At 39.6% G+C, this 288,358-nt stretch overlaps 2 protein-coding genes and 1 long non-coding RNA gene across 4 annotated transcripts; 2 read left to right on the forward strand and 1 right to left on the reverse strand.

The window, feature by feature from the left end:
• Positions 1 to 32,269: 32,269 nt before the first annotated feature.
• Positions 32,270 to 32,893, forward strand: LOC308661787 (GTP-binding protein Rhes-like; the record flags this gene model as incomplete). The annotated part of the gene is made up of 1 exon (XM_081316972.1): positions 32,270 to 32,893. One exon carries the CDS (start codon positions 32,270 to 32,272, stop codon positions 32,891 to 32,893), a length of 624 nt encoding a protein of 207 aa, XP_081173098.1.
• Positions 32,894 to 43,193: 10,300 nt separating this feature from the next.
• Positions 43,194 to 179,725, reverse strand: TNRC6C (trinucleotide repeat containing adaptor 6C). 2 transcript variants are annotated; one of them, XM_081319515.1, is made up of 25 exons: positions 151,024 to 151,280; positions 147,245 to 147,311; positions 146,515 to 146,611; positions 140,985 to 141,006; positions 117,041 to 117,373; positions 104,645 to 104,782; positions 99,900 to 102,482; positions 95,676 to 95,885; positions 95,230 to 95,399; positions 93,192 to 93,272; positions 85,666 to 85,723; positions 85,242 to 85,387; positions 78,362 to 78,511; positions 74,034 to 74,180; positions 72,687 to 72,806; positions 69,510 to 69,593; positions 67,835 to 68,066; positions 66,193 to 66,360; positions 64,921 to 65,112; positions 64,256 to 64,399; positions 54,626 to 54,724; positions 50,941 to 51,135; positions 48,975 to 49,045; positions 46,795 to 46,934; positions 43,194 to 46,359 (listed from the first exon to the last, which is right to left on the reverse strand). In XM_081319515.1, the coding sequence occupies exons 2-25, from the start codon at positions 147,253 to 147,255 to the stop codon at positions 45,999 to 46,001; spliced, it is 5,952 nt and encodes a 1,983-aa protein (XP_081175641.1). In that variant the 5' UTR covers positions 147,256 to 147,311; positions 151,024 to 151,280; the 3' UTR covers positions 43,194 to 45,998. The 2 variants fall into 2 exon arrangements, with proteins under 2 accessions (XP_081175641.1, XP_081175640.1); XM_081319514.1 differs by lacking the exons at positions 104,645 to 104,782; positions 147,245 to 147,311; positions 151,024 to 151,280 and adding an exon at positions 178,044 to 179,725.
• LOC308663245 lies at positions 111,161 to 117,725 on the forward strand. Its single transcript, XR_014025333.1, has 4 exons — positions 111,161 to 111,617; positions 112,864 to 113,160; positions 116,592 to 116,686; positions 117,703 to 117,725. It is a non-coding gene; the product is annotated as an uncharacterized lncRNA (long non-coding RNA).
• Positions 179,726 to 288,358: the final 108,633 nt, after the last annotated feature.

Here is a 288,358-nt window from a genome sequence, read left to right on the forward strand (position 1 = left end):
AAAGCAAGAGAAAGGCAATATTTAAACAAGATAAATTACAAAAGGAAAGGAGTACAAAAACAAGGCTTTCCCCTAATTTCCTCTTCTATCTAGTAGGCCATGAGATAAAGGCTACTAAAATATTTGACCTGCTACGCCATGTGTAAATTGAACGTCAATTATTAGCTCTTCGAGTAGCCTCATGCTTTTATTATGTCCCCCAACTCTGTCTTTCCCGTTGTTTCACGAATTCAGATTTTTAATAACACCTTTTTATAACAAGCATTATCGAATTCCCTGTTCTGTGAAAGATCAAACAGATGCTAGCAATCCCCTAGAAAGTATAGCTTTAAAGGAGCCCGTTTAAACTTAAAATATTAAGATGATTGCTTTTGAAGAGAAACCTGTAGGATTCAGAGTGTGTAACTCAGTTCAGTTCTCCGATTTAATATTTTGATTTAATTATTTTAGAAGATCCATCTGGGGAGAGCAGAACGACAGAGAAGCAACATGATCAAAGGAGGAGCGCAGTGATCAATGAACAAACAAAACCCCACCTCTTCCCACTCCTTCTAATGGTCCTGGAATAAATATTATCCAATGAAATGATCGGCCAGACAGAATAGATCAGGGAGAAAATAGGGGAAAGATTTTTCAACTCTTCTCTGAAGTTGAAACATATGTGATATTGTATCTAATGGTACAATGCATTTTAACCACATCTGAAAACTTAAGAAATTAATATCAGTGCTTATATGTACTCAGAAATTATTTAAGAAAGTTTAGCACTATCCTACAAAAGATTTTCTGCTATCTTCACATTCTTTTGCCACCTCCATTAGGGCCAATGAAAATCAGAAAGAGACCATGTTTGGTACAGGGAGTTGCAGTTATCTACCCTTTCCATACGGCCTAAACCAGGGGTAGGCAACCTCGGCTCTTTTATGACTCATGGACTTCAACTCCCAGAATTCCTGAGTCAGCTAACTCAGGAATTCTGGGAGTTGAAGTCCATGAGTCATAAAAGAGCCGAGGTTGCCTACCCCTGGCCTAAAACAGAAACATATGGCTCCATCATTTATAATTCTACTTTGGGATATTTGGTATAGAAGAATATTCAACCTTGAAAATAGCCCAAACAGAGATGAAACCCCTCTTTTACTGCTTATGATGTATGGAACTTTACAAAATTATGAAATGACTTAGCAGCAGTTAAATATATGTTTATTATGCTAGCATAAGAAGGGAAAAGAAAATCCTACAGGTGGCTGTCCTCTTTATTTGTTCAGGATATCATCTCCAAAGTACAGCCTGTTCCCTGTTTCATGTCCCTAAAGAGAAGGGGCCATTCCTTTCATGAAGAGTGTCCAGGTTTGTGAGTTGTGCAGCTCTTATTCCAGTAGTTCAGTGGGGAGAAGGAGGGGGATAACAAGCAAAAACCTACATAATCATATGGGGAAGTTCTGCAGAAAGGCTGAAAAGAAGAATGAGCTAAGAACTAATTCTCATATTCTGCTGTTCACACAGTTGTGGGTGGTTTATTCCTGCACTTTCACAAAGTAGCCACTCATTCGTGCTTCTGTATTTGCTTAGGTGTCATCGAGTCAGTGTCACTCTTAGCAACCAGACAGACAGATTTTCTCCATGACAGACTATCCCTGAACTGCTTCTCTTTACTTTCACTTTTCCCAGCATTAGAGCATTCTCCCGAGAGCTAGGTTTGCACATAATGTTTCTCAGCTGTCCATGGTATTCCCAGGAGTCTTCTCCAGCACCAAAGTTCAAAAAAGTCCAGCTTTTTCAAAGTCCAGCTTCCACAGGGTATCCCAAGAAAAATCACTGCTTGCAAGATTCCAGTCTTTGTGGCTTTAGACATATTATGACATCTGAATATATTTTCCAAGATCTTTATTGCCACCAGTCTGTGGCACATTTCTTAATGTGTAGTTCTATATTTATTAGGAGGAAGAACGTTGTGACATGGCCACTTAATGATTGAGAGTGGCGCATATTGGTGGGGTTTGGGTTTTTTTGAAAGCGTTAATGGAGCCTAAAAAAAAATAAACGGGGAATTTATCCAATAACAATAATATTGGGCATTTTGTGATTGCTTTGTAAATGTTTCTGTAGAGATTTTGAACTGAGTGAGTTTTTCATCAATCTGCCTCAGAAAAAGCCCTCAGCAGACTATAATTGCCCAGACGTTTTCCCATGGAAAGCCATCTATCTCTGAAATATGTTCTTTTCATACTGTGTTTATAGCATTTAAATATGAAGCCATTTTAAGTGCTTTAAAAAATGAGCTTGCCTGCAGGCTTCTCTGTAAAGCATTTTAATGGCTCAGTGAACATACCCTCCTTTCTCTATCCAGAGGGGGAGAAATGAAATTGTACGTTGAGGCAATTAAGACATTTAGGTTAAGATTCTAAATTAGCCCTTTGACACTAATGGAAAAGGGTCCAAACAAAAATGGGTGGGGGAAAATATTTAAGCAGCCTCACAACAAGAAGGGGCACCTGGTCAATCTTGTTTGGGGTCAATAAGGGAGAATATTTGTAGCTCAGGGTTGAAATGAGAACTACTACTCCCTGATGATGTTTCCTAGTTTGAGTGATGAAATGTCTGCAAGAAAACAACCAAAGTCAGCATGCGCCAAGAACCCCCTTTTTGGGCTCCAGAACTAAATAGGTTTTAGCCTGGTTAGGATTTGAATGGGAAACGGCTACATAATTCTAGAGCTATATGCTACTGAGAAATTTGAAAAAAAATATTGGGGTGAAAGCAGTGCCAGACCACTTCCATATTGTTGTCAAAATAGTCTTGTGTATTTGTCTTTCAAATCCCAGGACAGGGTAACTTGTAAAAAGGTCCTTTTTTGTTATTGTTAGGGTAATGTGACAGCTGCAGCCTCAGATCTCCTCTTTGTAACTGCTATCCCCAAGCTGGATCCCTTCTGGATCTCTTAAAGCTACCACTCCTTCTGAATCTGGAAAATACTACATTGGTGAAGGGCAGCTAGCATTAGGGAAATAGCTATGTTTGATAAATGCAGATGGACTAGCTGCTGCTCTTATTGACAAGAGGACAGGATGATCTTAAAGCCACCAGAAATGGTCACCTCAGGAAACAGAACACCCATCGTATCTATTGCCATTGAAATGCTGAGCACAGTTTTCTGGTTGCTATAGTGACACATTAAAAGCCTGTATTTAGCCAATAACTTTAATATCCGAGATGAAGGCTCTTGGTGGAGAGCTGTCATTACTACCCTGGATGCAGGAAGCCAGCATTTGTATCATCTGATAATAAGCTATAAAAACTTGAATTAGGGAATGGCAACCCTGGATGTTAATTGCTTCATGTTAGCAACACAACTATTTATCAATAACCACTTAAGAGCACAGCTTTCAGTTTAACTCAGACTATAGCTAATTGCCCCCTGTCTAAATGAGACTGCAAAACAAGAACAGCTTGGTATGGAGGGCTGAGCAGAAACCAGCATGAGAGTTTGCATCTGTAATAAGGAAGGGAGAAAAGCTTTCCCCAGTTTCAGATATTTTAGTTATAAAGGTCTAAAGAGAGAGGCAGAAATCAAATCCTAGGTCAGCAATCAAAATGTCAGCAAGCACAGATTCCTGAGATACAATTAAAAAAAAGGAAGCTGCACTTTCCCCATAATCCTTCTCTGTATAATATTGAGTTTACACAAGATCCTGAACCATAAAGGGGGTTGGTTTGGCTTTACTTTAATGTGTTGCATGAACCCAACCATTGCAGCTTTATTATTAAATTGTGGTTACATATACAATGCCATGTGTGTGTTTCCTATCAAGATATAGAGCCCTTTCCACAATGATCCCTTACTTTTCCTTGTCTATCAAGAATAAAGGTAGTCCTGAACTTACAACCGCAATTACAATTACAGTTGACATCAGAATTTGTTGCTGAGACAATTAAGTAAATTTTGCTCCACTTTGCAACCTTATTGCCACAGTTGTTAAGTGAATCACTGCATCTATTAAATTAGTAACATGGCTGCTTAAGTGACTCTGCCTTCCCCATTGACATTGCTTGTCAGGAAGTTGCAAAACAGATAGCACAACTGTCATAAATATGAGTCAGTTGCCAAGCATCTGAATTTTGATCATGTGACACTGGGGATGCTGCAACGGTTGTAAGAATGAGAAATAGTCATAAGTCACATTTTTTTCAGTGCCATTATAACTTTGAACAGTAGCTAAATGAATTGTTCTAAGTCTGGGACTACTTTTATGTGGTCCAACATCTGAATAACCTGGGGGAGGGGGGAGGAGAGCAGAACATATTTTTACTGCTTGGGATTGACTGTGGACCATCATGGGTGTCATGATGTAGTCAAAGGGAAGGCAGTCAAAGGATGGGGCTTTCGGTTTCATTAAAGCCCCTCCCAATTCTGCTGTTGCCCATAAATTGAGTCCTGGTTTGGATGAAGAGAAACTACAATTGTGGAACAGTTTAGTAGGCCAGAAGGAAAATATGTATCTGAAGGAAATGCTCAGTCTTATGGTCTTATGAAAAGTTTTATTTTATGATTACAAAGAAGGGCCATTCTGTAGAAGCAACAGTGTATTTCCCAAATTCCCTCCAATTAGCTTCCTGGTGTAGAAGATAGCCCCTTTTCTCTGTCCTAGTCTCCCACTACACACACACACACACACACACACAAACACACATATATCAAAATAACCTACAAAACTGTATCTTTTAATCTTCATCAATCATCCTAAACCACTTTCCTTGAAAAGGGTATTGTTTCCCTTCGCAAAAGCCTTATGGAATAGCTAGCTTTTCCCTGCCTGCCAGCAGACAAACCAGACTGTGAAATCAACTCCACAAGAAGGCTAAAACTAAGTTTATTGAGATTGGCTATAATAACAGAATCTTGCAAATCTGATTGTCCTGCACCCCCACCTCCTTCTTACAGTTCAGTGAATCAGGAAGGAGTCTGAGCCTCTTCTGAACATTATCTGAATGTTCTGACTTAAAAAAATGCTATAGTCCCTTTTGCCTAGGCAACTGAGCCTGCATATTTTCAAGGTCGTCTTCCTTACTTCAAAACACCAGTCTCTAAAACACTAGGTAAAGGTAAAGGTAAAGGTTCCCCCGCACATGCGTGCTAGTCGTTTCCGACTCTAGGGGCCGGTGCTCATCTCCGTTTCAAAGCCGAAGAGCCAGCGCTTGTCCGAGGACGTCTCCGTGGTCATGTGGCCGGCATGACTGGATGCCAAAGGCGCACGGAACGCTGTTACCTTCCCACTGGAGTGGTCCCTATTTTTCTACTTGCATTTTTACGTGCTTTCGAACTGCTAGGTTGGCAGAAGCTGGGACGAGTAACAGGCGCTCACTCTGTTACGCGGCACTCGAAAACACTAGTAAGGATAAATAAGCTTTATCCCTGGAGGAAGGTAATTACTACTACCAAGAGGATTTATCCTTCAGTCCCTCATATCAACAGAGGTGGTTCCCATAATGTACCTTGTCTCCTGGATCACACTGAACAGACACTCGCAGATAAACGTGAAGTATCCAGCCCTCTGCCATAAATGCCTTAAACATTCCTATCACCACTTCAAAGCTTACCAGTAAGGTTGGAATACCGTTTGTGTCTGCAGAATTATTATGTGAACAATTGATGTATTTTGGCCTTTGTTCTAACCATCAAAAGAACACATGAAAGTGAAAATCAAAGAATTCCCTCCACCTGCAAACCTGTTCTTTTTTTTTTTAATGAACCAATGCCAGACTGGAGTGGAAAATTGCCCATGGTATTGTTCTACTTTTAAAACTATAAAAATCTTGATAATAGCACTGGAGAAGTACTGATTACCGTATCAATAGGTCTAAAACTTTCCACCTTAGGAACTTCCCTTCCATCCTTCCAAGGTAGGTAAAATGAGGACCCAGATTGTTGGGGGCAATAAGCTGACTTTGTAATAATGCCGCTTGGGGTGTGTGTGAAAGCCCTAATAAGCAGGCATATATATAGAATGAAGGCTACTGCTAAGTTTGTAAAGCCGCCCTGAGTCTTCGGAGAAGGGCGGGATATAAATGGAATTAAAATAAATAAATAAATAAAATAATAAATAAATAAATAAATAAATAAATAAATAAATAAATAAATAAATAAATAAATAAATAAAATTGAAGCTGAGGAGTATCTGAAATGTTCTTCATTGTCTCTCTGTCTGATTCTCTCCCAGGTTCTCAAACCATTTTACATTTTAGAATTAGGGGAAAAGAAAATTCAGCTATGAAGTAGTTCAAGGCCCTCTAGCAAAAAGGCCATATCTAGAGATAGCGAGAGACAAAAAAAAAGATTCAAGGAGAAAACAAGATTGGTAGAAGGAATCTCACCATTTTAAACATCTACCTGTCTGTTCACACCAATATGTTTGTGTCCTTGCCAGAGAATGAAAGCAAAGCAACATCCCTTGCTTGCCTGTGGTGTTTCTTCAGTTCAGTTTTGAAACCATTGGGGGTGTCTTCAATTTTGTTTCTGTCATGCAAGGTTGATCTCTGTGTCTTAACAAAACGCTTCCCCGCAGAATCCCAAGTTCAGTAAATCACTACATGGATCAACTTCGAAGCTTGGGGGGGGGCAGAGTTTTTCACAATTCCCCAATCCCTCCCGATTGGCGAAAGTATAGCAACAAGCCTGTCATCATTTGCAACCATAGCAGCTTTTGCTCTATCCATCCCAGTGTCCAAACATGATTCAGGTTGTTTTCTGAGAAACTGGAGCAGGGGAGGTAAAAATGGCAAGGGGAGGGACATTTGCAGTGAGGCCTAGTTTCTAAATGTGTCAAAAGCAGAACCAAGGGTACGAGATTTCTACAACACCAGCAAGATGAAATGGCTAGGAAATGGCTACATGTGATTTTAAACACATCTCCACATCTTTTCAAATATGCCTACCATATTTTCAGTAGTTTCTGTTCACCCAGCGGCTTATGCTGACTCACTACCAGGACAACTGGCTGATATTTCATTTTGCAAATTTTGATCCAAAGAAGGTCAGGCTTATAACAGCATACTGTATGGAGGTGGGGTTGGGGAGAAAGAGACATGGTACCCTTGTTGGTTGCCAAGGAAACTGTAGACTTGAAGTAACAGCTAAACTAAAATAGATGAGGGAGTGTCTCCAAATATAAGATCCATTGGCTCACAGAGGTTTGCTAAGTTGCCTGCTATCTTATATTGCAGAATTTAAAGAATTATATTAACAAAAGAAATCTTGAGTGGTTCTAATCAGTATGTTGAAATGCTTAAGGTGAGGCTTTGGACCAGGAAGATCCAGGTTGAAGTACCCACTGAGCAATTAGCTTGAACCCCCAGTGAAAAGGCAGGATATTAATTAATTCAGGAAAGTAATAATAAACAACTTTGCCTTAGATTTGCATTATTAGAATTCTAACTAACAAACTGCTGTCTTAGCATCTAAGTTCATGAATCTGAAACATAAGATTTGTATGTGGGAATTTCTTTTCTGTTTTAATCCTTTTCAATAGAGCTACTAAATGCTTTTGAACTATTTTTCCCTTTTCTATTTCAGCTTTATTTTTCATTTCTGTATCCATTACATACTGATAGAAAAAGGGTCGATTCCAATCAATACTAGAGTTATATAGCTTAGACTTAAGATGCTCAATTGGCTAGCAGTGAAAAAGGAAAAGAACCACATATTTTGCAGCCAGTAGCCCATTCCTGTCATCTTCCCACTGTTATTGAATTCTCCTTCTGGGATCTACAGTTCAGCAACATCTGGACTTCACATAGTCCCTACCTTGGCCTGCACTGATTCCTGGGTTGAAGGGATGGAGATAAAACTTTTATGAGTGGCTTTTATGAATGTCACTGAAAGAAATCCCTATCATTTCAGTGTGGTATTAAAAACATTGCACATATATAGACACATATATCCCTGTGATATCGACTTGCACCCTCAAATGCCCTACACAGCAAGATCTGACTGCTGGCCTAGTGATGGATTCTATTGCAAATCAGGGCTGTTTCCAAAGGAGGCAGAGGAGGAGAGGTCCCGGGGCTTATGGAGCGAAGGAACTGGATGAGGCTGTCGGCAGGCCCAGAGGAAGAGAGAGAGAGGCTTTTGGATGAGTTGGTGGTAGCAGCAGCGTGCTCCAGGGGCGAAAAGAAGCAAGGCCTCTTTAAGGAAAAGGTGGAAGAGTCAGGATCAGAAATAGGAAAGGAGGCCAGGTTGTCATGCAGGAATACAAGCTAATTTGAGGGCTAATACACATGGAGCTCTGTTTCCATCTGTCCTGTTTGCCATTGTTTGTTCCTTAGAGACTAAAATGGACCATCTGAAACTTGAGCTGGCCATGAACAAGTAGTGTGTATCGGAGGTGGTGACCCTTTAAGAGCTGTATGCAATGAAATTTCATTTTGATGTATGCTGATTGGTGTACATTCAAAGTGACAAAGTTATTATTATTATTATTGTTATTGTTATTGTTGATCATCGCACAGTCAGCCAGATGTTCAGACTGGATCTAGCATTTTTGTCTACCTATCGAGTCCTTACCAAGGACCTGGGATAGGCAGATGTGGATGTTTGATGGTATTACAGATATCGTCGCAGGATGGAAGCAGTTCCTAGTAAGGCCGCCTTATGCAATTGACTAATGGCAAATTTGTCAATGCCAGTGGTATTCAGGTGGTGCTCCAGTTGTTTTGGGATTGCACCCAAGGCGCCTATTACTATTGGTACTACCCTTGCTTGCTTTTGCCACATTCTTTCTATTTCTATTTGTAGGTCTTTGTATTTTGTTATCTTCTCCAGTGCTTTCTCGTCTATTCTGCTGTCTCCAGGCACTGCCACGTCCACTATCCAGACTTTTTTTGTCTTTCTTATCGACAATTGTTAAGTCCAGGGTGTTATGTTGCAGGTGCTTGTCTGTTTGAATTCTGAAGTCCCAGAGCAGTTTAACTTTATCATTTTCTATGACTTTCTCTATTTTATGATCCCACCAGTTCTTGCTTAGAGGCAAATGATATTTCTTGCAGATCTTCCAATGCACCGTTGTTGCTACTTTGTCATGCCGCTGCTTGTAGTCAGTCTGTGAGATCTTCTTGCAGCAGCTTACCAGGTGGTCCACTGTTTCTGCAGCTTCTTTGCATAGGCGGCACTTACTGTCTGTTGCTGTCTTCTACTAGAGGAGTCCATTTCTACTTGCCACACTGGGCTGGGAAGGAAGAAGGAATTGGCTAAGGCAATCCATCAGAGGTTTACATGCTAATCCATTTCAGGTGCTGCCTCTGGTATCTCATTTGGAAAATCAAGTAGGACATGTGACATGACTCTGTAGTTGCCTCATGCTTGCTTCAGGCAGGCATTCATAGAATCATACAGTTATAGGAGGAAAGCTGCAATACATCTTTTTGTCCTTTAAGAAAAAGGAGGGAGGGAAAACCTTCCCATGTAGTGTCTGTAGAGCAGGACTTTTCAACCTTTTCACAGATTGGACCACTTTTAGGACATGACAATATTCAAGTACCACCAGCGCTTAGCAAGGTGACAAAATTTGATGACTAAAAAAAAGGGGGGGGAATTTTGGGTTTTACTGATTAGATTGATTTATTGTTACAGAAATGGCTAGTTTATACTACTGTGGAAAAGTAAAAAGTTGAGGTTCAGTGTTAATGCTTCGTTCTACTGCAACAGAGAAAGTCAGAAGTCAATGCCTTTTCTTTTCTTTTTCCCTTCTCCCCCTCCCTCACTTTTTCCTCCCCACTGTGTCCTACTATTTGCTTTTGTATTTTTATATTTTATTCTATAATCTAATAAAATGTTATAAACCGTAAAAAAAAGAAAAGGAAAAAAGTACCAGTTTTACTCCTCCTTTTATATCCTGTCCTCTCTCCCCCTCTCCTCCTTTTATATCTTCTGCGATTGATTTGATTGGAATTACCCTACAAGCGATGTTTGCAGTGGGAGGAAAACTCCCACTGGTGTCAGAGTTAACAGTGGATGTAAAGCACTAAACTTTTTTCCCTTTGGTAATGGAAAAGATTGATGTCTCCTCTATGCTGGGGTTTTTACTCGACTTGACCACATGAATAGTGTCAACAGACAAAAGTAACCCTTTTCACACAAGACTCTAACAGGGGATTAGACAAATTCATGGAGGGTAAGGCAATAAAATGGCTAATTGTTCTGATTAATGTGTCTTCTTGCCAGAATCAGAAGCAGTAAGTCTTTGGATGTTAATTGCTGAGGAACGGCAGAGGAAGAGACAATGTAAGACTCAAAAGACAACGTTTTGTCAGAAAGACCACAGTGGAAAAATTCCAGTCATGGGACACTTGTCCAAAGCCCAAACTAGCAACTATGCAGAATTCCAGAGTTCCCCCAGGCACAGAAAGACATTGCAAATAACAGTGTACAGTACTTCAGTTTATGCAGTAAATCTGATCTACTGTGATTAGCATTCCATTTGTTTGTTTGTTTATGGACTGACACCAATTTTTAGAGACATAACAACAGTGTATATCCAGTACAAAATCAACTTGTGCAGAAAGCCTGAAATGATTAAGAGTGACTTCTACAAGCCAGAGATACTGCATTGTTCTGTTATTGTTATGATTAGAAATTTGGTAACCTTGTTGGGAATGGCTGACATTTGGTGTCCATAGGAGGAACACAGTGTTGCTTCCTCAGAAGAGCAATTAATATTTCTAACCATTGGTGGTATACTTCTGTCCTCCACATTGTATATAATGAGTATTCTAATGGTATATGAGATAGAGACTCAATTACTGAATCAGAACATATATAGGGATGGTTTTCATAGGGATGCTGATGTATTTGGCTAATTCGGGCCAATAAATAAATAAATATATCTATCTGAAATGTGTAAAACTTTTTTAAAAGTATCTGGGAATGTTTAAGGTGAAGAAAGGGTAATTATTGAGCTAGAGTGCAAATGCAAAACTCTTGTTCTGTTTGAAAATCTAGGTCCCAAATCCTCCGCTTGAGATCAACTATGATTTTGTCAGAGTTGAGGGCAGCCAGTTATGGGAAAGAAAAACCACAATAAGCCAAACAAAGACTTATTTGTCTTAAAGAAGGTTCAGATATATTAAATAAGGTAAGATGAGGCAAGGATACTCCCACACAATTTATTTTAGTCAGTATCTGAAAGTGCCATAGTCTTAGACAGGCCTTGCAAGAGGTGCAGCCTAATTGTGATGGAATAAGAGAGTTAAATGAAGCATAAGGAATTCAGATAATAGCCTTTAAGAATTTAGATTGGATAACTTCTAAAATGGAACTGTCCCTATGGATACAGTCTATATCTGCATTCTATATAACACTGAACCCAAAATTTCAGCCTCAAATATTTTTAATAGCTGCTGGTCCATAATTTTTTCTGTGTTGATGTTATTTAATAATTGCAAATGATTCTAATAAGGAGCTCCCTTGCTTGACTGATCAGTACCTAGAGGACTGAAAATAAATTCTTAAATGGTTAAAAATCATAATCTGCCAATAGATCATTCATCTTCCATTGATAACAGAACAGAATAACAGAGTTGGAAGGGACATAGGGGGTCTTCTAGTGCAACCCCCTGCTCAGGCAGGAAACCCTATACCATTTCAGACAAATGACTGTCCAGTCTCTTCTTTAAAACTTCCAGTGCTGGAGCATTTACAACTTCTGAAGGCAAGTCGTCCACTGATTAATTGTTCTAACTGCCAGGAAATTTCTCCTTAGTTCTAGGTTGCTTCTCTCCTTGACTAGTTTCCATCCATTGCTTCTTGTCCTGCCTTCAGGTGCTATGGAGAATAGCTTGACTCCCTTGTTTTACATTATGGCGTCCAAACTGGATGCAATATTCCAAGAGTGGTCTTATTCCAAGTGCGATCTTCCAGCTAACTGGGACATGAAGCATTTTTTTCTGGAATATTAGAACATTTGCTTTAGACTAATTAATCTTCAGATGTTCCTTACGACAATAAGAAATTCTTGGCGGAAGCTTTGCTAACCTCATCCTTGTGTATAGTACCTACTAATTTTCAAGAGCTATTTCACATGATTTTTAATTTGTTTTTCTGGGCTAAATGCAACAAGAATATATTTGAAACAATAGACTTTACTGACCTATTTAAAATACATGATGACTCAACTGTTTCACATTTAATGCCCTGCAGCTCAAAAAACCATGCAAAATGATCTTGCAACTAATCTCCTCAGTACTAATCAGAACAGACTAAGAAAGAAAATTTTCATCTGGGAAGTAGATCCAATAAGGAATTATGATCAGATCAAACTGTGGCTGGTGGTTTGCAAAATAATTATTCCCTATCCTTCCCTACACTTTCCATTAATTTGAGAAAAGGCATGCAGTGCAATGAATATCATTGTCGAAGTGTTAGAATTTCACTTTAATATATTAATATAAGCATTCTCTACTGATGTCCGGGTGGAAAACACATGACTGATAGGCATTTGGATTGTCAAGATCAGGAGCAATTACAGAAAATAAATCTGAAAGTGTTGTTCTCATTCTATTGAAGTGAAATTTATAACCTATGCTTGCTAACCTGACTGCAGGCTTTGATATAAAAAATATCTCTCCCAAATTTCCCATTTTTAACACTGCAGACCATCACATGATTTCACTGAAGCACAGATTGTTTATTTTGGTATCAAAGGCAGCACGGCTGACTTAAAAAGAGGCAGCAATACAACCCCCTGTATAGAAAGAGAACTTACATGTGATTAAATACACCGGCAGAATATTTGATTGGATATAGCAGCACACAAGGAATTTAGTGAGATACTGTAGTGGTGGAACTATGAGAGAAAGAGGGCAGTTGGTTTTGAAAGAAGAGCATTTTGTGAATATACTTCCCTTCAAGTGAGTAGCTATTAAACTGTCTTTGGTTTTCCAGAACTAATTAATGTTCACCTTCTAGTATCTTCTTCTCAATATACAGTACCTTAGCCCTCTAAGCATTTTATGGCTGAGCTAACATGTTTTTACCATTGTTTCTCAAATTCCTTGGAAGGTAAATATCAAGCGGGGTGGGGGGTGGGGAGAGGCATTTTCCCTTTATTTTAATCTTTTTTAAATCTTTAAAATTTAAAATTTTAACTAGTTTTACTTGTTTTATAACCTGTAAGCCACCCAGAGTCACCTTGTAGGGCAGATAGGCGGCATAAAAGTTTAAACAAACAAACAAATAAATAAATCATTTCATTTATCCTGACCAGCGTCATATTTTCTTCTACAAGATCAAATCTTAAGCAATGTTAGATGGCTCAATCTGATAGAGTTTTGGGGAAAGTACATTAGTTGACTATTGACAGATTCCTGGAGTATAGCCTCCAATATTTCTGCTTAAATTACCAACTAATTGGTAATTTTTTTAAAAAAAGCTGAAACAAAAACATTGTTGTTTACTCCCTAAGCTAAACTGTATATGCTTTAATAATTATTCTAAAACAATCATCATTTGAGGCAAGGGCCAGCTGCACATGGCATGAGCAGCAATCAAAGTCCTAATCCTTTATATGCATATGCAATGTATGTGTTCTATCTTAAAAAGGGGTGGGGCTTCAATGACCTGGTCAAGCCTGCAATTTTGATGTTGACAATCCACCCACCACCCAAAAAGTCCTGCTTACAAGCATAAGTCCAGAGAGGTGAAGCATATTAGTTCTAATGCAGCTGTTCTCTTTCTCCTTCTTTAGCGAATTGCCTGTAGGAAGAAGGAGATGATGAATCCCAGTGGAAATTTCACTTAGTTTGAAACAAAACATTCTTTTTTTCTTGGAAATTCTCTTTTCCAAGTCTTAAATGCACTTGAAACTGGAGAACAAACCTAGTTTCCCAGCTCAACATTCATGTTGCCTAGTAACTAAGGGGCACCCAAGAAGCCTGCTTATTGACTTGATCTTTTCTGCAGTGTCAAGTGAACCAGACAGAATGTATTGTGCAGAGCATGCCGCCTATCTTTACCAACTCTAAGACTTCATTTTATTTATTATTTCCTTACTGTGAAACTGGTGTCATGGCTGAACAAACAAAAATAGCCAAGTTCTTAACTGATTGAAATTAATCTGCTCATTAAGTTGATTCTTCTTTTCACATTTTAGTCCGCTTTTGTGAACTACAGCTTTCTTCATCACATGCGTGGGGTCCTTGTTAATAAAATATGTTCATCTGAAAAAGTTCAACCAGTCTTTTCTGTTTTTTGGTGTCATAGACTAACAAGGCTTTCCCCCTACAGCAGGGGTCTTCAAACTTGGCCCTTTTATGACTTGTGGACTTCAATTCCCAGAATTCCTCAGCCAGGCACGTTGGCTGAGGAATTCTGGGAGTTAAAGTCCACAACTCATAAAAGGGCTAGGTTTGAAGACCCCTGCCCTACAGTGTCTTCTAACAGGGAAACCCAAAAATTGCAAATGGAAGACAATGACAAGAGCCCATGAAAATCCATGAATGGTTCAGGGAGAATCCCTAGTGAAAACTTTATCTGGAAACATCTCAAGCCTCTTTATATTAAAGTCCACTCTGCAAGGAAATTTGAACAAATCCTCTAGGTAGCTATGTTGGAATTAGATATGAGTATGGGGATATATAAGTATGTGCAAACCAGGAGTAGCATGAAATGTCTTTGTTGTCCTTAGACATTTCTTTGTAATATGCTCAGACGATGTATCAACAAAGATCTTGACACCTGGCTTTTTTCTAGAAGCTTCACTTTATTCTTTGACACCCTAACTGAGTGGATCCATTTCTTTCCTTGTAATTTATTTATTTATTTATTTTATTGGATTTATATACCGCCCCTCTCCCGAAGGACTCGGGGCGGTGTACAGGGCAGTTAAAACACAATATACAAAGTTAAAAATAAATTAAATTAAATTAGCCCCAACAAATAAATCACATTCTAAAAATTTAAAATTCCAATCCCTCAGTCCAGGCCGGCAAGCTCAAATAACCAAGTTTTCAGGTCGCCATGAAAGGAGCGAAGGTCGGGAGCCGTCCGGAGCTCAACAGAGAGCTGGTTCCAGAGGGCAGGCGCGCCCACAGAGAGTGCTCTCGCCCTGGGGGCCGCCAGTCGGCATTCCCTGGCCAATGGCACCCTGAGGAGGCCCTCTCTGTGGGAGCGCACAGGACGATGGGAAGTTAATGCCGGCAGAAGGTGCTCCCATAAATAATCCGGACCCATGCCATTTAGGGCTTTATAGGTCATCACCAGCACCTTGAATCTCACCCGGGGGGCAACTGGAAGCCAATGCAGCTCGCGGAGCAGAGGTGTTATATGGGAGTATTGGGAGACCCCCATCACCACTTGCGCGGCCGCATTCTGTACCAGTTGGAACCTCCGAGTGGTCCTCAAGGGCAGCCCCATGTAGAGCATTGCAGTAGTCAATCTGAGAGGTCACGAGTGCATGAGTGACTGTACGTAGGGCATCTCGGTCCAAATAGGGCCGCAACTGGCACACCAGGTGAACCTGGGCAAAAGCCCCCCTGGTCACAGCTCCTATATGATCTTCTAAACTGAGCTGTGAATCAAGGAGGACACCCAAGTTGCGAGCCCTATCTATGGGGGGTAACACCTCACCCCCCATAGTTAAAGATGGAGTAGACTGGGTAACCCGAGATGCCGGTATATACAGCCACTCGGTCTTGTCAGGATTAAGACGAAGCCTGTTCCTCCCCATCCAGACCCAAACCGCCTCCAGGCACCGGGACATCACGGCGAGGGCATCACTGGGTTGATTTGGGGTGGAAATAAAAAGTTGGGTATCATAAGCATACTGATGATGCCCCACCCCAAAACCACGAATGATCTCACCCAGCGGCTTCATATAGATGTTGAACAGGAGGGGCGAGAGGACTGACCCCTGAGGGACTCCACAAACAAGAGGCCTTGAGGCCGACCTATGCCCCCCTGCCAACACCAACTGCGAACGACCCAGGAGGTAGGAGGAGAACCACTGTAAAACAGTGCCACCCACTCCCAACCCCCTGCGGCACCGCAGTAAGATACCATGGTCGATGGTATCAAAAGCCACTGAGAGGTCTAATAGGACTAGGACAGAGGAACAACCCCTGTCCTGAGCCCGCCAGAGATCATTCACCAGCACGACCAATGCCGTCTCTGTGCTGTACCCGGGCCTAAAACCTGATTGGTAGGGGTCCAGATAATCCGCTTCCTCCAGGAACAGAGGGAGCTGATGTGCCACCACACTCTCAACAACCTTCGCTAGAAAGCAAAGGTTGGAGACCGGACAATAGTTGTTCAAAATAGCAGGGTCCAGGGCAGGCTTCTTGAGGAGGGGCCTCACCACCGCCTCCTTCAAGGCAGCAGGGAAGCTACCCTCCCTCAAAGAAGCAGTTATTACTGCCTGGAGCCAGCCTCGTGTCCCCTCCTGAGCTGCATATACCAGCCAGGAGGGGCACGGGTCCAATAAACACGTGGTGGAACTCAGCCTCCCCATGATCCTGTCCACCTCTTCCAGAGTCACAGGGTCGAATTCTTCCCAGATAACGTTCCCAAGACTGCTCGTCTCCCCCCCCCATCAGACTCTGCCCAGTCGGAGTCCAGACCGGCCCGAATCTGAGTGATTTTGTCCATCAGATATTGACTAAACTCCTCCGCACAACCCTGCAAGGGCTCCTCCCCCACCTCCTGATTAAGGATGGAGCGAGTCACCCTAAACAGGGCGGCTGGGCGATTATCTGCAGATGCGATGAGGGCAGCGAAGTAGTTGGACTTCGCTGCCTCCATCGCTGCGAGATAAGACCTCGTAAAGGTTCTTAACCGCAATCGGTCAGATTCAGACCGGCTAGATCTCCAACAGCTCTCTAGGCTCCGTCTCCGACGCTTCATCTCCCGGAGCTCCACGGAAAACCAAGGAGCCAGCCAGGATCTGCGCCGGGACAGGGGCCGCATGGGTACAACGTGGCCAAGTGCCTCTGTGGCTGCCTTTTCCCAGGCTTCCACTAAGGCATCGACTGGGCTGTGAGTGAAGATGGCAGGCACAGGTCCAAGTGCCACCTGGAACCGTTCAGGATCTATTAGGTGCCTGGGGCGGAACCACCTGGTCGGTTCCGCAACCCAGTGATGGGGGGGTGGCAAAACGGAAGGCCAGCTGCAGGAGGTGTCCATGACAGGGGTGTAATAACTGGAGATCCCCCTCTCAGATCATCAAGCCACCGTCCAGATAAAAATATAAGATCGAGTTTGTGACCCCCCTCATGAGTCAGGCCCTGAATTACTTGGGTGAGGTCCATGGCCGTCATGGAGGCCATGAACTCCCGAGCCAACCCTATTTAATTAAAGCATTAGACAAATTTAACAATTGTCTGTTGCATACTATGCATACTATACAATGTATACATACTATACATTGAGGGAGATCATGAGAAGAGGCTGAGTGTCAAAGACACCATTTAAGATCCAAAGCCATAGCTGTCTGACCTCCAAATTCAGGGCAAATATTATGGTAATAGTTGCCCCTATCTGGACAGCATTGATTGACTGCAGCCTTGTTTGGTTTTCAGGCTAAATTCTCCTGTCTTCCTTAGGCATGCCAGCTGCCAGAAGGTGTCATTCACAGAGATGGCTGATACAACCAGGAACACATTTTTGCTGAAATACCAATAACACTAACAACCTACAAAACAGTTGCTTAAAAAAGAATAGATTATGTGCTGAAATCTCATGGAAATCTAACTGGGTGACTTAGGGGAAATAACATACAGAGGGAAATGGCCTTTTGATATGGCAGAATTTGGTTACAATTCTTTAATCATGTTTGCTGTGTTTCTTCACCAGTTAAAAAATGCCAAGCATTTTATAGACTGTAAATTCTTTCCACAACCAGCAGTTGGGTTTTGCTGCTTTTGTCAGCCCCTTTTGAACTTGTGTTGTGGTGGCACACAACACCAAAAAAACCAAGTGCTTGTAGCATCACAGTGCAAACCTGCTTTCTTCATTTCAGTGAAAGTCATAAGATTTGTGAACACTTGAGTGTCAGTACTTAAGAGAAGAAAAACTAACATATCTCCCATCATTTTCAATGGTAAATTAATGGAATAAAACATCCCTTTTAAAGGGATATGAATTGCCAATGATCAAGACCAGCCCGATCCTAACATTTGCTTACCTGTTGCTATTCAGTGCCTTGACCTATCAGTATAACAGTGCCTTGACCTATCAGTATAACACATAAGATTTCATTTGCTTTTTTTGCCCTTATTGAAAAAAAGAAGATGTTATGATTTCCTCAAGATTAAACAGTGAGTTCTTTACCTAAGCTTTCTGTCTAACACATCCAGCAGGTCATGTTGAGTCTGCCCTATTCAAGGAGTATTTTAAAAAGAAAATGGCTAATTCATTTTCAGCTGTCTTGGAAGTGTAGTTCTCAGAATTCTGCAACTGGAGAAAAGTTCGTGCAAAAGTTTGGGTTAAGACATTAAAGGGAACAAGCAAAACAACCTTGTGGGATGAAAAAGAAGGAGATTTAATGGTAGAAGGAATAAGATTTAATGGTAGAAGGAATATCATTTTCTAAAAGGAAGAGTTATTTTCTTGTTATAATAGTGTTGACTATTGTGGCCAGCACCAATTAAATGGTGATGAGTTTTCAGGCCAAATGGGCACTGTCTGACTTTTTGATAACTTGACATTTCACTGGCAGCTGTAGCCGGCATTTTCAGAGGCTAAGTGAACTGCTCAGTAGCATAATTCTCAGCTGTTCTGACTGATGTTTGATCATTCATTCAAACTGTTTTCTAGATTATTTTATGGTAATCAGAGAAAGATGATTCCTGATTAGTTTTTCATCAATTTTTAAATGATATACAATGGATCAAACCCTTTCTCTAGGTGAACTTTTGATGTATTCCCGGAACAATGTCTCTTCAATCTTATCCCAACCTCTTTGCTGTCAGGGACATTTTAAGAAAAATGTCAGAAGACAGAACTCTCATTCTGCTCAGCAAGGAATCCTGCAGTCTCCTAAGATCCCTTCGGAAGGTCTACTGAAATTACCCTCTCCGTTGCTAGTGCTAACTCTAATAAAAGTGGCCCCTTAGACCAGGGGTCAGCCACCTGAAACAGTGAAAGAGCCACTCGGAACCGGTTCCCTCACAAAAGGAAAAACTGGGAGCCGCAAAAAAATGTGTGCACATGCGTGTACATGCACACATGCGCAGAACAGGGTTTGAAGAGTGGAGCCAAGGCGAGATATGCACCTACCCTGCATATTTGAATTGATTGGTTGAACTTTTTTAGTCCCACTTTTTTTTTTACTACACGTAGCAGAAGACTGGGAGCCGCAGGAGACGGCTGAAAGAGCCGCATGCGGCTCCAGAGCCACGGGTTGCAGACCTGTGCCTTAGAAGAAGAAATATTTTTCCCCAAGCATGATGTTTTGTACCCTTGAATAATTTCGTATCACGGTTACCCAACATATCCTTTAAGTGTTTGTTTTTTTTCTAATGGAGGGAGAAGTGCCATTAGGCACTTTCAGGTTTCTTTCAGTGGCTCAACTATTCTGTTTAAAAGAACTTTAAAGCTTCTGTCAAGGAACTTCATTAAGTTTCCCCTTCTTAGGGGAATTGTTTTAGCAATAAGGAATTACATATACACACACATACACACACACACATGCACACACAAATACATGCATACATATATATGCTGCTCAAGTTGATTTGGATGATGGTCAGCATATAAATTTAATAAAATATTTAAGTATACTGTAGTTATCTAGTGCAATTATTCAAGTTTACATGTGTTTCCAATACATTTATAAAACTATCATGTTTTTACCTACTGTTTATGATGATTCCCATATTTCATTATCTTTGTCCATACAAAGAATACATCTATAGATGGCCCACTTTTTAATAGTTCTTTTAATAGTTTTTTTGTTCTTATGCATTTTACCTTTTTAAAATGTTTTTTTTTAAATTTTGTGCATTTTATATTTTTTTAGCTTTTACAATTATTGCTTGCATTTCAGCTTTCTTATGCTGGTCTATGATCACAATAACTAACTGATAGGTAACAAATTATTATCAGCTTTGCTTCTGTTTAATCTCTTGTGGCAAAAGTCAGTTCCATTTTTCATCTTTATCTCATTCTTTTTGGTTACTGTACTATAACTTTCTGGAAAGCCACCATTAGAACATCTTCCAGAACCAAACAAACAATTCAGGTGTACTCTGGTCTCAAAAAATATTTATTATGTAGGCAGCCCACATATAGAAAGTGCTTTCGAAAACAAATCATTGGTATTGAAGTGTCAGAAGCAAGCATCTAAGCCCTATTTTCTCTACATAAGAATGCGGCCCCCCCAATCGCGACCCCTCGAGCAGCTGAGGCGGGTTTCGAGGAGGCGCCGCCGCCCGACGGCCCTCGCTCACAGAGACGTCGCTTCGGAGCGCGCGCTAGGCCGGGCCGCGGGCCCCGAGCCCGATGCCGCGCTTCTCCCCCGTCGGGAGAAGGCCCAGCCCGGAGAAGCGGTATTGAGACATTGAAATAACTACATAAGAATGCAGAAAGGAACTTGGAAGTTTAACTCACAAAGTTCTTGATTGTTGCTTTTAAGGGAACATTTCAGAGTTCGTGAAGTTTTCCATGGTAGTTTAGTAATTATTTTCACATAGAATATAAAACGCTACACTTTCCTGTCTTGTCATCAGAGAACCATTTTATGGGCTCCAGTGCTTAAAATGTCGATTTAGATGTAGACCTGGCATGTTTATGGAGATTCTCAGTCATCCAGGTCATGGTTGTCCCAAAGGTGCTTTTTTCCAAAAAGCAACTGGAGTACAGAACCAAAGGAGCTTCTTGGATGAGAAGCAAAATGTCCTCAACGAAAAACAAAGGCAATCCAGTTGCCTTTTGGAAAAAAATCACCTTTGGGATAGATTTACTATGCTCAATTTTAGCCAGAAGAAAGAGAAGCACTTTTAAAAATAATCCCATAGTTCATAAGGTACATTTATTTATTTTATTTTATTTTAATTCCATTTATACCCCGCCCTTCTCCAAAGACTCAGGGCGGCTTACAAGCTTAGCAGTAGCCTTCATTCTATGTATATGCCTGCTTATTAGGGCTTTCACACACACCCCCAAGCGGCATTATTACAAAGTCAGCTTAATTGCCCCCAACAATCTGGGTCCTCATTTTACCTACCTCGGAAGGATGGAAGGCTGAGTCAACCTTGAGCCTGGTGGGATGCGAACCTGCACTAATTGCAGGCAGCTGGTGTTACTTAAGGAGGCATTAGCCCACTGCTCCACCAAGGCTCATATTGCTTCATTTATATGCATCCAATTTCTCCAGAAGTTATACAAGGTTTTGCCTGTATGTCAATTAAAGGGGACTATTGGGATTTGAAAGGACCAGTTTAGTATGGTGGTTAAGGCATCAGGCTAGAAAATGGGAGAGTGTGAGTTCTAGTCCTATTGAGGTAGAAACCCAGCTGAGGGATATTGGGCCAGTCACTCTCTCTCAGCCCCAGGAAAAAGGCAATGGCTATGTTAAAAAATATTAAAACTGCCCTGCACAACAAATATTGAAACCCTTAGTCCTTAGTGCATTAGTTAGGTTTTCATTGATTTCTGAAACACTAAAAGATTGAGGTCAACTGGATCTTGGGAGTAGCATGTTCAGTTGAGATGGGTTGTGACAAAGAATGCCTCTCCTGGGCTCTCATCCCTTTCAACCACTTGAGGAGAGGATAGCTGAAGCATCCCTACTCATGGTGCTCAAGCATGGTGGATAGTCTTTATCTGAAGAAGATGATCCTCTTAGTAGCCTTTGTAGTTCTGAACAAGCAGTTTAAATTTTACTTAGAAACTCTTGGTAGCTAATGTCACACCAGCAATATGAATGTAACACTATTCAAGCATTCTCCTCCACCAGCATGTGGGTTGTTGTTGCATTCTGTACTAAGAGAAGCTTCTGGGTAATCTTTAATAGCTAAGGTGGCCCTATTTTACCTATCAAGATTGGTTTTTGTCTGATTATCTAAACAGAAATAAGCTCAACATTAATATTTGAACTGGATTCCTAGAAACCCTTTTGCCAAATAAAGGAGTAAAACCATAATCTAAACTTACTATTTTCATACAAATCATTACTTTGATTGGATGCTAAGGCATTCAATTTAATTTATAGAGTAAGCAGACTGGATCCCAATCTCAGGTATTAATGAAGTAAAATTAGAAACATAGGTTCCAATTCTATTTATGAATCATAAAATATCACCAAACATTATCCTTTGGCCCTCTATCAAAATTCCATTGATATTTCAAAAAATTCTTATTAGAGATTCTAAAGCCATATTTTAAAGGAAAGGAGGAATAGGGCATCTTTGACATGTACCTCAACATAAATTTAGCCAAGAAGGCATACCATTAATAATCAGCATCTGATTTAGGAGCAGAATAAGTTATTATGCTCAGAGTTGCAATATTTTCCTCAACAGTAGTTCAAGCCATGGCACGCTTGATACGCAGCCATTAAAAATGAACGTTAAAGACATTTGAGAGTAGCAGATACCTGCCTTTTCTTTTCTTTTCTGCTCTCTGTTTAATAAACAAAAGCTGAAAAAGAAGAATAGAAAATGATGTTGGAAGGAACCTGTCAGGCACAAGCAACCAGAATCACTCATGAATAGACCCAAGCAGATATTTTATTATTGATCACCTATATTACAAGAATCTCACCAGACTGTCTGCCTTTCCTTGGGAAATGGTAGATATAGACCTAAGGGTTTGACCTCAGACTTTTCCTTCCCCAGACAGACAATGTTGGAGTCTCTCCTTATGTCCCCGGGCAGGAGCCTCTCTCCTTCAACCAGTGGTTCCGCCACGGAATCACAATATTGTGTGAATTGCTCGCCCTCTTTGTACTGTTTCAATATACTTCTTGGCAGGGAATTGCTGAGCTGGTGACCAAATGAAGTCACAGTTGCTGACACGTACATGTAGTTTTATATAAATAAATATATTTTAAGTCAATATATACCACAAACTAGATAGTCAGGCAAACAGGAGCATCATGAGGTAAATCACAGAGCACACAGGGCACACAGAAGAAAAAGGAGGGGGGGGAAGGGAAACTCCCCCTCCACACCCACAGCAACCAATCACAGCACAAATTACCTCACGCAAGAGCAGGCAGTGTCCAACCAATCAGCACAACCCTCTTGCTCCAACTACTAAATTTAAATAACACTTCTCTTGGCTCCCTATTAAGGATGGAAAAGTATGGTTAGATAGCTCCATGGGCTGGGTGATCTGGGATAACCAAATAATAACCTATGATGCTTAATAACAAAGCATGGAATTGTCAGTATTTCTTTCTAAAACTGGCATTCTGTGTCTTTCATGGAGAAAATAAAGATGCTAGATAGGGGCTGCATGGGGTCCCAGTTTCCTTCAGGTTCATGGGCTCAAGAGTTGGATGGAAGTGTGCCCCAAAGAGCAAAGTGAGAAACAGGAATTATATGCTCAAACCTCTGTTGATACAGCTGTCCAGACATAAACCCTGTAGGCTGATAAAGAACACTGCTGATTACTGAGGCATGATTGTGTCCTAGAAATAAAGTGTCTTGACAGCTCTGCAATCCCCTCCTCCCCCAGTTGCTCAGCATCCTGGTGGCCAAGCCAGCAGAGCAATTGTGACAGCATGTCAATTACACTTAGCACCATGGCAGATCTCGCTGTGGCTGTTCTTAACTGGGAAAATTAGCTCCCAGTTTAACTGCATTAAATAAGCAATGAAAGATAAGGAAGGAGAGAGGAGAAAGAGGAGACTGCAGCTGCAGTCCTTTGTGCTTGCTGTCTAGGACCAGGGCAATCATAGCAATGAATAAGTAGAAACAATCACGGGAGGTGTACAGATAAGGGAAGCCAGATCTCTTTCAGGTGAATGATGTTTTCCTTTATTAAATTAGAGGATAGACTTAGGGGATAAAGGACATCCCTTTCTTCAGAGGCCTGCCAGCTGCACAGGCTTTTATAGACCAGGAGAGCTTGTAATTTATGGTTTGGCTCTGTTATCAGCTTTGTTGCAGTCTGTAGCTTGGTACTGAGCAACGCCTCTTGTAGGTTATTGTTTACGTGCCCAGTCAACAGAAAATAGAAGAACATGATGAGTTCTCACACATAACTGCTAAGCAGAGAGCTCCAAGAGCTGCATTGTCTCCAAGGGGACAGTGGTTAGACCCTTGAATTGCTAAACTCCTTCAGTTGGGCTTTAATTAGGCTTACAGCAGAGTGACTGGTTTTGATCACATCGGTGGGTGAGGAAAAACTTCCTCTTATTCAGTCCCCTGAACATCTCAGTGCTTTCCATTGACATCAGGCCTCTGGGTAGTAATAATAATAATAATAATAATAATAATAATAATAATAATAATAATAATAATAATAATAATAATAATAAGAAGAAGAAGAAGAAGAAGAAGAAGAAGAAGAAGAAGAAGAAGAAGAAGAAGAAGAAGAAGAAGAAGAAGAAGAAGAAGAAGAAGAAGAAGAAGAAGAAGAAGAAGAAGAAGAAGAAGAAGTTGGAAGGGACCTTGGAGGTCATCTAGTCCAACCCCCTGCTCAGGCAGGAAAACCTATACCATTACAGGCAAATGGCTGGCCAGTCTCTTCTTAAAAACTTCCAGTGTTGGAGCATTCACCACTTCTGGAGGCAGGTTGTTCCACTGGTTAGTTGTTCTAACTGTTAGGAAGTTTCTCCTTAGTTCTAGGTTGCTTCTCTCCTTGACTAGTTTCCATCCATTGCTTCTTGTCCTGCTTTCAGGTGCTTTGGAGAATAGCTTGGCTCCCTGAGATATTGGATCACTGCTATCATGTCACCCCTCACCCTTCTCTTCATTAAACTACACATACCCAATTCCAGCAACCGTTCCCTATATGTTTTAGCCTCCAGCCCCCTAATCATCTTGGTTGCTCTTCTCTGTACTCCTTCTAGAGTCTCAACATCTTTTTTACATTGTGGTGACCAAAACTGGATGCAGTATTCCAGGTGTGGCCTTACCAAGGCATTGTAAAGTGGTATTAGTACTTCACTGTCAAGTACTTCACAGCCTGACAGTGCTGATCCTTGGGCCATTATAGTCAGAGTTTGTACAAGTAGTCCTCAACGTATGACCACAGTTGAGCCCAAAATTTATGTCGCTCAATGAGATTGTTATTAAGTGAGGTTTTTGCCCCATTTTACTACCTTTCTGGGCACAGTTGTTAAATGAATCACCGCAGTTGTTAAGTTAGTAACACTGTCGTTAAGGGAATCTGGCTTCCCCATTGACTTTGCTTGTCAGAAGGGGGCAAAACATGATCCCAGGACACTGCAACCGTCATACGTATGAACCAGTTGCCAAGTGTTTTGAATTTTGATCATGTGACCATGGAGATGCTGCAACAGTTGTAAGTGTGAAAAATGGTCATAAGTCACTTTTTTTCAATGCCATTGTAACTTTGAATGGTCACTAAATGAACTGTTGTATGTTGAGGACTACCTGCAATTCTTTCTGTTACATCCAGATATTGTTGATGTAAGAATACCATTTCTAACAATATACAGTATGATGTCCTATAAGGAACCCTATAGTGTTCCATGTTGTCCTCAATGCTGTTTAATTTTTGACCTAACTATTCAGAGCATTAGAATGAGGTAGCACTGATGACATCTTATCCTATTGCTAGTACTTAAGAAGCAATTGATTGTCAGAGTTGAGCTTTACTGGCCAATAAAAACTGTACAAGTACTCCCCCCTTACTTTATCAGCAACTACATTGTTGGTGAAGGTGCTAGATTATATCCACACCAATAATTTAATGCTATGCTATAATAGGCACTGTTGAGGAAAAGCACTGTCAGTGTTCTTCTGTCAGTGCTCTTCTGATTTTTAGCTGATACATAAGTTATTATTGGACAGGGATTTAATACTATTCCAAAAGATTTAATTTAATTTAATTTAATAATTTGATTTCTATACCGCCCTTCTCCCGAAGGACTCAGGGCGGTGAACAGGGCAATACACAATAAAAATCAGATACAAAAATTAAAAAACCATTAAAAACCAATTAAACATCATGCCCATAAAATCAATACATATTAAGTTAAAAACTAATTTTAAAAAACCCAACCCCATCCCGTCAGACCAGGCCAGCTTGTTCGAAAAAGAATGTTTTAAGATCGCGCCGGAAGGAGCGAAAGTCGGGGGCCGTCCGGAGCTCAACCGGTAAGCTGTTCCAAAGGTCTGGCGCGCCCACAGAGAACGCTCTCCCCCTGGGGGTCACCAATCGGCATTCTTTGATCGGCGGCACCCTGAGGAGGCCCTCTCTGTGGGAGCGCACTGGACGGAGGGACGTTGACGCCGGTCGCAGGTGTTGCCGTAGGTAATCCGGACCCATGCCATGAAGGGCTTTGTACGTCATAACTAACACCTTGAACCTCACCCGGAGAGCAACCGGTAGCCAATGCAGCTCGCGGAGCAGAGGTGTAACATGGGAGTATCGGGAAACTCCCAAGACGACTCGCGCGGCTGCATTCTGCACCAGCTGGAGTCTCCGGGTGGACCTCAAGGGCAGCCCCATGTAGAGAGCATTACAGTAGTCTAGACGAGAGGTCACGAGCGCATGAGTGACTGTGCGCAAGGCATCCCGGTCTAGATAGGGCCGCAACTGGCGCACCAGGCGAACCTGGGCAAAGGCCCCCCTAGTCACAGCTCCAATATGCTCTTCCAAAGAGAGCTGTGAATCTAGAAGGACCCCCCAAGTTGCGGGCCCTATCTACGGGGGGTAATAGCTCACCCCCCATGGCCAATGATGGGATAATCAGAATTTCCCGGGATGCCGGCACGAACAGCCACTCAGTCTTGTCAGGGTTGAGTCGAAGCCTGTTCCTCCCCATCCAGACCCGGACCGCCTCCAGGCAACGGGACATCACGTCGAGGGCATCGCTGGGGTGGTTTGGGGTAGAAATAAAAAGTTGGGTATCATCAGCATATTGGTGATACCCAACTCCAAAACCACGAATGATCTCACCCAGCGGCTTCATATAGATGTTGAACAGGAGAGGCGAGAGAACCGATCCCTGATGATGATTAAACCCATGTTTAAAAATATTCAGATAGTAGTTGACATGCACAAGAAGGGTTTTTCTCTCTCTCTCTTCTTTTTCTGCTCCCATGCTTCACGTAGCCCATCTCCATGGCCATCACTGGTTCATTGCTGTTCAGCTTGATCTGTTTTCCAAGCCAAGGCATCAGATAGAGATTTGGACAATACAGGAGAGAACCTGATTTGAGAGAAGTAGACTCTCCAGGTGCTCAAAGCAGAATGTCCCTGGAAGAAAAATGGCAGAGGGATTGAAGGGGAAGGACTAGGATAGCAGTCTTCCAATATCTCAGGGGTTGCCACAAAGAAGAGGGGTAGTGGTGGTCAAGCTATTCTACAAAGCTCCTGAAGGCAGGACAAGAAGCAATGGATAGAAACTAATCAAGGAGAGAAGCAACCTAGAACTAAGGAGAAATTTCCTGACAGTTAAAACAATTAACCAGTGGAACAACCTGCCTCCAGAAGTGGTGAATGCTTTGACACTGGAAGTTTTTAAGAAGAAATTGGACAACCATTTGTCTGAAATGGTATAGGTTTTCCTGCCTGAGCAGGGGAGTTGGACTAGTCACTAGAAGACCTCCAAGGTCACTTCCAACTCTGTTATTCTGTTAATGTGCTTGCTGAGACTCTTCCTGAGCTGGTTGGATAACTCACCCATTATTCACACCTGAATTACATTTACTTTGGCTCTTCAATGTGGTCTTGTGGAACCATCCTTGAAAAATATACAGAAGCTGCAGTTGGTGGCTAAACTGCTAAGGTACATGGCACCATACTGAAATATCTGCCCTTTTTATTCTTTCTTTCTACCTGTTTGCTTTTCTTCTTCTCCTTTGTTCTTTACTGCTTCTGCTCTTTATTACATTGTGATAGTTTTTATGTGTTTTGCAAAACTTTACTAAAAATATTATCTGTAAAAAAAAGAAAGATTAAAGACCTAAACTTGGTGTGCACAGGTGCAATAACAAGTTTGCAGACTTCTCTCCATGCAATGTCCCTTTATTTTATTTATTTTTAATTACATTTTTATGCTCTTTTATTGTCCCCATTTGCCATTTCCCCTCCCTTAGGCATGGAACAGTCTTGACCTTAAAATATAGAGAGAGATGTATGGAAAAGGATACTTTTCCCGCTTCTTTCAATGCATTTTTTATGCATGTATGCGCATCTAATGTACATCCCAACAGTAATTGCAATAAAGCAATGGAAAGTGTCTTCTACAAATTGTTTATATTTAAAAAAGGATACCATGAGGAAATTTATGGGCTAAATTTATATAAATGTTTGTATTTAAATAAATAAACAAACAAACAAGTAAATAAATAGAATCTGCCCCCCCCTCTACCCCACCCGTTGGCATTTCTTTCCTTTAACCTGGATTAGCTTCCTCTATTAGATATACACACTAGTTTCTGACTATCTTGGTTGTCTATTCTTGGAGGATTGTCCATTCTCCTCTGGTATGGCAGCAGTGTAATGGCACTTTACCACTCTACATTGACTGTTTTAAAGATTTCATTTGAGGTATAACCCAACTTTCCTCCAGTTCCTCAAGGAAGCCTCGTAGTGTTCCCACCTTCAAGTTTTTCCAGAGGAGGTTGGGTTGAGGGAGAGTGACTAACTTACAGCCACCAGGATTTGGTGACTATGGATTTCAGCCTTGGTTTCCCTGATTCTCAGTCCTGCAGAAAATACATAAAAGCAGCCTGAAGCCCATGCAGCTCCTTTCACTCAAACCAAATTATGATCTTCCAGGTCTCATTGGCATTTCCTTTGCAACAAATGTGTGAAATGTTTATTTTAAAAAGTCTTCTGATTGGCAGGGTTGACTTTTGGGGCATGTTTCCCACAAAGATGCTCACATAATAATATAATAAAAGACCATTTAAAATCAAAGCATTGTCTAAAAACAGGTCGTGGTGTAGAAAGAGAAGCTGTTGGGAAGAATAATCATAGCTCTTGTGGCGTGGTTTCTATTAAGTCGTGGGCTCTGATGAGCAGGAATGAAGACACACAGTTGAGTGCAGAGAAACTCATTCTTTTATTAAGCTGGAACTGTACTGAGGACTTGGGTGCACCTTGCCACAATATATAGCCAGACCCTGTGGTAGCAACCAATCAGATTGAACCCATGCTTGCCGCCCAAAACTGACCAATTGCAGGACCGTTAGTTCTCCAGCAACACATGTGGTGAGGTACCAAAAGCCCAGTACATAACAGTTTCAACAGCAGGATTTCCAAGAATGAGAGCACAGAAATGCCACATATGACCTTTCCTTTCAGCTTACTTAGAAACTACACGAGTGATTCGTGGAGACATTTCATTGCTGGGTGATGTATAATGTAGCCTGTCTGCAAGAAAGGCACTGTGATGTTGGTGCTGGAAGTTATAAATGCCTAGTGTGGATAACCTTTAAGTCTTTTCTGCAGTGTAAAGTGAACCAGACAGAATGTATTGTGCAGAGCATGCCGCCTATCTTTACCAACTCTAAGACTTCATTTTATTTATTATTTCCTTACTGTGAAACTGGTGTCATGGCTGAACAAACAAAAATAGCCAAGTTCTTAACTGATTGAAATTAATCTGCTCATTAAGTTGATTCTTCTTTTCACATTTTAGTCAGCTTTTGTGAACTACAGCTTTCTTCATCACATGTATGGAGTCCTTGTTGATAAAATATGTTCATTTGAAAAAGTGCAACCAGACTTTTCTGTTTTTTGGTGTCATAGACTAACAAGGCTTCCCCCCTACAGCAGGGGTCTTCAAACTTGGCCCTTTTATGACTTGTGGACTTCAACTCCCAGAATTCCTCAGCCAGAGTGCTCGGCTGAGGAATTCTGGGAGTTGAAATTCACAAGTCATAAAAGAGCCAACTTTGAAGAACCCTGCTCTAAGTGTTGATTCACACATTGCATAGCCTATAAAAAGAGGAGGCTTTGGTGTGGGTGAAGGAAGAAAGCAGGTTGATGGAGTGGTTCAGGTCCTGGACCAGACAGAGGGAAAAGGTAAGTTCTAGTCTTCCCTTAAGCATAGAAGCCAGCTGGGTCCAATCTCTCTCTCTCTCTCAGCCCAGCCTACTTCGCAGAATTTTTGTTGTGCAGGAAATAGAAGTCAGGAGCATTGTCTGTGGCCCATGGAGAAAGGTCAAACAGGCATCCCAGAAAGACCCTGGAACTGAGAAACAGGAGGTCTATCTGAAATGTTTAGGAGACCAAGCAAGATGCTCACTGATTCCCTTCTCCTTACGCCTTATCAGCCCTTCCTCAAGCACAGAGGAACAATCTGAGCCTTGAAATAACCCCAGGCAAATTTGGCAAGCATAACTCCTTCCCAATTTGTTCAGTGCAATGTCTTTTTCTTGGCTTGAAATGGGCATCTTAAGAGAAGAATCACTACCTTGAAATCCTCTTCACTGAGGACCCACACACAAAGTTAAATATATAGGTGATGTTAAGAATTTGTGATGAAAGTGAACCAATATCCACTACTCTTTGGAATATCAGGTAAAATATAAATGCATTATTAGGTTTAACATGTTGCTTGTCTTTCCCTCCCCTGTTCAACTGACAGGAATCTATTATTTTATTTATGTATTATTTGTTTTGTTTTATTGTACAACATTTTGATGGCTGCCCATATTAAAAACAGCTCTGGGTGGCACACAACAATGAAACCCCATAATCATAAAATCATAAACCATAATTTTTTTAAAAAAACCAACCACTGGTGCCTCAGTCACTTCCATGGGATGCCCGACAACAAACTCAAGATTTGGATATCCCCATAGCAAATCAAAGAAACAAGTGGGTTGTGCTTCTTCACATTGGTTGATTGAAGTTAGGAAATTCATTCAACTCATGTCTTTCTTTTCCCTGGCTATTAGTCTCTCTTGCTTCAGGTCACCTGACATGGCGTTGAAAACCTGGCAGTGCTTAATGAGGGTCAGCTGGGAAGACGTCTGTGTGTATCTGTGTGTGTATATGTGAAGCTTTTCCTCCCTTCATTGTGGAGGTGGGACAGGTGGCCCTGAGATTCCTTCCCACCAAACAGTTTTATTACTCAATGCAAATTAAGCAACCAGAACAGAAAGAGTCTACTAGAACATTTGAGGCTTTTCTAAGTACCCAGCCTGAATTTTACAAGGCTGTCCATATTAGCCAAGCAACTAAAACATTCTGATATTATTCTTCCTTTAATTCCACCCCTCTCCCCATTCACTTATAGGTTTTACTGGAACCAAAGTCCTCCTGTCTGAAGGACCAATAAAAAATGTTCTTTTGACCTAGGCTCTTTGATATGTTACCCCTAAGTGGATTTGCCCCCTAAAGGGCTTTTCCCATGTATTTTACTAGGAAAGACAAATAAGGCAGGCTTGAAAAGTAAGCACCCTCCTAAGCATACCCATGTGCTCCGAATCCGTTGGTGAGGTCCATTTTGCTCTCCGAAATGATACAGTACAAATTTCCAACTCAAAGAGAACAGATATTGACTATGCTAGGCAGTGCAGAGGGCACCCTAGTTGGGCTAGCTATAGTGGCTAATCTCAGAAGGAAGAAAAATGTAAGTCTTTCATATCCATGGCAGCTGAGAGTCAGACAAGCCTTTGCAATAATATCCAGCCTTTTCTACTCTCTCTCTCTCTCTCTCTCTCTCTCTCTCTCTCTCTCTCTCTCTCTCTCTCTCTCTCTCTCTCTCTCTCTCTCTCTCTCTCTCTCCCACCCCCACCCCCCACCCCCCACCCCCCACCCCAGGCTGAGATTTGATTTCAGAGACAGCATTCAGCGGATTGGTCCAGACTTCTCTCTCCTACATTGTGCCCGTCCCTTAACATTCTCTCCAGCACAGATTGGGGGAGCTTTGAGACTCTCTGTGTGTGTCTGTGACAGGAAGGAGTGTAAATAAAGGGGAAACAAACAGGGAGACTGTGGACACAATTGCAGTTCTCCCAGTAACTAGACAAAGTTGGTGACAAGAGTGGAAGTGACTTGCCAGGCAACAGTGGAAAACAAGGCTGTTCCCTGAAGCCAGATTGCCTAAAAACCGGCAAGCTTTCTTTGGTTGGCATTTGGGACTTGAGAGTTTTGCCCCCATCCATCTGAAAGATCCAGGGAAGCATGTCTCTGGCCGGGAAGAAGAGCCAAGTACGCCTGGTGTTTCTGGGGGCAGCAGGGGTTGGCAAGACATCCCTCATCCGGCGATTCCTGCAGAACACATTTGAGCCAAAGCATCGTCGGACAGTAGAGGAGCTGCACAGCAAGGAGTATGAGGTTAGTGGAATTACCATCAAGGTGGAGATCCTGGACACTAGTGGTAGTTATTCATTCCCAGCGATGCGCAAGCTCTCCATTCAGAACAGTGATGCTTTTGCTTTGGTCTACGCTGTGGATGATGCGGAGTCCTTTGAGTGTGTGAAGACATTACACGGGGAGATCCTTGAGCTGAAAGAAGATAAGTTCCCTCCGATTGTAGTGGTGGGCAATAAAGCTGAAGCTGGTGGGGTTAGGCAAGTGTTGCCTGAAGATGTTCTCTCCTTGGTGGAGCTTGATTGGAACAACCGTTTCCTGGAGGCATCTGCTAAGGAGAATGAGAATGTGATGGAAGTTTTCAGGGAGCTGCTTCAGCAAGTCAACCTGCCCAGCCTGCTGAGTCCTGTTGTGCGAAGAAGACGCGAGACTTTCTCCAGTGAAGCCCCTTTGAGGCCCCCCATGAACAAAGCAAATAGTTGCACGATCTGTTGAACTCTGTGAGAATGTCAGCATCGAGATGATGTTTTGTTTTGTTTTGTTTTGCAAAACCTAGTCACTGTCGGTATGGGATGTTGTCTGTAAACAATGTCATATCTCTAAATCCAATGTGATCTCCTCACCAAATTAAGGCTGTAATTTGTAAAGTGGAAGAGACACCTCCTGTATGACACAGAGCTCTAGCTTGGCTAAGCTAAAGGAGGGAATATGGGTCAGTTGGCTAATGTCTGAAACAATAATGGAGGGTCAGCAAGGTATGGAGCATGAACTGCAAAGGCAAGCATTTGTGGAATCTCTTAAGGAACATTTCATTCTGGGGAAATTTGTTTGTATTTTCAGATGGCTGAGTAGATTTTGCTTCAAGAGGGGGAAGGTAGACAATTTTATGTATATTGAACAGGAAATGTATGTGTGTTGCTTCCTAGACTAGAGTGTTGTTGTTTTTTATTTCTAATTGCATATGTCCTTGCATTGATTATGTTTACACTGAGCTAAACCATTTTGGTGACATCTCTGCATCTATACTGTGGAAAGAGATGCATCTCCCAGTGGGTCTGAACGTGATTTTGATTTTTTTTCTAAGTAACTTTTCAAAGCTTGTATCCAATAAAAGAAAAGTCAAACCCTGCTAGTAACTCTGCCAGAAGCACCTTGTATTTGCATTCTTGCTGTAAGAGGTGTAACTAGAAGAGGAACACGCCACCAGTTTCTGTTGCACTGATTTCTACTTTCTGATTTTGTTCTCATGCATTTGTAGGTCACGCACCAGCTGAGCTTATATAGGTTGCTATGCTCTTAGGATTTCTGGGACAGATGCAAGATTGAGAGGATGCCTCTTAAGAGACCTCAGTTTCAGTTCCTTCTTAGTTATACCCTTGTGGGCATGAACTCTGGGAATATCTTGTTCTCTCAGCTGGATTTCTGCAGAATGAAAGTGATAATAATCCCTATTATTGATTAGGAAGCTATGAAAGAAATGTTGTTTGTTATCGCAATACATTACATTTATTTGCTAGGATAAAAGTTCCAGTGGCATCAGGAAGGCACCACTGTGACTGATGTGCTTAGGATTTCAATTCAGTTAAGCTATATAGATTAATAGGAAGTAATTTGTCTTCTGAGTTCTATCAAAAGAGGAACTACCAGGAGGTACATTTGTTCTGTGTTTTGTCACAGCAGAAAAGAAACAGTATGTATTTTATGAAGAAATGATTTTTCATACTGCAAAACAAAGCCATAAATACAGTAAACTGATAGTAAACAAAATTACAATCTGAAGGAAAGAGTGGAATGTAGATGGTGAACATAAGATGTTTTAGTAATCTTCATAAATTAAACCAGAGTAGTGGATTACCCATTGAACTATCTCTTTATTTAAGCATTTATGAGTCAAAACAATGTTCCTACTTCTGGCTGCTGCTCCCTCTGGTATTTCAATTCCCAATTCTTTTTACTAGCTGTCATTCTCTCATATAGCCAGTCCAAAACATAAGCACAATTTCTCTCTTCTGGGCTCTTTGGTCAATACCCAATATAGTAGGAAGGTAGTTGGGTGCCTCACCGGTCCTCCTGTTCAGTGTTCCTGTGCATTTTTGGCCTTGAGGAATGAAACAAGGTAAGATACTTCCTTCAGGGCTGGCTGCTAGTGAAGCAATAATTGCATTAAAATGACAATGGGTGGCTGAAGATTTCCGCCATGTATGCTCATTTCACAGATTAATACCTGTATCCTGATTGGTTGTGGGGAACTGTTGAAGATCATATATGGGAATCAAGAAGTACATTCCTCAGGACAGTCTTGCTACTGGCATGGTTGCAGGGAGAATGTCATGCAGAAGTGACACAAGGTCCTCCCAGAAGAGGGAGATCTAGAGAAGTGGTGTGAAGGGCAAGAGCATGCATGAGACATCCTTCTGCTAGAATGAACTCTGGAGACATTCTTTCCTTTAGAATGTCTGAGGTTGGCCATGCCTTAGGAATGGTTGTTCAGATGTGTACAGAAGAACTATGACTGGTCAAAGAGAAGGTTCACCCCAGCAAAAGTAGTGCACATTTAATTTACACCAATTTCTCTCATGTCAAAACGAGTGGGAACTAAGCTTCCTCCCTTCCTCCCTATCTTAAAGGAGAAAAATAAAAAGATTCCAATTAAAACCATTATCATTAGCAAAGAATTAATTTTATGTACAATATTTGGATGGCACCGAAGAGGTCCTTCTATTCTTTTTTCGCCCTTACATAGCATAGTTTATTCTGAAAGGAAAAGGCCTACATTATGAATAATAATATTCATTAACAGGATTATTTTCTCTGCCCTTTTAACAGTTATAGGGTCTTATTTTTTTCCCATCTTAGTCCACCAGTCTGGAACTGAATCCATCTCTTTTTTTTGTCAGAATACTCAGCATTTTGAAGATACTATGTAATGCTACCTTTATCATTCCATATTTTAAAATATAGTCCATGAGGGGTTTTTGTGGCCCCTAGATGCTCAACATCACAATTACCAACTATCTGAACATAACCAATGATGAGAGATGCTTGCATCTATAGTTCAGCATCTTTGGAATCATGGATTATTTGTCCCCAATATAAATGAACAGCATTAGCCCTGAAGACAGCTTCTTAATAGTTTTGATATCTACTCAGATGCCATTCTAAAAGAGCTGCTTTATTTTGCTTCACCTACAAAATTGATCTGCAATATATAATCCACCATAACATAAACATGACTTGGATGTTGCAACTGAGAGGTGTACTTCTTCTCTTGTGATTTTGAAAGAGGTACTGTTCATTTTCCTACATTATTGGAACTTACAGCCTCCCCGTAATGTGCAAAAAAGCATATTTACCTATGGACACCAACACCTAGCACATGGAACTAGTAGCAAGGAACACATTCATAGAGTCTGCTCTCATCCCTTTAAACTCTTAGAACCATTTTACCCCACTCTGTCACTCTCCATGCTGATTCCACTCTTGTAACCATCAGTGTGCCCAACAAGCCAATCAGGGTTCTATCTACCTGACCAATGGGGGAATGATCTCCCATCCTTTGGTTGCCTTCCTCAACAAAGGTTAACTCAAAAGTTTAATTTAATTTTAAAAGCATAAGGAAATGGTGCTTTGGAACTGCGGGGCCAGGTTCTTACCACGATCAGATATACTAAGAGTTTGCACACTGTTTCAAGGTTTACAATGAAGCTTCTCAGGTTCTTGTTCAGAAAGCAGGAGAATCTATAAGGAAATCAACATACAGTCAGTGTTTCCAATATGAGTTCAGGGAATTGAAATCTACATACCCCCCCTTCGCCAAAAAATTAAAAGGTGAATATGGATTTTGAATTTGTATGGACCTTTTGTGCAGCCTCATGTAACAGGACAAGAAGCTGTATATGAGGGTGGCCATGAGGAGGCCATGCTGTGATTCAACTTTCATTCTCCAAAGCTGTTTTGAGGCATGTAGCAGCAGAATAATTTTTTAACATAGTCATGGTTTTTCCCCTGTGTTGAGCCTAAAGATGCAGCTACTTTAAGGAACTTAATTCCAAAGCACCTTTTTTAGAATCAAACAGAGTGCTAGATGCATGTGCATATTTAAGGTACTCATATTTTTCTTGTCATATGGTGGAAATCTTTGCAAATATATATATCTGGCTCCTTCCCCCTCGGCTTCACAGATTAGTGGGCCTCTATGGCTTAGTGGGTTAGGACGCTGAGCTTGTCGATCAGAAGATCGGCAGTTTGGCGGGTCGAATCCCAAGTGCCGCGTAGCAGAGTGAGCGCCTGTTACTCGTCCCAGCTTCTGCCAACCTAGCAGTTCGAAAGCACGTAAAAATGCAAGTAGAAAAATAGGGACCACTACGGTGGGAAGGTAACAGCGTTCCGTGCGCCTTTGGCGTCTAGTCATGCCGGCCACATGACCACGGAGACGTCCTCGGACAGGCGCTGGCTCTTCGGCTTTAAAACGGAGATGAGCACCGGCTCCTAGAGTTGGAAACGACTAGCACGCATGTGCGGGGGAACCTTTACCTTTACCTTTATAACAATATGATTACAATTTCTAGTTTCAATCTCAGGTATCACAGCAACCTAGTGGATACATCATCCATTTTGCTTCTGGCTCAACGATGGGGAAACAGGAAAGTGCAGCAGAAAATGCATCAGCCTATCTTAGCTACTAGAAATCATGAGCACACAATAGATTTTTCCCCTGGCAGTGTAGCTTTATATAGGGACGCACAGGGAATCTGGGGCAACTAGAAATGTTATCTATTAGCCAAATAATCTTAGTTTTGTTTGCATCTAATTCCTCAAGTGTTCCAACTGCAGTTAGTACATTAATGATTACAATGATTTTCAGTAGGGCTGTAAGCAGTGGTGGGATTCAGCTGGTTCGCACCACTTCTGCCTAACAGGTAGCTAATTTTTTGTTGCCCAGGCCCAGAATGGACTTCCGGAAGCACCATTCACACAGAGAACCGGTTGTTCACATATTTGAATCCCACCACTGGCTGTAAGTAATCTCTATTGTTTCTCCCTGGTAAATTACTACAGGAAAAGCAAATGATTGTGGAAACAGAGGCTTAAGTAGGTCAGAAAATGATAACTACATGCAAAATTGTTGTCTGCTCAATTTTGCATTCAAATCAACTGCTCCCTCTAGTGGCTTTCTCTGGAAGTATTAGTTAACAATACAACCAATAATGCAAATGTTCGTAAAATAGTCTTGCATGCATATCGTACCTCCAACTAGCGCAGCTCTGTGGAAAGTGTCAAAGTAATATACATCTCTCCAAATCAATACTCAGACATTTAAAAATATGTCTTTGCTAGTCTGCATTGGATAATTTAAATTTTAGATTTAGGCATGGACATTCTAGACTTGAGCATAAATATATATACATTGTTTGCAAATCTTGACTTTTGGTGATATTTAAAATTTAGGATTTGTCTCTTTAAAAGCACCAACTGTGGAAGGCTAAGAAGTCTGCTTGCAGCTAAGAGTGTTTTATTTCCAGCTGCAAGCTATTTCTCCACTAAGGGCTTATGGCATCTTTTAGGTAAAACATGCTGGCTGGGGAATTATAGGAGTTGAAGTCCACACATTTTAAAGTTGCCAAGGTTGAAACAGGATTACCCGGTCAACGCTACAATTAAATAGGGAGAATGTCAGTAGAAAAGGAGCGGGGCTTTGACACCATCACAATTTTTTGGTAATCATTCCATCACATATTTTTTTTATTCTCTGTGGATACTTTTGTCTCCTCCACATCTCTGATACAAATGTTAAAGAGTAGAGGACCATGGATGAGTTTTGAGGCACCACACTTGACATTTTCCTTAATGAATATTTTGCAACTACATCTTAAATAAACACATTACAGTATTTAAATAAACTTATTTAATATGCTGGGACTGAACTATGTCAGATTCATAAGTCAGGCGCTATATAACTGGATATTTTATTTTTTTCAAAATAATTTGCAACAACAGGTGATATGCAATGAATTCCTCTGACTGCAAAAGTCTTATTTTCATAGTCACATTGTTTTTAAATGAATATTGAAGAGAATTAGCGATATACCTCTGACATTTTGATTTTCACCCAAAGTATCATAATTACATGGAGGTAACATCTTAGTCATCCAATCACAATCTTCACATTTTTGTAAAAGGTATATTGCCTTTGACGAAATATTTACCAAATTGGAGCTTCTATATCACTGTATTATAGATATTTCAACAATCCTATTGAAGTCAGAGATTCAAACCTTCTTCAAATTCATGGAGAATTTTGAAAAATGACCTGGAAAGTTTTAGTCAGTACAATTGAGTACTGACTAAGTTATAATCAGCCGAGAGAGACTACAACCATATATTTACTTTGTATGAAGAAGTAATTCAGATGAAACTACTAAAGGACTTTCAAAAAATGTACAATAGGTTTGGGTGTGATAGAGGAAGCTAGATTTACAGAGATATTTTCTTGATTATAATAGGCCATGATTGGTTTAATAGTGTTGAATCCATATTTAATGAATAGGTCCATTAAAACAGAGTTTAATTTTCCTAATATGTCTGGGAACTGCAAGTTAAAGGCAATGAACTATTAAGATTAACATTTTTTCCCAGCAACATTTTTGTACAGCAGCCACATCCAATCTCTTTCATGTCATCTAGTAGTCATCCAGATTTTTGAAGCTCAGTTCTAGAATCCTGAAGTTTATTCAGTTATATGTTCCGATACTGCATTTTCCTCCTTGTAATTTTTACTTGACACTTGCTGAACCTCTAGGTCAGGGATGTCAAACTCGCAACGTCCTGTGATGTGTCGCAACCTATCGCTACTTTGTTCCCTATTGCCAGCAATGGGGTGGGCACAGTTTTGGCATGACGCATCCAGCCTGCAGGCTGGCGGTTTGACACCCCTGCTCTAGGCCCTGTCCTCAACCTTGCTGAAAGAGAAACAGGTGTGGGTTGCTCCCATAATAGCAGTTCCTGTTCTCCTCTTGCTGACTGATAACTTCTTCCAGATCAGTACTGGGAAAAAGAGAAGTAACAGAGCTAAAAGAGAATTAGACCCAGCAGTGAACCTCCACTGATCTGAGATTTCCAGAAGGAAAATATTGACCCTGCTGCTACTTCTACCTGGCATTAAAAAAGTGCAATTCATACGGTTTAGCTATATATGTCTTTTGCTCCCTAAAGCCACAGGCTGGCCCCATTTTGTAAACTAAGTCTTAGCTAAACACGTGCTTAGATTCCTAGTTATGATACATACCTTGGTGGTGATGAGTATGCAGCTTGTTTGACAAGAACAGCTGATCTGCCTGAGTCACTTGCTGACAGTTCCTTTCTCACAGAAATAAAGACCAGAGCATGATCAAGACTTGGCTTTTCCCACCTCTCAAGAGCAAACAGCAATATATTGGAGCATATTGGAGCAATCGAAGTAGAAGGCAGAGCTGTGGGGCCTACTTGGCTTCTGCTTTTGTATCCTCCTCCCTCCAACAACAACAACAAAACAGTGGTTTTGAGATTGATAAAGGATGCTCCTGAATCATCGGAATAAAGCCTGCTGATGCTTTTGTATGTGAGAAACATAAGCAGTGAGCGATTTCATTGCCTATGTACTTAGAATGAAACAAAGCAGTTCTGCATTTAAAAGATGATAACTTGTGCCTTATCTTACAAATTCCTGCAGCCTGTTCCCTGTGCACCTGCCCTTACAGACCCCAAGGATCCAAGGGGCATAGAACATAACAACTTAGCTACAGACTGATATGAACTGGTCCACAGAATAATGCCTATTGTGTGGGACTGATATTCCAGGAACAATTTAAGAATGCTGGTAATCACCTAAGCTGTTACCTTCAGGACTGTCTTGTTTTGGTTAGAATCTGCCTGTCTAGGTAAAATGAGATGATATTGATACCCACTCCCAAGAGATCCAAGGAGGCAGGGAGCCACAAAAACACCTTCTCAGCAGTAGCAGCCTCTGTGGAATTCTCTGCCCCCCTGCCTCCCGAGGTCAGGATAACTCCTCTATTTTATCATTGAGGAAGAGGAAAATAATCCTGGTATAGATCACCAGAGCAAATCTAGAACGTATAAAGGCACTTCAGATTTATGACTGAAATATGAACAAGGATATTTTAGAATGTTTGGCGGAGGAGTAAAAAAGCCAGAAAGTTCTGGGTTCAAACACATACGTTGATTTAGGGGATTTTAAAGATTGAGACCAGAGGTTTCCTTTTGGGATTCATGGACAGTCAGAAAAAAGTCCATGTAACTTTGTTTTTGTGCGTGATAACCGCAGCCAAATTGTTGTATGCACCATGTTGGAAAAACCCAACACCATTCACAATGAAGGAATGGCCGAATATGATGGAAGTTGCCGAGATGGCTAAATGGGCTTTTTATCAGAGAAAAGACTACATTTCTACATTTACTGCTGACCGAAAACCCCTTAAGGACTTCTTGTGTAGAACAGAAAAAATGAACTTACGATTTATGGTATAGATCAGGGGTCCTCAACCCCTGGGCCACGGGCTGGTACCAGTCCATGGCCTGTTAGGAACTGGGCCGCACAGCTAGAGGTGAGCAGTGGGGAAGCAAAACTGCGCACGCCCGGGATTTAGGTTGTGCGCTCCTCCTGCTGGTCCGTGGAAAAATGGTCTTCCACAAAACCGGTCCCTGGTGCCAAAAAGGTTGGAGACTGCTGGTTTATTAGACAGGATAGATCAGGTGTAGGCAACCTTAGCTCTTTTATGACTCATGGATGCTGGGAGTTGAAGTCCACGAGTCATAAAAGAGCCAAGGTTGCCTACCCCTTGGATAGATTATAGTAAGAGAGTTAAAATTGTAACCACAGAGTTAACAGGTAATTTTATAATTGTACTTAAAACTGTACTTACCAATTGTACTTTACAAAAATTCAAAGCTACTTTTTTCTCCTTCTTGCACTTTTAGCTTTCTCAATTTATTTTCTTCTTTTATATTAATCTGTGCATTAGATTTTAATCTTTTCAAAAATTCTTTAATAAAACGATGGAGAGTCCTTAGTAATTGACATCACTGGAAGATAATTTCTTTTAATATTGTAAGCTGTCTAGATTCTAGGGAGCTGGTATACAAACTGATGTAATGCATATACATTCTAATAGGAAAAGTGCAACTTCTTTCCAATATTAACAGAAAGGAATCAGTGTTGAAAATACATAACATTACATCATAACAGTAAGGAATATAACCTTGACTGGTTAATTATGTAATATTTAGAACATATTATTATTTGGTGAGTTTAAACATGAAAATATCGGCCAGCTTTCCTGTGCTCTAGGAAAGTACAATATCTGGCAGTGTTCCCTAAAAGGCCTTTTGACACTGGTTGCCCTAGTAGGTGTTATCAATTAAAAGAAACAAACACCCATTTCTTAAGTCAAAGTAATGAGGATATTCCATAGTCCTGCAGGACACAGATGACCTTTGCCTTTTTCTCAGGGCTTCTGTACATATTTTCAAACAAAGCAGGATTTTGAAGCTACCTCTCTTTTTATTTTTTTAAACGGCCAATGGAATTCATCGTGAAGCCCAAAGGCAATCTTGTAAATAAGAAGCTGGTGTTTTGGTTTATGATCTAAAATAATATTAAAGAAACTGAGCCAGGTTGGAATTCTGATGTGTCAAGGTAGGTGACCATAAGCTCATTTAAAATGACAACAGTTGTGAAAATCAAAACTCTAGCATCCTATATTAGCAAGTTTTTTCTAAAAAAAAAATATGTACGGGCCTCTCTCAAAAGTCCAGATTGTTATGATTACTACAGGGAAATCCTAAAAATGAGATTTTACATGGTATACTGTTGACCCATCTGAGATCCCTCCTGGTCACTTTGTTGAATAAAACAAAACTATTTACAGATTTCTTTAAAAAAATGTATTCTAACATTTATACTAATCCTCCTCTTGTGGAATAGAGTACTGTACACATAACAATTTTTAAAAAATGGGTATTTCATTATTTAAGCTAGATCAAGACAACACATTTAAGTAGTCTGAATTAGCTTAAAAAGTAAACATGGCTTTGGAGTGCATCCACTCAGCAAACCTGACTTTCATGTTGAATTTCTTACTGTGGCCAAGAAAAAAAGCTTAGTGTTTTACAAAGCCTTTTCTTTCTGGAAGCTGTATAAAAGACATAGAAGTTTATGTTGATGAAATAGTCTATCACAGGAAAAAAAGCAAGCTCCTATGCAAACAAATATAAAAAAGAAAAGAAGTCTCGGCAGCATTGGTATACCTAAACCATGAATAATATTTTGTTTGGAAACTTCACAGTTCTAGATATAGAAACATAAAATTTGCTGTCAAAGAAGTCTAAAGCAAAAGGAATACTAGCCAGAAATAGGACAATATGTTTGTAAAGAATATACTTTGAATTATGAGCAGTGATTTTTTCCAATATGTCAGAGACAAAAAAAAGGAAAAAAGGGGGAGAGAAACAGCATTTAACAAAAATAGTTACAACTTTTTCATATATAAATCCAATCCTATCTTATATTGTGAAATTGAAAAGGCAACTAACAAACATAAATAACAACACTAAGCAATCACAAGCAGTGAGTCATCAATCTGTAAATTATAGCATACACACATTGAAGGTGACATTTTAATCACTTCGGATATTTGCTGGCTGAACAATTAACAGGTAATGAATGGGGCAAGCCTTAGAAATGCTAGGAGATTATCTGTTAACAGTCATCTCTGTACACAAGAAAAATACACATGCCTTCTTAACAGCCAAGAAAAATTGCGATTTATTAAGTTTCAAAGAATCTTCGTACTCTTGAAAGCAACTTCTGGTGCATGTTTTAACAATCACATTCTATGAGGAGAAATAACATTAAAAGCCACAAACTTTTAAAAACTTTTCATCTCAGAGTTACAGACATCTTGAATTCAAAATTAAAGGCAAAACATTAAAATAAAATAAAAAATAAAAATTCAACAGGAATTATTTTAAAAATGTCCATCTCCAATTTCAAATGATTGTGAGTTCTTTTTCTACAATTCATTATTAAACTTTAGCATGGAAAATTGTATTGACGTATTTCAATCCGCACATAGGCACATATGTATTTTATATATAAATATGTGTGTGTGTGTGTATCTGTATGTGTGTTAAAAGAGAGATATATACACAATACATATGTAGAGTGCGTGTAATGAGAATGAGATGCAATCGCTCTGAGAAAAGGGTATTCAGCTAAATACACTACGAAAACTTGAGAAAACACAAGTCTGGAACCTAATCTGTGCATAGTTCATGATCCTCTTTAAAAAAACCAGCTTTTGTTGATTTGCAATTTTGCAGGACCCTTTTTAATTCGACAAAACCATTAAAAAGCTAACCTTTAACAAAACAAAACAAAACGTAATGCACAAGTTTCCTGATCCAAGCAGTCAGGGAGCACAATGTTCATATAATTTTTAAAAACATACTCAAAGGGCATGTTATTCCATTGTCTTTCTTCCTTTCAAAACAATCAAAAACATTGATCATTTTTAAACATAAAGCAATTTTTAATATATAAAGCACTCTTCAAACATCTATTTCTTTTGAGTCCATTATTTGGTAAATATGTAACTGCTACACATTAGATTAGGTATTTTTCTTCTTCTCTTACTGTCTTTTTTATTTTGTTTTTTTAATTTTGTTTTTTTTTTAATAATATCTTCAGTGCTAGGAGTTGGGTTTAAAAAATACATGAAATGGTGTGGAGTTGCTCCTCGGGAAACCCGGCTTTCCTGAGACATCTTCCACCATGTGCAAGATAGTGATCACAATATTTTTCGCCACTCTGACGAAGATGAGGAGAAAAAAAAAAAGAGTACACAGCAATGGCCAAAGAAAAGGATCAACAACAACAGTAACAACAACAGTAACAACAACAAACACTGTTCAATCCCAGAGCTCTGAAGTAGCATATCTTCATTCTGAAAATAGGTTTCTTTATGATGGAAGTCTTTTTTTTTTCTTTTTTTTAATTCCTTTTTTTATTTTAAAGTTTGAAGGAGAAAAAAAAAAGGTTTGTAAACAGGCAGGAGCTGAAATCGTAGGCTCCTCCAAAAGCAGTCAAAACCTATGTCCAAGTGCTTGTTTCTGTTCCAGCTTGCAGGGAACCATCCACTCTTTACAAGTATTTATGGCCACAGTTCAAAGAGAGTTTTTTTTTCCGTTTTTTTTTTAAACTTTATATTCCGAATGGGGAAAAAAATGGTGCAATACTCCGGTAATTATTTTCTTGCATTAGTCCACAATAAAAAGCTGCTAAAGGTAGATATACATATTATTCTCCAGAGATACACACTGTAAGTTTTTAAAATGCAGTAAGAGTCCTTGAGTAAACATTTACACATGAATTGTCGCCAGCCCCTCCTATCAGTTTTTTTTTTAAATTTTTATTTTTAAAAAAAACAAGTAGGATTAGCTACAAGGAGGGCTGTGGACACTCAGTGCAAAGTTAGAAGCTAATAACAATTAAACATTTGACCGATAAGCAAATCAAAAGCATATACTGAAAAAGAAGGGGAAAAAAAGGTCACACAATTTGTTAAGTTGTACACCTGGCACACGCACACATCCATACATTCATACATCAGTTCAACTTGTCCCCAATGCATACATGTAAGAAAGAACCAAAAAAAACCTAAAAAAATAATCCGAGAGCCTGTTCTTCTGTTTTCTGATACCAACCTGGAAGTGTAATAATAGAAAGTGTTCACATTTTGTTATTGGCCTGCTGGATTCAAGTATAATTGCATGTTTGATATGTTAATTTTTCTTTCTTTCTTTCATTTCTTTTTCTTTTTCTAAAAAAAAAGACCTTTGAACTATTTGGGGGGAGAATTAAAAAAAAATGACACAAAAAGTAATGAAACAAGTGTAATGTGCATAGGCAAGACCCACGGGAGTAGTGGACCTGGATATTCCACTCCACCTCTCAATCCAAGTCATCCAGCCAAGGGGGGTTTAAGATTTGTTCCCCAATAGCTGCTGACGAGCTGGTCAGATGCCACCCCCACCCCACCTCCACTGATTAACTGGATCTGCCTCTGGTAATGTGCATAATTATCACAGGCTCATTTTAAATAGGCTTTCTCACCTCCCCTTCATCCCAACCCCAACTTCCCCAAGTTGATAAAATAACCCTTTCCAGCCCAAATTCTGAAAAGTGCCCTTCATGATAGAACTAGTCTAAGCAGCTTGTATACGTCTTTAAAAACACCATACAAACATAAAAATAAAATTAAAAAGCCGTTGGAAAAAAAAAAACCCCACACAAAAATCTATCATTAGCACATGACACTGACCAAAGGGAGCCCATACTGTTAACGCAAACAGTTCACAAGGGACTCCAGCAGAGTTTCATAGTCAAGATTAGACAGAGGTACTAAAAAAAGGGCTGCCAGTCTGATCTATTAAAGCTGGATCCTTCGTGCTGCCCTGGACTGGAAAGGGTTACTGGTTTTTGTTTTGTTTGTTTTTCCTTTAGTGCTGATGATTGTTACTTCCATTTTGTTTTTCTGGCATCCTAGATGGATTCTCCGCTGAGAAGATCCCCTGGGAGCAGAGTATTCAAAGGCGTTGGGCTTCCGATAACCCTGCCATCATCGGCGCTGGGAGGACCCCAAAGGCTGCTTGAATACTGAGGGACCCCACCCCAGAGCAGATCACTGCTCCCTTTCCCACCAAGGCAGGGGGTATTCCAGTGGCCTGCATCATTGCGCACCATTCCATGAGAACTGCTTGTGGAGCCCAAACGTGTCTGAGTGGTTCCAGTGTTGGGCTGCCAACTGGAAGTGGGGGGCAGTGGCTGGCCTTGTGCTAAAAAACGGTTCACTTCCTCCTCTCCAGCAAACTCAGCCAAGATGGTAGTGTTCCCCAAAACGCACCTGAAAACACAAAGGAAAACGGCTGAGGCATACTTCCCAGGACCTATGCATTTATTCTGACTGCAGAATATACATTCCCTTAGATATTACTCAAGAGGTAGAACATTTGATTGTGAAATAACCAAATGCTACAGTGGCAAACCTAACCAGGAAGTTTTGAATGTGCGATGTAACATTGTGGACATTCAGACAGATACCTGAGGATGACAGAGGGAAGTCTTAAGCAGAAACAATCTTGGTTTAGTTTTTTTAAAAAATAGGATTGTAAAATAAGATTGATTAGTCACATAATGCCCTACCCTTTTATACGCCATCTTTCTTTGTTCAGTATTCATGCTTCCTTTTTACTGTCTAAGGCAATCATTAAATATATCACAAGCCCCAAGTGAGCATGCCATTCTTGAAAAACAGTAAATACTGAATAAAATAACATACATGTGCAGAGACTTCTGAGCCTTGGCTGCTTCCTCCTTGGAACTGTATCGGACCACAGCATTCCCTTGAGTCAGGTTCAGATGGAATGTAATAAGAGGACCATGTTGCAAGCATAGAGTACGCAGTGTCGAGCCATCAATCTAATTGGGGAAAGTGGGGGGAAAAAAGTGTGAGCGATTTCTCTCCTCCCCCAGTGGCATTACTATTTTGACAAAGGAAGAGTATCTCATTAGTAAAAAGTCAAAAACATATCTTAAAAAAGTATCAATAAAACAAAGTAGATTTCTCCCAGATATTTAGTGTATTGATGAAACAACTATTCCATCCTCCACTCGCTCTACCTGAACAGGCACACCTATCACTGAGATATTTCTGGAGCTTACCTTCAGGCACATGTTACTTTTCTTCAAACTCTGCTTCCTACAGATTAGAATGTTACCATGCCTAGTTGCCTAGTGACCTGATGAATATACTTTTGAGTGGTACCACCAGCCTTGAAATAGACAGAGGTGCTTCCTGTTCAAGAAGCCACCATTAGTCTCAGACAGTTTGTAATCCTATCAACTATTTCAAACTTCCTTTTGTTGTGAAGGATGCTGAGAAGGTGGTGGAATTCCAGTTGCAGAGGGCCCTGGAAGAAATGGATTATCTGGGCTTTTTCAGCTGGGTGTCAGGCTAGAGTACTATATTGAGAACAAATTGTTTGCTTTTGTCAATGATCTGTGGACAACCAAGATGGTGTGACCTTCCTGATCCTCCTTGATCTCTCAATTGTGTTCAGAACCACTGATCAGGGAATTGTTCTGGAGTTGAGAGTGGGAAGCAAGTGTTACGGTAGTTGTCCTTTCCCTAGAGCCAGCTCTGGTTGTTGATGATGGGAGGGAAGAATTGAAGCCAGAAGGTGCTGGGACCTGCAGGCCTCAACTCTCTTTCCTCTACTCCTTTACAGATGCATGAAGCCACGGTGAGAGATTATTTACTGACATGGGGTCAGGTAGCATCAGTTCACTGATGATACTTATTTGTCTATTGAGGAACTGGACTGAGTAGTAGGTGTGATCAAAGTGATGAACCATTTCCTTGATGCTGTTACAATTTACATGGGGAAGAACATACTCAGTCTCCATCTCCACAAGGCAGAGTGACTGTGAGTTCAGAGACCTGGTGAGTCAGAATATTTTTGGTTCTAGACAGAATTGAGCTCCTATTTTTAATTGGTTCATCATTCGAGGATCTTCCTAAATTCATCATTCTTGCTCAATGAGCAAATGGCAGCAGTGGCCAACAGGGCCTTTGCACAACTCCATCTTCTTCATCAATTTCTACTGGAAAGTATCCTGCATGAGGCTGCCCTTGAATACCACTCAAAAGCTACAACTTAAGAATGCAGCTACTTAAGTACATGTTGGTGTTCTTCCTGTTGCCTGTGTAGCACTTTGAGAACTGCGGTGACTAGTGGTGGTCTGGATTTGATTCAAGGTGCTGGTTGTCATCTTTTAGTCTCTGGTCGTCATCTTTAAAGGCCTACAAATGACTTAGGATCTGGTTATCTTTAACCGATCTAAGATGATCTGCTAATCCAGTAAGGTCAGGGACAGAGGGCTGTCTCAGATATTCTACTCTTCAGAGAATGTAATCATTAGAGAGCATGAACCTGGGTCCTCACTATTGCAGCCTCTCTCCTTTAGAGTAGCCTCCTCCCTGTTATTGCAATAATCCCAGCCCTCCATAAAACCTTCAATGAGAGTGAGGTGCAGGTGGCCCCGATGCAGCCAGTGCTTATGCCATTCTAGCACTTAATGAATACAAATGTCAAGTAGGTCAATCCTACAATTTGTTGCTTTAAAAATAAAATGCTTAAAATAGAAAGCTCCAAGAGTTAAGCTATCAAAATTTCATAAGACACTTTCATAAGAGCAGAAGGGTCTAAGAATTTACATGTACAATGCTGAGTATTTTTTATTTATTTTTATTTTATTTATTTTAATTCCATTTATATCCCGCCCTTCTCCGAAGACTCAGGGCGGCTTACAAGCTTAGCAGTAGCCTTCATTCTATGTATATGCCTGCTTATTAGGGCTTTCACACACCCACCCCCCCAAGCGGCATTATTACAAAGTCAGCTTAATTGCCCCCAACAATTATGGCTCTTCCTCTAATTTACTGTAAAATTCATTTACCTGGGGAGTGAGGTTACGGAGAACTAGCCAGCTACTTGTTCTTCCTGAGCTGTCAGTGCTCCAGGCTGAGCCTAGAAACCCAACGAAGAAAACATTAGGGAAAGCCCAACCTAACAATTGAAGAAGAAGAAGAAGAAGAGCAGAAGATACAGGACACAAACCTGATGAATACATTTTTCAAGAAGGACTTCTAACAGGAAATGTATTTTGATCAGAAGATTTAGCAAATGTCTGCCAGCCCTCCTTTCTGACAGATGCAAAAGGCTAAAATGCCTCTGCACCACTGAAAGGTGCAGAACAGATGCATGAGTACAGCTTTCTTGAATTCCTCTCCTTCCCTCCCTCCATGTCTAGTTCCTCATTGAGGAATTTTGCTTGTCATAAACAGAAACAATGCATAATTTAGGTTTCCCCAATATGATAGTTTACAAATATGTTGGATCAAACTCACAGACTTTCCAACCAGAAATTCTGGGGATTGTGAACCAGTATGCCTGGAGGATAGCCATGAATAAAATATACATAAGTTTTACTTCCCTATAGACAGGAGGGAGAGAGAGCTTAATGGAAAGCTAGTATTTGGCTACAACAATTAACCTTTTGATTGACTCACAGGCAGTTGACAAATATCTATTAGCATGCTTGGTATTTATTTATTTATTTTATTGGATTTATATACCGCCCTTTCCCGAAGGACTCAGGGCGGTTTACAGGGTAATTAAAACATTGACACAAAAATTAAAAACAATTAAAAAGAATTAAATTTAATCCCTGAAAAAAATATAAAACCCCAATTAAAAACTCTTTTTGCTTGCGTACATTGATGGTAAACTTTATCTTATGAGCACTAAGGTTTGAACAAAAAAAAAACCTGAACTCTCTACACTAATATCCCGTGCTTGGAAACCTCTGAGATTTGCAGAAATACAACTGAGGATGGGGGAAACATCCATTCCACCAGTCCTTTGACAGTGATATAGACTGACTGATTGACATGAGAATAACCAGGAACTGAGTAAAAGCAGAACAGAAAGTGGAAGAGGGAATGAAAGCAAGTCTTACCAGATGAAACCCACAATAAAATTACTGCATTTCAGTATAGACGTAGCTCACTGACATTTCTATAGTGTATTCTAAGCCATGCATTATATATCTCTTATTTATATCATCGATATCTACCTATAAAAGGTAGTCTGAGTGTAATACAATATATTCATAGGTATGTCAGTACAGGATTGTAAAACACATTAAATAATTCAGACTCTAAACAGAAGGCAGATGTATCTGAACTCAGTGACTGACACTGACAATATTGCACTGTCAGACTTTAGAGCAGGGGTCTCCAACCTTGGCAACTTTTAAGACTTGTGAACTTGAATTCCCAGAATTCCTCAGCCAGGAATTCCTTAGAGGCAAACCAGCCTTGGGAATCAAAGTAAAGAATGCTAAACTTACTTTTGTTATAGGGTTACCGTAAAAAAAAAAAGATCTTGCATGACTGAAAGCATCTTCCCCCTCCCTGCTTTATCTATACAAGAATGAGGGAGGATCAAGACTGATATGCTTTCTCAAACTACACTTTTGCTTTGAATTTAAATTTATCCGATTCTTGTCTTCGTTGTGGCCCTTCCTCCTGTTCCTCAAGGTTATTTTCACAGCCTGTTACATACACTAATTTTTAGGTCCACATTTTCCACCTAGAAAGTCTAAACACAAAGTAAATATATATTGTATGTATTTAGCTAAGAAAGTGTTGGGCCGATACACATTCTAATCCACCCTTAGCCAGGAGGTTTGTTGACTGTCTTTAGATTAGTTGCCCCTTTTGGTCCTAACATGGTTGATTTTGTGGAGAAAAACTGAATGAGAAAGCCTTATGGATGCTGCCTTAAACTCTTAAAGGAAAGGAAGATATAATCTATGCAGTTAAGTCAAAAGAAAAAAGGAAGGAAGAACTCAGGAATACCAGAGGAGTAAGAGCTGGTCCAACCCAATGGGCTGGCACCCCAGGTAGACGATGGCTTGGTGTTCGTTAAGCCTGGAGGTGGCCTTGTAGGAGCTGTAGTGTTCCTGGGAACCTTCCAGAGTTCATGTGACAAAGAGGGTTGTGTGTGAGAAATTGGACCAGAAGACCAGGTTGATTTGATGTCTGACAATTTACCTGTAACAGAGAAATACAATTCATTTATTTGACAGAATGTGGAGTTTTTGGACAATCTGGGATCCCCAGGTTTCTGCTGTCTATATATAAACACAGTGAATTTCAAGCAAACAGTGGATCATACATTGCTCATCTTTGTTCATTTTGTTGTTCTTAATGCTTTTTTCAGTTTTCTGCTATGTAAGTCTCATTAATCCATTAAAGATTCTCAAAATGGTCTCCATAAGGCTCTAAAATATGAAATTCATCTGGCATCAAAACTTCAGAATAAATCCAATTATTTACCAGTCTCAGGCATATAATATCATTTTACTCTCCCAGCCCCCAACAGAAAAGGAAAGAAACTGCTCATTTTCGCGAAGTATATAGAAGCTACTTTGTGATCCACAAAGATCTTTGGGAAAGGGTCTGTAACTTTCAGTTAACAGTGTATACTTCACAGACACAATTGGGTTGATTCCTTTGGCTACTGAAGTGTACACTGTAGCAGCTCAGCAAAAACAAAGTAGGTTCTACAAACCTAATTCCTCAATTACAGGAATAAAACTGAAAGAGCGTTCCTCTCCCTATTAAAAGAGAACAGGAAAGTGAGGATGAAGGGTAGCATGCACAACAAGAAGAAGGCAGATGAGGAAGGTTTTTCAACTTGCTTCTTTTACTATTTTCATTTATCCACTTAGATATCACAGGCAATGAAGAAGAAAGAGGGATGTCTCTCAAAACTCTCACTGGGAAGTCCTTACGACAGTGACTTATTCTGTAATCATATATTCCTGAGTAGTTTTTATCATCACTATCTCAAGTGTGCGAACTTTAATTTTTATACCAAATATAGTGAAACATCGGAAAGATGATTAAGGCAACCAAGAAATGTATTAAAACAGCAATCATATGAATAAACCGTACTTAGATGTCACTTAATAGAAATACAGAGTAACAGATTATCACTGAAATATTTCCCAAAGTCTATAAAGCAGACGTGTCAAACTCGCGACGTCACGTGACGTCGTGCAACGTATCAGAGCTTTTTCTCCATTGCCGGCAGTGGGGTGGGCGCGGCTTCCACGTGACGCATCCGGCCCGCGGGCCGGCAGTTTGACACCCCTGCTATAAAGGAAGGTGGTTGATACACCGCTTAAAACTGCAATCCTAAATACACATTCTAATAGATTATATCTACTGAATTGTGCTACAAGTATTGAGTTTCAATAAAAGGAACCCTTCCATTCTATGCCCACCATCTAACCATGGCTTCTCCTATTATTTTTCTCAGTTCTTAGCCTTTTATAAAGTACAAAGCTGTAGCTTGTATGAACTATGTTGCTGCCAAGTTGTTTATTTCTCCATTTCCAGAAAGAGCAATTATTTGTACAAAACCAGTAAATTCTGAAAAATAAACTTTAGGATCTGAACCAAGTTTCACCCCAAAGAGAAAAACAGCCACACCAAAGGAAAGTGCATCCTAGTTAAAATAAATGGCAACTATTTCTTTATTTTAAAACCTTAAATTGATGAGTCAACAGAACTTTAAAATGTTTACTGCTTAACTGCCAATTTTAATTAAATCTTAATTTCTTAAAATTTACATTTTAACTGGAATTAAGGGTTACGATGAGTCTATAGAGATTCTCAATCATCCAGGCCACCCAAAGGTGCTTTTTTCAAAAGGCAATTGGTCTTTTTTGGCTTTGAAAAAAAAACCTTTTGGAAAAAGCACCTTTGGGAAAGTCTGTGGAAGGGGTTACAGATAGCTTGAATCAGTGAAGACAACAATTATAAAGACTCATGTGGTGGAGACAAAGAAATAGATTTATATGTTGCTGGCAATGGAGGTTTCCACATTTTTTCCAGGTTACGATGAAATATAAACCTTTGAGGTAGTTCAGTCTACAAACTAAAATAAAACAATGTAATGACAACAGATTGCAATTTTGAAGGATTGATGAGATGTTAATTACCTTGTTTTTAGTGAATTAATTAAAAAGGCAAACAGATAGGCCTTGACTTTCAACCACAATAGGGACCGGAAAATTCACTGTTGTAGTGTGGCTGTTGTGACCACATTTTATAGCCTTTTTCTGCAAAGGTCATTAAGCAAATAACCGCAGTTGTTAAATGAGATATCACATGGCTGTGACTTGCAACTTTCCCTGACAGCTTCTCCATTAACTCTGCTTGTTGGAAGCCAGCTGGAAAGGTGATTGTGTGACATAGGACAATGCAACCATCGTAAATGTGTGACAATTGCCAAGCACCCAGATCACGATTACATGATCGTGGGAACACTAAAAGAGTTGTAAGTCATTTTTATCAGCACTGTTGTTAAGTTTAGGACTATCTGTAGTACAGAATTATACTACTGGTAGTATTTTGGATGGCTTCCAGAAATTTTAATTCTAGTTCTAAGTCTTTAATTATTCCTATTTAATTCTGGGTCCCATCCTGGAAATTGGACAAATTAGCTATGACTAGCAAAAGTCCCACTGCAAGATGACAAATACACAAGTGCACAAATACAACAAAATTCTTATGATGAACAAGATTATTGTCTGTTATTCTTGTTTTACACAAAATATACATTATTGATCCCACATCATATGTGTTGCTTTATATTGTTGTTTCCACAATGTAGGCGAGTCATATTTTTCTTACTGTTAGATACATGATGCCTCTTTTAAAGATATTTTTAATTTTTATATGCTACCTAGAGTTTCTTGGTGGCTGAGGCAGCTAAAAATAAGTAAACAAAGAAAATGTGATAAAAAGCACAAACAAGAGCACTATGTCAGAGTTTAGTGCACATAATAAAGTGTGCAGCTACTTTCAAGTATCCTTCTCCCATGTTCTCCTTATAAGTCTCTGAATTCCTACTTGCACTAATGGCCTAAGAATAAAATAGCTGCCAGCACCTTGAAAGCAGCCAGGTGAGCACAGAAGCTGCAGACATTCAGCCTTTCAGAAATTGATCATGACTCTCTTCAAGACATAGTTGAGAAAGGAAGGGAGAGAGCGCACAGAAGAGCAATAGGCATTGTCTCTTTGGATCAAGTCATTCTCCCAAAATAAAATGCTCATTGTCAGATAGATGGTGTTCTTTGTTGCATGACTTCTGCTGGCAATTGTGTGTATGCTAGATATATGAAGAAAGGCTTTATTTCCCGAAATTTTAACAGACATTAGCACTATACTGAATGTTTCTCATATCGAAGCAATGCATAGCCTGGTATTGCTAGCCATATATATATATAATTGCCAGCCATATGTGTGTGTGTGTGTTTGTGTGTGTGGTGTGTGTGTGTGTGTGTGTGTGTGTGTGTATCCCCATTACACATTCACTACTGCTAATTTTTTAGGACAATTATTTGAACAAAGGAGCCCAGTATGCAAAAGAAGCACACGTGTTGTACCGTTATCATTGCTGCAAAGAGCAGAGGCCTTGTGAAAATCTCCTATCCCAGGGCCCTCTTAGGAGAAAGGCCATTGGTCATACCTGCAATGCTGCTGAAATTGCTACTGTAGCCGGAGGCACTAAGTGGCCAGGCACTCGATGAAGGCAGCGTGGCATTCTGAGATGATGTTGGGGATGACCCTGCAGAACCAGCAAAGAAGCAACTAAGAAAGATGGGCAGAATGGCGTCTACGATAGCATATGCAATTCTCACACCATCACATGCAAACCAAAACCATGCAAGGGAAGATGCTAGCCCAGCCCTGCCTTTGACGTCTAACCGTGAAAAGTTATAGAGAGCATGATCTGATGTACAGTAGGGAGCTCACTATCAAAGGACAACACAGTGAGAAAGATGACGGTGTTTGTGCAGAAATATATGTCCCTTAACTGTTCTTAATGGTGTGTCATATTCAAGATAATGATATTCACTGCCACTGTATCCACAGTGTATGAATTGCATATGAAAAAATATGAAAATGCAGCTGTGTTAATTATGATGAGCCTGCCTTGTATTCTATGCTAGGTATTTTCAGAAGAAAATGCACCACTCTGCCCCATTTGCCTTGAAGAATCCCTGCAATGACCACCATTGACCAATCTTGTCCCTCGACATTCCTGCTGAAATGTGTGTTCTAGTAAGCCTTGCTATACAATAATGGTGACACTCAATATTATACCACAACACAGGGTAAATTTATGATTGCTGCATTATGCAAGGAGACACTGAAAACCAAATGTCAGATTCTATGCAACAGATTTGTTATAAACCGTCCACCTTTAATATGATCACACTACTATGAACTATCTGGAATTCTAGATCTGTTGTCATGCTTGTTTCTGAAAGTGACACAAATTATTTCCCAATGCATATATGTTCCTTGACAGAAAATGCAAACATGATTCTTATACCCATGTCTTATGCCTTTTGCCTGGGCACTTCAAGAAATAAACTTTAGTATAAAGTCTTTCCAAACAGTCCAAACTAATAATGCACAATTTATGATTGTTACTTTACCAATAAAAACATCTATTCTAATAAGACAAGAATGAAAGAAATATCACTTCCACATTTTTATTTTTTTTATTGAAAAGTTTTAAAATACAGTTTTCCATTAGAAAAAAAAAAAAAAAAAAAAAAAAAAAACCCTTCCCCCTCCCTCTACCCCCCCTACCTCCCCCCAACGTCCCTCCCTCCCCTCCTCCCTCCACCCCCCCTCCCCCCCCGACTTCCCAGAGCTAAATACAAGGTATATGTATGTAAAAAAGCAATCATAAACTACCATATACTAAAGACTATAGATTCTAAAATCCATCACTCTCTAGCTTATATAGGATAAAACACACCTTAACCATAATAAATGTATATAAAAAAAAAACTAGCATAAAAGAAAGAAAAAGAAACGAAAGAAGACTCATTCGAATGCTACATAAAACTTCTTAACCCTATACTTGTTCTGGATAAACTCAATCCATTTTCTCCATTCCATAATATAACGTTCTTGCGAATTGAATTTTTCCCCATAATTTTTCATAGTTATTTTTATATAGCTTTGTATTAGAGGGCGACAAAATCACCCCCAGATATTTAACCCTTTTAACAATCTCAAATCCAGTTAATCCTTCTAAGAGAGCCTTCTGTGAAACTGTCATATTTCTAGCCAAAATTTTAGTTTTCTGTATATTTACTTTAAATCCAGAAACTTTGCCATATTGTGTTATTATCTCCATCAGGTCCACAACAGAGTTCTCTGGCTGGGTCACTGTAACAACCAGATCATCGGCAAATGCTCTCAATCTATAGTCCTGATCTCCAACTTGAATTCCCTTAATTTTTTCTGAATTCCGAATCTTGGTCAATAGTATCTCCAATGTTAACACAAATAACAAGGGCGATAACGGACACCCTTGCCTTGTGCCCTTCTCAATATTACATACTGCTGTCAAGCTATTATTAACTATGATTCGGGCAGTTTGTTTTTGATATAATGCCCTAATCGGCTGCAAAAAATTTTCGCCAAAATCCATTTTATCTAAGACTTTCAACAAAAATTGCCAATTCAATTGATCAAAAGCCTTTTCAGCATCTAAAAAGATTAGCGCTGCAGAGATCTGGTTGTGCCTTTCCAAAAACTCTAACACATCAACTATATGTCTCACATTATTTTTCATTTGCCTACCACTAATAAACCCCGTTTGGTCCCCGTGAATCACCTGTTGCAGGACCCTCATCAGTCTATTAGCCAAGACCTTAGCAAATATCTTATAGTCTGTATTTAAAAGCGATATCGGTCTATAATTTTTAACTTGAGTAGCATCCTGGTCTTCCTTCGGAATCAAAGAAATAAAAGCTGTTCTCCAAGACGGGGGCACCTCTCCCCCCCTCTGGATTGTCTGGAACAGTTCCTTTAACGGTTTTATCATCTCTAATTGCAAGTTTTTATAATAGGCCGCAGTCAAGCCATCAGTGCCTGGTGCTTTATCCACCTTCAGTTCCTTAATAGCTGTAAAAATTTCCTCTTCTGTAATCAGTTGATTAATCCCCTCTTTTTGTACTTGCGTAAGAACCGGGATGCTAGCATTCTCCAAATATATATCAATATCTTTTATATTAATTTCCTCCTTAGTATATAATTTCGAATAAAAATCCAGAAAAGCATCCTTAATAAGATTCTGTTGAAACACAACCCTTCCTTTATATTCAATCTTATCTATATTAGAGGCCCTTTGCTTTTTTCTCAGTCTATAAGCTAACCATCTGCCTGGTTTATTAGCGTTGCAAAAAGTATTATGCCTAGCAAACCGCAGATTAGTTGCCACTTGATCTGCCATTAATTTATCAAATTGTCCTCTTAGCAATCTAATAGCCTCCTTAATCTTCACATCCTCTGGATTCAAAATCAAAGCCTTTTCTTTTTCCTTTATTTCATTCTCCAGTTGTTTCCTTCTAATTTCCACTGCACATCTATGTCTATTGTTCATATATATCAACACCCCTCTCATATAGGCCTTGCTAGCATCCCAAACCATGTCCATAGAAGTACCCTTATTCATATTAATCTCAAAAAAATCCTTCATCCGCTGTTTACATTCTTCCACATTTTTCTGATTTCTAAACAAATTCTCATTTACACGCCACGAGCGTCTGTCTCTTTTCTCCTCATCAATCTCCAACCAAACTGGGCTGTGGTCAGAGATAATTCTCGCACAAATCTTCACCTTTTTAGATCTCAGAAAAAGGTCATTAGTCAACAAAATAAAATCAATCCTTGAAAAAGATTGGTGTCTGTCAGAATAAAAGGTATAATCCTTCTCTTGGAAGTGTCTCTCACGCCAAATATCTCGTAATTCCAAGTCATCCTTCATTTCAAAAAAGGATTTAGGCAGTCTTGCATGACTTGGAATGCGCTTAAAAACTCCAGCCTTATCCAGCTGTACATCCAAAACACCATTCCAATCTCCCATAAAAATAAAAGATTTATAATCCAACTGGGTAATCTTTGTGTGAAGTAAGCTAAAAAAATCAGCTTGTTGTTGGTTAGGTGCATATAATCCAACTAAAAGCGTCTTTTTACCTTCTAACAACAGCTCAATCATAACATATCGTCCATGCTTATCTGCTTCAATTAAGTCTGCTGTTAAGGCACTTTTAACATAAACAACCACTCCATTTTTCTTATTCTCTGCAGAGGCAACAAATTGCGTACCCAGTCTCGAGTTCAATAAATACTTTTGATCCAAAACTCTAATATGCGTTTCTTGCAAACATATAACATCTATCTTAAATTGTTTTAAGTATTGAAAAACTTTCTTCCTCTTCTGCGGTGAATTTAATCCATTAACATTCCAGGTTAGAAATTTAGTTGCCATGCATATCCTCCAAAAGCTCTTGGACCACAGCTTTGATAGGACTAATTTCTTTAGGCCGTGCTCCTCCCACAGCTTGACTATATGTACGTTGTGAAGAATCTGAAGACTTTTGCTGATCTTGTTCTTTTATTTTCTTTGCTCGTTTTAAAGCAGCACGCGTTACTCTTTGCTCTCTAGGATCATCCAAAGAAGTTGTAGCTTGATCTCCTCCAACACCACTTTCCTCTGTTCCATCCTCTTGATGTTTTCCTTCTCCAGATCCCTTTCCAGCTTCCAGAAGTGTTAATGGGGCTGCTTTTAAGACATTGTTATAGAAATCACGCGCTTGCTTCACAGTAATCAGCCGGTACCTTTTACCTTCATGCATCACCATCAGCCCCTCAGGGATCTCCCATCTGAACCTTATATCTCTTTGCTTAAGCTCCTGCACAAGAAATGCATAGTCCTTCCTTCCCTTTAAGATCCTTGGAGGAATTTCTTTTAAAACCAGAACTTCTTGTCCAGCAATCACCACTTTAACATCATAGGCAGCTTGTATAACTTGGTCTCTAATTTCTCTTTTTGCAAAATAAACCACCACATCTCTAGGCAACTTTCTCTGCCTAGCAATCCATGAATTCACCCTGAACACTTTATCCATAGCTGCTCTTATTTCAGATGCTGGCTGGTTTAATACCCCTTCAAGAGCCTCAGAGATCAGTTGCTTTAAATCTTCTTTAATATCCTCTTTTAAACCTCTAATTCTGATAGCAAACTGCATCTGGTAATATTGGGCCAAGCTTAACTCCTTTTCCACTTTGTCTCTTATATTTTCATTCTCTCGAGCCTTTACTTCTAATATAGCATTTCTTTGAGCCAAATCATCCATTTTTTCATCTAATTCTTCCACACATTCCGCCACTTTATGCACTGAGGACAAAATGTCTACCTTCATCACGCTGAGCTTCTGTTCCATCCTCTCTTCCATTCTCTCCTCCAGTTTCTCCAGTTTCTCCTCCATCTGCGCAAATTTATCTGCCATTGATTGATTGATTGATTCCAAAAGTTTATCCAAAGCATCTCGTAAATCCTTCGGTGTCAGCGCTTCAGGAGGGTGCAATGCCTGTAGTGATGATTGTTGCACTGGCGAGGATCCACCACTCCGAAGAGTTTTAGGGGGAGGTTTCGCCGCCATCTTTTAGTCCTCAATTATGACGCACTTTCAAAAGTTTACAAAGTCCAACAAGCTAGAGAGTATATTAAAATAAATCTCTTCACCTTTGTCTCTTGTACCGCTCTGCCTGCTCCTTTAAATCATAGTCCTTTCTGCAGGCAGGGATGGTTCGCAGACGCCTGGCTCCGCTCCAAGAAGTTCGGAGCAGAGACGCCGGCCAGCTGGGAGCAACCCAGGCTTCGGGGGAGTTCAATCCTTCAGCCGCCCAAGCTCCAAGCTCAGGCGGCCCTGGAGAACTCTACCCCTACCTGGGGCCTCACCCCCTCCTCTTCTCCCGAGGAGGGGGCTTCAATTTCGCCCGAACAGCTGATCGGCGCTGTTTCGGGCGAAAAAACAAACAGCTGAGCCGCGGGCAGCCCGGGAAGGCTGTCTACGGCGCCGCGCCGCCACCGGAAGTCCCACTTCCACATTTTAAGTAGTTTGCAAATCACAAACTACGGTCAAAGATCAGTGCTGAAATGACTGTGCCTGATTTAGGGGATATGAAGAAATCCTTTGTTTGAGATTCATGGTCTGCTAATGAAATACTACTATAAAATCTGTGATTGTTGCATATTAGCTGCAAGTAGATTCCGTTTTGAATTCCTCAAACTTTGAACATGTATGAAGTGTTTGTTATATGTATTCTAATTAATTTTAAAGGCTTTTAACTTTAACATTTGATGTCTTGAATATTCTGTTGAATGGAAAGTTAAGAGTGTAAATTAATAAATACATTTTCCACAGAAAACAGAAGGCATCATATTCTGCGGAAGCAGCATCTATAAGCACAGGATGCTATTAGGATTCAGTAGAAAGTTGTTTTATTCCCACTTCTCACTGCACAGACCATGATGGAACATATTTCTGCATTTTCCCAATATTCCCATCCATGCCACCTTGTCTATACTATACTTGATTCTAAGCATAAGTAACTTGTACTAAATTGTAGAGAGAAAGTGAACTACAGATAGATTTAAAGATGCTCCACTCTCCCTCATTTATCATGCTGCCAGGGAGAAAGTTGTCTTTTGCATACCAATGCCGTAAATGGGTAATATTCAAACTACATAACAATCAGAAAATAAAAAGTGAAAATTTAAGATTTCATTCCAATTATAATATAATTAAATTAATACAATTACATCCAGACTTCAGGTATATAATGATGTGCTTACCGCTGGAATTTAAAAAAACAACAACAACACATAAATGTATATTTTTAGTCTTTATAAATAATTAAAACCTGCTTGGAAATCTTGTCCAGATTATCCCTGTCACTCCACTGTGCAAATGTCCTGGATCAGGAAGTAATGGCCAAAGAGAGCTTTTACTCCGTTTCATTGGGAGTAAAATAATTGTGCAGCTGAATGATGAATATCCTCTTTAGATCTCTTCGGTATCAACAAAGGAAGGCAAAAAATGAATACCCTCCCCCCCAACTGTACTCTAAAAACCTTGAGCATAGGTCCTTTAATGGGTCACATGCTTTTAGGAATCTATAAGGAAAGTTATCAACCTGCTAAAAGGATCTCTGTGGTAGTGAATCTAGGTTTCCCTATTTTTGCTTTGAGAAAATTTGGATCTATAAAAAAACTTAACAGAAATAGTAAGAGAACTAGCTGTTTTCCTTTGCTAAAAGTATTGGAAATAGGATGCTTTTAAACACTATGCATGTGTACGACATATTGTACATATTTTTGCGTATCAGAAAAGGACCACTGAAGAGGAAGCTACAGTACTTCAGCTTCCCTCAGTTTGCAACTAGTCCCATTATTAAGAAACCCTTCTCTTGAATGTTACAACAAAATATGTTTTAAGAGATGGTAGGACAGAAAGGCTTTTTTAAGTGTCTAGGCAAGCTCGCAAGCAGGCTTTTATATTGCCTGGTGTCAAATTATATGAGCTTTCTAAATAACAGAACCTAAATTAATGTCCCCCAATATTAATGGTCTATCTGGCATAATTTTGTTGATACTGGTTGGCAATGGATTTTCATGACTTAATCTGGTCTTCTGAATCCAAATGTGAGAAAAAACTAGGGGTTGGCAAAGTTTCTGTAAAGTGTCGGTCAAATATTCCCTCTATGAGTCTCTGGTTTTGCTTCAAATTAAAAAAAAACACGTCTTTTTTCTTGCAAAATTAATAAGAACACTATGGTCAAATATTAAAGGATTTTAACAGTCAAGGAAGATGTTCTTGATTCCTTTTTTTAAAAAAAATAAAGTAATAAAGTAAAAAATAAAATCAAATAAATAAAACAATGAGTTTCATGAAAGCCTAGGATGAAATAGAAGGCAAAATACAAATCCAAAATAGGAATGAGAAAGTTTAATAGATATTTCCCATATCTTCTTCCTGATAAAAATATTTTCCTAGCTATTATAAGCTTTGTTTGTTTGTTTGTTTGTTTGTTTTGCTCCATGAGAAAAATACATAAGAGCTACTCTTCACAGTACAAGTAGCAGTGGCAAGAGGAGGCAAAAGTGAAAATGGTGAAAAGAAAAAAAAGTGAGAAAAGATTAAAATAGAGATAATCCAAAGCCCTACAGTTAACATTCTATCATTCCATTCAGCAAACCATTACACAATTTAAAAGGCAGAAGAAACTCTGACTGTGGATGTCTTTCTAATCTATTTGCAAATATGGACCCCGGTAACTATAATTCAACAGACCTGAAACAGCCCAATGCAACTCCATCATAGTTCTCTGAATTCAGGGATAGAATGAACAAAACTAATGTGTAGATATGCTTTTATGCTCACTTTCGCAGAGGGCAGATGGATCAATTGTATAATTTTTCTCAGATCAAAGGGCAACCTGACCTTTGAAGATATGCAAAGGTCCTCTTGCAAAAAGTGACTGGGGCTAAGGACAAATTGATTGAGAATAACATTTAATACTTTTTCCTGGGAAAATATTTATTTCCCTTTTTTAACGCATTAAAAATTAGGCTTTGGGGCATTTCTGAAAGGCTTGGGAACCGTTTAAAAGGTTTGTGAAAATGTACCTACTGTTTTTACTCTACTTCTGAAATGTTGGGAAAGTGCTAAAAAAACAACAACCACCAACCATGCATTTTTCAAATTCCCTCAATCAGCCAAAAGGTAGGCAGAAAAACACAATTAGACACTGTGCAGGAAGTGTCAGAAGCAAGGAAAAGTATCACAGGACATAAAGAAAGGAAAAACACCAGGTTTTTACAAATACATGCACATTAATTATTCATCAAGGATTTCAAATCTATGTCCCTTGTATCATGCCCACAAAATTCACATGTACTTCATAAAACAAGCTTATCTTCCTTCCTTCCTTGAGCAGACCAAAGACTTACAAATTTAATTTGAACAAAAAATTCTTTCTGGCACGTTCTATCTCACAAATACAATGTGATTTTGAACTATAAAATAAGGCTAGAGCTTCTATTCTCTTTCTGGTGCCTGCAAGCCACCAGTGCATATAGATTTTAAGAGTAATCCCCGCTCCTCAGTCACTCTGAAATATAGCAACGTATTTTAGACCAAGAAGGGAGAATGAATAATTCATGTCACAACACAATAGCACTCTTAGAAGTATTACAAATTTAAAATAGGCAGAAAGTTCTCTGCAAAATAAAGCAGCTAGCCTTAGTTTTGGTTTCTCCTTGATTACTTCCATTTTCTGAACAAAAAAAGAAATGTGTTCTCTTTTCAGGTCAGCACACGCTGCAGATATCTAACATTGTTCTACAGGATTTGGACATATAGTATGACCTAATACCAACATATTTGAGAGAGATCAAATAAGAAAGTAAAAATCTCATTAGAAAAGAACCGTAACATTTTATATTGCCTTTATAGTTCTGGGATCAGAATTATATTTTCTCTCAATAAGAATTATTAGTTTGATTACTGAAGTAACAGAATGTTAGCTTAGATCTGAAAATATGATTCTATGTTATACCATACAGGAACCGTAGTGAGAGATAAATCTTCACTAAATCCCAAGGAAAACAGAGCAACTTCTAGAGAAAAGAAGTTTAAATGAGTTCTATTAATTTTCTTACAGGCTGAAAGCTCTAGAGAGGAATAAAAAAAAAACTTTCCATTGAACCCCTTATAATTAAAAGAGACAAGGCATCAGATATTTCAAGTCCTAGAAAGTACAAAAATATTGTATTTCAACTTTTAGTTGTACAAGATAGAATATCAAACTAGACATGGCAAGAAGCAACAGCATTTTCCCCCAATTTCTTCTTTTCAAATAAAAATTAAAAAGCAATTTAGCTTTATGTGCTGTGAAGTTAAGCAGACAATATGGGGCTTAAAACCTATAAATGAGTATACCTTTTCTTAAGAAAAGAGGTAGCCAAGGAAACCTACCCCTGCCAAAAAACAAAACAAAACAAAATAAAACACCCCAAAACCAGTTACAGAAGAAGGGCCTCTAATCACACTATTTCACTGACTTAGTCATCAAAGCTGTTTCGAGGTTTAACCAACTGAAGATGCACACTTGCTTGTACAACTTGGTAATTCTGAGCCTGAACATAGTTTGGCATGTACTCTAAAAACACGTGTGTTAGAAGGGACGCAATAAATGCAATAAGGACAAGTGACTCCGACAATACCTCCGCTCTTGAGTAAGTAGCGATTGACATCCTGTATAGTGGTGTTAATTGTAGGACCTGTAGGAACACTTCCAGGGGTAACATCAGGATCATTTTCAGGGTCAATATTTTGTAATCCTTTCCATGGTACTCCAGGATGAAATTCTGCTTGGCAGAAAAAAAAAAAGATGAAATCAACATTTTATTTCTCAAGAGCCACAGAAAATAGAAATTTATGGAGAGCCTCATCTATAGAAGTTTTGGTGAGTGGATTTTGCTATAAATTTCGGAACTACTGCACTGCTGTTTGTTGTGACGCCAGCGGGATTCCTGACATTCTATATGCTTTGTCCAACAACAGCAGTGTTTAGATAACACTTCAAAAGAATATTTATTCATTTCATTCAGTGGATCCTGACAGAAAAAATAATGAGGAAGTGGAAGGTAAAAAGTAAGCCATTGTACTTTGAATGCTAGGTGAAGAAATGCATATCTTTTGTCTGAAAAAACAGTAAAAAGTAAGCCATTGTACTTTGAATGCTAGGTGAGGAAATGCATATCTTTTGTCTGAAAAAACAAAATACATACTACATTGGGTTCTCAACAACGGTGCATTTCAGGAGACAAAGGACAACTTTGTTAAGTTACTTCCAGACAACATTTCTACAATGCTTATTGGAGATTACCTGGTGGCCAATTGATGCTGGAGCCATTGGAGATTTTATCACTATCAGATTTGGCACGTGACCAGCTATGAGGAACAGCTACAGGAGGACTGGCTGGTGATTCACTATTTTGAATAAGATCATACCGGCCATAAGAATCATCAATGGAGGACTTTCCTGGAGGGCCAATACTCAGACCTCCAGGGATAGCACCTGGAAATGGAAGAAGTGCAGGCGATAGATCATAAGCTTATTAACAAAATTAAATGTTGGCTGGGTTTCCTATTGCATCTCAGTATCAAAAACAAAGGAAGCTACATTTGAGTCACAAAAGGCAGCATGATTCTGTGCATTTAATGGAAAGATAGAAGATTAAATTAGGAAGGGTCAGAATATTACTACAAAAGAGTCACCCAGTTAAAACCAGAAACCTTGCTATACTTCTGTAGGACACAAAAAGGACAATGGGACTTTGCTAACGACTCAATCTGTAAATAACACTGGTATTTCTTCTAAATAATACAGTAATAACTGAGTTTCAGAAATGTGATTTTGTAACAAAACAAGCAAGCAAATAGACATTTCAGTGCTTAGGTTGAAATATAATGATTCTGAATATTATACATTATTTTAAGTGTAGTTATACTGTAGATGCAGCTGTGGTAAGCTGCATACAATTTACATTAATAATGGAAGCACGGTTGATGGTAATCGTCTGTTCTCTAGGATGCATTTTGGAGTTGTTCATTTAAGCGAAAAAAAATAAACCTTCTGTGAATATTTCAAAATATTCCTCCAGATTTCTGAGGAAATTAAATTAAATTTTCTAGCTTAGGCACGCCTGCAAACTCCTACTGAGTTCAATAGGCTTATTCTCAGGAAAAAAAATATATCCTAAAGTTCCTATCTATCTAAAATTTTAATTTTCTGGTTTACTCCATTCTATTTTTTTATTATGTCAAATATTGTGCCAAAGAATATTTATAAAAAGAGATCTGTGACAAATGAGTTCTATATAAACCTTCTGTGAATATTTCAAAATATTCCTCCAGATTTCTGAGGAAATTAAATTAAATTTTCTAGCTTAGGCACGCCTGCAAACTCCTACTGAGTTCAATAGGCTTATTCTCAGGAAAAAAAATATATCCTAAAGTTCCTATCTATCTAAAATTTTAATTTTCTGGTTTACTCCATTCTATTTTTTTTATTATGTCAAATATTGTGCCAAAGAATATTTATAAAAAGAGATCTGTGACAAATGAGTTCTATATATTTATAAAGCATATGCATTACCATGCTTGCTAGGGTTCTGGTCAAGTGGAGAAGCAGCACTGGAAAGATTATCCATTGAATTGGGGTGTGTCCACTGAGGAAGGCGAGACTGGGACTGAGAAGTATCCTTCACTGACAAACCACCAGGAATGTCCATACTGTTTACATTCATGTTTGGGTTCAATCCAGCTAAAAGGAAGTGGGTAAACTGTCAAAGCTTCCTTAATTCTTGGTATTTAACGGCAATTTATATTTCTGATCATAAGCTAACATTGTATGTTTACTGATAAGGAGGAGAGGAGAGGAGAGGAGAAGAGAGGGGGAAAAAGCACTAGGAATAAGAAAGAAAATCAAATAACATCTTAGCTCCCTTCATTACTTCTAATAACTCAACATACGGATGTAAAAGGATTCTTTTTTTTTATATTGCTGTTATGGAGTTTATTTTCTATCATTCTGAAATCCTAAATTCTAATATTACAGGATAAATCTTCCTGGTGTTATAAGGAACAAGAGAGTAATCTTTCCTAAGAGACAGGCCTGTAAGAGGTAGAGGATATATGGGCTTTGCGCATCTTTTCCTTAATCAATTTTGTAGATATTGAAAAGTATATGACAAAATGAAGAACACCAAGGTTAACGGCCAAGATAATTGCCACTTTTTAGAATTATTCCAATGTGTAGGATCAAATCACTTGCACAGTAGAATTAACAAATTCAGTATCAGCTAGGCACTCCAGAGAAATATTAAGTATAGTATCAGAATATTTCAAATGCCACTAAGACGTCCACTATATTCACCTCTTCCAAGCTACTTTAATTCTATAAACAAGTCTAAAGCTAGAAAAAAAGTGTTCAAATACAGGACAGCTAGCTGAAGTCATTCAGAAATGGATATGTATACGTACTGAAAAATTCATGGTGATTTTTTATCTGTAAATATCATCATATTTTCTTTCTTCTCTATCTAAAAATTGTTCTTTTTTATATAAGAAATACTTGGATTGGAAACCAGTAGAGAATTCATAGTTCTATATTTGCTAGATTGAGAAGTTGGAAAAAAAAATTCACCCATGACACTTCTATAATGCTGGCAAGAAAATGGCATGGATCCAATCCCCAGGAGTTGAGCTCAACTATAGTACATCTTTATTTTTTTAAGACATGATCTAGAAGGATCATGGGAGATCCAGCATCCTTAGTTGCTGCACTGCTATGCCCTGGATTAAGTAACTACATCACCATAAAAATGCAACAGGAACCTGGAGAAGAGACTAAAGGAAGACAGAATGAAAGAATTAGGAATTTTAGTTATCCATGAGCAGGCAACTGGACAACTTTTTGATATTATAGACTGTAATTCTCATAATCTATATGATCAAGGACTGGTCGGGGTCAAAATCCAGAAAACAATTAAGAGGACACCAGGTTATCCATTCAGATTTTCCAAACCGAAAGTTTTGTACTTGCTGACACCTAGTGCTGTGAATAGAAATTGTCTACATTTTACTCTTCTACTGACAGAGAATAGAAGTTGCATCTGATAGTGAGGAATGAGGCAAAAAGGCTTGGGGAATAATGAGAGGGGAGAGGGGGAGGGAGGGAGGGAGAGAAATATTAGTAAATTATGAGTAGTAAAATCCTTTACAAAAACCGCACTTACCAAGGGGGTAAGGAGCAAAGGTGTTCGGTGAAGACTGTTGCTCTTTGGTCTGCAGGTCAGATAGGCCAGGAGCTTGGGGATGGGGTGAAAAGTTATCCATGGCTGATTTGCCTGCAGAGGGGTGCAAAGATAGGTGTGGAGGGGGTGGCTGCTGCTTCATAAGCAGGGCCTGGGCCAGCTGGCGCTGGTGCTGCTGAATTTGCTGCTGCATGTTATTGATTGTACGTGCAACCTGCAAAATAATAATAATAACGATTTTAAAAACAGCAAACAGCACAAAAGATTATGATTTTGTGCTATGAGCCAAAGAGCTACACTAGCAATAAACTCATTGATGAAACTTCAGATGTATCAGGCATAGATTACAGAAACTGAAATCTGCTATTACAGGTAGTCTTCAACTTACGACCCTTTGTTCAGCAACCATTCAGTTACAATGGTGCTGAATGGACTTACGATTGGTCCCCAAAGTTATGGCCTTTGCAGTTTCCCCCCCCCAGTCACCTGAACAAAATTCACGTGCTTGGTACCTCACACACAGGGGTGCTTCGACTCTCCCCATCTGTCTATCACCCCGCCATCTATGCCCTTTTGACCACCTGCATTCCATGGCCCCTGACACCCTAGCTGACCTTCACTGTCTCCCACTGCTGACTAAGCATGCCTGGTGTGGCCCTTCAGTTTCTTCCCCAGGTCATGCATGGCTGTTTTCTCACAACATATGGAGCAGATAGCCTCATGTGGCCAGCAGTTTCATACAAAGGGCCAGGCCAGGCATTCCTCATCACTAGTGGGAGGAAGAAGATGGTGAAGATCATTTGAGATGGCAAAGTGCAAGGTGGCAGGAGCCTTGGAGTTCAAGGGAGGGAGGCTGAGTGTTGCTAGGCAAGAAGCCCCCTTGTGCCACCCTGCCGGGCTGGGGCTGGGTTAGGCTATGTACTGCAAAGGGCTTCAAGATGTAGTTTAGGGATTCTTGTAGAAGAAATCCCTTCATTGCCATGCTGTTGGGCTGGGGCTAGGCTGCATGCCGTGAAGGGATTCAAAATGTGCTGTGCCTTATGGGTTCTTGCAGGCTCACAGCCATAGCATGCCAAGAAGCCCCTATGTGCTGCATTACTGGGCCAGGGTTGGGCTTGGCTTCATGCTGCATTGAGGCTCGGAGGCTTTTTGCAGTCCCAGAGCCTCAGTGTACCAAGAAGCCATAAGCCACAATATATTCTTTCTCTGTTCTCCTTGGACTCATACACATGGATGCACACACCTTCTACCTCTTTTTCCCAGGCTCACTGCATTCCTGCCGCAGTGCAGCAACCCCTAATTTGTGCATACCCTGTGTCCCCCCCAACCCCCCCCCCAACTCCTATGCACCTTAAACGGATTCTTTCTGCTTCCCACTTAATGACCTGGACATCTAGAGTTATGATGTCAGTGAAGACTGCCAGGATTGTCACAGTTATGTAATATGGTCATGTGACTAGCGCTTCACAACTGCATCACTTAGCAATGGAAATTTCCGTTCCAACTGTGATCATAATTTGAGGACTACCTATACAATTATTGATTTATTCTTGGATAAAAGTATGCAGCGCAGAATATTTGTTTTATAAATATTCCTTGTTATAATACCATACAAAATTCTTTAGTGATGGTACATCTGGAATTGAGTGAAACTTACTTGCTGCTCCTGTTGTCTGATGGGTCCGGAAACATTACGCTGAGCCTGTAACATCTGCTGCTGGATTTGTAAACGTTGGTATGCCTGAAAGATAGAAAGAAAGGAATCATATGGTCACAGAACAAGGAGACCCAAATTACAGTGTGTTAATCAACGTGGCTCAGTGGGTTAGGACGCTGAGCTTGTCGATCAGAAGGTCGGCAGTTTGGCGGGTTGAATCCCGAGTGCTGCGTAGCAGAGTGAGAGCCTGTTACTCGTCCCAGCTTCTGCCAACCTAGCAGTTCGAAAGCACGTAAAAATGCAAGTAGAAAAATAGGGACCACTCCGGTGGGAAGGTAACAGCGTTCCGTGCGCCTTTGGCGTGTAGTCATGCTGGTCACATGACCACGGAGACATCCTCGGACAAGCGCTGGCTCTTCGGCTTTGAAACGGAGATGAGCACCGGCCCCTAGAGTTGGAAACGACCAGCACGCATGTGCGGGGGAACCTTTACCTTTACCTTTAATCAACATTTGAATAAGTTTACTACTTTTGCATCTGCTGCCATTCTACTGAATGGTGCTCCAAAAATCTGGAAATATCCATTGCACGTATAATAGCCATACCAAAGTGATTGCAAGTCTTTAATCTATCTATAACTCTATAAACCAAATGAATGCATGAACCATTTAAATGATAGTTCTGATGGGAAAAATATGCCCGTCTTAAGGCATTTATTTTTAAAAAATTGCTCAAAAAGATCAGAGTAGCAGTGGGATTTAATGGGTATGGTGATCCCCTTTTGTCTATAGTGGCCTAATTTTGCTTAAACAGACTTAAAAATGATCATATTATTTTAAAACATTTGTTAATCATATTTAGATTTAAGGATAAAGCTTGCCATTGCCTTTGATCTGACATATACTGAATATAAATTTCTAATTCATCGTCCTTTGATAAATACTCTTGATTCTAGGCAGCATTTACCTTTTTCTTTGCCTTTTTGTGTACCTCCTGCTTTATTTGGAATTTAGAATACAGATGGACTGACTTGGAATTTGCATGGTTCCTAGGATCATTCTTCATGTTTTTTTGCCTAATGCAACTTTTATTCTAGTGATTCATCTCATTTCAGGAGAATCTTTCCTTGATCCTCTTTCACGATTTATTCATAGAACTCTTTTTGCCTTAAGAAAGTTTTATTATTTAAGAAGCCACCAAAGCCTGTTTCTATAAGTGACCGTGTTTAGGGTAACAACCTCCCTTAGGACAATTTCTGATGATTTGTGGGAATTCTATCCTCTATATGACTGTAATGGGGAAGTAGATTACAGAGGATAAAAGAAACTGTTAGTTAAGATCTCAAGACAATTATAGGTAAAGAACCATTTTAAATTCTACTTTTAAACCAGATGTTTGTGGCACAAGCTTATTCTCTGCCCAGTTTCCATTATTGCCAAAGCCACTATCCCTCCCTCTCCATCGGTGCTTTTTCAAAAGGCAATTGGACTTCCTTTGTTTTTTCTTGAAGATGTTTGGCTTCTCACTCAAAAAGCTTCTTCAGTTCTGACTGAATGGGTGCAGAATGGAAAGATTTATATTCCTTGCAGTCATCTGATTGTTAGCACTCTTTCCGAGAGTCGTTGAGGCCACTTGGAGGTCTGGAATATAAATCCTTCCATTCTTCACCATTCAGTCAGAACTTTAAAGACTTCTTGGATGAGAAGTGAAACATCTTCAAGGAAAAACAAAGGAAGTCCAGTTGCCTTTTGAAAAGCCACCTTTGGGACAAGCATGACCTGGATGACTGAGAATCTCCATAGACACTTCTCTCTACATCTTTTAGATCAGGATTATTAGAATTTCAACACCAGTCTATAATCAGGCAACAGGAATTCTTTATTTTTATTTGATTTATATTCCAGCTTTGAGGTTTAGAAAGTATGAGCTTATCTGAGAACCGAGTTCTGTGAAACGATGAAAAAAGTGTACTAATCTGCATTGTGTATACCACACCAAGCAATGTGTGTTTGAATCTGAATGATGGATGCCTGGCAGAATACATGGCAATTAACAACAAATATATTTAGTTTTGAATCTGTTTCTTTCTTGCTGTAATTTTGGTTAGGATCTGAAACTAACAAAGAAAATGCAGTTACTTTCCGAACTAAATCCATCCTCTGAGTTGGTCATGTAAGATGCTGGGAAGTTTTACTGGTTTGCTGCCTTAGTTATATTTGCTAATTAACTTTAAAACATAAGAGTCACAGTCTGAATTTATAACCATGTTTTAAACATTTAGATGACACAGTCCTAAGAGCTTGCAGAAATGATGAACACAGTTTGTTTTGTATACAGAATTGCATTTTCCCCTAAATTAATTCAGTGGCATGGCTTAGACTCAGCTCTTGCAAAAGAGGACATTAAATTCCATACTAATACCTCAACATTTGGAGCAATGTGACTTAATATAATGTAGTTTCTGTGCTCTGAATCATATTGGAAAAAACCCTCAAAAGACAAGTTGATCTAGTGCAGGGGTGTCAAACTGGTGGCCCAAGGGCCAGATGCGTCACGCATAGGCCACACCCACCCAGGCTCCACAAAGGCAAAAAACGTTGTGATACATCATGTGACGCGATCGAGTTTGACACCTGTGATCTAGTGGTTCAGGTACCAGACTAAAAACCTGGAGATTGTGAATTCTAGTCTTGCCTTAAGCATGAAACCTGGCTAGGTTAACTTTCGGCCACCTTTTCACTCTCTCTCTCAGTCCATTTCACCTTATAGGGTTGTTGTTGTGGGGAAAATAAGAGGAGAGGGATATTAAGTATGTTAGCCACTTAAGAGTTATTTATAAAAATAATAAATACAGGCTAAAACATCTAAGCAAAATAAATGCACAATTATAATTACTTTGAGAAGTCATGCATAACTCATAGTAAAGATTAACATGCAGTAGATAAATTTATAGGGATCAAGTTTTGGTAAAGAGAAAGACAATAAAAATATGGTTAACATTCTGAGAAACATTAGTAGTACTAGAGGATGGTTTTGGTGATGCTTCTGCTTATATGACTCAGAAGTTAAAGTGCAGAAAAATGTGAAAATAATCAACAAACTAAAAGTGTTCAAAACAAGACAGGAAGTTAGTACCTTTATTAATTGTATATGATTTTGGGTTTTTTTTTAACTTACCAGCTGCAGCTGATAGAGCTGGTTCAACATCGTCATATGCTGAGGATTAATTGGCGAGGTTAATAGTGCAGGATTGAGACCAATGTTTTTTGCTGCAAATTGCAAAAGCTGTGCTTGAACCTGAGATAGAACAAAACAGTTTATTACTATAATTTACACAATTTCTACACTCACTCACCAGAATGTAAGCAAAATACGTTAATGGCATGTGATCTGACTTGCTTTTCTGTTTATTTTTGATAAATATATAAAAAAATCAAGAAATTGATAGTAGCTGCTTTTATCAGACAAAACGAAATATCATTCATGAAAAGCGAACTGTTAGCTACTCAGAATCACTCAGCTGAGTGATCATATACATGTGTAAATAAATAAATGGTCATATTATGTAAAATGGGTACACACAATACAAACATTCAAGTTACAATTATGTTTTACATATCGTGCTGGGACAAAAAAAAATTCTATTTTTCAGTCCATAATGCCTTTTACAGAAATATGTGGCTGTTGCATAACAATAAATAAATAATAGTATATTGTACTTGTTGCATATCATAATTAGTTTCCTTACTTAAGATTTCTACTTAATATGCATTGAACATGGTACAAAAATAGTCACTGCTAGAAATATAACAAATCTTTGCAAAACTGAAGAACTGAAGAAAACAGCAACCTGACTGCTTCAGGAGTAAACAGTTGATTTAAGTGTTAGTGGTTAATGCCACCTGGATTTCTATACTCCTGGCTATCACTAAAGAAATTCTCCCAGTTCTCATTTAATTTAAAAAAGTTTTCAAATTTTGATGTGATGTTTCTTTCTATTTAGTTTCAAGGTAGCCAAGAGATGTGCATGTCTGTCGTATCTTCAACTGTACTATCTATTGGGGGGGGGGAGGGGGAGGTGTCCTTGCTGCTATCTGAGCTTGCTTGTTTTCTTGCAGACTAGATAACGTCATCACTGCTAGTGATGTTAGCACTGATGATGTTATCTAATTTGGGTAATGAAATGTCTGTAAGAAAACAAGCAAGCTCAGACAGCACCAAGGACCCCTCATGTCAACCCAGAGCTACAAATAATCTTCTTTATTTGTACCATCCTTTCTCCACTGCAGCTCCCATTAAATCCCAAGAGAAAGCATCCTGAAAGATATCGTCTCCTGAGGCCCTTTTGATAAGGGTACTACTGTCACTGCTAACAGGGGGGTTCTGCCCATTAGAAATAACTGGAGATCTCTCTTTCCCCTAGAAATAATCCACCCAATTTCTTCTCCACAAATTAGCAGTGACTTTTGATCAGCCATTTGTGTCCAGCTCTGCTGCCTTATAATGCTGTCGATCTCCACCAACCTGAGGGGAGAGAAACTGAGGCACTTGAGCACGAAGACTAGGCTGGGATGAGTTAAGAGGTTGCACTGGCGGTTGCTGCGGCTGTTGCATGGTCCTGGCTTGTGCTGCTCCGCTATTGCCAAACATACCTAGATTGCCACTCGGTATCTGCAGAACAACAAAATTCACATCTTTCAGAAGTGCATTTTATTTGGTGGCAATTATATGAACTGTTCTACATGTTACTGAACAGGAGCCCTCCTGTACATTTGTTTTATTTTAATCTTACTTGATATGCAAGTTATCCTATTCATTTAGTGTCAACAATATTAAAAAGATATGCATTCTGTAACTGCACAGATGCTTTTTCTTTTTCCCTAGCTGGCAATCTATGTGATGTTTAGAACAGTTATTATTCCTGGTTTGAAGCAGTAATGTGCTGCATTACAATTTCAGATTTCTCCCAAACTAAATGGTAATCTCTGTATCTTTTGATTGCTTTACTGCAGTAAATTAGTACAAACAAAGTTTTCCTGTCTAATTTACTGGTCAATGGTGTCTTCCACTTGATCTATTGTGGGTCCAAAATTGAGAAAACAAGTCTTCTGCCTCATTTGAGAGAACAGGAAAACAACTTGCTGAGCTGCTTCAAATGGCAACGTCAGACAGATATGTATGTATGTATGTAAGTATGTATGTATGTATGTATGTATGTAAATGGATCAGCTTGTTACCAATCAAGTTTTTAAGCCGTTTGGGATATTGCGAGAGGAATCTGGATTACCTAAAACTGTGAATTGATGTAACAGTTATATATGATCATTTTCAATTACACATTTCTTCCTTTTACAATTTGGTTTGGGTATATTGGTAGTGTTTAGAATTATTGAATTACTGTCAGTAGTAATAATTTTGAATTATTCTAAATCTATAATACTTATATAATAATTACTGGAATAGGTATGAGATATGTGGAAAAGTCTGGTATATAAATTTGGAATATATTAATATATTAGAAGGTAAAGAGTTAAAAGAATATTGTTGTTTTTTATGATTTTAACCACAAAACAAAGATTCTGTCATATTTATTGTACTCTGAAGAGGATGTTTTTAAATGACATGTTTTCTAAAAATAAATTTTTCTTTTCAATGAAGACATTGCCCATCCCGTGTTTACAATCTTGGATCACTAATACATGTGTGTTTTAAATAATCTCTTGATCAACATAATGGAAAGACCAATCAAAATTACTGTCTGCTCAAGGTTTAATTATGTGTTTAAAAATTGGGACTAACTGCTTTTTATATATAAAATAACATGGCCTTGTTGTTTCTTTTTTTGCATTTGTGTTGATAATTGTGGGTTTTGTTCTTTTTTATTTTGCTTTTGTTCCTCTCTTTTGTAAAATGAAGCAATACAAGTAAAATAAGTAGAGAAGTCAATGTTTCCCACATTCTAGTCCTTATAGATTTAGACAGATAGACAACAGAGTGATTTCCTTCTAAGTACTTTTGTTTGTTTTTAGTTTTAGTACAACAATTTTGATGAAAGTGTGGAAATGGTACTAAGGCACCAAATTTCTTTGATTACCTCCCAAAGTAGCAAAGGTTTCAAAATCATTTCTTACTATGATGACAATGATTTTATGAGTCTATTGTGAAAATGTTTCAGAATGATCCTTCTTATGATTCTTCTTATCCAAAGATTACTACCTTGCTCTTCTTTCAGAATACAGAATGTCTAACAAAGTTAAAAGGTAAATCTACAAAATACAATACAGACAAATCAAATGGAATGAGAAGTCAGTGCTACATTGCACATTGTAACACACCAGTATAAAATTGAGCCTTGGTGGAGCAGTGGGCTAATGCCTCCTTAAGTAACACCAGCTGCCTGCAATTAGTGCAGGTTCGCATCCCACCAGGCTCAAGGTTGACTCAGCCTTCCATCCTTCCGAGGTAGGTAAAATGAGGAACCAGATTGTTGGGGGCAATTAAGCTGACTTTGTAATAATGCCGCTTGGGGTGTGTGTGAAAACCCTAATAAGCAGGCATATACATAGAATGAAGGCTACTGCTAAGCTTGTAAGCCGCCCTGAGTCTTCGGAGAAGGGCGGGATATAAATGGAATTTAAAAAAAAGGACTCTTAAAAAGAAAGGCAGTCTTTATAGCCTCCGTATAAGCTACTGTGGACAGAATCAACTAAGTGTTCTTTAGAAGACTATTCCAAAAACCTGGTACTACAATAGAGAAGACTCTATTTGCCACACTGGCAAAGATGATTGAGATTTTCAGGTTCTTTCTTTCTTTTCAAGGTATTTTAAAGTGGATGGCTAATTCCTTCCTTGCTAACCCTACGTCTGTGCAAAAGAGTTATTTACTTGGCCCACATAGAAAGTTAAGCGGAATATGCTCTGAGGTATCTTCCTTGCACATATTTTTTCTTAACTGTCTCATATTTAAAATTAGCAAGAGATACCTCAGTTAGAAGGAAAGAAACATGTAATATTAATGGAAATTGTGTGATTAAGTGATCTGCTGCTTTCAGATCTGTTGCTTATTTTTTAAAGTGTTGGTTTTGCTTGTTTTCTTTCTATGTTACATTTCAGTCTTAGCTTGTACTATTTCAATGTTGTGTAAATTACCTTTACTTGTATACTTGTGGGCACTTGCCCATAACATCTTGGGTAGGAAGTCAGTAAACAACAATAAAAACACAAGTCCTTAACATACTTCCTTTTCTTAGGAAGCCTTTCTGACACTTTTAGGGTTTTTAAATGAGCAGAACTGCTACTATTAATTGGGCCTGGAAATAATTCAGCCCAAGGACAGTGTATATGAAAATAAAAAACTTATAACTTTATCACTACAATCATCTTCGAGCACTAAGGCAACTTGATGCCTTACATGATAGTTTACTGAGTTGCAACAAAACTACATGGAAGGTTCAAAGACTGTCTAACCCTGCTCTAGATATCAGCTCACTATGTAGTTTTTGGCTGACTCAATTTAACACATTAGCAAGTATTAAATGGACAAGAATCAGTATGCAAACTGGCATTATGGAGTAAGCAAGGGGATCCCAATGTGGTGCCTACAGGCATCAGAGTACCTGCAGAACCTTACTGAGCATAATGCTAGGGAGATTCCTCCCCCCCCCCCTGCAAATAGTCTTAAAATATTTATCAAACTGAACAAAAAGCAAGTAAGTAAATAAGAAAGAGGCATGCTGCAGAGCAAAACATCAGCTACTGGGACATTCTTAAAAAAATAAAAAATAATAATTGGTAGATATGCAGGAAAAAAGTAGGCAGTAGAAGGACATGGACTTCACAGACATCATCCTGTAGGTGCAGAAGTGGTGCAATGAAAAATGAAAGGGGGAAGACTGAGAATGTGTGTGTTCACATGTGCTCATGTATGTGCGACTCTTTAAAGTCAACAGTTTGCATTCTGAGAAAGTGGTATTTGTTTTGCAAAGAAGTATATGTAATTGACAAAATATATGTTTCCCAAGAACTGAAAATATATTTAAGGCTTCTGAAAGGACTTATAATACATTCTCAAAATTCTAAATGTGCTCACTTGCCTAACGAAGCTGAAGACCCCACAAACAATAATGTGAATGGAAATATTCAACTTCACTGGGGCTGAGAACTGATTTCTGACTCAGGATTGGGCAGCACCGCCCACTCTCCTGACTGGATGAACTAAAAATAGAAACTGATTTAATCCCAACTAGTAACCAAATACTACTGTAGTCAAGAAAGCTGGCTTGGGGACAGAATAACCTTAACCCAGTAAACGACAATTGTCTGAGGAGGAGGAAAGAAGTAAAGAAGGATTGCAAATTGGGAGAAGTGTGATTTCTGTTGTCATGCAAGACAACCAAAAAGAATAGCACTTATCCAGATATGCGGTGGGAAAAGAAATAGAAAAGAAAAGAAATAGAAGCAGTGCTTGAGGAGTTGTGGAGAGAAGCAGCAGCAGCAGAAAGGCAAAGGCATAACATTCAGCTAAAAGACCTTTGTTTATCTCCTACAGTAGTAACTTCATAGGTCTAGATCATGGGTCTTCAAACTCGGCCCTTTTATGACTCATGGACTTCAACTCCCAGAATTCCTCAGTCAGGCACACTGGCTGAGGAATTCTGGGAGTTGAAGTCCATGAGTCATAAAAAGACCGAGTTTGAAGACCCCTGGTAGATGCCCAATTACGTTTTGACTTAGACTAAATTTACTACTTACATTTTGAAAAAAAGGATATTGAAATAGGAAAAAAACACCATATTCCTTCTACTAAGACACCAACCGACTTTCACACAGTTGTCACTGAAAAGGTACCTTACCTGTCTAGAAGAATTCAAGTTTTGCATGCCCAGCCCTGAGGCAATCCCACCCAGGGTCTGATTAGGGAGTGCACTGTTTGAAAGGGGGAGCTTCAGGCTTGGTGAAGGCAAAAATGGTGAAGTAGTGGGCTCTTCCACTAGGCCGCCATCCTGATTGAAAAAAGAAAGGGTGAGCTGTGTGCAGTGTCCAGGTACAGACAGCGCACAAAACAGTTTCCCATGGAAATATAAGTGGAGCATGGATGAATAAAAAGATCAAAATATTGTTTAAAAAAAGGCATGAGGAATACATAATGAAAAGTATGGAGTGGAAGAAAGAAGAAAAAGAGAAACAGAATTAAGATACTGTTTGTCTTTACTTTGTGCTCTGAAATTTTTAAATACATAATTGTAAATATATAATCATTCTCAAATATGAAAAGCAACAAACTCTTGCTAAAGCACTTTTAAGACAGGAATTACATTGCAAACATTACGTGCCTCATTTGCAACAACTGCATACACCCACCCACACACACACAAAATACTATTTCTATTTTTGATTTTTACTTTCATATCAAGTTACTTTCTTTTCTATTAATTTTGTTTAAAGCTATCCCAAAGACATACAGTACTTCTGAAGAAAACTAACACTGCATTTTTGCAGCATTACTATTTTGGAATATTGTGACATTAAGGAAAACTTCAGACTACCAAAATTTCAGTGATCTCTTATTTAGCCTCTGGCAATATGCATAATCATATGTAGTTTAGGTAAATTCTAACCTGCAAAGAAGCTGTTAGGAAAATACATTCTATTAGCATTCTATACAATCTCCTGTTCATTGTGTGAATGAGTAAGACTTTAAAATGAACATATAAGCACAGTACTGAAAGCATTGTAAAACAGTAAAGTTCTTTTTAAAAAAAATAAATCAGTAGTTTAAGAAATGGGAAAGAAGACAAGGAGATTGCTATGACAATTCATCTCAAAGTAGGATGCCTTAAACTAAATACTATATTGGATTTCCTGGATAAATTGTCAATTGAAGTCTAGAGCATAAACACAATTATATAGATCTCACTGTTCAGGTAAAAGGACTGAACATAAATATTTAGGCTTAATAATGGTGCATAATTCTCTAGGTAACTATCTACACAGCAGGCTTGTCTCAACAAAAACCAGGATATAATTATGTTTCTAACAATGACAGCTTTCTTAAGAAGCTGAAGCAAAAGATACTTTTATTTCAGTTTCAGGGATACACATAATAATTCTGATCCTTCGAGGAACAACCAATAAAATCTCATCAACTGCCTACTTACTTTGGAGGTTTCTTTGTCCTCCAGACAGGGTGGAGGGGAGAAAAAGTAAAAATCAGAAGTCATCTCCAACAATACAGTATAAAGACTATAACAACCATTATGTAGGACAAACAGGCAGAAGACTAGTAGGGCGTGTCCATAAAACCAATTAGCAGTCAGAAGACACTATGAAAATTCCTTACTTAATCTCACAACCCATAGACAGACTTCACCATAGTTTCAATAGGGAAACTGTAAGCATCCCAGACCAAGCTAAATTCCAGGGAATTCCTGGAAGCTTGACATTCAAACAAATCAGCCATCAATAGACAGACAGTGATAAACTACACTTACACATCATTCAAAAAAGAAAATAAAAAGCTAAGAGGGAAACAAAAAGACGAAAAAACATTTTCTTCAGCAACCAATATCCAGATAAGCAGGGATCAATACCGGATAACAATCAAGCAGAAAACAGTGCCCTAATCAAGGGACTAGTGAAGAGAAAGCCACACCCACATCAACAACAACAGGACAAGCTACCATATATAAACAGGTAACAAACCCCACAACGACTAGCACTGATGATGATGATCATTGTGCTCACAGTAAAAAATGACAATAAAGGTTATCTTATGTTACCTAATCAGGCAATAAGCAAACAACCAAGCTCAGAGAACACCAAGCACTCCACAGTTCAACACGGAGCTATAAATGGTCTCTTTTATAGGAACTACTTGTACGGTTTAAAGCTCAAACCAGCAAATGGTTTCCACTTTGGTTTGTAGGGATAGTACATATCATAGTTTACTGGTTTGGTTTAAGTGTAAAGCTATGATCTGCCTGAAAATTAGAGGAACCATATACAAGAAGAACGATAGAAAGGACTTTGAAATATCTGCCTCTATTCCAAAAGGAAGTATTCAGCAATAATAAACAATAGGTGAATAAGAGCAAACGTTCAATACGAGTGCTCTCTCCTTCCTCTCCTTTCCTTCTGACATGTACAGGTAGTCCTTGACTATGACCATTTGTTCAATAACTGCTTAAAGATTATGGAGGGGCTCAATAAAGGGCCGAGCCCCCAAAATTCAGGTTTATTTTATTTATTAATGGGACTTATATCCCGCCCTATCTCCCGAAGGACTCAGGGCGGCTAACAACAATAATATACAATAAATACAGAAATTAAGATAAAATTAAAATTAAAGGCCTCTGTGCAATAAATTAAAATTAAAAATTAAAAATAAATTAAAAATTGTAAACATAATTAAAATCCCTGTCAGTCCAGGTCAGCCAGGTGAAAAAAGGAGTGTTTTGAGGCCGCGGCGAAAGGACTGGAGATCTTGGGCCATCCGAAGCTCAGGGGGGAGCTTCGGATGGCGCTCCCACAGAGAAGGCCCTTCCCCTGGGGGTCGCCAGCTGACATTGTCTAGCCGACGGTACCTTGAGGAGGCCTTCTCTGTGTGAGCGTACTGGGCGATGGGAATTCGTTCCTGGTAGCAGGTGGTCCTGCAAGTATCCCGGGCCTAAGCCATGTAGGGCTTTAAAGGTAAGTACCAGCACCTTAAATCTTGGTGCTTGGCAGCCTTCCCACACTAACGACCACAAGGGTGCTTTAACTCCCACCGCCCACCTATCACCACACCATCTATGTTCCTTTGGGTCCCAGCACTTTGCAGCCCCTGCTATGCTAGCTGACTTCCATTGTTTTCCTGTTCCCGCATCTGATAAGCATGTCCAGCCTGGCCCTTCCCAAGGCAGCTACTGGCCACACAAATCTTTTCTTCAGGTTATGCTCAGAGGTTTCCTCCCAAGACCTGGGGAAGATGGCCTCGTGTGGTTAGCAGCTGCTTCTTGAAGGGCCAGGCCATGCATACCTTGTCAGCAAGTGGGAGCAGGAAGATAGCGAAGGTCAGCTGGGGCAACAGAAGGCAGGCTGGCAAGGGCGGCTGAGGCTAGGACTGGGCTGGGAAGCTGGGGCTTCTTGGTGTGATACAGCTCTGGGTTTGTAAGAGCCCCTGAACTTCAATACAGCATGCAGCCTAGCCCCAGCTCCAGTCCAGCTCCAGCCTAGCAGTGTGGCGCAAAGGGCTTAGCATGCCACATAGCAGGCTCTGCACCATTATAGAGCTCTGGGAGCTGGGGCAACTCATTATGCCTAAGCCATAATTCAATGCCTTCAAACGGACATTGGATTTGCATACTTTCTTCCCTAAACCACCTTAGGAAATTGCTTGTTAATGGCTTTTGGGTGGTAAGATCCTTAGAAGGCCAACTTTCATTACTCTGGGTGAGTTTCCTTCTATCCTTGAGGAAAGAAATTCCATGCAAATTTAAGGACTTTTTAAAAAAATCTTTTTTTTTAAATGAACAGCAAAAGGGTGACTAGAATGTTGGATTTTGGAAAGTTATAAATGGATGAAGGGGCCAAATGGACTTGAAATGCAAGAATATTTCCTCGATTGTTTAAAATTTTACAAAAAATATTTAGGAGGATTTTTGAAACTAACTATAAGAAATCTTCCCATGGGAAAGTGTTTATTAGTGGGGGGAAAAGGTAATAAAACAAGAATTTTACTGCCATTAAACATAAATGAATGCTAAATACTATCTACAATCCACCAAGCTATTGAGCTGAGTAACAGCCTATGTTTGAGTCTGGCTGGTATCACGCTTGCACAGACAGAGCTGGCCTCCAGCTCAGGGTCTTCTCCTGGATTCTGTTTGAATCCCAGGTGTAGGGTATGACCACAAGGACCTATGCATATATGCATCTTCATGTGGCCATTCATGCCATCACTTCACGGTGAATTATTATAACAAACTCTACCATGCATTCTACACGTTCTAATTTTTTGTTGCCTGAATATCCTATTAAGCAGGGGAATACCACCCAACTTAAAACCTGAAGCCTGATAGAAAAAGAAGTATTAAACTCGCTCTGTACTTTGCAAACAAAGGAGTTTCAAGAATACGGGCGCTTCATTGACTTCCTAAAAATAATTATTTTACAGTTAACCTGGATTGTCTTCTCACTATTCACTCAGTTTATCAGGGATTGCTCTATGTTCCTGAAGCAGGGAAAACAATGTTCAATTGTTTTATTAAATATAAAAGATCTCTGACATTCTAAATAAATCCCGATAGATTCTCCCCTCCACTCTGCTCCCCATAAGCCTCAGTGTTTTTTTTATTATCAACCAAATTGATGTTTATTTAATGCTGGAAAGCCCTAAGGGAGGACCCTGACATTTTCTAGTCATATCTTCAAGGTCTTTCAGCTCAACATGCTTAACATTCTGCAAGGATATCCATCATGCTCCACAAATTGCAGCTTGCATGACAGTAACAGGTTCAAAGATTTCTTCCCTTTCTTGAGTCTCAAATAAGAACAGTATTCAGTATCCTATATTTCTGCTAATCACGGGTCTTCTACTTTGTAAAACTAATGCTTACATCCAACATATCATGAAACGTTGTTAAGAAGTTAACATATGGCATTAAACGTAATCTCATTCATAAGTGCCAATGTAAAATAAGGGCAGCAAAATTGATAAAAGCTAATTTGAAAGGTACCCAAAGCTCCGAAAGAATTAGAATTTAGCACATCTGATCTCTTTTACTTTGTTTTATACCAACTTTTGATAAGAACAATGTGAAATTCCGATTTGGTCACATACTGGAGAAATTTAATTCAATAATATGATTATGAACCTTTCTATTCATATACCTGTTGACTACTTGCCTATTAAAAATCTATACTATTAAAAGGACTCAAATTTGATACTCAGGTATCAAAATAATTTGTATAAAGCAAGCTAGGGAACACACACACATACGACCCTGAATGGAAAAAAAGGCAAAAGTTCCCTTAACTTAGTAGTCAGAAAATATGACTATATGCATAATTTATAGTAAAAAGATTGTTAACATTTTTATATGGGAATTCCATGGAAAAAAGAATGTCTCTTGCAACCACAACAGTTAAATCCTATTTTAAATTCAGAAAGATTTTATGATTTTTTAATATTATTTTTAGGTCTTAATTATAGCTTCCTAAGATTAAAACATTTTCTTCCTGTTTTTAAGGAATAGTTTGCTCCTAGATTTTGGTCCTTCTGAAACAATTAAAATTACTATGATCAGAGATAGATTTTTGATGTGCCTCCTTCCCTCAGGGTTGACTCCGGTTGGTGATAATTGGGGAAGAAAAGGTCTCGCCTCAGGCTCTATGTGGAGTGCCATAGCATTCAGTGCCTTCTCCTCTCCTCTTGAACATCTACATGAAGCTGCTGGGTGAGTTTATCCTTTGCCCTGGGGTAAGATATCCTCAGTTTGCTGTTGATACCCAATTACAGATCTCTATCCCGGCCAAAATTAAGCAATGCTATGAACATATTACCCTGGTGTTTGGAGGCTGTGAGGATCTGGATGAGGCACAAACTTCAGCTGAACTCTTCAGTTGCTTTGGATTTTGGGGCCCACTGATTCCAGGACTATACTATCTTTGAAGCTGTAGTGCCTCAGATAGACTATATTTGCAATCTGGGGGTCTTCCTAGACTTGTGACGTCTGCTAGATGAGCAGGTGGCAGCGATGGCTACAAAGACATGCCTTTGCACAGCTTTGACTTATGTTTCAGTAGTGCTTGTTCCCAGATTGGCAGGCCCTGCTCATGATCATTCATGCCCTTATCATTTCCAGATTGAACTACTGCATGCACTCTACCCTTGAAGAGTATCTGGAAGCTTCAGCTATACAGAATGCAGTGGTGTGAGTAGTTATCTACATCTTTAACAGCACATGTCATAGTTCTGTGCCACGTGCACTGGTTGCCGGTTTGCTTCTGGGTCCAATTCAAAGTGCTGGTTTTGACCTTTAAAATCTTTCATGGCATAGGAATGGGATATTTGAGGAATCATCTCTTCCCAATAACATCAGCCTACCGATTAGATCTGGAAAAGGGGGCGTACTCTGGATACCATCAGCTAGCAACCTACATAATGGTGGGTCCCAGGTGATATGCCATCTCTATCATGGTGCCCTCTTTACGGAGCATACTTCCCCTTGAAGTTAGGTTAACTCCATCTCTTTTGACATCCTGGAAATGTCCCAAGACCTGGTTATATAATCAGGTCTGGGGTTCCCAGGGAACTGTAGCTATGCTACAGCTAAGCTATGCTTAGATAGGCTAGGTGATTATTCTTCCTTTGCTGAGGATTTGTATATTTTTTATAATTTTCATTTTTAATCTGGATTTTATATTTTTTTATATTTCTTGTTTTCATATTTCTTGTAGTTCAAGTATTGTACACATTTTGTGAGATAAGTGGCTACACAAATTTGACAAATAAATAAATGAAAGATAAATCCAAGACTATTTCCCTACTCTAAAAAAGATTAGGTTTTAAATTATAGACAGAAAAGAAAAAGTCATTTGATTGTTTTAACTTGCTGAATCATGCAAGCCCTTCTTGATTAAGGCATTCTGTTGATTCCTGTATTCTTACTACAGCAAGTTAAAAGGTTTAGAGAGTGAGATTAATCAAACTCATCTTCCATTTTTTTTTAAACTCCTGAATGCTGCCCCTACCTTGTCAAGGAAGGTGGGGCGGTCCATGGAAGACTCTTTGGAGATCGGTGGTGGGCGGCAGCCAAGGGGTTTGGTGACCATTCCATTGTAGTCAGCTACTCCCATTCCACGCTTGTCCATTTCCACCTTCTTTTCCAGCAGAGCACCTATAAATGGTAAAGCGAATATGAAAATGTCACAAGAAAATTAGGAATCTTTATCCAAGCCAAGATGAAATTACATTTATACTGCTTTCACTACACTTTTCTTAGTATTATTTTAAAACTTGAAATTCAAAATAAACATGCTCTTTTAAGAGCACTTAATTAGTATAGATTTATAGCCTACCCAATTCTTACAGAAAATGGTTTTAAAATAATGCAGCTTATTTCACTGAAACAAACTAATCCTCACTCATATCTAGATCATTTACAAAAATACTTACTCATGGCCTGATCTAGATTCATACTGTTACTCTTTAAGGCCTCTTCTGCTGGCTCTCTCTGCAAAAATAAGAAAATGTGTTTGTTGATAACTACACAAAACAGAGTTTATAACTGCATATAAGAACATTTTACAAGCACCTCAAGTATACTCTCCTTCTTATGTTAATAGGTCATAATAATTGATATTTCAACAGTTAATATTCAGAAGTTTGCAACTAAAGTGGGGGAGGGAGTGTGCCTTGTGGTCAGGCAGCAAGTTAATGTGTTGAAACAGCAAACAAAGCTTTTCATAGCAAAGAGATACATACAACTGATCACCTGCCAAGATTTGCAGATCAAGAAATGATTAGGTAGAAATGAGTAAAAAAAACTGGCACACTTAAAATATCAATTTTAGGTTCAACCACCATTTGGAATAGGAAATAACCATGATGCCGGCTTTCAAATTTACTATGGAAAATACCGTATATACTTGAGTATAAGCCGAATTTTTCAGCCCACTTTTTGGGCTGAAAAATTCCACTTCGGCTTATACTCCAGTCAACAAAAAAAACTTACCGAGGACTTGTGCGCGGCCGAGGCTTTGGTGCTTCCGGGATCGCCCGCACCTCTCCCAAGCCACCGCCGTCCGAGACCTGCCGAAGTTTGGGGAGGTTTGGGGAGGTGCGCGCGCACCTCCCCAAACTCCGCGCCTTGCCTGCCTGCTTCTTTCCGCAGCGGAAAGAAGCAGGCAGGCAGGGCGCGGAGGAACGGAGACTTGCCGACGTTTGGGGAGGTTTGGGCGCCTCCCCAAACCTCGGCAGGTCTCCGTTCCTCCGCGCAGACCTGCCGACGTTTGGGGAGGTTTGGGCGCCTCCCCAAACCTCCCCAAACGTCGGCAGGTCTCCGTTCCTCCTGCCGACCTTTGGGGAGGTTTGGGCGCCTCCCCAAACCTCCCCAAACCTCGGCAGGTCTCCGTTCCTCCTGCCGACCTTTGGGGAGGTTTGGGCGCCTCCCCAAACCTCGGCAGGTCTCCGTTCCTCCTGCCGACCTTTGGGGAGGTTTGGGCGCCTCCCCAAACCTCGGCAGGTCTCCGTTCCTCCTGCCGACCTTTGGGGAGGTTTGGGCGCCTCCCCAAACCTCGGCAGGTCTCCGTTCCTCCTGCCGACCTTTGGGGAGGTTTGGGCGCCTCCCCAAACCTCCCCAGGTCTCCGTTCCTCCTGCCGACCTTTGGGGAGGTTTGGGCGCCTCCCCAAACCTCGGCAGGTCTCCGTTCCTCCTGCCGACCTTTGGGGAGGTTTGGGCGCCTCCCCAAACCTCGGCAGGTCTCCGTTCCTGTTTGGGGAGGTTTGGGCGCCTCCCCAAACCTCCCCAAACCTCGGCAGGTCTCCGTTCCTCCGCGCAGACCTGCCGACCTTTGGGGAGGTTTGGGCGCCTCCCCAAACGTCCCCAAACCTCGGCAGGTCTCCGTTCCTGTTTGGGGAGGTTTGGGCGCCTCCCCAAACCTCCCCAAACCTCGGCAGGTCTCCGTTCCTCCGCGCAGACCTGCCGACCTTTGGGGAGGTTTGGGCGCCTCCCCAAACGTCCCCAAACCTCGGCAGGTCTCCGTTCCTGTTTGGGGAGGTTTGGGCGCCTCCCCAAACGTCCCCAAACCTCGGCAGGTCTCCGTTCCTCCGCGCAGACCTGCCGACCTTTGGGGAGGTTTGGGCGCCTCCCCAAACCTCCCCAAACCTCGGCAGGTCTCCGTTCTTCCTGCCGACCTTTGGGGAGGTTTGGGCGCCTCCCCAAACCTCCCCAAACGTCGGCAGGTCTGCGCGGAGGAACGGAGACCTGCCGAGGTTTGGGGAGGTTTGGGGAGGCGCCCAAACCTCCCCAAACAGGAACGGAGACCTGCCGAGGTTTGGGGAGGTTTGGGGAGGCGCCCAAACCTCCCCAAAGGTCGGCAGGTCTGCGCGGAGGAACGGAGACCTGCCGAGGTTTGGGGAGGTTTGGGGAGGCGCCCAAACCTCCCCAAACAGGAACGGAGACCTGCCGAGGTTTGGGGACGTTTGGGGAGGCGCCCAAACCTCCCCAAAGGTCGGCAGGTCTGCGCGGAGGAACGGAGACCTGCCGAGGTTTGGGGAGGTTTGGGGAGGCGCCCAAACCTCCCCAAACAGGAACGGAGACCTGCCGAGGTTTGGGGACGTTTGGGGAGGCGCCCAAACCTCCCCAAAGGTCGGCAGGTCTGCGCGGAGGAACGGAGACCTGCCGAGGTTTGGGGAGGTTTGGGGAGGCGCCCAAACCTCCCCAAACAGGAACGGAGACCTGCCGAGGTTTGGGGACGTTTGGGGAGGCGCCCAAACCTCCCCAAAGGTCGGCAGGTCTGCGCGGAGGAACGGAGACCTGCCGAGGTTTGGGGAGGTTTGGGGAGGCGCCCAAACCTCCCCAAACAGGAACGGAGACCTGCCGAGGTTTGGGGACGTTTGGGGAGGCGCCCAAACCTCCCCAAAGGTCGGCAGGTCTGCGCGGAGGAACGGAGACCTGCCGAGGTTTGGGGAGGTTTGGGGAGGCGCCCAAACCTCCCCAAACAGGAACGGAGACCTGCCGAGGTTTGGGGAGGTTTGGGGAGGCGCCCAAACCTCCCCAAACGTCGGCAGGTCTGCGCGGAGGAACGGAGACCTGCCGAGGTTTGGGGAGGTTTGGGGAGGCGCCCAAACCTCCCCAAACAGGAACGGAGACCTGCCGAGGTTTGGGGACGTTTGGGGAGGCGCCCAAACCTCCCCAAAGGTCGGCAGGTCTGCGCGGAGGAACGGAGACCTGCCGAGGTTTGGGGAGGCGCCCAAACCTCCCCAAAGGTCGGCAGGAGGAACGGAGACTTGCCGAGGTTTGGGGAGGTTTGGGGAGGCGCCCAAACCTCCCCAAAGGTCGGCAGGAGGAACGGAGACCTGCCGAGGTTTGGGGAGGTTTGGGGAGGCGCCCAAACCTCCCCAAAGGTCGGCAGGAGGAACGGAGACCTGCCGACGTTTGGGGAGGTTTGGGGAGGCGCCCAAACCTCCCCAAAGGTCGGCAGGAGGAACGGAGACCTGCCGACGAGCCGCGGCCACACAGGGTATTCCTGTGTATTCAGGCTTGCAGAACGGCGGATCGGCTTATACTCGAGTCAATAACTTTTTCCAGTTTTGGGGGGTGAAATTGGGGGTCTCGGCTTATACTCGAGTCGGCTTATACTCAAGTATATACGGTATAAGTCCCCCAGTCCTCTTACAGTTTCAGAGCCTGCCTACAAATAGGAAATAATTGCCTATAAACTGGAAATAAGCAGTATGATTGCCAATTGTTTCTTTGGCAATCATATCTCATAACTTCTGTCATGGATTTCATGTACCTCTGAAATAGCCAGCGCATCTGGCCCATTCTGAACCATCAAAAATGGTTACATTGAAATAAGCAGTATGATTGCCAATTGTTTCTTTGGCAATCATATCTCATAACTTCTGTCATGGATTTCATGTACCTCTGAAATAGCCAGCGCATCTGGCCCATTCTGAACCATCAAAAATGGTTACATTGAAAACTGTTGTGAACTAGAAAAATTCAACTTGGAATTGGGAAAAGTCCTTAATATGATAATTACACAATTACTGATTTAAAGTCATTATCTTGGATTTTACCCATACTTTCCAATAACGTTTTACCATCCATTTTTAAAATAGAATTTTTCCAAAGAGTTAAATATTCATAAGTGTATTATCAAAAAGTAATCTATGTCCCAAAATTTCTCGTAGTCTGGGAACAACTGTACATTTTCATACATGTTGTTTTAAGAACATGTCATAACTGCAAGGGGAATAAATAATAAAATTCCAACATAACCCATAGAGGATGATATTTCACTAAATTTTAATTTGCAATGCTAATAAAAATATAATTTCAATGATAGTTTTCAAATCAGATAAATTAAAGCCACCATCCTCAAATGGTAATTTCAATTTAGCTAATGGAAACCTTGGTGGACTACTATTGCAAATAAATTAAGTAGCCTGTCAATCTGAAGAAAATGTTTATTTGGTATTCATATTACGATACCCCTAAGGACATAAAGTGAAGAATATTAATTTTAATAACATTAATTTTACCCTACAAACATAAGGGGATTTTAGCTTCTCTATTTATATCCCATTCATTTTTAAAACAAAAATTTTCAAATATTTATTCCCCTATCATATATTTAGAAATATTTTGAGAAATGTAAAATCCAAGATCTTTAATATACAGAAATCACAAAACCAACCCTTTATGTAACTGTGAGGTTGGCACCTAAGGGAAGTAAGCTAGATTTATCTTAGGTAATCTTATAGCCAGAGTACTTTCTGAAATACTGTACTCTCTTTATAAAATTTGGCAAAAACATGGAATATACTTCCGAATTTGCAAAATAACATCAGCATATAAATTACTTGTGCACACCCTGCAAACATAGTACCTTTAATGTCCAAAGACTGCCTTACAATATTAGCTAAAGGTTCAACAATCAAATTAAATAGCAAGGGCAAAAGAGGGTAGTCAGAACTCAAAGGAGGCTGATATCATTTGGTTTATTATTACTTTAGTGCAGCGTTTCAAATAATGAACTTCAATCCAATAAACAAAATTCCTTGGAAAATCGTATCTAATCATTGTTTATTTAAAAATGTAATTATACAAAATCAAAAGCTTTTTTTGACCCTAAAGATACCAGTACAACACAGTCCATTCTATAGAGGAGAGTATTTGTAATTCAGGGTTGAAATGAATGGTTTTTGATACTCTCTGAGCTTGGTTCTTTTCCTGCAGTCTTAGGTACATCCAATAAATCAATAAATATAATTTTTACTAAACAATTACATTTTTAATAAACTGTGATTGTACATGGCCATAAAATTTGCAAATACATTGTACCATTCCACTGAAAAAACCACCTGGGCCAGGACTTTTACTGTTTTGCAACAATTGTATAGAAATATGTAATAGAGACAGAGGCACTTTCAGAAGTTAAATCTATAACGTATCCTTATCAAAATCAAGAATATTTTTAAAGCAGACACTACTGGGATATTTCAAAAATGGACCAAAGAACTAGAAAGAGCCAAAATGCCCTTTCAATGGCTTAGTATTCTTATAAATATTAAAATGGTATCAACAGATTTGAAATTAAAGCTAATTCATAAAAAAGCATATTTACAATAAATGAGAACATCCCAAAGAATATACTCAAAAACATCAGATTTTCTTCTTGAAGATGTAAAAAAAAATTAAGGGTTCATTGAACATATGATACTTTCTTGAAATAGTATTTTAATGCACATAAGTAGATTTATGGGGAAACCTTTAAATGTTAAAGAAGTTAATGTGATGTTGAATTATTCATCAAAGCTTTGAAATTATACTATCTATAAGAAATTATGACTGTACAGTGCATGTGGGACGTCTAAGAATAATAATGAGAAAGTGAGATTATTCCAGATGTTAGATTAGCTTTTAGAAATGTGCAACTTATCTGTTCTAGAAAAGGTAATTTTTTCCACCAAAGGATGAGGCAGTATGTTCTTCTTTGGCACAGATTTTATATTTTAAATAATATTTTCCATCTGATTGTACTATAGCTTTACATAATATTTTATAATATTTTCAGTAAATTGGTGACTGTAAGTTTAATATATAGACCTTTTTCATTCGTTTACTTTTTAACTTTAAGGATTGCTTGGTTTAAGTTTGCTGTTGTGGTGTTTCTTGGTATTCTATCTGCATCTTGCACGCTTTAAAAAAATAATACTAATAATAAAAAGACAAAAAGATCATATGCAATAAAAATAGCAAAATCTTGCAACTATAAATACTAGACTACCAATAAAAAATCCAAGCTGCGTACCACGCCCTACCTAGCATAATTTACTTCAAATAATCTGCAGAACAATGGGTTTAACCAGATTTCTCCATACATCCATTTTACTCCATACATCCAAGTGCTTTGACTTTTTTTCTATTTATCTCTCCTTCACTTCTTTTTTCATTCAAGCTTTTGGCAAAGGAGAGTGAAACTGCTCACTTTATCATTCTTGCCAACTTTGATCTTTTATTGATTTTACTGTAATTTCTTTGATTGTTGTGGCAGCATACAAGTTTAATAGACCAGAGTAGGCATTTTTATCCATCTATAGAGTCTTTCCCAAGCACCTGGGATAGGGAAATGTTTGATAGTATGAAAGGTCCTGTCACAGGATGTAAGCCGTTCCAAGCAAAGCTATCCTTTGCAACTGATTGCTGGTGATTTTGTCAATGCTGATGGTATTGAAGTGGTGCATCTGATGTTTTAGGAATGCATCCAATCCCTTCTTCCTCTTTCACAAATTTGGGATAGAATACCTTGGTACTCTGGGCAAGATTTTTAAACTTAATTTCAATTTACTCAATTTGCTAATACAGGCAGCCCCCAAGTTAAGAATGAGTTTGATTCCTAAGTCTCTCATTCACTTGTATTTGTATCTAAGTCGAAACTCGTACTTACAATGGGCTGCCCATTATTACAAATGGTGGATGGCATTCACCTTCCTCAAGCCAATGAATGGCTGAAGCTGCGCAATGTTTTAAAGAACTGTTGAAAGCAGGCTGTATATTAAAAATGCACATCTTCAGTAGTTTATAAAAATATTGTGAAGATTCAGCGGTTCGTTGGCTTGAGAAAGGACAGTGCGGCTCCAGTTTTAGTAATAGGCAGCTAATATATATTAGCATTGGACATCCTGAAGGATATTTTTGAACAATGGAACCAGAAGCTAATTTTATCTGTGTCTAAGAGGACAAGGATTATCTGACTTGATTGTGACTATTTTGAAAGTGGATTTAAAAATGACAGACTGGAAGAATGACATGGGAAAAAATGTTACACTGGACATACAAAAGAAGTTGCAAAACTAATAAATCTTTTGTTTCGTAACAAGTTACTAATTTACATTAAGACCTCCTCAGGCATTCTACAACTGATAACAAAAAATATCCTCAGGGGTCTTTACTCTGATTTTTAAATACCGGTATCTTTTGAAAGTAAAATACAATTCTCGGAGATTGATAGGGTTTACTTTTGTAAAAGGAAACTGATTCTTAACAAGCCACTATCTTCTACGTGTTAAACAATTTTACCTTTAACCAGCTTTCTGCCAATTTTCCCAGAATGAAAATTAAGAGCCTCTAATCCCAGACATCTACAAGATTTATTGCTTTCATAAAAATGACAAAAGCAGCACTGTGACCCAATCTCAGTGTCCTTCAATATGTACAACAGGGCTTCATTTGGACAAAAGGGACAGAGCTTGTTTCACACTGGTTTCAACTTTTGAAGTTATCCCCTTTCTGTCCCCCACTCCATGCTATTGCCTCTAATCTCCTAGATCTGCTCTGTATCTTTCTCAAAACTTATCAGCTACATTTCTGTCGTCTCACCTAGAGTCTGATCTTGATGACATGTTATGTATTGCTTAGAAGAGAATCAATTTCATGTTTAAGAGTATGTTGCAATTTGAATACAACTTACTGGGAAGCCCATGTCTGTAAGCTGTTTTATCAGACGATTCATGATCCAGGCCTCATCTTGCTTACTAGATGTCTTCATGCCCTAGGAAAATGAAAAGAAGTAAGAAAACCAAATTCTAAAAATATGTACTTAGAAAAAGCCTATTGCATTTAATGAACTTTACTCTAGCACTGTTCTTATGCAGCTTGCAAATCTGGACAACTAATAGATGGCAGCAAAGAAAATGGTGAGCTTTTTGTAACCCTAACAGTAGCCCTGCCTCATTTCCTCCTAAGTAGATACAGGATTGCAACCTAAATATTTATATTTCCCTTAAATTTTCACTAGGGCCAAGTTTGAATATAGTTTCTATAGTATAATATTTTGAATATGAAATAGTTTCGACCTGGCAGTAAATAGAAACGGCAGTGATTTTTGCGTCTACCACCAGGTTCCTCTCTTCTGCTGTTACGGATCAGGAAAAAAAAAGATTAAAGTATATGCTTTTTTATTAATCTGAGCAACCTATCACATGAGGTTAACAATTTTTGGAGACTTATAGGTATTAATATAAACTTTAAGGTCTTAGTAAACTGTAATTAATGAACAAATGCAGTAAATTACAGTTTGATCCCAATTTCAAATTAACCAGCATTGGAAATTCCTCAGTTAGACATATGGGGGAAATGTTTCTTTAAAGATGAAGGCAGATACTTCTTATTGGTGTTAAATGGAAAAGTGGAAAACTGAATTTGCATTAAGCAAGGCATGCTGCATTTTGTGCATCTGACAATATGTTTTGAGCTTTGTATTTTAGTGCTTTAAATTCATTTTATTCATTTAATGTATTTAGTTATTCTGAAGCAATATACAAAACTACAGAATAAAAATTAAAGTATAACAACATTACAAAATTAATACAAAAACAATAGAAATTGGAGGAAATGGAAAAGGAAAATAATGTTGCATGGATATTTCTTTGTGGGGGGGGATTGTAGTATTCTATGCTTAGATTGTTATTTTGCTTTATTCACTGTAAGCCACTAAGAGTTGATTGATTAAGGTGGGGCATAAACCTTATCGTAAATGCAAATACATACATAATCTATGAACTAAATAAATTACAGCCTCCCGCCCCCCAAATCATCTTAGTAAGTCTATCAGTGTCCTATATTGCTTCACAAGATCAAGATTTCAGTGAACACCTAAAATGTGTTTGTATATATGTTAATTCAAGAATCAGAATACTGAAATTAGTAATATTTCTGGAATAATCTTCCCATAGGTTTAACTGATTCGTATTTTGTTAGGTTTATGAGCCACGCCAATCACAAACAATTCTCCTCCATATATCAAGATGTGATATAACAGTGAGGCTTCCTTGAGAGGTAAATGATAATTTCAATATTTATATTCATCCAAATGGGCAAACTAAACCCACAACAGATACGGCCTGCAGTAATGGCAAATGTTCCTATTAAAGATATAAAGCAGAATGTATCCAGCAAGATTCCGGCTATTATCTATAAAGCCCCTAATAGCCTGGGTCCTTGCTAGCGTTGGGGTCTTCTGCTCCAGGTAGAATCTGCCCATCAAGAAGGCAGGAGTCAAAAGAGCATGCTGTAGAGCCTTCTCTCTTGAAGTGTAAGTGAGGTATGGGACTTTGACCTTTTCAGCTGTACCACCCTCACTCTGGAACTCTTGTCTGCTGAGATGTGGCGATAGGCAACTGTTCAGTAGTCTAATTCTTTTGTATTGATGTGATTGTTGTAATGTGATTTTAATAAAAGCTTATGGTTCTACAGAATATATGCTGCTTAGAATTAGTTTTGTTAAGTATATCTGCTTTGGAATACCAGGCCCATACAACAACAGTAACAACAACAACAACAAAAACAACAACCCTGGAAACAATGGCTATTGCTCTTCTATAGAATAATAAAATATGGTGGTCCATAACAATAATCATTGAGTTATTCAATAAAGAAAGCAGTATCATTGCTTGAATCATTTGACTATTAAGTTGTTGACACTTGTAACCCAGCTGTTTCAGTCCTACCTTCTGAAGTCCTTTCTTAGGGGCATTCCCCCAGGAGCTACAAGAGGAATTGCTCTCTTGTGAAGCAGTATTATTCCACATATCTCCTTCTTCATCTTCCCACTGACTTGTACTGAGATTTACTTCATCTCCACCACTGCCCCAGCCTTCTTGCATAGAAGATTTAGAAGCTATGGGGGGGAAAAAAGGAAGATTTAAGTAAGCTTTCCTAGTCTCTTTAAATCTTGCCTTCTCTAATCATAGCAACACCATATTTTACTTTACTGGTATAAAATTGGAGAGCCTGCAGATGAATCAACAAAAACAACAGCAACTCTAAATGCCGACACATCTTTCATCTTCCACAGCATAAAGGAATACCTATTTAAACTGAAAAAGAATGTAAAAGCAGGAGTATTTTTTTTCTTCCACCTTAGCCAAGCCAATCAATAAGCAACAGACTTTACCTGGTTTGCACAGTGCTGGGGCAGCAGCTGGTGCGCTCACTCTTCCATATGGCCCTGCTGACTCAGCAGAGTTATCTCCCCACCCTGTACCACTGCTAGGGGGCTTCCCCCAGGCAGAAGTGCCATTATCAACTGCAGCAGAAGGGGAGGAAGGTTCTCCCCATGAAGCTTCAGGCTTTGCATGGACAGCAGGCATCTCTCCCCAACCTGCTGAAATCAGAAATTTAAAAAAAAATGTGGTAAGCAAAACAGAGAATCAAGTGTGAATATGACTTGTTTAATCATTTTATTTAAAAATTATGGACAACATGAAACAAGCTCAGACAAAGTTTAGTCACCTAAGATTTGCTTTTCTTAAAGGAAGATTCAAGAATCACTGCATTACAATAAGAACCCTTTGCTAAATCTTTTCCCATTCAAATATGCTCACAATTTACTAAGTTATAAAAATTATAACTTTTATAACTTATAACTTATAAAAAAATATTAAGCTTCCATAATAAACAAAAGCATCTGTTCATTCATTTGGATGACTGAAATCACAAACATTTTCCAATCCACTCAAAGTAAAACTCTAAAATTCCACCCCGAGAAAAACAGTGCTGGCTTCATCCATAACTTTTAAAAGGGCTTTTAAAATACACTTTTTCTCTCTGATTTTTAATAAAAATGGTTTTTCTATGCTATGTGCTACTCTTAGACATTTGATGTAAATTTTAAAACTATTAAGTTTAACACACATTTCTATATATTATTTATTTGTATAATAACTTTATTATTTTTTATAAATAACTACATATCTAACGCTCTTCTCCTCCTATTTTCCCCACAGCAACAACCCATGTTTCATATATCATGAAACAATAATTTTTAACCCATAAACTGTCTATTTTGAATAAGCCAGTCTGATAAGTTTTTTTTAAGGAAGCATGTTTAATTTTATTACTATTTTGGTAGAGAATTCAAACATCTTGTAGTCAAATATATAAGAAGGCAAGTTATTTCTACAGAATGAAATCTTTTCAGTAGTGTACATCCCAAAATTAGGGTAGTGGAAGGAGTTATGCCCAAATCTCTGTTTATCCATCAGTTAGAAACATTTGGACAAGTCCTCATCCAAGAATAAAGGAATGAGTTTAGAAGCTTATCACAAGGATAATAGGGTCTGTCTAGCACTTTGTACATTAAAACTGGTGTGGAATGCTAAAACAATCACAAGAAACCCCAGAAACAAACAATTTTGTGTGTGTGTGTGTGTGTGTGTGTGTGTGTGTGTGTATACACACACACATACATATACATACACACACACACACATACAGTATATATATATATGGATTTGAGGTTGCTCCTTACAAGACTTGATTTATTATTTAATCATATCCTGCCATAATTACATTACCATTCAGGAAATTAAGTACAATTAAATATTATGAAGGAAGCCACTAGAGAGATAGTGAATACTAGGTAAATAGACAAACTTCAAGGAAATAAAATAGTACAAGTCTGATAAAATAAATTATAACTCACAGGTTACTTTGCCAAATAAGGAGCTATAATGTGGAACTTTCACTTTACAGAAGGAAAAAATATGAAATGTATTAAGCTACAGATTGATGGCTCAGGAATTCTGGGAGTTGAAGTCCACGAGTCATAAAAGAGCCAAGGTTGCCTACCCCTGAACTAGACAGTGGATTAGGGAAAGTGACAGAGTACTGCTCCTGCTCGTCAAAATTGCTTTTGTTGTGGTGGCAAGTAGTGCCCTCATAGGGTACTTTAATCGCTTTAGGTGTCTTTCCTTAGACCAAGACAGGGTAAATATAGTGCCCATTTTGACATAATGGCGGCACATATTACTCTAGGATTGCTGAACAATGAAGGGCTGCTGAGGCTACATCAAAGGCTGTCTGATTTTACAAATCTTTGGAGGAATAAGAGATTATCTGCATGAAGCACCGAAGAGTCTTCAGCTTCAGATGTAGCTATAAAAAGAAGCCTACAGAAATGAGTGGGGATAGCTATAATGAAATTTTGGGGAGGGGGTTGCCCATGAGGAAAAGGGTTGTCCTGCAGCACCCAGTGATTTTCATAACAGGAGATAATCTAAGAATGTTTATCACTTTGACTTCTACATCTTCTGTATTTTATATACTAGCTCGATTAATATTTTATTTCTCTGTATGTTTATCAGAAACACATTTTTGCTTTTTTTTTTTACTACACACTGGTGTTGTACATATGTTATTTGCCTCTGAGCTACCCAATAAATGTGAATCTTGATCAATTCATGGAGATTGCAATAAGCAAAATACATATTATTAAAAAAAAACCTTTGTAATCCATCAGCCAAAGCGATTGGCAGAAAAGGTTCCTTCTGCTGCCCTTACAGGCCTGGAAGTATTGTTTGTGGTGAGGGAATATTTGGATAAATGTATGCAGTTGTCCTAATCTGCTCTCAACTACTTAAACCACAGGTCTGCAACCCGCGGCTCCGGAGCCGCATGCGGCTCTTTCAGCCGTCTCCTGTGGCTCCCAGTCCTTTGCCATGTGCAGTCCAAAAAAAAAAGGTGGGACTAAAAAAGTTCAACCAATCAATTCAAATATGCAGGGTAGGTGCATATCTCGCCTTGGCTCCACTCTTCAGTCAAACCCTGTTCTGCGCATGAGTGCATGTACGCACATGCGCACACATTTTTTGCGGCTCCCAGTTTTTCCTTTTATGAGGGAACCGTTTCCGAGTGGCTCTTTCACTGTTTCAGGTTGCTGGCCCCTTACTTAAACATATATGCAGCTTATTGGCTTGATCCTTATTCCTTTGATTAAACTATTTATTTGCTTACTTAATATGATTTATATTCACTTTTCTGCAGATATTCCACAGACACATTTCTATTTTATTCCAAACTATTAGGTATTTCATACAATTACAAAAATAAAAACTGAAAATTCTCCTCCTCAAGCTTGAGCCGTTTATTCCAAGCAGAGTACAATACTGCAGCTGCCTATACTCCAGTTCCACTTGAGTAAGTTAACAGATATTTAAAACTGAAAAGCAATTGGAAGAAGCAGTGGCTATCATATCTAATCAAAACATATTTAATCATTCCTAGAGATATGGCGCCTGATATGTATGAGAAATGGGTAATTCCTATTTAAAATGGACGAAATGGAAAACTGTTTTCTTTAAATATTTGTGCTAATCTCCTCTGCTTCAAACGAAACACAGAAAATGGCACAAATACATTTCAGCTAAAACTAAATAACAAAGAGTTTTAAGTATGAGCTGAATTCTTCCTGTAGGGGGCTAAAAAGCTAAAACCTGGAGAGAAGAAGGATTTGGAAGTTTTCAGACATTTCATTATGATGTTATCAATGGTGGTTTTTTTTGCTGCTATTGTTTATTTAATATAAGTGCTTTCCAATATTACCATGTAAAAATGTCCTTATAAAAGCTAATGAGTTTAAAAAGTTGACTCCAATAATTAAGCAGATTTTAGGCTAACAATAACTGAAGAAATATTTCCTTGGGGGGGAAAAAACCCACACAGATGTAGTACCTGATTGCACTACCAGATGCAGACTAAACAAGAAACAAGTCATGCGAGAAAACAGAATAACACAAGTTATGAAGAGCAGTTTAGGATCAGTTATGTGAAGTGCTGATGGACTATTATGGTCATATGAAGTGCTAACCAGTTACACTGAACTGTCAATCTATGGCCCTAAACACATTTATTTGGTTATATGCATTCTGAAGACAGGACGTTACTAGTGTCTCTACCCAATATGATTTCTTTGTACTTTTCTACTTTTTCTTAGAACAAGGAATTTGTGATGCTTTTTTTTTTAATGACAGTGTTCCACAGATTCATTTTGTTGGACATTATTTCATTTTCTTTACAATCCTGCTGATCGTTTAAATCTATGTAACATTGCTTTCCTAATTCCGGCGACAATCCAAAACACACTTACCTGAAATTAAGCTTTACTCAATTTATTATTTTATTTCAAGCAGCTATGGGTAGAAGTATATTGTCAGCCTTTCATACCTGCTCAATTTTTGCACTTTGGATGAAAGATAAATCAGTTTCATGCAAGCAACATATTGGCAATCACATTTATATCTTGTATTTTCATCTTAAATATTAACATATATTTAAGGCTGAGTACATAAGTTAACAAATATTACTACTTCATGCTAAAAAATCAAAATATGTATCCTACCTGGGCCAAGCAGAGGGGACCGGTTTGACTGGGCACTTGACTGGTGCGGTGGCTGAGGTTCAGCCATGTTTGCGTTGATAGTGGTGGTAGTGGTGGTAGCTGTGGTACTGCTCTGGATTACAGGATTGTTTCTGTCCCACATATTTACAGTCTTGTTGTTATTGTAATTTGGATCACCCCAAGCTGAGGTACCATCATCTATCTCCATCTTGCGCCGAATGGAGGGTGGAGAAGGCTCTTCCCACCCAGTTGCTTCACTGTTATCTTTCTGTTTGGCTGGGAGTGGTCCACCCACCCATCCTGATCCAGTCTGTTTAACAGAAGCAGCTCCTCCCCAATTACTCACATTGTTGTCCTGGGATTTAGAAGCCCAATTTTGTTGCGGACCAGATTTTAAAGATTCCCCCCAGCTTGTACCTGTATTAACTTTGCTATTTGTGCCATTTCCCCATCCACTGGTCCCAGAACGTGTAGTGTCATTCCAACCAGACCCTGATCTGTTGTCAGCATCCCATCCAGAACCATTCTTTTTCCCATCTCCCAAGTGTCCAGGGATAGATGAGGAATCAACCCAATCTCCACCACTTGAAGTCCAGCCTGGATTTGATTTCTGTCCCTCTCCCCAGTTTTGAGATTTGGGTTTCTGAGGTTCCCCCCAGGTAGGCGACTTGTCCTCCTGATTTGTGGTCCCACTCCAAGTGTGGCCACTTTTGGCAGCAGCAGCATTATTGACAGCAGTTGAATTTGTTAGCTCTCCCCATCCCCCAGGGCCGTTTGGCGCTTTGTTATTGTTATCACCCCAACCTGTATTAGTTGGAACAGATGCAGGTGGAGAGCTTACCCACCCAGATACTGAAGAGGTATTTGTACTGTTCATGATGGACCCATCATTCTTGCCCCCTGCATTTGAAGGCTGAGTAGCTGCACAACCCCAGGCCTCAGTTCCATTGTCGTTCTTTCGTTCAGACCTTGGAGACTCTTCAAATTCCCAGGCAGTGTTTTGTTTTACAGGTGTCTGTCCCCATCCAGTGTTGGAAAGAACCCTTGGGTCAAGGTCATTCCTTGGCAGTTGGACTTGTCCTTGGTCTATTATTCCCTTGTCTCTTCTTCGACACTCTCCAGGACCTTCTCTTCCAGTACTGCCTTCATTTTGACTTCCATTGCTATCATTACTTCCTTCACAACCTGTGTTGCCAGTTGCTGCAGCTTTGGCCCAAGAGTTTATTTGATCATTGCCCTGCTGCATGGCAGGATTCTGGTTGGTAACACTAGAGCTATCCCACCCTGTTGATCCTTTTCCACTGATGTCATTACTGGAATGCTGGTTTGGGGGTTTGCTCCATTCACCATTAATACCATTGCTAGCGCTGCGGTTTGAATGTCCCCAAGCACCAGAATGCATACTACCAACGCTATTGTTGCCATTGCCCCTGCCCCATGCTAAGACTCCAGGACTGGCAGGATCCCACGCACTTGTTCCATTCCCTTCCTTTTGCACAGCATTGCTGGATCCATTTTGCTTAGCACTTAATGCTGAGTTCACAGTGTCTCCATTCCCCTGACTGAACCCAGAATTGCTGTTTCCTGTGGCAGGATTATTTGGGGATATCCCCCACACTGAATTACCCATTCCTTCACCACCACCCCCACTGACTTGAGAAACTGATGTCCCATTAGCACCAGGAAGGCTTTGCAAATGGGGTGGGATGATGGCCCCCATGCCAACAGCCATGCCCCAGTTTGGCAGTCCATTTGTCTGCATTGCATTGATAGGGTTTGGTGAAGAGTTCATGGGGTTAGTGTTATTTGGTCCATCAGTGTTAAGGTTCTGAGGTTGTACGCTGAAAGACACATTCTGAGAAGTGGACGTTTGTGGTTCTGTGCTCTCTTGTGGCAACAGGTTTCCCCAAGCACCTAAGGTGCCTGCTGGGTTCCCATTCTGGTTGCCCATGTTCTGACCTATGGCACTGACTGGACTGCAAATACTGGAAGGGTTGCCTGCTCCCACAGTTCCCTCATGTCCAAGTACAGGCCAGGCAGCTGGATTGGCATTGGGGTTAAGGTTAAGATTAATGCCAGCATTTGAGTTGGAAGCACCCCAGCAATTCTGACTTCTACCATCTCCAATCATGTTGTCCATCTTTCCATCCCCACCACTGGCAGAGCAGTGAGCTAAGCCAGAGTTAGAATTGGTGGCAACACCCCACACTCTGGTGGAGTTTCCATTACCATTTGCTCCCCCAGCTCCAAGGGCACTCTGGTTAGAAGTGCTTTGGATGAGTGCTCCATTGGTGCCATTATTGCCATTGGGTTTCTTTGTATGTCCAGTGAAGTTGCCTTGAGCACTCCCTGTAGCCATGCTACTATTCTCAGAGCCACAGTTGGAGGCAGAGTCAGTGTCTGTAGTACATTCTGAGGCAGACTCAGTCTCAGTCTCAGTTCCTGTAATGGAAGGCCACGCTTCCTTGTCAGTCCTGTCTATTATCACTTTATCCCAGCCGCAACTGGGTTCACTTCGGAAAGTGGGCTGCTGTCCCCAGTGAGTATTCTCATAGTTGTCTCCCAATCCACTGTGGCCAAGGTCTGTAAAATCAAATATTATGCAAATTAATCTGCTGACAATGACCAAATATACAAGTATGGCTTATAACAATATTTCCACACACATTTCCAATCCCAAAGCCTGTTTTCATATCTGAAAAACAAAACAAAAACAAAGCCTACATGATGGCATAAAAGATATGTTTTAGAAAGGTGAAGTATAGATTTTTCTATATATTAAAATATAGTCTTCCATGGTACAATAATATACTAAAAATTCCAAGCTATGATAAAGTAACTTCTCTATACTAATACATCCAGGTTTTAGATACATTCAATACTTAAGATACCTCTTATAAGACTCAACTAGTAAAACCAACTTTCTTAACCTATACTGTGGGGCACTCAAGCTCATATAATTTTCTATAATTCACAAAAGTTAAAAGTAAATTATATTAGTTTTTTATCAAATGATTTTAATATTTCAACAGATTTACAAAGACAATCAATTCTTATAAGACTGTATAATATGCCTTAAATCTTAGAAAACCTATTGTTGTATCAAAGATATTTAGGATTTGAACTTAGAAGCAATAGGCCTAATAGATCCAAACATTACAATGATATTACTTTCAAGATCTTTTAAACACTAAAATTAAAAAGATAGAAGAATTAGTTGTTTAACTGAAAATTAAGACTTGGATGTAATGCTTAGTATTTCATGCCTTTAAATGACACTGCAATGTGGGCAGAAAGGTCAATATAATCTTGACCCATGAAGAAAAAAAAGGGCAAGCGGTCCTCTTACTTATGTCTTAATCTAGCAAAGCATAATGCTAGCTTTTGAGACTAGGAAAAGCAAAGAAACTAGAGTAGCAGTTTGAACTACTTGCAAAGAGGTTCAGGGGAGGCTGTTCTTGTACATATAGAAGACATTTTAAATATTAATAAATTAGCTACTTCTAATAACATTTTTTTCTGCAATGTAAATTACTATTAAGTGTAAATTACATTTTCTGTAGTTGTCAGAGATTAGTTGGGATTTTGAGGAAAAATCTCAAACCAAGAGGAAAAAAACTGATATTTAAGCTTCAATGAACAACTGGTAATTTTTAATTTTTTTAAAAAATAACTTGAATCTTCTGCGGATGAAGTGATAAAAACTATATCTACATTATGATTCATTAAAATAAAAACTTAGCAATACAATATTCTTTATACTGAACAATTAAGAATGTTTTTAACAGTTAAACTCAACATTTTGTTTCTTATTTATTTAAAAGACCAGTTAAGGCATTTTACAAGGCAATATTCTAAGTATATAAATTAGATAAATAAATTAAGTTTCTACAGCAGAATAAAAACAAAACTTAGGTATCATAATATGGATATACAGGATGAAGACAAAAAAGGTTTTTTAAAATACACAAAGGGTCTCTTTTAGTCTGTAAAAGTTTGTTTATTATTAAGAGGCTCCCCCTGATTTCTATAGCACGTATAACCTGAGAGTCAAATACTTTTTTGAAAGTGTTAGAAATCTATAAGAATCTGGGTTGGTTTTTTAAATAATAATAGATGAAGTATTTATCTCTGTGTTCTGAATTTTGCAACTATAAACATTTAGGTGGAAATTGCATGTTCATCCAACAAGAAGTACTGTATGAAAGCTTATATTCCAAGACTGTGCCAGAAATACTAATGCAGATAGGAAAGAGTTAAGGGATAGCCCAAAATAAAACAGCTTCATTTACAGACAGAATCCAATACTAAGCCACACAAGTGGAAAAACCTAATTTTCTTTTCTTTTCTTTTTTTCCTTTTGCTACGGTATGAAACGAAGTATGCTCCCTCTGAACCTTTAATGCATTCAGGAAAAGAGCTGAGCAGCATAAAAGAGAACATTCTTCATTATTAGATAATGAGTATTCTGTGAAATACTAACACTCCAAAACCAAACAGCAGTAGATAACAACAAATAATAACTTCATTTTTCTGCCCAGCGCAGCATATCTATAGCAAGCAGCTCTTTCTCTGAGGACGCCATTTTATCAAACCTGAAAAGCAGCCAAAAGCTTAGGACGCTGTGCTGCTGCTGCCTCTAAAACATTATGTAATAAATTGATTTAACAGAAGCAGATGCTATTTGCCCCCCTCCCTTTTTTTCCCTCTTGTTGATCTAAAGGGGCCAATGAGTAATAAAATACCTGACGAAAGGTGACGCCCAACCATCCTAGAAGACGCTACATTGTGTACAGAGCTGCCTCTCCTTCTGCATCTAGGTTCGCCTGGACTCTCAGCTTCAATATGTCTGCTGTGTTGAGAGTGAGCCTCATCCTGTAGAGCTGCCAAGAAAACCGCTCACTGCAAGTGTGCACCCAGACAACCTGCAGGCTTGCTCAGGCCTTAGCTCTGCTAGCCTTGGAAATGCTCTTTCTATACAGGCAAACTCTTCTACTTCCTCCCCCCTCCCTCCAGCATATAGCCCCCTTAACTCTGGGTAAGACATCAACAGATGAGGATTTAAAAGCTTGATTATCTAATTGCAGCTGACATTAAACCAGTCTTGCTTCCTCCTTAAATTCTTTCAACTGTCACAGAACATTTTCAGTTCGAAACCTAGCCACAATTAGCACGGTGGCTGCTTTTCTTCTGGTTTTGAAAGTCAGCCAAAAGAACAGCCGCATATTGCTGATTGGCTACATGCAAACACATTCCTGCCTCCTTCGTATTTCCACCCTCCTCTTCCCATCCTTAAAAAGAAGAAGACGGGGCCGTACACTTGGCAAACAAGCACTAGTAATGACATTGGAGGGGAAACCTGACAGAAAACCAGGTAATCCCCCAGAGCCTTTAATTGTTTCTCTGCTTTTATCAAGAATGTAGAAAGTGTGCAAGTGCATCAAAACCCACAGCTTTAGTCTGTGAGCATGTGGAATTGTAACTACATGCCTCGGAATGACAAGACAAACGGCAGCGCTTTTTCCCTTCAATATTTCCATCTGTTCTACCACGGAGGCGGAAAGATCTGTTTTCTAGTTAAGGCTTTTTAATTTTGTTTCTCATCTTTTTACTAAACACCGGGTAATTTTTATGTGAACGATGATGCCAACATCTGATCCAAAACATAACATTTTCAGACTAATAAGATGCAGAAAAATAATCACTGTTACCTTATTGACTTGGAAGGAAGCAGCCCCCTCCGCTTAAGATCAGAAAAAAGAAAAAAAACCCTTTTTATGTCATTCGTATCTCACTAAGCGCATGTAGGTAGCTGCATGTTTAACTTTCTGCAAACCTAGCTATATTTTTTCCCCTTGTTTATGGATCAAATTATCATTACTATTACAAGTTAGCAGAATAGTTAGAGATACTTTTAAAACTATGCAAAACATTTTTGTTAAAAGACAGAAGTGCAACTGAACAAGATTTCAATAGTTAAAATTGCAAACATTAACAGTAATAATTATTCTGCATAATGTAACAAAACTAAAAATATTCCAAAATTTGCAAGCTATATACATTTGAGCAACCTTTGTACATAGGATGGATAATCATCTAATAAGAGATATTATGTATCATATCTCTGGCTATATAGATAGTCTTAATTGAACAAGCACCTGTTCGGTAAATATTCAAACTTAAGGGTTCACTGAATGATTGGTAATGATGGCTCCTTGCAGTTATGGTCTTCGCAGTGTCCATAAAGCCACATAATTGCAATCCAGACACTTGTCAATTACTTTGCAGCATCTCACTGCCATGCAAGCACCATTTACGACCTTTGTTGCCTTGCTCCAACAATGGGGAAGCCAGCAGGATATTGCAAATGGCAGCCATGTGACATCACACTTATTGGTGGTGAAGGATTCACTTATCAACAGCAACTGGAAAAGCCAGAATTGCTGTTGCTAAGCAGCGAAATCACGTGACATTCCTTTTTATGATTATGTTGCTTAGCGATGCAAAGTCTGATCGCAATTACCATCATTAAGCAAGTACTACAAGTATAGCTCAATCATGAATTTTGTCAGTAGTTACACAGCTTTTTCTTGGTACCAAAGATTCATGGATATGGTTTTCGTATTTCATTCAGACCTTTTTATTACTTCATTTTTTAAAATTTCTGCATTCTACATTTCATGCATTTGAACCCAGAGAGTATATATAATTCAGTATGTTTCCTTCAGTGGGGTAAAATAAGTACATTAGGGAAATCCATGTAGAAACCACAGAAAAATTCCAATAAAAAGATAAACAAATATTAAATAGTATTAAAGTATTTATGCTGTCAATTCCAATAAATAAATAAATAAATAAATAAATAAATAAATAAATAAATAAATAAATAAATTCCAGTAAGCTGACTTTGTAATAATGCCGCTGGGGTGGTGGTGAAAGCCCTAATAAGCAGGCATATACATAGAATGAAGGCTATTGCTAAGCTTGTAAGCCGCCCTGAGTCTTCGGAGAAGGGCGGGATATAAATGGAATTAAAAAAAAAATAAAAAAAAAATAAAGCAAAGGATGACAAGGCAAATATCTTATTGTCAAGTCAATTTAATTCTGTGTATTAAACAAACATTTGACTTCCCTTCCATTTACAAAAGTTTCCCATGTTAAGTTTTTGTTGGCAGCAATGCTTAGGAGGATGTAAGAATATCTTTCACACCATATTTATTCCTGGATTCTTATTTCTAGAGTGAATTGTACAGTACAATTGTTGTTGGTTGGGTATTTTTGAAAATGAAGCTAAAAATATATTTTAAATACTAACCATGTTATTTCAATTATTTAAACCATTGGGGAGAGGAGAGATGAGCTATGATCTATATCTAGCCACTGCTGGAAGAATCCCAAGCACCTGTATACAATTTTCTGAAAATTTCTTTTGGATTATCTAAATGCTTGCATTACATTGCCCCAGAGTATCAGATCTTTATATGGGCCTTGCTTTAACATAAAGGCATTTTGAAAGAATGTTGGCAATTATTTTACTTATTTCATAAAGACATGAAATGCACTATTTATATGTTTATTTGTAAGATCAATTAACTGTCCCAAAGTATTTTATATAGCTGTCTGTCTCAGTGTGACTATGGGCAGTTTAAAGAGTTCAAAACACATGTGCAAAATACAACAATAACAACCTCCAAAAAAACTGCCCCATACTGAAGCACATTTAAAATAATCAAAAACTATTCAAACCTTTAAAAAACCCATAACCAGTGAGTGATAAAGTCATGTGATAAAGAGATCTATGGTGGAATGTGAAAGGTACCAACTCTTCAGACCAACAAATTTCATGAAAAGGCATAAATTTCTGTGAGCTATAACTCACATCATCAGATGCTGTATAGTGGTGGAAGGCTAATCAAAACAGTATTTTTCATAAAATTTGTTGGTTGGAAAAATGTCACTAGAATTCAGTTTTATCACATGAGGTACTTAATAATATCACATAATGATAACAATCATATCATAAAAATCAAATATTCTGAAACCAATGATTGTATACAATTAACCTTCAAAGATCCTCCGAAAGAAATTATTCTTCAGAGCATCATAAAAACAGTGGCCATCTTTTCCACAGGAGGGAACTCCTCTCAGAGAAGAATACAGACAAACAAACAAACAAACAACCTGGAGCAGAGATATATAGCTAGGCCTCATTAATGTATCTGGGTGAAAAAGGACTCATGCCCTTAATTTCTGTAACAGATTGTATCCAGTGGCGTAGCGTGGGGGGTGCAGGGGGGGGCGGCCGCACCGGGCGCAACATCTGGGGGGGCGCCCATTAAGCTCGCCGGAGGGGGACGATTCTGCTTCACCGAGGGTCGGAGGAGCGAGCGAGTGGGCGGAGCATAGAAAGCAACCGCATTCGCTGCGCCCAGCTAGAGCGGGATCCCGTCCTCTCGCGGCTGCGGATCGCCTCCTTTCTCGGGTGGGGGTGGGGAGGCTTGGCGGCGTCTCACCTCCCTCTCTTTCTCCCTCTCTCCTCCGCTTGGCTCTCAACCTGCAAGCCCGCCCCCCCCCGACCCAGCTCCCGTCCCCGTCTCCTCCTTTCCCGGAGGTAAAGGTAACAACTGCAGCCGCCGCACCTGCGGCTGCTTGCTGCTCCTCCTCCTCCTCCTTCTCCTCCTCCTCCTGCCGTATTGACTCTCTGTGGCCACTCGGTTCCCCCTGCAGGAGGCGATCAGGACGCCCCCCCGACACACGTCGCCAGCAGCGAGAGTTTCCAGCCAGTCCGGTGAATCTTTGGGGCGAGGTGCCAAAGAGAAGGAGGCGGCTTGGCTTGGATAAGCAGCGTCTGGGCAGAAAATAGGTCAGGCGCCACAGCAAGTATGAACTCCTGGGGTTCAGCCTAAGCAGGCAAAGCTGCAGGGTGGGTTGGTTGGCTTTTCCGGCTTGGAATAACCTTGGGAAGCTGAGGCATTGTAAATTGGAAGTCATTGTTTGTTGCCTAACATGTTGGGTCACCCCACACCACATACTAAGCCATAAACCGTGGTTGGTATCCAGGGTTTAGGACAAGATGGAGAAAACTAGCCAATTGTGGGATCATAAATCTTGATGAAGCCCATCATCGCTCCATGTGATGTATGCACTCAATCTACAAACGTAGTCCAAGCCTATTCACATCTGTTGTAAGGTCATTCTCTCGTGGGGTTTATCTTGACATCCACTAAGAGTGGAACAAACATGCCCCATTAACCATTTTCAACGCCATGTCCTCTCTTTGTCTCATCCTAAATCACAGCTGAGGCACCTTAAAGTTGCCTTGTTTCAGTTTTAAACTAGCATTTTCCCTCTTCTCCAGAGACCCTTTTTTGCCTTGAACCTAACTCAAGGGTAGGCAACCTTGGCTCTTTTATGACTCATGGACTTCAACTCCCAGAATTCCTGAGCTAGTGGAAGAGACTCGAGTGCTAAAATCCACGGGTTAGGGGGCGCAAATTACTTGCCTTGCCTCGGGTGCTGACAACCCACGCTACGCCACTGATTGTATCACCTTTAAATGTAATAACTGCAACCAAACACTTCCTGTACTTGGTTATCAATCTTTCACACTCCTCTATAGTAACTACTTCCTATAACTTTGACAATTTTCTAGCATGACAAACTCCTCATTTTAAGCCAGCCAAAATATTTCTTTAGAATTTAGATCTGAACATTGACTTGGCCATTCCAATTATTATTCTTTTTCATCCATTTTCTTGTCAACTTAATATATTTGAGAACTTTCTCTTGCTCGTGTACTTCAATAGATGGCTTAAGGGAAGAACAGATTCTTTTTTGTAACCTTATGTGGAGAAAAAATATTACGTTTGTTTGTACTTGTGATGAAAATTGGAAGCCACTTAATTATTATTAAATATATTATTTACATTTAATAGTAGTAACTGTGAGAGGGATCTCAGAGTCCTAGTAGACAATCACTTAAATATGAGCCAGCAGTGTGCTGCAGCTGCCAAAAAAGCCAACAGGGTGCTAGGCTGCATTAACAGAGGGATAGAATCAAGATCAAGTGAAGGACTAATACCACTTTACAATGCCTTGGTAAGGCCACACTTGGAATACTGCATCCAGTTTTGGTCACCACGATGTAAAAAAGATGTCGAGACTCTAGAAAGAGTACAGAGAAGAGCAACAAAGATGATCGGGGGACTGGAAGCTAAAACATATAAGGAACGGCTGCTGGAATTGGGTATGTCTAGTTTAATGAAGAGAAGGGTGAGGGGTGACATGATAGCAGTGTTCCAATATCTCAGGGGCTGCCACAAAGAAGAGGGAGTCAAGCTATTCTCCAAAGCACCTGAAAGCAGGACAAGAAGCAACGGATGGAAACTAGTCAAGGAGAGAAGCAACCTAGAACTAAGGAGAAATTTCCTGACAGTTAGAACAATTAACTAGTGGAACAACCTGCCTCCAGAAGTGGTGAATGCTCCAACACTGTAAGTTTTTAAAAAGAGACTGGACAGCCATTTGTCTGAAATGGTATAGGGTTTCCTGCCTGAGCAGGGGGTTGGGCTAGATGACCTTCAAGGTCCCTTCCAACCACCACCTCCTCCTCCTCCTCCTCCTCCTCCTCCTCCTCCTCCTCCTCCTCCTCCTCCTCCTCCTTCTTCTCCTATTCGTTCCTCTTTGTTCTTTTCTTTCTTTTTTCTTAATTTTGCACTTTCTGTTCTTCCTTTATTTTTCTTTTTGAGTTTAGTTTCCAATGTTTTTTACTGCTATTAAAATTTTCAATAAAATTATATTTTAAGGAAGATATTTATATTCAGTAGACTAGGACCCATGTAGTAATGGCAGGAACCAAAATTGTGACATTTTGGTAGGATAGGCTAGCACAAATCAGCCCTGCTTATTTAATTAAATAGTTGTACATATGGTCCCAGTTATTTTCTTAATTGAATTTATTGAACTGCTGGAGAGGAGGTGGAAATCAATGTTTCCCATTAGTATATCACATTTTATGAAATAAAAGAAACAAGCATCTAATGACTGGTGGTATTTGTTCAACCAAATACTGCATCATTAAGACAAGCTTTGATAACATTCAGCATTAGACATATCGAAAAATGCAGAAAATCCTAACTGGAAAAATATATATGCCTCCTACTTTTCCAAGTCTGTATATATATATATATCTTAAAATCTAAAATATATTTTTATTTTATCATATTTAGAGACCTCTCATAGAGTGACTCTGGGTGGTGATACATAGACATAAAATATAAAAACTACATATAAATATTTATCATATTTTTTTAAAAAAAATCCAAATAAATAAATATTTAAAACAAAAATTAAAAAAGGCAGGGAAGGGACATCAGGGCACTAGCCAGCCTCCTGGTCTCTAAATATGATAGATAAAATAAAATGTGACTGAAATTAGAAAAAAAGTATAAATAAACATGGGCCCACTAAGTTCTTCAGATGCAGTAAACCAATAACCTTGTAAATAAGACTTGTACTATTACACCCTATTGCTCAAGTTTTGGAGTATTTTTAAATCATACCTCTGCTCAAAGAGTAATTTATTTCTCTAGAAAAGTCATTTATAACACTAAACTTGATTTGCTTTACAATCATTCCTAACAGAAGACAGCTGTTATATCATACACTTCTTGAAAGAAGATTAAGACTTCAAGTGGACATAAGGAGCAGAAAGAGCAGGTCAGCTTCCAACCCCCGTTAAAACCGATTAGCTGAGCTAAAAATATATCATTCCTTTGTGAGATAAAAAGGTTGCCAATTAGCTATCATAGTTTTCATAATCTAAGTTCAAAAATGCAAAATTTAGTCAATTATCAAAAGTGAATTTTTCCTTTTATCAATAGAATACAATTGTAATATAATGCATTTATTACATATTAAGGCTACATTTTCATTTCATTTTTTTCATATTTTAACATTAATCAGTTGAATTTCTGAAGCTGGTTTAATTCACTTTTTGTTTCATAGTTTTGCATTCTGAGAGTATAGTAACAACTGCATTTTTATTTCACAGAGATTACAACACTTCAAGAACAAAATCATTTAAGAGAACTGATAGTATTTTTCATTTGTAATGCAATTGGTGTGTTAGGCATTAGCACAGCATACTTTGAACAATCTAATATATGTACTTATATAAGATTTATTTTGTAATGAAAATGAACTTACATTGAAATTTAGACTCCTAACTATACCAGCTTATAAATGGTATACATGTGACAAGATTAAGAGATGCTAATGCATTTATCATAATCAACAGACTATGGTGAATCAGATTCCTGTGACATAGCATGCCGTAGAATAGATGAACTATAAGTTTCAGAATTCCTAGCTAAGCATCACTAGCCATAACAACCAGGAATTCTGGAAATTAAAATACAGCATCAATAGAGGCAACTGGGATAACGATCCCTGTTATAATGATACTTTTTGCCTTCTCAGTTTAAATAGGTCTGAGACAAAAATACCACTGCAGTTAGACATTGTCATTCTGAAGAAGTTGAACTCAGCTGAACTTTATAGTCTGAGTTAATTTTCAGACTAGCCTTCCTAAGCTAATGACTTCCAGATATCATGGGGCCCCAGAATTCCTTGCAATTCCATCACATCTGGAGAGCTCCAGTTTGGTGATATCTAAATATAGTCATGATGTAATCTGAATATCTGCCTTTATTGTATTTTCATATCTATAATACATTGGCATAATATTCAAGGTAATATTCACAATAGCTTGAATGAAGCACAGCTAAGTTGCCTTGAAAGTTGACCGCACGCAATCTATATTTAAACTATTCTAGATACTTTACTTAAAGAATGGGTACATATGGTATAATGTTATGATTATTAGTCATAAATAATGCACACACAAATGCATATATTTCACATATTAAAAATAAATATACATATCTGTTTTATGTATTAACAGGTTTGGGGGGGGATCCTCCTGGACTTGTGGTTCCTGCTTAAAGAGCATGTGGCAGCTGTGGCCAGAAGGACCTTTGCACAGCTTCATGATGTATCATTTGTGTCCATTTCTAGACCAGAGAGCCCTACTCACAGTCACTCCTAATTCAAGTACTACTCTATATGGGGCTGTCCTTGAAGAGTATCTGGAAGCTTCAGCTGATATAAAATGTGATGGCATGGGCAGTTATGTGCTGGTCATTCACCCCCTGTGATATCTCTGCTTTGTGAGCTGTACCAGCTACCAATATGATTCCAGGTACAATTCAGTGTGCTGGTGATCACCTTAAAGCCTTTCATAGCTTGGAGCCAGATTAAAGACAGGACAACTCCCCAGTAGTGTACACTTTAAAAGAAAATTTGTAGTGGCTAGGCTACCCATCCTGTTACCTTCTAAAGAATAGGCAGGTTCTGGGTCCCATATGCAAGAGAATGCCATCTAGTGGGATCCAGGAAAAAAACATTAAATATCACTCCTCTCAAGGTCAGATTTGCCACAACCCTATTGGCCATTTGCAAGGCATTAAAATTCTGATTCTGCTGTAATGCCTGGGACCCTCATACTGTGGGTGAGCCCATTTCTTGGTTATGCTGATTGTGCTGTTTTTGCATTATTTATAATATATTGGTTATGTTTTATTCTTTTTTAAAATCCTGTTTTAATTGTTAGCCATCCACAATCATACATAAGATGGGGGGGGCATATAAATCAAATAAATAAACACAAGCACGACATTTTATGTTCTACCTAAATTATTTTATTATTCATGTAGTTTAATTACTTACTGGAAAAATAAAAGATCACTGTCACTGCCTCTTTGCTCTGTCCTCTTTTTATTTAAGCGTACGTCCCGTTCTAGCTTTCTCTTTCCTTCTCCACTTACATATTTAAATTTCAGAAGCGTCAGCACTTACAAATCTATGGGAGGCTCTTCGCCAAAAACTGATTTCATTATAAAGACATGTAACTCTTTAATGCACAACCAAGGTATTAAGATCATTTGGTTTTAAAATTAAGTCTTATCTGGTTTAGAATCCAATTCAGAACCCAGATGACAGATTTATATTTGCATCTAATAAAGTTTTATTTTACTGACAATAAAGTGGCCTATTCTGAATTGTTAAAGAGTTAAAAAACTAAATAAAAATATACAATATACTATGATAATTAAACTACTATTCTAAAACTACTCATCAACAAAGATGAACCTTATTACATGCATACATGTAGTCCTTGACTTACAACCATTCGCTTAGTGACTGTGAAGTCACAATGTGACTGTGAAGTCACAATCACAACCACTGCAGCATCCCCATGTTCATGTGATGAAAATTCAGGCGTTTGACAACTGGCATGTTATTTATGACAGCTGCACTGTCCGAGGTTCATTTAATCACCATTTGTATCCTTCCCAGCTTGCTCTTGACATAAGTCAATGGGGGAAGCTGGATTCACTTAACAATGTGATTCGCTTAAAAACTGCAGTGATTCATTTAACAACTGTGCCAAAAAGGCTGCTTTATTGGACACAACTCACTTAACAACTCTCTTGCTTAGCGACAGCAATTTTGGGTTCCATGGCAATGGTAACTTTTATGAGGAAACTGGTCAAAATAAAGCATATGATATAGGGCTGCAACAGCAACAGTTAAAAGCAGCTGTTTAACCTTGCTGTTGTAAATAATATATTTGCGAAATACTGTATTCTGTTCACAGTAAAACCACAATGTAGCAGTTATCAAGTTCAAAGGGGAAAAAAATAAAATTAATGTTAAGAATATAATAAAAGTTTGATATTCAACATAGTCAGCTTAGCCTAGCCAGGAAACAAATGAACAATAGCAGGAAAATAAGGAAGTACAGATATAAAGTCAAAGAACTTGAAAAATGGTTTAAATGTAAATTATAATAAAGACTGGAATATTGTGTATAATCTTTTTCTCCCTCTGGGAGAGATGAAAAAAAGGAGGAAGACTTTTCCCCTGCTCTTGGAAATACTTATTAGCACTTAAGAATTCATCTAAGTTCCTATGGCAAACTAGCAAGGATGTGCAGTCAGAAAGGGAATCAGTTTACACATAAACTCATTTTTAGATATTTCTTAGCTTAGAATGTTTAATAGCATGCTTAGTTGAATAAATCACAGTAGCCGTATTTGTACATAATGGAAAACCATAAAGAGCAGCTACACATTCTTAGTCACATATTATATTAAGCCCCAAACAAACAAGCTCCAAACAAATCAAGCTACAATATGGCTTGGTGAACCAGGACAACATATTGTGTAAGTGCGAAGATTCAGTCCCATATAAATGATGCCAGAGGACAAAACTGTAAGCACCACTTCCAAATCCCGTTAACCTTTTGCTGTTAGCTGTCTTGAGTGCTTTTTTGGCAGAACAACCAACTTCTTAGGCCAAGATATTATAACTCATGAATGTAAGAACAGCTCTTTAAATCACACGCATGACTATTGAATCTCTTATAATTTCACACAAAGTCCAACCTAATGCCAATTGAAAGTCCTCAAGCAAACATGAAGGAATTAACTTTTCCTTAATATTGTCTGCTAGTAACCAGTACTGAAAGATACAATATTATGAACAGAACATTTCTATTAGGAATCAAGATTATTAACCAATATCTTATAATTGTCCTACATTCTTAGGACCTTGCCTAAATCCTTATTAGTCTTCCAAAGTCAACAGCTTCAACACATTCTGCAGTTGCAAACTCCATAATTTAAGTTTGCAATGCACAGTAATCTCCTTCTCTACAGCAAACTCTTAAAGGGGAACTTTAAGACAATATATTGTTAACGTACAGCCTAAAAACTAAATTTAAAAGCATGGCAATACTACTGGTCTCCCTCTATTTGCTGAACCAAGTGGCTGATAATTCTTGATCATTCTGGGTGCTGTTTCATATGATAGAAGATGCTTTCTCCTTTCACTTACTTGCTCCAAATAAGTCTTGCATGTAACATTGCTTGATCAATTTCAGTAGACTTTTCAGCTCTCATTTTCTCAGGCTATTCTTAGGAACAAATATACTTTGAGATCCACAAGTAATTCCACTCATCTATGATACAAACTGGACTAAAGCCCATTAACTCTCACAGAAGCTGTTCATCCTGCTACAATATCTTATAATACATTTAGAGTATGCATGATTGCCAACTCATGGTCTGACATTTCTTAAAGCAACAACTGCTAAAATCATGGCTTACTTTAAATAACTAATAACTTTACACTGTTTTTGAGAAGCCAGTTTGAAAACATTAGCAATAATCTCTGTAAGTTAACTTTTCAAACATAAGGATGTAAAATCATTCAGTTTTTTTAAAAAATATTAAGACAACACTATACAAATTATTCAGCATTAAGTCTATATTCCTAGCATTCCTGCTTTTGTATGTATCCATACAGATCGATTGATAATTCATGAAGTCTACATGAGCTACAATAGCATTTGTCAAACCATAAGTCATGGATATAACTATATATATTTTACACACAATTTGTATGAAGCATGTTGCATTGTGAACAGTCATATTTTGATTTCAAGCACAAAATGAATCTCTATGAACATGGGAGCTATGCTCTGCATTCAAAACACTCAAAACAATGCTTTTATAGTCTACTCTGATAACGCTTTCAACTTTGATTTTGTTTCTGCCTCTTCTACAGAGTCTATCTCAAAGAAGTACACATAAAATTCCTCTAGTAGATTATGGCAACAAGAGGCCCATATCAACAAAGGATTCCAATGAATCTCCTGTTTAGTAAGCTACCAATATTTCTTCATTCAAGTCTTGTCTCTATATTGTTCACCTATACTAGGGGTCTTCAAACGTGGCCCTTTTATGACTTGTGGACTTCAACTCCCAGAATTCCTCAGCTGAGGAATTCTGGGAGTTGAAGTCCACAAGTCATAAAAGGGCCACGTTTGAAGACCCTTGACCTATACTTTCCAGGTGAAACTGTTTCTGTAACAGAGAACAATGTGTCTTCCTTTCTATATGACTACAGTGTTTTAAATCAAAAAACAACAACTCTGAGGTAAATATTAACTATTTAGCTGGGCACCTGAACAACTGTCCTGCCTAAAACACATTTCTTTCAACCTTATCACTCACCTGTTGGGATCTGAGTCTTACTGGGGTGGTGATGTCCACCTACTCCTGGCTGTGGAGGAGGACTTGTTCCTACTTGTCCGGTACCTTGCGCTGGGCTTGTGCTGATCAGAGTTCCAGCAGGCAGAGGCTGGCCTCTTTTTAAGAGCTGCTTCTGTTCTTGTTGGCGGAAGCGTGGAGGCACCTCACGAGGCAGGTATCGGGATGCAGCTGGCTGCTGCCCATTGGCAGATGCACGCTTGCCATTATTATTGTTGGTAATAGTGCTGGTGGAAGTACTGGTACTGGTACCGGCAGGTTGGGGCTGGCTTAAACTGGTCTTAATAGGTTCTGGCACTAAAAAAGTAAAAAGTTAAGAAAATATTATGAGGGAGAATTAAATATAACTCTTCTTAAATGCACCTGAAATTAAAATTCAACAACATGCTCTGTGGTTGAATAAACAAGTGAAGTAATCAAGCATATAACACTTAGGAAGCAGGGTTTGATGTACATAAATGTTACATGCTTTAGGTCTGCTCATGTGACATCTGACTGAAAATTTCAAAACAACATTTCTGGACATCTCAGTGATTTCTAAAACCTTATACTATATATTGAAATTGTTTTTCTTCATGCCGCCAAGTGTATGCTATAATGATCTTTTTTTGTCTTCTGATATCAAGAGCAGATCAACCTTGGGAAAAACATACAATAAGAAAACACTTCAACAATATCCCAGTGCCACCATAACCTCAAATGGTTGTTAAATGAACAGTCATAAGTTGAGAACTACCTATATGGAATTACAACTGCTGAAGTTAAGGAACAGAAAAGAGTGTCAATTTTTCTAGTCTTAATTTCTTTTTGCTCTGTTTTTAAGAAGCAATTTTCCATAATAGTAATATACTGAATAATTTTTGGTGTAGCAATTAAGGTGCTGGCCTAGAAACCAGGAGACTGTGAGTTCTAGTCCCACCTTAGGCATGGTAGTTGGATTGGGTGCCCAACCCACTTCACAGGATTGCTGTTGTGGAGAAAATAGGAGGAATGAGCAGTATATATGTTTGTCACATTGATTTTATACATATCTACACATACACAAACACATACATAGATTCTACATTCTACTATGATATAATTAAATAATAAATTTATTTACAAAACATTTTAATATCCTCTGTACAGTCCAGCAATTTGTAACAGAATTTTAAAGCAATATAAATTGGTTATTAAAATGTACTAAGAGAAGCATGAAAAGTAAATTACTTCAAAAGAAAAACTCCACTAAATACCTAATATTTACTTGCCCCATGTTTTCTCTGTGCATTATTAAGGCAAGCAACAACTGAACCGCTTTCCATAGTCAGGACAACGAATCAACGAGTAATATTTTATATATCCAACAATCACACTTCTGTAGCTAAAGAACAGCAGAAGAGGCCTTTAAAAGGAGGTGTCCCCCTTCTTTGCCATCTGGTGTTAATGATTTTAGTTGCTAATGATTTTATTGGCTGTATTTCTATTATTGATACTTTTAATATTTTCAATGTTATAAAGTTCGTAATCTGCCCAAAGTCATTGGATACGAGATAGGTGGCAAATAAATTTCATAAATGAATAAATAAATGCTGGCCAGAGGGCAAGGCCACACACGTGTGAAAGCAGACAGTCCTTAAGATACCCCAGTCTTGCATTGTTTAGAGTTTTTAAAGGTCCAACTACTACTCTGACTTAGAACTGGAAAGAAATCAGTAATTAACATAAATTGCATACTGCCAGGGTTATATGCTCCATGTACTGAGATCTACTTACAAGTCTTGCTTTCAGCAGAACTGGTAACTAATTTTTTGTTGCCCAGGCGCAGAATGGACTTCCGGAAGCGGCATCCACACAGAGAACCAGTTGTTCCCATATTTGAATCCCACCACTTACTGTGAGCCAACTGATGTTATTTTGAATGTTACCAGGCATAATGAACTATAATGCAGTGTATATATATAAGTTAGTATCTTCAAAATGAGCAAATCATGGCCCTGGTACACACAAAACTAAGTCAAAACTATAACCAAGACTACAGGCAAATGCATGCGATCCTACTATTTTCTTAACAAATTACAATGAAGCTTTAATTTTGCCTTTCACAAATGCCTCAATTAATTTCTAATTGTAGAAATCAGTCACTTATACTTAGGTGGAAGCAGAGATGCCAATCTTCTTTTCCTTGCTACTCAGAACTACCACAGAATAAAAAATAGCTTAAATTTCCTACAAAATTCACATCAACTTTTGTGTTTTACATTCTTTTCAACTTCATTTGTAAAACTCAAAGTGACTGTGGTGAATTACATTTGCAGTACATTTAATACAGACCAGGAAGGTATACACTGGGAATATAGATGAAACACTGACTTTATTTAAATCTCTGCAGCTGCTCAAAACTAGAAACATTTCCTGAATTTTTAACTGGAATAAAACCAGACCCTGATCCCCACCAAGGTAACATTATCCAAGAACAATGAACTATCAAATAGAACAAAGATTCTATTAATACATTTGGTTTCTTTTATCATAACCTGCTAAGTCAAAATATATAAAAATAGATGAAATCACACAGAACTTAATGGGGCAATACAATATCATTCACTATATCCACAACTGTGAAATTGAACAACTGATGCAGAACATTTTGCAGCTAGAATTAAACTTCTGATTTTTTAAAAAAAAAATTCTTATCTTATTAAAGCTATAAAAACATAGGCATACAGGTAAGGCAGTGCCTTAGAGATCATCTTATCAAATCCCATGTTCAGTGAGGGCATCCACTACAACCGCATGCTACATAGTGGGCTATCTATCTAAACATTTTAAGCAAAATCTATATACTACCACAATTCTCGTCGTGAATCATGACCTTTAACTGGACAAAGTGGTATTATCACAGGACAACACTTTTTGAATCAAAGTGCCACAAATGGGCTAACTTATAGAAATCTGTCCAAAGTTTGGGACCCATAACTCCCGAGGGAATGAAAATTGGGTTGGTTGTGGCTCCCTCAGTGCTACTGGCTGCTGTGGTGGTCACATGATCTTCATTTTCAATGTTCTGTGACAGTTTCCCAGCCATGCTCACAATTCCTCTCTCTGTCCCCCACCCAGCAGCAGCCACTTACCTGCTTGCTGGAGACAGGAAGGGAGGGGAAGGAAGGGAAGGACTTCCATTGCTCCCTGCCAGATTACCCCAAGGAAACTCAATGGGAAAGCCAGCAGTTGTTCTTACTCCCACTGCTTCTTTGTCCACCCTTGGTCATTCTGTTTCTCAGTTTAGATAAGGCGATATTTCTGAAATAATGTCATAATGGGGCATGGGTTGTCTAGTAGATTCTATCACCTTCTATGGTGATAGAAAATACAAGCAGAATATAGGTATTTTCTAAAAATAATTGGAAATGAGGAAGGTGTACATGGAGATTATTTACTTATTACACTTCCAAACAAAATGGTTTTGTCTCATTTAAATAGAAAGGTTTAGGATATACTCATATGACTGTTATTTGATTAATACTTATTTTTATCTGAGTTGAAGTGTCTTTATGAATTGATCAGTTAGGACACAAAGGAACTGCCCTTCCATCTGCATTTACTTGCAAACCAAGACATTTTTAAAGCAATACTGTTTGCTCAACACATCTATAGTTTTGTTAGAATTTAAATTTTTACATAGAAAAAGTTTTGGGTGTTTCAGCTATCTTCACATGATGAATCCATCCAAGTATTATATAGCAATTATGCATTACATTACATTATTACCATTGCAAGCTTCTGAGGCCTTTATTTCAAACAAAATAAACGATTACCTGATACAATTGTCAGATTACAATCTTCTCTTCTTGTGAAAAGTATTTGTTAAAGACAGCACTGCTTCAAATGTAAGGTACTGCAGGTGCTCATTAGCTAAAGCAAAATATTACAGAGCTATCTAAATGGTGTTTGGGGACACACACAGGGAGACACATGCCTTTAAATACTAACAAATAAATCACAATACTAATCTTGCCAGAAATAATAGGACAAAACACACTGGGGTTTACACCAGTTTCTACCCCTGATCAACCAAAGGTATAGACAAGAAAAGGTGATATGTATGCAATACCAATTGCTTCTGCCAGTTATCAGAATGGCTTAAATGGGAGAAATTTTTCCTCAAAGAAAAAACATGAGTATTCTTGCTACAAAATTCCAAATACTACCTAAAGATAGACATTGTAGTTGTTGGCACTTGAGAGTCTTAAAAAAAAGGTATGGAAATATTTTTATTTATTTATTTTAATCCCATTTATATCCCGCCCTTCTCCGAAGACTCAGGGCGGCTTACAATTTAAGCACAAACCAATGTGCTTAGCAATAGCCTTCATTCTATGTATATGCCTGCTACTCTAACAATTAAATAAAAAAGCATACCAATAACTGGAAAACAAAAACCTCACGGCTGGCTTGAGAAATAACTTAGATATGGCAACAGGCCATCTGCAATTATTTTAACAAAATGTTTTGCCTATGGGCAATCTGGAAAAACTAAATATCAGATGCACAACAGGACTGAAGATTAGATGGCAAAAAATGTAGGGCCAATATCAAAAGCAGAAAAATTCCTTCAGTAGGTAAACAGAAATTTTGCCAAAATCAACTCTTGTCATCTTTTTAGAAATAATTGCCATCTGTTTTTATGATATAAGAAATATCAACAGCATCGTGCAGGTTATTTAACTTTTTTTCTTACAGTTTTAAAACCATTGCTCCTCTTCTTCCAATCCCAGCTTCCCTTAATATACTTTCAGCACATACATTGATAAAATGAAATGCTCATCCATAAAAAAATTACATAAATTAAGGAACCTGTTAATAGAACAGCAGTCCCCAATCTTTGTGGCTTAGTGGCCTGGCCGGGGGGGGGAGGGAGAGGGGAACTTGCCAGCCACATGCGCTAGTTGAGCAGCGCGCACGAACAATACGGCCAGCCACTCACACAGCCCAATTCCGAATAGGCCACGGCCCGGCCCAATAGTGAGCCATGGCCTGGGGGTTGAGAACCCCATAATAGAAGATAGAGTAGAATCACTATTAATGTCTTGGACAACATTTGGAGGCTATGGTTATCAATGACTGTTATTTAGAATGGATATATCCAGCAATTTGTTTCTGACTGACAGAAACAGAAACAGAAATAGTTGCTAAACTACAAAAGGGTGGGTGCCATTGCTCTCATGTCTGTTTGTCTGTTCCCCAAAAGAATTTATGAACCATGCAGGAACAGAAGGGAAACTTTTGGCCTGATCAAATATGGTTGATAGCAATTAAGCTAAAGTATGATTCTCTTTTAAACAATAGGAAGCAGAAGCTGACATTCAGCCGAAGTAGGTAATAACATACATACATATATCTATGTATAAAACAAATGAACTTCTCCACCATTGTATTATTTTTGTCTCCTCTATACTATTATACCAATCTGTGTCTGAAAAAGAAAATATTCTACACCCTTATTGTTACTGATATAGCACAAATTAAACTTATATTTCTATCTCAAGAGAAAAAGAGTCTATTTTGTTATCAACCTTATAATGGCACAATGATTAGTATATTAAAATATGTAAATTTATTTAAATGTAATCAATCAGTTAAGAGCTGTAAAATAATTAAAAAACTAATCAGTTGACAGCAATGGTTAAGAATAAAGAGGTAATCAGTTACCAACTTAAAATTAATGACCTTAAAAATTGTTTTGTAGGACTAATATTTTTCAACCATCTATAAAGGAGCTTTTAATGTATTCTGATAGTATAAAAACACAGGCTTCTTTCATACTCATTAAGAGATTGGGAACTACTACATAATACAAAGAAGTGTGCCTATCAAAAATAAAGTTCACCTGATTATAGAATTTGGAATAGGGACATTCAACTGTATTACTAAGATAAATAAAATCTTACAGATCACAAATGAATTGGATCCATGACTCCTTGTGCTGTAGATATCAAGAAATGTACTATAATTATTTGAAAAAGGTATTTTAAAGTAATAAAGCATTAAGTTGTAACATATACTAAGATAAAATCATTTGCATGAAATTTCAAAATACCCACCCTTAGCTAAACAACAGTGGAAATTTCCTACAGCATTGTGGGAAATTGCCAGCAGATTTGAACGAATGTATTAACTTTGCAAATATTTTCATGATACTAAATATTTCATTTTTATTAAAAAGATCATTCCAAAACTATATACTGCTTGGTGTTTTTTTTAAATAAATAGGTCAGGAATCAATTGTGACACAAAACCAGAGTAACATGGAAACCACATTGCTTTGGATTTTTCTAATAAATATCTCCCACATTCCCAACAAAGCTAATTGCTTGGTACTAATAATCCCATATTTAAATTTAAATTTCATAATCCAATGTGGAAGAATTTTTATTTATTTCAGAGACATCTCAATCAACTCTGTGCAAAGCATTAAGGACTTCCATATAATGTTATTAATTTAATGAATGGGATCAATCACTCCAATCTTATTTATTCAGCTTTTAAATACATTTCTACAAAGATTAACATGGAAATAATAAAATAAAAAGCCTCACATCGATTTCTTGGTCTTTTGGATCCCCAATTTCTTCACATCTAAGACTGTGCAATGCATAATTGTATGTATGCTGCACAATGTACACCCTTTTTGCTCTCAAGTTGTCCCCATATCGCCCACCTTGCCCCACTCTCCAAAAATATTGATGGTTCACTAAGAAGGGAAAGAACGGGAGCGCTACAAGAAGCATTCTGGAGATGGAACAGTTAAACTCAGCAATGCATTCTTAGCCACTGCAGTGACAGGATTTATTTACAGCTTCCATTAAATACAGCAAGCTCCATTACAAAGTGCTGTATGTGAGAAGAATTTTTGATTATACAATGCAAGTGCTTCACTGCATTAAACATAGCATGCCAGTGTATTCCCCCCACCCACCCTCTGTAATTGGTTTGGGTCATTGTTTGATGGGTTTATGAATTCATTACAGGAAACAGATGGATCACATAAATCAGAGCTATTCATCCAGCCAATCAAATGGCCAATTTTTCTCTTCTGTTCTCCTTCCCCCTTCTCTTCCACCTTAAAGAAGCCGTGCACAAAATGGTGTATAGAGTATATAGAGAAATAAGTTGTTAAAACAACCTTGAAACAGGAAATGGAAGCAGGAAACACCTTTTAAATGGAACTAAGCTTACTACAATCACTATCACCTATCCAAAGCCTGATACAAAGAAAACTTACCTACCGGTAAGTTCTCCTGAAACACTAGAACTCAAGCATAAAAAGCAAGATACTTAAGAATGCACCAAGTTTTGTTTTTAATGGCAATGAAAGTGTTTCATATTGGACAGGCTTATTTTAACCCCTCAATTCCCATTTTCAAGTGGAGAGTTTTTATTCAGAAAATTACTTCCTTTGTCTATTACTCTCTTAGGTTTGACAACAGTGACATCTGCTGGTAAAAGTGAAAGTATCACAAAGGTTACATAAGCATTAAAATTTTTAACATAAGCAAACCTTTTGTCATCCAGTATATGGGAAAAAAATCTAAATATCCTATTTTTATATTAGATAATGAAATAATTTCACTTGTGTGAAATTTCATTATCTGAGTTGTCTTACGTGGGGGGGGGAAGGAACACGCTTTGTAAAAATAATATTTCAATGGCTACTTTCAGATTTCTGCTGCATTTTTCAAGTTCCTTTTTTTTCTTTTACAAATAGGACTATTAAAGTCCAGGAAACTCTTCATAATAAAATGTAACCACACTGACCTAATTCTCAAGGGGGGGGGGTCTAGTTATATATGAGTGCTTGGGAAATTAGAGAACATGATCATCAGTACATGGTCTTTGTAGATATTATTATTAAATCACAGGGCTAGAAGAGAGACCTTGGTGGTCTTTTAGTCCAACTCCCCTGCCCAAGGCACAGGATTCCTTATACAATCCTGGGCAAATGGCTGTCCAGTATTTTCTTGAAAACCTCCAGTGATGGAGCACCTTCAACTCTGGAAGGCAACCTGTTCTACTGTTTAATCATTCTCACTGTCAGAAAATTCCTCCTTATTTCCAGGTTGGATCTCCCTCTGATGAGCTTCCTCCCCTTGCTTCTTGTCCTGTCCTCAGGTGCTATGGAGAATAAATCAACACCCTCTTCTCTGTGACAGCCCTGCATGTTCCGGGAGGCTCCCCTAACCATTTTCCTTGTTGGGCCAAACATAACTAATTCCCTTAGCTGTATTTAATCTCCAGATCTCTTATCACCTTTGCTGTACTTCTCTGCACTCTTTATCGGACCTCAGCACCTTTTTTGTACTGTGGTGACCAGAACTGAACGCAGTATTCCAAATGTGGCCTCGCTATACAGTATAGAGCGATACTATCACTGCTCAAGATCTTGATATTATCCCTCTGGTGATGCAGCCTAGGACTGCGTTGGCATTTTTGGCCAATTTGGGAACAGCTATGTACTAAATTTTCTTGAGGATTTGAGTAGAATTTTGAGGTTTATAAAGTAGACGGGGGAGGGGGCAGGAGTCTACCTACTAGACAATTCCTACTTTCTTTCTCAGGCTTATCCTGCCCAAGCTGCCTGAAAACAGCAATTTCAAGAATTGGGGATGGGGGTAGGGCTTGAGCATGGGAATAAGAATATGAAACGTCTGAGGGGAAAATTGCTTTAATTCTCACCCTTAAACAGCAACATGTGAGGGTGCAAATGAGGTGTCAGTGTGGGAGCGTACAGAAGGGGGGGGGAAACTATTCTAATTAGACTTTAGTTTTTAAATTCATGTACTTTTAAGTTTTAAATATTCCAAACAAGGTTTACTAACTTGATATTAGCAAAGTGTTTTGTAAGGGCAATGTGATTATATATATATATATATATATATATATATATATATATATATATATATATATATATATATATATATATATATATATATATATATATAAAGTATTTGTCAAGGCTTTGTGAAAGCACCTTGCTAATTAACTCTTTCATTCCTGCTTTGGCCTGTCTCAAGGCTTATCCACAGGATATAGTCAACTATGACAGCTCATTATTTGTGCAAATTATTCAAATTGCTAATAAAGAATTTTGGGAGGCTGAGATGGCCATTTCGAACTCTTTATGTTCTCATCAGTCAGTCATACCCTTTATCTGAGATTCGAACCTGGGCTGATTGTATATTAGGCAGTTGTTTTAACTTGCTGAGCCACAGGTTCTTTCTCTCTTTTTATTAGCTAGAAGGCAAGGCTAAATATATGTTAAGTATTTGTCAAGGCTTTGTGAAAGCACCTTGCTAATTAACTCTTTCATTCCTGCTTTGGCCTGTCTCAAGGCTTATCCACAGGATATAGTCAACTATGACAGCTCATTATTTGTGCAAATTATTCAAATTGCTAATAAAGAATTTTGGGAGGCTGAGATGGCCATTTCGAACTCTTTATGTTCTCATCAGTCATCATATATATATATATATATGTTGAAAATTTTGAATATATTTAGATATCATGCTAAACTGGGGCATGTATAGCAAAACACTTTCAGTGGATTAATTAAATTATTCAATATAACATTCACATATTCATCTCAAGAAGAACCATTGTTGACATGAACCCCAAAAGATCCAAATAAACTGACCAAGCAAAATAAAATAAAGAAGACCAATATGCTATAAACATAAAATTTTAAAATTTTTAGAAAATATTATTGAAAAATTGTCCAGAACTGTACATTCTATACATATTTTTCAAAAAGCATTTCCTATCACTTGTACAAATTATATAAATCACTTGGATTTCTCTTATTGTCCCTTAAATGTAGACCTACACTAAGAACAGCATTTCTTTCATCTTCATTTTGAGAGCTTTAAACTTTTGCTTTTACATATACTTTTCTATGCTAACTATGCAAAGTTGTGCTTTTAAAAATCAATTATTTTTACATCTCTTCAGAATCCCTGGAGATCTACTGTCTTACTATCTATATTGAATCTTAGTAGAAAATATGGAACAAGAGTTGCCATCTTGGTTTAAAATATACTGACTCCTTTCTTTGTTAGCTATTTAGCTTTCTTGATAGCACATTTCTATTGCCTCATCAATAACTGTCCTCATCGAAAAATGATGCCTGTATTTGACCCAATCCTGAAAATGCTGATATGCAAGGAAAGATCCTGTATCATACAAAATGCTAAGATATACAGTTCTTATACAAATGTTTGTACAGTAAAAGTATTTCTACATGTACTTACATAACAATTGCATTACCAGAATACATCTAATAAGGTAGCTCTTGATTTACAATCATTCATTTAGTGGCTATTCGAAGTTATAACGGCACTGAAAAATGACTGTTTTTCACACTTATTACCATTGCAGTATCCCCTTGGTAACATGATCAGAATTCTGACACCTGGCAAGTTGCATATATTTATGACAGTTGCAGTGTCCCAGGGTCATGTGATCATCTTTTGCAACCTTCTGACAAGCTAAGTCAATGAGGAAGCAATTCATTTAACAACCATGTTACTAACTTAACAACTGCAGTGATTCACTTAACAACCATGGCCAGAAAGGTTGTAAAATGGGGAAAACTCACTTAACAACTGTCTTGCTTAGCAACAGAAATTTTGGGATCAATTGTGGTGGTAAGTTGAGGACTACAGGGGATGTAAAGGGGATTATAGAAAATACCTGTGAATGGAAGAAAGAAGTATTTCTTTTTCAGTATGAAAGAACATACTAACAATTATGAAGTTATCTGAGGATTCCTTTCACTGCCTCTATTCCTTCTGTAAACTTTAAAACTGGCTCCAATATGTCACAGTGTGATTATATAGGGTCATTTCCATGAATACTATATGAAGAAAAAGACTGCCCCCACCAAATTTCATTCCATTTTCTCTCATTCTGCCTATAATCCAATTTTTATCTGGAACTCTATAGCTACCCATAAACAATTCTGAGGACTTTATGGTGGCTACCTTCATCCTATCTGAAAATATATAACATCAAAATGCATTATAATGCTATACTTCTAAGAGGGAAGAAAAAGGCATATTTACAACCGAGTTGCTGAAATATTTCTGAAAATTGCTCTAATGCAACAATTTTGGAATAAGCAAATGCCTAACAGCAACAAAGAACAATAAATTTATGTTATCTGGCTATATATTTCACACTCTTTAGAACTATTGTCCAGAAATTTAATTTTATCATTTTGAATTGAACAATATTAATCATCCTGATTAGCTAATGTCTATATTAAGTTGATTTTCATTCCTCTCACTGCAGTGAGTTTAGTAAAGGAATCCTAGTGGCAGTCATTTCCTTCCATTTCTATAGGTCTTGAAATATACAGTACATATAATATTCACTGGTTAGGCCCTAGGGAGCCAAAGAGAAGCTATCTTGGAGAATCTTTGTTTCCAACATCATGAAGAAAGTAAAAAATCTATTTAGCTGACTCTCAAAGTAAAAGGACAATGTGAAACCTCCAGAAAAGTTTCTGAGAGTTATTTATGAACCTTCAACTGTATCTTAATGAAATCTGGACCTTTGGAATTAACAACTCTGCTGAGGACTAAGCTGGCTGGCAGTCAATCTGCAGATTAGCAAGAATTACTGTTCTACAATATATGAAATCAAGTAGTTCTTCAGCTTATATGAGAATTGAAGTTTATTTTTGTACCTTTGTGGAATCACAGATGTATAGGGATGTGGGATACTATTTTGGCTTGCATACAAAATAGGTATCAATTGTAAGGCTTTTTGAAAGGCCTTAAAGATATGGTTTTGTCCTGGGACTCTGGGATGCATATCTGTGAAAGAACTGGTTACATTAATTTGTTATTGGTGCTCTTATTGAACTTGGCTAGTGATTATATTTGTGCAGGGTGTTTTACATTATGTTTTTGTACATTATTGTTAGCTGTCCAGAGTCATTAATTTGAGAAAAATGGAATGGAATGGAATGGAATGGAATGGAATACCCTGATCATATCTCTTAGCCTTAGACAGAAGAGAGTATGCACTGTTAATCACCCAGCTTTAAGAATGAGGATTGAACCTGCCTCTCTCAGAATTTTTTTTAAACTGCTGAGTCAGAGATATCTTTTCTGTTAGTAAAGAAAATGAATGTTTCCTCTTAATTATTTTAAGATTAACTACAACATTTGGCTGACTTCTTTTTAAAGAATGCCACTCTGGATAATATATTGCTATAACATAGTTACATTTAATTATGATTACATTTTTGTTTACTGTATACCACATTGGATGCAGTATTCACTTAACACTCATGCAGATATATGATATGACTGATAGAATGATCTGCCAAATGACTTTAAAGACTCATTATATGTTCTGGAGTCTCCCTGTTGTGTGACACATTTCATGACAGACAGTTTCACTATATTTAGGTCAAATTGTAAAAGAAAGGGAAAAAAACTGTCCTCTGAATTTGATGACTGTATATTTACAGTATATGGCATTCAGACTAGGAACATGAGAACTGATGGCTTCAACTTAGAAGATTAGAATTCATTTCAGGGACTTTACCTTTTAACTAACCCCAATACGATACCAAATGAAGTTACAGTTTACAAAGCAAGCAGAAATAATTATTCCCCCCCCCATTACATTCTTAACAGCAATTCTCATTATTTGTTTCATTTTTTGCTTTCTTTCTTTTTGCAGACCATTTTAGTATACATTCAACATATCAAAGGCCGCTTAGATTACTGAATTAAAGCAGTTATCTCCATTCATACCCATTCCTACATTTTGTACTCAAAACAAACATGCAGAGAAAAATGAAAAAGTCATGAACAATATTTTTATCTGAACATATTGATATTTCAACATGTTATTGTGTACATAAACTCTATAATAATTCCCACTTTCCCCTCATTCCACCTGCACAGCAAAATGTGGAAGGAATTTTGTTTTGATTAAAAATTCATTTGTCTCTAATCTTTCAAAGGCTTAACTTTCCTGTTTTTGTAAGAGAATATCTTTGCTCTAAAATAGTCTGGAATCTGCTCCAGCTGATCATCTATATTTAGTTATTTGTTGCAGTCAGATTATATAAGAATAAAGACTACATTGCCCATGAAAATCTGATGATGAAAAATAGTGTTAGACTTCTCTTAGACTGAAATCAAATTCAACTATTGATCCCTATTTACACTTGTCAATTTTTACAATCGGTCTGTCAGATCTTGAGACCTATTTTGGGGGCCATTTTAAGATCTAGTAGAATGAGTAAGGCCTAAAATCTTCCGGTAATTCTCAAAAAAAAAAAATCAATGGGACCCTAAGTGTTGTTTTCAGATCTGAAACAAAGAAACTAGAGGAGAATGGAGTTCTCCAAATCATCATGAGCTTGAAATTTAAAAAGTACTTCATTTTTTTGTCCCATTATGTAGCAGTAGAATTAATGTCTTTAAACAAAGGCTGGAGAACTGCTTTTCCAAGGCCAGGTGGAAGACGATCTTCCTAATAGGAGATGCTACTATTCTACAGGCAATCAAGATCCTAGTTTCATAAGTGTGGCCCAGTACTGTCTATTTCACACAACTGACTGTAACCCATAAATTCTGTCATTACAAGATTGAGTTACAAGTGACCATTATCCAATTTAAGCCCACTCTAATACACTACATTCCATGCTAAGAAAAGCTACTCAGTAGCCAAATCTTCCATTCTTTAACCTGAGCTGTATTATGTATACTAGTAGATTCAGTGCTATTACAACAATTCAAAGGATTCTTAAGTGCAGCAGTGTTCCAGCGGAGGTCAGTAATCTACTTATTTGAAAGTTCAGCAATATGATCAATACAACAGCTATATATACCCACGTTAAGCCAGGGATCTCAGCCTTCAAAGGGTAATGTCACTATCATTAACAATTTCAGCATGAACAGCACCTATAACCACTTAGACAGAATTGAAACTTGATACAGCAGTAGTCAAATCACAAGCTTCAGATACATTCTGAAATTATGTATATAATTTTAATTTAATTTTTAATTTAAATTTAATATAATATAAGAAGTCTTGGCACATTCAATACTACCTCATAATCAACTCAGCCAGATTAGAGGAGGCATCTGGTTTCTTTGGATGTATAATGGTGCTTGGAGTATATTTCAACATTGAAGATAAATAAGGACAGATATAACTGAGTTTGGAGATTTGAATGAATGAAAACATGTTAGAAGAAAATAGTTTTGAAGCATTGGAAGTTTTGAAGACAACATTACTTATGTTTAACTAAATGGCTGGGGATCTATGTATGTACTTATACATACATATATACACACATACAAATTATTTATCTGACTGCCCAACTTGTAAACTGAGATTCTGATTAGCTAAAATGGAATTTAAAAACAAACAAACCAAAAACAAACAAATAATAACTCACAATAGCGTAATATAAAACAGCACAATTTGAAGTCCAAAATACAACACGTGGAAAATCTATTTTCCGAATGGGCTCACCTGACTTTCCAATCCAGTGCTGCTCAAAAGAGCTGGTGTCACAACAGAAAAGGCACACTTAGGTCCCACTAGATGGTATTGTTTCATGGAGGGGACCAATCAGAAGTCTACCTATGCAAAAAAATAATCAGCAGCCTGCTTCCAAAACCAGCCAATCAAGAAGTGACTCTCTAGGAATTTCTTCAAAACAGACCAATCAGAAGTCTACCTAGATTAGGAACAAATCTGGAACCAGTTTTCTTGGACTCCTGTGACATCAGCCAATCAGATACCAGCTTGCTGCATTCAAATACATAGCCCATTCAGCCTGTATTCAGTTGCCTATGAGCTGCCAAGAAGTACACTACAAAGCAGCTCATTCTGGCTTTGAAGATGCCAATCACAGGTGTTGACACAACACCAGGGCATCAAAAACTAAAGTATGGCCATAGAGCCTGAAAGCAACTCACTACTTCATACCTAGTCTATTGGATCCCACAGATAACATGACACCATTCCATGAAGAGCTTCAAAGGTAATAATAATCACCTGCATCATCCAATGCAATTCATTAAGTAGCGGTAACATAGACATACTATGGCAGGGATCCCCAACCCCCAAGCTGCAGCTCTCTACCGGGTGGTGGCCTATTCAGAAATAGGCTGCAGGAGCAGCTGGTTGGTGCATGCAACCACAGCTCGACTCCAGCCTGTCACTTGCATGGGCCAGTTCCCTTCTCCCTCCCCACCAGGTCACTAAACCGTAAAGGTTGGGGACTCTAGTACCATGGTACACTCATCACTAACATGCTATTGCATCCTGTACTGCAGCTTTGGTAGATTTTGTTGAAATAGTCCATTTGGGAAGTGACTATAAGTAAAATTTCCTGATGCAGGAATGGGAGCAACTGGCACAAAATATGGTGTTGTGTAAAGTCCCTCTTGGCCACAACTGTCACCTACTCTTCAATCGGGAGCTGGATACCAATTCTTTCTGGGGGAGTGATTAAGAGACAGTAAGTCTCTAAATCCACAGGGCTTTAAAACTCACAATTACTAAGCATTGCTGGGGTTTAGTCAAATCCTATTCCTCATCCCAGCCCTCCACAGCCTCTAGGTATTGCGAAAGTACTTTGATGGCAATACTTGCTCAATCCTTTTTAGACATATAAAGCTGTGCATCATCAACATAGTAATAACAAACCAATGCCTATGGGTAATTTCACCTCGTGGTTTCTTGTAGATGTTAACAGGAACTGTAGTTAACACCCTGAGAAAGTCTACAAAGCAATGAACTAAGGCTAGATGTCTCCCGTCCTACCTACATCAACTGGAACTCACCTGACAGGGAAGAGAAGAACCACTGCAATAGATCATGCCTCATTTCCAATGCCAAAATTAATCCAGATGAATACCATGATCAATGTTATCAAAGGCCACAGAGAAACTGAGGACCATCCTATCTTGGTTCTCCCATAGGTGTGAACTGTGTCACCTCTGTGCTGTATCCCAATCTGAGCTGAACTTCAGATTATTGGTTTCTTCCAGAGACCTTTTAAACAATCTTCCCTAAAAAAGAGAAACTTGGGATGCAAAAAAAAACATTGTCTAGAAGTATTGAATTCAGAGGCAGTTTCTTTAAGAGCAGGTGGAATCTCATTAGGAAGGGAACTGTTACCTGGATTTAGCCATATGCTGTCTCCAACAACAGCATGGCTACAGACATGTACAGAAGCCCTGACCAGCTACCTTTACATAGCTTCACATGTTTAACATGAAAAGATTAAAAACGGTTTATATGCATTTTACTAAACAAGCTTCCTAAGATTAAAACCCATTCCCGAATGTTAAGAAACTTGGAAACATGTTTCGTTTGAATAAACTTGTCCAATTCTACATCTTTGCTGTTTATTCTAAATATGCTTGCACCCAGTGAGATATTATATATGTGACTTTCTTTACATGCATACCCATGCTTAATGTTTCACATATTGCAGCAAATAAGTACCGGTATGTTTGCATTCTATATGTTAAAATTGCTATTCAATTCTGATCACTTCAACCTAGTACTGCTGCAGGAAAATCTTTTGGAGTTCTCTATTTTTAGCCTTTCTACCTTTAAATAACAGAAACTTTCAAAATATATTCTAAGCAGGGGCACTATTCCACTGATATAAATCTTTCTGACAGTGATGACAATCAACCAGTGGAACAACTTACCCCCAGAAATCATGGGCGCTCCATCACTGGAGATTTTTAAGAAGAGACTAGACATTCACCTGTCTGAGACGGTATAGGTTCTCCTGCTTGAGCAAGGGGCTAGACTAGAAGACCTCCAAGGTCCCTTCCAGCTCTATTCTATTCTATTCTATTCTATTCTGTTCTGTTCTGTTCTGTTCTGTTCTGTTCTGTTCTATTCTTATTCTACTTCTACTTCTAATTCTACTATTTAAAAGACGGGCTAAGATGACAAAATAATTTCCTTCTTCAGATGGCTAATAGATTTTTAAAGCAAACACATTCCAGTGTCTAATAGTGAAAATCTGGAATGATACAGTAGCGGGAAGAGTCTTCATTAATTCATCTAAACCTTAACAGAATGTTATGTCTGTAGGGCTATCATATATTAATGACATATATGGGAAGCAGCATTTAAATTATTCAGGAACACTGGGAATGCAGATCCAGCAGTTTTTGTAATTCTCACTGCTGTACAAAAGAAACGAAGGAAGATAGCATCCTCTCTCTTTCATCTTCACTCTTTTTCTCCCATATATACAAGCATATATACACTCGCACAAAGCTGGGCAAAATCAGCTCTACAATCACCGAGCTGATAAAAACTAGCAAGACTCCTTTCAGTTGTTACACACATAACAACGAACCCTTCTGTGCACATATATCCACACTCTTTTACATAATCAGACACGCCTTCAAAGATATGTATGCTAAATTGTCCAGGGCAATTTTATCAATTATAAATGCATAAACAATGGCTACCTCAAAAAACACTAAAGAGACCAAAATCAAGCATGGAGCAAACAGAATCCATACCTCGGTGTTTACAGACTAACAACGGTGCCAATGTGCAAAGCTGGCTTATTCTATTTATTGTTTTAGTTGACAGCTCTTGCTTGAGCACCCATCACCATGGCAACAGTGGGCACAACTCACAAAGCACCCAAACGAACTCAGAGCTAAATTAACTTATTGCATGTCACCAATGAGAAATGACTGTTCAGAGGTAATTTTCTGTACTAATATGTAATAGAGTTAACTCTCTAAATTGAATTAAATTAATTAAATGCCACTCCCAGTAAATCAGTTTCTATTACATCAATGTTACAATGAATTAAATGTTTTATTAAAACCACTAATAATATTATGCTATTACATCATTCATTCAAAATTCTTTGCAGTTTAGTTCAAGAGACATGCTTCGTATTAAGCAGCAATGTAACTAACAAGTCAACAGCATTTGTTACAGCTTTGCTTATATCAATTTACGATAGGAAGTGAAAAACTTGATTTCAGAGAAGTAATTCATTCTACACTATTACTGACCTAAATGTAAACAGTAAGAACAATTTCTAGAAGTATTACTTGTTGTAATTGGACCAAGCAGAATAAAACTCCTAATTTATAAAGCAGAACCCAAAATAAGGATACAAATAAAGTAGGTATTGATGGTCCCATTTCTGGATAAAGTATAGATATAAGCAAAAAAAAAAGTATTAGCCGCTAAAATGTTTCATTTCAAGTTACATAGAAGCATTCTAAACCACCACAGACCGAACTTAAGAATCACTAGTATTTGGTTCAAAGCACAGTCATCCAAAAAAACAAAACAAAACAAAAACGTTCTGGATATAAAGAAGTATTCAGAAGCAACTGAAGGATCATTTACAATTGAGACTTTCCCAGAATCACAGAAAGAAGCAAGATGTGGAAAATATATGGAGGAAAAGCAACAATGCCCTAATGTAGCTTTATCATCCTGTCAATGGAAAAAAAAAGAGCTGCATCTTGAAGCCTTCTTTATGAGTAATCAAAAAGAGGAACACTTTACAAACAGCAGAGGGAGCACTCCATATTCTTAGTCTGATCACTGTTTCTATGGAGTTTGGTATTGCTTAAAGCAGACATGTCAAACACAAGGCCCGGGGGCCAGATCCGGCCCGCGAAGTGGTTTCATGTGGCCCGCGAAGCCATCCTGGAAACAGTGAGGGAACGGCCCCCTCTGCCTTGGCCCTGCCCCAGAGACCCTCCTCCTGCCAGAGACCCTCAGATCTGTCCCACTCCTGCCCAGGCCCCCATAGGCACCCTTGATGCCAACGATGTAGAGCTGGCCACGCCCACTCAGTAGGCCATACACACTCTAGCCACGTCCACCCAGTAGGCCATGCCCACCCTGGCCACACCCACCCGGCCCCCTGAGGGCAACCACAATGCTGATACGGCCCTCAATGAAATTGAGTTTGACACCCCTGGCTTAAAGGGACGCGGTGGCTCAGTGGGTTAGGACGCTGAGCTTGTCGATCAGAAGGTCGGCAGTTTGGCGGGTCGAATCCCGAGTGCCGCGTAACAGAGTGAGCGCCTGTTACTCGTCCCAGCTCTGCCAAGCTAGCAGTTTGAAAGCACGTAAAAAAATGCAAGTAGAAAAATAGGGACCACTACGGTGGGAAGGAAACAGCGTTCCGTGCGCCTTTGGCGTCTAGTCATGCCGGCCACATGACCACGGAGACGTCCTCGGACAAGCGCTGGCTCTTTGGCTTTGAAACGGAGATGAGCACCGGCCCCTAGAGTTGGAAACGACTAGCACGCATGTGCAAGGGAGGGAACCTTTACCTTTTATCTTTAAAGGGAAAATGCAGCGATCCTTTTATTAAAGGCACAGAATAGTAGATTCTGATCCTCTAGGTTTTTCTCTAAAAATTCCAATTTTTCCAAGGATGTTTTGAGGTCGTTTAATCCTTTAATTTTTCCTACCTACCTGAACAGCTCTGTAAACCTGAAATTTCCCCCAAAGCATATGAGTGTCTTCCCTTTATTTTTCACTATTTTTATTTTGGCTATAATACTGCTGATAACACTGAGCAGGAATATTAGCAGGAATGGTGAGAGGAAAGTTCAATTACAATATTTTTAATGCCTGAATTTCAACAGAACAAAACTTTTCCAAAACAAAAGTATTGAAACAGCTGAAGAAAATGTGGCAGCAGATTCAGGAAAAACAATTTTGTGATAATCATCATCTTATCATCATTATTATCTATTAAATTTACAGTAAATGCTGCCCAACTTTTTATGCTGCGGCACATTGACAGAGCCTTGGTGGAGCAGTGGGCTAATGCCTCCTTAAGTAACACCAGCTGCCTGCAATTAGTGGAGGTTCGCATCCCACCAGGCTCAAGGTTGACTCAGCCTTCCATCCTTCTGAGGTAGGTAAAATGAGGACCCAGATTGTTGGGGGCAATTAAGCTGACTTTGTAATAATGCCGCTTGGGGTGTGTGTGAAAGCCCCAATAAGCAGGCATATACATAGAATGAAGGCTACTGCTAAGCTTGTAAGCCGCCCTGAGTCTTCGGAGAAGGGCGGGATATAAATGGAATTAAAATAAAAAATAAATAAAAAAATTTAACTAATTTGGCTTTGCCATCTTGTGGAATGTTTTTTCAATTTCCCAGTCTGTACCCCTGTATTCTCTGGAGAACTCTTTTTTCCCCCTCTTCCATTTAATCATGTTCGATTTTCCAAGACTGCTTGGAGAACTCACTGCAGTTTTCTTGGCAAGGCTTTTCAGAAGGGGGAACAAAGTGAAGAGTTATCCTATTCAGGTGCTAAATTGGATCAGTTTTCAAGCTTAGACAAGGCCAGCCAGGTGCTGCCACCTGCTGAAATTATGATGCTGGTAAAAAGCAAATAAATATAAGTCTGTATAAGTGTAACAAACAAAACATCATGTCTAGGGACTGAAATTGATAACATAAAAAATGCAGTCACTGGTATTAAGATTGTCCTACAAAATCATGAAGAAAATGAATACTTATTAAAGGATAGAGCCATCTGATCATTCCTGATGAAGATCATATTGCATAAAATGTGCAATGGAAGTATATAATCTATCCAGAAATAGTTCTGATATTATGACAATCAGCTGAGACTGCTGTTAAGAACAGCTTGAGAACATTAGTGGCCAAAGAGTTGATAGCCATACTTCAAATAAGATTTATCTATTTAATTTCTATGGTTGCCCATCACAACTGCGTCATTCTGTGAGGTGTATATTTCTTAAAACAATAAAACATTTAAAAGTAATACAAACAATGCAAAAATAGGTAGATACAGCAGTCAAGGCAATTATCCAATTTAGCAGCAAAGCCAAGAAATGGGGCCCTGAACACATTCTGAATCCCAACAATAAGTTCTTATAAAACAATAGGTTCTAAACATTTAGAAGTTAAAATGTAACAAAAATGAAAAACAGGATAGAGATGGAGAGGAAGGAAGGAAGGAAGGAAGGAAGGAAGGAAGGAAGGAAGGAAGGAAGGAAGGAAGGAAGGACGGACGGACCTGGAGCTTTTGATGGAAAAACAAAGTAGGAAGGAGGCAATGGCAAACCACTTTCAAAAACCTTACAAAGAAAACTTCAGGGATTAGTCTAGGCCAGGGGTAGGCAACCTCGGCTCTTTTATGACTCATGGACTTCAACTCCCAGAATTCCTTAGCTGACTCAGGAATTCTGGGAGTTGAAGTCCATGAGTCATAAAAGAGCGAGGCTGTCTACCCCTGGTCTAGGCCAGGGGTGTCAAACTCGCAATGTCACGTGACGTGTTGCAATGTATCACAACTTTTTTTTCCATTGCTGGCAATGTGGGTGGGCGCGGTTTCGCCATGACGCATCTGGCCCGTGGGCTGGCAGTTTGACACCCCTTGTCTAGGCAATTGTCAAGAGTCAACACTGAGTCAAAAGCAAAGAAACAAATAAACATAGGTAAACAGATACGGCACATCTGTTTTTAATTGAATTAGGAGCAACACATCTGCATGACTCAAATAAAGTCTTTATTATAGTCTTTGGTTCAGAAAGCACAACAATAAAATAGATATTAATTAATGAATGATGTTTCAGAAGAAGCCCAGTAAGCCAATGATGGGCAAATATAGTTCTGCTAAAATAATTTTTACTGGTAAGCTAATTTAGGAAGTGAAAAACAGGCTGTGGGACATGTCCCAAGTAAAGGCAGTGACAAAGGGGCTGCCACTTATTTCACCATCTTGTGATATTGGACTAGCCTGCCCTGAATATGACCTTTTAATATTTAAAGCAGATTGATTTCAAGAAGTCTACAAAAGGCAAGAATGAAGAATTAGATTTGTAGATGTATTAATTGTATTTCTTCAATGAAACAGTTCAACTACAATACCCATTATTTTAGAGGACTGTTAAACAGAACTCAGTAGACATATACAGAATTATATTTTTATTAAAGGGTTTCTACAGGTTTTGTGGACTTCAAGTCTAAACACACTGGATTTTCCCCTGTACTGAATACTCCCCCTCTTGTTTTTACCTTTTGATTTATCTGCAGTCCCATTAGCATTCAATAATGGGATTTATTGTTAATGACAGTAAAGTTGATTTCTGAATTTAAAATCAATCAAGTGCTACAATGCTATCTGTGATATATGATGTGCTCATCTTCAGACTTTGGTGAATAAATTCCAGTGCATGCATTTGCCACACAAGGTCTTCTTGCTCAAAATGACTCCAAGTCCCTTCATGATCTGAAAATTCTGGTTTATCTTTTCAGTTTCGTGTAGTATTGCTTAGTCCTAATCATAATTTGAATTTCTGGTATGAATCAATGCTGTTTATACCATGTAAATGTTATGTTTTGCATTTTTACAGGATTATGTAAAGTACAGATCATATAGAATCTACATATAGGACACAGAATTTGCTATTATATTTTATAAAAACAGATGTGGGGACTAGATAACTATGTAAGAATCACGGGGAATGTTTCTTTACATTTACATTAAAATAATATCTAAACGGTAGTGAAACTAAATTTTAAAAACAAGCTTCTTTTCTGCTCAGTTTCCAAGTTCACTTTTTGGACATGGCGTTAAAGTCTCTGGCAGCATCTGAGCTTTAGTGGTTTTGATGCAGGATGAAGCAAATTTATCTCAAATCTAGTTCAGAACTTCCTTTGTGACTATCTATCATTCTGATTGACAATCTATGTCACATATTAAACTTGGGAAGCTTTCCACACAGTTGACAGAAAACCCAATTTTCTTGATTTATATGCAGTAGCAATGTTTATCTCAATCCAAAGGCAATGGAACATGAAGGAAAAGGAATCTGCTTATTAGGCCTAAACTAGATCTATGTCTCTGAGCTATGACAGGGCTAGAAATATTCTTAGGCAACATATTTAGCACAAAGAACAACAAAATGGTTTAGGCAGTATCTCAAAATTTCAAAACCTAAGTTTCAATTAATTATGATTTCTGAATACCAGGAATCAGCCTGTTACTTTGCTATTTTAATTGGGCCCCAATACTAGGAAACATTTCTCAGAGCATGCTTGAATGCTCTACCATCTGCTTTTTTAGATGGAGATTTAATACTGTCGTGATCTTTTTAATGAATGCAGTTTCCCCCTATGGGTCCTAGAACTACTGAAATGAATGAGATTATTATCCACTATTATTTTTAAGAGTTACATGATATGACTTGGTTTTACATTTTCACTGTCTCTGTTTGGACATGAAAATGATAGTTTTTTTCCTGTTATCAGATAAATAAGGTAGTAAAAAGATAATAAAGCCAACCAAAACGTATTGCAATTTTGCTGTTATCTACAAGTTGGCTACATATGAGGGTGAAGGTTCGTTTTCCGAGCTTCTGGGTTGGTTGCTGAACGTTTCATTGCCAGGCTAAGTAACATCTTCAGCAGAGTTTAGGGGATGTCAGTGTCAGTGAACAAAGAATACCGACCTGATATCCTTTTACTGAAGATGTTACCTCACCTGCTAACAAAAAGTTCAGAAACCAACCCACAAGCTCTAAGAACGAATCTTCACCCTCATCCTACACCTGAGCTACAGATATTCGCCACTAGTGGCTATATATTCTGTGTCCATACTTCATCAGTTTAAGTATTGTATTGCTGGACTGGAACTGCTATAAAATTACCAACTTGCTTAGGAACTCAATTAAACTCAGTACCAGGATTGATTTGCAGCCCTTTTATAATCACAAAATTGAGTAATACTATGAAACATGTTCTTGTCATATTATTATATACTGTACCATGTTCTTGCTATAATAGCCATGGAAACAATTTAAATCAATATATATAATATATATAATTACCTTTGGTTTTTTGTTCAGCAGCCTGAAAGACAAAAACAACAAAATACCAGTTAGTAGTCAGATTTTTATTGAAGACAATGTGAAAATAAAATAAAATATATAGCCCCAACAATTAGTCATAGCATACATAAAACATGATCACCATGTTTATATGGTCTTCCCAATTTTTGGTTTGATGTTTTGAGCAATTTTGCAGGAAGGAAGATCAGTGGCTATGTAAATATGGAAGTGTTTTCAGAACCAATTTAGTGTTATAAGGATAAGCAAAATTGAATATTGTTGACTCTGGACTTTCTAGCTTAGTGGTATACAAGCTTGAATTTTTCAGAAACCTTCGAGTGTAAACTTCACAAACTCAAGAATTAAGCAATTAGAAAACATCAGGCTGCACACCTTTCCTCCACCACATATATTTTATTCATAACTTCATTAAAAAAGCATAAGCTTAAAATATTTTGTTACAAATAATGAAAAGAACACAGTAAACATGCAGGTAATTTATACTGGCTCTAGTTTATAGCGATCAAAGTAAACTGTAGCTTTGCCACCAGAAAATATTGAATATACGGTATGTATACTAGTGACATATTATGAAATAAGATACTTCAATATATTTACACTGAACTCTTCAAATTAATTACACATGTATTTGAATAATTATACAAATTAAGTTATAAAAAGAATCTAGACTGTCAATGATTTAATTAGTCTAGGTAATGAAATAGGTACATTAGTGGGTATATAACTGTCCATATGTGTATGCCTACATACAAAATTTAGTTTGTAACCATTCTAGGGCAATACAGAAAGGATACAGCTTAAGTATCTCATGAATGTTTGAATGAATAAGTGATATTAAACATATTAATATTATAATGAGCATGATTTGGATAGTTTTGAATACATAAAGAGCTTGAATGTATTCATATTTCAAAACTATTATTATGTGAACAGAATGCAGAACAATATTCTAAGAGAAGTCTAACTATTACATTTAAGGCTGTTTTAGATGTTTGATTTTATCAAGCGTTCTGAAGATAATTTAAACTGCCACATTTTCATTTTAGTCTATTGTGTTGTTTTATTATTTTACATTATACAGTTATTTTTTTGTGTTACCATGTGTATGCCAATAAAGTAAATTATTGCCAATAATTAAATAATTTTACTATTATTACCTCTATGAGCACCATCACCATGCCACCAGTTTAATTTCAGGATCAGTTTCCATAGGAGCTTGTAGCATATCAGCTCCTAAACAAAGTGGTATTGAAATTAAAGCAGCTGGTGGTGGCATGGTTATGTAATAGAGGTAATTATACTACTACATATAAGTCCTCGACTTACAATCAGAATTGAGCCCAAAATTTCTGTTGTTGAGACATTTGTTAAGTGAATTTTGCCCCATTTTACGACCTGTCCCAGTTGTTAAGTGAACCACTGCAGTTGTTAAATTAGTGACACAGTTGTTAAGTGAATCTGGCTTCCCCATTGACCTTGCTTGTCAGAAGGGGATCACATCACCCTGGGACACTGCAACCATCATAAATATTCAGCAAAGCATATTGATCACATGACTACGGGGATGCTGCAATGGCTGTTTACTGTGAAAAATGGTCATAAGTCACTTTTTCAGTGTCGCTGTAACTTTAGTAACTTTGGTCACTAAACGAACTGTTGTATGTCAAGGACTACATGTATACAGAACTCTGACAGAACACAACAGCTGAGGCTAAGAAGGATTTGAAAGTCTATGTCTCAACACTACCACTGCAAGCATCACCTTTGTTCTGGAGGATTCCCCAGTACTTTGTAGTTGGCTGCCAACAAGGACAGAAGCTACTGATGAAGCTTACCTATTCTTCCATTCATCCAGAAAAAAAATTCCACTGAACTAACCCCATACATACCGTAAAAGACTTGTCATTTCAATGTGAAAAAGAACCAACTCTAAATCCATCCCCATTAAAAGAAGAAGAAAAAAGATGATTTCGGTTATAAAATAAGATGATTTTATTTATTTATTTAATTTGTTGGCCGTCCGTCTTACTTTATGGTAATTCTGGGCGGCTTACAGACATAAAAGTATATCTACATTAAAACAAGAGTAAATTAAAACCAAGATTAAAATCAAGGACATGTGGGAAGGGAAGCGGCAGAAGGGGGGGGAGGTGAGATCTGTTGTTAATCAACCAACCTCCTTTCTGCTGTTCCCCCGTTGGAGCCACAAGCCACCTGGCATGGCCAGGTCTTTAAGCCCTTATGAAAGAATAGGAGGTTGGGACCAATCTCATATCGGGGGACAAGATGTTCCGGAAGGCAGGAGCAACAGCAGAGAAGGCCCTCATCCTAGACCCCACCAGCTGGAATAATCGGGCTGACAGGACCTACAGCATTCCTCCTCTGCCGGCACGAGTGGAATGGAATAAAGGTCCCATCCCTCAATATGATGAAAGGGTCTTGGTAAAATCTTTGCAACATGTTAAATTATGGAATAAAGCTTGTTATTATAAAGAACAATATTTTTTTAAAAAGTAAGAAATTATTAACCCTTGCTTTTAATGAAAAGCAATCACTGTAAAAGTTTGTTATTGCCATAGTCCCTTCAGACAAATCTTCTTCCTTAGAAAGGGGGGAAAGGGAGAGGGAATGAATAGGAACTGGGAAAAATCTCAAACTTATCAAGTCATGTTAATGCCCAGCTCTGAGATTCTGATGGAACCATTCCCAAGTGCTCCTGACAATTCAGTACTTAACTATGACCCCAACACAGACTTCAAGCCTGCAAGAATGTCATTGTCAATTCAATCCTAAATTGCAAATTAAGGAAGAAGTGTGTCGGTGCTTGATAAAGTATATTGGGAGTAATGGTCTACTTCAGGGCTTTTCAACCAGTGGTACGGGTACCACCTGTGGTACATTGGCACCTGGCAGGTGGTACACGAACATCCTAGAAAAGTGGTAGTGGGGGAGGGGAATGAGCTGAACCGGTGGCAGCACCGCACAAGCCTGAGCGAGAGATGGCTGGAGCTACAGAACTGTCAGGGCTCAGCGGAAGTGCCAGGATCAGAGCCAGTCTCCAGCTGGAGCTTGGCGCTGATCCTGGCATTTCTGAGCCCAGAAGAAGCGCCAATCAGCTGGAATGTTGCAGCATCTCCAGGCTCTTGTGATTTCCATTCAGGTGCTTGGCAACTGATTCATATTTATGACAGTCACAGTGTCCCAGGGTCATGTGAAGTCCCCAAAATCTGCTGCAACCACCCAGCAGATGGGGGGAATAAAAACCAAACACCCTAACCTCCATCCCATCCCCGCTGCCAATCCTCAACAGAAATGCTCACAACAATGAAAACCTCGGATAGAAGGAAGAGCACCGCCAGGTGGGCAGGCAGGTGTCTTGCTCGGCTGTGGCTTGGGGGGAACTTTTTCCAGTGCCATTGTAACTTCGAACAGTCACTAAGCGAACTGTTGTAAGTCGAGGACTACCTGTACTTCATCACTTTTTTCCTTTTTTTTCTTTTTTGGTCATCAAGTTTTTGATACCTTGCTAGGTGACTGGTGGTACTCGGATGTTGCCATATCCTAAAAGTGGTACAATGGGTGAAAGGGTTGAAAAGCCCTGGTCTACTTGGCAGTTAAGATCTACTCAGTAATAGGTTATCAGTTCTAAGTAGTCAATTTCTTCAGCTACTATGTTTCCCACAAAATAAGACCCAGTCTTATTTTCTTTTGCCTCCAAAAGAGGCACCAGGTCTTATTTTCGGTGGTGTGCGTTTTTCCACTCACCTCCGGCACAGCCAGCCCCACCCAGCCAGCCTACTTCTTCTGCGCCCGAAGTAGCAGCTTCATTCTGCATCTGAGAATGGAGCTCCAGCCTGCATTTCACAGTCGAAGGCCTTGCAGAAAGGCCACTGTAGCCGAGAACCAAGCTATGGATTGAATCCATAGCTCAGTTCTCTCAAAACCCTTGCAAAACTGAGCTATGGATTGAATCCATAGCTCGGTTCTCGGTTCCAGTGGCCTTCCAGAAAGGCCTCTGACTGCAAAATGGTGCAAAATGACTGCCTTGGTGGAGCAGTGGGCTAATGCCTCCTTAGGTAACACCAGCTGCCTGCAATTATTGCAGGTTCGCATCCCACCAGGCTCAAGGTTGACTCAGCCTTCCATCCTTCCGAGGTAGGTAAAATGAGGACCCAGATTGTTGGGGGCAATAAGCTGACTTTGTAATAATGCCGCTTGGGGTGTGTGTGAAAGCCCTAATAAGCAGGCATATACATAGAATGAAGGCTATTGCTAAGCACATTGATTTGTGCTTCTTAGATTGTAAGCCGCCCTGAGTCTTCGGAGAAGGGCGGGATATAAATGGGATTAAAAAAAATGCAAGCCTATGGACGCCGCAGAAGAAGTGGGCCAGTGAGGAAAGACCTGGCTGCAAGGTAAGTGGGTGTGGGGCGTGTGGGACAGCTCCACACCCTGATCCCCACCTTGGCTTGATTTTTAGGTGTATGCCTTGCTCCCAAAGTAGGGCTTATTTTTGGGATAGGGCTTATATTAGGCCCATCCCCCAAAATCAGCCAGGGATTATTTTCAGGGTAGGTCTTACTTTTGGGGAAACATGGTAGCTTTGATCAGCAAAACTTGAATGTGAATGAAGTTCTGGTTCTTCCAATATTTAAGCTTCTCCTGAGACCAGTCAAATATCAAAATAATGTTTATGACAGTCTAATTTTCAGACTTGGCTTGAAGTCTTGTACAACTTTCTGAAAAGCCTAATATCTGACTTGATCTGACAGTTTTACCATGAACACTACATCCTGTTGACTTAAATTCTGAACTAGACAGGAACCATGCTATTGTCTGTGGTAAGAATTATTTGATTCTTGATTGCATGACTCCACTTCTTATCCCTATTATGTGAACTTGGAAATGGGACTGACATTTTTAAAAATCTTAAAGATATACCAGACATTATACAGAAAATGATTGTTTCCGGCCCTCAAATCGGAATACAGTAGTGCCTTTATCTAAATACTACAGAAACTGAAAATTATAAAAGCTGAATTTGTAAGTTAGGAAAACAAAATCATCTGTGGTCAATATATTGTTCTGAAAAAAATGTATTACCTGGAAAACAATATTTGTTAATAAGTAAAATCTACTAGTTACATAATTTTATGAAATACTAAAAGCCACATAACCTCTAAGTTATAACCTCTACCTCTTGTTATGTTGCTGAAATACATAATTCACCTGGCAGTTACTTCAGATGGTAATGTTTAGCTACTGTTCACAGACTACTTAAACTGTGCTTTAATAAAAACATTTGATCAGGCCAGGAGGAAATCTGCTTGTCGTAGAATATATGGCCTGAAGAAGTGAAAATAAGAACAAATGTATGCATAATATTTGGTAATTTTTACAAATAATGAAACCTAATTAGACTATTTATATTTCTCAATATACTGTATTTCCAACTCACACTAATGAAATTGGCTAAGTGTTAAATTATATAACTGAGATCTTAACAAACCTTTTTCTGAGCACCTTCCTTCTTTTTCTTTTCTTCCTGCTTTTTCTTTTTCTTTTCTTCCATCAAATGTTCCTCTTCTTGTGTTTGTTTTTTTTCCCTATTTGTAAAAGAGAATTGAACCTCTTTTAGACAATTATATAAATCAGGGAAGCCTGAATTACAACAGACACTGAATTATCTGCCACCACATATTTAAATTACTTCCATCACAGAATTTAAATCAACATCAATTTAAATTAACAATCATATATGAGATACTTCTTACATATTACACTGCTGCCATTTATTTTACTTGTGCTTACTAACTGAACACTAATGAAACATTATAAAACCAGGTCTAATTACATCAGTGTATTTAAAAAAACAAAGATATAAACCAGAATTGCTTCTGTGGCTCTCAAAATTAATGTAGCTCTAAATGTACCTACAATGTATCTCTAAAAAAATTAGAAGAAATCAAAAGGGCTATGAGCAATTCACTGCAGAAAGACTGATTCTATGTCTACTCTGCTTTCAAACATTATATTTAACTTTAATTTTTATGTAAAATCTCTGGGTAGACTAATGGAACTGCTTTATAGATTAATGTCTAATACAGAAAGAGGTTAGGAGCTTTTTGATCACTCTCTTTTGGGAAGTTGAAACAAATATTCTTTGCCTGTAAACATTATTTACTTTTCCCCAAATTTTTAAAAAATGTAATTTTTACAGGCTTCTTCCCAATGCATACCATTCACACATTCTGCAGTTTGTTTGTTTATCAATCAATCAATCATATGGCTGCAGTTTTCTTACACCTTGTTTACAAAACAGAAAAAAATGGATTAACAAACTTTTTTTCTTATTTACTAAAGATTTCCTTTGCACAAAGCATCTCCTTAAATATTCACTTAAAAATAAATCAGTTTGATCATTAAATTATAGCAAAAACATTTAAAAAGGGACAATTACTCCAAAATCCCAAATGTACAAAACTTTATCCAATAATAAAATTTGGACAGAATTAGAGGATATATGTTCCGGTTTACTGTTTGGCCCGGATTCTTGTGCTGTATATAAAAGCCTAACTTAAAAAATATGAAACAAAAACAATTATAAATTGGGATTGGATGGAAGTCAGAAATCTTGGTAAAAATCATAGCTTACAGGAAGTGTAAATAAAATAAAAATCAGAATGTCTACTGTAATTAGGAAAAGGTAAAGGTTCCCCCGCACATGTGTGCTAGTCGTTTCCGACTCTTGGGGCCGGTGCTCATCTCCGTTTCAAAGCCGAAGAGCCAGCGCTTGTCCGAAGACGTCTCCGTGGTCATGTGGCCGGCATGACTAGACGCCAAATGCGCACGGAACGCTGTTACCTTCCCACCGTAGTGGTCCCTATTTTTCTACTTGCATTTTTCACGTGCTTTCGAACTGCTCGGTTGGCAGAAGCTGGGACGAGTAACAGGCGCTCACTCTGTTACGCGGCACTCGGGATTCGACCCGCCAAACTGCCGACCATCTGATCGACAAGCTCAGCGTCCTAACCCACTGAGCCACCGCGTCCCACTTATTACTATTGTAATTAGAAAAGGCTAATTTCAAAAATACAAAAAAGTGGCTGTAGGAAGGAAGTGAATTGGAAAATAATTTTAAGAACTAGCAACAATTCATGTTTTATTGTAAACTCTATCCAACACAGTACTATCATTCCATTGATAGAACATCATCTGCAGAGGATTGGATTCTTTGTTCTCCTTCTGCCAGGTACTTCCCAAATTTTCTTTGTAAGTTATCTTTTTGTAAGCACACTTTTAAATTTTTGAATAACCATTTTTATTCTGTATTATAACATACATAAGGGTTTGAAAATAGACAAGCATTTTGTTATCAAAAGACCAAGTTATAAGCTAACACTGGCAGAAAGATATTTCCTACCAGCAATGATTCTCCAGTCTATATTATACTATCCCAGAACAGATTTTAGGGAAACCATAGGTATCTTATAGGAAATAAATGGATTTGTATTTTCAGATTGGATTAAAAAATGATACATACTGACAAATTAATTCATAACTCATATCTTAGTTAATTTAAATAAAATAATTTTGATTTAATAATTGTATTTAGATTAAGCTAAATCTTAAAAGTATGCTGAATTTTTAAAAAAATTCTGAACAGAATATTGCCAAGCTGCTTTTCAATAGGCATAGTTACAGCTCATTTCCCAACTCTTCCTTGGCTGATAGCAAAACTCTCTGTCTCATGGGCATTGTGCTAGAGTTTGTACATCGGCAAAATTGAGAAAATAGGCAGTCTATCATTCTTCTGCCAATTTTACTCAGTGTCAAATATCCAGGGCACAAAAACTTGACCTGTTGAGATAGCAGATGAAACTTTTGACCCTGTACCACAGCTCTGAGCAACCAAGATCAATAAACTGTGAATTATGCTTTTATACTGACAGCAGGCATGAACTTAACTATAAATAGAATTTTTTTAAATGTTCAAACTCCATTATCTTTCTATTCAATTACAGCTTGATTTTTCAAAGGAGAACACGAACAGAATACAAGGAAATATTTAATATGAAACAAGTTTCTTGTTAAAGATTGCATAACTAGGAATTTTAGGTACACTTAGTTTTATTTATAGGAAGATATATAATATGCAGTTTTTAAAATATTAATACACTTGAACTCAAAGAGTTTGGAAGTAAATGGTTAACCCCCTTTAACTTCAAGTGACAGTTTATCAATTCATATATACTATTTATGTGTTATCCAAAACTTTCTAGAACTAAGATTTTGGAAACAGTTTAGCTTCCCCCAAAAGGGCCAAATAAAAGGAAACACTGCAGTAACCAATTCTTTTTTCATCTTGATATATCTTGAAATGACTGTTCCACAGGACCATACTGTCACCAAAGGAGATAAGTGACACGATCACTTGGTGAACTGACAGGCTGGTATCACTTGATTCTTCAGGATGACCAAAGCAAGAGAAATCAGTGATTGGAATGGAAAGAATTTGACCGCTGGTACAGCTTACAACAGCAACTGGGACTGGGATTGTCATTGCTAAGCAATGTGGTCATAAAGTGTGACATCACATGACCGTATTGCTTAGTGACAACAATCTTGGAAATTGTCAGCATTACTAGGTAGATCAAATAGGAAACATAACTAGATGAGCAAATTCTACTTCACTGTAAAGCTAAATTAACAAATTAACAAATTTTTGCAAGTCTGAAAGCACAATTCTCTTGCCGCTTTCTTTATAGTCCCTGAAACTACAGAGTCTTTTCTAAGCCTCTTGCCCTGCCCACTATCCAGTTGAGAGCTACACTGTCTCATATCTGGTTAACCAGTAGTACAGCTTGCCTTCAGAAGTTTATTTATTTATTTATTTATTTTATTACATTTATATACCGCCCTTTCCCGAAGGACTCAGGGCGGTTTACAGGGTGATTAAAAAAACCAAAATACAAAAGTTAAAACAAATTTTAAAAGAAATTATGTGTGTCCCTGTCTAAATAAAACCCCAGTTAAAATAAGATTAATCCTCAGCCTGGGCCAGAGAGCTCGAAGAGCCAGGTCTTCAGGCCCCGGCGGAATGAACGGAGGTCGGGGGCAGTCCTAAGCTCCACTGGCAGCTGGTTCCAGAGGGCAGGCGCCCCCACTGAGAAGGCCCTATCCCTGGGTGTTACCCGCCAGCAATCTCTTACCGGTGGCACCTTGAGAAGACCCTCCCTGTGGGAGCGCACTGGACGAAGGGAACTTGTGTGTTTTTAAGGAGGTTTTTAAGAGGAGACTGGACAGCCACTTGTCTGAAATGGTATAGGGTCTCCTGCTTGAGCAGGGGGTTGGACTAGACCTCCAAGGTCCCTTCCAGCTGTATTATCATTGATTAATTGGTCACTCTCTAGGCTGTGTTTCTTGGCCCATTCTCCCACTGTCCATTATCCTCTCCTTCTTACTTTTTCTCCTTACTTTTTCCCCTCCTCCTGAGTGTTCAGGAGAAACTGGGCTATGAGAATGAAAGGTAACTTACACAAGGTGACCTATGAATCAGCTGAGCTTATAAAAGTGGTAGTCACCCCTCCATTGGAAACCTGTTGGTCTCCCCACTTCATGACTTGTCTGTCTGATGTGAAAGGAGCTGGTTCATTTCCCATATCCCCTATTTGGTCTGTTATTATCCCCAAGGCAACCCTACCCACTGAATTCCTCCTGTTCCTCTTGGTCAGCACTTAACTCCTGCAAGGCCAGTAGATGGGAATTGTTAGGATACTAATCATGAAAGCTATGCATTAACTGCAGAGCATGGACATCCACTGCTGCCCCTCCCATGACTTCTCCAACCCTGGGTAGCCCTTCCAGTGTATCTGCCTTCCTCTGTTTCTGGAGTCTAGTACTTCAACCTTGAATGCTTCTTCCTTGTTTACCAGAATGCCTAATTGATTAACTGTCTCAAATTCAAAATTGTATTCCCAATGTTGTGAGGAAAACAAATGAATTTAGATAACATTACCTTTATTGGGCACAGTGGCATCCATTAAAAATGAAATTCTGAAAAGTGTACACATACATAACACACATATAAATATACAACATACATATATACTTACACCCATATATAATTACACATAAATATTAATCACTGTTCATCTTAAATAGATAGCAGAAAGAGGAAGCTTGGGAGTTCACAAGGTTAATACTGTATGGAACAAAACTGTGACTGAACCTGGATGTTCTGCTTCGGATACCATGAAGCCTCCTCTCCCAGAAGGTAACAAGGAGAACAGGTTGTGAAGAGGATGTGTAGTGTCCCAGACAATCTTGTGGACCCTGCTCAAGCAATGCTTATGTGCTATGTCCTAGAATGGAAGGGAGGGAACTGCCAATAATTTTTTCTGCCTTCCTCACCACTCTCTGCACTGCCTTCCTAAGGACAGGGGAAGGAACATGTGCTTTTCTCATGAGTTGCAGAAAATGCAGGCGTTGCTGGGCCCGCTTCACCAGTTTTACCAATTTTACTACTTATCACCAATTGTAATATATAATTTGGAAGTAAATGCCTCCCTTGGTCTGAAATCACACGATTGACCAATACTCTATATCAGGAGTTCCCAATCAGGATAAGTGACATTTGACTCAATAAGGAAAGCATAGACTCCAAAGATTTGGATGTGACATGGTAAATATCAATTATAGGTTCTAATCAACTACAGTATATTGGTTGAGCGTCTAAGTCTAATATGGAGAAATAGAGCACAGAATGCTAAGATTTTTTTTACTTGAATAAAGGTAAACTTTGCTCTTTACAAGAAATAAAAGATGCTAAAAATACACTCTACGTAGACGCAAGAGAGTTTGTAATTTTTTCTATTTTTTTCTGCAAATTTAACAAAATATTCCTCTGTGTGTGTGTGTGTGTGTGTGTGTGTGTGAGAGAGAGAGAGAGAGAGAGAGAGAGAGAGAGAGAGAGAGGGAGAGGGAGAGAGAGAGAGAGAGAGAGAGAGAGAGAGAGAGAGAGAGAGAGAGAGAGAGAGAGAGAGAGAGAGAGAGAGAGAGAGAGAGAGAGAGAGAGAGAGCGCTGTCAATAGCACTCTGAACAGTCATACCCTGACATGGAAAGAGATATGGCCCAAGTGCTCTTTGCAGCATTGCATAGCTTATTTGTCTGTTTAATATCCCACCATTATCTGTAAAGTCAAGGAAGTATTCCTTCCTCAGTTTTTCACACAACAAATATCCTTGGTTGGTTGGTTAAGGAATATGATTGTTCCAAGAGCACTGGGAGATAAAAGAAAAGCCAAGGCTGGCAGCCTCTGTAAGCCATAATAATGTAATCAAGTGAACTGAACCTTTTTTCTCTCTGATATGATTCTCCCGTATCGGGCGATTGGTAGGAAGAGGATTATGGAAAAGGGAACCTATGCCCAAGAAATATGCAATCTACTTTTCTCCGCTGCAGAAAATGTGTGTGTGTTTCATTCCACCTGCTTTAAATGACCTGATAGCATGCTTTCTCCTGAAGAGTGCCTCCCGAGGGTCCTAGTTGTTTTTGACAACTTTTGCTCAATTTCAGTTTCTTGGAAAAGCGATTGAGGAAGGAATTAGCATATCAAACCCTGCAATTAGATAAGCAATTGAGGGAGAAGGGAAGAAGCAAAAACATTATGCCTTTGAAGTTTAAGAAACTTTTTCACAGAGGTTTGATGAATCCATGTAGAATGTTTCCTTACATTATTCTTACCCTTACGTAGATACACATGCACTCACAAAATAGGATCGGTTTTTTGGCCAGTCAAAGGAATTGTTATGCATTAGATTAGATTATCCATTAACAACAATTTCAAAAGTACAACAAAACAAGGAATCTTTCTGATAATATCTAGCAACTCTTGGTATATATATGCTGGCCATCTCCTGTATTCCTCAAAAGTTCCATATACATTGCTTGAAAAAGAACAGGTTTTAAAAGAAAAATGCCTTTCTTAGCTAGGAAAGCGAGATTATTCTCCATATTTTCAATACAATAGCATAAGGAAACTTTAAATCAAAAATCTGAAGGATTCCGAATTATACTTGGCACTCTGCATGGTCATTTTGACTCTTGTTTCCATTGCAGGGAGGGCCAATTGTGTCTTCTATTGACATAACAAATATTATTTTCATACATCTATGTCACACTACATGTAGTTCTCACTTAACAACACACAGTTGGGACTGGCAAATCCACTGTTGTGACATGGTCTTTAACTGAGACACCACATTACAGTGACTCACAATGTAACTTTGCCTGCACTCAAAACTTAATCACCATAGTTGTTAAATGACACATCACGTGACTGCAAATTTCTGGGTTAATGGCCAAACATAAAGAAACAGTGTTATCACTAGAGACACAATTTTTTGAATCAGAATTGTTGCTATGATGGGGCATGTTAATTTGCTGTTTTGCCAGGTGGAGAAGCTTCAGCATGGAAAAGACTTGAATAGGTTCTATTTGTCATGTGAGAGATTGAGGTGAAAAATGTGATTTTTGTCCCAAAGTTTTGATATTCTTGCCACATGACCTTGATAACTGGTGTTCCAAAAGCACAAAGCACTTGAGGCCTAATGCTTCCATCCCATGGTGCCCACTTTCTGGCTCTCTTTACAATAGGCATAGAATATTGTTTCCATTAAAATCCTGAATGGGAGGCCTGCACATGTGTGATTATGCAATTGGACCAATGATGACCTGGAAGCAACTCATACCAACTGGCAAGAGCTAATCACTAAATTTTCAGGAATTTGGCAAGCCAGTTCACAGCAGATTTGAGCTACAACACCCAGAACATTGGCTGTTCTGTAGTTAGCAGTACACTACTGGAAAAAGCCTCTCCCATGAATTCTTGACAACCTTCAAACAGATAGGCAGCATGGTGGCCATAATCAGCAATCAAGATCTATCCACAATTAGTGTAAATACTGGATTTAAATCAGATTGATTGTATTTCTTTACTGCTAAATCATATGAAATGTATTTTTTGAGCTAACTGTTGTCTATTCTCTATCCAGGAGAAAAATTACCAGGTCTTTTGGATCTGACAGCATGAACTAGATCTCATAAGTTTCATCTTTAGATTCAGTGCTTCAATCCCTCTCTTGATATTGAGAATCTAATGAAAGTCTTTGTTGCCAAGGCCAATGCTCCATTTTGAACAGATTCTGGACATGCCAGTACTTAACTATACAGCAAATCCAAGCCATTTTATTTCCTGTGTCTGACACTTGTGGCCTTACTAAATAAATTTATCAGCTGCCAACTGATGTGAGCAAATGGGCCAACTGTTAGCCCCTTACTGTTTTCAACACTAGATCAGAATATAGCTCCCCTCCATCCCTTTTTAAACCTCCAGAGTATGAGCACTTTGTGTAATTCTCCAGCCCCTTTGTCTACTAATAAATCATATATAGAGATGAAAACTATACTAAAGCATTTTAATGTGGACTAAAAGTATTTTGTTATGAATAAGTTGAATACCTAGATCATGTGACCAGCAATGAAGAATTCTAGAAATTCTAGTACTTTAATATTTGGATGTCCACAAACTTTCCCTTTCTGGTTTAAATACTGGTGTGGCATTCTACGGGCTTGACAAAGAAGGTAAACCAATATTGTCTGTGAAAAGGAAGCTAGGCAGAAAAAAGGGCATAAACCATTTAAAAGATACTCTTACCAGTTCCAGAAACACAAGTCTCATTGCCTATTATTCAAATAGCCACTTATTACCTCCATTTCTAATTCACTCTTTCTGAGAAAGATTGTCAAGACTTAGTCACTGAGCACACTAGAGTTGTTCCAGTCAATAGTTCCAAACAGTGGAGGGATCAGCTGGCCAGTTGCTGCTCTGAGCTATGGCAAAATTTGGTTTTCTCCTCCAGCTTTTTTAACTTCTACAAAAGTTGTCGGAAAGGTAATCTATCACTTCAGGCTGCAGTATCATCAGTACGCTAGGTAGAAGAAGCTATCAATATCTTATCTGTGTATAAGGAAACCGTTAGGGTCTGGATGGGATGAAACGGGAAGTTGAATCCCAGCAAAAAGGGTTTGAAATTTCTTCCTCAAGGGCCTTTGACTATTCCAGCATTGTCTCTTGATGTGGCATTGCCTTGAAACAGCTGGTCTGTGACTTGGGATACTAGGTGACTCACTCACTCCTTTGTATCATGGGGAGCAGGCCTTTACCCAGCTTCAGTTGGTGCACCAGCTGCATCTCTACCTTGAGCATTACCATACACCTGGACTACTGTAATGTGACCTACTTGGGGATATAAATTCTCTTATTTTCTTCATTGAGAGAGTCCCTAATGGCTCTGTTCTGGCTCTCTGTACATTTTTAATAAGCAAACCCTTAAAGTCATGATGCTAAGACTTTGGTGCTTTCTAAAACTTTATAAATATAGTAGAATTATGTAAAATGGAAACAGAGCCATGTTGTTGTTGTTAGTTGCGAAGTCGTGTCCGACCCATTGCGACCCCATGGACAACGTTCCTCCAGGCCTTCCTGTCCTCTACCATCTTCTGGAGTCCATTTAAACTCACACCTACTGTTTCAGTAACTCCATCCAGCCACCTCATTCTCTGTCGTCCCCTTCTTCTATTGCCCTCAATCTTTCCCAGCATTTGGCTCTTCTCCTGAGTCCTTCCTTCTCATTAGGTGACCAAGTATTTGAGTTTCAACTTCAGGATCTGGCCATCTAAAGAGCAGTCAGGGTTGATCTCCTCTAGGACTGACCGGTTTGAATGCCTTGCAGTCCAAGGGACTTGCAGGAGTCTTCTCCAGCACCATAGTTCAAAGGCCTCAATTCTTTGGCGCTCAGCCTTTCTTTTGGACCAACTTTCACACCTATACATTGCAACTGGGAAAACCATAGCCTTGATTATACGCACTTTTGTTGTTAGGGTGGCGTTAGATCAAACCAAAATGCTATTGAATGGGCTACAGTATGCTTTTATAAATAACTTGGAAAGATGCTCCTGGGTACATCTATTTACAACTGTTTAAAGCAACCACATGTTCTCCTTAAATTGCACTATTGCCACTTCATCATAGGGAAAAATTAGACTGCTTAAAGAGTTGTAAAAAGGTGTTATATGCATTCTAAAGCACTTTTCTGAAACTAAATCTGAAGGATCACACAATCCTTCTAGTTAGTAAACCACTCTATTCCTGTTTCCAACCAGATGCATTTGGGAAGCACACAACTGGGGTGTGAATGAAATAACATTCTCCTTTTCTTTAACAGATGGTACTAAGTGGAATATTATTTCTGATAATGGAAGATATATGCAATCATTAGGACTAAGAACCTTATTCCCTCTATCTGAATTAATTATTAAACAACACATATATTAAGAATAAACTCAGATGGAGAGAACAAACAACAACAAAAGGGCAATATGGCTGTCTTCAAAAGGAAATTTCTCTAATCTTCTTTTGAAGACAGCCACAATGCCCATTTGTTATTTTAAAATTTAGTTCCTCGCTGAAGTGAGTATCTGTTGAGCATTTCTTCTGAAAATCCCAGAATTTCAGATTTCACTAGATTATAAAAATAGATTTGAATGCATTTTTAATTATCATAAAAGTTAAGTTCATAAAAACTTTTAAGTCCAATGGCTAAAGTATGATATTCATAAAGTCTCCTTTAAAAACTTAAATCCTGAATATTACATTTTTACTCTCTAAAATGAATATCAGCAAAAAATCAAAGAACCGATAGAACAGAAAATCTGAGTCTTATTTACTACTTGTAACACCAAATCCACTTAGCGTAGAATATGTACATTTTGTAAGTCTATTAAGAGGTTTACTGGTAAGAAATATGAACTCCATATGAGCTCCAAATACACTTTAGCTTCACTGATGTTGCCCAAATGTTGTCAATTTTGTCAGAATACAAATATAGCATGGCTATTTGAGGAGAAAACTTTATTCTGCCTTTTTTCCCCACGTGTACATTCTTTGCTTCTCCGTGGGCAAGAAACTGCTAATGTAATCTTTATTCACTTGGAAATCAAGATATTTAATCAACTGTGTATGAAAAAACCTTTCACTCTCCAGACCTCCACATTGTATTTACATTTTGAGGAAGGTGAGATCATTACAGCAAAGAGATAGAGCATATCAGGAGTCCTTAGCAAATGATTACAGATCTGCTCATTATGAACTAGACTGAATTTCCCAAGACAAGACATGGGTAATAATAAATTCATAACAAAATATTATTTTTTCTATGCAAAAAACAGAGGAGTAGTCACATGCATTTGGTAATGCACAGTCTTCCAAAGAAAATTCCAAATACAGCTACTTGAACTTACAAAGTTGGGATCTCATCTTAATTTCAGGAAACCTACCATGATGTAGTGCAACAATTATGTGTAAATATCAATTTTGAGATAATTTCAAAGTCAAAAGACTTTTTAATGCTAAACTGAAATAGAGTATTATAGGCAGTTTTGTAGATAATAATAATAATAATAATAATAATAATAATAATAATAATAATAATAATAATAATAATAATAATAATAATAATAATAATAATAATAATAATAATAATAGTTGGAAGGGACCTTGGAGGTCATCTAGTCCAACCCCCTGCTCAGGCAGGAAACTTTATACCATTTCAGGCAAATGGCTGTCCAGTCTCTTCTTAAAAACCTCCAGTGTTGGAGCATTCACCACCTCTGGAGGCAGGTTGTTCCACTGGTTAATTGTTCTAACTGTCAGGAAGTTTCTCCTTAGTTCTAGGTTGCTTCTCTCCTTGACTAGTTTCCATCTGTTGCTTCTTGTCCTGCTTTCAGGTGCTTTGGAGAATAGCTTGACTCCCTCTTATTTGTGGTAGCCCCTGAGATATTGGAACACTGCTATCATGTCACCCCTCACCCTTCTCTTCATTAAACTACACATACCCAATTCCAGCAACCGTTCCCTATATGTTTTAGTCTCTAGCCCCCTAATCATATTTGTTGCTCTTCTCTGTACCCTTTCTAGAGTCTCGACATCTTTTTTACATCGTGGTGACCAAAACTGGATGCAGTATTCTGGGTGTGGCCTTACCAAAGCATTGTAAAGTGGTATTAGTACTTCACTTGATCTTGATTCTATCCCTCTGTTAATGCAGCCTAGCACAGTGTTGGCTTTTTTGGCAGCTGCAGCACACTGCTGGCTCATATTGAAGTGATTGTCTACTAAGACTCCGAGATCCCTCTCACAGTTACTACTATTGAGCAAGGTACCACCTATACTATACCTTTGCATTTGATTTTTCCTGCCTAAATGTAGAACCTTACTTTTTTCACCATTGAATTTCATTTTGTTAGATAGTGCCCAGTGTTCGAGTCTGTCCAGATCCTCCTGTATCTTAAGCCTATCTTCTGGAGTGTTGGCTATTCCTGCCAGCTTGGTGTCGTCTGCAAATTTGATGAGTTCCCCATCTATCCCCTCATCCAAATCGTTAATGAAGATATTGAAGAGCACTGGGCCCAGAACAGAGCCCTGGGGCACCCCACTACACACTTCCTTCCATGTAGATGCGATAATACTTTTATATTCTCTCTAGCATCATTTAACTGAACTCAGTTAACTTAGTAATAGTTCTGTTTCTAAATATAGATTCTTGGCTTTTCCCTCCTCCCCCAGTGACATAAATGGAAGGGAGAGTGCTCAGAAGGCTCATTCTTATCTAAGTTTATTTGGCTTTTAAAGCCAACTTGAATTAATAAAACTACTGTACATGGTTTTCTTTAAAACATTTTAAAAAACACTGTTTTTTCTAAATCATCTTCTTACATATACTTTGTGTCGAGCCCCGCCGGCCTCCCGCCCGCTCGGGCCTCAACACTGGCTGTGCCGCCGCAGCCGCAGCCGCACCGAGCAGCTGTCCGGTCCCCAGCTGATCGGCGCGCCCGAGCGGCACCCCCCTCCTCCCCTGGACGGCGTGGCTCCATCCTCCTCCACATCGAGCCGCCGCAGCTCCGCCGAACAGCTGGCCGGTCCCCAGCTGATCGGCGCGCCCGAGCGGCACCCCCCTCCTTCCCTGGACGGCGTGGCTTCATCCTCCGCCACATCGAGCCGCCGCAGCTCCGCCGAACAGCTGGCCAGTCCTTGGCTGACCGGCGCGCCCAGGCGGCACCTTTCCCGGACCTCGGACGCTTACTTGGAGGGCGTGGCTTCGTCCGGGCTACGCGAAGCGCGCTGCCGCGATTCCGCCGAGCAGCTGCCCGGCGCACAGCTGTTTAGCGCGCCCGGCCCCGGACGGTCGGCGGGCGCGCGTTCACCTCGTCACCGGGGACGACGCCAAGCGCCCACCGGCCCGGCGCCGGACCCTGGACTGCGGCAGCCGGACCCTGGACTGCGGATGGCGCCCGGGCGGCAACAGGCTGCACCCAGCGAACAGTTGGACTCGCCCCAGCTTACTGTGGAGGGGGGTGCGACTGTGCCTGTTTTGCCACGCTCTGTTACTGGACATGGGGGGGGCTTAACGACCGCAACGCCAGCACGGCATGGGGCTCGCGAGGGAGCGGAAGGACAATACTTACCTGGAAGGGGGCTTGACAGGCTGCAGCAGCGCACACGGTGGGTGGTGGCTATGCACGGTGATGGGTGGGGTTTTTATGGGGAGGCGGGCGGATGCCGGTTTGCTTTGAAGGGGTGGGGTTAGGGTGTGGTAACATGTTAAAAGAGCGGTGAGGCTAGGAGCCTCAACGCTGACTGTACCGCGGTTTGTTTTGGAGAAGGAATAAACCTTGTTGCCCGTTCCTTTGGAAGTGCTTTTGTTTCCTGGCAGAGGACGTCGTGACACTTTGGATATTAAATAAGGGAATAGTTAGATCTTTTATTGGCCATCGACCCTCAACAAGAGTATTCCTAAAATCGGATCTGCTTTTAGAGAATTAGGTAGCCCATAACAGTCAGAAACTATATACCAATAGCAGACATTTAGAAGATGGTGTCTTAATAAAATATATTCTTTATGATACTCTGTGGAAGCAAAAGTTGTAACTGGAAGAAGCAGAATAGGAAGAGTATTAACGCTATTGAACGTTGGGGTTGGAAAAGTCTTTAGAAAGTACTGAGGACAGTCAAGAAAACTAACAAATGGATCATTGAACAAATCAACCCAGAGTTCCCACTTGAGGAACAAATGACCAGGCTCAAATTATCCTAGTTTGAACATGTTATATGAGGACTTAGCTCCCTAGAGAAAGTTCTATTGCTGGGAAAGATGGAAAGAAAGAAAAGAGAATGACTAGCAGCAAGGTGAATGGGCTCAGGTACAGTGGCAATGAATGGACTATTGTAAGACCAGATTAGGGCGAGATTGTTATGGAGAAAATCTATCTATATGGTTGCTAGGAATCAAAAAATGACTTTTGGTACATAATCAATCAATCATGGAAATCACATTAACAGTTATAACTAAAACCCACTATTTCTTGTTTTCTTATTACTATTGCTACGATATTACGAAAGAATGCGGCTCCTTTACTCTTTTATTGAATCTTGACAGTTATAACTTTCCTTGAACGTTCTCTGAGAACGTATAGAATATATATCTTGAAAAAAATATATTTTACTTTTAAGCTGCATTTATGCTGGCAGCAGAAGACAGTTATATGGTACAAAGAACCAAGCTCAGAGAGCGCCAAGGACTCCACAGTTAAAACATTCTGCATCCAATTCCCTCCTCTATTGTCCATTGATGGAAAGGAAGAGAGGGAAAGAGAAATATGAAAACTTATCTTGCTCTTCTTTCTCACATTGCAACTAACTTCAAAAAGGGAAGGCTGATCCCTGTCCACCTCAATAAGGATTTCAATACAGACTGCATATGGAGCAGCTGGCATTTCCTTATAGGAATAAATGATAGCTAGTCAATTATACAATAAAAGCAAAGGGTCTAATAAGATCTTTCTAGGAAGTAAACTATAATGATTTAAAGAAATACCGTAAGTTTTATCCTCAGTTGCGTTCTAGAAAGCAGCCTTTTTAATTTACAGAACTTAAAAACTCTATGAGAATCAAGCCAACATCTCTACAATATAATATGGATTACATTTATTGGTTAGATCAGGGATCCTCAGCCCCAGGGCCATGAACCGGCACCTGTCCGCAGCATGCCAACAACCGGGCCGTGCAAACAAGTGAAGCCCCATCTGCATGATGCAGGCAGCATGCAAAACCACACCCCCTCCGGTCCATGGAAAAACGTTTCTCTGTGGAACTGATCCCTGGTGCCCAAAAGGTAGGGGGCTACCGGCTTAGGTGACAGAATCACATAGCATGAAATGTTAAAGATTAATTTGGAATATTTACAAGAGAACCAGATTGCACAGCAACATCTATTTCCAGCTCACAGGAATAATTTGATTATAATGAATTGTCATTCTTTCCCCATTTTCTTGGCTTCTGTTATAATCTTCCAACTCTCAGGTAATTTTGGGTTACCACCAGTAGCTTAAATTTATATGATGCTAATTTTGTTTGTTTGCTTGCTTTACTTGCTGGCTCATTTGTTCAGTTCTGCAGTGTTCTTAAATCCTCTGGTTCAACATAAGAAATACACAATACTCTTGTGTGTGTGTGTGTGTGTGTATTCTTACTTTCATATCTTACATAGTTCTAATCACATATTTTCTATGATATATTTACTGCATTTATTTCCCAATATACATGCTTGATGGCTATTTCTATGTCATTTGTAATTCTAATTCACTAGTGATATTTTAATATTGTTTTAAATATTTCAACCTGTTTTTATTGTTAACCTTCTTCAATAAAATATTAAAACTTTAAGTATAAATATGTGCTTTCTTTTTACATGTAGTTTTTTTTCCTTTCTAAATGAAATTAAATTTTTTAGATCAATTATACAGCCAGGAATATCACATGACTAATAGTAAAAAAAGAAAAGTGCAAAAAGAACTCATAAAATATCATTAAAATTAAATTTATAAATTAGCAACTAGCAAAAGAATTTATAAACATCATCGCAAATACACACATCTATGCATTCCCAAAGGAGACTCCGGTTGTAAAATGTATGGGCTACAAATGTTAAAAATTGACACTTTACAAAACTATTTTCTCTCCTTACCTTTTTGTGCATTTCCCCTCTTATCAATACTAAAATAACTTCACCTTCAAATTTATCTTTTACTTAAGGGCAACATTTAAATCAACTTCTAAACTTATATGGGTAGATCAGACAAAGTAAGTTATCTTTGAGTCAAACTTAATTTCAGGTAAATTCGTGGAAACATCCATATGTTATTCTTGATAACATTTTCCCCCAAGATACAACTAATCCTTGCTTAACAACCATCTGTTTAATGACCATTTATTTATTTGTTTTCTGTCCATATTGCTGCAATTATAAAGTTAATATTTCAAGTTACAGCAGAGCTGAATAAATGGTAGTTATAATCGGTCCTCGAAATTGCAGCCACTGCAGCACCCTGTGGTTACATAATCAAAATTCAAGCACTTGGTAGCCCACTCGCATTTACAACTAGGCACTTCAACTCCTCCCACACCAACCCCCAGCTGATCTTCAATATTTTCTTCCTCCTGCTGCTGGCCTGGGATCCAGGTGGTTGTGGGGAGCACAGCAAAGAACCTTGTCTGTTGATGAGAGTTTACCTAGCCTGGCTAGGAAGAAGGCAGAGGGATAGAACAGTGACATGCAGAACAGTCTCCAGGAGAGGCAGTGGTAGCTCCCTAGATGAAGGTTTAGTTTAGTTTAGTTTAGTTTATTAGACTTATATACCGCCCTTCTCCCGTAGGACTCAGGGCGGTTCACAAGGTTTTTTAAAAGAAAACAATACAATTACAAAAATTAAAAACAATTAAAATGATTATATTAACCTTGAATATAAAAATCCTAATTAAAATCCAATTAATACCCCAATTAATACCCTGAGTCCAGGCCAGAAAGCTCAAAGAGCCAGGTCTTCAGGTCCCGGCGGAATGAGCGGAGGTCAGGGGCAGTCCTAAGCTCTACAGGCAGCTGGTTCCAAAGGGCCGGCGCACCCACAGAGAAGGCCCTCCCCCTGGGTATTGTCCGCCGGCAATCTTTTACCGGCGGTACCCTGAGAAGACCCTCCCTGTGGGAGTGCACAGGATGATGGGAGCTTGATGCCGGCAGCAGGTGCTCCCTCAAATATCCCGGACCCAAGCCATTTAGGGCTTTATAGGTTCCTTTAGCCGACAAGTCTCTGCTGCTGTGCCACGCTTGCGCCCTGTCACATACATCCCAGGGTCCTGGGGTGGCAGGGGACAGCAGGGATAGGTGGCAGAGAAGGGTAAAATACCCTGATTTGGGGGGGGGGCGGAAATAGCCTGGTGGGGGAGTTGAAGAAGAGGGAAGTGTGACAGGGCAGGAGAAAACATAAGGTCCTGGCCTAACAACAGTACAATCCTGGGCAATGAACCAACCACAAATGGGATTACTGGAATTACCATCACAAAATGATACAGTCATATGATGTTTTGCCTGACAATTGCTTCAACTGGCAACTCGGATTCCAATTAGGGCTGTTAAGCGAGGATTCCCTGTGCATTTTTTTTTAAAAAAACTTCACTACAGGTACTCTATTTTCTGGTAGTTTTTATCCAATGCCAACCAGATGCAACATAATAACCCTGTTTAGTTTTTTGAAGTCAGTGAATTTGCTAAGTTTTCAAAAAATGCCATTGGGCTGCTCGAGAATGCTTGGCAGGCTGTATGTTGTGCAAGCCTGCTCTATCTGTTTCTTGATATTAGAAGGCAAACAAAGGTTAAGCTGAAGTCTTTGTTTTTGTCCAAACAATACACTAGGGCAGTTTAGCCATAGTTTTAATAAACCACAATAGTTGAATTCAACAACACAGTAAGCCATAAACTTGTTCCAGCTTTATTCACAGACTTGGTAGTAAATCACCAATCTTCAAACGCTTAACCTATAATTCAACTCTTGGCTAGACTTGCAGAGGATTCCAAGACACAACTTGGTTAAATTAGAATACTTATTGTAGACAACTAAATCTCAGACTCAAGAACTGATTGCCCATTTCTCTGTAAAGAAGCAAAAAGCTTATATATTCATGTTTCAGGTTTTAAATTCTAGACTTCTTTCTCTGTGTTTCTGAATTAACAGATATTTGGCAAGTTGCTTGGGTTTGAGAAACACTGGAGATGCATTTACGTAATAGCCTGTGAACCATTAATTCATATTTCATCAAGTTCAGCTGACATTATGTGTTATCCTAGCATATGACTATCCTGTTTTCTGTATCTTCTACTCAACAAATCAGCAACATCCAAATAAAAAGTTCCTGTCTTATGTCACTGATTGTATAACTTTCTGTTCAGTTTTCTTTCAACACCTCTCTGAACTATTTCTGCTCCCCTTCCTTCATTACGATTATTCTTTAGTTCCTTACACTCCATGCAGCACCATATATTAATGAAGCTGGTTGTGTCACTTGTTTGCAAAAGCAAATAAAAATAGAGTACATGTCTATCCAAATAATAGAGCGTGCTTATTAAGGGGACTGACACACTGATCTATAAAAATCCAGTATCATTGAAATCAATAAGCAAGTACACTTAACCAAGTTGTCACAAGGAATTCTACTTTTCATGTTGTTTCTCCAAAAGATAGAAGCATTAAAAGAGCTCATTTTCCCCATCTTGTTCTTTTGAAATGGCTGAACCATAACCCTGAAACTTTACACTACGTGTTCAGCCTGAGGCAAAAAAGCTTTTCACAGAATGTTTCTCTGCCTGAATGGTTTAAGTTTGCCAAATTAAATTGAAAAGAGGGTTTTATAGGAAATACAAGACCTATAATGAGGAACTTGTTAACATATACAAAAGTCTTACAGCATTTAAGGTAACTCTTAATTAGGTTATCTGTTCATATTTACATCATTTTATTTCAGTTATGGACACTGAAGCTTCTTCAAAAGCACGCCAACAGCAGGGTTGTGTGTATACTGCAATTATGAAGCAGCAAAGAAATAATATATGGATAGTCCTCGACTTACGACCACAATTAAGCCCAAAATTTATGTTACTAAGTGAAACATTTGTTAAGTAACTTTTCTTGCCACTGTTATTAAGTGAATCACTGCAGTGTGAAGTTAGTAAGAGGGTTGTTAAATGAATTGAGTTTCCCCATTGACTTTACTAGTCAGAAGGTTCCAAAAGGAGATCACATGACCCCGGGACACTGCAACCGTGATAAATATGAACCAGTTGTCAAGCACCTGAATTTTGATCTTGTGATAATGGGGATGTTGCAACAGTCGTAAGTGTGAAAAACTGTCATAAGTCACTTTTTTCAGTGCCATTAGTTGTAAGTTGATTCGTATCTGCTTCTTGAGAATCAGTGTGTCGATTCATGTGCATGTATGAATGGGTGTTCATCTAAAGAGTAGAAAATTTCTATTTGCAAGGGTAGCAACAGCAGTTGTCACAATGTCCAAATGTCAGAATCATGACCAAATAATACTATTAATACTAAGTAATTGGAGTAGGATTATCAGCACCCTTGCCTCTGTAACAGAACCTTATACGATATACAATAAGAGAAGTTAAGCATAGCTTACTTAGATTAATAAAACAGGTCACAAAACGTCTTTTGGTAAATAGGTATCAGGTTGTAAAAAATCACAAAGCCATGGATACCGAGATGAGACTTAAGAATACTTTTAAAACATCTGCAATCCCACAATGCTACAATTTACGGTACATTCAGTGCTGCATTTGATAAATAATAATAACACTTACTGACTGAACAAACACTATTCAAACAACATACTGTATCACATTTTTAATGACATCACTGGGCCAATATTCACTGTCTTTGTTAGAAAGCATACGTGAAGGCCTATCTTAATAGGGATAATCAGTTCCCTGAAGAGGTAGGTTGAAGCAGATGTTTCAATCAATGAGATGACTATCAAGTGTAATTTGCAGGGCCCTTGCCTATGGGGAAAAATACCCCCACATGCACAATTGATGCTACCACTGCAATCTCCTCTGTGCATCATGAACTTCATGCTTCAAGCAACAAGATGCATGCAGAACTCAGTAAAAATCATGAGTAAGCACAAGACAAGAAACCATTGCCAAACACTCTGACCTCTATCAATCCATGATCAGGCAAATAATATAAAGGACATGAAACATCAACATTACTCTTTTTAGAAGTTGTAAAAAAAATCATACAAAGAGCAAAATATATAATACTCTGGGAGTTTAAAAAAAATCCAAGGTGTACTCTGGGAGTTTAAAAAAAATAATCCAAGGTGTAGGTCAGGTCACGTTTGCATTCACTATTCATGCCCCCATCATAAGTGAAACAATGAGCATGAGTGGTATGCATAGAATTTTTTTTTTTAAAAAGTAACTTTTCAGAAAGCACATAGCTTCTTAGCTAAGTTTTGCTGAAAATCACCTGGATGATCCCGCAAGTTACTGGAACATTTATTTTTTTTGGTAATAATGGGAAAATTTTGGAGAAAATGAAACACTACATTCCATCATAAGTATCCTAACTATAAAGCACAGCAGGCGGAGTCTGTTTAGAGCTGCTTTGCAGCTTCATAATCTAGACCAGGGGTAGGCACCCTCGGCTCTTTTATGACTTGTGGACTTCAACTCCCAGAATTCCTGAGCCAGCTGGCTCAGGAATTCTGAGCCAAATTATGCAGGGGAATGCAGGGGAACTACCTGGGTCATGGTCATGTAGCACAACAATAATATTAAGCACAAAATCTGAGCAGCATTACACATGAAAAAGAACTGTGGTTTTTTGAGGATCACGTGCCACAAAGAAGCAATAATGTGATACACTTGCATAATTTAAAAAAAAATTACAGGCTCCATCAACAGAAGTGTGATGTCAAGAACAAGATAAGACTTTACTCTTCTCTCCAGTATTCTCCACTATTTAGACTACACCTAGAATACTACATTGAGTTCTGGGCATCAGATTTTACGAAGGAGATTGATAAACTGAAATGTATCCATAAAGGAACAACCAAGATAATAAGGACTCTGGAGAGAAATACTTATAAATTATTTGGAGGCACTGTGTTTGCTTAGTCCAGACATGTCAAACACAAGGCCCGGGGGCCAGATCCGGCCCACGAAGTGGTTTCATGTGGCCCGCGAAGCCATCCTGGAAACAGTGAGGGAACAGCCCCCACTGCCTTGGCCCTGGCCCAGAGACCCTCCTTCTGCCAGAGACCCCCAGATCTGTCCCACTCCTGCCCAAGCCCCCATAGGCACCCTTAATGCGAACGATGTAGAGCTGGCCATGCCCACCCAGTAGGCCATATGCACTCTAGCCACGCCCACCCAGTAGGCCATGCCCACCCTGGCCATACCCACCCAGCCCCATGAGGGCAACTGCAATGCTGATGCGGCCCTCAATAAAATTGAGTTTGACACCCCTGGCTTAGTCTATTAGAAGAGAAAGATAGAGGGGAAACATGGCAGCTGTTTTTAACTACCAAAATCCCTATCATGTAGAAGATGGGATAGAATAGTTCAGAATTGTTCCAAAACAAAGGATAAGATGCAATAGGTTCAAATTATGACAAACTACCACTAGAGGCAGTCCTTGACTTACGACCACAGTTGGGATCAGGATTGCCATCATAATTCAGGGCAGTCATAAAGTGAGACGCCACATGAGTCCACGACCTATGACAGCAATCTCGGCAATCACCATTGCAATTGTTAATTAAGAATCACTTTACATATGACTTCCGCCTTTTAGGAAAACAGTGCAGCTTTACAAAGACTCAAAAGAGCCAAATATATTGTAGGACAGAGGTCCCCAACCTTTTGGGCACCAGGGACCAGTTCCGTGGAGAAAGGTTTTTCCACAGACCAGACAGTGCGTGGTTTTGTGTGCTGCCTACATTCCACAGGTGGGGCTTTGCTTATTTGTGCAGACTGGTTGCTGGCATGCCGCAACCCAATACCGGTTCACAGACGGGGGGTTGGGGACCCCTGTTGTAGGAAATGTTCAGTGGAGAAGCTGGGTCTCAACAGGACACAGGAAAAGGTGAGAGAACTAGGAGGAATGAATGAACTAGCTACCTCACAATTTATGATTTCTGTATCTCTAACAAAAGTTTTTTTTTCTTTTCATCGTCATGCACGTTTTAAAGCATACTGCCTATTTTTAAATGATTAAATTCAAAGTGTTCTCTAATACAGCAAGGAATTTGTCTATCTTAAACTTCTACAGGTAGCCCTCGATTTACGATCACAATTGAGCCCAAAATTTGTGTTGCTAAGTGAGAAATTTGTTAAGTGACTTTTGTCCCATTTTACAACTTTTCTTGCCACATTTGTTAAGTGAATCACTGCAGCTGTTAAATTAGTAACACTGTTGTTAAGTGAATCTGGTTTCCCCATTGACTTTGCTTGTCAGAATGTTGCAAACGCTGATCACATAACCCCGGGACACTGCAGCTGTCATAAATGTGAGACAGTTGGCAAGCATCCAAATATAAACCATGGGAATGCTGTAACAGTCGTAAGTGTGGAAAATGGTTACAAGTCACTTTTTTCAGTGCCACTGTAACTTCAAATGACCACTAAACAAACTGTTGTAAGTCGAGGACTACCTCTATTCTCTTCCCTGAACGGCCAGAGTCACACATTGTTTTATACACATCAAGGGTGGACTAACAGCCCAACTTTTCCAAGTTAGGAAGAAAGCATTTTTTTTGCCAAGAATGTTTATTAAATACTTTATTATAATTGGTCCAACCTGTTCTGTACAAACTCAGAATAAAAATCTTAATTTGAGATTTCTCTTTCTTCTGGTCTCTCTGCAATACAGAGAGTGGAGGCTAGAGAGGTTGGGAAATACTGGAGGTACTCGTTCTTTGAATCCTTTTTTAAATCATCCTCTCAGGCATGCAGGTGAAGATGAAATATAGAAAGTTGATGGGAGAGGCCAAGCCTTCCCTCATTCCATCAACAGAGCCTCTGGCCTTGCTTGAGTCATTTTTAAAAATAATTATTTCCAATAGTATGGAAAAACAAGCAAACAGGAGCTAGAGATTATTCCTAATTTAACTTGGCATTTTCTTGCTTTCTTCCATTGTCTGCTTGCATGGAACCAGGTTTATTACACAACGGAAGTACTAGCGAGAGCGAAGATGCTCTCTTGCACAACACAATGTCAAAGAACAAGCCTTCAAGAGGACAAGGGCGCCTGATATACTAGATTTTCTAAATGCTACCCTTTCTTTCTTTCATGATGGTAATGTGAAGCTATCATTTTTTTTCTCACCTGGTGGCAAGGCCCTAACTAAAATTCACTCATTTAGGCCTGAGATTTTTTCCGTTATGAAACAGTTATTGACAATATTATACCATATGTCCTCTGGTGGTACTTAATAATTTTGTCCTACTATTTTATCTGCTTGGTGCACCTGCTCATAAAAGTAACATTTTAAAAAATTTTCAAGGAAGAACATCAAAACATTTTCTAGGATTGTGGTTCAATGAGAAAATTACAACAATGTACTTTTAGAAATGTGGCTATTTTTCATTGCCCTTATTAAACCAAACCAAAATTTATCATTTGGCTGTGATAATTCCAAGGAAATCTTTTTATAGTTTTGCTCTTTATTCTTAAATTTTATTATATTAAAAACAGAAATGGCAATTTTTTTGACATAGACCAGACATATTGCAAAAATCTGTATGACCACTAGATGTTAGAAAAAACATATAGAAACCTCTAACTCATTGCTATTCTCTATTTGTCATTTTTATTATTGCAGTACTGACATGGTACCCATTCTTTAAATTAGGCATCTGTTATTTTCTATAAGCCTTCAGAAATATATAACACAAATAATTAACATGATATGAAAAGATACTGCAGTTTAAATAATATATGATTTAGTTTTACAACAACACACTTTTAAAAATAGTGTTATACTGAGATTGGCTTTATACTTCACTTGGACTGTATTGTCAAGTATTATGACTTTATTAAGCTTGATACTATGACTTTAGTAAGTTTGATAATGCAGCTACAATAAATTTAATGAAATAATATTCACAACAATCATTATTCAATCAACTATTATTACCACCACTACTACTACTACTCAATCAACACTCCAACTAGGAAATCCATATGTAGTTAAATGTATGGAATTCAGTTTGGACAAGAGAACAAATTAATGAGAGGGGGCCAAAACGCTCAATTCACCAATCTTTTCTCCCTACCAATATCAAAGGGCAAGTGACTGCATAGTGGAAGGCAGAGCACTTCATCTCAAATTTTGTTTTATACAAATAAAAGAAGTCTCTCTTTTAAATAAAAAAGCTGCAGTTCTTGGAGACTAAGTAAATAAGCTGATTTACAAAGAAATACTATTATTAATCCAGCTTCTTAAATATTTTACTTCATAACATGCTCTTTTTATTAGTAGCAAATAAGTGCCAAGCAAATTTACCAAGCCAAAACCATTTCCTCCCCCTCAAAATAAAAAATCAAATAAAACAGGGGTTTTCTCTTCAGTAAATGACTTGTTTGTTCAAATTAGTTACCATCACTTTTTAACCATTAAGAGATATCATTTTCTTATCTGAGTCATCAAAAGTTTTTTTAAAAAAATGGAATGCTGAAACAAGACAATTAACAAATAATGCGGCACCTGCTGTGAAATCATATTCTTTAATATTTGTTTGCAGATGCATCTGAAGTATATTCAAAAACAAAAGACGGTTTGTTTTTAGAAGAATAATTTGGAATAATAATTATTTAAAAGCAACTGGTATAATTTGTAAATTGGTACCATTACAAGGTCAGGAAACACTTTCTTTGGCAAGGTCAGGAAACACTGTCTTTGGAGGCATGTTTCTCACAAATATATTTCAGTATAAAATATATATAATCTCTGTGGTGGATTACTTTATCAAGTTCTGTGCACTTATACTTACGAGCTAGGTGAGAATTCTAGAAACTGTCACCCCAACATAACTGAATGGGATTGGACTGGAAAGAGTTACAAGCAAAATTTAAGTAGGCTGAATTGGGATAATGTTCACTGGATGACTGCTACTTTCCTCTGAGAAGGCTCAGGAAAAATATTCAGCTCAAATTACTAGGAGGATATTCAATTTTATGAAGCAGTCCGACCTCTCAAACCCCCAAAGTTCTGATCAAGTACAAGTGCCGCCTTTGGGAGAGAGTAAGGAATCGCTTTCACATGGCTTAATTCCAGTTAGCATGATCTCCATATATGCATTTGGAAAAGGACAATGACTTTATGTAGCAGTCAGTTGCAGGCATTAAATGGAGATTCTAATACAGTATGTAATATACTTCATCAATGTATAAGAAATTGCTGAAGTATATTAGATACTACCCACCAGGTTCAAACTGGCTGTGGGCAGTTAGCTTGCAATACTGTATGTGCTGTTACAGTAGTATTTTACAGCAAGAGAAGTAAATCTCTGTTATTGCTTTCTTGCTTATTTAGCTCAAATCTGTCAGTTAACAAGATACAATATAAACAGATTAACAAAACTGAAATAAAACTGAGTTAATTAAGTTGTTTTCACATTTCATACTATCCTTATAGATTTAACAGGGAAACTGTGCTTTGATATTTCTTTTAAATTAATTTTCTACCTCTAAAAATCAGGCAGGAGAGCCAGTCTAGTGCAGTGGTAACAAGGTTACATAGTGGGAGACTGAGTTCTAGTCCCACCTTAAGTACAAAGTCAGCTAGGTGACCTTGGGCCAGTCATAGCCCCTTCTCAGCCCTCAGAGGGAAGAGATAGCAAACCACTTCAGAAATCTTGCCAAGAAAAACTGCAAGGACTAGTCCAGAAAGTTGCCAGTGACGTGAAAGGATGAAAAAATAAAAATAATCAGACACTAGAAACTGATAAGAATAGTGGATATCAACTACATGAGACAGCCAAAATATACCGGTAGTAATGGAGAATATTTTATACTTCCGTAACTGTATTCTTGAAGATGAACCAATAGCCATTTATATTATCCACAACTTTCAAAGTAAGCAGATATTTTTGAACAAGGTGAAAAAGCTTATTAGTTCTTTCAGCTCTTCCTCAAGTGTACAACTATACACTATTTGTTCCTTCAATTTCACAGGTGGCAGACATTATTTCCATATGATTGACAATTAAGTGACACTGCCAGGGGCAATAAAGCAAATCTGCTACTGGGCTGAGCCTTTCATTTGCCTACAATTCCTCATACAATATATTCATAGAACAAATTTCTAGTTATTTTCCTTAGAGTTTCAAAACATATGTCCTGGGTCAGATATATAAAGAAATGGAATCCAAGATTAAATGTCTGTCTTTGCTATTAATTACACTTCAAGTTTAATTTTTTTAAACTAAAAGTTCTTGAAGATCCTCTCAAAAATTAAACAAAATAAAAACTGAATTCATTAGAAAAAACACTAACAAAACATAAAAGACCAAGGTCAAACAAACAAAAAAAGGAAATAATAAGCTTTTAATAACAAAATATTACCAATACAGCTTTAGAAAAGCATGTAAATGATTCTCCTAGTAGTCTGTAATATACCACAATAGTGAGAGAATTTGAGAAGGGCTCTACAGTACAGTATGTTTAATTATCTTAAGTTAAGTAACAGTAATAGCTTTATATTTATGGCTACTCTGAGGAAATCAATTTATGTTGAAAAAAAGCTAAAATTATTTTTAGGCTCACTCATTCCTAAAAAATATTTTTAAGTTGAATAATAAACAGAAGCAATCTATACATGTAAAAAAAACTTTGTCCAAGAATTTGTTTTATGATTATGTACAGTTTATTTAAAAATTAAATGACAAAAGAATATTTTCAAAAGAAAAAAATAATTGTGCAGAGATAAAATTGTTTATTAAGAATTCATTTCACCTGTCTAGCCCTCCAAAAACAAACCACAGAGCTATGTACAAAGCTAGACAATCTGGGCAGCCAGCCATAAAACATTACTTCTATAGCAGATTCTGCTTTCACTCTTAAGCTCTCCACAGCTATAAAACATAACAAGAGATGTTCTGGTAACCAGCTTATATGCCTCAGACTATTTATGATTCAAAGGCTAAAGTTTATTTCCTTCACTTTGAATCCTTTTAGATACAAAACTACACCCAACTGGGTATTCAAGGTTAACCTTCTAGATTGCAGAGAAAATAAAAACACAAAAATTACTTGTTACATAGTAATATCTGATGACTTTCCCAATAGTTTTTATTGAGAAGATGAAAATAGGTAACACTCATGCAAATATACTGATTACCGTATGGCTACAGAACAGAAACATACTTAAATGCCTTTCTATTTTGAAGTTCACAGCTGAAAATATTGTTTTGATTCGAAATGTTGACCAAAGTTCAAAGAACTATATAATATGCCAAATGCCCAAGAGTGTGTTTTTTTAGTTTCTCACTGTCATCCAATCCCCTGAGACAAACAAAATTCAAGGACTCCTCCAAACACATACAATTAGAGGACTGAAGAAATATAAAAATCTGCTATCTCCCTGTATATCAGTAGTGTTTTGTGGCTCTCTGAATCGCAGCTCTTAGTACACCTAGTTTAAAACAGGTTCCACTGAAATCAATGAACAATCCAATTTAGAATGTTTTTATATGGAGATTCATCTTTTTCTACAACCTGCTATATTTATCCATAAATGCACAAGTCATGCATCATAGAAAACTAATTTGATAAATGTTACATCCAGAGCATATTACAATTCATCAAAATATTTGAGTCTTTCAGTACTGATCCAGCTAATAACCTTTATAAAATTACTGCAAAGCTCAAGACATTATCACCAAAAGGCATCAGCTGATACTAAATTGGCTAGACTGCAGCATCATCAGGCACTTAAGAGGTTTATTATTCATCTATAGCACTAAAATAGAATGATCAATTCCTTTCTAAGGCTTCAACATCAGGGGGGAAAAGGTTTCAAGTATGACATTAACTTGTAATATGGATTTTAGTTTTTAACAACAGTTTGATGGTGCATCAGAAGGTAACATCCTGCAAAGCAAGGAATGCAAATCCTAAGCAAGCAGCAGCCAAAACAATACTTTTATAGTTCATGGTGTATTTCTGTCTTCACCAAAATGCATTAAATTTAATATTTCAAATTGCTTTATATGAAGTAATGATATCAACTAGTGACAGATTTGAAAGGCAAAGAAATTAGCATTTATTCCTTGGATGAATTGAAATGAGTAGAAGCTAAGCATTAAGTCTGTAGTGTTCTCACAGAGACTTTCTTAGCAATTCTTTCCATCTGAATCCGCCTTTGCTGAAGGAAAAGGCTGCCCCACCCCTGACCTTCTCCTCCTCCAGCTTGTTTTGGAAAGCAGCCAGATGACAGTACTGGGAAAAGTGCATATTTATTTCAACAAGACCAGCTGTAGAGAAAAAAACTAAATGTAATTTTAGGTATTATTCATTCTTCTTTCTCAATGGCCTCGGGTTTTTTTTTTAATTCCATTAAGATGCTAATTTCCAAATTATATCTACATTGATGCTTTAGTAACTCTATTCTTACAGCTTGCTATCATTAAGGAAACAATCAACCTTGTAAATAAAAGTGAATTCTCCATTGATGGAAATTCGTTTGGATCTTTAACTGAGACAGGGAAAAATATTTATGTGAACTTTGGTACAGTGAGGATTCCTTTTTGCCTTTTTTTTACACCTGGCTAAAATATTGAATCTCTGAAACACATCCAAAGACACCACACCCCAAAAAACCTGTTGTTAGACATATGATACTCCAATGTTTACCATGTGATCCTTGAATTTATGATACACTGAATACTGATGTAAAATTTAAATCAGCAAAAATAGCTGAAATATTTAATGCCTTAATAGTTGTCTACCCAGCAGTGTTAATCTCTGTTGCTAAATGGTACATTAGCTCCAACTGCAGATAAAAAATTGACTGCTTTCAATGGGGAAAATAGGATCTCTTTCATCCAATTTAAAAAATTGTTACAAGAACAATTTCCAAATATAGAATATTTATCTTATTAGTACACATTAAAAAAGTGTGAGGTTCAAAGCCGAACTTCTCACCAAAAGCAAGATCCAAAGGTAAGTAAGTGCCTTATTCAATGTTCATTCATCTGCTATCTATTCAAGAACTGTGATGAATTTCACAAAGGCATGACTATTGAATCACAAAAGAGATAGTATGGTTTCAAAGTACAAATACTTTTCATGAGACAGTGCCTGCTTAGCTGATAGACTAGCATTGACACAGAATTTTTTTATCAATATTGGGACATCCAATATTCATATCGTGAGGAAGAACAAACTTGCATTTGGGATATTTTAATTAATTGTTTTAAAGTGTTTTGCAGACTGCTTATTGACACAAGAGCCTAAGTGAATCAAACCACCGGCCTACTTAGTCCAATATTTATTTGTATAATGGCCATCTAAATGCCTATGGAAATCCCAGAAGAAAACAACAGCAGCTTCCTCTGCTACTGTTTCTCAGTAACTGATTAAGCATGCTATCTCTGATCCTGAAGATAGCATATAGCCTCATTTACTAGCAATCTTCTTCTGCATGAATATATACATAATCCCTTTTAAAATTATCAAGGTTGCTGGCTATAGCTGTGTATTGTGATACCATGTTCCAGTCTATATGATGTGTGAAGAAGCATTTTCATCACTCAGCATCATTTGACAACCTTTGATTCTTGTATTTTTGGGGGGGAAAAACTTCATTATTTTTTTTGTATTTCTATGTACGGTTTATATAGCTCTACTTTGCCCACAGTTACTTTGCATTGTTTTCTCAATCAAAGAGCACTAATTTACATATGAAAATGATGGAATTGTCTAATAATTATGGTTACCATTTTCTGCACTGTTTTTAGCTTGATAATATGCTTTTTGGTATACAGTTGTTGGCTGTACATATAGCATTTCAAATATGGTCACATTATATATTTGCATCAGAACATTACAGAATAGTATTATTTGCAGCTCCTTTGTAATGATCTCCAGCATAGAATTCACATTGCTTTTCATAGCTGCTGCGCACTGCATTGACATAGTCACTGAATTATATCTATTATACAGTAAACCCCACTATTCCTTTGCTCTGGTCAGTCACTCTCCACTTGACTATTCTTTTTCAGGAAATATGAAAAATCAATAATGGATTTTTAATGCATTTCCGTCCTCTATATTGCACTAAAAGGACTATATTTGAACCCTATCATTAAGACCATTTAATTCTTGATCAGTGAAAACATATTTGCATTAAAATTAAGAATGCAACAAAATTATTGCAAAACTAAAAATCTTGTATTTTGTACATAATCTACTTAACACATCAATGAAAAATGGAACACCTGTTATGTTAAAAATATGTTTAAAAAGTTAACCAAAATGTATCAATAACTATAATTACATTGGAAAGAAAGAAAATAGTTTAATGATTTTTTAAAAGGCCATAGCCTTTTTTCAAAAGTTACCTATGATAAAATAGTTTGTTAACTGAAGGGTTACTAATACACTTGTGTAGGAAATTTAAATCTAAAATTTAAAAAATAAAAATAGCAATAAAGCATGTTTGTATCTATGAATGAAATTTAAATATTTGTGGCATTTTAGATCAAAGTTGAGAATATACAACCTAAAGAGACCCTCAACTCTGATGATGATCAGAAATTCCTGTAACAAGTTATATTAAGTCCTGAGTTTTTCTTGTGTAAAACTGTTCATTTTTCTAATTTCTGATGGAAATGATACTATATGGACAAAACAGAAAAAAACTCAAATATGCAGAAATCATAATGAAACACATTATCGGCTTTTAAAAACATTTCAATAATTATTATAGATGCTTTCTTATGTAGGTATTTCTCACAACCTAGGTTTCTGTTATGAATCTGGTAATAAAACCATTTGTCTAGAGTACTACAGAGATGTTATGTTTGTTGTTCGTATGCAGACTTTTAAGTAAACAAACCATCTTTTAGTATTGTTTAGAAAATGATAAAAACATTAAGGAATTTTAAATCAGCCTTAGTCACCTGTGTAATATTCTTTTAAAAGTATCACAGCACTCTTCTATGCATGAACTATGTTTCCAGAGAGCCTAGTTTTTTATTTAAATAACCTGAGGTTTTTGGGTACAGTGTCAGTAAAGTTCCATATTAAAATTACATGCAAACTGTCATTCTACCTCTGTGTTTATATTTAATAATTGTTACATTTAATAAAAAATACTAGGAAAAGGGGAAAAAATCTAGCCTTATTAATACTCCAGCAAAGAAATGGAGACATCAGAAAAACTACTTTAGAAAAAAAAAGGCTGCAGTCCTTTGAGCATACCAATTGATAAGTCCTACTAAACACAATGGAATTTAATTTAAATAAGTCAATACCGAATTGCACCGCTCATTATTTAAATACCCAACTGTAACTAATCACAAATGAAGTTCAAGTTTTGACCACTTGGTTACATTCAATCAGCTTCTCTATTCTAGCAACTGAAATTGCCAAGATTAATTATCACTATTTTCCAAACAGCACACCAAATGATAGTAAGAATTACTAACAGCATGCAAACCCTAGTAATTCAAAAGAAATCATTTCTCATTATTTCCATTTTCTTCCATATTTTTTTTCATAAATGAGGCATTTGGATTTTTCAATAGTAACAAGAAATATGAGAAACATTAAAGTTTTTAAAGTCTCTGAAGCTGTCAGCTGGGGATATTTTAGCTTGTGAATACATCAGCTTGATAGGGAGATTTGTTAATTTTTCATTTTAATAATAACATGATTAAAAAACAGGTTACAGATAGTCCTGATCAAGATCTCCTGCATAGGGAACTGCAGGCACTGAACTTCATAGGTCTTTTTCCATCTGTAACTTTTTCTACCTCCATATTAAGAATGTGAACGGTCCTTACCTTGCTTCGTTTCTTTCTGGGGCTCTTTGGCAGCTTTCGACTCAGTCTCCTTGAAAAAGAACAAATGAATATTTTGTCTGGCGCCTGGGAGTTTCACTACCGTGCTCCTTTCTTTTTAATGCTTTTTCTTACAAAAAATACCCGTATTTTTCACGTTGAATATGAAAAAAATCTCTCACGGCCAATAAAGTCAGGTTTGTTTTTTTTAAAATATCTATGCTCGTTCCAAGTTAAAACGAAAAACAAAAACCATCAAAAAGTATTCTGCCACAAAAGAGGAAAGGGGTTGGGAAAATCACACAAGAAACCAACGGTAGAAGAGCTGTATGCTCCAGTTTTATTTCCAGCCCAGAAGGTAAGTGCAGCAGAAGCAGGTCCAATTGCAAAACAAGATTTTTTCTTCTTCTTCTTCTTCAATGAAGCAAAACTCACAATTATGAGTTCTCAGCTAAATTCTGCGCAATTTTGTTTTTAAAATTAAACATAGATGGTTGCAGCAAAAATATACTGTCAGGGATGAGCGTGAAATCTGTATCCTTTGTAGTTGTTCAGGGTACGGCTTTTAAAAAGATGTTGGTAGATTCTCAGTTTACAGGGAGAAGCATCTGAATATTTTGTTTTCAAAAGTGCAAATTAAAATGGATAATATCGAACCCATTCAAAAGTTTAAAGAAGATTAGCTCAGAAAAACAAAAAAGAGCCAGAAGACTCTGAGACAGAGATCCAAGTATCCAGTAAAGTCTTTTTTTAAAAAAAAAAAAAAGGAAAGCGAGATGTAGAACACAAACAGAAAAAAAACAAAGATCTAACAGTTTCTTTCAGGAAGATCCAAGGGGGAGAAGAATCCAGGCAAGGATCCACAAATGCCAGGGAAATCCACCAGCAGTGCTTTTCATATGTGGATCCAAGGAAGGGAGCTCCAGCAGTCTCTCTCATGTACTGGGATCCTAAAAGGATCCAGAAAACAGGCTTCGTGGTGAGGAGGGAGCCCACCACTCTCTTTCATACGGATCCACCCAGACAAGCCAAACATAGGTGGATCCCGAGAAGAAGGCAAAATCCAGTCTCTTTCTCACAAAGACAGGATCCGCAAAACCCGGGGCGACCCGGAGTTTCTCATAAGGAGGTCCGTCAGTCGTTTCCTCTCCCCGTGGGATCCACCCAGTTAACTGCAGAATCCACAGCAGCAGCAGCCGCTCGCTCTCCTGTCCCTCCCCAGCGATTGACGAGAGATTCTCTGGGGGAACCAGGGGGATTTATGGAGGCAGCAGCCGCAGGGACGGCTCCTCGGACCGAGCTTTCGCCTGGAAGGGAAAGGGGTTGGGCCGCTGGCGGGACAAGCAACGCCGCTGGGTTCAGTGTTGCCGCCGACCCGGCCCTCCACTCCTCCTTGCAGTAGCAGCCGCAGCAGCCGCCGTCGCCTCCGCCGCCTGTGCCCTCCGCTTCAGGAGCAGAGCTGCTGCCACCGCAGCCATTTTGTTACTAACTGACAAGAGCCCCGCCAGGCAGCCAGCGCGAGACCACAACGGGACGAGGAGGGAGGGAGCAAGGAGCGAAGGAGAAAGAGAGAGGCGAGAAGAATCCCTCCTCCCCCCTCCCTTCCCTGACCTCAAACAGGAAGTCCCGACCACCTCTCTCCGATCACGTGGCAAAGCCGAACGCATATAAAAGAAGGCTCCGAGACACGCAAAGAAGATATTAAAGGCAAGCCAATGGGGCGGCGGGAGCAGTTAGCGAGCCCCGCCTTTCTCGCAGCCATGTCTCGTCGCGAGAGAGCGGGCGCCGAGGCTTTTTCCCCGGCTAGGGTGCTGCGCGCTGCTTCGAAAGGCTTGCCTGCTCCGTCCATCTTGTGTGTTCCCTAAAGCTCCGTAAATCGCAGGTCGTTCCGGCCGCTTTGCACGGAGAAAAGCAAAACGTAACCCAGGCTGGGAATGAGAAGGTGCAAGGCATTCGTTTCGGTAACCTTTCAAGGCACAACGTAGCAGCCGCACTGAACCGTTTGAAAAATAAATAGGTTGTTTGATCTGCCTATTTATGTAACTGTATCCTTGGTTGACGTAAGCCGAAGCCATTATTTTAATCGCCTGCTTCTGTCTCGCAACACAAGCGTTCAGTGGGTAGTGACTGAAAGGAGACCCAAAATAAAAAAAGATAGTGTCGTTGCAATTTTATAATTTTATTATCCGCTTAAACAGCTTTAACCCATTTCTTCTGAGTTTACCATAAACTAAGCAGTGAGCTCGCACTGCCGTGGAAAGATCAGGGTATTTGGCAGAATTGATTTCAACCTGTTCCCATTAGAGATCTCTGGTTAGGATAATAAACCTGTTTCTCAGGATGACATACACAAGGTAAGCTACACCTGTTGGGATTCACCCAGCTACTGAATCTGAAGAGGCACCTAGCTGAGGATGTGGCTTGATGTTTAATATACTCTCTCTAGCGAGAGAATAATAGTATAGTTCTTGCTTTGGTGGTCCTTGCTTTCAATTAAGTGTGCACGGACTCACGGCCAAAGATAATTTTAACCTTTACAACTTGAAAGGAGCACCAAATTAAACTGAGTGCCTCCAATGTAATGCCTGCAGATGCAAAGATTTGGAGTAAAGTAAATAGATTTAATCTCTTGAATTCCATGGCTTGGTTGGCTACTGTCAGCCAAAGGTTGGTCAGGCTATTTTTCAGATATTAAAAAGATAGTATTTTTACAATGTTTTGGCTTCTCACCATCCAAAAAGTTATCCAAAAAATATTTCACTCTCAAGTAGACAATAAATTTCCTCTTTCTTTTATTTGGCCCACTGACAACAACTGTTACAAATGTTAGCCAAACTACCTTCACTGAGTCTTCTCATAGTCCCTCATTGTAGTGTGATTTTTAGCTTAGCACAATATGTAAAACCAATTGCTGGGATTTGTAAATTACCTTGTAAAGATTAGCATTAACCCTGAACAGGGTGAATAGGGCTAACTTTAAAAAGATTAAAAACAAAATGTGGCTTAGTACATTGTGTCAACCTAGTCATACGGAGAGCCAGCTTTAATATATATTTATAAATAACGAGGATATATTTTGTAGATGGCAAAAGAGCCAACATTAGCTACAAGTAGTGAATTCAGTGGTATGAACTGCAGAATAAGCATGTACAAATTCACACTGGAGTTCCCTATTTAAAGACATAATTATGAAGACTTTTAAAAGTATCCACAGATGTATCATTTTGAATGAACTGACAGTTTGCAACCCATCATAAATCTTTAGGTGATCCCAAACCCATGCAATCGCAACTCTGTTAGAAACTTTCAGAAATCACAGAATTACATTTGATCCCATACTTCCTTGGAGCACAGACACAAGTCAACTTTCATTAATAGTTAATATGCACCTTAGAAACTGGCAACACCTTGCTGACCCTGGCTAAACTGAGAAGCTGAGCAGGTTTGACTCTCATTAATATTTGGGTAGAAGAATTACCTTGAGATTCCAAGGCCGTTGGCTGGACTAAGAAATTTAGAAGAAAGTAATTGCAAACCTCTGCCAAGAAAGCTCTGGGAATGCAGTCATCAAGAGTCTCAAGCACATCTTTTTCTTTTATGTAGAAACAAAGATTAAGAGCCACTCTGCAATAAACTTTGGACCAACTGAAAACTATACCTTAAACTCCCTTACAAGATGTCATAATTTTCCAAGATTTTCAGAGTTCCAAGCATAATAGTTGATTGATTTTTCAGTTCAACTCTTGTCTCTACATAGATAGAATATTATTAGTGTTACGACACTATGTCTCATCGTGTCTTGCACTCAGAAGTTCGGCTAAAGCAACACTATGCTAAGCAGTTATGAAAGGACTCAATGCCAATAAATATATATCCTTATAATAAAATTTAAAAGATTAGCATGAGAAGAATTAGAGTTTATGGTTATTGTGCTGATAATAAATGCAATCTAGTTTAAATATATGAGAATTAAATTAGATACCAAACCAGGTCCATTTTTTCCCTTAGGGATACTACAATGTTGCTATCATATTTTAGCCATTTCCAATAAAAAAACTTTTTTCATGAACTTGAGCACTGTGATTTTAGATTGTTTTCACAACAGTATCCCAAAAATTCACCTTATTTTTCAAGTTCAAATTCATTTTTATTACCATTCAGTGAGCATTTATTCTGAATAAATCAATTGTTCAAAAGAGAATTGTTTTTCAACAACCAACAAAAACTTTACAAGATATTTGACCAGATTTGATTTCACTTGCCTAGATTACTTACTACTATTACTTACTACTATTTACTACCAGACATAAGTGATTCCTGTCAGAACACAGGGATCAAACTGATCCATGACTTTTCTGTTTTGACATCATTTGTGTGTTCCCCTTGTAATGACTAATTTTTGTTCATGTTGTTTATTTTGGCTCACCGTAACATTACCCCATATCTTTCTATTGAATTTCAGTCACAGTTCTTGCAAACAAGATTGGATTGGCAAGTACAGTATGAAGTGCTGGACTTGTCATCCCCCATTAGGGCACAATGGGTCTATTTTTAGCAGTTGAGGATAAGTCTGATAATGTATTTGATTTACAGACTGAAATGTAATTAGAACCATTCTTTGCCACTGGAGGAGATCACACTGACACACGGGTATCAAACTCGCCGTGTCACGTGACGTGTTGCAACGTATCGTGACTTTTTTTGTATTGCCGGAGCTGGGGTGGGTGCGGCCTCCACATGATGCAACCGGCCTGCGGGCCAGCAGTTTGACACACTTGCAATAGGAAGACAAATCCAGAACAAAGCCAAATACACACAGAGAGGTGCTGTATATTTAGTCTAAAAAGCTTTGTAGTCTAGACAATATTGTTATGCACAAAGGCCTTTAGCAGCTAAATTTGAAATCTTTTTGCAGAAAAAAAGTACTAGCAATAGAAAGTAAGCATTTTTAGGTGCTGGCAATTTTCAGCAGATCTGATTATGTTTGCACTGAAATGGCTCTGTTTGGGAGAAGAATCATCAACCCTGAGTTTACTGATGATGGATAGGGGCATGATTTTGTTTACTGCACATTGAAATCTAAGTGGGGGACAAATAAGTTGCAAGGGAGTAATGGAACAACAAAAATAGCAAATGGAATTACACTTTGTCATGTTTATAAATGTAGATCAGCAACTGCAGTGCCTGGCAGCCCAAAAGGAGCTATGGAAAGTTATTTTACTGATACTTTCTAAAAGCATTTTGATTTTGACATAAATCAAGTTTCATACAAACTGAATAGGCATAGCCATCTGACATCATTGCTGCTCTATGTTACAGTTTATTTCCCAGACTTGAGTGGAATGTCACAAATTAAATATACATTGCTGTTGCCCATTGAAAGTAGTTTGTTTTGCTGTATTACAGAGAAATGTGTGAATTGAAATTTGCTTCCACGTTAAGGTTTTATAAAAAGTCATTTTAAAGATCTTAAAATGGAATTATTTTTTAATTATTTTTATTGTTACATTTAAAATGTCAAATATTATGGCTGTATCCTAATTGTGTTTGATTCACCACTTAGACCTGATAGAAAAGGAAACAAGTAAACTATCTCAGTCTTCTCAAAACATCTCTTAAATTTGTAGTACTTACTAGTATAGTAACTAATTTGGATATATGTTTCCAGTTGAAATGAAGAATATGAGCAACTACTCTTAGCTTATTCCAAATTAATGAACATCTGTTAAAACAGATGTTAATTTTTTTTTTATTTTTTTTTTATTTATTTTAATTCCATTTATATCCCGCCCTTCTCCGAAGACTCAGGGCGGCTTACAAGCTTAGCAGTAGCCTTCATTCTATGTATATGCCTGCTTATTAGGGCTTTCACACACACCCCAAGCGGCATTATTACAAAGTCAGCTTAATTGCCCCCAACAATCTGGGTCCTCATTTTACCTACCTCGGAAGGATGGAAGGCTGAGTCAACCTTGAGCCTGGTGGGATGACATGATAGCAGTGTTCTAATATCTAAGAGGCAGCCAGAAAGAAGAGGGGGTCGGCCTATTCTCCAAAGTACCTGAAGTCAGGACAAGAAGCAGTTGATGGAAACTAAACGAGATAAAACTATGGAGAAAATTTCCTGACAGAACAATTAATCAGTGGAATGACTTGCCTCCAAAAGTTGTGGGTGCTCCAATACTGGAAGTTTTTAAGAAGAGATTGGACAACCATTTGTCTGAAATAGTGTTTCCTGCTTGAGCAGAGGGTTGGACTAGAAGACCTCCAAGGTCCCTTCCAACTCTGTTATTCTGTTAAAACTGATTTAGCAAATCTCACTGCTTTCCAAACTGGGAAAGCCATTATTCTCTCTTCCCAGTTTTTGTAGCCATAGTATTGCCATACAGCTGGGTTTTATTCTGGGGAGTGGGTTTTAAAAACTGTAAATTAATAGTCAAGCCTCTGCGTGGGTCACAACAAATTAAAAATATAAATTGATACAAAAGGCATACTGTAGGTAGGGCCCCAATGGATGTTGTTAGCAGTCAACTTTGCAAGAGGGAGGGTTTTTTGAAGTGTAATGAGGGGGATAGTTGCACAGACCACTAAGAAAAAGAGTTCCAGAGTGTAGGACCCATCAGAAATTTCTCACCTCTGATGGATGGGGGAGATTTTTAGCAAACCTTCATAATATGTCTCTACTAATGGGCAAATTTATTGCTGACAAGACAGCATAAAGTTGCAGGGCTAACTGGGCCCAAAAACCTGCAGGTAAGCAATGCAACAATTTTAGCACTGCCATTGCAATTTTGCAGTTCTGTAAACTGACTCAGTAATACTCCTGCCACGACACCCCAAATCAATTGGCCTGTGCAAAGGCTGTTCCATATCTATTACAATAATCAAACCATATAGTGCTGAAAAGATGGCTTGCTATCTTTAAAGCCTCCTGGCCCAGGTGGGATAAAAACTAGCATATAGGATTAAGATAAGCATAACTCCACACACCCCACCCAAGCCACAGACTGTTCTTTGACCAATAGTCATGAGTCCAGAAGGACACCTAGCTCTTGAACCAGTTCACTTGGAATGCACACAACTCTATCCAGTGACCATCAATATTTCAATATATTTGAGTTATATATAACAACTCAACCTTGGATGGATTTAATCTGAGTTTATTTTGCCCTCTTCAGACCCCGACAACCTCCAGAGGTTTATTCAAACTTCAGTGCATTTCAATTTGACTTGGTAATGTAATATACAGCTGAGTATTAGCAGCCTAATGATAGCAGCTCCCTTTAGATCAACAGAAGACCTCATCTAGCAACTTGATATAATAGATAGGGGGAGTAGCAAGCACTGTGGAGCAGCTACAGCCTCAAATACCATATCTCATCCTAACAGACTGGAATCATTCACTCAGGAGCAGAATCACTGAAGATCAGTGTCTCCAAACTTGGCAGGCATTCTAGCAGTATATATCACTGATATCAAAAGCTACTGCCAGCATCTAAAAGGACCAGGATGTGAGAAGTTTCCTCCCTCATGGTCCCAAGAAAGATAATCTGTCTAGGTCAGAGGTAGGCAACCTCGGCTCTTTTATGACTCATGGACTTCAACTCCCAGAATTCCTGAATCATCTGATTCAGGAATTCTGGGAGTTGAAGTCCATGAGTCATAAAAGAGCCGAGGTTGCCTACTACCCCTGGTCTAGGCAATTAATAATGATTCCATCCCATGGCCGGGTCTGAATTCAGACCATCTGTTTCTTCTAAAATTCTATGCAGCTGAGTCACTTTACATTTTTCCCTATGCTTTTGTGTTGCTTGATTTTTTTTAAAAAAATTCTTGATATATTTTTGGAGAAGCTTGACAAGAATGTGTACATGTTCCACGTTAATAAAGCAAATTTTGTTGATTTTTTTAAATCTTAAAACCCCATCTCTGCTCAAATCTGTACTTGCTGTAACTTAACCTTCAGTTGGACCAGATATAAGTTTTTTTCACGTACAGTAATTATTCCTACTCTGCTTACTTTCTGGATTATATACAATCATCTAGCAAGAGGATGGGAAGGCAGCTAGTGGCATAACTGAAAATATTGCATGCCGATACTGAAACTGATACGTTTTGCATATTTTTATTTTATTTATTTTAATTCCATTTATATCCCGCCCTTCTCCGAAGACTCAGGGCGGCTTACAAGCTTAGCAGTAGTAGCCTTCATTCTATGTATATGCCTGCTTATTAGGGCTTTCACACACACCCCCAAGCGGCATTATTACAAAGTCAGCTTAATTGCCCCCAACAATCTGGGTCCTCATTTTACCTACCTCGGAAGGATGGAAGGCTGAGTCAACCTTGAGCCTGGTGGGATGCGAACCTGCAATAATTGCAGGCAGCTGGTGTTACTTAAGGAGGCATTAGCCCACTGCTCCACCAAGGCTCTGATCTCTGATGCTGAACTAATGCTTGATTAAAACCAGGGATCTTCAAACTTGGCCTTGGTGGAGCAGTGGGCTAATGCCTCCTTAAGTAACACCAGCTGCCTGCAATTATTGCAGGTTCGCATCCCACCAGGCTCAAGGTTGACTCAGCCTTCCATCCTTCCGAGGTAGGTAAAATGAGGACCCAGATTGTTGGGGGCAATAAGCTGACTTTGTAATAATGCCACTTGGGGGGCTCCCGAAAGCCCTAATAAGCAGGCATATACATAGAATGAAGGCTATTGCTAAGCACATTGATTTGTGCCTCTTAGATTGTAAGCCGCCCTGAGTCTTCGGAGAAGGGCGGGATATAAATGGGATTAAAATAAAATAAATAAAAAACTTTAAGACTTGTGGACTTCAACTCCCAGAATTTTGGGAGTTGAAGTCCACAGGTCTTAAAGTTGCCAAGTTTGAAGACCCCTGACTGAGACCATTTTCCATATATTGGCAGGGAATCTAGCAATTTGAACAGAGGAAGATGAGCCTAGTAGCAAAGACTTCTTTACTGTGGTTCATTCATAACTCGGTGGATATCAGTTCTCCAGGATTGTTTGTCAGTAACAATTTTGTTGAGTTCTTGTAAGGTTATATTTGTGCCACTATTATCTAACCATCTTGTCATCTTTAGTGTTTTCTCTCTCTGATTTTGCTCTGATTTTTCCAAGCAGCAGGGTCTTCTCCATTGATTGTTGCCTTTGAGTCTATGTCCAAAACATCTAAGCTTCAGTTTCATTATTAGGGCTTCTGTGAGTAGTATGGTTTTACCTAATCTAACACTGAATAATTTGTTCATTACAGTGCAGAGTATTCCCAACCATGTTCTCCAGCCTCACAATTCAAAGGCACCAATTTACTTCATTCAGCTTTTCTATGATCCAGCATTCATAGCCATAGGTTACAACTTGAAAAGCTGTAGCCTACAGCCTATTTGTCAGTGTGATGCCACCGCACGTTAATGTCTTGTCTAGATCTGTCAGACTTCCTCCCAAATAGTTATATTTTTATTTCATGACTATACAGTAGTAATTTTAAATCTCTATGAATTATTTAGTCAGGAAGATAAAACTTCAGCTTCTTTTCCTATTTGTGCTCAGCTGGCACTGCATGTTGATGTAATCTGAAGTTTGTATTTTTTTTTAAAAAAAATGGAGCAGCAAACCAGGTTTTGCCCTCTTCTTTTTATCTTCAAGAAGGCTTTCTCAGTTCTTTCTCTCTTCCGCTCATCAAAATGGTACCACTAGCAAGTTATTTTTATTTATATCCTCCTCCTTGTATGTCAACTCAAGATGGCATGTATATTGCCCCCTCCTCTGTTTTTCCCAAAATAACAACCCTGTGAGGTAGATTGGGCTAAGAATAGTGAATATCCCAAAGTCAACCAGAGAACTTCCATGGCTGAAGGTAGACTAGAACAGGGGTCCCCAACCCCCGGCCAAAGACCAGTACTGGGCTGCGGCCAGCTAGGAACTGGGTCATGCAGCTGGAGGTGCACTGAAGGCATGTCTTCCACCTCCGGGCATGAGGCGAGACGGCAGGGGCGGGAAAGTGGCTGGGCAGAAACTATCTTGCTCAGTGCAAAGACCCTCCGGCAGCTGCACTTGCAACTGGCTACTCCTCCTCCTGCTACTACTTCTTCCTCACTTTCCTCCTCTCCCCCTCCCGGCACCCCAGCTGAGCTTGCGCGCCCTTCGTGCAACTCTACAAGTTTGCAAGACCAGACCAGCTTGCAACCGAGAGTTTCCCCAAAGCCCCATTGGAGGGAGACCCTCCCAAGGTATGTGTGTGTGTGTGTGTGAAGGTGTCTTTTTGTCAGGGTGCAAATAGGGGCAGGGAGAAGCTACCTGTCACCTTAAGCCCTGCATCTCCAAGGGATCATGTCTCTCTTATGAACCTTTTCTAAGATCGCTGGGCTTCGTTGCGCTTCAACCGGAGTTTTTCGCTTTTGTTTTGATGCTCCAGGTGCCTGCTTTTCGTGGTTTATTTTGGTGTGTGTGTGTGTGCCTCCTTTCTTCTGCAGCTCTCCAAGTTTGCAAGCCAAGTGCACTCCTACCTGGCTTGCAAAGGGGGAGGGGGAGGAGGAGGGGAGAAGCTACATTTCTTAAGCATTGTGTTTCCAAGGGAATCCCTCTCTCATTTGCACCTTTTCCAAGACTGCTGGGCTAGTGCAGTGCCAAGTTGGTTTGCGTTCTCTCTCTCTCTCTCTCTCTTAGAAATAAGTGCATTATTTATATGTTTGTTTATTTAGAAAATTTTCAATAAATGTAAATGCACTTGAATCATCCTGAACCCCCTGGTGCCAAAAGATTGGGAACCTCTGGACTAGAACATAGATTTAGCTCTCATTTCATCCCATTGTCCTATAAATGCAATTGTTTCAAAATTGTTTAGCATTGCCCCTCCGTTTTCTGTTTTTGGTTTGGAATACAAATTAATGTTTTCCAGTCCTTTTTGGCCCCTCCTATCTTTGTTAGTTGCTTCCAATGTGCAAGTAGCACTTTAATAGCATCATCTCTAACAATTCTATTGAAACTTCATCCACTCCTGCAACTTTTGTGTTAGCAATATTTTCTAGGGCCCATTTAACATTAACTTCCAGAATATTTGCTCTAGTTCAGTGACCAGAACTTCAATGACCAAATCTTTGCTTGTATCTTTGATACTGTCATCTATTTTTGTTCAAATCTTCTATACAGTAATTGAGTTTCTATACAATATTTCCCTTTTTCCCAGTACACCAGATATGGTAGAAGAAGATAGGTTTTGGATTATTTCTGTTTGTGGGGAGCTGTTTTTTAATTAATTAACAGCCTCCTTGAGGCAAAATACAACAGTTGCTTGTTTGATTTCTTTACATATTACAAAGGCAGTTTTGTTTTAGTAAAAAATTAGAGGCATCAGACTAGAAACTGGGAGACTATGAATTCTAGTTCCATCTTTAAGGTTAGGGTAGAACAAAGCCCATTGGGTTACCATGGGCCAATCATTCTTTTTAAATCTTAGGAAGGAGGCAATAGCAAACTCACTTCCAAAATACCTTGCCAAGAAAACTTCAGGGACTTGTCCAAGCAGCCTCCCAGAACTGAACATAATTGAGTGTGGAAAGAATGCATTCAAAGCTATCCCCTGCCCTCACTTAGGCCCCTCTGACCATCTCTCGGTGCTGCTTATTCCAGCATATAAACCTTTATTAGAGTGAAACCTACAGTAAAGCAGGTGAGAGTTTGGGCAGAGGGAGCTATAGAAGCATTGAGTGCATGGATTGGGGTATGTTTAAAGAAGCGGCTACTGATAACCAACATATAGATGTTGAGGATTATGCCACCATGGTGCCTGCATATATCCAAAAGTGCATAGAGCAGGGCTTTTCAACCTGTGGTACACATACCACTGGTGGTACGCGAGCACTGGGCTGGTGGTACGCGGGGTTGCCTTCCTCCCCCCCCCCCCGTGTCGCACCCATGCACCAGCCTTGCTGCATTGACCTGCCGGGAGCTTTCCGTGCACTGGAGCCTGTTGGCGGAGGTCGGGGCCGGCAGTACACACCGATCAGCTGGTGACTCCATACGGCCGGCCCTGACCTCCGCCGATGGGCTCCAGTCCACAGAGAGCTCCCGGCAGGTCAATGGCTTCCCAGTGGCAGCCTCGGATGGTGAGAGGCTGGGAGGGAGGTGGCGCCTGGCGCTGGGGCTGCCAGGACTCAAGCGCCAGGATAAGCGCCACTTTGCAGCTGATCGGCGCATCTTTGGGGCTGCCAGGGCTCAAGCACCAGGATCAGTGCCACTTTGCAGCTGATGGGTGCTTCTTCAGGGCTGCCAGGGCTCAAGTGCCAGGATCAGTGCCACTTTGCAGCTGTGTGGTGCTTCGGGGCTGTCAGGGCTCAGCGGAAGCGCGAGGATCAGCGCCAGGCTCCAGCTGGAGCTGCTGAGCCCTGAATAAGCACCAATCACCTGGAAAGCAGGACTGATCCCAGCGCGTCTGCTGATCCCTGAAGAAGCACTTATTACCTGGAAAGCAGCACTGATCCCTGCTCACACACACAAAAACGTGCGAGCAGTTACAGCTGAAGGCGTTTCAGCCTTCAACTACGGCTGCCAGTCCTCCACCATTTGCAGAGAGAGAGGGGGGGCACTTGAGCTTCCCTTCTCTCTCTCTCTTCATGCCGGCTTGCCCCCTAACAGGGCTTGTGATTGGCCCTGCGCCTGCTCCTCTCCCATCACCCTTTGCAGGCCTGCCATAGAGCTGGATGTGAAGCGCCCAGGGAAGGAGCCGCAGAGGTGGGCGGGCGGGTAGCGAGTCCCCTCCGAAGTGAGGCTGTGGAGACACCACATCCTCCCAGACTGCGCTCCATCCATCGCCTCAGCATCGCACCTATCTTCTGTGTGGCTGCCGCTGCCATCCTTTTCGAACGGGCACGTCCGCAAGAAGACTGTTGGGCGCCACCCTCCCAGCTCCAGGCTCTGCCCCAACCTCAACCCCGCCATCTGAGGGAATAAAAATTCCTGCCTTCAGCATATGTCTTTCTAAGTAAGCAACCCAAAGTTAGGTTGGTGATTATAAGATCTTGTTGATGAAAGTAAATGGCTTGTCACTACTACAAGAATGGTTTTTAACTGAAACTGGACTGTTTTAAAAATAAGTATAGGCATAAATACAAATCTAGCAATAGGGTTGGATATAAATCCCAAGTATTTGCATGGTGGTTCTGCTAAAATCATAAACCTCTGCCAATGAGATCTTGATGGTTAATGTGTTGGGACAGTTATTCATTATGCCATGCTATAAGTATTGTGTAAAACTCAAAACCTTGAATTTTCTATTTGATAATAGCACTATTATTAGGGGGGGTGTCATTGATTTGATGTTTTCTAAGACCCAAGTAATGATTCCTATGTGATCTCAGTAGCCAAATGTTGGAAATATTCTATATATTTCTGCTGACAATGTTTGTACAATTTGCAAAATTGAAATGAGATGCAAACACTTTTTTTTTAACAAGGATCATATTCCCTTAGGATGGGGGTAGGCAACCTCAGCTCTTTTTTTTAGCTATGCTGACTCAGGAATTCTGGGAGTTGAAGCCCATGAGTCATAAAAGGGCTGAGATTGCCTACCCCTGCCTTAGGATAATTAAGGACTGCATATTAATAATACGGTGCCCTTTGGTTAAGGAATAGATCACATCTATTGATCTATCACATGGACTAAGTGTAGCTGACAGCTGTGGATGCCAGATCTGACAACTGTGAGCCACGCAGGTGCAAAATTGTCCCAAACACCCATTATCATTGGGGTATCAAACTGCCGGCCCACGGGCCGGTTGCATCATGCAGAGGCTGCACCCACCTTGCTCTGGCAATACGAAAAAAGTCGTGCTACGTTGTGACACGTCACGTGATGTGGCAAGTTTGACACCCGTGCATCATCACAATTTGAATTATGAATGGGATTTTGGAGCAAGGAAACAGAAGCATAAGTCGCAATGAGAATTTACAAACAAGGTGAAACATGTTTTGAGCCTTTTATAGTCTTAACTTCAGTAGCAGTGCAAAATCTCTGGTGTCAGGTATCAGTTTTCTTTGGCTTCCCAGGTTGTTGTTATCCGAGGTTGTGGGAACTTGCTGCTTTCATCCTGAGATCACTTTGCTATCACTAGCTCAAATTCCAGGATATTCCTTTTCTCCCCTTTTTGCAGGGGCTTTTGCAATTGAAGCAGCGTTACTTTTATTTATTAAATTTAAACAGCCATCCATCTTACATATGTGATTCACATATGTACTTAGTTCCCTTGCACACCAACCTACATTATTTCTGCATGGCTCCTATTTATGAGTGCTCAACAAAACCATCTGGATGGGGGAGGCTTTGTGGCAGGGGCTCCACGAAGGTAAGCTCTCCAAGATGAATCTACTCCATCTCAGATTAGTTTTCCTATCTTGTTCTGTCACAACTGTGCACCATAAAGGAGCTCTTAATTTTCCTGGCTCGTCAGCTCTACTGAGTGATGACCACATGGGTGACAAGCTTGACAGCAGAAGCCTATTCTAGTGTCACTTGTTACTATTAGTGTCATCTGTGAGAAATACGAGCCTGCCGTGTGTGTTAAATTGCCGAGGCAATAAGAAGCATGGAGGATCTCCGTGCAACCTGCGAGTGTTACAACAACAACCCATTTGGTCCAGCACTGTTTTTTTACAGGGCATCTAGGTTAGATTCCTCCAGTGAGAGCCAAAATAGATCAACAGCTAATACATAATGTTTTGATTTTGGCACAGCAGATCAGATGATTTAATGTTTGCATTTAAGATAAGCAAGCTAACTCTTGCGTACATTAACTTTATTAGCTTGAGACATCTTCCTTGACATGCTAGTTTGATATATAGAGGTATGGTAGTTATCCATCTTGGGAGGGATTCAAAGGTTTCTGTCCTACCTTTAACTGAATAAAGCTTTACACAAGTCTGGTATTCTCCAAAGGAATCCTTGCCAGTTGTAGTTCAGAGGTGCCACCTCAACATTCTTGAAGAAAGCTGTGTAGTGTGGGATTCATAAGCATGTACAACTAAGGCTGCTAATTGCGTATCTTTATATCTCAGTTTTAAGTTTAATCGAGGTCAGTTGAATTCTGAAATTGACGTAAGGAAGAAGCAAAGGTGCAGGCACCTTATCTTATGGCCATCTCTTATGTTCTGACTTAGTATGAAGTTCATTGTCAGAAAATGTATGGAAACTGCAAATGGTTCTAAGTGTATGTGGCTGCACAATATAATGTACAGGGTTTATATGATGCCCACTTAAAAATATTTGTATTGTCCATTAAGGCCCTAATTGGTTTAGGATCTGATTACGTGCAAAATCATTGTCTTATGGTGCAAACCCGCCCAACAGGAGATGCTGTCAATGACCATCAGGCATTATATCCACCTTCTGGAATCGCCCTCTGGAGATCAAATTGGCCTGACCTGACCTTGTTGGTCTTTCGAAGACCTGGTTCTCTGTTTGAGCCTGGGGTCCTGGGTGTATGATACAGTCCACACAATAGCTTCTTGCATGTTTTAATTGATGTTTTTGTGATTTATCCTGGTGCCGTATGTTTTATTTTTTGTAGATGTGTTTTTAGATGCTTTTATCTATTGTTAGCCATTCAGAGTCATTTACTTGAGGTGGGTGGCCATATAAATCAAATAAATAAGAAGGATATTCTTCTATGTGGCTTTCTGTTCTTCAAGAGGTATATTTAGATCCTGCTCTCCAAATATTAATAGTAAAAACACATTTATTCTATCAACGTTTTTGGCCATGTTTCTATGATTTGCAATCATTCACCACATTGTCCCTGTTAAAAGACCCTATCTTGATCATTGATATATTAAGTTTCAGATCAAAGCTTAGTTCATCATGCAATCTAGACAAGTCATTTGAGTTCTCAGCTAACAAAATGGCAACCCTAACCCATATCCCACTATTTCATCATAGCATTTTTATACAGTTGTTCATAAATACATTAAAAAGCTAAGGGAATATTACACATCGTCGCCTTGCTACTTGCCCCATATTGAACCATTTGCTAAGCATTCAGTTCATTCTCATGCTTGTTACTTCTTTCATTTACTTCTCTAATCGCATTCAGCAACCGACAACAACACAATACATTCCATCATATGCTTTCTCTAAATCCAAAAGTGTACGGTTAACTGCTTTTCTCCTATTCATACATTGTTTCACTGAAATCTTTTGCAGCCCCCAAAGCTTAAGATGAAGATTTTGGAATCCTCCAAAAGTAGCTACTACTGGTACTGCATAGTCATGTTTAAACGTATGACAGGAAATTAGTGTATTCATATTAACTACATGTATTTTCAATTAACTTTAAACTTAAATGAATTCACATTTAGTTCTTACTTTGAACCCACTCTAGTTTCAAGTGCAATCACCCAGCTAAGCCATTCAATCACTAAGTGTGAACCTAAGTCTGGAAAATATAGTTCACTTTTGGTTTATGGTGTTTATGTAGCTATTGGGGACATCTCTAAAAGTACAGAGAATCAGGGGGTCTGAAATCGTGGAACCTGTAGAATTACTCCCATCTGCATCAATTCTCCTTTCATTATTTCACCATTTGCTCCAGTAATTCCTTGTAAGTAAGCATGTGTGCTGTATTAGAAAGCAATGGGAGAAGAGACTATTCTATTACGGTCATTGTAAGGACCCGTGAAAAGCCAGAAAACTATCAAGCCTAGCAAAATCCATTTGGAAACTGTAGTTCTCTTTTCAACTAATTTTAAAACAAGAGGTCCTACAGCTAGGAAATATAATTGCACTCTTTTAAGACCCCACATTTTGTATAGTCTCATAGCAAAAGTAATTTTGACAGCTATCATGGAGGATGAAAAATTCTTCAGCGTTTGATGAGCAGCGGGGGAGGTTCTCCCAGTATGCTCTATTCCAGCATAAATTATTGTCATTATATATCTAATAGCTACTGATCATTCTAATTCATTTCTGAATTGTTGGGGGAGGGGGGTTATTTTCTAGAACAGGGCTTTTCAACCTTTTCACCCTTTGTACCACTTTTAGGATATGGCAACATCCGAGTACCACCAGTCGCCTAGCAAGGTGTCAAAAACTTGATGACCAAAAAGGAAAAAAGGAAAAAAGTGGTGAAGTACAGGTAGTCCTCTACTTACAACAGTTCGCTTAGTGACTGTTCGAAGTTACAATGGCACTGAAAAAAGTGCCCCCCAAGCCACAGCCGAGCAAGACACCTGCCTGCCCACCTGGCGACACTCTTCCTCCTATCTGAGGTTTTCATTGTTGTGAGCATTTCTGTTGAGGATTGGCTGCGGGGATGGGGTGGGGGTGGGTGTTTGGTTTTTATTTCCCCCATCTGCTGGGTGGTTGCAGCAGATTTTGGTGACTTCACATGACCCTGGGACACTGTGACCGTCATAAATATGAATTAGTTGCCAAGCACCTGAATGTAAATCACAAGACCCTGGAGATGCTGCAACATTCCAGCTGATTGGCGCTTCTTCTGGGCTCAGAAATGCCAGGATCAGCACCGAGCTCCAGCTGGAGCCTGGCTCTGATCCTGGCACTTCCGCTGAGCCCTGACAGCCCTGCAGCTCCCGCCATCTCTCGCTCAGTCTTGTGTGGTGCTGCCACTGGTTCAGCTCATTCCCCTCCCCCACTACCACTTTTCTAGGATGGTTGTGTGCCATCTGCCAGGTGCCAATGTACCACAGGTGATACCCGTACCACTGGTTGAAAAGCCCTGTTCTAGAAATCACTGACCCACATGCACCAAGCTTGAAATTTTACAGCAATATAGATCATTGAAGGTCTCTTTCAGAGATATTAAGGTAAATATTAAGGCACTCTGCATATTTGGTCATTGCTTGGACTTTATTTTGTCAGGGATTAAGATGACTTAGCATAGCACTATTTAGAATATAAGGACAAATATCTCTTGCCAATTTGTTATTTCTATTTGGTGGGTCACAGCTTTTGAATATTTGATTAATGCCAAGGACCTCCTCCAGGAAGCCAATTCATTCTCATTATAATTTTTTTTAAAGAGGGCTGTTGTTACACTATATATTTATTAAATCCAGTGGTTATTATCTGGGAGTGTTCTTTCCACATTGATATAATTTTGGTTGGTTATTGCTATGCCACTTTTTTGACAGTTTAGTTCAGACTCAAATTTGATACCAGATTTGTTGAAACCATGCTGACTGGGAATTTGTCAATTTTAAACAATCACCTGATTTTTTATTCAAAAAATAAATATTTGCAGTTTCCATTGTTCATATGAAATAAATTACTGCACCACCAATCAACTGAAGATGGCAAATAAATTCCAAATTTAGCATTTCTGTTTTTTGAAACATGGCTGCTAAATTTGGATTATTAGTCCTAGCGAGGCTGCTTACAATAAAAAAGAATGTACTCATGAATTTGAAGATATATTAATGCTTGGATAATAAACACTTAGGTACTGAGATTAAATTATACAGTTTTAACGTAATGATATTTCTCTATGTGGATATATGTGTGCAAGGCAAATATACACGCAATATATACACTATTGCATATACATATACACATTGTATAGTTTGTACTTTGTATGGTGAATGGTGAAGCAAAAGTACAACCCTAACACAACTCCATTCCTGCTCTGCACTGCATGTTGCAGCCAAAGAAGCACTCTTTTCTAATCACATCACTTTTCTGGATTTATCATTTTAGTATTCTCTGGGCCATTGAGCCCTACAGCTGTAAATTAATTTTTTGAAGTGATATAGGTTTTAAAACTTCAATTTGTTTTAATGAGCATGGGGGACTTGTCTTACTTGCATTAAAAAAAGCAATTATTTATGCATTCTGGCATTGCAACATTCTCAAAAAACTCCACCTATGGCACACAACTGGTCCTCTATAGTCTACAAAATGACTTGGTGTAGTTGTGTGGTTATAGTACAGTGCATTTCCTGCCTGCAATGTGCTTTCTGTGCTGAGAATAGCCAGAGTCAGAGAGGAGCTCTCAAGAAAACATTAGCAAAGTCTCTTTATAATTTCCTTCATCACCTTTCTATTACTCCAGCGGTGCAAGGTAGAATTATGAGATGGCTAATAATCAGAATTAATTTGGGCCACCTGATGGAACTAGATTACTTGTCTTCCACTCCCCAACTTTCTGTGACTGGCTTGTAATATCTGTTACACTTTTTCCGATAGCAATTAGCCTAATGAACAATATTTTCATTGCACGGATGTAGATTAGTCACTTCAAATACACTAAAGAAGAGATTATTGCATAATGAAAGATTAGGGGATCACAAATAAATATGTCCAACTACTACTTTGGCATAGTGTTTTTGTTTTGTGCTAGGCATGTTCCTTAGGTGTTTGGTAGCACCAATGTTTTAATCTCCTTTAGAAACGAAACAGTATTCTGAAGGCTGAACAGAAAATTAGCCAATTCACAAGAGTGCTTCAGAATTTTAAGTTGCGTATAGTCAATCTGACAAGAATACTTGAATGATACAGTTTTGCAGAGACGTATTTGTCATTTTAAGCATGGGTATAAAATAATTCTCCACTGAATATACTGTATTGATTTGGATCTTACTGAAATCACTAATTTCTCCCACTGACTTCAATAAGATCAAAGTGCCAGTAATTTAATCTGGGTCCAACCCAAATATGGTTGTCTGTGCCAATTTTGAATGTATTAATACCTAAATGCCATATAGAAGGCTGAATATGTAATAAATATTGATTGCTGTCGCTGGCGTGAACATATTTGATTTGATCAAATTTGCATTGCAGGTGGGACAGAGATAGTGAAGAACGTCATACAAATGTGACAGAAAGCAAAAAGAAATGAGCGAGGCCATGCTAAGTATTAGAGGCAATGTAATAAGAATGATTACATAGAGTGAATAGAGGCCCACAGAATTGAACAGACTGAAAACAGCCCTTCATTTATTGTTGGAAACATTGAATTCATAGACATGCATGGCCACTGACTGCAAATAAAAAAAATGTACAAAGATTGTTTTTAAAAAAAACACCACATTGAGTTCGTGGTTGTAGTCAGTGTCATGAACACTGTGGAAATCTTTTCAGGTCAGCCCCTCTCCCTTGAGGGTTTATCATGAATACAGTAAATGCAAACATAAATCATAGATCTGATCCTAGTCGTGCATATGTACCTCTGAAGCATCAAATAGGCCTTGTCTGGGCAAGGAGATCAATGCTTTGATACAGGTAAATGTGATGTTTAAGTAGGTATGCCCCCATTGGGTCATTATATTATGAAGTTCACTGTCACTAGATGTAGCACTAGATATTGGAATATTCATTCATTCATTTATCCATCCATCCATTCATAAAAAGTTGGTCCTGGAGGCTGTTACACAATACTTTATTACATTTAAACTTTATTATTGCTTACATTTGTATCGCATGTTTCCATCAAATTGCTCAGGGAAGTGTGCCTGAAGTCATTCCATTTTTCCCCAAACAATCCTATGAAATAGCCTTGGTTTGTGTAGAAATCTGACCCAAAGACTCTTGGGATACAGTCTGACTTCCACTACCACATTTTATCTTTTTTTTGACATGTCTAAGATTCTGAGAGATGTTCAAGGCGAGGGAGAAGAAGATTCACACAGCTCCCTGAATCATCCCCCCTTAGGGCAAAATATGCTCCCCTGTTTTGATATTTTGATCTGTCAGCTTGTCCCATGTGGAATGGCTGCTCCGTACATTATTAAAATCTCCTTGTATGTATGATTGAAAAGCACTTCATGATGGAATGGCATAGCTGTTGTTTTGCATAGTCACTTGCAAAAATAATTTTAAAAAGAGTATTCTTTGCTTTTATTTTTTAATCATTATATTTACTTTTTGCATTTGAAATGTAGGAATCTTCTACAGTGGGGAGAAGATGAACTAAGAGTTTTTTCCTTCATATAAGAAAAGTCTGCCACATCACAAAGAAAATGGTAACAGGGAATAAAAACAACAACATCGCAAACCAATCTTTGATCCAATAAAAAATATTTGTTTCAGAATGAAATTACAGTGATAAAGCCTATTAAAATGTTCCTGGATAATTAATTGGACAAATTTAAATGTATGAAATTCCTGTAGTTCTCATTACGAGAGTTGCATTATTATGCACAGCAAAATCCCTAAAGCAGAAACAAATGTGTTCATTTGCAACATCCATACCTCAGGAGATACCAGCAATCAGGCATTTATGGCAGGGCTGGATCCTGTAACCTGGCTGAGTTCACACCTACTTGGATGATTTGGCCAGGCAGTAAGCAAGTGAAAAACTCTCTTCACCCTTCATCCAAACTGTGTTGCCCTGCCCCTTTCAATCACATTTAAAGGATTGGCAGCTGTAATCAGAGGGCTGTATTCCTGAAATCTTCCTGCATCTCTCAGATACTGCAAACGCACATTTTACACAAACCTCCTAGTTGCACTGAATTTTCCCAAAGTGCAATCATCTTCCACAATCTTGGAAAAGTGCCTTAAAGAACTACTGTTCACGTACCTTGCTTCCGGATTTCCCAGAGGCATCTGATAGGCCTCTGTAAAAAGAACCATATTGAACCGAGTAAGTCTTTCTCAGATTGGTGCTCTGCAAATATGTTGGGCTACTATACCGTTATCCCCATATATCTACAATTGACATATTAAATATAATGGGAATTGTAGTCCAAGTTGTAGGGAAGACCAACTTTCCATGCTAGTCTTACCTAACAGTTGTGGACAACGTTCATAATTTTCATAATTGTTTCCAAAGTTGAACACTGTAGGCCAACACATCTGTGAGGCACAGTTAGACAAAACTGATCCCTCCTTCCTTCCTTCCTTCCTTCCTTCCTTCCTTCCTTCCTTCCTCCCTCCCTCCCTCCCTCCCTCCCTCCCTCCCTCTGTATTTATTAACGTCACAGTCTAAAATACACATCTACTTATTTTATATAAAGTTTTTACAATAAATTCTTTCACGAGATGTTGCTGGAGGAAGTCCAGAAGACTTTTGGCAGTACAGTCCTTTCGGAAGGATTCATTGGAAGAAAAGAAGACTGCAGGCCTTTCAAACCTTAAGTTGTGTTAGCAAAACATATAAAACCAGGTGTTCTCAAACAGTGAGTCATTCCCCCTCCCAAAAGGGGCTACAAGTAATTTAATGTCTATGTCACAAGGTGGCAAAACATTTTGTTTCAGGCATGGTAATGAAGATGCTCCTGGGGAGGAAAGCCATGGCAAATCTAGACAGCACACTAAAAAGCAGAGACATCACCCTGTCAACAAAAGTGTGTATAGTCAAGGCTATGGTCTTCCCAGTTGCAATGTATGGCAGTGAAAGTTGGACCATAAGAAAGGCTGAGCGCCAAAGAATTGAGGCCTTTGAACTGTGGTGCTGGAGAAGACTCCTGCGAGTCCCTTGGACTGCAAGGCAATCAAACCGGTCAGTCCTAGAGGAGATCAACCCTGACTGCTCTTTAGAAGGCCAGATCCTGAAGCTAAAACTCAAATACTTTGGCCACCTAATGAGAAGGAAGGACTCACTGGAGAAGAGCCTAATGCTGGGGAAGGTTGAGGGCAATAGAAGAAGGGGACGACAGAGAATGAGGTGGCTGGATGGAGTCACTGAAGCAGTAGGCGTGAGCTTAAAGGGACTCCAGAAGATGGTAGAGGACAGGAAGGCCTGGAGGAACGTTGTCCATAGGTTCGCGATGCGTCGGACACGACTTTGCAGCTAACAACAATAACAAGTTCAACCTTTTGTGTATTATTAAGCAGTTTTCTGTCTGCTTCCTTTTCTTAGCAGAAACACCAGAATTCTGTGAGCTGTCAAACATTTATATTTTTCAATTATTATTTGTTATAGAATATCATGAACTTTTAATACGGAAGTAATAGAATCTATTCATTTTACAAAATGTTTAAATCTATCTACTTAAATCTACGGTTATATTAACATGTTGACAGGTTTTTTTGTAACTTTGATTAAAGCATCATGTCTTTTGTAAACTTTTTAAGGCATTTGATGTGGACATTTCTGCAGAATATAAATGAAATTTATTGAGCATGTAAAAAAAAACCTCATTAGATACATGCATCAATCATCAATAGCTAGATTAGCTTCTCTTGGAAATATTTGTGTCTCCAACATCTCTCTTGGTGTTGTGAGGACTAGCATATCTACAGTCACTGGAACATTTATGAAACTGAATGTGTTAATAAAGTTGAGTATTTTTAAAAATCTGCTTTACTTTAAAAATCTTGTAAAGTTCTATGATTTTTCTTCACAAATTGCACCCTTGTTAGTCTCTTTACCTGAGATGGAGTTTTTCCTGTTACACCTAACGATAGCATGAAGAGATCCTATAAAGATTGTCCTTTATCTCAGGGCTTTTCAACCTTTTCACCCATTGTACCACTTTTAGGATATGGCAACATCCAAGTACCACCAGTCACCTAGCAAGGTGTCAAAAACTTGATGACCTCCCCCCCCCCACAAAAAAGGAAAAAAGTGATAAAGTAAAGGTAGTCCTTGACTTACAACAGTTCATTTAGTGACTGTTTGAAGTTACAATGGCACTGAAAAAAGTGCCCCCCAGGCCACAGCTGAGCAAGACACCTGCCTGCCTGCCCGGCGGCGCACTTCCTCCTGTCCAAAGTTTTCATTGTTGTGAGCATTTCTGTTGAGGATTGGCAGTGGGGGTGGAGTGGGGGGTATTTGGTCATTATTCCACCCCCGTCTCCTGGGTGGTTGCAGCAGGTTTGGTCACTTCACATGACCCTGGGACACTGTGACCATCATAAATATGAATCAATTGCCAAGCATCTGAATGTAAATCACAAGACCCTGGAGATGCTGCAACATTCCAGCTGATCGGCGCTTCTTCTGGGCTCAGAAATGCCAGGATTAGCACTGAGCTCCAGCTGGAGCCTGGTGCTGATCCTGGCGCTTCCACTGAACCCAGACAGCCCTGAAGAAGTGCTGATCCTGGCGCTTCCTCTGAGCCCTGACAGCCCTGCAGCTCCCGCCGTCTCTCGCTCAGGCTTGTGCGGTGCTGCCACTGGTTCAGCTCATTCCCCTCCCCCGCTACCACTTTTCTAGGAAGGTCACGTACCACCTGCCAGGTGCCAATGTACCACAGGTGGTACCCGTACCACTGGTTGAAAAGCCCTGCTTTATGTCATCTCCATCTTCGGCCAGTTAGCCATCCTTAGCTCTTCTGATGTTAAAGTAGCAGTTTCTTCTTTAATGAGGCAAGGAGCTGCAGGAAGTATTCCAGAATGCCACCAAACCTATACATATGATAAAATAGTATCTTTCAATTCTGGAGACCCCATCCTCAAGTCTAGGGAAGAATTAGAATTAGAAGGTCACGCTTGTCACTGGTTTACATATCAAGAAATGAAGGAAAGATTTAAACTAGACAAAAAAGGCCATGGTTTTGAGTTCGCTAAAAAGGAATTGGAAATCCTACTGTGTGGTAGTGATGATCATATAATCGCCAAGGTCTATAAAACGTTACTAAAATTGAATTTGGAAAATGAATTTGTAAACCACTGTATGATCCAGTGGGCAACGAATTTTGGGTATAATGGGATGTTTGAACAATGGGAGAATATGTGGATAAAAGGCTTAATATTCACATTAAATCAGAATGCCACCAAACCTATGAACTGAAGGACCCCAACTCTCAGCAGATGTCAGGCCCCTTCAAATGAACCTGCACGAAACACTTGTACCAAACCAGCAAGTTTTGATAAAGGATCTAGTCATCTGTCAAACTAACATTTCCCAATCTCATTTCAAGAGAATGCTTAGTGGCTTTCTTTTTCCCACTAGCCAATGATATTTGGTGGAAGGAGAGAAGGGAAAAATGCAGAGGAATCTACCAATTCCTTTCTTTAGCATGATCCGTGGTAATGGTAAGAAGTTAAGCTAAAATTGATAAGGAAGAAGAAATAGTTGTAAATACAAACTATCAGTGGATGGGAGACCCTGTTACAAAATCTACATGGGCTCTTTGTCTGTCATGCAAACATTCTGTGAAGAAAAGCTTCAAAGAGCCCCCCCCCCATTTCAATGAACTCACACCAATGAAGGAGGACTAGAGGCTTCCTGTTTCACTTCTTCAAATTTTGCCCTGTAGCTCCTGTGTGAATCTTGCTTCCTGATCATGATCTGCAGTTAAAGGATTTAACGCTAGTACTTGCCTACGACAGGGCAATGTTCACTGTGGACAGTGAATATTATATCATTATGGTATTTTGATTGTTCAAAGTGGGTAACTTTAACTTGACCACAGGGAGGAGCCCATTATGTCCCTAAGTTAATACATAACTTTGTCACATCCTTAAGCAACCATTTTTTAAAAAAATTGAAAATTGAAATTAATTGGGAGAATCATACACAGTCACCACATGCCGCTCAAACAATCATCATGCTTACATGTAACTCAAACTATCATTATCCCCAGAAATAACAACCACAGTAACAACAGAACTCCACACTCCTCCAGTCTGTCTCTGGATTCTCATGTGACCCTTGCACAGTGGATGCAAAGCATCTCCACTGGAAATGTTGCCGGCACTGGCATTGTTTCCAAGTGCCTGAATGGGCCCCTTCAGAGATCTCAAGAACCAGAGCCTCAGAACTGTGTGCTAAATTGCCTGTGGAAGAAAAAAAAAAGCGTGCTACACTGGGGCTCTCTTCTTTTATTCCTGTGCCTGCAGGTTCACCGCATTACAAAGTGCTCCTGCTTTGCCTTCTTCAATTCTCTTGACCAGAGAATTTATTCCCAACAGAAAAATTAAGTTTGTTCCTCTCCTAGCAAGCTCTTGGAATGAGGATGAATTGCATTCCTGCCTTGGCTCCTCCTTCATCAGGCAGGCAATCTGCAAAGAATCTCAGAGCTGCAGGCTGCTTATTCATGGCATGAGAAGGTTAAACAAAGGCCTCATTCATCCCTGCTCTCTTTCTGCCAGTTTTCCATTCAGCCCACCTTGCGTTTTTGGTCTCTCCAGCATTTGCTTTTGCAAGCTCTTGTCACTTAATTCCATTGACGGTATCATTCACATTGGGTGGGAGCAGGGGAAATCTCTCATCCCATTCAAAAAAGACTACTTGGGTGCTTTCTTTCTTTTCCCAACTCCACCTTCCTCCATCTTTTAGTCTATCAGCATCCACAGATTTGAAAGCCAGCCAGGAGCAGATGAATGCAGGAACTGCAGTCAATGTAGCTCCAGGACGTGGCCAAAGGAGAACATACGTCCATCTTACAAGTTCCATCTCAGCTAAGAAGGTCACAATTAGCACTTTGGAAAGCTCAGTGCGTCTTATATATTAAACTGAATTTTAAAATGCAGTTTAGATATAAAGAAACAAAGAGGCTTGCTCAGTTTTTATATATGCCTGCATCCCACAGACCACTCATCTCCAATCTCACATGTTACCTGTGAAATAAGTGGTTTATGGATGGCAAGCTATTTCTGGCTGAGTGCATTTATCACAAAACCAAAAGCTCTGTGGCATCTGAAAAATCTGCTCTCTTATAATGTGCACTGGTTTGTCCTCATGCTGAGCTTTGCTCCAATCCTCAGTTGCGCAAATGCTCAAAGGGAGGAACCACATATTCATGTGGCTCGTCTTGCTGTCTGTTTGCTGCTCCTGGGTTGCTATTTCTAATCTCTTCCTGTCAGATGCAGTACTGAGACTCTTAAGTGATATTCTCTGCACTTGTCAGCTGTACCTGTGCAAATATGTGTTATGGTAGAGACCCAAACCCTCTTTTCCCTTTCAATTTTGAAAGAGAAATTATTGTAATTGGCTGAACTGGACAGATGCCTTGCATCATTACAGTATTTTAATGTAGTATAATCAGATTTCTCAATTACAAAATTTAAAATATGTTTTAGTCCTCATGGTGTCAAATTACATTTTTAATCTCCTTCCCTTCCAAAACATACACAAACAGGGGAAAGGCAGCTAGAAAATTTTTGCACTCCTAGCCTAAGCATTCTATATTACAGAGGTGCAGTACATATATTTATACTGATTTTAGTTTCCTACTTGTTTTTATGTTGCAGCCTACTTGGAGACCTCAGAACAGCTGTAGAAAGCAACATATATAAACAGATTATTGGCAGGAATTCTGCCGAAGAATTCTTATAAATCTTTTCCAAATTCTGTTTCATCACCATTTTCTGCAGCAATGTCTGCCTCTGAATTATTATTGAAAAAAAACTTCCGTTGTATAGTATTTCTAACTGATTTATGTTGTGCACATTTATTATTCCATTGACAAAACCTAGCCTAAATTTAATATAACTGGGTGGTAAGGGGTTTGTCCTGGATTCAGACGTATCTTGAGCTGAGCCCAGTTAGGATAATTCAGACACATGTGGAATTCATCTGAAATGCCTTGGGAACTTGCTGAAGTTTTAGGAACAATGCAGATATTTGGAGAGAGGTGGAAATAAAAGGAATATGTTTCTAAAACTTCTGATTCCTCCCATATGATTACAATTAGGTGAAACAGGAGAGAGGTATAATGTTGTGGCTACAGAATTAACTTGCTTGTTCTACATCACGGTGTTAAACTCGCCACGTCACGTGACATGTCGAAACATATTGGAAAATAGAATGGATGCTGGTACTTTGCCTACTTTTTCTTCCATTCTTTCTGGTAAAACCTGGTGAGAAAGGCTTCTGTCTCTGAGACATGGAGGGAGACAAAGCCCTTCCTTTCCTGCACAAAAGAATTTAAAGGTATGGCTATCCATTTCTGGCTATGACAATGCCAAAATAACAAAAGGGGCAACCTAGGCAAGGTCCACCTTTTCATGCTTGCATCATGTCAGCACACACGTGTGTAAAGAGCAGAATTCACACATTGCGACACATGGCCCTCTACCCTGCATGTGTAGGGATGGACCAGCTGAAGAGTTTATTAGCAAGGACTTTTGCTTGCTATGGGCACTTTTTTTTAGCATTGAATACAGCGGTGGCTCAGTGGGTTAGGACGCTGAGCTTGTCGATCAGAAGGTCGGCAGTTTGGCGGGTCGAATCCCGAGTGCTGCGTGACAGAGTGAGCGCCTGTTACTCGTCCCAGCTTCTGCCAACCTAGCAGTTCGAAAGCACGTAAAAATGCAAGTAGATAAATAGGGACCACTACGGTGGGAAGGTAACAGCATTCCGTGTGCCTTTGGCGTCTAGTCATGCCGGCCACATGACCACGGAGACGTCCTTGGACAAGCGCTGGCTCTTCGGCTTTGAAATGGAGATGAGCACCGGCCCCAAGAGTCGGAAACGACTAGCACACATGTGCGGGGGAACCTTTACCTTTACCTTTATAGCAAATTCAAATTCAAATTACTTCCTAAGGGGCACCTTTCTCATATCTGCATAAACGTGGCCACAAAAACACAAGGAAGAAGCAAAATACTCTAAATTCTTTTGCATCAATTTAAAAGGCTTAAGAAAATTTTCCCATCCACCATTTATTTCATGCAGCTACCTCTATAACCTGTGTAATATTTCATATACTTTATGTGAGCCTCGCTAGATAGACCAGATCAAGAACAATTTCGTATGAAGGCTAAAACTAGTTTTATTTTATTGTCTTGAATAATGGAATAATACAAGTTTGATTGTTATGTACTTCCTCCTTTGTCTTATAGTTTGGTGAATTAGGGAGGCATCTGAATGTTATGTGGTGGTTCTGGACTTAAACAATATTTCAGCTCCTTTTGCTTAAGCAATGTTCCTGTATATCTCTATCAAAGTAATTTTCTTTATAGTCTACAATAATTTTTAATTTAAATTTCACTAAAATATATTGGGAGAAAGGTGAGTTAGATTCTAGATTAGTTGTGCTAATTCTTATGGTTTTTTCTTTAGTTTGAACTCCAGGTCTTCTATGAACCTAGCTACTGAATTTTATAAAGCATGGTTTATTCATTTTGCACGATATGTGAATTAGGCCAGTGGTGGGATTCAGCCAGTTTGCACCGGTTTGGCAGAACTGGTAGCTAATTTTTGTTGCCCTGGTCCAGAGTGGACTTCCGGAATATTTGAATCCCACCACTGGTTTTGGCCAATTGTGGAGCTTAATCAACTGAACCAAGATTTGCTGCACTGTTTGCAGAAATACTGTCTGGGAAAGAAACTCTGAACTGTAGGAGTTCCTTCCCTTACTAGAAATGTATATTATATGTATGCATATATATAAATGTGGGATATTTCAGGCTATCTCCTATTGTACTGCTTAAAGAGCATATTTTTCAAATATACAAAATGCCAGTAAAGCTGTAGTTGGCAAGAGAAATTATGGCCTTCTAATCTTTGTTGAACAACAATTTTCATCAGTCAAAAGCGGAATGACTGGTGACAGATAATTGGAGGTATAGATCAGCAACATATGTAGGCCCATAGGATACGCATCCCTGATCCACAATGATCTCATTCTGTAAAAGCTAATTTTCAGAGGAAACATCTTATTGTTCAGAGAACTGTGGAGACTGCATATGTTAAGTTAAAATTAAACTATACTCAAAGAACTAAACCAGGGGTAGGCAACCTTGGCTCTTTTATGACTCATGGACTTCAATTCCCAGAATTCCTGAGCCAGCCAGGAAGTTGAAGTCCACGAGTCATAAAAGAGCCAAGATTGCCTACCCCTGAACTAAACTAAACAGTAGTGACTGCTGAGATGACAGTTATATATCACTTTTTAAATGTTTATAAAATTAGAAAATTGTGTTTGTTCTGGCATTCTTGCCAAGAGACAATGCTTGTAAAATGTTCTGGTTTTCCATTTCACAGCACATGTGATTTTTCTGCCTGAACGTGTGTGTGTACAACAACCATGTGGCTTCTTTAATTTCCAGTCCATTCAAGGACAAGAGATAAATTGAATTGAGTCAGCCAGGTGTTAATGCCATAAGCATTGCCATAAGCACATGCCCAATATTCAAAGGCTGGGCTTTGCGGCCCTGCTTTGTTACCCACAACAATTTTGTTGTCCAGTTAGGGAACAGTACACAGGAAGCACAGAGTCTCCCCTCTTTTCATGTTTGGTGGAGAAGTAAACACCCGGCTTAGTGAATATGGATGGACACATCAACAACTTCATTACCTTTTTTTGGACAGATTTTTAATGTTTTCAGAAAGCTGCATGTTTGAGATACTGAAGAGGTTGGATAGTCTCCTAAAGACATTAGAAAGTTCTAATCATAAATAATATATCTTGTGTCCACAAAATAATATAGGATGTTCGTAATTAGGAAGGCAGATGTTGCATTTTGCATAAAATGTACCTTCCCTTATGTTTGGTTCAGGCAGACGAATGACTCAGAGAGGTTAACAGCAAAATGGTTTATTCAATACACATATGTCAACTGTCAACTGTCACAATAACTCTGGCTTTTATACTAGAGCTGTTTAAACTGTATCCAATCACAAGTCCGGGTTTTCCCGCCTTTACAACTTTAACCAATAGTTGCACCAGAATCTCCCGCTTCAAGGAACCTTCTTTGCAACCAGCTACTTACATGTTTGCAACAAAGCTACTGACATAACACCCCTTCCCCCCCAGTTGATGTTATTTATTGACGTAATCTCTCAAGTATTTGGGTGGCCTATGGACCCTAGATGGATATCTATTGGTTTGGTTACTTAAGTCATTGCTAGCTGACTGTCTGCTAGGCTGGCTTATATTTATGGGTCTGGACTCTTGAATTACAGGCTCTGACGCTTCTCTACTAACAGGCTGTGATTGTTGTTGTGTTTGATGTTGATGCTCAGCTATTGCAGGTCTGCTCAAAGAGGACACCTCCCAGTCAATTTGGCCGTGTTGTGGGTTAGCTGTGGACACACTGGTTTGAATTTCCGCTTCCCCGCTAACCGGCAGGTTGTTATGATTACACCAAGATGCAGTGTTCCCCCCGTGTACGCTTTGACCCCCATCTACTGGCATACTTCCAATAACTCTCTTCCTTAGCTGATCTATGTGTCTTTTACTTATTCTATTCCCTTCCCCCTCAATGGTGTAAGACAACGGCCCCATTATGTCAGTGACCACCCCCGGGACCCATTTGTCCCCCTGTCCATAGTTTCTGGCCCAGACTAAGTCTCCAATTTTGAATGATCTGTTTGGAATGTCCGGTTCAGCACTTGAGGGTAGTTTGTCAGGATGTAGCCTGTCCAGTTTGGTGATTAGCCGTTTGCCCCACCTCATTTCCGCCGGGCTTTTCCCAGTAGCCGTGCAAGGGGTTGTGTGCTGGGTCAGCAAAAAGTCTGCCAGTCTTTGGTGCCAATCGCCACGGATGATTCGCCTCAAGGCGTCTTTGGTGGTTCTCACGTTGCGTTCAGCCAAGCCATTGGTGGACGGGTGGAAGGGTGCTGATGTTGCATGCCTAATCGAGTTGGCCCTGAGGAAGTCCTGAAATTCAACAGAGGTGAATTGTGGCCCATTATCCGATACAATCACATCAGGTAACCCATGAGTGGCAAAGAGGCCCCTTAAGACCTGTATTGTTCTACCAGATGTCATTAAACTGACAGGCACTACCTCTAGCCACCTAGAGAAACTGTCCACCACAACTAGGAAGGTTAAACCTTGAAAAGGTCCAGCAAAATCAATATGAATCCTAGACCAAGGATTCCTGGCCAATTCCCACTTATGAGTGTGAGTGTGTGGCAGCTCAGGTCTAGATCGCTGACACAAATAACATCCTGAAACACATTCTTCAATGTCTTTATCAAGTCCTGGCCACCACAAGTGACTTCTAGCTAATGCCTTCATACGTACTATTCCAGGGTGACCCTCATGTAATTCTGATAAAACTATAGATCTGTGGAGTTCAGGAATGACAACACGGTTGCCCCACAATATACATCCCAAATGGGATGATAGTTCATTCTTCCTCCTAAAATATGGAATGTACTTGGCATCAGGGTTAGTACTAGGCCACCCACTGAGGACCCAGGCCATGATCCTTTTGAGGATAAGGTCTTTTTTAGTAGCCTCAGCTATTTCTTTTGCAGTTAAAGGGCAATCAGGAATTTCCTGTAATGACATAATTTGTCCCACTGGAGCAGGGTCCTCCTCTGTGTTGCTTAAGGGCAGTCTGCTAAGGGCATCTGCATGGCCCATTTCCTTACCTGGTCTATGTTGAAGTGAGAATGAATATGCTGAGAGGAAAATTGACCACCTCAGCATCCTGGGAGACATTATTTGGGGTGTCTGTTTATCGGTGGTAAACAGTCCCAATAATGGTTTGTGGTCAGTGAGTATGGTAAAGTTCCTACCATAAAGGTAATCATGGAACTTTTTTACTCCTGCCACGATTGCTAATGCTTCTCTATCAATCTGTGCATAATTCCGTTCGGCTTTGGTAAGCGTCCTGGAATAGTATGCAATTGGCTTTTGAATACCTTGACTATCCAAGTGGCTGATAACAGCCCCCACACCATAAGGTGAAGCATCACAAGCTAAATAGATTGGTTTATTCTCAATAAAATGAGTTACTGTGGATTGGCTTGAAAGAATATCTTTTAATGTTTGAAAACTGACTCTATGTTTATCATGCCACTGCCATGGGGTTTTTTTTATCTAAAAGTCTATGTAGTGGTTCTGCTATGGCAGCTTTATGAGGCACGAATGTGTGATAAAAGTTAACTAATCCTAAAAAGGCTTGTAATTCAGCCTTGTTTTTTGGTTCTGGTGCCAATTTAATTGCCTTAATTTTTTCTGGTGTAGGATGAATTCCATCTTTATCTATCCTAAATCCTAAAAATTCTGTGGATTTAACCCCAATACAGCATTTATCCTTTTTTAATTTAAGTCCAGCCCCCCTAAATCTTCCCAATACCTGTTCCAGACGTTCAGCTAATATTTCTTCATTTCTTCCAGCTATTAGAACATCATCAAAATAAGGGCATACACCAGGTATGCCCTTTAAGGTCCTCTCCATCACCTCCTGGAAGATGCCTGGAGCTGCTGCAATACCAAATTGCAGTCTGTGGACTCGGAACGCCCCCTTGTGGGTAACAATAGTTTGAGCTTCAGCAGCCTCCCTGGAAACAGTAAGTTGCAAGTACGCCTGCGCCAAGTCTAACTATGGCGCCGTCCTGTATCGTGGCGAGGACCTGCTTCACCGTCGGGACCGGGTAAGCATGTTTTTTCATTCCGAGGTTCAGGGTGGCCTTGTAGTCAGCGCAGATCCTCACATCCCCATTAGGTTTAAGGGGTGTGACGATCGGCGTTTCCCACAAACCACCCTCGACCGGTTCTAGGACGCCTTGGCCTACAAGCTTATCGAGCTCGGCCTCGATTTTTTGCTTCAGGGCGAAAGGCACCCTTCGGGCCTTAAGCCTGATGGGTTTAACCGACGGGTCTAAATTAAAATTAATTGGGGGCCCTTTATATTTACCCAAAGACCCATCAAATACGTCTGCGAATTCATCACAGACTGATTTGAGGGTCTTATTATTAATAACTGTGTTTATTCCCCCTATCCAAATTCCCAGGGCGGGGAACCAGTTAAGGCCTATTAAACTAGTTCTATGGCCTTCTGTAACTATTAAATCTAGTGTTCCATTAAACCCCTTATATTTAACTCTAAGGGTAATTTTTCCTTTAATTTTTATTGGGGTTTTTTGGAAGTCGGTCAATTGGATTTTGGTTGAACTGAGTGGAATCTTTCTGCCACTTTTTTGTTCAATCTTTTTAAGGGTTTCACTGGATATTATGGACACTGAGGCCCCAGAATCGATTTCCATTTTGCAAGGAATTCCTTGCAATTGGACTACAATTTTTAATTTTTATCACCACAATTTTGTTAATTTTTTCCTTCCTACTGTGATTGACTCTGTGATTGACTCGCGCCACCTCCCCGCGGTTCAGGTATTGAGCCCACAGTCTAGGGGTCTCTTTGCCACTATAGTAAGGGGTTACCTTACCTTCGGGCCAAACGTCGACTTCGTGTAGGCGATTGTCGCGTGCACGACCCCTGCAAATGGCTTGAATGTGGCCGGTCTTCCTGCACAATCTGCATCTGGCAGTACGGAATCTGCAAGTTGCTCGGGGATGATTGCCCCCACAGCTGCCACATCTATTGTCGTTGTCGCGCGGTCTCGTTGCAGTGTCTCTCAGTTGTCGTTGGGTTGTTGTTGTTTGTCGTTGTGATGTTGTCGGTTGGAATCGACGACTCGGTTCCGGCCCGTCGCTTCGGGATGGTTTTGCCGCCATTTTTCCAAACCGTCTGGTGACTTCGGCGATGTCGGCTTCCCATTGTTGGTCCACCTCCCCGCAGTCCACAAGGCCTTCTTGATTTATTTCAGCAGACGCGGCCATGCTATTTCGGGGGGGGTCGCGATACCCGGTGGATTCATAAGTCAAGAGTTCGTCGAGTACTTCTTGCAAGTCACCGGTGGGCTTAGCGATAATTCTGTTTTGTAGCTGCTCATCTCGCAAGCCCAGCACCACTCTGTCCCGAATTCTTATCTCTAAGTTGTCATACTTGCAACGTACTGCTGCTTCTCTGACTGCAGCAACGAATTTTTGAATTGACTCGCCCGGTCTCTGATTCCGTTTTTCGAAAATGCGCTGCCAAAAGAGTTCTGATCTCCTTGGCGTAAAGTGTACTTTTAATTTGGCCAATAAATCGGCATACGGAACGCTAGAAACCGGCAGTGGTTGACAAAGTCCCACAGCAACCCGATACACTGGTGTGCCGCAAATGGTTAGTAAGGCAGCCGCCTTTTTTCGGTCATCGGTTATGCCGTTAACGAGCAAAAACCCTTCGACCTGTCCCACATATTCTTCCCAGTCCTCTGGGAAGTTTGGATCGAATTCTTTTAAGGACCCAATTTGTGCCATTCGGGGGATTGTTGATTCCGCCGCGGCCGCTTGTGGTTGACTGTGAATTCTTTTTAAATTTGCCGCCTTACGCGCAGCTGTTCCGCTGGTCCTTCTCTAGTCCGCCGTCTATCCCACCTTCGTCGCCAGTTGTTTGGTTCAGGCAGACGAATGACTCAGAGAGGTTAACAGCAAAATGGTTTATTCAATACACATATGTCAACTGTCAACTGTCACAATAACTCTGGCTTTTATACTAGAGCTGTTTAAACTGTATCCAATCACAAGTCCGGGTTTTCCCGCCTTTACAACTTTAACCAATAGTTGCACCAGAATCTCCCGCTTCAAGGAACCTTCTTTGCAACCAGCTACTTACATGTTTGCAACAAAGCTACTGACATAACACCTTAAGTTAAGGAAAAGGATCTCATTACTGAAATAGATGCAGGAAATAGGAAACAAGTTCCCTGAAACATCTCCTTTTCTGTCTCACTAATGAATATTAGGCTAATATGCCCAATATGAATATTAATGACATTATTTATTCTTAGACTCATTTAGATAGCTTATTTGGACCAGCAGTGTACCTGCCTGTTTACAGACTATAGGAGAACCAGTGTCTGCCCTGAGAAATTTACAGTGTAAAAATTGATAGAGAGGAAAGCATTTCCAAGATCTTTTTGACATACAAATATGGTGCATAAGTATGTCAAGAGGTTGGGCTGCAACTGGAGATTCTTTTAATGACTAAGTGCTTTATTAGCACACCTGCATTTCTGTCTACACTCTTCAAATCAATAGAGGTAGATCAGAGATCAGCCACACAGCACCTGCAGACAATAAGGGCATCTTCAATGTGTCTAAGGCTCTCCCAATTGACAGAAAGCCTAATAATGCTTTGAAAGTCCAACAAAAAGTTACAAGATTTTGCAAACCTACAGATTTCAGCCTTTTTGAAGTTTTGAGCATGGAGATGTGACATTTCTGCATAAACCATTCAAGGCCCTGAGGGAGGCAGCAGCAGCAGTCACTATACGCAAAACCATGGGAAGATTTTGTTCTGAATCAAGACCATTTAGGTCAGGATTGTTGACATTGGCTGGCATCACACAGCATGTTAAGCCATGGCTTCATTGACCACAGTGTAGTTAAATTACTGTAATTGGCTGTTTGAGTGAATTTTATGGCACACTGAGCCATAAATCGCCATTTACAACCATTGTGGTAGGTTCAAATAATACCCTAGACTACAAAACAAGGAGGCATAATGTGAACCCAGAAATTGATTGGCAATATCTCTAGGATTTCAGGCTTGAATTTTCCTAGCTCTGTCAAGTTGCTAGGAATGACATCATGCCACTTTGCCTGCTAACATGGGGCTCTTTGCCTAGTCCTCCTATACATATTTACTCCCTTTAATTCTGCTCTGTGGATAGGGAAAGGGACGACAGTTGCAGAAGAATGGACAGCAATTGCATCCGACATTTTGGAAAAGCTTAAGATATGAAAGACATAGTCCCCACACAGCAAGGACTGACCACCCTTTAACAAATCCACTTCTGAATTTTATTAGGAAGAGAGGTCTCTCCTTAGACATAATTGTTTTAAAAAAGAAGAAGAAGGGGGTGTAACCCTCCTAAGGCTAGCTTTACCTCAGGCCTTCTTTTCTAAGGCATAGAAAATTTCCAAAGCTTGTCATGTGCCAACATATCTTGCACTTCTAGAAAAGGTCAAGTTTTGCTTCAGTTTCAGTCAGAAGGCAGACGGTTGTCAAGCAAGCATTAATAATTATTTAGCATGTCTATTCACCTAACTAAGGATCCCTGTGCTGCAAACATGTCTATGAATTAACAAGGCATCTGGCCTCTTTTACACAATATGGACAGCTTGGATCATCAAGTGTCTGCAGCAAATAAAAAGTGCCTTCCATCTGTCTCTCCAAAGCAGAGCTCAGTAGCACCAAAGCAAACAAATCACTCTTTCCAACCTACCCTCCCTCCCACCTGCACCCTCCCACCCTCCCAGTTCCATGTGTTATTTAAACAAAAATCTACAAATATCTCTAAAAGAGCATTTCCCCGCTTCTGGAATTTCTTGGAGGGATGATATTAATGGGTGGGGGGGGGAAGGAAAGAAAAACAACATTGGGTGCATTGGTGGCAAAAAAGAAAAAAGAAAAGAGTAGACAGTGATGTTGCAAAGAAAAAGTTAAAATTGTTAGCAACGGTACTTAACTCCCATTCTACTTCATTTCAGGTGGCAGTGGCACCAGAGAGAGCCGCGAAAAGTGACCTCTCTCTGTATAAAAGGTTGGCTTGGGTTTAGATGCACATTAAGTAACTACATCCCAATCTGGGCAGGAAATGAAAAATAATAAATACACATTAAGTTGTGCTTAGAAATGGAGCTATGGGGAAAAGTTGCAATGCAAAGTTCCCAATGAACAACCTAGCAACTTTGTTTTGAATGGGCTGGGTCCTAGTTACTTTCAGACTACAGGCAGTATCTGCCCAACCTCCTTACTTTGTGCAAGGCAAGAGAATTGTTTGAGAATCCTTCTCCCATGAGAAGTTCAGGGGGAAGCAAACAGAGGTCAAGTGTTCTTGGTGACAGCCCCTTTGCTCTTTGAGGAGAAGGTGGCAGCTGGCCTGTTCTTCTTTTAGAAAGCAGAAGAGACTAGGCTTTTCCAAAGGGATTTTAGTAGGAATAGTGCAACTTAATTAGGAACAGCTGATCTAGGGATGAAACCTATCATAGTTTAACGAAGAGAAGGGTGAGGGGTGACATGATAGCAGTGTTCCAATATCTCAGGGGCTGCCACAAAGAAGAGGGAGTCAAGCTATTCTCCAAAGCACCTGAAGGCAGGACAAGAAGCAACGGATGGAAACTAGTCAAGGAGAGAAGCAACCTAGAACTAAGGAGAAACTTCCTGACAGTTAGAACAATTAACCAGTGGAACAACCTGCCTCCAGAAGTGGTGAATGCTCCAACACTGGAAGTTTTTAAGAAGAGACTGGACAGCCATTTGCCTGAAATGGTATAGAGTTTCCTGCCTGAGCAGGGGGTTGGACTAGATGACCTCCAAGGTCCCTTCCAACAACTTCTTCTTCTTCTTCTTCTTCTTCTTCTTCTTCTTCTTCTTCTTCTTCTTCTTCTTCTTCTTCTTCTTCTTCTTCTTCTTCTTCTTCTTCTTCTTCCTCTTCCTCTTCCTCTTCCTCTTCTTATCATTATCATTATCATTATATAGGAGCCACATGATACATGTACGTGTATACATGTATGTGTCTATGACTTTAATATTTGTTTAGGGATGTTTACTTGGCTCCTGCAACAAGCCCATTTTTATGCTTCCTAAGGGGAGATATAAAGTGAATCATGTGTGAGTGCTCTTTAAAGCATAAAGGCTAGAAAGAACGGAATCACACTTCTGATCTGCTGTCTACTGTGGTAGGAAGTCATATGGGGGGGAAGGGAAGGGTGTTGTATGCAAGAGCTGGAGTTGCTTTTTGAAGTGGTTATAGTATAGATGAGAATGGGATGGGATGGGATGGGATGGGATGGGATGGAAGTGTAGGCACTGTGGGGTAGCAGAAGAGAAGAATGCATCTTGTCTGAAAAACTTCAAATGCTCTAAATCAGGGCTTTTCAACCTTTTCACCCATTGTACCACTTTTAGGATATGGCAACATCCAAGTACCATCAGTCGCCTAGCAAGGTGTCAAAAACTTGATGACCAAAAAAAAGGAAAAAAGAGATGAAGTACAGGTAGTCCTCTACTTACAACAGTTCGCTTAATGACTGTTCGAAGTTACAATGGCACTGAAAAAAGTGCCCCCAAGCCACAGCTGAGCAAGACACCTGCCTGCCCACCTGGTGGCGGTCTTCCTCCTGTCCGAGGTTTTCATTGTTGTGAGCATTTCTGTTGAGGATTGGCAGCAGAGGTGGGGTGGGAGATGTTTGTTTTTTATTCCCCCTGTCTGCTGGGTGGTTGCAACAGGTTTTGGTCACTTCACATGACCATGGGACACTATGACCACCATAAATATGAATCAGTTGCCAAGCATCTGAATGTAAATCACAAGACCCTGGAGATGCTGCAACATTCCAGCTGATCGGCGCTTCTTCTGGACTCAGCAGAAGCGCCAGGATCAGCTCTGAGCTCCAGCTGGAGCCTGGCGCTGATCCTGGTGCTTCCACTGAGCCCTGACAGCCCCGAAGAAGCGCTGATCCTGGCTCTTCCGCCGAGCCCTGACAACCCTGCAGCTCCAGCCATCTCTCGCTCAGGCTTGTGCGGTGCTGCACCAGTTCAGCTCATTTCCCTCCCCAGCTACCACTTTTCTAGGATGGTCGCGTACCACCTGCCAAGTGCCAATGTACCACACGTGGTACCCATACAACTGGTTGAAAAGCCCTGATATAAATTGCTTTGAGTATGTGATAATGCATGATATATAGGTAAAAGGTCTCTCTGGGCTTCCTTCTAGCCCACAGCCAACAAAGTTAAAATAAGACTGACTCTTTGATCACTTGCTACAAATAATTCCCAGGGGCTTTGGAAATATTGATCTCTTGATCTTCGATATCTTCCAAGAGATTGACAGATCAAGATTCCCAATACCATGAACCCATGAACCGCTGAGTGATTCCATCTTCATTGGTGTTGTTGTTGTTGTTAGCTGCGAAGTCGTGTCCGACCCATTGAGACCCTATGGACAACGTTCCTCCAGGCCTTCCTGTCCTTTACCATCTTCTGGAGTCCATTTAAGCTCACGCCTACTGCTTCAGTGACTCCATCCAGCCACCTCATTCTCTGTCGTCCCCTTCTTCTATTGCCCTCGATCTTTCCCAGCATTAGGCTCTTCTCCAGTGAGTCCTTCCTTCTCATTAGGTGGCCAAAGTATTTGAGTTTTAGCTTCAGGATCTGGCCTTCTAAAGAGCAGTCAGGATTGATCTCCTCTAGGACTGACCGGTTTGATCGCCTTGCAGTCCAAGGGACTCACAGGAGTCTTCTCCAGCACCATAGTTCAAAGGCCTCAATTCTTTGGCGCTCAGCCTTTCTTATGGTCCAACTTTCATTGCCATACATTGCAACTGGGAAGACCATAGCCTTGACTATACGCACTTTTGTTGACAGGGTGATGTCTCTGCTTTTTAGTGTGCTGTCTAGATTTGCCATGGCTTTCCTCCCCAGGAGCAAGCGTCTTTTAATTTCTTGGCTACAGTCCCCATCTGCAGTGATCTTGGAGCCCAGGAAAATAAAATCTGTCACTACTTCCATTTCTTCCCCATCTATTTGCCAGGAATTGAGAGGGCCAGATGCCATGATCTTGGTTTTCTTAATGTTAAGTTTCAACCCAAGTTTTGCACTCTCCTTCTTCACCCGCAACAAGAGGCTCTTTAGTTCTTCTTCACTTTCTGCCATTAGAGTGGTATCATCTGCGTATCTTAGGTTGTTGATATTTCTTCCGGCAATCTTAATTCCAACTTTTGATTCATCTAGCCCTGCCTTTCTCATGATGTGCTCTGCATATAAGTTAAATAGGCAGGGCGACAGTATACAGCCTTGCCGGACTCCTTTCCCAATTTTGAACCAATCAGTGGTTCCGTGTCCAGTTCTCACTGTTGCTTCTTGACCCGCATATAGGTTTCTCAAGAGACAAATAAGATGGTCTGGTACTCCCATCTCTTTAAGAACTTGCCACAGTTTGTTATGATCCACACAATCAAAGGCTTTAGCATAGTCAATGAAGCAGAAGTAGATGTTTTTCTGGAACTCCCTAGCTTTCTCCATGATCCAGCGTATGTTGGCAATTTGATCTCTAGTTCCTCTGCCTCTTCGAAATCCTGCCTGTACTTCTGGTAGTTCTCGATCCACATACTGCTGAAGTCTAGCTTGTAGGATTTTAAGCATGACTTTACTATCATGAGAAATGAGTGCAATGGTGCGATAGTTTGAACATTCTTTGGCATTGCCTTTCTTTGGAATTGGAATGTAAGCTGATCTTTTCCAATCCTGTGGCCACTGTTGAGTTTTCCAAATTTGCTGGCAAATTGAGTGTAGCACTTTTACTGCACTGTCTTTTAAGATTTTGAATAGCTCAGCTGGAATACTGTCACCTCCACTAGCTTTGTTGTTGCTCAGCTTTTCTAAGGCCCACTTCACTTCACATTCTAGGATGTCTGGCTCGAGGTCAGTGACCACCTCATTGTGATTATCAGGGACGTTAAGCTCATTCTTGTATAGTTCTTCTGTGTAATTTTGCCACCTCTTCTTAATCTCTTCTGCCTCTGTTAGGTCCCTGCCATTTTGGTCCTTTATCATGCCCATTTTTGCATAAAACGTTCCCTTCATCTCTCCAATTTTCTTGAAAAGATCTCTGGTCCTCCCTATTCTATTGTTTTCTTCTATTTCTTTGCACTGTTCATTTAAGAAGGCATTCTTATCTCTTCTAGCTATTCTCTGGAATTCTGCATTCAATTGGGCATATCTATGTTTTTCTCCCTTGCCTTTTGCTTCCCTCCTTTCCTCAGCTATTTGCAAAGCTTCCTCAGACAGCCATTTTGCTTTCTTGCATTTCTTTTTCTTTGGGATGGTTTTGGTTGCTACCTGTTGTACAATGTCACGAACCTCTGTCCATAGTTCTTCAGGCACTTTGTCTATCAGATCTAATTCCTTAAATCTATTTGTCACCTCTACTGTATATTCAACAGGGATATGATTTAATTCATACCTGAGTGGCCTAGTGCTTTTCCCTACTTTCTTCAGTTTAAGCCTAAACTTTGCAACAAGAAGCTCATGGTCTGAGCCACAGTCAGCTCCTGGTCTTGTTTTTACTGACTGTATAGAGCTTCTCCATCTTTGGCTGCAGAGCATATAGTCAATCTGATTTCTGTGTTGACCGTCTGGTGATGTCCATGTGTAGAGCCGTCTCTTGGGTTGTTGGAAAAGAGTGTTTGCTATGACCATCGTATTCTCTTGACAAAATTCTATCAGCCTGTGCCCTGCTTCATTTTGTACTCCAAGGCCAAACGTGCCTGTTATTCTGTCATTTTGAGGATTGTATCCCAGTATTGCTTTTCCTACTCTTTTATTGACTATGAAGGCTACTCCATTTCTTCTGAGGGATTCTTGTCTGCAGTAGTATACCTGATGGTCATCTGAATTAAATTCACCCATTCCTGTCCATTTTAGTTCGCTGATACCTAAGATGTCGATGTTCAGTCTTGTCATCTCTTGTTTGACCACGTCCAGCTTTCCTTGATTCATGGATCTTACATTCCAGGTTCCTATGGAGAAAAAATCTTTACAGCATCGGACTTTCCTTTCACCACCAGACACATCCACAGCTGAGCGTCCTTTCGGCTTTGGCCCAGTCGCTTCATTCTTTCTGGCGCTACTAGTACTAGCCCTCTGCTCTTCCCCAGTAGCATATTGGACGCCTTCCGACCTGAGGGGCTCATCTTCCAGCATCATATCTTTTTGCCTTTTGGTACTGTCCATAGGGTTTTCATGGCAAAGATACTGGAGTGGGTTGCCATTTCCTTCTCCAGTGGATCACGTTTTGTCAGAACTCTCGACTATGACCTGTCCGTCTTGGGTGGCCCTGCACGGCATAGCTCATAGCTTCATTGAATTACGCAAGCCCCTTCGCCACAACAAGGCAGTAATCCATGAAGGGGCTTCATCGGTGACAGACCTGTTAATAAATGGTTTCTTGGGGGGGGGGGAGGTGACATGGAAATTTCCAAGGAGATCACTAAAACTGGATCAATTTTCCTCCCTCCCCCCCCAAAATATTCTGGATGTCTGGGTAAGAAGTGGGAAGGAGCACCTAGATTCCCCATCTTGTCAAACTTGCAAAAAGCAATTGCTTATTGTTCTCCCTGCTGACTGAGAGATGTTGCTGAGTGGGATAGGATTAGGGATAAAGGGGAGGGAAGGACAGGAGGGAATCCACCAATTGCTGCAGTGCACCTTGTCAGGAGGGCAACACTTCCCAGCCTCATTACTGAGGTGCAGCAATAAAGTCCAGCCAATTTATATCTGTATACTTTTCTACCATGGACAGGAGTAAACCACATTGAAGCAGCTGTCTGGATGAGCAAAGAGCTGGGCTGGTGTCACTCTACTTCAGGAGAGAAACTGTGGTGGTTCTGTACTTTCTCAAGTGCAGGACATATCCATTTCCTTCTCAAATTCTAAGAATGGTCTCTTCATGGCTCCTACCAACTCCACAGAAAGACTGATAAGCCCTTTAAAACAGCTACTGGCATTTCGCAATGATGTTCCCTCTAAAATAACAGATTCTGCTAGCACAAGAACATTTCATGAGGGAATAATGCAGACAGTTTGCTCCTACAGAATGCTGTCCAAAATCTAGTAAACTCCTTACACATAAGGACGTTGGCCAGTTTGTACTCAATTGTTGCTCATTTTGTGGGTCTTGAGCCCAGCTGAGATACATATGGTAGTCAGATCTTGACTGTTTGAAAATTGAGCACAATTGCCCTTTTTAAAAAAGAAAATGAAGACATTGACTTGTGTTGCATCTCCGCCATGTTCCTGCAAAATTTCTTATATATTTAAAAGAAATATGAGATCTTTAATTTTTTCACACTGTGTTGCTGTAGGTGACTTTTTCCTCACAACAACAATCCTGTGAGGAGAATTGGGTTGAGAGAGAATGACTAGCCCAAACCCCACCCAAATGACAACTTTGATTGACTGATATCATACAGTCCTTTTTTTCCTAATTTCTGAAAAACTGACCAAAGCAATAACTAAAAAAGGGGGCAAAAATTATTAAACCCATTCTATACAAATTTTAAGCAGTTAAAATGGATATGGTTCTCACAGTGAAAATAAAGCTGATTCAACTCCATCACAAACACTGAAAATGGGTCTAAAAGCTAATCCTGAGGGATTAGTCCTATTGTATAATGTGGAGAAAACTGTGTCCTTAATTTACTTTTGAAATGACATCATTTTTGTTCATCTCCAAGTGCAGCCAGCAACAGAATATGTGCCTGCTCAATGAAGAGAGATTGCTTGTCTGAAATAACCTCCGTGCCCTTCATCAATAATCAGCCACCTTCTCATTGCACCTCATCCCAGAATCTGCCTTCTAGAACTTCATGAAGCCTCCTTTAGCCCTTGGGGAGTTGGCCTTGGGGAAATCTGGTTTTTGACCCTCATCCTGCACCCACAGCTATCACTGCCAGCTTTGCAATTGCCTTGAGTAGAAGCAGAATTGGGCTGTGTTTGCGCAAGAAAAACCTTTCAAGCATGAAAGCTAATTTAAAAGGAGCGGTCCTGCCTGCATTCAGAGAGAGAGAGAGGGGGGGGCGAGAGGGAGGGAGAAAGAAAGAAAGAAACGCAGTTGAATTTTTGGTGTATTTTAACTGGGTTATTGTCCACTGGGGATTGAGCTAAAACCACAAACATTGTTTCACTTTCCAGCAAGCCTTCCTTGATGAATTTGAGTTGCAAAGCAGAAAGATGGGAGTTTTCTGCTTTTAATAATAAATGACTACAGTTGCAAACACCTCAACGGTGCAGCATGTGACTCTTCAAACAAAGATTCTTTATTGCAATAAACAAACAGCTGAATTTGTTCCAGCCTTATGGAAGACAGCACTGAACGCAGTCAGAAATTTCCACTAGAGCTGTGCTAAGAATATTCTGTTTAATTGATTTTCTACAAAATCTATTATGTTGCTCCAGGCCTGGTTATTGATCGATAGTGCTGTGGAGGTAATGAAGGAGCCTTGAAATCAATAAGGCAAAAGTATATCTCAAACTGTATCTGCTTCACCAGCACATCAAGGATGCAGCCAGTCAAATTCCCTTGATAAAGCTGGTAGTACAAGCCACCTCTCTGCTGACTGCTGAGATTTATTTCTATTGGCATAAACATAACTAACGAAACCCCTATGACTCTTGGTTCTATGGACAGCAAATAAAATACGGCATTGCTAGTGACAAAACGGGCGAGGGCAGAAGCTTCAGATGTAAAGTAAATAAAATGTTTTAAATCCTTGGGCACTTGTGAGCAGACAGGTTCATTTGTATGTTAGTACAGTCACTACTCAGCTCCTCCCCAGCCATGATCCAGCTACACTGTTTACCTTATTTAGATTCTGTGTTGGCTTTTATCACACCATTTCCAATTCCAAGAGAGGCTGGTTTTCCTTCCCCCTCCTTTCCATCACCACAATGCAGGCAACAGCAACCAACAACTGATAAATATGTTTGGAATCAAGCATTGCAGCCTATCTAGTTTGGAAAGGCTGCTGCCCTTGATAAACCACCTGGATTAGTCAAATACTGTCTCTCAAGGAATTAACCTCATTAAAGTTCAGAAGACTATGGACTGTCATAAAAAAAAGCTGAACTGCTGTAAAAATAATAAGCTACAGGATTTCCATGCTTTTCTGTTCCATGTTTCTTATCTCAATGCTCAGAACAGCTGAAAATGCAAATGTTATAAAAAATGTGCCTTTAAGAAAGAATGGAAGAATATGTTTTTTTCCTACAAAATATCACTGATCCATAAGAAAAATGGAGTCGAGGACCACAAACTGCATTGGGTGGGGCTACTATACCGATAAAGAAATCTGTAGAAGAGGTACATATAATCAGCACATCTAGAATACCAAAGGAAATATTACAGCAATGTTGAAAAGCTGTTTTATGATACATGATAACAGGAAGTGTTAGGTCCTAGATGTGTATCTGAGATAAATACAGACACCACATTCATTTTTCCTTTGCCTCTAAATTCTTTGCCTCTTTATGAAGGGTTGCATTTGGGGTTAAGGGACCATCTACTACCATTACACAAGTCCAAATGCACAGTAGAGGCTCTAGATCACAATGGATTCTTTCAAACCCACCCAAGTCTTGGGACAGAGACATGGCATGCAGTAGGAGTGAATCAGTGTTCAAGTCATGCTGAAGAAAGTTTTGCCTGCCAACAGAGTTCTATATGCTATTTGCCTTGATGTCATATTACTATTATTCCAAATTCTGGATGAATTTCACATGGGCAGTTACTGGTATAAATCAATAAGAGTTGGAGAAGATCAAACCATCTGCCTGATGGTTGAGCAAGCCAGGTGCACTGTTCTCCTAGCTCAGGGGTAGGCAACCTCGGCTCTTTTATAACTCATGGACTTCAACTCCCAGAATTCCTGAGTCAGCCTGGCCTAGCTTATCAAGGTTGATACCCATGGGGGCAGTGGGGCAGGAAACAGGTAAGCTAATCAGCAGAGCTGCTTTACAAATTACTAGAGGCATTAAAAGGGGGCTGGATTGAAGATCTAAAGCCATCTGTTTTGATCCCCCCTAATCAATATCCACAAAGTGAGGCAATTCGGTGGCACAGTAACACAGATAATTTCCAACAAGCAATTTTTCTGGAACTGGGCCAAGGATTTCCAAGCTTTGTCTCCTTCTTCAGGTCAAGAGCATATTTAAACTTTTCTCCTAGTTTGATACTGAGGCTGATTGCTCTTCAGAGAAGGCAAGGAAAAGCAACAGAAATAGCAGGAATGCTCTTATTGTTATATGGTATAATAAAAGATTTTTGAAAGTTAGACATATTTGTTGGGAAATCCCCAGCTAGGCAAGGAAGATGGATCAAGTGGGGAATTAGCTTTGAGTCATTGTGCAGATGCAGGAAGAGCTACAGATAAACTTATTGTCACTCTTTTTCCATCAAGGTTATATCATATAGTTTACTTCATTCCATATTCAGCCCTTTGCAATCAGCAAATCCAGAAATTATCTAATTTTTGTCAGCAATATGTCCATAAAGGGTGACCAAGCATGCCATTTTTGCTAATTCTGTGACTGTCATTGTCCAATCCTGCACTGTGGGTAGTTTAGCATTTTTACATCTTTGTGCATATAGTAACTTCACTGCAGTCACCATATATAAAATTAATCTTCCATGAGTCTTTGTCTATCCATGAATCCTAATAACAAAATTCTGGTTTCATCTGAATATTAATTTTTAAAATTCATGTATGTATGTGTATCCATGTTTTTTGCTTTTTAGAAGTCCACCATGTATGATAAAATGTGCCTTCATTCTTCCTATATACCGATGGCACATCATTTTATACAAGTTCTTTATTAAATTAAAAGACAATGTGAATTTCAGTCACATCCATTTTTAACCACATTTTTGCCATTGGGTTTCTTTATTGAGCCACTGGGAAGGGAATGAATGATACATTTAGAGTCCAGCTTTGTGGAGACAAATACAAAATCATAATGAAAAACTACGCCAGATCTCCCTCAGCAATCTTGGCACCCTCTTGGCTCTCTGTGTCTACGCTGTTCCCCTCTATGCGGTCTCATTTGTGAAATGAGTGATCATTCATAAGTTTACTACTAGTACAAGCTGTACTTTACGGCCTGAATCTGCAAAGAGTAAAAGAAACAATAATGTGTGTTTGCCTGTTATGGGCCTTCTGAGCCCCCCTCCCCCTCTCAGAGCTTTTGATGCCTCATCACTGAAACGAGAAAGACTGCTGGTGCTGCAGGCTACTGCACTGCTGCTGGCTGAGGTAAATTTGGTCTGAACTGCTGCTTTATGATGTTTTGCGGGTTGTTCATGAATACACCTGGTGTTAGTGTCACAAGAAAGCTGCAGCAAGGTCCTCTGGAGTGCCCTGAGGATCGGAAGCCATCTACCCTCATAAAGATAAGATCTTTAGCTTCTCTTGAAAGAGGGTTGAAGTTTTGTAAGATTGATGTTAGCTGACTAGGTAGACCAACTCAGAAAAGCAATTCTATATGAAGGCCAGAACTGTACTTTATGGACATAGTCTATAATAACACAACCTAGCAAGCCTGATTGTGCTTTACCTTCCCTGTTTCTTGTACTCTAATGAACTAAGGAATAGTGTGCCTAGTGTTTGCAAACACTAGTGAGTTCAGGCCTTAAACAATGCTCAACCCCATTGCTCATGGAATGGTTCTTGCATATCAAGATCAGAGTCATTTCCTTTGGTCATTTCAGCCCTGTTGAAAGTTACTAATGCATAGGAATTCCACTGTGTGTCATGTTTGCTCCATTGGGTTATCCATTATATAATTAATGTTCCCTGTGGATAGAACTACTATGAATTGTGTAATTTTAAACTAGCCTCTGGCTTAAGTGTAGAAAACCACAGAGATTACCTTGGAGGAGGTATGCGAGACTGTTAGCAAAACACGGATGGAAAGGGGAGAAGGCATTAGGAAAAAAAATAAACACTTGGTGATCACATCTTGACTTCCTTTGATATAAGAAACAGAAGGAAAAACACTGTTAGATTTCCAAGGTTCTTTTACTATAGTCTATATCAGTAAAGTACAGTTCCCACATTTTTTGCAAAGTCTGTTTGCTGACCTACCATATGTTGAAGAGCTGAATGAAGTCTAATAGAAGCAATAATTGAATCTCAGAGTTGGAGGAAGGCTATGAATCCTCTGAATCCAACGCCCTGTTCAGTGCAGAGTTCAGACTAAAGTTTCCTGAAAAATACCCGTCTACTGAAAATATGCAGCAAAGAGGATCCCACCATCTCCTCTGTATTTAGCTTCCACTGTCAGCCTGCTCTGACAGTTAGGAAGTTTTTCTAACACAGACCCTGGCTTCCTGTCTGTAACTTTACTCTGAGTCTTGCACTCTGGAACAAAAAATAACAGCTCTTGACTTTTTGACATATGAATTTTACATAGAACATTCTTTAGGTGTTTAAGATTGTTATCGTGCCCTAAAAAAACCTCAAGAAATTTAAAACTTTCTAAACTTACCAAAAATAGTTTGTCTGTTGAAAGAAAGAGGACAATATTTCATTTATTCAAGATAGGATGTCGTTTCTCGTAAAATGGGATGAGCAACCCACTCTCTTATTAGGGAGGGCCAGAGAATTTCAATGGTGCAATTTCCAGAAATTTGCAACACAGAGATAAGACTTGGTACCATTCAGACATTAGAGACTCACATAAAATGGTAGCATTATCCACAAAAATAGCTGTGATACCCTTTTTAAGAAACTACAATCCTCTTTCTAAAGCTGGAAAAATGTCAACTATCTACTTCTGTGTGACCCAGGGGTGCCCGTTATGCATTATTGCTCTGCCTAAAGTGGACCTCCTCCCAACACGTTGTCCACCTCTACTGTACAGAATTAAAATGAATGCCTTTGGGATTCCCACTTCCAGTTTTATCTGTAGTTCCTTGGCACAGGCGTCTCACCTTCTGACTTGGAGCAATTTTACTCATAATTTGTATTTGTATTGTTATTAGATATAGGTGTTTTTATGGTTTTATTACTTTTCATGTTGTAAGCCGCCCAGAATGGGTGGCAAATACATTTAATTAATATTAATAAAAATTGAGAAGGACCGGATACGCAGTCAAAAATGCCAAATCCAGTCTGAACATCTGGTTGACTGTGCAATGAATCATAATAATAACATTGGCTTTGACAAATTCACCAGCAGGCAGCACTACTCAGAAAAGCTTACATCCTGCTTAATCAAACATCAATATCTGCCTATTCTAGGTCCTTGGGAAGGATTGGATAGGCAGATAAAAATAGCTATAGGGATAGCACTTACTGCAGAATTATATACTGCTTCATAGTGCTTTATAGCAGAAGTCCCCAACCTTTTGGGCACCAGGGACTGGTTCCATGGAGAGCGATTTTTCGGTGGACTAGAGGGTGCGTGGTTTTGGGTGCTGCCTGCATCCCAGGGATGGGGCTTTGCTTGTTTGTGCAGACCGGTTGCTGGCATGCTGCAGCCTGGTACTAGTCCATGGACTGGGGGTTGGGGACCCCAGCTTTATAGCACTCTCTACGTGATTTACAGAGTCAGGATATTTGTCAGGCTTGCCTCAGCTAGGTCCCTAGGAAAGAAAGACCCTCAATTCCATTTGATTGAAATGATAGGCTCTTCTACTAAGAGTTAGTAGTTGCAAACAAAGCAAGGCCAGAACTAAGGTTTCCCACACAAAGACTACAAAGTTTTCCCCTTTTGTGGCCCTCCCCCCTTGATCAGATCGTCACTATCCAATAGCATGCTGGTGTGATGTTTTGGGAACCCCTCTGATGATGGGTGCATTTCCCATGCCAAGCGTCCTTGAGGTAGCTGGATCAATCTGGTTTAACACATTGGTTCCTGTCAGTGCCATTCCCTTCCCCCCTTACACGTACCCTGTTCTTCAGCACATCTCCCCTCACCCCCTATTAACTACTCTGACCACCCCCTCCCTCCATTTATGGCAGGATGCCGGCAAGCTTAGTGAAGATGACAGATCTGACAATATTGCCCCCAACAATCTGGGTCCTTATTTTACAGATCTTAGAAGGATGGAAGTCTGAGTCAACCTTGAGCCAGTCAGGATTGAACTCCTGGCAATGGGTAGAATTTGCCTGCGATACTGCATTCTAACCACTGTGCCATCTCGGCTCATGCCAATGCCAAATGTCAAATCCAGTCTAAATATCTGGCTGACTGTGTAATGAACACAATAATTTTAACAAATTGGGACTACTACACAGTTCTTCAGGTAGTTCAGCATACAGATATCCGTATACTCAAGGATGCCTTATTCCATGCTTAAAAATCTTCACTGATTGCTGCATTGTTCCATCATAATGCATGAGATTTTTAAATCTCTACATCAGGATATGCAACTCAGAAGCCCCAGAACTCTGTAATCTCACGAGGCTTGGACTGCATTCCCTTGTGTCCCTCCAAAAGTTGCCATTAAATTATAATTAAGAAATGAATAAAATGTCTTTTTTTCTGAAAATAGAAGTGTTCACTTTGTACATTCTGAATATGCAAATCTTTCTGCATATATTATTACCATGTATTTCACACCTCTCCTCTTCCTTTCCTCTTTTAACCAATCTACCCAGACAGAGGATGATAGACAATTGCTCTTAGCATGCATACCAAGTTTAGCTGCAATGAATGTAATTTCGTTTAATTGCAATATCTCCACTTTCAAGGAAAGAGAGCACATTACAACATCATTTGCATTTTCTTCTTACTGCTTCTAAAAGAATCACAGAGCCTATGCTCTTCTTAATAACAGCCCCCTCCCAAAAGTGCTCTGAACATAGGTATTGAATTTCATTCTAGTATTTCAATGTTCAAGAGGAAATAATGTCAGGGATTGGGCAGTTCTGGACCATAGAGGCTCCAAATGCCTTAGGGAAGTTCTGACCCCATTCAGGAAAAAAAAAGGAGAATGCCACAGAAGCAGACGGCTCTTTTTCATTCTAAAACTGTAAACCTCTGCAGTTTCAACCTACAATATATATGTGTTTGTGAAGAACTTCATCGGATGTCAGGAGGTGATGAACTAAAAGAGGCTGTATACGTGTAAGTATACCCACCGCTGCCAAAATATGTGACTGTTTTTAGGATCCAATCTGAGTCAGTCACCAAAGGCTTATTCTTCCAAACTCTTCCAAACATCACAGGGAACTTCTCTCTGTCCAGAATATATGCACTGGGCTGCTCTACCCGTCATATTTATATACCGGTAGTTCTGGTTGTGTGTAGCTTTTACTTGTTAATTGGGGTGTTGATGGCTAGCTATTAAGTAATTAACTGTAATTTTTTTTGTGCTGCTGCACCCTTGGCTCCAAAGTACCTGATAGACTGGTGGTAAATCAGCACTCCTATTGACTGACAAGGGGCTTCAATCATTTCTCTGGCTATTGTCCAGATAATTTTTTGCCTCTGCTTAGCCAAGAATTGTAGTGGCTGTGAAATTGAATGGATGTCCTTGTTCATTGCAATTAGTTTTTTAATTGATTGTTTTCTTCTCTTGCTCAAAGTTTGTGTCCACTTAAGCTCCTCATTCTCCCATATGACTATGATGTGTCCGGTTTGTGTCACCTTATGCCAGCATGTGTGTCAAAAACCTCAATAGCAACATCTGGAAAGCTGTTTCAACTGGGAGTCCCTTCAGGTACCACTGTCTTGCCACTCAATGGGGGCAAGTGCAAAAGAGGAGAGTCTCCAGTTTCAAGAAAGCCCAGAGACTTTTAGCAAGGAGGAAGTGAATCTGGTCCTTTTGGAAATCTCTAAAACTAATCTGCATGTTTTTTCAAAAAAATATATGATAATGCAATTAGTAACGTTGGCTGTCTAATGAAATCCACTTTAAACCCTGCAAAAATACTATTAAAAGAGAGAGCTGAAGAGCCTCTTCAAACTTTCAAAAATTGTAAAAAGTGTGTTCTTATTTAGAAGATGCCAATCTTGTCTTTTTCTTTCTAGGTTCAGTCTTAATTAGGTTCTTGTTTAGTGCATGAATGAGGAAACAAATGAACTCTTGCATCACACTCTATTGGAAGCAAATTTTCAATCTTTCTCTCTCCCCGCCTTTATTTTTTTAAAATTACACTTAGGTACATCATGGTACTGTTCATTAGACTTTCTGTCATAAGCCTCTATTAAGTCAAATAACTATAACAGCCATTTCCTGTTTTCCCAATCAGAAGATTAGGATTTTTTTCACAAATAAATGCAGATAAAAGATTTAAGGGAATGACAATACTCATTAAAATGTGAGATTTTTTTTTAAAGCATGCCCATATTTACATTCCTGCTTTTCTAAAGAAAAGGAGGTTTTGGGTTTTTTTTGCATAATTAGAAACCCACCAACATGGAATCCAGACATTGAAGGATTGTGCTACTTAAGTTCTCTGAAATCCAAACACAGGGCAAATTGCATTGCGTTATTGTGTGAAATTTTCTGCCACAAGAATTTATTTTTGCTCTACCAGCGAAACTACTTTCATATTATGGAAACGTAAATATTCTAACACATGAAGTTTTAGGCAGCTTAAAATAAGCAATATGCTTGTGAATATGAGTACATCATTCCCTGTTATAATGCTTAAGATTTGGTTACTTTAAACGTCTTAGCACTTTCTCATTTAAAGCTGGAAAAAGAAAAAAGGTGATAATGAAATAGTGTAAAGACAAGGAATGATGTTAGGTGGAAATGAATATATAAAATCTGATTGATTTTTCTTGTGGTTTGGAAAGGGCATTGTTGTATGGTTGTTTTTGTTTATTAAATTTATTGATTTAATATATTAAATTTATTTGCCACCCATCTCGTTTCAAAATGACTCTGGGCATTTATCAATGCATATCTGTGTGTGTGCATCCTACTTAGATTTGACTTTAAGGTGGTTCACTATTCATGGACTGAAAAGTTTGAAAACATCTGCTTGTCCAAAAATCAGAGTACCACAAAGAGGAAGTCAGAAACTAATACTTATTATGTTTTAGTCATTTTTGTTCTATTTTTTATTTTGAAGTAACAAATAGTGGCGATTTTGACCCTCATTTCAGACATTCAAATCCCTTGAATGATATATCTGAACTCCAGTAAAGGCAGTCTCTTCTTGGAAAACAAAACAGAAACAAAACAATGAAATAAAAATAGCGATTCTGGGGGAAAGTCCATTTCTAACCATGGGGCATATAGCGCTGTGGTGGCGCAGTGGTTAGAATGCCACATTGCAGACAAACTCTGCCCACAGCCAAGAGTTTGATTCCGACAGGCTCAAGATTGGCCCATCCTTCCATCCTTCTGAGGTCGGTAAAACGAGGGCCCAGATTGTTGGGGGCAATAGGCTGACTCTGTAAACCTATAAGAGAGGGCTGTAAAAGCACTATGAAGTGGTGTATAAGTCTAAGCACTATTGCTATCTGTTCAGTCATTAGCCTTAAGCGTCCAATTGGCAGCCAATAATGTAAGAACCTCCACTCTGGTTTTAAATTGGCTGTTTTTAAAAGTGGGCACAGTATGCCCTCTACCATGGCCCCTTCAGCAGCTTCTGTCAGGTCCATTCAGACAGAGAACTTTTCCTGCGTGACTTTAAAAGTTTATTCCCTGGAAGTTCTGCCTATTTCACTGTTTCCTCTTTAGGGCCACAGCAGCCAGCCTGCCTCTTAATTATCAGCCAGTGTTTCTTTCTGTGTTCCTGGAGGATGAGTGGGCTTCAATTACTAACTGCCTGTTGTGGTTTTCTTCTTACCACGTTCATTCAAATAGCATTACTTCACGATATAAAAATGAAAAGAAAAGCATAATTATTGAAAATTAGTTTTTTGTTCCTACAAGCAGGGGGAGACTTTCATTGCTATCAATAAGAAGCAATTAACAGAATCTTTTCATCGGTAATCTGGCTGCTGTGCTAAACAAGGAGCAGTAAGTGACCTCTTTGTGCAGGCAAGAAGCTTTAATTAAAGGTACAGGAATTATGAGAAACTTTAATCATGTTTGCTGACTACACTGGACAACCTCGTACTGCAGCTATATCATTTTCACTAGAAAGAAGATCTCAAAAGCATGAGTGGCAATATCAAAAACATGAGAATGCAGCAATTTAACAATGGTTACTGTCTGGATGATCTTCAGAACTGGAGAGTTCAAAAAGTGGGAATTTCAGAGAAATAAATCCAGCATGGAAACAATTGTGGTTACTACTACTCACAAGCAATGAAAAGTTGTTTAAGAGAAGTGTTACTTGTCAATGTATTTATGCTATAAAGAACAGTTCTATTTATGCTTTCAGCTTTCATTGAGCAGACTATTCAAATTTTTGTATGGGCTTTCATAGAGATTGTTACTTAGAATTTCTGAAACAAATTTGGGGAAAAACTTTTCTCATAGGTAACAAGTAGCAGATATTTTTTTAAAAAATCTTATTTTTCATATTTGTGTAGGTAGCAAGACAGGCAATGGAGCACACATAACAGTGATTAGCAGATGGACTTACCCTTTCCATTAGTATCCATGCATGATTATCAAGTCTATACCAAGCCAACCTTATAACATTTTGTTTGAGTGGAATGACAAAGGTATAATTTTCATAATTGATTCCTTCAACCCTGTTTTATGTCCACTGAGCAATTGCACATCAGATTTATTTTCCCCATGATTTCTTTGCATATGATTTTTTTTTATAAAAAAGCACTAAGGTAATTCTAAGTCATGTGTCATAACTTCATTTCTATTGAGCTAAGCTACAGCTATTGCATAGCAGATTACCATTAAAAGTGGGTGACAAAGCTTTAACCTGTCTCTAATGAATATAAAGAGGCTTTTCATCAACAGGACTAGGGTTGTCCATAGTTTTGACCTATGCTGTATTGCAATATTTATAGTGTCTGAAGACATCATCTTCCACTTAATCTAATTTTTAAAGATCTCTAGGATTACCATTTTACACTCACTTGGCCAACTCTTTTAATATTGTGAAAGGAGACAGTAAACAAATAAGAAACAAGTATATTATTTATGCAGAGTCAGTTTGGTGTAATGATTAAATGTCAGGCTAAAGTCCAGGAGATCAGGAGTTCTAATTCTGCCTTAGGCACAAAGTCACTTAGGTGACCTTATTTATTTATTACATTTCTGTATTGTCCATACCACTTAAGTGACTCTGGGTGGTTCACAATAATAAGTACCCTCTTAGCCCTAGGAAGCAGGCAAACCACTTCCGAAATCTTGCCAAGAAAACAGCAGGAAGTTGTCCAGGCAGTTGCCAGGAGTCAAACTGACTTGAGGGTACTTTAAAAAAAAAGACCTTGAAAAGAAAATTCTTATTAAAATATCGAATAAATCAGAATGCACTTTCTATGGACTACTCCACTAGCATTTTCAAATATTTTCATGGATGGTTTTTATCAGGGACAAACCATGTAAAGCTTAGGGCCAGAACCTGATTTATCAGTCATGATTGTTCCCTCTTGCTGTGGCTAGATAGGAGAGAACTTGGAAAAGTCATGACTGAGGCAGAATTTGCATTTAATCCAGCATTCAGCTTTGGAATCTTTCAAAGCACCTAAGTCAGAGGTAGGCAACCTCTGCTCTTTTATTTATTTTTATTGAAAAGTTTTAAAATACAGTTTTCCTTTAAGAATCCCCCCTTCCCCCTCCCTCCTCCCCCCTCCCTACCTCCCGCCCTCCCCCCCCCCCCGACTTCCCAGAGCTAAATACAAGGTATATGTATAAAAAGCAATCATAAACAATCATATACTAACAATTATAAACTCTAAAATCCATCACTCTCTAGCTTATATAGGATAAAACAAATAATAATAATATTAAATATGTATAAAAAGAAACTAAGATAAGAAAAGAAAAAAAACGAAAGAAGACTTATTCAAATGCTACATAAAACTTCTTAACCCTATACTTGTTCTGGATAAAATCAATCCATTTTCTCCATTCCATAATATAGCGTTCTTGCGAATGATCTTTCAAATAGGCCGAAATCTTCGCCATCTCTGCCAGGTCGGAAACCTTTAAAGTCCACTCCTCTATGGTCGGCAATTCCTCTTTCTTCCAATATTGGCCTATCAAAAGTCTTGCCGCCGTAATTAAATTCAACATCAACTTGGTGTCCACAACTGTGGCATCTGTAATTATTCCCAACAAAAAAAATTGCGGACAAAACTTTAACCTCTGTTTAAACCTCTGCTCTTTTATGACTCATGGACTTCAACTCCCAGAATTCCTGAGTCAGTCCATGAGTCATAAAAGAGCCGAGGTTGCCTACCCCTGACCTAAGTATTACCCTACAACAGGGGTAGGCAACCTCGGCTCTTTTATGACTCATGGACTTCAACTCCCAGAATTCCTGAGTCAGTCCATGAGTCATAAAAGAGCCGAGGTTGCCTACTCCTGACCTAAGTATTACCCTACAACAGCGGTAGGCAACCTCGGCTCTTTTATGACTCATGGACTTCAACTCCCAGAATTCCTGAGCCAGCTGACTCAGGAATTCTGGGAGTTGAAGTCCATGAGTCATAAAAGAGCTGAGGTTGCCTACCCCTGCCCTACAAGAACAAGGTGATTGCATAAAAGATACCTGGCTACTTTCACAGATGCAGTGAATTAGCTACCTGCTGGTTTCCTATAAAGGTGCTGTTCCCCTTTCCTTTTAATAATGTCAGCCCTATTATTGGATAAATGAAATGGTTGACTAGGGAGCTAACTCCAAAAAAGATCATTCAGCTGCTCAGTTTCTAGATGTCTCTTACTAATGAACATTTTGGAATGTAAAAATGTGTTAGTTTTTGAGGAATTTCAGAGATTTCTGCATTGCTGCCATTTGTACCATCTGTCTTCTTTGGTTACTCACTTTCACCCTAGTGATTAATTTTGAACAAGATTGGTGCTGGGAAGAAAGCCATCCTGTATGCTATGATTTATAGACTGGAAACACTGTCTTGATCCAATAATAGTAGGGAAGGCATTAGTTACTACACAAGAAGAAAAGATACTGTATTTTGCCCAGTGACAAAAGTGACAAGAGTGTTCTTTTCACATGTTCTGGCACTGAATGCAGTATCTAGGATCAAAACAAGAAAACTATTTGGATTAAACAGAATCTCCCCCCCACACACACACACACATAAACACACTTTTCTCCCCTCTCAACAGCTCTCCTAACTTAAACTAGATTCTGCATTCTGTTTGATATTGCTTCCTCTTCTGTTTTGAAGATCAAATCTTCAGCTTAAGAACTGGTCCTCCAGAACTACCATGGGCTAACCATTTTGGATCTTCTCTACAAACTGTACTAAGCCACGAAGTGAAAGCTTATGTGATCCTTCTGGACAAGAGGACAATGAACTGTGAGCAGAAGTTCCCAAGGGCATGAAGGTGGCCTCAAAGACATAAATAATTCCTTCCATTTTGAGAATTCTGTGATATGAATTGCATCTGACAAAAAAACAAAACAACACCATAGGTTTTCCAGATGACAAGGAGCATACTGCAAAATGGTCAACGAGGATCTTTCTTTGATGTTTGGCATGGCTGGTTTATAAATATTTTGCAAATCAAGTTGTACATATTCTTTCTGAATAGACCACATTTTGAGCAGGGGTGACAACAGCCGCCTTTAATTATAATGTGATGGATGCCATTCAGCTATATAGTCCTAAAGACATGTTGGTTATGTCAATATATGAAATCAAGAATTTGCATGCTTATCTTTAGTCTTTTAGATTAATCTGAATGGCCAGAATTGTAAGTGATGAACACTTATTAGGAAGGAGCACGTTTTCTACTACTTATATGGAATGTCATCTATGGTGAGCCTAGAAGGCATTTCATGTAAGGTTTCAAGACATAAGCAAAATGGCCAGCTCATTCTACATTTGGCATTTCTCTTGTTTTCAGACAGCTTCTAAGATTATTTGGCATAATCTTACATATACAATGTGTAAGATTTCATTCCTTGTACTATCTAAAAGAAGTGGACAGTAAAGCAAGATGATTCTTCTTAACTCCATCCCCCCTTTTTATTTTATAGCTCATTTCTATGCACTGAAGAATGATTTCTGCAGTTGGAAATCTGCTGCAGTCCCAAAGGGTGTCTGTGCAATTTAAGCCCTTGTCCATGGAGAGCTTTAAATGACAGAGAGATCAGCTTCCATTTCAGATATCTGACCTGAAGACCTGAAGGGTTGAGCAATGGCTAAATAATTGAAGAGTTGGCCACAAGTGTTGTTCCCCATGCATTGGGGAACAATATAGCCAGAGCTATAAACTTTAGAATTTTCTGTAGTCCCCCTTTCTGATTCATCCATTATAATACTAACTCCTATATAGATTTCAGGGTTAAAAGTGTTAATTTTGTCACTGTTTTCTCTTATTACTTGATTAAAATAAAATTTTTTTTTTTAAAAAAAGTGGGGGGGGGGAATTCCTCTTTCATTCCTTCCAGGAAAATATAACAGACAAATAAAATAAAATAAAATAAAATAATAAAATAAAATAAAATAAAATAAAATAATAAAATAATAAAATAAAATAATAAAATAAAATAAAATAAAATAAAATAATAAATAAATAAATAAATAAATAAATAAATAAATAAATAAATAAATAAATAAAATAAAATAAAAACGGACCACAATGGCAAATCCCCCTTTTATTCAGAGGGCATATCTATTTTTCTCTAAATAAAGCAGATAGAAGTAAATGGAACAGAAATAAACTAGGTCCAGGTATATTTATATGGGTCTTCAGGGACTAAAGTAAGGGTAGGTACAGGCAAATAATTTTATTCTAACTTGGGTTAAGGTGTTATCCATTACAATACTAGCTCATATATAGATTTCAGAGTTAAGAGCAATCATGTTTCTTTACTGTTTTCTCATGTTTCTTGATTAAAAATTTTTTTTTAAAAAAGTGGGGTGGGTGTCATCTTTCATTCTTTTCAGCAAAATGTAACAAATATTGTAAATAAAATAAAAAATAAATTAAATAATTAATAAATAAAAAAATAAACGGAGGATGATGGCAAATCCCCCTTTTATTCAGAGGACATAACTATATCTCTCTAAAGAAAGCAGATGGAAGTAAATGGAAGAGAAATAAACTAGGTCCACGTATATTTATATGGGTCTTCAGGGACTACAGTAAGGGTCAATGCAAGCAAGTAATTTTATTCTTACTTGGGCTATGGTGGCCTTGTCAAGCTGGTCGGGAAACATGTGATTGCATTTAAAATAAGCTTTCTTCTGAAGAAAATGTTGGAGAAATTTAAATTAGGAAGTTATTATTGTATTCTGATTTTCACTAACCTCTTTCTTCTATTGGTTTCCTTTCTACCTATGATGAAGATGGAGGTAGAAGAAGGAAACATGGAAATAAACATTCATGGGAACGGGTTTTGAGCCAAGAAAGTCATTTCAGGAAAAAGAAGATCACCTTTAGGAAGGCAGACAAGTACAAACAGTGAAGGCAAAGGACTCTGCTGCCTTTGAGCTGCAGACACAGAGATGTAGGACTGATTCCTACCAGGTGACATGACTCTTCCATTGACAGAATGGTCAATGAAGCACGGCAGATTTTGTCAGAGAAGAGAGAACTGCTACATAGTGAGATGCAAAACTGGAGCCTTTCTTCTGAAGGGGTCATCCAACAAATGCTATGGCTGCTGAGATTAAAGTAAAATGTTTGATGATGTTTTTAACAGCTGCAAGATTTTTTTTTAATCCTTTTTTGCACTAGTTCAGGGGTAGGCAACCTTGGCTCTTTTATGACTCGTGGACTTCAACTCCCAGAATTCCTGAGCCAGCCATGCTGGCTCAGGAATTCTGGGAGTTGAAGTCCACGAGTCATAAAAGAGCCAAGGTTGCCTACCCCTGTGATTGGCTCTACTCTGAATAAATCTACCGGTATATAACTAAAAGTAAGGGGGAAAATTGTCAGAACTGCTCACAGTATTTTTTTTTAAAAAGGACGAATATACCCTTCCTCCTATCAAAGAAGAAACTATAGTGATAAAAGAGACACTAAAGTTGTATCCTTTATTCAAGCCCAATTGATGAATCCTGGTAGGTTTTCTTCTGACTTTATTCCCTAAACATTCACCTTGGATTCTGATCTGCGAAAAGGACCGATAGTGAGAATTGGATAAGCCTGGCCTTACTGAGGTGGGGGGAAAAAATCACTGGAAAATCATTGCAAGAAAAAGATTCCCATACTGGATTTTCCAAGGGAAACCAATATTGGTTTCCAAGGGAAACCATATTGATAGTAAGACAAGGCAGGTGAGCCATAATTATTTTATCTAAGCTGTGGTGGTGCAGTGGTTAGAATGTAATATTGCAGGCTAATTATGCTGAGTGCCAGGAGTTCGATCCTGACCTGCTCAAGGTTGACTCAGCCTTCCATCCTTCCAAAGTCAGTAAAATGAGGACCCAGATTGTTGGGGGGCAATATGCTGACTCTATAAACCGCTTAGGGCTGTAAGGCACTATGAAGCAGTCTATAAGTCTAACTGCTTTTGCTATTACTATCTGTCCCTGAATTCTCTGCAGAAGTGATTTTTTTTCCTCCCTTCTCTCTCAGCACTCCCTTTGTCTAGTGGACAGCACAGCCCTGTCAGTTTGATAAATGAGGATCAATGCAAAAGATTCCCAAGTCTCATTTTGAGAGTTTCTCCTGATGGGCTCAAGTTGAGAAGTGGCCAGTTGGGAATCTCTCTCCTTGGTGAGGTTCTTTTGCATTGCCTTTGGTCCTCACTTAAACTTTCTTTTTAAAGGTTAAGTGTATTTATATACCACCTACAAAAGGTTATTCTGCTTGACCAGATCCCCAGAAAGAATGATTAATGATTATCCCTGCCAGACCTCTGCCTTTCGGTTGTGTTGGAGCTGTAGGGAAAATCTGGCTGGTTTAAAGCTTTTTTCTATCAGCCTGTCATGTTCCCCAGTTCCCCAGGGACTCTCCAGAATGATATACATTTTATTGTATGTGGCAGTCTGTGTGTAGGAACTTTTCCATGTCATTATCATATGGTCAAGTGCTCAAAACAATGAGACCTCGGGAGGTGGGTGGGGATGACACTCTGAACTCACTGAATTAAAGACTGTTGTAAGGAAGAATGTTTATCCAAACCACATCTGTAATTTCTTATAATTCTCTGATTTGGTTACACTCATTCAAATATTTGGTTCTTTTTTGCTGATATACTGATAATGTATTAAGTTCCAACAGACTCTTCAGTATTAAATACTTGGCTTTTTTTCCTTTTGAGTTGTGGTGGTTTATACTGTTTTTTTAAGCAACAACAATAATAACAAACCTGTCAAGGCTGAAGACCTTTTGAGGGTTAAACCAGAATTCCCTTCACCTTCACATAAGACATTATTTTCAGACTTAAGTAAGAACATTTTACAACTTTCTGTCACCTCATGTTATATTCTAATGCTTTGGCAAAGTCTCCCTTTCATGCTTTGTCATGAAAGAAATGGGATTACACTTATTCTTCATTTCCTTCTCTTAGAGAAAGATAATAAAGATGGAATGGTACCTTACTCCTCAAAAATGGCTTGAAATGGTCTTTAGATGGGTCATCATGTCCAGGAAAGCAAAACAAATAAATGAAGAAAGAGCAAATGGGTCAAGAGGAAGGAAAATACAGTGAAAGTCTTTGTTGGCTGGAGTTGACAGTTCCTCAAAAGAAAAAGGTGAAAAGGTTTAAAGACTAAAAGACAATATATAAATCAGTGTATAGACCTGACAGAAACAAGGATGGTTTGCAAAGGACAGAAAGTTATAGGTAAATATTATGAATGGTGTTGGCATAAACTAGATTTGGCTTAATTTTCTTTTCTTATGCTTTTATTTTCTTTGACTTAATATTTCCCCTTTCTTGCACTTTGCATAACACTATTTGCTCTGAAATAGAATAGTGTGAAGGGGAAGTAGGCATATATCAAATTCAGCCAAGTCATCTTGATGAAAAAAAAATTAAATGGCATTTCTCTTTTGCTTCTTAGTAACATAGAAATATATAGAAAATATTTGCCCCAAGTTTATTCATATTCTTTTCTGCCACACTGAACAATATCAAAAATCTTTAAGTGGTTACCTGTTTTTCTTTGTCTTATGATTGCATGATGTGACAAAATTTTTCTTTAAATTATATTGAGAATATAGGAATATTCCATTATATCAGGGCTTCCTGCTTTTCCCCACCTAGTTTTATTTAGTAGTCCTTTTTTATGAGACTCGTATTTCAGTTAGCGTGTCAGACTTAAATCTAACCAAAGACACCTGTTTGCACAGAACGTTGAGCTGAAAAAGAATAATGATGCAGAATGATAGCATTCACATCACTAAGTTGTACTTTAAAAGGCAAATTATTTATTTGGTGTATCTATTTTTTTATCTTTCAGGATCTGTACTGTTAAGGACTACACTTTGGGGACATTTTTGTTCTGCCTGTTTTTCAAGAAGTTGTGAAAAATTATTTCCAAACTCAGATTCTTTAATTGGTGTTATTGTTTGCAACCACCCATATTGGCCATATTGGTTCATAAAATAACAGGAAAATAGAAAAAAGGAGATTCCTTCTCCTGGGAGAAATAAGATCAGTTTCAAAGCTTAGAGGATTTCTCTCAATTATTTAATACAAGTATTTCTCAAAAGAATACACGTATGATACATTTTGAACTTTATAATTTTAAAAAATTGGATCAATCAGTCATCCTCTAATTTTTTTTTCAGGAGTTCAAGATAGCATGCACACCACTTTCCCCTTTAATTTTTCCTCTATAAAAACAACCCTATGAGTTAAGTTGGACTGGCTGTTCCAGAAAACATTAAATGAACTCCATAGTTGATGCTGGACTTCAACTGAGTTCTAGTCTAACTTCTTAAGTACTACACCATATTGGTTCGCTGTTTCTTATGCAAGTGGAACAATTGCTGATACCACGACATTGATACCATCAATGTTTCAGATTTTTGTATGTATAATGGAAAGCTATCGAAATAACATCTTCTGCCATAAATTTCTGATTTCATCACACACAGACTTATACGAGACCTCGCTTCAGAATTATGTCTAAGCTAATGTGGTATACTTAAAAAGAACTTTCTGATTACCAGATCCCTTAAGCCAAATCTATTGATAGGCTTAACTGGTTATCCTCAGAGCATTGAGTGGAACCTGAAGAATATTCCTACTAACTCTTTATTGGTGACTGCATTTATTGTTAGGTCACAGAGTTGGAAGGAATCTTTTTGACTATCAGGTTCAACTCTGATCACTACTGGAATCCTAACTAAATCTTTACTGATAAATGGCTGTCCTGCTTGAATACATAATGGGAAAGTGGGCAACTCTACTCTCCTCTGATAAGGGGTGCAACTATTGAATCACCATCTATTGGTCTATCACTGAGAAGTGAAATCAGGTATGGTGGGAAGAGATATAGACATGAAAGTCTTAGAAAGTAGTTTATCTGGAGAGGCATGTTAGAAATTTGAAGGAAAACTCTGCCTAGTGTGAAGAAAATTAAAATGTTTGATCCTCTTTATTTTCAGGTATTAGAATTTGTGGGCACCCACTGAAATTAATTTAGCAAAATTGCACAAGTTGAATGTATGCCAATTCCATATTTTATACTAGCTAGAAAAAAGGTGATTTTGAATGTTTGGAAACCATCAGGTTGGGTGTAATACACATGGGCAAAAGAAATTATATTTTCATATGCTGTAGCTATGTATGTTATAGAATTCATTGCACCAGTAATGGCCAATGAAGGCTGCACTCCCTCTGTTATCTTGGAAGAATATAATGGAGGAATTGGAAAGGTAAAGTTCTTCAGTTATATATAGGTCCTAATTTTTTTTTCCTTTATGCATTGTCCCTGAAAGTTATTTGCAGCTTATCGTGTAAACTAGGAGTTAATAATGCTGTATTCATGGACAGCACAGCACACAAGATTTTCTCAACAGAAGTCCAGAATCAAATACAGTCATTAAAAATTAACAAAATGTAGTTGAAAACTTCTGAGGCTACAAATTCTCACAAGATTTCAATGTTGTCCTTAGAACCCTCAGGAGATTTTAGGCGAGATCATCAACATCTCAGGAGATTTTATGATCTTACTACACTTCATCTATTTAAAAGAAAACATTTCTAGGTTTGGTTTGGTACCTGTGTACAGCCCACCTGGTATATATTTGAAGATTGTTAAAGATCCATGGGTCACTTACAACAATTTGCTGGTAGAAGATTCATGGATTCCATTAGGAGGGGATGGAACAATGTAATGCCAGGAAAGACATCCAGGTGACCCCATGTGAAAGTGTTGTACATCAGCACTTGAATTATTATTTTTCCCCAGGGATCTTCCTTCTTTGTAGTTGCAAAATAGCAATAATAATAATGACAACAATATCTGCCTCTCTCAAATCCTTGATATGTGAACAAAAATGCCAAAACCATTATAAATATCTGGCTAACTGGGTGACCAGCCATTTTAATAAAAGGAGACAATACTTTGATGTGGTTGTGAGGCTTATGTGCTCTCAGGAAGGTGAGAGCTATTCCAGAGGTTCAACCATACTGGACAGATCTCATCAGAAGAAGCAGATGAAGAATGTCTCTTCCATAAACAATACTTACAGGAACCTATACTGGATTGGTCATTGCTTAGGTCAACAAGGACCGTAGTATGTTTTGGAGTTCCTGGATATTCCTGGTGACAAGTGAACTGTAGGACTCAGGATTGTTGGCTGAGCAACCAGGGCCAACCACTGCAGGATTATTGGAAGAAAGTTGCCCACCCATGGGAAATAAAATAGCCTACATGTTGCAACGGTACCTTTAATACCATCAACAAAAACATCTGCTTATCCCAGGTCCATGGGAATGGTGGATAAAAGGCCAAGGCCAGTCTAAACATTTGACAGACTATGTGACCAACCATAATATCTTCTATTTCAGTGGAGGAGGAGGAGGAGGAGGAGGAGGAGGAGGAGGAGGAGGAGATATAATGGAGTGGAATGACCAGAATGCTAAACAGGAAGCATAGTCTCCAATGCAATGCTTTGTGCCAAGTCCCACTCATAGCCATAGCAGTAGAGATGAATGAGTTAATACAGGGCTCCTCCTTGCCAGCCTTCAGGATGAGCTACCTGCTGTCCTGGCTGTTACCTCCCCCAGCAGCCAGTCAAATAAGAGTTCTTGCCTGATCCCTGTAAAATGTGGGGGTAGATTGATTTATCCGAGGCAGATACCTGGCACGCAGGGTGTAGAAGGGGCAGGTGTAATAAGGAAATTCACAGTAAGAAGCCACGTTGTTTTCCTTTATCTCTGCAGATGCTTCTTTCTCTCTTATCATTCTCTTTTCCCTGCCCTCCATCCCATGATATACACTGCTGGGCACACTGCCAGCTCAGTTCTACTATTAATAATCCAGCAACAATGAAAGGAAACAGATTTCAGTGCCAGCCTTCCAAAGGGAGCTAATTAAAAATAAGTGTCAGCAGAATAAAAAAAAAGAGAGATTTTGAAAAATAACAGAATAGTGCCCTTTTAGGCAAAGATTAAAAAAAAATCTCCCCTGTATATATGCTTCTTTTTTGCCCTGTGCACTGTATCTTAGGAGAAAAATAGGACAATTAAAATTTAATGTGGGCCAGCATGTTAATAAATCAAGGCGGACACCAACACAGCTGGGAGAGCAAAACGGCTGTGTTACAAAGCACCCAGGCTCTGGCTTCTCTGCAGGTTGTGTTCGGCAAATGAGAGCGCAAGGCTAATGTTTCGCCACTCCCTACAGCTTTATACAGCAGGAAACTGACAGCTCCATCTTTTGCAAGAGAGGCACATTTAAGGCGGCTGAATTCAGAGCCAATCACACAAAACAAGACTGCAGGTCCTCCTCCTCACTTGGGTCTTTCCACTTAGTGGTGGAAAACAGTCCATTGTGAAAATTGCCCTTTTATTTATTTATTTTTTCCCTTCTAAGGTGCCAATCCCCAAACCACCAAGAGATGGGTCAGAAATGCATCAGCCAAAGGCGCAGTGACATCCCCAAATATCAGTCGGACTTATAAATACACACAGGCAACTTATAAATACACACAGGCAGACACACAACACATCTATAAACATAAATATCTCATGAAATTCCAGAGTTTTCCCCTGAACTCTTAAGGAGGGATGCACCTTGAATAATGAAAGTGTGAGAGTTCTAATTTGAGGTAACTGTGATTTGACAATGCATGTAGTCTTTGGCTTACAACCATTCATTTAGTGACCATTAAAGTTACAACAGCACTGAAAAAAAAGTGACTTATGGTCAGTCCTTGCACTTACAACCGTTGCAATGTCCCTATTGGTCATGTGACCAAAATTCAGGCACTCAGCAACTAGCATGTATTTACGAAGGGCGCAGCGTCCCAGAGTGATGATAGTCCTTTATGACCTTCTTGGGATTACTTTTGAAAAGCAGAGGCCGTCCTCTGAAAAGCAAAGTCAAAGGGGGAAGCTTGATTCATCTAATGACTGTGTGATTCACTTAACAGCTGCAGGGATTTGCTTAACAACCATGGTAAAAATGGTCATAAAATTAGGAGAGACTCCCTTAAGCTCTGCTCTGCTTCACAGGAGAAATTCTTATCCCAATTGTGGTAGTAAATTGGGAACTACCTGTATTTGTTTGGAATCTCTTACAGGTTGAGGGACTAAATATTCCTGCAGACTTACTTTATCTTAAAAAAAAGAATCATTTTTCAAATGGTCCAGCTGTAAGATTCTTTTTGCAAGGAAATGTGTACAAGTAGTCCTTTGTTAACAATTGTTTGGTGATTGTTTGAACTAACTGGTTCTCAAAATTCTGGCCAATGCAGCACTTCTGCGGTCACATTATTGCCATCCCAGCAATCTAATTGCAGCATCCTATGGTCACATGGCAGCAATTTGCAATCACCCCTTTTGCTTCCCACCAGCAAAGTCAATGAGGAAGATGGCAAGAAGGTAGAGTCAAGGGAGATCCTCATTTAATGACATGTGATGACTCATTTAACAATAACGGAGACTGCTGGAACTTCAGTTGCTAAATTGTATGGTCACATAACATTACACTTCATGGCTGCAGTGTCTAGCGATATAAATTCTGGTCCCAATTATCACTGATAAGCAAGGACTGCCTGTATTAGACTGTATGTTAGAAAATATGGGTAAGAGGTTGGAAGCTAATGACAAACAAATATCCTGATCTAAAACTTTCTAAGGTTCCACTGAAATCAAAACAAAATCTAAACGCTTCTTATTATGCAGAGAATTCTTAGGTTTATGCTTCACTAATCTTGGAAATTATAAAGACCGGGGAAGTTTAGGAATCAAAATTAAATCCGTGGAAATATTTATTTATTTATTTATTTATTTATTTATTTATTTATTTATTTATTTATTTATTTATTTATTTATTTAATTTGTATACCGTCCTTCTCCCGAAGGACTCAGGGCGATGAACAGGGCAATACATAATAAAAAACAAGATACAAAAATTAAAAAGTAATTAAACAGCAATGCCCGTAATAAATTAATACAGATTAAAAAGTTAAGACCGATTTATAAAACCCACCCCCATCCCATCAGGCCAGGCCAGCTTGTTCAAAAAGGTAGGAGTGGAGATCAGGCACCATCCGGAGCTCGACCGGAAGATGATTGTTCACTTCCAGCTTCCATAAATCCAGCGCGCCCACAGAGAACGCCCTCCCCCTGGGGGCCACCAGTCGGCATTCTTTGACCGGTGGCACCCTGAGGAGGCCCTCTCTGTGGGAGCGTACTGGGCGGAGGGAAGTTGATGCCGGCCGCAGGTGCTCCCCAAGGTATTCCGGACCCATGCCATGTAGGGCTTTGTAGGTCATTACTAACACCTTGAATCTCATCCGGAAGACAACTGGAAGCCAATGCAGCTCGCGGAGCAGAGGTGTGACATGGGAGTGTCGGGAAACTCCCAACGCAACTCTCGCAGCTGCATTCTGTACCAGTTGGAGCCTCCGAGTGGTCTTCAAGGGTAGCCCCATGTAGAGAGCGTTGCAGTAGTCCAGACGAGAGGTCACGAGCGCGTGAGTGACCGTACGTAAGGCATCCCGGTCTAGATAGGGCCGCAACTGGCGCACCAGGTGGACCTGGGCGAAGGCCCCCCTAGTCACAGCTACTATATGGTCTTCTAGGGAAAGCTGTGAATCTAGGAGGACTCTCTAGGAAATATGGGAGAAGGACAGAAATTGATCTGTAGAAAGAAGCTCTATGCAAGGAATTATATCAGGAGAGGATTTGATGTGTGTGAGGAGTTGATAATAAACAAATTCATTTCCTATAGGACGTCTTCTTGCCTTAGCTGCTTTCGTACAAGCAAAACTACAAGCTTTGCTTGTCATAATTTCTAGCCCAACTTATAAGACTGGTGGATATATTGTAGCAAAAAAGCAGAGGTCATGCACAGAGCTCACCCAGGGCTTTACAAATGTCATGAATCTTCCTTCCATTAGTATTCTTCCCCTCTTAAAGTATGTTTCTCCATCAGAAAATCAGCAGAAAGTTAGACCAGCACAAATTTTACTCTGCCCACACCTTCTCTATGTTAACAGCTTATGAGGAAAAAAAATCTGTGTCAGACCCAAAGAATGACATGAGGAGTTACTCCTGAGCAGTTCCTTTACTGTTGTGCACCTAAAACAGAAATCTTGCTGAACTAAAGAAATTATCTGCAATAACCATAGAGATACTCTGTGAATTGCTTGGGAGGGTCTACCTTCACCCTCTTCCTGCCTGCCACTCTTTCCAAGTTCCGCTGTCCTTTCGTCTTCTGGGAAAGAGCTCAATCACAACATTGAAGGGATCAGCAATGATTTTGACACATGGACAGGCTTGTGGATGTAGCCATCTATCAGAATTGCGCTCTCCCTTCCCCCCCCCCCCCGCCCCAAATCCCTTTCCTGTCATCTCTCGCACATTGAGGATCAGCTGCTTGGGCAAGGAAAGACAGCAGGTAAAGGAGAGAGGAGGCTATTTATCTAGCAGGTATCCGCACCGATTTCAGGCTTGAACTAAATCAGCTCACACAGATGGCAGCCCAAAGATCAACATGGCTCTCTTCCTGCCACTCTGCTATTTTTTAGGATGCTTTGAACACAGGTTTATCATGTTCTAGAGCAGTGCTTATCATGTGGTCTTTTGAAGAGCAGAAAACCCATGTTTCAAAGTAGCTCAAACAACAGCGGATGTGGATTGCACTGTGAAAAGGCAGAGAGCCAATTCTCTGTCTCCCACTATGCTCCCACTATGCTCTTGTCTCCCACTCTATCCACAGTAAAAATAGTATTTATTTGATTTTTATCCCATCTTTATTACTTTATAAATAACTTAAAGCAGTGAACACACTGAACACTCTTTCCTGCTCCTATTTTCCCCACAGGAACCATCCTGTGAGGGGCCTTGGGCTGAGAGAGACTGACGGGCCCAGCCAGTTTTCATACCTAAAGCAGGACTAGAACTCTAGGCCAGAACCTTAACCACTACACCAAACCAGCTCATAGGTATGGCCAGGGCTTTTTTTCTCATAGAACGCTCAGAACGGGACTTCCGGTGGCTCCGCGGCGCCGGAGACAGCCTTCCCGGGCTGCCCGCCGCTCAGCTGTGTGATTTTTCGCCCGAAACAGCGCCGATCAGCTGTTCAGGCGAATTTGAAGCCCCCTCCTCGGGAGAAGAGGAGGGGGTGAGCCCCCAGGTAGGGGTTGAGTTCTCCGGGGCCGCCTGAGCTTGGAGCTTGGGCGGCTGAAGGATCGAACTCCCCCGCAGCCTGGGCTGCTCCCAGCTGGCTAGCGTCTCTGCTCCGGACTTCATGGAGCAGAGCCAGGCGTCTGCGACCATCCCTGCTTGAAGGAGAGACTATGAAAGGAAAAGAGCAGGCAGAGCAGTACAAGAGGGAAAGATGAAGAGATGAAGAGGATTATTTTATTTTACTCTCGAGCTTGATGGACTTTGCTTAAAACTTAAAGTGAAAGTGCGTCACAATTGTAAGTAAAAGATGGCGTCTAAACCTCCCCCTAGAACTTTTCGGAGTGCTGGAAATTCTCCGGTGCAACAACAATCATTACTGCAGGCGTTGCATTCTCCAGATGTATTGACATCGAAGGATCTTGAAAAACATACCCAGTTAATTTTGGAGTCAATGGGTGTTAAATTTGCACAGATGGAGGAGAAATTGGAGAAATTGGAGCAGAGAATGGAAGAAAGGATGGAACAGAAACTCAGAGAGATGAAGGTAGACATTTTGTCCTCAGTGCATAAAGTAGCTAAATGTGTGGAGGTGCTGGATGACAAAGTGGAAGAACTGACTCAAAAGAATGCTATATTAGAAGCAAAAGTATTGGAAATTGAAGATTTAAAAGACAAAATGGATAGCGAACTGAGTCTGGCTCAATTTTACCAGATGCAGTTTGCTGTTAGAATTAGAGGCCTAAAAGAGAATATTAAGGAAGATTTAAAGCAGCTGGTTTCTGAGGCTTTTGAAGTGGTATTGAACCACCCAGCATCTGAAATAAAACAAGGCATGGACAAAGTGTTTCGTGTGAACTCGTGGATTGCTAAACAGAGAAAGTTGCCTAGAGATGTGGTGGTTTATTTTGTAAAAAGGGAAATTAGAGATGAAGTTATACAAGCTGCCTATGATACTAAAGTTGTGATTGCTGGTCAAGAAGTTTTGGTTCTAAAAGAAATTCCTCCAAAGATTTTAAAGAGAAGGAAGGACTTTATATTTCTTGTGCAAGAGCTCAAGCAAAGAGATATAAGGTTCAGATGGGAGATCCCAGCTGGGTTGAGCTTCATGTATGAAGGCAAAAGGTACTGTTTGGGTACTGTGAAGCAAGCGCATGATTTTTACAACAATGTCTTAAAAGTAACCCCATCAACACTTTTGGAAGCTGCAGAGGGATCTGGAGAAGGAGAACATCAAGAGGATGAAGATGGACAGATAGACGAGAATGGTACAGGAGGAGATCAAGCTGCAACTCTTTTGGATGATCCTAGAGAACAGAGGGTGACGCGTGCTGCCTTAAAACGCTCAAAAAAGATAAGAAAATAGGACCAGTAGAAATCTATGGAACTTCCACAACATACTGATAGTCAAGTGGTAGTTGTGTTTTTAAGAGTTTTGGGATGATATGTATGGTAACAGAATCTTTAATTTGGAATTAATGGACAATTTACTACAGAGGAAGAGGAAGAAAGTTTTGTGGGTTAATGTGGGTTAATTTGTGTAAGAACTATCTATTATAGCCTATTTTGGCTAGAGAGGTTAATAGGGATAGGTGCTTGTGATGTGTAAATGAGAATATGTTTAGGAAATAGTGAATTGTGGAAGAACATAGATGGGAATGACGCTAGTTTTCTTTTATTTTAGTTCTTTATACATATTTAGTATTATTAAGGATTGGTTTACTCTATATAAGCTAGAGAGTGATGGATTTTAGAGTTTATAATTGTTAGTATATGATTGTTTATGATTGCTTTTTAGATATATACCTTGTATTTTGCTCTGGGAAGTCGGGGGGGAGGGGGGGAGGAGGGGAAGTAGGGGGGGGAGGCAGGGGAGGGAGGAGGGAGAGGGGGAGGGGGGGATAGGGGGGAGGTAGGGAGGGGAGGAGGGAGGGGGAAGGGGGGTTTTCTAAAGGAAAACTGTATTTTAAAACTTTTCAATAAAAAAAAAAAAAGAACGCTCAGAACGGAGTTCCGGCACCTTTTTTGGATGGAACCTTGTAGGATAGGCAAGGTGGGTTGTATGACATGTGTGAGTTCTGGCACCTTTTTCTTTTACAAAAAAAGCACTGGGTATGGCTTATGGTTGCTTAAACAAGCACTGGATAACAGCAGAACCTCTCAGAACAGGTTTAAACTGCCTCTAGAACAGGTCTAAGACAAGGTATAGGCACCGTTGTGGTGACCAAGCAAGAAAATAAAAGACCTGGGGAGCACGTCTCTGTAGAGATGAAGTGCAAGTTTGGATGAATATAGAGGACTGAAAATACAATGAACTAATTACAGCAACTGTGGATCTTTTGATTTGAATTTGTACCTTGGTGGGATAGCTGGCTCAGGAATTCTGGGAGTTGAAGTCCATGAGTCATAAAAGAGTCAAGGTTGCCTACCCCTGGACTATAGGCTTATTCCTATCACTTGGATAAGTGCAGAAAAAGTGGGCAACTGCTTCTGGAGGGCAGGACTGGAGGATGCACCCTTTATTAATCTTCTAGTCACATTTAAAATGGCCTCACGGTGCATTTGGTTGCCTACCTGAGGTACGGTCAGACCTCAGAGAGAATCATGATGGATTTCAGTTCCATGCAACCCCATTATCTCACAACACACGAATCGCCACCATGTTCGCCATCCCTTCTGTAAAAATCAGGAACTCTCAAATCACAAACATGCAAACATTCAAAATCGGAAGACAACATGGTCTTGATAACTGGGTTATCTGGGCTAACCCCAAAGCTAGACAGAAAATGCAGAGAAGCTTTTTCTCAAAACCTTTCCCTAATTGTGTGATTCAGTGATCTCAGGAGAATACCTTCCTACTCATGTTCTCTGCCCTAGATTAATGCACGCAACTAGTTTATCAAATATTGTGCTTGGGGAAACTGAACCAGTTCAAACGTGACACACCATGTTTATTCTTCTTTATGTACTAGGCAGGTTGTCTGTATCCAACCTAAAATATATCTGGATGCAATCATCACTGTCCCGTTATCTATCTTTCTCTGACATAAATCCTGAGAAAACCTTGTTGGCTCTGCTTTCTTGTTCAGCCTTTGAGAATACAGCAGCTCTGTCTGAGAATCGTCTTTTAGTAATATACACATTCACACAAGAGAGAGAACCCTCTGCACGCATGATTAAGACAGAGCAGGAAATAAGCAGCAGAGTTCATCAATCCTGTGCCAGGATTTCGGTTCCCAGGACAGCTCATTAGCTACACTCTGTCACAAAAGATATTGACTCCAATGGGAGAAGAGTGAGGCCACACGCACAGCAGTGAAGATGGATGCTAGGGAAGGCACCATACAAAACATGCTACACATCAAAGCGGCCTCACTAGTGATAATGCAAGGAATCAGACACGTTTTGAAGAATGGTGGCTCCAGAAGCAATGCAGTGTTTTTAGAACTGAACTTTACACGAAAACAGAGACATTTGTGAAACCCCACTTTGCATTTTTAACTCCACAGAGTAGACTAAGGACTGGTCTTAACTTTGTTCATAAACCCAACTAACTAACTTGGCATTACTTGTTTGATTGTCTGGGAGGATGTAGAATCTGCCTCTTAAGTGTTCCTGCAATTGTCATTTCATTGCATGTATGCCTGTTTCAGCCTTCCTTTGTGAAATCCCAAATGATTACAACAAATGATTTTACATTTTCAAATTAAAAATTACAAATTAAACCATTAGTGAATTACTGAAGCAGAGAAATGTTGAAAAAGACTGTTACCTTTTTTATTATAACAGAAAAATAATAACTGCACAAATCAGGATCTGGGAAAAAAAATCTGCCACATCTCCCTTGGTCTAGGTAGCACAATAGTTATCATTAAGAGACGAGGGAGGACTCATTCATTTCATATTTTAATGAAGCTTATCTAATTTTGAACAAATATGAGAATTTTCCTTTGACATTTACGCTTCCCTAAGTTTGAAAGTGAAGGCAACAGCACCTTACAATGCTAACATTAGTGAAAGAAACCCTGTTATCTCTTGGCATTGATTCTACGGGCAAACAATTCTTAGTGTGCCAAAGAACTCCTTATATTCTGGCTTCCTGTAATTTAAGCCTGCTGTTTTGAATCCTGCATCCTGAATGATAAGGAACATGACTTCACCTTCTTTGTGACACCCCTTCAAATAATTCAAGGATATTATATCCCTCAAAAGTACACCTTTTTCAAGTCTAAAACCACCCGTTTCTCTCAAAATGTGACTATTCTAAGGTAAAGGTAAAAGGTAAAGGTTCCCCCGCACATGTGTGCTAGTTGTTTCCAACTCTAGGGGCTGGTGCTCATCTCTGTTTCAAAGCTGAAGAGCCAGCGCTTGTCCAAGGACGTCTCCGTGGTCATGTGGCCGGCATGACTAGACGCCAAAGGCGCATGGAACACTGTTACCTTCCCACCGCAGTGGTCCCTATTTTTCTACTTGCATTTTTACGTGCTTTTGAACTGCTAGGTTGGCAGAAGCTGGGATGAGTAACAGGCGCTCACTCTGTTACACGGCACTCGGGATTCGACCCGCCAAACTGCCGACCATCTGATCGACAAGCTCAGCGTCCTAACCCACTAAGCCACCGCGTCCCTTGTGACTATTCTACTTCCCTAATATTTTTTCTTACTGTTCACTGCACATGCTCCAGGTTGTCTACATTCTTCTTTTTTTTATTAAAGAGTTTTACAGATACATTTTAAACATAAAAACCCATCCCCCCACCCCCACCCAATTCCCCCTCTTCTTCTGTGGATTTTTTCACTCTGTCCTAAACAGCTTCCATTTTGTATTTACTAATGTCCAATTCCTTTTCATTCTTTTGTATCTTCAAATGCTTTTTTTGTACAGAACTTGTACATTCTCCTCCTGCAGCTCTTTTCATTTACTCTGTTTCCTTTCTTGTTTTCCTTTTTTTACCTATCTGCTTTTACGTAAGATCTTGATATTGTATGAAAAAATGGTCCTTCATTCACAATGCCAGAAAGAGCCGAAAAGACGAAGAAAGAAAGAGAGGGGCTAATTCTGGATACCCAAGACTAAGCCTTAAGAAGAAATCCATAAAAAGCCAGAATTGAGATAGTTCAACCAACAAATCCTGGAAAGCAAGGGGGTTTGGCCAGAGTGCAGGACCTTTTGAGAAAGAGAAGAGAAAGTGTGTAGGAAGTGATTGAAGGGAAATAAGAGGTTCACTCATGGGCAACTAGCTAAGGATTGCTGAGCAGAGCCCTATCCTGGGAAGAGGTGCCATAGTTGTTAAGTTGTTAAGTGAATCCTCATTGGCTTTACTTGTCAGAAGGTCACAAGAGGTGATCATATGACCCCGGGACATGGCAGTCATCATAAACACATGCCAAGCATCTGAATTTTGATCAGGTGATTATGAGGATGCTGCAATGGTCATGTGAAAAAACGGTCATAAGTCACTTTTTTTCAGTGCCATTGCAACTTCAAACGGTCACTAAATGAACAGTTGTAAGTTGAGGACTAGCTGTATTATTTTTAGTATTATTAAACAACATCTGCATATCTCAGGTTCTTGAGATGGATTCAATAGGTGGACAAATGTGCCAAATCCAGTCTAAATATCTGGCTGACTGTGCAACCAACCATAACAATGATAAACATGTAGGCTGTTACTGGCCTTAGTCACATCCATGTCACATGCAGAATTTCCTTCCAAAAATATTGGCCAGTTTGGACACATCGTGAGTAATATTCCACAAGCACCACAGCTCCCTATTGTGCTATTCTCTATCAGCCAAGATCTCTAATTTAGAAACTGTCTGGCAAAGCGATATAACTGTTTCCCATGTCCTGATGCTTGCCAACCCATCACAAAACAAATACAGTTAATCTAACCAGACTCGTTCTTGAGATATTCATGCTGCGTTCCATTATCCATCCTTCTCTCCAGGTAACAGACTAAGTTCAAATCACCAGGTGAGTTGAAAGTTGTGTGTCTCTTATGATTTGTCCCAGCTTCTGCCAACCTAGCAGTTCAAAAGCATGTAAAAATGCAAGTAGAAAAATAGGGACCACTACGGTGGGAAGGAAACAGCGTGCTAGTCGTTTCCAAATCTAGGGGCTGGTGCTCATCTCCATTTCAAAGCCGAAGAGCCAGCGCTTGTCCGAGGACATCTCCGTGGTCATGTGGCCGGCATGACTAGACGCCAAAGGCGCACGGAACGCTGTTACCTTCCCACTGCAGTGGTCCCTATTTTTCTACTTGCATTTTTTACGTGCTTTCGAACTGCTAGGTTGGCAGAAGCTGGGACGAGTAACAGGCGCTCACTCTGTTACGCGGCACTCGGGATTCGACCTGCCACTGCCGACCATCTGATCAACAAGCTCAGCGTCCTAACCCACTGAGCCACCGCGTCCCTATAAAAACATATATATCTGTATTTAACTACATTAGGGCTGAGAACTGGACCACGAGGCTCCACTGAAGAAGACACAGAATTCTCACTCTTCGTTTCCATCTAATGTGGTATTTAACATCCTTGGAAATTTGAAGATGGGTGGACTTCAATTTCCAAAATTCTTCAGCCAACCATGAAGAACAAGTTTTTTTAAAAAAAACATTTTGACAAAAATACAGAATGCAATGAGCAAAAACAGAGCCTGAAACAGCTGCTGGTTCCTCAACTTTTATCACTTCTTACAGGTGTCTTTCTGATTAACAATCCAGTTCATTTACAGGAAGTGGCTAACACAACAGATGTGGCCACCTCCTGGCTAATAGCAACTGATGAAATCAGTAAATTTACTGCCAGAGACCTTTTCTCGCTACATCCTGGGAATAGCTCTTTCTTTGAAACACCAGCTTGTCTCATTCTGTCAATGAATAGGTGTTTGAATACTGGGACTTCTGGTGAATTATGTCCATAATACAAGATTCACATGATGTGCAGTTACAGAATAACATTAGCAAACAAAAACAACAGATAAGGTTGCCTACAGCTTTGCACCTTTTACAAGAGTAGGCTCCACTGAACAATTTGAGCTTGTTAATGAATTAACTTGAGTACAATTGCCTGATAGGGTTTGTTCTTTTTTGCTTGTTATTTTAACTTGCAGTGCTTCTCTAAAGTTGTGATATGATTTGGAAATGGATTTGCTACAAAACATGTTTCTCCCTGACAAAAAAAGCGTAATTTGCTTCAAGTAACAGATAATACACACACACACACACACACACACACACACACACTTACATTATTTAGATAACAAATATTTTCTTAATATTACATATATTGCTTCTTACTGTATCTTACTTTTGAAGCTGCCTAGATTCACCCTAATTGAAACAGCATAAAACCACTTATAAATAAACAAAAATACTCTGCCGTTTCCCTTAAATGCATCATCTGAAGTAACTTGCTGTAGGCTATAATCAAATGTATCTGGAAATTTCAGATCTGTTAAAAATCTCCTTGATAATTTTTCTATTGTTGCATCCCCCAATTTTTTTGTCACGCACTAAAGAGAAAAAATTAAAATCGGCATCTGAAAATGTAAATGTAAATCCTGTTACAATAAAATGTAGCTATCTATTGGCACATGTACAGTACCTTATGTTTCTCCTACAGGGATGGATGGAATGAACTGAGGAAGGAGTGTATAACAGATATAATTACACTTCATTAATGACTGGTAAGTTTAACATTTAGTAACTGTCATAGTAGAATAAAAACTGTGTCATAATAAGAATAAAAACTATAAGGGAAACGAAATGTCTCTTTTGCCATTTTTCTTTTTAGAAATGAGTGTGTTCCACATCATTTCATCACCAACTTTTACTTATAGATGCATAAAGCCATGACGTTGTTTTTTGCTTTTTAAAAAATTGAGTAAATATAATGCTTATTTCCAATATAAATCCACAATAGGTTTCCACTTCAGTATCAATTGTGAAAGTTTGTTTGCTTACCCAGCATCTTTGGCTGCTACAGCAGAATGATCAGAAAGGAAGCATGAAATCTTCCTTGTATCTCTTCTGTAATATTAAAATTAGGAACAAAAAAAAATTCTTTCCTAATGATAGATTGATGTAGTCGACTATAAGGAAGCTCAGCACAGGTTTTCATGGGAGATGTATTCAACTTCTTTGGGCTTTAATCCAGAAACCAGAACAGAAAGTTTAAAAAAAATCATACTTTCCCATTTTCTGCTTATTTCAACCGCTTTCCTTTCTTGCTTTCTCCTTCCTAAGTTGTTTGGCCATTGTCCTCACTTGGATCTAAGGAAGATCTAAAGATATCCTGGCCACATTGCTGTGACTGTGCCTTCACCTTGTCTTCAGTCTATCAATGAGATGGGCTTAAATTTAATTTAATTTAATTGCCTTAATGGAGGAAAACAGTTCCCTCCCCCTTAAGACAGCATCCAATAACAGCTGTGTAAAATCTGTTATGCTTTGCTTCCTTTTATGTAGGAAGCAAAGTTAGGTGGCTAGTAGTGGATGGGATCAAAGAGGTGTTATTGGCTAGTTTGTACCTTCCCTGTTCAATCTTATCTGTTGCCATTCTGCTATTGTCTCCCTAAACGGCTGAATGCAGTAGTACTGCACTCTGAGTCTAACAAAATTATGTAAAAAAAAAGCTAATCTGTTCACCTGTAGTGCCCACAGAGGCAGAATATTTCATGTTGGGAAGCTTTCTTTTCAAATCAAGGATGTGATAACACTTTCACTTATCAGAGGGGAAAAGCCCCAAGTTGAAGCAGGGATGTTATCAACATTAGGAAATGACCACTTACAATGATAATTTGACATATTATACAGGCTCTCGTGATCGTACTTGGCCCAGAATTTTTCCTGATCTTTACCACAGACCTTCTTTTTTGGAAACAGCTGCAGAAAGGTTGAACTGTGGCTAAAGGAACTTTCTCAAGCAAAATATATAGCTACCTTTCTCATCTAGTCACCAAGTCATTTCTGTGTTCTCATGTCCATCCCCAGGGCTTAGTCTATAACTATCTACATATAGAGTTGGAAAATAATAATTGACCAAAGTGGATTTTTTTCCCTGAGTAAACACACAGAGAAGCAGATGGTAAGCTTTCTAAAGGAAGAGACAGAAATGTTTATTATAGTTTGGCAATGACATTGGACAGGGTCATTCACAGGGGTGAATGGTCAAAAAAGTCAAGATGATAATTGTGGGACTGTACAATTGAAAACCAGAGAGATGTGAAATAGAGATGGGACTTCAATCACATAGTCATGCTGGCCATCGGTTGACAGTCCTGGCTTGGGATGCATTTCAAGCTGGGAATACCACAGATATTTCTTGCAACATTTCTTGCATGATGTTTATTCTAGAAAACATGTAGCAACCAGCTCCCCCAAATGGATTCAACTGGCTAGATAACTTCAAGAGCTAGTCTTTGTTGTTACAGTTGCACACCATTTTCACATTTCTAGATTTTGTTATGTTGAAGTCTAAATTTCAAACTACGCTTTAAGTTTCATGCTAATAGAGTATAGCTGGAAAGACACAATGAGACTTCTCTGAAATAGAAAGTGAAATGCATGAATAAATAAAATGCCAATATTAGAACAGAGCTTTCTTGGAAGGGTTTAAAAGATATTAATGTGGTTGAGGCCCATATCTCCTAAACCTTGAGGAGCTATTTATAATCTTTAATGACTTGTCTAATCCAGAGACAAGGCTTTAAAAAAACATCCAAGCTCTTCATAATCTTAGCAAACGGGTTTTTAAGATGCCTACAGCTAGAGAAAACTTGAGATACTTTGAGTTTAAATGGATGTGCTGGGGAAATGGTTGAAATGACTGGGACTAGAAAGTGAAATTCTCTTATTAACAGAGGCAAAAATCCTAGCTAGCTCCTAGCTAGCACTGGTGTATTTTACACTGGTAGAGATAGGCTACTTACTGCTAACATGACCAAAATTGTTATTTTATCTAAGTGTGTCTGAGCAAGTGTTACAAGAAGATGTAAAGTCATAACAAGGCTGTAATTTTCAGGTTTTTTTTTTCTTCTGCCAAGCAGGTGTTCTATGATTTTAGTAGTCTAGCCAGAGGTTTCCCCACCTTTAGAAGCCTAGTGTTTTAATTAGATTATCAGAATCATGGCAGCTTTCCAAAATAAAATTGGCAATCCAAAGTAGAATTTCTGGAATACGATTTAAAAACAGAAGTGGGTGAGAATAATCCCCTAGGAAGGACCCATTTTTTAGAGAGAAATTATTTCCATTGGCTATGTTTGTATGAAACACTAAACCACAAAGGTTTTGGTACGCATGTCATTAAGTTAAGTCTACAACAGGAAGAGTACCACACTGGGACACTATGAAGGGAAAAGCTATTGATGCCAAATGAATATCTCAATAGAGATGGTACAACTAGGAGGACCTTCCCTATGATCCTAGTGATCAGGCAGGTCTTTACAAGAGAAGGTGTTTTCTCAGGTATTTTACTTTTAAGCTGATGTCAGCTTCAAAGGTTTCTGCCTCACATGGGTGTGAATCTGTTTGTGCATATATATAAAAGCAGCTCTTTCAACAATGATGTTACATGACAGTGGCTAAGCATACCATCAAATGACCAAGCAGCTGTATTCTGCAGATGTAATTTTCAAACCAAACATAATAGCATACCTACCTAGTTTGAAGAAGAATGGCATTTCTAACATTCTTATGAGAGAGGCTTGAAGGGGGTAATCATAATACAGCATCTACATTTTCTGCAGAGTTGGCTTATGTCCTATTGCTTGGAACTTGCTAAACCCTATAATCCATCTTTAATATCTACAATTCAACTGGGAGGTAGAGACCTTTAGCGTTATGTACCTTTTGCGATGGAAAAAAGTTGAAGAAGATGTGCAGAGCTCTGGTGTAAGAGGTTATCACTCCTGTAAATATTATCTTTGGTTTTTCCCCCCAATAAACCCGATTTTGTCTCTTCTATCTGCTGCATTTTTGCCATTTGCAACAGAAGAAGACTCTTAGTTACAATATTCATAATTTTATAAAGGTTTATCATTTTGTTGAAGGGAATTTGAAACTGCAGAAAGGTATCAACCAGATACCTTCTTTCAGGTAAGTGAACCCATCGTAGCTGGAAGGATGGACCTTTTTTTAGCCATTTTTGCATTTTTCTTTATAGCCTTGATACTTTTTTAAAATGAAGCCTGATCTATAATCAAATCATGGTCAACTGACAGCTTCACATTAAAAGAACTTTTCCTGGCATTTTAATCCCCCAGGAGGTAATGTGGATATTTGTCATTGCTGATCTTCTCTTCCTCGCAACCCATCCATAGATGACAAGATCCGTGAAATTGCTACTGCCAGGGAGTGAGATGGATATTAACCTTGTGCCCACCAGACATTACAATACCATCCTTTTGGAATTGGCCTTGACCACTTTCATTTCTAAAGCAAAGAAAATGAGAATAGGTGGGATAGTGATGGTAGTGGTGGTGATGATGATATTGTTGCTAGAAAATTCATTTTCTATATCTCCCTTTCAGTATTGCTGCATTACTTTTCATGGATGCATTTTAGAAGATAATAAACAACCACCTTTAGATAGATCACTTTAAATCCTTCTTTTTAATTCTAATTCTCCTTTGTTTTCATACTATTACCACCTATATAAAGGAGAAATTATGAATAAAAAAATAACAATTACCTGAAAATATTCTACATCTATGGACATGTACCTGTGTATATGTGAAGCGATGTGTGTGTGTAGCAATGTGTGTTTATATGTACACACACACACATACACACACACAACTGCTGCTGCTTCTGCTACTCAGTATCAAATCTGAATAGAAACAGATGGATAGAAGGAGGTAAGAAGGATGAATAATATTTCATGCCCTATAGCCAAGCATAATTTCAAAAGGAAATGAATGCAAACTAGTACAAGGATTTATCCCGTTATGATAGCAATTCAGAGTGGCTCTTTAAACAAAGTTGCTAAATACACTTACCAGTTATTTATTACTCTTCACTGGAACTCATCTTTCAGGAAAGGGGGACCTTTTTCGAAGAAGGGTGATGCATTATTATGATAGAGATCTTAAGAAGCAAAGGAACCATTTGGCACATTTGCCCATTTAAGTGTTCCCAGAAGTTTGGATTTCATCTTCCGTAAACATAAGAGAACACAGCCAACCATTTTATTAATTATGTGTTAGTAAATCCAGCACAGGGGTCCACACAACCCCTGCCTGTATTAACAACTCTTAGTCCCCTTGGAATGCTCCATCTTTGTAATTTTATAATGTTTTACATTTTTATTTTTTAATCTTAAATTATTCAGTTTTTTCAACATTTTATTGTATTGAATAAATCATACAATGCCCAGAGCCTCTCTGTGAGGGAGGTGGGCAGTTTAAAAGTTTGATATAGATATCCACCTAAAGGTAAAGGTAAAGGTAAAGGTTCCCCCGCACATGCGTGCTAGTCGTTTCCAACTCTAGGGGCCGGTGCTCATCTCCGTTTCAAAGCCGAAGAGCCAGTGCTTGTCTGAGGACGTCTCCGTGGTCATGTGGCCGGCATGACTAGATGCCAAAGGTGCATGGAACGGTGTTACCTTCCCACCGTAGTGGTCCCTATTTTTTCTACTTGCATTTTTACGTGCTTTCGAACTGCTAGGTTGGCAGAAGCTGGGACGAGTAACAGGCGCTCACTCTGTTACGCGGCACTCGGGATTCGACCCACCAAACTGCTGACCTTCTGATCGACAAGCTCAGCGTCCTAACCCAATGAGCCACCGCGTCCATCTACCTACCTACATATAATTCCCCCAAGTCCTTTAGTGCTGCCTCATTGTGTCAGGGCAGTTTCCTGGGAAGAATGAGTGAAAAATGTTAAGACTATGTGCCAAGAATATGTATTCCCACCATGCAGATCACCCCAGGCCCAGCTAAAGCAAGCAGGCCACTTCTGTCTTTCACCAAGAAAGTTCACACGGCTAGACAATATTAAGTGATCAGTGATATAATAATGCAGGGTATTGGATTGCTGAGGATTGATGGTATTAAACATGCTACATAAGAATTGGTACAGCTGGTTGTCAAGTTCAGCTGTTTCTGCTAAGAGTCCAACTAGCACTGATAATGTTACCTAGTTTGGGTAATGAAACATCTGCAAGCTCAGAGAGCACCAAGGATCCCTGCAAAGAATCTCCTCTTTACTGGCTTTGGTGGATTTAAAGCTGGAAAAGGCACATTGGTAAAGTTTGCTGTCTTCTGACAAAAGAGTGCTTTGCTGCAGTGTTCTAGCAGTAGAGACACCAGTCCAGGTTGGTGCAATGAAAACATGGCACTAAGGTAGGTCAGAGAAAGAAACTAACATAGAGAAAGGGACATCTATAGATACCACCTTCTTTTCATAAAAGAGTACACATTTAATCTAACTATAGAAAGCGTTAGCTTGGCGCTCATTCATACCCTGTATTGTCAAAATGCTTGCACATGTCCTAATCAGGCAGAATATAAATAAAGGGTAACTCCAGATTGTGAACTGGCTTGACAGCAGAGTGCCTACTGGCTTGGCCAACCATGAGCTCATATTTAGAGTGCTGAGAATAAATCAAACTCTTAGTTTTGTTAGCTAGACAAGCAGTGAAGGGTAACAACCAATTAGACAAAGAGAAACGAAGTTCTGCCTTGTGGCTGGCTACATTCAAGAAGCTGAAAGCTGGGGAAGCAAATGACCATCAAGCAAAGTTAAAAAAATACTGATAGGCAGAGTTGGATGACATATTAAACATGGGAATATCAGAATTCCCTCACACAACTCAACCCATCTCCCACAACATTTTGTATATATGGATGTATATTATTTAACTATCTGGAAATTGTACAAAATCTATTGAATTTGTGCCGATTCAGTTTTCTAGATGGATTTTTGCTTTAAAAATCAATCAATAGGTGATTCAACCAAATATTCATCAGCACGAGATATCCCTTCAAAGCTCTGCATAGATCTAAGGAGCAAGTGGTCTCCTTGAGGATTGTTATGTACTTGAGTGAGATGCTTACAGGTACCATTTCCTTATCAGGTGAACACAAGTCTGATTTGGCCACCCTCCCAAGAGACTCTCTTTGTGGAACTGGAGAAAAGGAGAGTCATCTTGATTCTATTAGGAAAGTCTGTCATCCTCGACTCAATTGTTTAGCAAGTTGGGAAGTGAGTTTGATCAGTGAGCAGGATTGGAAGACTTGCCTGTGTCATACACATCTCTTCTTCCAATGATTCCACGACCGTAAAAACTGTGTCAGAATCAATTGCCCAGAAATCCTGATCAAGATGATTGTCCCAGCACTGTGTCCCAGATCCTTGAAGGACATCAAGCACTTGTTGACAGAGCAGAACAAAATGAAAGAAAAATAGGAGCGAATCAATCAGATTGAATGTTCAAGGTCAGCACATCTACGTCCTAGCTTATGAGCCAAAGAAGGAAAGCTGGCAGGTCTGAGTTGCAAAATTGATTGTTTAATTGAAATACCAGTGAGAACCTCTTGCCTTTTGACAGTAATGGCATAGAACAAAAATGTACACAGAGGATTCTTCTTCTTACTTCTTAATGTTCCTAAATAAAGTCCAACCCTTTGTTATGCTTGTATGCATATTTACATTTTCTTTCTATCCACAAATAGAATTATACTTACTCTGGGAACTACACGTAGTTCATTAAATATCCGTAAAGTGCTAATGATACTTCTTTTTATTTTTTAAATACCTGTTTAATGTTTTTCCAGCTCATTTCTTCCTGTCCTCACCCCAAATCTGGTAGGCAGTAATGACATATTGAAGGCAGAAAATGGGATTATGATGTACAGAGTGAACAGTCTTGAAAAATGGCAAACATTAAAAGATTCGCAGATACTTTCCCATTCTCTCCCCTTGCAGGCTTCTACCTAAAATGCATTTCATTCCCATCACATCCGAGTAACAGTTCTGCAGGCACACACAAGAAATCCAATTCATATCTAGCTCAAATACTTTAGCTAATAGCATAGAGAAGCAGAATGGAGCAAGGACAGGTGTTCTATTTTGAGAGAATAGATAGGTGATCTGAAATCTCTCTCTCTCTCTCTCTCTCTCTCTCTCTCTCTCTCTCCCCACTCCCCAGAGGGCATCATGCAATTTAAAAAGAAAAGTGATTTTCCCCCCCCCTAAAATAAAAAAGATCATTATAGGGGACTATTGTTTTTGTGAAGCGTGCACAAGCCAAGAGTGAGAGAGAAAGGGGGGGAGGGGATGGGGGTGAGCTATCTTTACTCTTACTTTCCCTTTGGAGGGTATAATATTGTCCAAAGGGAATCTACTGCACTATTGAGAACATTGTATAATTCAAGCTCAGTAGGATGTATTGCATCTCACAAAAGGAATATTTGGGCAGTCTTATGAGGGTTAAATGAAGTTAGGAGAGGGCCCTTGATGTTGGTTACTCTGAAAGCTTAGTGGTGCCCCTTTGACAGAGAAAGACACTGGAGCTGGATGCCTGCTTGAGACAGTAAAAAAGGAAATTGGTTCTTGATTTGAGGACAGTGATGGCTGTTAACAGTTTCTTTACATATTTAACCAGCTTGATATAAGGGAGGAAACTGTTACAGGAAATGAAGACCAGAAGAAGAAAAACATGGCCACATAATTTGTTAAATAAAGGCATGCTGGTTTCAAGTAGCTGAAGTACTTAGCCATCCATGTTTCTTTCAGTGAGAAAATTAGCATGTGAGAGGTTACAAATAGGCTTTATTTCTCCAACTTTTCACAAGATTTTTCACTGAGTGACCCTATTAAGGGCTACGACATAAGATGCTTCCTTTTATGGAATTCTTCTCCAGACCTGTTCCCATAGTATAATTATATGATCTTTAAAAAGGCCAGTATGTCCTGTTATCCCATGCTATTCATGATATTAACAACAGGAACCCATGCCCTCATCATCAAGTCTCTGGAGCTCATGGAGCTGCTCTTGAAGACCACTGGAAGCTTCATGTAGTCCAGCATGAATATCTGTAAGCTTCATGTAGTCCAGACAATATCTGTTTATTGGCACATATTATATTAATACGTTATGCTAGGACAGTGGTGGCGAACCTTTTAGAGACTGAGTGCCCAAAGAGCAACCCAAAACTCACTTATTTATAGCTGGGTGCCAGGTGGGCGTGGCCCACTGAATGGCTGTGGTGGTCATGGAAGATTGGGCGGGTGTGGCCAAGGTGGGTGTGGTCACAATGTTGCTCGTGGGGAGGGACACCTGTGGGGGGTGGGCAGGGTTGGGGGAGCTCCAGGAGGTCTCTGGCAGGTGGGGCGGTAGGCAGGAGACTCATCCTGTGGGGTGAGGTGAGGCAGGATTGGGGTGCCATTGCCACGGGGCAAGGCAAGGGCTGGGGCAGCTGCTACCTGACATCATCGGTCCCCACACAGAGAGGCCAGCGAGTGCATGGGGGCCAACGGTGTCCATCAGTAGCCACAGCCTGCCGGCCCCTCAACAGGTGCACTCTGGGGCTCCGCAGCCCGTCGCCAGCAGTTCAAAGAAGCCGCCTCCAAGATGGATGGTTGGCCAACAGCTGAGGAGGTGATGCAGTGGGTCGTGCCTGGGAACAGGAGAGCATCCAAGGCCAGGAGGGACGGGATGGGGGGGGAGGGAAACCAGCCGTGCTGGGATGCATTCAGCCCTGTGGGACCTCAGCAAATTATTATTATTATTAATTTTATTTGTATACCGCCCTTCTCCTGAAGGACTCAGGGCGGTGAACAGGGCAAACATATAAAAGTACAAGAATACAAAAATTAAAAAAGAATTAAACAAGATGCCCAAGTTACAACAGTAGATTAAAATACATTTAAAATGACAATAAAACCCAAACCCATCCCCCATCAGGCCAGGCCAGCTTGTTCGAACAAATAAGTCTTCAGATCGCGTCGGAAGGAGCGAAGGTCGGGCGCCATCCGGAGCTCAACCGGCAAACGATTCCATAAATCCGGGGCGCCCACAGAGAAGGACCGCCCCGTGGGGGCCACCAGACGACATTCTCTGACCGGTGGCACCCTGAGGAGGCCCTCTCTGTGGGAGCACACAGGGCGGAGGGAAGTTGACGCCGGCAGCAGGTGATCCCTAAGGTACTCCAGACCCATGCCATGTAGGGCTTTGAAAACCATTACCAGAACCTTGAATCTCACCTGGAAGACAACTAGGAGCCAATGCAGCTCACGGAGCAGAGGTGTAACATGGGAGTATCGGGAGACTCCCAACACAACTCTCGCAGCTGCATTTTGTACCAGTTGGAGCCTCCGAGTGGTCCTCAAGGGCAGCCCCATGTAGAGAGCATTGCAGTAGTCTAAACGAGAGGTCACGAGCGCATGAGTGACCGTACGCAGGGCATCCTGGTCTAGATAGGGCCGCAACTGGCGCACCAGGCGAACCTGGGCGAAGGCCCCCCTAGTCACAGTTATTATGTGGTCTTCCAAAGAACGCTGTGAATCTAGGAGGACTCCCAAGTTGCGAGCCCTATCTACGGGGGGTAATAACTCACCCCCCATAGAAAGAGATGGAATGTTCTGAATATCCCGAGATGCTGGTACGCACAGCCACTCAGTCTTGTCAGGGTTGAGTTGAAGCCTGTTCCTCCCCATCCAGACCCAAACCGCCTCCAGGCAACGGGACATCACGTCGAGGGCATCACTGGGGTGGTTTGGGGTCGAAATAAAAAGCTGGGTATCATCAGCATACTGATGATACCCAACTCCAAAACCACGAATGATCTCTCCCAGCGGTTTCATGTAGATGTTGAACAGGAGAGGCGAGAGAACCGACCCTGAGGAACTCCACAAGTGAGAGGCCTCGAGGTCGACCTCTGCCCCCCTGCCAACACCTACTGCGAACGTCCCAGGAGATAGGAGGAGAACCACTGAAGAACCGTGCCTCCCACTCCCAATCCCCTGAGACGCCGCAGCAGGATACCATGGTCGATGGTATCGAAAGCCACTGAGAGGTCTAATAGGACTAGGACAGAGGAATATCCCCTGTCCCGGGCCCTCCAGAGATCATTCACCAGAGCGACCAATGCCGTCTCCGTGCTGTACCCGGGTCTGAAATCCGATTGGTACGGGTCTACATAATCCGCTTCATCCAGAACCAGAGGGAGCTGATGCGCCACCACACTCTCAACAACCTTCGCAAGAAAGCGAAGGTTGGAGACCGGACGAAAGTTATTTAACACAGCTGGGTCCAAGGCAGGCTTCTTGAGGAGAGGTCTCACCACCACCTCCTTCAAGACGGCGGGGAAACTACCCTCACTCAAAGATGCAGATATAACCACCTGGAACCAGCCTCGTGTCCCCTCCCGAGCCGCATAAACCAGCCAGGAAGGGCACGGGTCCAATAAACATGTGGTGGAGCTCAACCTCCCCATAATCCTGTCCACTTCCTCCGGAGTCACAGGATCGAACTCCTCCCAGATAACATCGACAAGACCACCCGTGTCCTGATCGTCAGACTCTGCCCAGTTGGAGTCCAAACCGGTCCGAATCCGAGCGATTTTGTCTGCACAGATGTTGACTAAACTCCTCGGCACGACCCTGCAAGGGTTCCTCCCTCACCTCCTGATTAAGGAGGGAGCGGGTCGCCCTAAACAGGGCGGCCGGGCGGTTATCTGCGGACGCGATAAGGGTAGCGAAGTGATTAGACCTCGCCGCCCTTATCGCTGCGAGATAAGACCTAATACAGGTTCTTAGTCGCAATTGGTCGGATTCAGATTGGCTGGATCTCCAACAGCTCTCTAGGCCCCGTCTCCGACGCTTCATCTCCCGGAGCTCCACAGAAAACCATGGAGCCCGCTGGGATCTGCACCGGGTCAGGGGCCGCAAGGGTACAACTCGGTCAAGTGCCTCCATGGCTGCCCTTTCCCAGGCTTCCACTAAGGCATCCGCCGAGTTGTGAGCAAAGGAGGCAGGTGGGGACCCCAGCGCTGCCTGGAACCTCTCAGGGTCCATTAAGCGCCTGGGGTGGAACCATCTAGTTGGTTCCACACATCCACGGCGGGGAGTGGCAAAACGGAAGACTAGCCGCAGGAGATGATGATTGGTCCATGACAGGGGTATAGCAATTGGGGAGCCCCCACCAAGATCATCTAACCACCGTCCAGATAGAAAAACCAAGTCAAGGGTGTGGCCTCCCACATGAGTCGGTCCATGAATTACTTGCGTCAGGTCCATGGCCATCATGGAAGCCATGAACTCCTGAGCTAACTCAGATACTCCTCCCAGGGATGGTAGATTGAAGTTACCCAAAACTATAAGTTTGGGGAACATAATCACCAGCCCCGAGAGGATATCGAGAAGCTCAGGCAGGGCTGCTGCTGCGCGACTAGGCGAAAGGTACACCAGCAGCAAGCCCAACTGCGCCCTAGGACCACATCTCAGGAGAGACTCACACCCGACTATCTGGAGAACGGTGGCCTCCCGCGGACACAAGGTCTCCCTCATAACTACCACCACTACCCCGCCCCTACCCTGAGCCCGAGGCCGGTGTAGCACCCGGAAACCTGGTGGGCAAAGATCAACCAGAGGGATACCACCCTCTGGGCCCAACCAAGTCTCCGTGATGCAAGCCAGGTCCGCATGCTCACCCTCAACCAGATCCCGGACGAGAGGAGCCTTATTAACAACGGACCTGGCGTTCAAGTACACCAGCCGGAGCTCAGGTGGCTGCATATCCTCGCTCCTGGGACCTCAGGGCGAAAGCAGAGGGTCGGAGCACCTCACCGCTTGTAAATAGCGGAGATGCCCTCCCAGATGTCGATACGGCCCTCTGTTCATACACCTGCTGCCATTCCCTAACGTCGTGGGAATAGGTAGTCCCATGACCCGCTCCAGAGCTCCGGAGGCAACCGACCCCCACTCCCCCCCACGCGATCAATCCCGGACCTGGCCTGAACAACGGTTGATGGACTGGTTGAGGAGGGACAGTTGCCACCTCCGGGGCACGGCGCAGGTGCCCACAGAGAGGGCTCTGAGTGCCGCCTCTGGCACCCATGCCATAGGTTCGCCACCACTGTGTTAGGATGTATGAGTGTAGTTTGGTTTGGGGAGTACTATGTTTTTAATGACTTTTCAATATTGTACATGGATGGTTTCATATTTTAACATTTTAAGATTGTACTGTTTTTTTTAGGTTTACTCACTATAAATAACAAAAAATGTTGTGATTATGACAAATAATACCTTTGGTTAAATAAAAAATACTTTGAATGGCCTATAATTAATTTTTTTAACCCTTGGTGACACAGTCGTTAGAATGCAGTATTGTAGGCAAACCCTGCCAACTGCCAGCAGTTTGATCCTCACCGGCTCAAGGTTGACTCAGCCTTCCATCCTTCCTAGGTTGGTAAAATGAGGACCCAGGTTGTTGGGGGCAATGTGCTGACTCTGTAAACTGCTTAGGGAGGGCTGTAAAGCACTGTGAAGCGGTAAATAAGTCCTAGTGCCATTGCTTTTTATCTTAACTGTTTCCTGGTATTTCGGCAACTGGCAGCAGAGACAGAAAGACAGAGAGGCAGATTTGAATGTGGGGTCAGGCATACCAAATGCTCCCCTAAGCATTTTTTGCTCCTTTTTCTTTTTCTGCCTGGAAAAGATCTTTCCTCCTTAGGGCTTCAATGATCAATCAACCCAATAAATGAAAAACACATTTTATTCTGTGTTTGCATGTTTTCAAGCCTTTATTTCCTGCTTGCAATATAATTTAGAGGATGTTTTTTTATAATGCTACTCTTTATTAAAGCATGGGATTTGGTCCATTAATAAATAAATAATAAACATTGGTTCAAAACAAAAGATATATTCAGGTAAGCATCAGTTTACTAAGTATGCACCAGTCATGGGATATTACTATGCTGGCTTCACAAGACAGAGGAGAAATCATTGTCATTTCATGGGAATAAGGTTAGGTCACAGTTTTTCAAGCAAGAACAGTTCCTTTTAAACCACCCTCCCTCTGGACTCTACATTCAGGCCTGAGTGTAATTAGCATAAACAGAATTTAATTAGCATAAACAGAATAAAGTCCTGGATACATTTCTAATAATAGTCACTCTGCTGAAATATTTATAATGCAAACCATTGATGTTTCTATTCTGTTGCATCATTTGAGAAGACTTGACTCCTGGGTGAGTCAAAATTAAAATAGATTTATACTTTTACACACAAATATCAAAATTTAATCGATGCAGGCTGGGAAAAAATTCTTGCAACAGCATAGAAACATGAAGCAGAAATTGGGTTTTCAAAGCTGTTTGCTTTAGAAAGTGACCCTTTTTATACTTATGGGGTGGGAAATAGGGCTTAATACGTTTTATGCATTTTTAAAAGTATGCTTTGCATTTGCTTTCTACCTAGAAAGAAAAATTGTTGTTATTCATTAAACTGCAATATTCACAGAGAACCCTTCACACCAACTACATTTAAACAAATGTAGCAGGTCAACAGTTATTTCACCTAAGTCAGAAAGTGTCCAAACTAAAGCTGCAGAAACATATAATATACATCAGGTATATTTAATGCAGTATGTTATGATTTCACGTACGCTTTTTAGTATTTGGCATTTTCTTGAAAGATGAAGAATGAAGACTAACAGGAACATTTTCAAAATTTATTTTCTTCTGTATTTCAATATTTAATCAGGAGGGGAAAAGGAAGCTGGAGGCAATTAGTCCATGTTGCTTCCATCAGTCTAGTAACTCGGCTCAGCAAGTTGAATGGTTTCTTCAAAAATCAATTTAATGTACTCAAAGGCCAGTTTCAACTCATACAGGCCTCTGCAGCATTCAAGATTTTCATCAAAATGTCAAAATAGGGTCTGTTTTGTAAAACAAGTCCTTCCCCTTTTGTGTATTTGTGTGACTCAAATCACACATACAGAAGGAGCAGAGAAGATTAAGGTGTCACAGAGGTTGGATTACGGCACAGAGATTGGATTGTGATAGGTTTGTAGATTTCTTGAGAACCTGCCAACTTCCTCTAAAACCTTCCTCTTCCAGCCTCTCTGCAAATTCCACCTCGCTTCTCCTGCCAAACCCACCACTACTCTGGATTCTCTCCATCTCAGTCTAGCTATAAGAACTTAGTGAATGTTTTCTTTTTATGAAAAAGTCTTTTATTCATCACCCCTGTGATACAGAAGTAACTCTAGGAAAACTTTCCCAGTTGGGAGTGTGTCAATCTTCTATGACAAGAAGCACAACTACGATTACAAGTTCTACCTTTACTGTATGGTTGTATTATCGGACTCTTACAAGTCTGAAGGCCCTTCCCTCACTTTTACTCTCTGGGAAACCAAGGAGTGTCCCTTCTGAGATGCTTTTGCCACCCCTCCTCCATCAGACTCAATTTTTTTTATCAAACTGTTGTCTAAAATGCAGCTCTTCCTCCTGTCTCCCAAGGTCATTCCCACCTACAATTTCCTTCCTTCCTTCCTTCCTTCCTTCCTTCCTTCCTTCCTTCCTTCCTTCCTTCCTTCCTTCCTTCCTTCCTTCCTTCCTTCCTGGAAACAGGAGGAGTGGAGAGAGCAACACCTTGATTTCTTCTCAAGCTTGGATTAAAATCAAAGCCAGAAAAGGAACATTGTGGGCATAATCCTGGCCTTGTATCTGAACTTTATTTTGGAAACAAACAATTTGGTTCCATCAGTTCAAAAAAAAAAACTGGCTTCAAATGCAGATGAGCATAACCTTTCAGCCAAATAAAGGATATATGTAGATTACATCATCATGATTTTTTCCCCAACTTGGAGCTATTTGGTATGGCAGATTTTCCCAACCTGGTACTTTCTTGACATGTTTGAGATTACAGTGTCCCTGGATTTCCAATCGTTAGCTGATTTTGGGAACTGTCATCCTCATATAGAGAACCAGTTGAGTGTACTGTGATGATTAAGGCATCAGGTTAGAAACCAGGGCAGTGTGAGTTCTAGTGCCATCCCTGGGCACAACATTAGATGAATGACATTGGACCATGCACTCTCTCTCGAACCTAGGAAGCAACCAAGGGCAAGCCACTTTTGAAATCTTGCCAAATCCTACAGGGACTCATCCAGTCAATTGCCAGGAGTCAACACTGATTGGAGGGGACAAACCTACTCCCAACAGAATACCCCCAGTCCTAATAGGGGGTGGCAGAGTTTAACTTCTTGGAATAAAATATTGAATATTGAAGATGTTATGTATTGGGCTTGTGGTACTATACCAGGTGCGTTGCTGGACAGCTAACGGTTCTCCAGCAACCCAGACAGGCCGTCTCCGGTCCTGCAATTGGTCAGCCCCAGGCGGCAAGCGAGGGTTCAAACCCATTGGCTGCTACCTTAGGGGTAGGCTACATATTGTGGCTGGGTGCGGCCCAAGCTCAAGTACAGTTCCAGCAAGAATAAAAGAATGAGTTTCTCTGTACTCAGCCTTGTGTCTTCATTCCTGCTCACCAGAGCCCACGACTTAACAGAAGACACCTTTTCCTTCCGACTGCAAAGATTACGTGAACTTCGATGCACGGATTGCTAGATGGCATTTCTGCAGAGCTCCAGTTCACAGGGAGTGAAGCAGCTGCAGATGGCAGTTACACATTTAACATTCCTAAGTGCTTTTATCTTTTCTCGAAAATTGCACAGGAAAAAAAAAAAAACATTGTGAGCTGTCTGTCCATATTTAAAGCACAAATCCACAGACCCACAAATGACACCTCAAGCAAACAATCTAGCAGTAAAAAAAGAAAAAAAGAGAAAAGGGAAAGGAAAATCTACCCAACCACCCTTTCCCCCCTCTGTATAACGTATCAAAGCAATAACGTGTGCTGGAGCGTTGCAGTCGCCTATCAAGAGGTTGATCGGCTTTTATCAGCCTTGGGCAATTCGGCACATGATGGTCTTTAGAATGACATGGAATTTATTAAACTTTTCTACAAACTGACAGGCCCCTCCCTGCCCGACTGCAGCCCCTCCTCCCTTTGGCGGGGAAGGGAGAACAAAACCCTGTTTTTGCAAATCCTGGGTTGTCTTTATTGTTTGCTCTTTTTATGTCACTGGCCACTGGAATACATCTCCCAAGGTGTCAGTTTAAAGGAACCCCGTTTTGATACCAACTTGATGTTATAAAAAAAACACACACAAAAACCTGTGCATCCCCACAGTTGCCTGCCTCACACCATAAACCTGCTCAGACAAGCTCCACAGATATGTAACACACAGCGCACACACAAACAGACCAGGCATGATTGCTATTGCTGCCCTCCTCCTCCCTTCCGGATCACCTAATTTTTCCCGTGTGTGCTGTCCTGTGTAATAAATTTCACATTTCAGACAATAGCCCGTCGCCTCAAGCAGCTGGCCTCCTTCAAACTCCGGCACTGCTGAAAGCATCTGCTTGCTTTGCCTTTTCCTATCAATAGACTGTTAGACTGTTGCAGGAAGATCAGCCTACGCCATTATGGTGAAGGAGGCACTGAGGCTTTTTAAAGGCTGCTCATACAGCACTCTGTAAACTGACTATAACACACACACACACTCAAACAGACTGGAATGAAGCAATTTGCCTTTCTTTTCCTTGTTTCAAACTCTGAATGTAGAAATCCACAAAATATAAAGAGATTTGACAATGACTCCTTTGTACATTCCTCCCAGCATACATTACGATAAATTGTTTCGGAGCAGTTCTATAGATAGCCCAGCTCTGTTGGTTTCCAAAGATGCCACCTATTAGCAAAACCTTTGAACTACTGTCCATAATGCACAAATAAATTTGTGAGGGTGAAGGTTCGTTTTCTGAGCTTGTGGGTTGGTTTCTGAATGTTTCGTTACCAGGCTAAGTAACATCTTCAGCAGTGTTTAGGGGATGTCTGTGTCAATGCTCTTCTGTTGTTGTTGTTGTTGTTGTTATTATATTATATTATTATTATTATTATTATTATTATTATTATTATTATTATTATTATTATTATTATTATTATTATTATTATTATTTAAACAGAAGAGGCCTAAGCCTAAGACGGAGCCTTGTGGTACCCCACTGCTTACTTCTCTCCGTGTGGATTGTGTGGTCTACTTTGTCAAATGCCTTAACTGAAATCTAAGTATACTACATCTACAGCATTTTGCTGGTCTACTAGTTTTGTTACTTTATCAAAGAATGAAATAAGATTGGTTTGGCATGGTTTTTAACAAACCCATGCTGGCTACTAGTTATAACTTTCTTTGCTTCTAGTTGCTCGCAAATCTGGTTTTTTATTATCTTCCAGGATCTTCCCAGATATTGATGTTAAGACTGATTGGTCTGTAGTTTCCTGGGTCTGTTTTTTTTTCTCCTTTTTCTTGAAGATGGGAACCACATCAGCCCTTTTCCAATCCTCAGGTACTTCCCCGGTGATCCAGGATTTTTGAAAGATATGGTGCAGTGGTTCTGAGATAACAGCTGCCAGCTCCTTCAGAACTCGGGATATAATCTGTCGGGTCCCAGTGATTTACATTTGTCAAGGTCAGATAGGTGTTCTCTTACCATTTTCTTGCTTATTTTTTTTTGTTAAAATCCCTACTGCCTGTTACTTCCTTGCCATCTTCTCTCTTTAGTGGACCTACAGTTTCCTTGACTTTTTTCTTGTTATTAATACGTTGAAACTTCATTTTTCTTGATTTCTGTTGCAAGTCTTTGTTCATTGAGTCATTGCTTTCCTGACTTTATCTTTGCATGTTCTGACTGTCTGCTGATAATCAGCCTTAGTTATTTGTCCCTCTTTCCATTTTTTTGTACTTGTCCTTTTGTCATTCAGTTTGTCAGAGAGATCTTTGTGCAGCCATGCTGGTTTTTTCTTGAGTTTCTTGTTTTTCTTTTTCAGTGGTATTGTGATGGACTTGGCTTTTATGCTCACATTTTTCAGTCTTTCTCATGCTTCTTTTTTTCCCCCTTTTAGGATTTTCATCCCTGGAATCTTTTCTAGGTTCTCTCTGAGTTTGTTAAAATCAGCTCTTTTGAAGTTTAAGACACTGGTTGGATTATTTTCTATTGCTTGTGTTTGAATTATACTGAATTCTAGTATGACATGGTCACTTTCACCCAAGGTTCCAGCAACTTCAACTCCCTCTATTACTTCTTCTCTATTAGTAAGAATTAGGTCCAGTATAGCTTTTCTAGTTCCGTCCCCCACCTTTTGGATGACAAAGTTGTTGGCTAGGTTGGTTAGGAATCTCCCACTCACTCCAGAGTTTGTCTCCCAGTTCATATCTGGATAGTTGAAATATCCCATTACTACTGTGGTATGCTTCCTACATGCTTTGTTAACTGGTTGGCAAAGAGTTCATCTATTTCTTCTGATTGGTTGGGTGGCCTGCAATACACATATACAGCAGTGTCACTTTTCCTCCCTTTTATATTGACCCATATACATTTTGGAGGGATTTTATCTTTGATCATGTGCATTTCTGTAGATATGTAGTCTTCTCCCTCCTCTTTTAGTAGATCTATTTCTTTTGAACAATTTGTATTCTTCCATCAATACATTCCAGTGATGGGTTTTGTCCCACCAGGTTTCTGTAATGCCAACTATATTATATCCACCCTCGTGTACTATTGCTTCTAGTTCACCCTGTTTGTTCTCTAAGCTTTGAGGATTAGTATATAAACATTTAAGACTTTTATGCCTGTCTGTGGGTAGTTTCCTGCATCTCCTGATTGTTGTTTGAGTTTTTCTTTTTTCTCATCACTCCCTGCCTCATATTTCCTTGGGATTTATGACTGGTTTTATGTTCTAGAGATTCTAAAGATTGGTCACTCTTCCCCCTCAATTTTAGTTTAAAGCCCTCCTGATGAGTTGGGCCAGTCTTTTTCCAAGTACATTTTCCCCTGTTTTTGTGAGGTGTAGCCCATCCCTTGCCAAGAGTCCTTCAATAGGAAAGGCATTCCATGGTCCAGGAAAACAAAGTTTTCTTGCCGACACCAACCCTTTAGCCATTGGTTTATTTCTAGAATTTTTTTCCTCAATGGGTGTTGGCCTTTCATTGTGAGTATTGATGAGTACACTACTTGTGCTCCCAGCTCCTTAACTTTATTGCCTAATTGCTTATAATCTCTTAATATTGTACTCAGGTTCTTTGTTGTGTCATTCCTCCCAATGTGAAGGAGGAAAGGGTAGTAATCAGTGGGCTTAATTATTTTGGTTAGGTTATCGGCCACATCGATTTTTGCTCCATAAGACACAGAGTATTTTTGGGTGTTCTTTATTAGATAAAATGTTGTACTGTAGGTTGTTTTAGAGACAGGGTTTGTATCCCTTCTCCAAGAAAAGAAAAATGACCCACTATTGTGGCATATTGCCATGACCACCTTTCTATAGATACTACTGTTGCTGCACCAAACCGTGATAGAGCTCTTTTTTTTCCCCTCCCAAATGCTGGGGGCAAGAGAAAGATGTCTTTTTATTGACATTTTGTTGAAAGAAGAGAAATACCCTTAAATAAAGAAGATAAGTCATTGGGTGAATTTGGAACCAATTTCTATTCTCCATTCTAACTCACCTAAGAGTAATTGTGAAGATAAAAAATGGAGAAGAGTAGCCTGAAGCCTGCTTTGATCTCTATTGGAAAGGCAGGGAGAAGAAAAAATATTATTACATAAAAAAAAGAACCCTGTTACCAAATGCTAGACAACCTTTGAGAGTACAAGCTATAGGAGTCAGGTTAACTGTTTGAAAGATGGTCATTACACTGCAGGAGCCACTCGCTGGTCCAGCAGTGAGGGCTGCTATGAGCACCGTATCTGGAATGTTAGAATCCCATTGTGGAAAAAGATGAATCCGTTTTTATTCCTGTTATTGTGTATTCCCATACTGCACACCTTGCCAGATGCATAGCACCAATACTGAGTTCACTTCTTTTCTGCTGGTTGTGATATGCTTGGTTGCGTACTATGCATAAGGATTAAAATTTCTGAACTACTGTATATGCACCAGGAAAAAACAGGATTATGCTAGTGTATGTATGTCTGCATGCAGTAGTCATGTACTTCTGGACCCTAAATAATAGTCAGCATTCACAAGGATCTCCTGCCAAACAGTTAAGCCTTATTTTAGTCTTATTTACCCTTTGTTATCTGTGCTGAAGAATGAATAACAAGTATACATTACAATGAGCAGCCTGATGCTTGCCTGGCAGAACAAGGAATGACAAAAGATGGCTGGCTGTATAATGAAACAGATGCTTTTTAATGAATTTCCTTGCAGATCATAAGAGGAGATGGACCCTCTTGTTTCACTCACATGGAATTTGCCTTTGCTGGAGTGACATCTATCAGCATCATACCTTGATGAACTCACTTCAAGTTGGGCAGGAAAATAGAGGCCTCAAGACTCATATGTTTCACAATCTAGCTGGAGGGTTGTATTATCTTGGGCTGAAGAAATCTGGAATGTCTCTAAACAGCAGCAAAGGTATTTCACTGCTCCCAACTAGCAGTTGTCTGGATTTTGGCAGCCCAGGTATTCTAGCCCTGGGTTTTAAGGATTCTCTCATTTAAAATCCTCTTACACCTGTTACAAGGATCTTTGGAGGATTTAGTCCTATCTTATTATTTGTTAGGAGAAAAAAGCTGTTTGAGAAATGGTGTGAACAACTCCACAGTTGGATTAACTGAGTGAGGTTTTGGGAATCCAATAAGAATATATCTGCCAGGAATAAAATAAATACTGATTATTGGAGATTAATAATAATAATAACAACAACTTTATTGTCACTTTGAATGTATACTAATCGGCATACATCAAAATGAAATTTCATTGCATACAGCTCTCAAAGGGTCACCACCTCCGATATACACTCCTTGTTCGTGGCTACAATATTTTTCATAGCATTCTCACCATTGTTTTATACCTCTTTAGATGCAATTCTGGACAGGCTAACATACTTTTCTTCTTAGAGCATTGGGCATGCACATTTTTCATCCAGTCCAGATGAGGACAATTTTTGGAGCCTTAAAATGACTTTTTTTCCCCTCCAAATGTGGGAAGAACATTTCCAGAAATGTTCAGATTATGGGATGGTAGCCCTGAACATTTCTTGCCTGGTTTTAAGATTGGAGGAAGTATGATGAGAAGAGACCCCAGAACAGCATGCATGAAAAAACCAACAACATAAGAAGCTGCCAGAAATCCACAGGTCAAGTCACCTGCTCCAACTCTAATCGCTGATCTTTACAGGAACATCCAAATTAACTATGCCCAGCACTGCATCTACAGGCATATAAAACTATATGGTGAGGATGCTATGGAAAATATTGTATTAATTATACTCTGTAATAATCAGGTATTTATTTTATGCCTGGCAGATATATCAATATTGGACTCCCAAAACCTCACTCAGTCCAGTTAGGACTGTTTTTCTATAATTGTATAATTGCACTTTTGAATAGAACTTACTGGGGAAATACTTCCAAGACTTCCCAAGAAACATCAGAGAGATCCACTTTAAAGCATTTATTGAACACCCATTCCTCTTTCACTCTCTAATCTAATTTCAACAAGGGCCCAGTCATGTCAGTCTTCAGGTTTTCAAATAGCTCTGGATTCAAATTATCTACTTAGTGGCCACCAGAAAGGGACAAGTATGCTATCTAGCTAATTCACTTTGTGTCGCATCCTCATTTCTGGATTGTTTTGTGTGAAAGGGAAAAAGGCTTTTCAGACACAGTTTAAAATTGACTAAGTAACTACATATTAAAACATGGCTCCAATAGTAAAATATCCTTAAAAATGATTAAGGTTTACAGCAATTTGAAAATTTCCATTAGTTCTCTTTCCACTTAAAACAGGGGCCCCCAATCCCCAGGCCGCAGCCCATTAACGGGCCTTAAGCTGTTCAGAAACCGAGCTGAAGTGGTGGGTTAGCGAGCGCGTGCATGTATGTGCATCCCCACTTGCGCAAGCAGCAGGTGTGTACATGTGCATTTGCACGAGAGCGTGCGCACATTCCCACCGCTCGCACAAATGGAGCTGCACGTGCAAACCTGCCCACCACTCACGTGGAACCATCCCCTCAACCCCCACCCACTGGGCCATAAAGCCAGGAAGATTGGGGAACTCTTGAGTTAAAATATATTTTGTCCCTTGTGTGCCCTTTCATATACTCTCCATACAATTTATTTTAGGAATTAATAGTAGATTTGTATTTTTTTACACAGAGATGCACAAATACACTCAGCTTGAATTTCAAGAATTTGCTGTTCAGCTTTAGAATAGCTTTTCTTGTTGTTCTGTAAAATGTTTTAGCTTGCAAAACATGTTTCCTCTCTTTTCCTTTTTTATCTTTTTGAAGTTTTCATTTGTGCCCATTTGCTTATTGGGAATTTCTATTTCATCTCTTCTTTCAGGACAAAGAAGGAAATTCATGTCAGGTTACAAATTACGGAGAGGTCAATATTCCCAGCATAGGCTAAGTGGCCAAAAATCCAAGTCTGCACTGATGAAGTATCATCTCCACAACTTCCCTAGTGCCACATTAGGGAAGCAACATTGGCCCCTTATATGAAAGACAAGGCTTCTTTAAAGAAAATGCTTCCTCTTCCCATGACATGAAACATTTTTATATTCTTTCTACTTAATCCACTGAGAAAGATGGCCTGTTAGTTGCTTCCCAAAAGCCAAAGATAAAGAGACTGCACGTGAAGAAACTGCCGGAGCAGTTTGTTGAAGAGCTGTGTGTAGCATTCACACAGACCTGAACTAAAACCCCAACATGCTTAGCGCATAGGATTTATCATTTAATCCTTAAATTCTACAGCAGACCCAGGCAGCTCAGCTGTCACATGACTTTCATAAGTCTCTACAAGCAAACAACATGGACTTTAGCAAGAATGTCTTCTACTGCATGAGGACAAATAACAAACATGAACAAGAACGAAGAAAAGGTTTCAGAACACAGATGTCAGAAAGAACACATTCAGTAAAAGGAAGCCTACCACTTTTCTAGGAAGTGGTTTCGCTGTCAAACTGTTAGAAACCTTTTTTCCCCCTAACAATCAGTTGAAATCTGCCCATTTGAAACATACACACCACTTATAAAGACTATTTGTAGCTCAGAGTTGAAATGAGGGGTTCTTGGTGCTCTCTGAGCTTGTTTCCTTGCAGAGATTTCACTACTCAAACTAGGTATTATAATCAGTGCTAGTCCTAGCACAGATGATGTTACCTAATTTGGGTAATGAAACATCTGCAAGAAAACAAGCTCAGAGAGCACCAAGGATCCCTCAGAGACACCACTTTCTGTATTCTGGACTGTCAGATGATAAGGAGGCAGTGATCTACTTCTGTGTGATATCCTTCTAGATCTTTGAAGAATGTTGTCATACATCATCAGTTTTCTCTTGGTCTTCTTAAGACAAAGGTCTTCAAACTTGGCCTTTTTATGACTCATAGACTTCAACTCCCAGAATTCCTCAGCCAGGCATGCTGGCTGAGGAATTCTGGGAGTTGAAGTCCACAAGTCATAAAAGGGCCAGGTTTTGAAGACCCCTGTCTTAAGACCTCCTCAGTTTTAATACTTCTCTTGTGTTCTTAAGACCCAATCGTTCAATCTCTCTTCATAGAACTTATATTTTAGTTCCTTTTTCGAACCTCATTGTGCTTTTTTTTCTTCTTAAAATGTGGTACCCAGAACAGGATCCTACATCTGAGGTGAAGTTTGATCACTGAAAAATTGAGTATAGTATTCTATTTTAGTAAAACAGTAAAATAGTACCTCTGTTATATTCTGCCCAGCACTCTTTTTTTTTGAAATTAGCTACTGGCTTGTTTTGCAAACTGCAAAATTGTTGTCAAACAGCTTCAGAACTGTTATCTACAAGAACTTGTTAACTTGTGTGCCAAAAGAAGGGAAGCAGTCCAATAAACTGGAAGAATCCCAAAACATCATCATTGGAAAAATAAATGCTGGGACATTGCCATCTTGGAAAACATGACTTGTTCAGTGCACATAGACAGAAGACTACCAAGCAAGATCAAACATTGGAAAACCCTTTTTTAAAAAAATATCTTCTCTTTATCTTCTTGAAAAATGGTCAAATATTTTTAAAGCACAGACAGATAGTGCAATGCTTTGGACTGGCACCTGTCAGTCTTGGGAAAGGGTTCACTTGGTTTAAAGAGTTGTAGACCGGTGCTCTGTTCACAAATCTGAGCCTCTGCAGTGCCATTTTACTTTAGAATCCTCTACAGCCCTAATAAATTCCTCCAAATATACAGGTAGAGTTTGAGATGATTGATAGAGAACAAGATTTTCTAATATATATCAATAAAGAAACAGAAAAATGTAGTGCTTGAAGGCTTGGTTTATATTATAATTAAATATTTTCAAATTAAAAAATAATCAAGAAAAGGTTGGAAAACATGTCTACTAATATATTTGGAGGGAGGAGGAGAAGGTATAATGTTTTCACAAGGGAGTCATAAAAAGAAAAGCCAAAGGGTCCATATCAGAAATCTTTCAAAAGCTATGTTTTTGGTGAAGCTAAATCACAGGGCTATGATTTGTCTGCTATCATGTATGTAGAAAGCATAACCCTTAAAAAAAACCACATCTCTGTTTTTGCACAGTTCAGCAGATAGAGCACCTCCCTCCCTACTATTTCAAGGGGAAATTTTTGATGCAACCTTGTAGCTGTGCTGCTATTCAAATATAATATGTAATTAGCGAAACAGAGATTGAATCCCAATGAATACCGCCTGCAAGACAACCCTCCATTAAAAGCCTTCTTGTTTAAACTTCAATATTTTAGCAATAGTGACAAAGACACACACACACACACACACACACAGAGCACTGATTTTTCTCTTTGAAAAATCCGACTCAGGTAAGATGCAGAAGATGAAAATTGTCAGAAGGATCCCAGTTCTCACTCTTCCAGCACTCAGAATACACAGGGATGTATTTCCTTTTATACAAGGAAAGAGCTTCCCGGAGTCTAATCCATTCAGCTTCTTCCTACCCTTGTTGTTTTATTGAGAGGCATCTGGGAGATGCACAGCAGGGAACAGCCTACCCCGTGAGAGGCAACTGGACTCTGTTCCTAAGCTACAGAATCCTACCCAGACTCCTAACAAAGGAACAATAGCATTTCCATAACAGAGTGTGAGGCATGCAAAGGGCGGCTGGGGGAGGGAGTAGCACCATCTCTCCACACAGGCTGACAAATTCCACACAATTTATATGCCCCATTTTGCTGATCTCTACACACACACACACACACACACACACAAACATACAGTACACTGGCAATCTGCCATGGAAAAAGCAGTACTAGGCAAAGAGGAAAGGAGCACTCCCCCCCCCAAAGCCCAGATGCAGGGTTTTATAGGACTAGGAGGTGCACAAGTGCTTTGAGAAAGAAAATCTGGCGAGAAGAGGCTAAGACTGCTTAAATGTTGTGTTGGCGTACCTGCATCCCAAACTGAGAAATGGGAGGAGAGGGAGGGATGCCAACGGGTTGAGGAGGTTGGCTCCTGGTTCCTTTTCTACCATTCCCATCTCACCATCTTCCTTTCATCTCCCACCCTTGGTAAACAGGACTGCAAAATATGATGCAAGATTTGGCTCCTCTGGGGTTGAAGAGGCCCTCATCAGGGTAGATTCTTAGCAACAGCAGCAACAGCTTGATAGATGGGTTTTCTTCTGCTGGGAAAAACGCTATTTTTGTGGAAAAGGGGGCAATTTTCATCCCTAAGTCCCAGTTTTTAAAGAAATCTTATCAATCCCACGCAAGATGACCTTCAGCAAGAGAATGAGAATTTGGTAAACACTGTGCTTGAGGAGAGAGGATCTCTTAAGAAAACAACAGAGGTCCTGAGTGACATCTGGTAGCCTGTGTGGAAAAGTTAAGGAAATCATATTTAACCACGTGACAGAATAAACCATCTCTCTCTCTCTCTCTCTCTCTGCATTTTCCACACTGCTGCCTATGATTTCAACTGGTGCACAAATATAGAATTTAATCTTGTCATGTCTAAAGCCAAGGACATGTGTGATGCCACCTTTAGGTGCCAATTCGTTGCTATCTGCTTTTGATAAGGAGCAAGACCTTTTTATTAACACAGATAAAGGGAATTTCTGGCCTCCCTGATGTTCGGAAATCAATTGGGCAATATCAGAGAGGGAAAGTAGTCCTGAAGGATCAACATATAGATTTCAAAGCAGGCAGGATTACAAAATTGTCTCGCAAGACATATTTACTTGTAGCTTACGATCTTTCGACAACGGAAGGGAAATGGCGAGATTCCCAAGAATGCCAGGGTGTCCAAATGTGAAGGAGATTGCTTGTACTGTGTCTCTTCCCTTCGACTATGATTGGCCCCGTGCTAATTATCTGAGCAATGAGAGCAATTCAAAACAAGCCCGGCATCAGTACACAAATGGGGTGGTGGTAACTGTGAACGTTACACAAAAGAAATCCGAAACTACAGCAAAGACTATTGGCCGTTTCTGATGCCAATTTAGGGGTATTTTGCAAAAAAAAAAAAATAAAAAAAAATAGCGGTCTCCTGTCCTTCCAGCGGCAGTCGGTGCGATCGCTTAGAAGCAAGGGCGTTGAAGCCCAGGGAGAAACCGATCACGAGCAATTCCGGCAGCGAAGGGAAAAAGACAAGCGGATATAGAAAACGTCAGGAATGAGCAGCTCTACCCCAATTAATAAACCCTTCTGATCCGTCTTTATTGCGGCAATGTCGCCCTCCCTCCGCCCCCGCCCGCGTACAAAAGGCTCCGTTCGCCTTCTCCCGCGCAGGGAAATGGCCGCCACGACGCAACAGCGCCTTCCGGTTCCAATAGGCCTGTCCGGAAAAAGTTGCCTCCGTTCGACTTGCGATCTGGGGAAGGCCTCGTCTCCCCTCTCCCCTTCTCGCTCCCGGCCTCACGTCCTGGCCGCGCAACTCTCGCCGCGCCGCCATGACCGTTTCCCCGCTCCAGAGGCACTGCGCAAGCCAGACGCCCGAGCCGAGGCGAGCAGGCGAAGGCGGCCGCCGCTCCGCGCAATGCGGGGGCCGCTGGGGAAAAAAAACGGACTGGCGTGAGCTTCAGCGAGGGCTTCGCGGTGGACGCCCGAGCAGCCGGGGCTCGAGAGAAAGAGAGAGAGAAGGCGAGGAGGGCCGTCGCGCTGCACGAACGGAATGGGGGAAAAAAATAAAGCGCCCCTTTTTCAAACGGCGGCCCTTTTAGAGCGAGCTTTCTTAAGCCGCGAGACCGCGTTTGGTACACACAGCGACTAAGTCGCCTGGCTTATCTGCCCAGTTCCCCCCCCCCCCGCCGCCGCTGCTGTTTTGCAGGCAGCCCTAATTAGGTATGTCTAGGGCAGGGGTCTTCAAACTTGGCCCTTTTATGACTTGTGGACTTCAACTCCCAGAATTCCTCAGCCAGCAAAGCTGGCTGAGGAATTCTGGGAGTTGAAGTCCACAAGTCATAAAAGGGCCAAGTTTGAAGACCCCTGGTCTAGGGATGAAGACGGTCCTACAGCGGCGGCGAAGGGTTGCTTTTAAAACATTTTTGTTTTTAAAGGGCCTTTTTGGTCTGGATTGATGCGTAGGTGGTTTCTCTCTTTTTTTTTTAAAGGCAGAATCTCCCTCTGGTGGCGCTGGACGGGGCAGGTTCCTGTCGCATTCTTGGAGAAGTCGTACACACAAGCCAAAGCGGTTTAGCGCCTCTTTTAACTCTTTCCTACTGCTTAGGGACAGTTGGAAAAATAAAACAAACCGGCTGAGTTCCATTTTTATGGTGACTCGTTTCAGTAGTAATACATAAACCGGATGGACAGTCACTCTCCCACAGTGGTGTACAGAAGAGTTAAAGAAGTAACTCTGTTCCTAGTAACGTTGTGTGCAAAAATCTTTGCTCGGATTTGTTCTTCCTTCTTGGGTGAATCAAGCCTTCGCTTCCAGAAGTTATTGGGAAGGATTATGTTAAATCTCTCTCTTCCCCCCCCCCCCTCCGAATCTCCTGCACTACAGCCTGCAGAAAGACTCTGTCAAAAGCGTAGGCAACTTGCATTTAACTTAGTACTTTGATCAGAATTTGGACAAGGGCCCTGGAAATATAGGCTTTTAATACATACCTACTTATCCATCCTTCCTTTCGTGCATCAGTCTCTCTGGGTCAAGCCTTGTGTAGCAATAAAAATTGGGCTTCCTGAATTCTCCCTCTAAAATTGCTGTTTCCTAACTAATGGCCATTGCTGCTTTGTGCTGCAAAGATCCTAGGGAACAGAACAGCAACTGGAAAACAATGGGAATTACATTCAGACAATCCCACTTTATTGTAGATTGAACCCAGCGTTGAAGGATGGCAAACTATCCACCATAATTCACCTGAAGATCCTAACTTGACCTGGGGCAGAGTTTTCTCTTCCACCTCTAATGCTTAGGCAAGGAATCAAGTTGGAAGGTGCCATTTAGCAATCGTGTCCAAAGTTCATTCCTATTCAGTGCAGAAATCCAAATTAAATCCCAGACTGATGGCTGCTTATCCAGTGACAGAATTCACAATCTGCCTTAATGAATAGTTCTATTGTCAAATTCTTCTTAGCGTAGGAAGCTTTTCTTTAAGGTTCTTGTAACACGATCACATTATTTCATGTTCTGAGATGATAGAAAATAGGTCTTGATTTTCCTTTCTTTGACATCCCTTCAAGTACTTGAACAATTTTATATCCCCATTCGGTTGTCTTTTCTCAAGGCTAAACATCCCCCCTTCCCTCAAACTCTCTTACACTCCTTTAATCATCTTTGTTTCTTTTCTGTACACCTGTTTCTCAGATGCTTTCTTAAAAGTCTGGTGCCCAGAACTGAACATAACTATTCCAAATGAGATATAACTCTTAATTTCCAGATTTTCATTCAGTTCTTAGGGGCTTATTCTACTGCATTTCATTCCCCCCCCCCCACTGACTGGGATTATTTGCCATTTTCCTTTCATAATTTACCTTTTCTATTATCTTCTCCAGCCATCTTTGGGCATTGGTCTGAGATCCATCCTGCATGACAACCTGAAACTGCTGGTCTCCTGTGCTATAAGGTACCAATGCTGGTTCCAGTAGTAAGAAATCAGTGCCCAGATTTCAAATTTGGACAATGATACTGGCTAGCTGTTCTGTCCAAACAACAGTTGCCATGGCTCCTGATTAATGGATTCTCCTGCTTTCCCAAAGCCAGTGGCAGACCTTTTTCTTTGAGAGGATGGCTCTTTAAGGGCACATAATATCCATTTGCAAGAGCAAACATCAGATGTCACAGAAACATAGATTTTGAGTGGGCCATAAAGATTATGCAGTCTAGCACCCTAGTAAGTGTAGAATTTTCTTGGTCAGGATGAGCACTGCATTGGGTCATACAACATTGTTTCACCATTTATTAAAATTCTAGAACCACTCATCACATTTACTTGACTGGGTGATTTACAAATGAAATATTAAAAAAATCATATAAAAGCCATAGTTATAAGCAAAATTTAAAACAGAATTAAAAAGAACAATTGAAAAATTAAAAAGGCAGAGGGAGCGCCTTCAGCTTACTCCCCACCCCCAAGGTTGCATTACATTCAGACCCTCATGCCAGTTGGCAGAGCCAGGTCTTGAGGTCCCCAAGGGCTATGAGAGATGGGACTCACCTCACCTCCGGGTATAAGATGTTCCATAGGGTGGGGCAACAGCAGAGAAGGCTGTCTTCTTAGACCCTGCCCATCAAAATGCTTTAACTGAATGGGTCTGCAACATACCCTCTCTGCCTAACTGGGTGGGATGGATCAATAAAACAGGGACAAGTTAGTTCCTCAGGTAACCTGCCCCATGTCATGAAGGTCTTTAAAGATGATAGCCAACACCTTGAATTGGATCTGGAAGCAAACTGGCACCCAATGCAACTCATGTAGCACAGGTGTTACATATACAACCATAGAGGGACCCCAAATTGATTGCACCACTACTGTACCAGCTGCAGTTTCTGGATACTCTACAAGAATAGTCCCATGTAGAGCACATTGCAGTAGTCAGTATGGGAGATGACCAGGACTTGAGTAATTGAAAGAAGAGCCTTTTGATCCATGAAGGGGCACAACTAGAGCACAGCACAAAGTTGAGCATTCTGGTCCTTGAAGGTAGTCCAAAGAAATGCCTTCTGTCAACCCCTGATTTTGAAGCCTTGACAACAGAGCTTCATAGGTCACAAGCATTACTGGATTCTAGTCCAAGGCAATTGTGGGGAGGCCTCTGAGCTGCGGGAAGGTGTGCTGGCTTTTTTTCTTCCTATTCCTTACAATTGGCAGGAGGAAGTTGAGGGAGTAGTTTGCTTATTAGTAGCTGCCCACATGCGTGCACACATATATACATACATACCGGTAATCTTCCATCCTCCACCCTTTCTCCTTAAAGTTTTTCCTTTTCCCCTATTTGCCTGTTTACCTGCTTTTAGGTAATTTCTGTGGAACTAATTAAATGAAACCCAGAAATAAAACTCTTTCAATTGCCTGGTGTAAAAAAGCTGAAAGAAAGTGACCAGTAACTGGGGATATTCTTGTCACAGCACACAGTAGCTATTTGGTGTTGGCCTACATTTGCACAACAGGCAAATCAGACATCCCCATTTGGATCAGTGCATGTCAGAAAATAGTACTTTTGAGGTAAAAGAAAGAAAGAAAAAGAAGGAAGGAAGGAAAGGAAGGAAGGAAGCTTTCTTTGTATCCACAGTGGGTAGAGTATAACTGAGAAGCCAAGATTATCTTGTTTACATCCTACAATATAAGCATTAATATGTAAACAAAAAAGGGGACCAACTTTTTGAGCCAATATTCTTCCTGAGTGTTCTTCCTAAACAATTTAATAGACTATCCCACTCCCACTCATTCCTGCAGCACTTAGGTCCTTGTTCTTATTTCTAGATATTTGTCACTAAACCCTACAGGATTCACTTTGAAACACTCCTGATCAAATTGGATATCCTTAATCCAAACACATTTTTCCCAAGCCTTGTGAGATACAACTCATCTCTTGCCAGCAGCCTACCATTCAGATAAAACAGATTATGGTCTCAAAAGGAAATCTTTCCTGTCAACACTATTTCTAAATACTGTATTCTGTATTCCATGGAACGTTTCTGTACTTACCAGCAGTATTTTTTCTCATCACATGGAATGGAAAAATGGATAAGGCCAACATACGAGATCCCAGGATCTTTGTTAACAGAAGATATTTCCTTGTTTACAGAACAGAGCAGCTTAGGAAGACAGTGTGTATATATGTATATGTATGTTATAATACCTGCCTAATTGTTGTGCAAATGTATATTTGGAGCCCTGATAATCCTGACTGAAATCAACTAAATTCCCACAGAATCAAGGACAATAATTTCCTAGGATTTATAGCTGTATCATTGCCAATATATTTTCATAGGTGCAAGATGGTAACTTCAAATAATAACACAAACCATGAATTGCAAACTCATTACAAATCCCTACTAGGAATCTAATTACTTCAACAGAACAGAATACGTGGGTTAGAGATGTGATGGAGGAGGAGAAGGAAATGGCAACATTAGATCAGGTAGGAATGTTTTGTGGTACAATTACTCAATGTGTCTATCACTTCCTTATAACAACCAGCCTGCATGGAGGAACACATAGAAACACACTACCTTATGCAGTGTGTGTGTGTGTATGTGTGTTTTGAAAAGCCATCAGTTTCATTTTAGTGCGTGCATTTTTATTACATACATTTTATAGTACCATATGCATTTTTAAAAATGCCTTTCCACTTTTTATATCACCCAGGTTGCTATAGAACAAACCAGATACCATAAGCCTACTTCCCCCTGCATCCAATTGTCGAGATTAATTACCTCTTCACCAACTCAGCCAAGAAATTTACTGGGCCCAGTGCACTGCTTATGATGGAGAAATACCTGCAGGGCACAACTGTTCCTTGTACTTCTTCATTTTTATCCCCCCAATGTCTGAGCAATCAGTATCTCTGGCCTTCTGTCACCTCATAGCTCTGGAAATGAAATCCAGTGGAGGTAAAGGAGGCAGATGTAGGACTTTCGGACCCTTGGTGGAGGCCAGTGGTGGGATTCAGCCGGTTCGCACCATTTTGGCAGAACCAGTAGCTAATTTTTTGTTGCCCAGGCCCAGAATGGACTTCTGGAAGCAGCATCCACATCCACCAGTTGTCCACATATTTGAATCCCACCACTGGTGGAATTTGTTGGTGTGTGTGTGTGTGTGTGTGTAGGAGGGGCAAATGGTAAGGATAGAAT

This window comes from Vipera berus (genome assembly GCF_964194415.1).
Source record: "Vipera berus genome assembly, chromosome: 2".
NCBI lineage: Eukaryota > Metazoa > Chordata > Lepidosauria > Squamata > Viperidae > Vipera > Vipera berus.

What these genes read in the sequence shown, in the direction of transcription:
- TNRC6C (XM_081319515.1), bottom strand. An exon ending in TCAGACAACAGGAGCAGCAA is followed by an intron (nt 68,067 to 69,509) that starts GTAAGTTTCACT and finishes ATTATTTTGCAG; the next exon opens with GTTGCACGTACAATCAATAA. An exon ending in TCCGTAACCTCACTCCCCAG is followed by an intron (nt 46,935 to 48,974) that starts GTAAATGAATTT and finishes TTCCCCAATTAG; the next exon opens with ATTGATGGCTCGACACTGCG.